We start from the raw sequence: 248,078 nt of genomic DNA, 5'->3' as shown, positions 1-248,078 counted from the left end.
TCTCTCTCTCTCTTTAACTGGGATCAGGCTTTCACTGCACTGCTGCTGCTGCTGCTGCAGAAATCCTCTCTAGATCATAAATGTCCTTCTGCGCGTCTTTGGACGAATCGGGTCCGCGGTTCATGGATCGTTGACTGGCTTGATGCGAGTTCCGATAACCTCGAGGGTGTTTCAAGTCATACTGAACGGTTGAAATTCACTTTCAAACTTGGTCGGCCTCAGACGGGAGAGCAAGATTCACATGTTATTTACAAGCGCGTCGTCGGCAGGATGCTGCGAGTGCGTCTCTTCTGCAAGGTCCGAAACTTTTCTCCCATTACGCGCAGCCGGGGGAGATAGATGCGCTACCTGGGTTAGACCCCCCTCTCTCCATGAAATTACAATCAATCACCTTTCAGAATTCATCCGAGGTTTGTAATTCTATCAGCGGTATCGTCACTCACCAGCAGACACGAGACAACGGTCAAATCGACCGTCATATTTGTTTACCCAGATTTGTGTAGAGCCTGGCGCACGCTTTGTTCGCTCCCCTCACAACGCAAATCTCTTCACAGCAGGGGGAAAAAAAACTACGTCCACTTGACCTTTTCTCTTATTGCATTTGAATGAAATAAATTCCAGACAGACGAACACGCTCTTTTCCGGTATTTTCAGTCCAAACTTATCGCACCAGAACAACTGAGAGACAGGAGCATCCTCCACGAACAGCCGCGAGCATCTTACAGCATCTCAACTTGGTGATCCCTCCTCTGCCACTGGGCTCTTATCCAATGTGACTCGAGTCGCGGTGCGCCTTCACTGCCCCGTGCGTCACGCTGACCGGCGGCAGCCACGATCACAGCTTTAATCCGAACATGCTCCGGTGCAAACCTCCACCTACGGCGGGCAACAGCGCACACCCGCACCCTGATTCGGTGTAGCCTAAGTAACCCCCACCCCCCTCTCTCTCTCCTCTCTCTCTCTCCCCCATCTCGCTCGCTTTCTTTCTCTTTCTTTCCGCGCGGGCGGGGTCTGTAGCCGTGCCGTGCCGTGCTGTACCGCGCTCCCTCTGGGGACTCTGTGCTGGCTGACTCACTGAGCCCCGGCGGTACACAGCTGAGGTTGTATAGAGGAAAGCCCCAACTCAATTAAACACTTTTTTCCCCTAAATTACAAAGAGTTACCTGACCATTTTGATGTGACACGAATTAAGAATTGGTGCACACAAATGAATTAAGGTTATCTACTGGAAACTGTAGCTGAAGCTGTCTCTGTTTTTGACCGATTACTCGTTAAACTTGTTAGAAATCACCACCACAGCCGTCTGCTTCACTGAAGCCGGTTTATCGCAGCTGGGCTTGCAAAGCACCCATAAAGTTCACGATCAGTTTGAAAGCTGCGGCCTGATGGATGGATGGAAGGGGGGCCTCGTAGAGAGAAAGAGAGAGAGAGGGAAGGAGAGAGAAGGCGTCTGATGGATCGCTGGAACAGTGGAGTCATTTTCCATCAGTGTCCATTAGGCCCAAAGGGCAAGCGGAGGCAGCACCAAGTCTAAAACCTGTGAGCCATAAACCTCCAGAGAGCTGTCTGACAGAGCGCTGCCTCTGTGTGTGTGTGTGTGTGTGTGTGTGTGTGTGTGTACGCACATACTCTTCTGCAAAAACATATCCATCTTATGCTTTTACACTCAGAGCAAACAGACTGAAATATATAGTAACTACATTGTTTCCACAAAGTGCGCCATGGTTCTTCCGACGTGTCGATACTTGGAGCAGAATGAGCCCCAGTGAGGATCAATCCAATCTCAACAAGATGAGAATTGATTCCAGAAAATTATTTGCAACGAGTTCATTTACATCCTTTAACAAGAAAGGCATCAGCACGCTAGTAAAAAATGCATTGAAACACAAAGTAAAAGGAGTTTTCTGCAGTGTACAAACTCTTCCAGGCTCCTACAGGAGACAGTTTCCCCAAATCAAACTGACTTGACTTGTCCCGCCGTTCCTGAATCTAATAGACCCGTGTTATCATTTTAAAAACTGAACCTTTCCGCAGCTCCATCTTTCACATCTTATTGTGCCTCTCGGTTGGATCCATTATGCAAAGTGTCCTAGTTTTGCTTTGCCCTGCTCTGCCTGCGAAGTAATGCCTATAATTTGGGCTGCTGAATCCAGGCAGGGAGAGAACCCATGCACCCCCATAACCCAAATACAGCTGCATGTTGTCCGCCTCTGTGGATGAATTATTCAACATCTGTCTGAGGCGTGCATATGTAAACAGGTGGATAGTCTCCTGATGGCTTTTTTTTTTTCTTAAGGGGAGACACATACAGACCAAAGGCATCCTTCACCTCAGCTTCAGGCTTTTCCTCTTCTGCTATGTCACTCTGAAAGCGAGTCTAAATCTCATGTAAGCTGTGCAGACTAAACAGTATGGGAGGATTCAGATATGAAGGACTCTTTAAGTGATCCTAAATCTAAATTAATGTGGGTCAGGGAGTCAGTATGGACACATTCCTCTTTAGGAGGGCATTAAATCCTGGAATTTATAGCTGGTTAAGTCTGTGATTGCTCTGCAGTTTAACTACAGAGACGAATTATAGACATATGAATGTCCTCAAAGATCCAGAACTTAAAACACAAAACAGATGAATGTCTTTCAATGCTGTTGACTAAAGCATCCATCCAGATTCAGCCAACCTTTCAAGTCTCACACATTAGACATCCAGCCATTTTTTCCCCCCTCAGTGACTAACTGGCTGTTGAGGGCATTGAACATGTCACAAATGATACACAGGAGAGTCTCTTGAACCACTTGTTCAGTCTGGCCCCATTCAGCCACCACTGGGATCACATTTGTGTGTGTGTGTGTGTGTGTGTGTGTGTGTGTGTGTGTGTGTGTGTGTTTGTGTGTGTGTGTGTGTGGCCTCTGTGTTTGCTTGATTAGAGGCCACAGGACTAATGTAAATAAGTGTTGCCAGATGCAGTGGGATCACTAAACCTCACATGGTTTCATTTAGTCCTAGGCGCACACACGCTGGATGAAGCCAGGAACATCCCAAGGGTCTGGATTGGCCAAACAAATGGGAGAGGAGGTGGAGTGCGGTTACACAAATGACACACTGAACTAGTTAAAAGTACAAATGTGGAGACAGTCTGAGATGTTGTAACAGAGCTTTAAGTACATTCAGTAATGCTACTTTATTTGGGGTCAAATAACTTTTGGATTGGACTAATTTTGGAAATGTTTACCCTTTCCTGTACATGCTTGCCAGTTTTACTTTAAAAAAAAAAAAAAAAAAAAGGTCTCAACAGATTAAATTTACCATATTTTTTTTTGAACTGGTGACTTCTGGAATTTGGTAACCTTAAAAAAAACCCTACCACAGATCTGTGTTTGAATCATTTTACTTTGAGCTACCCTTCCACCCAATTATGCAATCTCTTTGCATTTCAATATATTCCCGAAGAGAATTCTGTGTAGACTGCTCTCTGCTCTAAATTACTCTCAGTGCAGAGTGAAATACTAAGATGCTGCAAGTAAACAAGGGTCTGAGGTATCAAAGCAGCATCAAAGTTGCTGCCATGGAGTTTCCAGACTGGCAGGGATACACAGTGAACTGCAAGGATGTTTGAAAAGAGGCAGCAGAACACGAGCCATCAAGAGACTGGTTGCAATTTTTGGCAAACGTGACCATATTCTAATGACTTTAGGGCGACATTAAAATAAGAGTACTGCCTTCTGTTAGCATCCTAAAACATGCTGTAGAAATTTTTGTGTTGTGTCTGTTACACCTAGCAAGTATCTTCAGTCTGGTATCTGTCTATAACTGTGACCTTCAAGCATGCTGTCTTATACAAAGTAATATCAGCAGAGAAACAATTGCCTTTGCAGTGGAATTCACACTAACTTGCAGCTCACCATGTTTTAAGACCACACTCCACAAGATACTGGGATTATACAAGAAAATCCAGCTACTCTCAGCCACAAATACAGACACCACTGGACTCAATTCTCCTTTTCTCTCATTTGTCCCTCTCCAAAAGTAAGGAAGATCTGAGGTTAATCCTCTCCACCGCTCTGTAAGGAAGTCGAAGAAAAAAAAAAAAAAAAAAAGGTATAATGCCAGAAAACCCAAGGAGGCACTTGAGATTAAGCCACCAACTATTGACATTGTGTGAGTGACAGGTAAAGTCACCTCTGCTTAACAGCCTTCGATTACCATCAGAGAGCAAGACCTCCCCCTAGTGGTTCAAGAGGTGTATAACCAGTTTGTCATTTTTTTCCCACCTTCATCCCTCACATCCCTGAGGAACTTTCTGATACACATGGATGCCAGATACGCCCGATAGCCATGCTTGTTTTTTTTTTATCTTAATTACTCATCGTCTGAGACAAAGCAATTTAGTTTCCACAGCAACCTGGCTGCTCTCCATAAGACAGACCTGCTAAACTGAAAAGGTCAAGCAGTGCACAGGAGGATTATTCAGAATCATTGAGAATAGCAAGTATCCAGCGTTGCATATTGAATTAACTCTCCACCCTGCCATCATCATCGCAGCCGTTTCATCAAAGGGATTGCAACGAGATTGAGCTGAGCCCAGATGAGCAGTCAGTCAAGTTTCAGATGGGATGAGTACGAAGTTGGAAATACAGTAAGAGATTAAAAAAAAAACCCACCAGTAGTAAAAACAGGATGGGAAATGTGGAAAATGTTACGAGATGTTAACCGATACAGAGCAGCAGGTCCACAGGACAGAGGGGAAGAGACAGAAACCAAATGAGGCCAGATGAAAGAAGGAACAAACTAAAGATTTATTGAAGGCAGCAGAAGATGCAAGAGACAAGAACAGAATGGCAAAGGGGGGAGGGGGGAGCGGGGCACATACAGAGACACTTCTGTGTTCAGATAGGTTTAATGTCTTTGTGTTACAAAAGTTTTTTTGTTTTTTACAGCTCCAGAGAGCTCAATAGGTCTGTATTGTTTTATCAAAATATACATGTTTTGAACGTAAAGTGGATATAATCCAAATGATTTTGTGGTACAAAAACATGAATATATACAACCATCAACCCCCGCTTCATACAATAACCCCACCCCGCCCCCATATAAAAAAGGAGAGAAAAATAAAAGCTTTTAACAATAACTGAAAGGCATATAATCTTCTACACTGTCAACATCACAGCTAGGACTGTGGATCAATTAAGTATCCATTCTAAAGCGATCTCTACCCAAAATTAGGCTCTTTGTAAAGTCAATCAAACAAAAGGGGTACAATATACAGTATATGTTGTTACCCAAAACATATTTTAACTTCATGTGACTTTTGTCCAAGGCATTTGAGGAACAGAAAGAAGGAAATCGAAGCCTTGTGTTTTTGTGGAATAGCAGGAATGTGAAAAAAAACCTTTAAGAAATCACAACACTACAAAACAGCAGGGATAGAAGATACTTTGGTCCTTAACAGCAATAACCGTCTGCAGCTACATGAAGCTTCGTTAAATCATGCATAATAATCTTTTACAAAAATAGAGACAGAGCAAGTCTGTATCTGGTCCAAGACTACAGTGGTGGAAACTGGTGCGTGAGGCACGCAGGAATGTGACGATGTTTAAGACTTCAGCGTGAGGGTGTCAACTTGGACCTATCATCGAGGAAAAGTGCACTAAAGAACCCGACTGTGGCTTAAGTGGACACAGACAGGGAATGGGTGAGGGTTGTCCCACCCTGTAATCATGTTATCCTGAATTTAAGAGAAAAAATATACTGGGTTTTCCGACACAGTCCGAGACTGTCGTTACTATCAATTGACAAATGCCCCCCAGCTGCCCTCTCACAGGTACAAATACCTGAATATAATGGGATAAAGGCATCTTTGCAGACAGGTAAGATAAAACAGCTGAATGAGGTAAACAAAGTCAACTGATGAGGCTGCAAAGTGTGTCAGCCTCAGATTAAAAACTCAAGGAGTCAAGGCACTGTGATAATGATCAAACCCAGCCACTACATATAGGTATCAGTTAAGCTTAGAATTGATACACATGTAAATGCTAACATTAAAAAGAAAAGATAAATGAATATATAGGTGTCCACTTATAGATGAACATAATATGGTTAAATAAGGCCCCAAACACCACTGGCCCTATTGGAGAGAGGACTAAAGGAAAATGAATGGGACCTGTAGGCGAGGAGGGCTGAATACAGCTCTACTTCCTGCCACAATACACCTAATAGAGCTACATCACCTAGCAAGGATATTAGGCATCTAACTGACTTACATTCATAGTTTCTACATATATAATGAGGCTATATGCATACAAATCCTTAGATAAGAAACAGAAGACTGAATGAGCCACTTTCCCCCATTTTAACAATGCTGGTACATACCGAAAGGCATGAGAAAACAAAAAGGCATTTTGAGAACCACATCTTTTCCAAATGAAGCCAGAGCAATGCTTAAGGCAATCTGGTTGGGGCAAAAGTAAGGCACAAGACTGTAGATAAAGATAATGAAGGAAGAATGCATCCTTATTATAACAACTTCAGTTAGTGGTATGGATCCCCCAAAGCAAATATGTGGGTAGTTACAAGAAGATAAAATAAAGATTGATACTGGGAAATAAATTGTTTGTTGGTCTGTGAGCCAAAACAAAATCATTGTCTCTAACCGTTTCTGACTGGCCAAACAGGTTCAAAGTGGCATTTCAAAAAAAAAAAAAAAAAAAAAAAAAAAAAAGGCACACACACATAGATATATCCACACGACTATCATAGTAAAAGGAATGCTGAAGTGTGTCTGGTGTGGATATGATTCATCCACATAAGCATACATCTGTGGTGGAGGGTGTCTTTTTTTTTTCCCTTTTTTCTTTTTATAATTTTTTTTTAAATTTTTTTTTTTTTTTTTTTTTAAGCGATTTGGTCTAAAGTGACAGTTCATCATCTTCCCCTACTTTACCTCCAATATAGTAACATGTTTCAATGCAGAATGTTGGACCCCACTCAAAACTTTGTGATGGAACAAATTATTAGGTTTGGGCACCAAGGACCTGTTCTGAACTGGAACCAGATCCCATTTTTTTTTTTTTTTTTTTTTTTTTTTTTTTTTTTTTAAGACCTGGGATTTGCTCCAACACGCGCTGTGATTCTATTCTTTGACTCCTGAAATAAGTTTGGACTTTATCGTTTATGTCGCCTATGCATTTGGATAATGTTTGACAAGTGATACAGGAAATTGGACTCATTAATCACAATTTCCAGCATTGGAGGAAGTCTAACTTCCTGTGGCATGGTTTTTGATATCCCAAGTTGAAGTCATAATGCCCCAGAATCAGCTACTGCAAGCGAGTGTAGCTCAAATACAAACAAGTGTAGAACAGCGACAATTCAATTTGTGAATGGCAGGAAGGAATATTCATATTTGTCTACATTTATTCCAAATGTTTTTGGAATCAGCAATAGGATCTGGAATCAATAAGGAGACTTGATCAAATCTGATACACAAACCTATAAATGGTGGGGAATTACCAAGTATTGGGGTGAAGGGAACAACACTCTACACAGAAACAGTCTTAAATATGTTATGGTTGCCATTTCCACTCAAGGCAAACTTGAGAAAAGTAGCATTCAGATGGCAATAGATTTGGAGGGAGGAAGGAAAGGCACTCAGATGGTGGACTTGGAGAAGGACACTCGAAGGTGGTGGTTCTCCCCCAGATCGTGGTTGTGGAACTCGATGAGGGACTCAATTGCCTCCTCGACTGACCCCATCTGGATCAGGGCCATCTTGCGGTCTTTCCTGTTAAATATAGAGAGAACAATGTGTTCTGAAAGTGTCAAACTTGTGCCAACTTTTGTGTAGGCTGTTTGCTATTTGCTATGTTGTACTTGAATAACAGAACTTGTTCTATGCTCTTAAAGACATCTTACTCAGACTTTAAACAATGAACAACTCCTCTTGGCTTTGCATTAAATGAAGGTTGTGACATTTTTTAAAGTTTTCAAACACCAATTAGGACATAAATGAAGAAAATCAAGTAACTGGATTGAGACTCACTGAAAGAACTTGAAGGCCTTGACTGTGGCTCCTGAGCTGGCAAACAGCCTCCTGAGGTCATCCTCCATCACAGAGGGCCTTAAAATCAGAGGGCAAAGAAAAAAACAAAACAAAGAATCAACATAAAACATTTATGTGGGTTTATATACCCTTTACTTATTTGTACTAGTGTGGTAAAAAAAAAAAAAAAAGAACAAGAAGTATGATTAAATCTAAAAATGCACCTCTAGACTAGCATGTTTAGAAAAGACTGTCACAACTACTTAATCCAAAGCACTAAATATAGAGAAAAATGAGTCAGGACTACAAAGGAAAAAGCTTAGAGCATAAAGGACGCTGGGGAGAGAGTGGGAATTAAAAGGAGACTCTTGCAGCAGCACTCACGGTATGTTGGAGAGGTGGAGTGTTGCAGAGGGTGGGAAGATGTTGGAGTAATTCTTGGAGCCAGGCTTCTTGAAACGGTGCAGCGGGGAGTTGCTGTAGTCCTTTGTGAGGCCCTGGTCCTCATGGCCTTCTCTGGGAAGCTGCACTGTGGTGTGTTTTGACAATGTCACACGCATGGCCCTGCCGTGAAGCCGCTGGCCATTCAGGTGGCTCATAGCTGAGAAACATGAATACAATAGTCAACACCACACCCAAAACCTGGTTTCCGCATACAATTGTAGTCTGACTTAGGGCTGATTTCTTTAATTTTTTTCCTTTGTCAGCACAGATAAACTGGTCCATTTTAATTGTACATTAAAATAGTTCGAAGTAATTTCAATTATAAGTTTAACAAAAGGCCCAGTGAGGCCGATTTAATTGATTTTAAACAGTTTTCCATCCTTACCCTCTCCTTGATACATCGACATTACATTTATTAAAAGATTATCTAAAAACATTTAGAGTAGTTACAGAAGGTAAATAAAGGAAATAATCAGAAATAGGCTATCAGCTATTTATCAAAGGAGGACCTGCAGTGGTTGCTCATTTGAGACCCACTAAGTGAAGGCTCAAAACAATGTATGGTAAAAATGCAAAAAACAAGATCAAAGAAAACGCTAGATCAAAGAAAGTAAATAGGGTGTAGCAAGTCTGGAGTGTAGCTACCTAGCTGAGCCTGTGTGCCATCAGACATCTGGATCAGAGCATTCTCCTTCTTATTGAACAGGATCTTCACCCTCATCACATCGCCATACACACCTAGTGAAGAAGAGGAAGGTGTCACACTACAAGTGCATGAATGACTAACACAGCCTTAACATGAGCCACACAGCCAATCACAGCAACAAAAACAATTTAAAACCATCAAATCAGACACATTAATATTCATACTATATGGACACTGTTTGATTAAAAAGTAATTGTCAGACTATTCAGTAATTTTCTATTTAATTCTGTGTGGGATTTTCTACAACTAATCCTACATAAGCCCTCTTAGATAATAATTACAAAGATGCTACATGGTTATGCCTGAGAAGGAGAAGATAATGATTTGAGGAAAAAACAAATAAATAAGTAAAAATCAATGAATAGTAAAATGAGTGGTTCTGATTGGTTTGGTCGCTCTACAGAGGAAAAAAGTTGATTACTTGATGAACTTGAGGGCGTGATAGAAAGACATGCAGGAATAAACTAAACATGCATATACCTACATTAGAGTAACTGAAACAAACTGCAGAAGAGTAATATGTTGACATAATCCAAGGGATATGTCAATTCCAATCACTAAAAAAGCAGCAGCATTTCATCTCTGGGTGTACTTGTCGAGTGACTCAAGGCAACCACAGAAAAATTAAATAACAAAAATGAAATTTGATGAATTTTCATGGCTTAAAATTTAGATTGTGCAGGACTAAATAAATTGTTGACTTTTATCCACTTCCAGAGGGTGACGCTTTAGAATTTAGATCAGCGTCTTGCCTCATTCCTGAACAAAATGATCCCTACATTTCTATTTAGCAGAGCAATATTTCCATTCAGGGGCTGTGCTCTTTGAAGATGAAAAACTGCAAATACTTTTTGCCCATGGACAGTAAACCATGGCTGTTAGAAATTAAATGAAATGCTGCAGCTTTGTGTGGTTTTTCTCACCTTACTTTCCTTACACAAACCCACAACAACCAAAACAGGTCATAACAAACCCCAAAACAAACAGACACCCCCACCCTTCAATAGCCCTGTAGCCTGATGACGAGCCATCAGTGGTTAAAAAAAAAACAAAGCCAACAACATGAGACAAGACATGCCCACCTTGCCAGGTAACAGTAGTAATAAAAAAGGAGATGAAAGGATGATAACGTACCGAAAAGAATAAAGAGGCAGTGTGGCGTAACGCTCTTTAGAGACAGCAGGGGGAGCAGCGGGGCAGGGGGCCAAAGGGGGAGAGGGAACAGGGGACAGGGGAAAAGAGACGGAGCGGAGTGGAGGACAGTGGAGTGGAGTCGGGACATGTCCGCAGGCCACAGGCAGCGAGGTCCACAGGAAGGCCACAGTACCATGGAGGAAGGAGAGGCATGAGGGACGAAGAGAATGAAGAGAGGACAAGAGGAAGAGAGGATTCAAACAGCGTGAGAGAGGAGGAAGAGAGGAGATAGTAGAAGATCAGGTGGAGAAAAGGAAGATGGTGGATGGACAGATGATGGCAAAAATCATGGGGACCAATGTTGTGTTTTTGTGTTTTCAATTTGTGGGTGGTGTCCAAATTGGGGACAATGAATAGGGGAGAAGGAGGGATGGGTGGGAGGGAGGAGGAGTGGTCGTAGTAGTAACAGAGGAGTGGCAGAGGGGAGGAGGAGAGAGGGAACAATTGGTCATGGGGCGTGCAGTCAGTTGGCAAGAGTTGAGGTGAGGGTGTTTTAAAACAAAAAAGAGAGAGAGGGGGACAGAGAAAGAAGAGAGAGAAAAAGGAAGTAAAAAACAAGGTCAGTATACACAAAGAAATGTAGTGCTTCAGACAGTAGAACTGGCTAAATTAAAATGCATTGTCACTATGGGAACACTAGAAGAAAAAGAAGAGAAAAAAAGATTAACAATGAAATACAGAAAAAGGCAGAGACAATATGTACTTTTAGATTACAGGCTATGTTTGTTTAAATTATGTTTAATTACATTAGAATAAAAACAGACAAATCTGAATATCAATTATAATAATGCTAAAAACTGGTCTTTAAATTAATATCCTTATTGTAATGAATACATAACTACAGTAAATGTAATGAGTGTGACAGACTACTTATACATGCTACACACTATATGTATAAAAAAAGATCTACATAATGGACAAGATGTGTTTCTTTAACAAATACAAAGAAAAAAGTAATATTGTCTCTCCAACAACTCAAGAATGATTTCAACTAATGGACAAAAATGAAGATATGAAATGGTAAGTTTAAAAAAAAAAAAAAAAAAAAAAGAAGTTAGTGTTTTGAATAAACTTAAAATTCACAGTGAGCAAAGTGGCAGGTCAGAAATGCAGCAGGTTTGGTCAAACACAGAGAGGTCCTGAAAGAGAAGAGGTTTTGACACGATGACCCCCTTTTATTTAAAAACAGTGGTCTGTGTAGTCCAACTAATGTGACCTCATGGTGGTTGTGGGAGATGGGGGGCAGCAAAAACACTGGTTTCTCTTGACCAAATAGATCCAGGTCCGTGAGTCATAGTGTAAACAAAAGACACTAATATTTTCTAATGTTGCTCAGCACTGCACTGACAGAGGCAGGATGTAGAACTGGTTAAGCCATGTGAGTGTACTGACCTCAGGGTTCAGATTGCTGACCAACAAGACATTGTGTCCGCCAGAGGCAGTGAGGCCTGATAGGCCGAGCCGGCTGGCAGCCGCTGCTGCAGCCGCCATGCCACTGTGGCCAACACCCAGGGACGCCAGGGCACTGGGAATACCAGGCATCGACAGACCTATGAGGAAATATTAATTACCATCAATTTATTGCACTTTTGATAATGTAATGTTTGGAGAAGGGATAGATGCTTCATTATGAAAGGAATAGCAGTGTTGAAAAAAAATTTGTGTACTGACCTGCCTGTTGGATAGCAAAGGTTGGGGGGAAGGCATGTGCTCCACCATAGGGAGACGCTGAGATTATGCCAGGCGCAGCTAGGACAAGAGGAAACAAACAAAATAAGAATAAACTTATGTACACTGAATGTGTACTTGAAACCTTAAGAAATTAAATCAGAAAATGCCTTAAAGGACAGACTGATAAATCAAGAGCACACTTGTTGAAGTAAAACCTAGAAGCACCAACTCAAAGGCAGCTGGATTATGTATTCATAGGCTTGTTAACATTTATGGATGTGATCAAAACGAAAATATCCTTAATCATGTCCCAATCTTACCAAATGCAGCGGCAGCCATGGTCTGGTGATCAATGGAGGGCTGTGAATCCGCAGTTGGGAGGTCTGGTCGGGTGTAGTCCCTGCTCTTGTCATTGTTGTACTTGACATTGAGGCTGGTGAGCTTGGAGAAGCTAATTCTCAAGGTACAGCAGGCGTTGTAGATGTTCTGACCATCTAAAGACTGAGACATATGTTGGAGCATTAGGCCTGGGGTAATGTGAGTATGGTGCGTTTTACACTCGTCATTGTATCTACAGTTTCAACAACTGACTCCACAGTGTACACATTGCACTGTAACTGCAATGATTTGCTTTAAATTGGTTGATTTCTCACGGCCAGTCTTAACCCTAGTGAATTTGAAACTCAGAATGAAACATCGTGACAAAGAGCATTAGTTTTACCAGTCTTACCAGTTTAGCGTGCTGAGCTGTCATGCCATCTGCGTACTGGATCAGAGCCTGGAACTGGTTGTTCTTGGTGAAAGTGATGATCTTCAGCACAGTGCCAAACTTAGAGAAAATCTGGGGAGGGGAGGGAGCATAATTAGGGACGTCACTATGAAAACAAGTTAAGGGTTTCATCACAACTGTACTGGAGGATTAACAAGACAAATTTGCATCTCTTTTGAAACAAACCAACATGCATATTTTGTTTATATTGCACCCAAAGATTCGCCAAGTATCTTCCTGAGAATGTTATAAATGTGAGCCAAGGCTCAATTTCTCAGTAACATAATGATGAGGAGAAGAGGCAAATGCAAAAACAATTAAGTATCAAAATATATTTATAGTAGGTGAGTCGGTAGTATAACACGTTGCCAAGTTGTAAGTAAGTTTGCATAAGTCAAAGTCTGTCTCCGTACACCTGGTGCTGTACAGCTGCAGCAGCAGTGCTAATTTTACACACTGATAGAACAGTCACCTATTGTAATTTATAGCAGGTGTGTTAAAAATAACACTATTTTCAATTAAAAAAAAAAAAAAAAAAAAAAAAAAAAATTATATATATATATATATATATATATATATATATATATATATATATATATATATAGAAACCTGAAAACAAAAACTCTTGATGAGGCGAGTATAAAACCAGTCAAGCAGCAAACCCACCAAAAAACTCAAACGCATGTTTAAAGGCTTATTCAAAGATTAAAAGGAAACTGACAAGCAAATAATTAAAAAGAAACTACCAAGCATATAATACACATAGTTGAAATGTCAGTGTTTTAATTTGATTAAACTAAAAAAATAATTAAAAAAATAATTAAATTATCCTTCTATATCGATCCAGCAACAAAAATAGAAAATCTGCCCTTACCTGGTGTAGTACGTCCAGGGTAACAGGGTAGAAGAGGTTTTCCACTATGACTCTGAGCACAGGGCTTTGAGTCCCTGCTCCTCCCATGGTACTTGCATCTGCGGAAATGGCCATGCTGCCCATTCCACCTCCATGCAGTGCATTGACTGCCTGCAAAGCTGCCTGGGCACGCTAAGGGGGAAAGTCAAAGGAACTTCTTGAACATGAACAGAGAAAAGTATACAGTTATAAAAGAATCAGTTAATGTGGGTTACATTTTTTGTGTGAGGTGAGCGCCATATTTTTTTTAAATTTGTTTCCTAGGGTTTGCATAGTTTCACAACAGTAAGAATGAACTAGGGTAATCATTACCATGACTATTTTGTCTACACAGCAAACCAGAAGGCAAAACATCACATCGCACTTATCTTGAAAAAGGTCTTTAAGAAAGATCACAAAATCTATTCCAATAAATTTGAGACTGGTGGCAGGAAGAACATCAAATTTACATTTTCTGCATTTAGCAAACACTTTAGATTAGATTAACTTTATTAATCCCACAACTGGGAAATTCATTTACCACAGCAGAAAAATAAACATCTATAGAATAAACATCTATGGAAATATACAACAAAAATTTACCAAATATACACTAATAAATACAATATACACAATACACACGATATGTACATGAAAAAGTGCAAGTTTGCACATGGTCAGGTAAGAGCAGGAATTGCGGAGTCTGACAGCTGCTGGAATGAAGGACCTGCGGAACCTCTCCTTCTTACATCTTTAATTGTTAATAATGACTGGAGCACTAATTTAAGCTTCAAATCAAAATCATCAATATTAAAAGCAAGTGTGTGTGTGTGTGTGTGTGTGTGTGTGTGCGTGCATATGTTTGTTAGGCCATTACCACTTGGTTAGGGGAGTTGTCCGTCTTGAGCTCCTTATGGGTTGAGTATTGCATGTAAATCGGGTGGTTTCTGATGACGGGGGTGACAGAGGAGTAGTAGCTCACCATCGTCTGTGCACACTCCTCGCTGTTCAGTTCCAAGAACGCCTGCAGGAGGAGCAAAGACACATATCCAATCTGTTTCACCCATCACACACAATAATGTACCACCATTCTTCATTTTGCAAGTTTGTTGTGAACTTTTATAATTAACTGCATTATCACTGTCTATTTTTAGTCAAATTTCATTTGATATCTTCATTGGGTTTGACACAGAACTGCTGGTAAAAGAGGAGATAATGAAGACATTCAAGTGGGATTAAGTGTCTTCCTCCAGGAAATCTTTGCAAGAATAATTGTCTCCCTACCCACTAAACCACATAGATGTAACAAAAGGGTCATTGTTATCGTTTTCAGCTCAGGACAGAATGTTAGAAAACCGATCCCTTGTCTCAGGACTAAAGAGGAATTTCATCCAGGTGTGAGCCATACAGGTTTGGTGAGAAGACCTGCGTTTATCTCTGCTTACCTGGTTTTTCCCTTTCAGCATCAGCAGATTAGTGACCTTCCCAAAGGGCAGTCCCAGACCAATAACCTCAGCCTCATTTATGTCATTGGGCAGCTTGCGTACATGGACCACACGTGACGGAACACCAGGACTGCGGACGTCACCTTTGAATTTTTTGCTGTCGTTGCCATTGGCTGCAAGAGAAAACAGAGGCAGATACAATCAAGGAGGGAACAGAAGGCTCTGGTTCTTCCTGAATAATGGATTGATCGTCATGGCAACACAAAACAACACAGACACGGCAAGCACTTCAATAAAAGGATTCACCCCTCCATGGCAACCCCCCTACCTGAGTTCATGATATAGGGCCCGTTGGATATGCAGGAAGAAAAGAGTTCGTCGGATCCCCTCTGCACAAGGAGAGAAAACAATGGTTCACTTCAGTACATTCACCAATGAGGGCACAGCATGGCAGGTGGAGTGCACAGTTCTCATATTACCAAGCCACTGTGTGATAAAGGAGGAAGTAATCTGATAACCAAAAGAGGATCGAGCAAACACGCTTGAGAAGAACTCCACCTATCCCACCAAGAGGAGGTGACCTAGCTCGTCACAGTAGGAATATCTGACTTCCCATCATATTCACATCTTCCCCTCTCATTTTATACTCTTTTCTAACAGCACTACCTAGTTAAAACCCTTACAACCATGGTCATGATGGGCCATTATTTTTTAGGCCAGGCAATGTGCCAAATTATCATAATTTAATGCCAATATCACTCAAGGAGGAGCTGCTACTATTCAGCTTGAGGCACACAAGTCGGCTGTGGTTAACAGCAGCTGTCAGTACAACCCATCTTCTCATAATTCAGTATTAGGAGGAGGGATAACACACTGAATCCCTCTGGATCTGAAGACAAGATGGAGATACTCCTAGCTCACACTAGTTTACTGTCTGCTGAAACAGCCTTATCCAGTCTCCTCCTCTCTCTCTCTCTCTCGCTCTCTTCAGTAGATATAGAGTGCTGTTTCAGGGCTGTTCTCGTGGCTGTGTGTGTGTTTGTGGTTGTGTGAGATGAAGTATTGCAGTCACAAGAAGTGGCTCAGCAGCCTAAGCTCTACAGCACTCTACAATGGCGGTCCTGTTCAAGCTGAGACTAGCGGCATTGTTACACGGCAGCACACACACATATGGAGCCCCGAGGACTCTCTGGGAGTTGAAGGGCCCTGCAGCGTTTTAACAACAACCAGTCATGCAGGTTTGCTAGCATTCTTCTCCTAGTGAATCTTAGCCTTTAAACATGCAAGGTCGTAGTCGGGTCCCCAGACAGGCAGCAAAGTCTTCTCAAAAAAGGCAGGACTAAGGTAAACAGAGGGAACATTTGGTGCTGCACTGCACTGCAAAAGGGGTGGTTTGGGGCACTGAGACAGTTGTTATGAGAGCACAACACTGTAAGCAGTACTATAAACTACCCTTTGACTTCCAGATGGTTTGGCTGACTCAGTCACTCTCTCTCTGAGGCCCACGCAAACAAGGTCTGCTATCGCAATTCATGAAGTTCAAGCAACAAGAGACATTCCTATGCCTTTTCACTGTGACTGCAGGATCAGGGACCCACTCCTTTGGCCAATGGTCAAATCTTGACTTAAATGAAAAGGCATAGATGAAATGTAACTACCGAGCTAAGATTACCAAGATGCAAAAACAGACTGTAAGCCTGTGTCTAGCAAAACTCAGAATTATAGGATGAATATTTAGTAGCAACATGAAAGAACCAAGTGACAAAGCTGTAATCGCTCACTAGGAATGCTGTATCAAGTCAACAAATTGTTGTCAAGAACTGAGATCCAATAGTAAAAATATGAGTATAAGAAAGGAGATTCACAACACATAACAATGAATGGATTAGAGGTGTGTGTTCTACTTGCTGGGAATGAAATCTAAAAAACAACATTTTTGCTTGACAAATGGGCTAAGGGCAGATGCAAGCCATGAGAAATGAAGGAAGTGGCTCCAGCCTGACTGAATGGTCATGGGCGGGCAGCGTCATATTATCAGTCAGCAGACCAACTCCAAACAGGAAGAGCAGCGAGATCAGGCCTGCTTCCAGGGTTTTACTAAACTTCCTCCTGGGGACTGATGGTTACTGTTCCATGGTTGGACTCTCTTTCTCCCCCTACTTCCTCATTCTAATAATAACCACAGAGCTAAGCAAGTCTACAGTGCAGAACAGGAAAATCAAGTCACATACAAAGCAAAGGATTGTGTTACAATTGACTGAAGAATATACCTACAGTTTTTGGAGGGAGTGTGGTTGAGAATGCAGAGGACCACAAAGGAAAAGTTAGAAAGCCAATGGGAGAAAAAACAGAGCTGATAAATGGTTTGTTTGTTGACTCCAACACAGTGCCAAACCCATTTTTTCAACACAAACCCACTAAATGTGTATCGACTTGGTCACATCCTTTGTTTGCTTAGAACACTGACAATATAATTGTAACCTTCAGGAGATGATGACACATTGCTGGCCAACATACTGAAACTGTGGAGCAACTTCCTTTCACTGACAATGGCAGCACCGTGAATTTAATTTTACAAGGGAACATGGACTGGAGGCAATTTCCCTGCTTCACACACCACATCACACCTGGGTTTCATTGCATCAAAAGAAAGAAAAGCAAAAACCCAAAAAAACATTAGGATCTTACACAGAGCTAAATCTGAGATGATTCATTTGAACTTGTGTCTGCAAGCAACCTTATTTTGGCTTCTGCTGGGGTATTGGTGGGTGGTAATCGCTCAGGAAAAGCACAAAGGAGAGGAGCACAGGTATAGACATGTTTGTTCGGTGTGATCAGCCTTCGTCAGTGGAGGGGGCAGGGAGCTGTGCCTCACCAGGGGGCTGGAGGGGGAGATTGGAATGCGACCGCGGAATGCCAGACACTCTGCCCAGACAGAATAATTACAGATTCCAGCAAGGCAAAGCTCCATAACTCAGCATCATCATTACCACAGCACATCAAATCCAGAAAACAGGAAAAGTTAAAGAAAGAATTACGCCAGGAGTCAAATCCAAACCATCGATCGACACCCATTACATGGTGCTTTGTTAATCATGTTGAAAAACAAACGACCAAACTGAAATGAATAGAGGGGGTGGGGTGTGTCCCCGTTACGGGCGTGTGTATCAGAGTGCTTGTTTAAACAGTGTAAAGACCTTTGGCCTGGAGGATGAGGACGGTTGCGGGAGGATGGTTGCAGCTTTGAGATCAATTACTCCTCCTACACATAGCTGCCCTAGGCCGGTTACTTAGGCAGGTATTTTTATTGGGTACGCAAGTTAACAACCAGCAGTGTGCCAAACAAACAGTGTTCCTTCTACAACAAGTTTGCACACACAAACATTGCAATTACAGTTACATAAGCACGTCTGCACATTGGACGATACTTTGCTGCTGATTTGTTTTACTAGTGCTGCGAGAGTGGTCTTGTGATAGAATGGAGTGGATAAATATCAAGCAGTGGGGCAGGATTCAGCTGCTTTCTTAACATTCCAGTAAGGCCAACAGCCTATTAAAGAACACAAAAAAATAAACAACAGGAAGTTTCATTTCCCCCAGCAGTCACACAACCCAACAGAAACAGGACAGGAAAACATAAAGCCCCACCTCTGATAATCTATTCTAATTGAATGATCAAATAGCCCATGTCCTCAGTCCTAAGAGTTGCTGCAACCTCTGTATGCTGACCATTCAGTTGCATTTCATAAATCTTTAAAAAGGAGAGTCAGCCTGCAACTGCAAACTCATTACACATGAAAAATGGCTTTAGACAGCAGTTCTGTAATTATAGAGGAAGCTCTTGCAAACTGACAGACTATGTGTCTCAAGTCCCCAGTGTCTGCACAGTTCTTTTCCATTTCCACTCTGACTTGTAAAAAGTTTCTCCAACCCCTGTTTCCTAAAACTTTATTTAGCTTCAGTGACACATCTTGAAATCCATGGCCATTAGAAATATGTAAATACGACTAAATCTAATTATCTGATCTCAGAGCTATTTTGATGAAATAGGCAATTCCAACTACAGCACAAATGCATATCCATACATTGTAATGGTAAAAATGACAAAACAGGAGCCGTACTTCAGCTACAAAACTTGCTGGAACTTGAAACTGGCAAACGAGTCCATGAGTATCACAATCAACAGCGCTCTCACAGTACAACTATGGGATGTACTGTGAGACAATGTAAAGAGTTTAACATAACAATAATAATTATATACTCAAATCAGTTAAATGAAGTGAAAAGAAAGAGCGGCAAAGAGAAGTTGACTCAAAAATTGCTTACCTTTGTGCCAACTGATATGTCATGGACACTGCTGTGAAAGAGAAAAGGATCTTAGTTAGCCAGGAAATCGAAGAAAATTAACCATAATCTGTCATGAGATCCTGTTTAAAAATTGAGCACAACGGTGAGGCATATTATACGCTCTGGAAATACACGTCCACACAAAATAGAGAGAAAGTACCCGACAACTAAAAGGAAACCGACTTCCTCATTCGAATATGAGAACATGTAATTCAGAAAGCCCCACAGAATCTTGAATACTTCGAGCTAAAATCTGTCATGCAAAAAAATATACAAAATACTTACTCAATTTCAGGGACGTAGCCGGATCCCAGAGGGTACAAGTCAGCGTCTAGGCGGCTGTTGTGGATTGGAAAAACATAAAAGCAAACTTCAGAGTGGCACAAATAAAATGAATCTCTACTAACGAATTTACGTTAAGCGCGATGCTGGGCGAACTCAAGCCAGTTTACGAAGTACTACAAACTGTGAAATTGAAGTGATCAAAAGAGGAGAAAACATTTGCATGAAACAATACGCTATTGAGTATCCTACCAAGTTTAGATATCCCGGTGCACAAGTCTCTGATTCAATCAACATGAAATGTTCAGGCCAGACATCTTCAACATGGCCCTGGCACTCGGTAGACAAATGAATGCGGAAATGAGACACGTTGCTTTAGCTAGCGTTCCGAGTTCCCGAGAAACCAACTTACCGAGATGCAGTTAGCTAATGTTAACTAAAGTCTGCGTTAGCAAGCAGCACGGTGTTACCAATGTCTCCCTAAAACGAGAAAGTTTGTCCACATCTCAACTCCAATTAAGTTACATTTGCTGAGCGTTATTGTCGTTTACATAAAGCGATAACAACGGTTCACTTAACTAAGGTTTGTTAGCTAGCGACGGCTAGCAGTTGCTAGTTAGCTTACGCTCCTGCTAACTGTTGCATGTTTTGATGAAAAAACAGTTTCAAGTAAACTTTCCCGGTTTAACGGTTCAGCGAAGCAGCCATCGTATTCAATGTATTTTAATGAGCAACCCGTTTATAAGAGAAAGTTACTCAGCAGTCCGTTTGTCTTAACAAAATAAGCCTTAAGTGTGGTTCTTTTTCACTTACCCGTCCATTGCACAAGAAAAAAACTGCAGGTCTGAAGCGAAGGTAGGGCGGCAGACTTGCTTGATTTTCTTACAAAATGGCTGAACACACGGAGGCGAGCGCTGATTAGTCCAGGCACTTCCAAGAGCCAAAAACAGGCGGAGACCAGCCTCTGCTGGAGTCGCCATTGGTCAAGACGACCATCATTTCATGAAAAAAGAAGGCCGCGGCAAATTTCCAGTATTTCATACCAAGTGGTCATGATTGATATAGTTTTATGAGATGCAGATCTTACTTTCGGTCAGCACCTTTTTATATACGGTGTATGGTCAGCGTAATAACACACCGACGTAAAAGAAAGCCACCCTGTCGAGAGTATGGGATTTCATTATACTTTTTAGATATACGGTAGGCCTACATGTCAGCGGCATAGACAAACGTATGTAAGTTGTTTTAGTGTTACATTTAAATCAGCTCCAGTGTCCATAACACTGATTAAAAAGAGCAATGGTGAAGGAGGCAATGGGCGCATTATTGAGTAATAGTTGATACTCCGTGGCAACAATTACTTTAATTACCAATCAATCTGCTTCTAATCGATTAAACGTTTGGTTTATATAATGTCTGAAAATACTTCCTCAGTGTTTCAAGAGGTCAGTTTACTGTTGTTAATATCAAAGAAAAAAAATGAAATTCTCACATTTAATGAAGCTGCAGCCAGAGAATGGTTGACATTTTTGCTTGAAAAAATTACTATCATTCAATTAGACTATCCAAATAGTTCGGCCACCTGTAGATTATCAGTTGACTCATTGATTAGTTGATTTATAGTTGCAGCTCTTGTCCCACACTCATAATTTCACTTTAGTAAAAGTGCATCATCATCAAAACATTTTTGAAGTATTGAAAGTAAAAGTACATTATGCAGAAAAAATGCTAATGTGAGTGTCATAATATATATTATATATTATTGTTAAATTATTTATACTAATGCATTAATATGTAAGCAGCATTTTATGCCAATGTTAATTACTTTAATTGGGAAGTTTATGGGTAACAGTGCATCATATTTTTTAAACTCATCATATAAAATATTAAGTAGGCCTAGTTTAGCCGCTCAATAAAAAAGTAGAGTAAGAAGTAAGCTATATATTTCCATCTGAAATATGGTGGAGTTAGTATTAAGTAGGCCTATTAAATAAGGATTGGGAGAGTCAAGCTATAATTCTTTCACAATAGGTTAACCATCATCCCTTCATCCCATTTTAAAAGTCTTGGATTTATGAATACAGTTTTAGATGGCTGGATGAAAACAAAATTCAGTTAGTGTAGAAAATGCACAGGTCTTTTAAATTTACAGTGCAGTCCCAGAGTATTAATTCATGAAGTCAACAATATAGATCTCAATCGCCTGCCAAAGAAGGTAAGTGTGATCCGATACTACAGGAAGTCTCAATGACCAACACTTTGAGGACCTTTATTCAAATTCACAGGTGATTTGAAATACCCAGACTAATTCACTCAGTGTAAAGTGTTAACAGGATTATTTTAGGTGGAGACAACACCATGACGATGGTAATTACCCTGATACTGTTTGTCATGTAAGGGAAATTATCTTGATGCTGTGAACATGTTCTGTGCATACATTGCACAGAGTGTATATTAAGGTTATAGATAGGTTGCTGGCCATGTGGGTGTAGAATACTGAGTAGGCATTTGATATTGTCAAAACAGCCACTCACAATCAGTCCACAAGTCCCATCCCATTAAGTTAAACTAAGTTTAATATCCACACAAGTGTTGTATGCAAATAGAAAGAATGGGGCTTGGTATTACTGGAAGAGGGTAGTATAGGGCCCTGAAGGACTTGAATGTAACCTAGAACATACAGCTCAGTTACACACCACTTAAGGTACTTTAACACCCAACAGGGGCATGTGCACCCTGTAATTAAGGAGAATCTGTCAAATATGTTCTATTCAAAAGTAGTGAACTGGTGTCAACACTGAAGGAAGCAAGACATGATACCATTTATACATTCTCATTAGAGAAGGTATTGGGAACTATATAAATAAAACATCTTGGAAAGAATTTATTTCCCCAATTAATTTTGTTGCCTATAGCACTTCAAATCCAGCCAAGGAGGTGGCATATGCTGTTTTGGTAATTTATATGAAGAATATGAAGAGAGGCTTTTCGCATCAAGAAACACAATTTTTTAGTTCATTTAGTTGACAGACTTACCAGTTTTTATCATTGTGTTAGGAAATGTCTTGAAAATATAATGTCGAGGACCAGCACAAACCCAGATTAAGTGGCTATTGACAGCAGTGCAAAGTGGCAAATTGACCGAGTTGGTGATATGTGTGAATAAGATGTGTGTAATTTGTTTTGCTGGAAAATATGAGGCACGGATGTCAGCGGGTCCAGGAACACTGTTGCACCACCAAGGACAACATTTTGATTTTGTTGTTTTCCACAATTACTGGAAAGAGAGGATGTTTTTTTGGGGGGTGAATGAGGTTGGATTTTAAATGAAATTTAGTTTTATTGTTTCATTACATTATGTGGCCATCTTCATTTGTGTCTCATCCTGGGGTAGCTGAAGCCTACATTTAACAGAGGGTAGGTAATTACTGGTACTTGTTGCCATAGCAGCAATTAGATTTTGCTTAGCCTTCATAGGGCTGATTGGGATGATTTATGCGTGCCATCCTTCAACAGATTTCTGTTTTGTGACTTCTTATCCCACAAATGGAATTTTCTCGCTTTCATTTCATATTCATTTGAAATTAAAACTTCCATCTCCTTTCCATTTCCTATGACTGTTTTATATTCCACTAGTCTAATCCAGGACATTAACGTTTTTCATTCGTGCTTGTGTGAGTGTGGAAAAGCATTGTCAGGGGTGTGACCTACAAACAGCACACAATATATTCTCTGTCTCGTGATGTGGAACAGTTCCTCTACTTCTATGAAATGGTAAAATCAGTCTCATCACAGAGAATGCACTTACAAACAGAATAAGCCACATTCATACTGGGCTCAAGAGGATTTTCATATTGCTATTTATCAGAGTCAATACTGCTGCAGCATAAAGCAATTTAATTATAGCTGCTGTGTTGAATTGTGCATACCTTACCTCCCTCTGATGAATGCCCTTTTTCAATGCCTCTCCCTCTTTGTTTCCCAAATTCACCCCCTATCTCTGACACACACACACACACACACACACGCACACACACATCCCTTACAGTGTATTTGACAAAAGACTAACAAGATTCATTTACAAAACAGTAGACGTACGCTCTCTGGTGGCATGTTCTGGGAAGTGCACTTTACAAAATACATAAGCCTATTTGAATCTCCACTTTGGAAGCTGAAATCCCTTATATGCTTATTATACTACTGCTTGAACTAGCCTACTGCTTGGACCTCTCTCTTTCATGTTTAAACCATCAAATCACATCTCTTACTTTGCTATTCTACTTTATTCCTTCTCCATAAATGGGTTGTATTCAACTCGTATATCAATTTCTTCCTCTTTTTACTGGCCATTTGTGTTAGTCCTATAAAAATGGATGGTTTATCTGTGTATAATTGTGTGTACATATCGCAGAAGGGCGTCCTATACCCATCTGTGACTCCATCAGCCAAGATGCCAAAACCGCACACATCATTAACCGTGGCTTATGTGTGCTGTTCTATCTACAGTGTGTGTACATTTGGTTGATTACACACACAATTGTGTACATACACATCTGACTTGCTGTAAACAAACAGTTTTATTCAAGATTCAAGAGAACATTTAGATGACCACAGAATAGATGAACAGGCATTGGTCTAACACAAGGTTGCTTTTTCTGCTGCTGTCCCAGAGACCCACTATTAAGCAAAGCTTTAGCTAAACAAATTTACATGTTTTTCTTTGTATACATATGTATGCATATACCTCTAGGTATGCACACAGATATACATGTGTATATACTGTATATACAAAGACTTTCAGTTAGTCTCCTGCATAAAGTTTGTATCCCCCAAACTGTTGAAAAATCATTGCATGTAGATTGGTTTTTGATAAGAGTTTCTTGTATGCGTGCAATAAAAACAACTTCTGTCTGTTACAGTAAAATCAATTAAACAATTTTGAAAAGTTAAAATAGGATGCAGGATACAAAGTTTTTTCAAGACACCAACAGTAGTCTGCATATTACCTACCATCTGAGCTGCACAGAAAAGTTAGAGTAATATTCTACTATACTTGTGTAATGACCCTCCAGAGTAGAAGGCAGTGTTTCCAGTGGGTCATCATGACCAGGAGCAGAGCAAGAAAAAACCCGGTCTAAAAATGGCGGCAGACAGGCAAGTCCAACAAACTGAACCTGACAAAGGCACCAACAATACACATTTTTTTTTCTTAAAAAAAATACACACATCAAATACAGTATACTGCCTTGCAAAGAGGCCATAAGAAAGAAAAAACATGAGAGTCAATATAAGAAACAAAGTTGCACTGTACATATGGAAAGCATAGACTATATCTCATCCGTCCACGCCTGTTGACCTCCCTTTGGAATGTTAGAAGGGATCATTTCTCTGGTGGTAAATGTAGACAGAACTTGAGAAAATGCATCTGGCACTGAAGGTTGCAAAAGACTCTCTTATTCAACAGGTGTATGCAGGAGGCAGTAGATTCCCACAATCCCCCTCACCGGTGATTTGCGTAAGACAGAGAGAAGGAGCTGAACAATAGTTGGTGGATGGAGAGTGTTAGACGAGACTCAGGATTAGCACCAACTTCAGAGGTTTTTGAATTGCGTGGCTCCGAGCACAGAAGGTGGGCCTGCGCGTGCTTGGTGATGAAGATGAAAAAATGTGATAATGAGATAATGGTGACGGTGTGTGGATGAATCAGAGACATGGATGAGCCTGAGGGCAGCAGAAGCATTGGTGGCATAGCATCAGTGACCCAGACCATCCATGCCCTCTACTGTCTGCCAAACAAATGAAGAGACTGGAGCCAAAATGTATTTCAATAGGCTTTCAGGGCTTTGAATTTCTGTGGTGTAAATGCATGATTTGTCTTTCTAGCAACCTACAGTTTAAAATATCTTGCCATTACAGAATATGGCCAATTTCTAACAAAATAATTAGGCGATAAGGCCTGGATAGATGGGAAAAATTCAATTCTTTTTATTGTGTTTTAAGGCTCAAAAGAATTAGGGTCAGCAGAGATGATTTTGTTTTTGTGCGAAATGGCATTCAAATGTCTCTAATATTTCATATTTCTCTGTAAGTCTATTCAAGTACTATTGGGGCCAGGTCTACAGACAAAGCATCAGGGGTTAAACTGGGAGCAGAGCAGGACAGAAACCAGCAGCCGACCAACACACAGTGAAATTACAGAATCATCAGATTTTATTTGGTTCAGAAAGTGACAAAAACCTTTGTTTTTTTTTTTTACGGTGAGCTGAGCAAGCCCGCCTCTCCTTATTGTGGTGGAACGAATCCCAATTTAACCCCTGGATTTACATTCATGTGAACATGATAGCATATAACAGACAGTGACAAGACAGTCAAAAATGTTGCAAGGCTTCATGCAGTGCTACCTCATAAGATTTACATTGATTCTACTGTTGAGAGGAAAATCATTTAAGCATTTCTAATCATTGCACAATGGTTCGTTGTGACTCTATTGACCATAAAGTAAGTGTATCCATCTTATTTAAAAAATACAAAAGCTGTGATCTTCATGTACATGTGTCACATACAGCATCTATGAGAAGCTAATGCAGTTTGCAACATGGTCAGTGTTCGAATTTGCCTCTTGTTTGCGTGCTGTAGATTTTTTTTTTAAACTTAAAAGGAGCTATTTGTAAGTTTTGCTATTGCTACATAATAAACATTTTTAGGTTTTTATTTATTTAGGTTTTTATTTACCAATCTAGAAGAAACATTGCAAGTTCAGCATCAAACTTAATTCTTTCACTCAAGGAAAGCAATCCTCAAGTTTCACTTCTATTTATATCACTTATTTTCTTCTACTGAAATTAGCATAACCCAGTCGGGCTATCTTCTCACTTTACGATACAGAGTCTGTAGCGTCCAGGCTACCCTGAAGAAGTAACGCTTCTCAGAGTTTATTCTAACCTCTTGTATTAAAAACGCAACGATGGCTGAAACTCTTGGCAAGACTGGTAAGTAAACAGCTGTTAATGCTAACGTTGGCTATGTAGCAACAGCAAAACTTGCAAATAGTTCCTTCAAAGGGGCTATTTGTAAGTTTTCTCTGCCACCAAATGTGGTTTCTTGCTGGCATCAAGTAGTGGTAATAGTCGCTTGGCAAGAGCGCTGGCCATCGTTGCGTTTACAAGACAAGAGGTTATAATACGCCCTCTGGGCAGCACTACTTCTTCTTCTGGTTAGCATGTTAACTTCAGGAGAAGAAAAGACAAGAGTTGGCTGACATTGGCATTGCTTTCCACCGCTGGAGACAGCTGTTGGTGGGTAAAGGGATGAAGTTTGATGCTGAACTCGCAATGTTTCTTCTAGACTGGTGAGTCAACTGTTAACGCTGGCTATGTAGCAATAGCAAAACTTACAAATAGCCCCTTTAATGCATATCTCTAACACTGCCAATTATATTTACTTTTACTGATACAAAGACTTGTGTGACCAAAGATATGAGCACATATGAGTCTAAGAAAGCACAGACACTTGTAATGATTGTAACGCAAATCTGGTAGAGCTTACAAGCTTACATGCAGTTAATGGTTAGCGATGATATAGAGAACCAAAAACAATAAATACATTGTATAAAACATAATTTCATATCAATATATTAAAATACTATTTAAAATAATATCTTAGACAATATTGCAATATGAAATTGACTGATAAATAGTTGGTAGGCCTACACAGAGAAATATATATATTTAAGTGTCTGTGTCCTTCATAGTTTGCTGTTTTGACTTAAATGATTTAAAGTTTCCAGATTTCCCCCAGTGGGTAGCAGTACAGTCCAGAGAGCTAATACATTTTCTTTTTTTCCAACAATAATAACAATGAACTTACAGTACACAGTCCCATAATAAAGATATACATACTGAATACAATATAAATGTCAAGACAGAAAAATAGAAAAATATCAATAGAAACCAAAAGTCAAATACACATCAGAGAAAGTATACAGAGTAAAGTGTACTTATGAGTCTTTGTGGTTCTTGTTGTTGTAGCTGGAGCTTGTATTGGCTCTCATTGTTGGTATATTGGCTGTGTACTTCGGCTTTTGTTTTTTTCCAGTCCTGACACACATACACACAAACACACACACTCCCACACAGACACAAAGTTACACACATCTGCAAATACAGACACATGCAATGGCACACATGCCTACACAGGTGCAGGTGTGTACTCATCCATACACACACACACACACACACACCCACACCCGCATTCACATACACAGCTCACATGACCGTGCAGCATTTGCAGGTCTGTTTCTTCTCCTTTTCCTTCTCTCCCTCCTCCCCGCCTCCGTTGGCCTTTTCCTTCTCTGCCATGCTCCCGTTGGGTGGAGCCTGCTCCTCTGTGGCTGCCTCTCCTCCAGCTTTCCCCTCCCCATCTTCGATCACAACAAACTCAGCCTTTACGTTGCCGTCCACCCCTTCCATTCCCAGGGCTTTGTGGGTCTCCTGCTCCTCTTCAACGGTCTTGTAGCCCATGAACACCAAGGTGACGGGGTTGTCTGCGCTAGCTTGGTCAGGACTGGGACCCAGCAGCTTGGCTTCAATCCCTGTCACCTCTCTCTTTGGGGTCTGACCAGAGGTCTGCACTACTCCATTTTCACCTATAGGGAGCACCAGAGTACCATTGTGAGGATAGGAGAGTACAGAAGGAAAGAGGGTGGTCAGGGTAAGTCAGAGAGACAAAGAAAGATAGAAGGAAATATTGTTTTAATGACCTCCGGCAGAGAGAAACAAGTTAAAATGGCTGATAAAGAGGCCATTATTAGCTCAATTTCTCTTTTTGAAACTGGTGTTCAGGCTGCGTTGCCATGGTTTCCTGTGTGATCATACGTTGCCGTGGATACCAAACTTACCTCCATTTTCTTTGGCCACACCCTTATTGGCTGGCTCGCCTGTCTCCAGTTCTTCAATCTCCTGCTCCAGCCTGGCTCAGGAACACACACACATGAAAATGAATTATTGATATTATTATTTTAAATTAGCATGGAATCCCTCTACAACACAGAGATTATACTGTCATATATACACCTTGAGTCTACAAATGAAACAAATAATGACCAAGACACGTTTACTTGAATATTTTATCTAGTCGACCATGTTATGAACCATGCCCTTAAACCATTAGAAAATCCCATTCCAAGTGAAAGACAATATTAAAATGTAAAAACAATACAGATGAGTTGTTCATATGCTATCTACTTGTGCTTGCATTTGGCACTGAGCAATACACACATAAAGAAATGAAAAAATTGCAATTACTGGTAGTCATAGTATCCGGTTGAAATTGAATTTCTTGAGATTTGTCTCAGTCTGGACACTGAAATTGGATTACATCAGTTGTAGTGCAATGCCCATGACATCAGAAGCCCCATCAGCCCTGTTTGCTGCAGTTGCTACAGACATCATTCACCTCTGTCTCTAATGTTGTCTAGTGTGACACAAGAGTTCTACTCCATTATTAATATAGCTTTGGCTTGAAGAATGAGATAATACAGATTTATTCTTCCTACTATTACAGTTTTTCATTAGAACTGGAAAAATGCACCACTGGAGAGCAAATGAACCCATGCCTACATTTTCACCACAACAACCACACATAATTGACAAGTTCATTTGCAAATAAAACAATGTTCTTGATGGTCTGTTTCAAAGATCGGACTTGGAGAAGTTTTAAGAGGCTGACCTGAGGATGACCTGCTCCAGAAGTTTGGTCTTCACCTCGTCCTCTTGGAGACGCTTCTGAGTCTCCTCCTCTGCTGGAGCTCCATCTAACAACCAGCGCTCCCTCAGTGCCTTCGACTGAAAGGGGAAATATGAGTAGATTAAGTCAGTTTTCCATTAAAAAAACATTGGTGATACTGGTAAAAAAGAGGAAAACATTTTTACTGTAAATGCTCTTGAAATCTCTATGTGTTTGGTGTATGAGTGTGTATCTGTGCTGTAATGAAAGGCTCTTATAGAGGACCTTTCATCATGTGTCTTTCATTAGGAGCAGCTGATTAATTCATTAGCAGAACTTCAAACCTCCCAGAATGCTCCATGTTATCACCCTTTTTCATTTGGACATCAGTGCAGTTTCTTTCAGAAGAGATTAGTGAGACTTTCACTGAGCGCGAGCAACAATCCCTTTAGCTAATCTACAACAAAAATCTACCGGTTAAGCGTGTCCACTGCTTCTCTGCTGACTGCTGCCACTCAGTGATTCTGTCACACACTTCAACTGCTGCCAACTTGTTGTTGCCAAGTGGACTATGGCACCCAGCCAGAGCATCAAGGCTTCTGGCACTGAACAGAAAAAAAAGTCAAACTAAGATATAATTCTCTTATTATACTCATCTGAGCATGGGATTGGAAATCTAGATAAATCACTCAAAAACAACAACAAAATAGTTCTAATCTTAAACCACATCAAACATTTCCTGGAGCTTGACAATGAATATGAGAATATCTTTACAGACAAGCCGAGAGCACAAACTGTGGCTAGATTTAATCATTGCAAACTGTTAGCCATATCATAATTACTGTAGATAAAGTTAATTCTAGGGCAAGATAATTAAAAACACACATTAATTGAAATAAATAACACAGAAATAAAATCTTTTGTTCTATTATTCATTTTACTCTTTACTTTTCTCTTGCCTTCCACTGCTTTCTCTCTATTTCAATCCATGTTTATTTCCTCTATTAATTTCCAAACACCCCTGTATCCCTTATCTTGCCTCCCCATCCTCATTCCCTCCTGTAGATAAGCTATAATATCAAAGCAAATACTTGGCATGCTTTGAGGTAAATATAACAGTTTGTCCTACTCGCAGCTGTTAGACCATGCAGTGAAAGACAACCCTGCCTGGCCATATGGGAAAGTGCAAGAAAAAGCTCTTGTTTTCACGAGTTGGACTGAAAATCTGGACCTGTGCTTGATGTGAATTCCTCTCCAGTGATGCAACAAAAATTTCTACAGAAAAACTCCCCCCACTTTTTTTTCTCCTCTCCCCTCTCGACCCCCACTCCTTCCTCTTTCTTGCATGCATCTTTCTCAATCATGAAGTTCATGAACTCCAATTAAGTTGTAAATGTCATGGTGTATCTCCATCAATTCCACTTATGTTTATGTGTTTGTATGTGTTAAAGTCTGTTGAAACTCTTACTTTCCCCACTGAGCAATTCAGCTCCAGACACCCAGCTGCACGGAGCTTTACAGCACACACACTCACACGGTGTAATTCAACACTCTTCATAAACTGGCCCTGCATGGTCTCTTGGGTACTGAATCTAACCCTACTTCCCTCTCTCTCTCTCTCTCTCTTGCTTTCAGTCTTGCTCACTCTCTTGCCACACCTTACTACCCCAATGCCTGACATCACTAATGTACTCACTCATGCGCACACAAACGTGCGCGCACACACACACACACACACACACACACACACACACACACACACACCAGTCTGCACGGACAGTTGTAAAGCTGTAGCGCTGAAGCTACGTCTCTCTCTCCATTGTTCTTTGGAGTAAAAAGCTGCTAACGAAGCAGACAAAGGGCGGAACTGTGACACACACGCACACACACACGCGCGCGCACACACACACACACACACACACACACACCCACCCACCCAAATGTACTGAGCAGCTGTAGGGAGAAGAGGTTCATTTCAAAGTTCATCTAGTATCTCTCCTTGTACAAAGTGTGATGGCAAAACTTCAAAATAAAGTTTATGCAGTCCTTCTTAGTCTTATTATTTTGTCAACCACAGCGTTGAAAATTTGTTTTTAAAAGTTTTGGGTTTGACGTTTTAAGAAATATGATAATTTGCTTTCTAGCCATGAGTTAGAAACCACTTCCATGCCAGTATGGTAAACATCAAGCTAAAGCCAGGAGATGTGTTTCGCAGACTAGCAACAGTTGAAGGTCAGATAATCCACAACGTGTTGATTTTCCACTTCGGGTTTGTGCAGAATAAGCAAACAAGATATTATTTAGAGGTGTTGGAAGTTGGATTTTGTTGTCTCAGGCTAACTGTTTCACTGTTTCTGGTCTTTATGCTAAGCTAAGCTAAGCTAAACTAAGCTAAGCTAAGATAAGCTAACCGGCCACTTGCTCTACCTTCATATTTCTCATACAGCCGTCAGAGTGGTGTCAATCCTCTCATCTAACTCTCTGCAAAAAAAGCAAATATGCGTATAACACTCTTTAAACTGTGTGTTTCCCATATTTAGAGAACATGACATTGACATTCAGAGGTTTTAATTAAAGGGGCTCCTGCTTGCATAATCATATCTGCCATGGCTTGCTAATTAAAAACAGAACTCCTTCTAATGCTTTCTGTGTTCACAACATCGCATTACCTCATCTCTCCATCTTGTCAGCACAGTGAGTGTGAGTCAGTGTGTGAGTCTGTGTGTCTGTGTGTGTGTGTGTATGATCCTGTATTAGTGTGATTTAATGGTGGGCCAGGTACACTGTTATAAAAATGTGGTGTGTAAACTGAGACATTTATTGGGTTTTCCACATGAATGCTGCCTCTGGAAAAGAAATACTTGCTTCAGTTTGCACAAAGAGCCTTCTAATGCTCCTGTACAGCATGATTACACTTCCCCTCTGTGTGTCTGTGTCTATGTGTGTATGTGTGTGTGTGTGTGTGTGTGTGTGTGTGAGACGAAAGCGGGGTGCGGTGGGTGTAAGAGCGGTTTCCTGTTGGTGGGAGTGGGACAAAAATCTGTTTCCTCTGCCAAAGCCCACCGCATTGTCTGAGGCTTCTGTGTTCTTTTATGAAGCGGCGCACGCAAAAATGATCACACACACACATACACACACGCAGATACCCATTTACAAAGGTTTGCTCTGAAAATAGAAAAAGTGGGAGCACGCAAGGCCAGTTGCACAGGTCACAAGCACTTTTGCCACAAATGCGCAGGCGCATACGCACCACAACCTTTGCTCTTATCTGTGACCTGCTGAATGGTGTGCGGCTGAAATAGCTTTGATAATGCTGACACATACGCTGACAAAAGCCTTGGCTCTGATATAATGAGTGTGTGTCCGAATGCATGCAGGTTTGAATGTGTGTGTGTTTTAGGGAGTGTGTGTGTGTGTGTGCGTGTATAAACAGCATGTGGAGGGGCTGCCGGAGTTATCTGCTGTCCATTCTGAACATTCCGTGACAGCAGCAGTTAGGGAGTATCTCACTTTGTTGGTCTGATATTTTTGAAAAGAATCACAGAGTTTAATATTGTTGCATGGGTGTCAAAACGTTGCTCACACATAGGGCATGATTCCCGAAAACACAGGACTGACCCTCAGTTTGTTTCAAGTTAAAGTAAGGGTTAGGGAGAGATTGCTGGTGGTGGTTCAGGTTACACTCGGCTAAGAATTTTATTTATAAATACATTAATCTTATCAGTGCAATGGCTCCAGTACATTTAAAATAAAGTTGAGGTGCTGAGGTGGAAATATGCGAGCTCACTTGCTGCACATGAGGTCTGCCGCTTTCCCCAGATGGTGGAATTTGGGAGTCAAGGTGAGGATGATGGTGAAAAAAAAGATCCAAAACAAAGACAACACAAGCTACATCTAAGATTATGTGATGTTATCCATCCATCCATCCATCCATCCATCCATCCATCCATCCATCCATACATCCCATACATCTCAAATAGCAACCCATCACACCCTTCAAATTGTGTGTATACAAGTACTGCCATGACAATGAATATAGTGCAGGCACTCCATTGCATTCATGTTGCTATAAAGTTCTTGAGGTGTTGTGCTTTAAACTCAAGCTGTGTGATGTAAAAAAAAAATTGCTACATTGTTTTTCATTCATAGCCTGAATCAGGGAACTGGGGAAGGATTTCTCTCCTGGAACTGACTCATAGTGATGTCAGTATCCGCCTACCTAAGGTGGAAATAATAGGTAAACCGGAAACATGTGTAGGTAGACCGCTTCTAAGCACATAAAAGTAAGTAAAAGAAAGGTGTTGGCGTATTGGAGGGCAGGAAGTAAGACTATGCAAAGATCTGTTGAGCACACTGTGGAGATTAAAGCCCAAAACAGGGAGACGTTTTGGTCTCAAAGCTGTAAGATAACCTGTGAGAACACACCATAGATATATTTTTAATCTCTGCGGTCTATTGCCTGCTTAAATTGCAAAGTACAGTAAGGCTAACCCACTAACTAAAACATTTTTTTTTTTTATATTTGTGTCTTCTTTTCAAAACATGTAACATAATTACAGCTAGAGCAAATGGGGCATGTGCAAAATGTGTGTGCATGTAGAAGTGTATGTATGTATGTATGTGTGTACCTTGAGATGCTGGAGTTGCCGTCGGTCATCATCCAGCTGCCTCCTCTTGTTTTCAATCTCTGTCTGCTTCTTCCTTTTCTCCTGTTACCACACAGACACATTATGAAGGAGGCATTCAAGGGTTAAAACTGAAACTCAGGTATCAAAACATTTTGAATATTACCAAGCCATAGCCTTTAAAGGTAGTGCTGATGATTCAATGGCAATCTTTAATGACAGCGGCGTATGTGTAAGTCACTGTAATTGTGAATGCAGGAGAGAGACAACAAGACAGACAGACATAGCAGTTGGTGTATAGTTACAGTATGTACTGTATATTCATAGCACACAACTGCGTGAAGTACCTTCTATACAGACCAGGCCAGTGGAGACATATTTTAATGATTCAACATTTCAGGATATCCAGATAGAGCTTTGATTTGGAATTACTGGGCTGTGAAACTTTGCATAAACCAAATTCAAAGGTGTTTTAGTCACTATGTCTGACACAAGTTATAAATGTTTGGTAAAATAAAAAAACAGTTTCCAATTCGATATATCACAATATATGTATATATTGTTATTCAAAAACAAAATGAAGATAAAACAGACTAAAGGATGAAAGGCCAATGGAGACAGAGCAAGGGGAACAGAGACGCTGAGAGACACAAGGACAGGCATTGAGCTGTAGCTTCTGCATTAGCTGTCGATATCTGCTAATGGGTGAAAGAGATGGGATCTAAAAGGTTGAATCATTAAGACTCGCAGTCATATTCCTTCTAAAGCCAACAGTGTGCCCTGATGTGCACTTTGTATGTGTCTAGAATGTGTGTGTGTGCGTGTGTGTGTGTGTGTGTGTGTGTGTGTGTGTATGGAAGAGAAAGGGAGGGACAGAAATGTATGTATGTAGAAATAACTTACAGCGATGGCCTGGAGTCTCTCCTCTTGTGACACCTCAGCCATCCTGATGGAGAGAGAGAGAGAGAGAGAGAGAGAGAGAGAGAGAGAGAGAGAGTTACAGCCACACATGACCACTGACATCAGACATTACATACGAACAACTTTCCTTAACTGTAGCATTCATTTACCAGCCGTTTACCTTCCAACGACTTCCCAGTGACTGAGGTTAAATATCTGTCTGTTTACACTAAATCAGTATCTCTTTCCTCTCAGGGAGCGTCACTGAAGGCATGCTAATGCGCTAGCAGGGCGCTGCTGGAGATTCCTGCTCTAATAGGTTCCAGACCAGAGCTCCAGGATGGAGGATGGACGGAAGCAGAGCTGAAGCCAGAGGGGAAGGACTGAGACTGTTGGGACAAAGCTATCACTATATCGAGCTCCTAAAAAGGCCATATATCTAAGTTTCATATTCTTCTCTGTAAATGACTGATATCATCTGGTCCCCAAGACCAAGTCAAACATCAGGCAGGGGCTGGCATATCATCTGAGCTGACTTTGCTATAGAAAAGGAATGTTATGTTGTGCAGGAATGTATCTACGTATGTATATAAGGCTCAAGATACAGTGTCTTTCAACAGAACTATGTGTTCTTAGTTGTATACTTGCACTGTAATACATTACATAATACTATATGTGACCTTTTCCAACTAAACATGAGATTTGTCAGCTGACAAAAAAAAAAGGGTTGGTAAGTGTTTGTGGTCTTGTCTCTGATAACTGTGTGCCTGAACACGTGTGCAGTCCCTCTCTTTCATTTTAAAAATAAACCAGATGAAATTCTTGTTTTGTAACTCTGAAACAATTTGGCTGGTAATCTCTGTTGATTAACAGCAAATTAAGCGCCAACTATTTTTTCAACTAAATTTTTGATAACTGAACAATCATTGAATTCTGTTTTCAAGCACAAATGTCAAACACAAATATCATAATTCCAGCTTCTAAAATGCAGAGATTTGCTGCTTTTGTTTGTTGTGATGGGGATTCTCCACTGTCTTCTTTAATTGATTACTTGAGAAAAAATGAATAATGAATACAGCTGCCATCCTAATTACGACATCACAGTATCACGATTGGAAATTCATTACCTGTGAAACCATGTTATGTGCAAGTTTCAAATAAAGGTGAGATTGTCACTTGATTGATTTAATTGAGTGGAAAAGGTGAAATAATAAAAACATAAAAATATTAAGGGTGATGTGTCCCCATCTTCACATAAAATTACACCATTATTATTTTTAATAGCAATAACCTCTGGAGACCTTATAGTCAAAGAAATGTTACCCTAAAATCAAGACACTTACAAATACACAAATTTGGTATCAAACTGTCAAATACTCAAGTCCAGAAAAGAAGAGGACCTCTCTGACTCTGCCTAGAGTCTCAGGTTGCTTGTCGTACAGCCCCTCACACTGTTTTGTGTCTGTAAAAACACTGTTTTTACTCTCTCCCACTCTTTTCCAGTCCAAACTGAAACTGCATCACTACACATATGGGATCCTCATTTCTCTGCACGAGTCCAAAAGTCTTACAAAAGTACTATGACAAAACATCTACATCTATATCGCTCTCCACCCACTGCTCTCCAGTGCCAGTAAAATGTGTTTAACACGTTTGTGTCACTCACTCTGATGAGTGGCCAGGACCCCCACTGTCACCATGTGAATTTGCTTGCATCATTTCCCAACCAAATCCTCACAAAGCTTGTATTGTGAGAAAAAAAAAAAAAAAAAAAAAAACTTGCAGCATATCAACAGACCACATCACTTCTATCACACCCTTGCAGGTCTGATTGCTACAGTTTTTATTTCCCATACGAAAGGCATGCAGTGCAACAACACTGGCCCCTCTCAAAACATAAAGAAACATACATTTTCTTTCATGCTTGTTAGTCCACTGTCCAAATCAATGAAGCTGTAGGACTTCCAGAAAAGCTCAGGGGTGTATTATATTAGGGTTAATCTGTGACACGCATAGTTCATGCGCACATTTCTTTGGCTTTTCTGCATATGTACACGTACATACATTCTCACACCACACTGCTCTAACGTCACCATCACATGGAGAGCCTTTAGAGGAAAAGTGAAACCACAATCATCTGATCAACCCACTGAGTACACCAACACACACACACGCGCGCGCACACACACGTACGCACGCGCGCGCGCACACACACACACACTGTCTAGACACATTCTTTCTAATTTTCGCCTTTCCCAGCACAAACAGGAAGAATGAAAAGACATGCGGAGATGCACTGAGTAAAATCAGGATGAATAAGACCAGTAAAATGAAAAATAAAATGCACCTTGACTAATAACAATCAATAACAAAATAAGGCTCCTGCTCCCATTTCAGAGTACATTAAGTTGTGAAGACATTATTCAGATACTATTTATGTTTTTGTTGCTGACAGCGTTTTATAGCCAATTTTCTGACTAAGTCTCCTTCCCATCCCAGCCCTCAGGTTACAGTGGAAGCAGGGCAGTTAGCTGACTGTGCATCTGGGAACTCATCTGGATCAGTTCATCAGGCCTGGAGGCACCAACTGAACTCTGTTGTTATTAAATGACTGACCATCCTGACCTAGGAAAGGTCTGCCTGAGCATGAGCAGAGACAAGGCAGGACTCACCCACAGCTGACAGGAGACTGGAGGCACGGCTGGAACAAGTTATATGTAATTCTATTAATGTCAGCTATCTCTATTGGATACATCAGTTGTGAAAAAATGCCCTGAATAAACCAGCATACACTTATATATCTGAACTTGCTCACTCTACCGAAAAGTTTGTTGGAAACAGCTTACATGCAAAACTTTCCATTATAATAACTTGAAAGTAATGAATGCACCTAACACAAAAGAAGAGTGTCACCCTCAAAGACCCTCAACTGACTGGAAATTTCAAAACTTAAAGGGGCCAGTATTTTCTAAATGTGGTCTCTTGCCGAGAGCAGGTGGTGGGGATTTTTGCTTGACGAGCTTTGGCCATCGTTATGTTTACAAGACAAGAGGTTATAATACGTCCTCTGAGCAGCGCCACATCTTCAGGGCAGGTTGGAGGCCACAGTGAGTCGCTATCCGAAAGTGACGAGACAGGCTGGGGCTAGCTAGTTAGCATGCCGACTTCAGTAGAGAAAAACATGTGATGGAGGCAAGAGTTAACGTTGGTGTTGCTTTCCACCTCTTGAGACAGCTCTGGGCCAATAAAGGAATGAAGTTTAATGCTGAACTCACAATGTTTCTTCTAGACCAGTAAGTAAACAGCTGTTAATGCTAACGTTAGCTTTGTAGCTATGGAGTCATAGGAGTGCCATTAAAAAGTATAAATCTGTGAAAGAATAACAAAATAAATGTGGAAATATAAACAGAAATGAATGAAAGAATAAATAAGTTAAAAAAAAAGCTTTGATACCAGGGCTGATGCAATACCTGAGTTTTAGGGTGAGTAACAAACAATACTTTTTTAACACCTTACTTTACACCATATCTTTATTCAAACACCCTTTTTCCCATTTAACAAAATAAAGTAAACCCCTCGAATTGATTCATGTTTAATTTAGTCTTATGAGATCTTTGCCTACATGAAACAGTCTAAGATCATCAGTACATATGATCCTGAAAGTCCATCCTTGATTTTGTTTTAGTTGCTGTCGTCCCATTTCCACATGTCACATGGCAACAACTGAACAACCTCTATTGAAAGCTTTGCCAAGAGCTAGTTAGTGGACCTTAAAATCAAAAAAGTTTTACATAAGGAATGGAAGTGCCCACTGCTCATGCCTACTGAAAACAAATAATGGAAAATCTTCACATGTGGCTCTGTGAGTTGTGACCACAACTACCCAGTTCATGCCAGAGTTAACAGTGGAAGTCCATTGGACCAGCTGGGAGTTAAATGCTCAGATTTTCCAAGCCTGGTCCCACCATTCAAAGCTGAATTTCAATGCCAGCTCTGCCTCTCTAACCTCTAGGCTACTGTCGTGATGAATTTTTAAAATGTATTGGGAAGAAATATGTCCACCTTGTTGGAACATTGCGGGCCTTTGTCCTGCTGCCTCTCTCATAAATTATGGACAAATGGGGACAAAGGAAAGACACACACAGACAAGCATTTTTGCAGCATAGTTAGAAGAGTAATTACATCTATGACCGAGAAAGGAAGACATCCAGGGAGGCAGCCAGTCGCTCACAGACAGGCCAGGAGAGACATACTAAGACAGACAAATATAACAGAATAATAAAATCAGTCAGACAGGACTGTGAGAGGCAGTGGTGTTTGCCGGCAGACTTGCACAAAAACAATACATTAAGACTAGGGATGTTTTTAGCAAAATGTCAAGGCAGGTGGATGACAGAAGAAGTCAGGGAAACAGATTTAATGACCAGCCCTATTCCCTGTTGAGTGCACTGCTCTTGTAGCATTTCCAGGAACACATTAACTGCCCGCATAGAGCACCAGCATCCTCTTCTAATAGCATTGTGCTCATGGTCCTCTGGCACCAGCAGTCACTTTACACACTCTCTATCTGCACTGAAATGCCCTACAAGTGATTACCTTAATGCCTATGGAGCTAAATGAATAATAATCCTGCTGAGCATCTTTGTTTAGGGATATCATGTTGGCCTAAAGCCCACCCCGGATTAAAAAAAAAAAACTCTCCTTTCCGAGGTGAGAAGGAATGGTTTTCCTTCCGCTGAATTGGCAGGATTCACCAAACCCAAACTTAGATGCAGCCCTCCCATAATAAACACTGCTGGTTTTGGTTAATCATAGCATCACACTTACGCCTCTCATTGTTCAAAATTATTGTGCTGTGAGAAAAACATCACTTTGGAAACCTTTTTAAGCCACTTTTGTAAAGTAACCAAGTCTGCTACAGCCAGTTGCACTAATATGGTTCAGAAACATAGTATTCATTATTTACGCTACACAGTCCGGCAGAGAAAAGGTCAGCAAGTACATGCTGTACTGATCTGTACATGAGACTCCAGGACAGCCACGGGCCATCCATCAGTGTGTCTATCTGTCGGCAGCAGTGGTAGATTACACCAGGTCTCATCACCACTAATCTAGGATTATCTTAAACAAACACCACAACAACAACCTGGAACTAGTCACTGCAACACTCTGATTCTGATCCTGCCTCCCACGCTCACACGTACTCTACTGCAGGGTTTATTTCTGCTTAGATAGTAAACACTTCGATGCACAATGCCTGATCTGACTCTACACCTACAGCATTGCAACCATATGGGATGTCCCTCCGCTTGACAAAAAAGAATGACTAACAAAATCATGAAAAAAGAAAAGAAAAATATATGAATTTTCACAAGAAGAGCTATTAAGCTAAATGAATTTTTAAGGAATAATTCTTGCAATATTTTATATTTTTCTTACTGTCAACAAATTCAATGGAAAGACCTAAATCAGCAATGTATTTCTCCTACTGACAAGTATTGTCTGTGTAGCCAAAGCCTGATCCTCCATTTTTGTCCAAAAAAAACAATGAGCCATAGTCTTGCACTGGGTGACATGTTCCTTCATTATACTGAGCATGGAAACTGCAATTTATTATTTTTTTTGAGTCTATCCCATATACACCAACTTGCCCTCACTAGCTCACCAAATCTGTCACGGGAAAACAGTCCTCATCAAATACACCATTTACTCCTGTTGAAGTAACAACTGCCAAAAACTACAGTACAAAATTATTTCGTATTGATAAAAAAAAAAGTACGTACTGGTGACCTGTTTTTAAAGATAAGAGATTGATTAGGAAAAAGTGGGCCCGGGCTGGGGAAGTTGTAAAGTAGTGAGAGACGTACAAACAGATTATTGGCTTTGTTGACTATAACAAAAATATGGAATATTTACAGACGCATCCTATAGAACAAATTACATTGCTGTACTTCAAACTGATCTGAATACCGAATGAGAACCCGAATCTGAAACATCTGTGCTCCACACACTGGATATGGAGAACTGTTGGAGGCTTGTTGGCCAATTAGAGATGTTGTTAAACCAGAGAGGCAATCAGCCAGAGTGAGAGGTTTGTTATCAAACCAACAAAGTGGAGGAGACATGCAGCCACAACAGAAAACTGAGAGATATCGAGAGAAGAATCATGCTAGTTGATATTACCCATGCTCCCTAATGGCCTGTGGCAGCTGCGTTTCACAGAAAAGTTACAGCAAAAAAAGTTGAAAACAGCCTCTAATGGTTCTAGTTATACAATGCTGGCAGCATGTACAGTCTAATAACCTAATAACTGCCTTCTGAAAAGGAAATGTGTTCATTCAGGTGTTCATTTTTGAACAGCCAGAACCTTTTAACTGATATTATGCAGCCATAATGAAACACCTCAGCACACTCACAAAAACTAACTCTTGTGTGGAGATTAGATGAAACGGAGAGGCATGGAAAACATTCACTGACTAATTACTAGACTTATTATTGCTTACTCATAAATCTGGAAAGATCCCAGATGTGTAGATTTACGGCTACTCTTGAATTGAATAGCATGTACAGACACACACATGCACGCACGCACGCACGCACCAAAATAACACTCTCCTCTTCAGAAAGAATGATGACTATGAAAATGACTCTTGAGCTTAATGACCCAGGCCCTGCATTACAAAACTGAGAGACTCTGGAAAAGGAAACTAATCCCAAATCCCCTTCACACTCACTGTGTTGGAGTGGCACTTATTTCTCCTTCTCTCTACTCCCCACTTCCACGGCTTCCTTCCCTTAGGCCAAAAGCGCACAGGGACAACAATACTCCTCCCTGCCTTTCTGCCCCGGCCACACACACACACACACACACACACACACACGTACGCTAGTCCCAGGCCAGCGTGCACACCATGACTCCTCCACCACCACAAACACCACACACACAGCTCTGCATCCTTCTATCTGAGGGACAACACAAATTGTGCCAAACATAAACAGTGTGGTGCCAATAAAAACTGGAGGAAGTCCACTGAGATCACATGTTAGTATTCTAGGCGTAAGAGGGTAAAACTCCTTTGCCCCCATGAGGTCACCCATAAATAACAGCTCTGTCCGTAGAGAGGAGGTTGAAACACTGTGTAACATCCATGTCGAGGGCACGAATGTGAAGCCACACACAGACTGAGACACGTGGGGTGTGGTGAGGAGGTTGGAGAGAGTGAGAGTCAGCTCTGACGATGTACTTGCTCCATTGTCTATAGGCCTGAGCAAGCTAATGGGGTGGTATTTTGAAATGTGTCTTATTAATGACATTAATTTAAGTTAATAAACAGAGATAAAAAATTGAAAGCACCCCTGAGATTCAGTCTTGCACAGACAGGATAAAAAGCAGAGGCTGAAACATCTTCCTCTGACATGACTGTAGCTCAAGCTCCAAGAACACTAGATCATAGACTATCTATAATGCTACTGATGGATAGCATCGTTTCATTAGACCTTCCCTGTCTAGTAAATCTTTCAAACTCTCCAAAGCTTTTTAGATTAACCCTAACACTCTAACCCAAAAAGTCTGTAGCCTTCTAACCCAAGATAAGACAACCCCGGTGACATTACTGGGATTAATTTTGATAAAGCTCTTCCAGAGCCAAAGAACGCATTATACAGCTCTTCTGACATGCAGGCTGACTAATAATGTCCATGACTACTGAACTAATTTGGATTTGTAAAATCGTTGCAAAGCTGCTTGAAGGCCGCTACACTTTTTATTTCTTCAGAGTGTTGTGTGAACACTTTGAAAAGAGCCTGTTCTGCTTTTTCACAGGGACAGACCCAATTTTAAATTGAATAAATTGCTGCCTTTGCACGTCTCCCTGTAAAAAACAGCAATATTTTCAGTATTTCCTTCTGCAACCAATGCCTAGTTGTGTGTTATGATTTCCCCCGTACTGTGATGACCCGCTTCTCAAGGCACCTTCAGGAGTAGCCATTTTAAAAGATATGCTCGTAACAAGTTAGTTAGTACGACACTCGAAGACAGGGTCAACAGCCGTCCGTCATAGAGATGGATGAGCCGCGATAATTACTCAGATATGGGGAGGTCACAGGTCACAGCCTCAGATAATATTTCCTCAAGACATTCATAGTATTGCACTCATTTGTACACACAAAATGATGAAGGGAAAAATGATCTAAAGAATTAATAGAAGTTTAAATCTAGCTTACTTTCTGAGCTCCGCATGCCTGGCCAGTCGTTGTATGAAGTGGGCATAATTGCTCTATTCTCGGTTTTGGAAAGTTAAAAAAAAAAGTTTGTTCTGCCTCTTGTAAGTCTCCTCAAAGAGACATCTTCACCCTGTCTCTTCCCCCTGGATTCCTCCTCATCGATTCGCCTCATGCCCACATTTCCTCGCTTGACCACACTCGACCTTCATTACTTCTGCAACAGTAACATTATCTTTACACTGCAAATCTGTCGAGTCGTGGTCTTCGCTTGTTCATTTTTATACATCCAGGGAAAGCATGCAGAGTCTACAGCTCCTGTGACATTTTATCGATCCCTGTGTTTTGACTGCCGCCACTGCATGGAGGTCGGAACACAGGTTCAGCTTGTAGAATGTAGAAAAACCACGTGCATAGCGTCTTTCATGTCACTGATTGCTCCGTGTCGGGATGTTTCATGGTTGGAGTTAGAATAAGAAAATCTAAATGTGGGCAACCACCATCACTGAGTGACATAAAGGCCTTTTAGCTCTTGTTCTGTTCTGATTTACCAGCAGTTCATCTTTACAAGGGAAGGAACAAAGTTACTACAAAGACAACATTGAGAACTGGGAAGATACATTGGTCTTAAGCTTCTTGACATCAGAGGAGAGGAGTTAGAGGCAGATAATGAGCATAGTAAAGATATAACAAAGCTGCTTCCTGAACAAGATGCTAACCACACACAAAAGTAAGTAAGCGACAAACTAAAAACCCTAAAAAAAAAGTTTAAAGAAAAGGTCCATGACCACAATTAAGACAAGAGGTTATAATATGCCCTCTGAGCAGCGCTACATTGGAGATTGGAGGCTACAATGAATCGCTATAAGTGACGAGACAGGCCGGGCAAGCTGGTCAGTGTGCTAACTTCAGTAGTAGTAAAGACATGACAGAGACAAAGCGTTGTAAAGTAAACAGCTGTTAATGCTAATGATGGCTATGTAGCAATAGCAAAACTTACAAATAGCTCCTTTAAGTATTGGCGCTGCAATCAAAAAATATTGGGTAAATACTCATATGTCCTTGCCTGGATAGCTATCATCTGATTGTTGGTACAGCAGAAAAATGTCAAATGTCTGTTTATGTCTCTCACTATCAAGTATTTCCAAAAGATCAGAGAGTTAAACTAGAATGATTAAAGAATAGGGTAGTGGATCTAATGATTGACCTTTACCTCAGTCTGCATCTTTTTGTGAAAGCAATGTAACAACATTAGCATCAATAGGATCTGCTGACAGCAATGCTTTTATGTTTACAGACAGACCATAGCATATCCCATAGTCTTCTATGTCCTTGTGTTCATCTGCTTCTCTGGTCAATCAGCAAACTATATATCCGGATATAAGAAGCCTATGCACTTGCACTTATTGGAGCAGCCTCTCAACATTAACACAGGAACCATTAGGCCAAATAGGTACCTCCCCTTATGGCAAGATCCCAATCCCCACTTAAAGCTCTCAAGAGGCTCAAGAATTGTTTATGCTACGTATGTTTGTCCAGCCTCTTCTGGGACTATAAAAATTCTATATTTCATTTACAATGAGACAAGACCTAATATTCCTTCTCCTTCTTCCCCTTAAACCAGATGTTCATGGGTATGTGTGTGTGTGTTTATGTGTTGTTATGTTAAGGTTATCTACAGTGCAAAAAGATGGATGATCCCTCTCTGCTGCTTATCAATAGTGCTTTTGATATCATCTTTGCAGCAACACTGATGATCATCATATGAGTGTGTGGGTGTGTGCAGATTTCTGTACACACACACACACACACACACACACACAAACACACAAGCACACACACACACACACATACACACACACACAAATGAACAAACACTGTGCTGAGCACATTTCCCCCTGAGATTAAAAAAGACTTAGTGGCTAAAAATGACAGTTTATCTGAAGACAGACTATCTGCTGGGAAGAGAGTGAAAAAAACAAATCCTCTCTTGCCTTATCTGTCATGACAAAGCAGCAAGGAGGAGGGGGGTTGTAATGAGAGATAGTCAAAAAAAAAAGAAAAATAAAGAAAAAGTGACTATCCAGGAGTAAAAGAGGAGGCAGAGATTAATAGACGGAGAAAAAAACATGTAGACAGAAAGAGCAAGGTGGAGTACATCACATTATCTAATAATATCTCACATCACAGAGCCCAGATGTTACTCCTTATCACTCTTTATGCTTGCTTAGCAAGCTTTCACTTCAACTTCCTCTTTCACCCTACAATACCATGTTTCAGCACAAAACAGTGACTGTAAGGGCTTCTGTAATGCATGCCATTCATTTTCCACAAGCAGCTTACTGATCTGATTTTATAACCACATCATAAATGGTTTCTTAATGACAGCAAGGTCGGCCGGGGTAATTAGCTGTATCTATCATTCTGGGGCTACTCGCTCAGGGCAGGATATGAACCCATGAGAGGCCTGCTGTCCTCTGGTAATGATGTTGTACCAACCAGTTATGCCACAGAAATGCTGTCAGTGCAATAGCAGAGATAAAATTAAAACAGCAGACCTATTGCTGTCACTTTCAATGTACACGTTGCCTTTAATCCCCGAAGCATTTTCTGTAAACCTGCTTTAACTGATTTCTTGGCCACTCGGGGGGCGGCAGAAACATTCTGTACACACAACACTGACACTGACATATTTTAAGTTTACATGACGAACAGTTGCCCATTTGTTGCTGTCTCCACTAACTCCTAAAGGTTAACTATCTGGCTGTAAGCAGCTAAATGCTCCACTGTGCTGGGCAGGTAGCACACAGTTGGTTTATCAGAGCTTTTTTTTTTTTTTTTAGCTGAAAACAACTGCCTGCTGTGTCTTTGAAATTATATTGATGAGACTGAACCAGAACGGGTGAACCAAAGCAATGAGCTGGAAGATACCACAATGCACTACAGAACTGAGGGAAACTGCGGCCTCTTTCACATACAAGTAGATATGTGATCAATTGGTAATAGAAAAATACTGATTAGTTAGTCACCTACATAATGTGTAGGCGACACACGTGTGTGACTTCACTGATAGTGTAAGTGAGCATTGGGTTGATGAGATAGATCTGTGCCAAGTCTACTTTTTTGCATGGATATCATCAACAACACTGTGGTGTCACTTAGACGTCCTCTGCCTATTTAAAGAGTGTTTATCAGCACCGTTAGTGAGTGTGCTCTTTTTGGTAACAGTTTTACACTTTCACTTCAAGGAGCTGCTCAGGATGAACATTCACTCCCAGTGCTGCTCATTATGGATTTCTATCTGAGCTGTCAGGGCTTCAGAGCTAACTGAAGTGCACTTTGAATGTAGTTAATAGTAAAGAATGTTATTCACTCACATTTCGCCTCAATTTTCACTGACAGTCCAAGATTAGCAATGACTGACCTTCCGGTTACCAGCCTATTTCCCCTATCTAAATTAGTGAAAGCACATCCATACCAGGGCCCAATTAGGAGTCACACACACACACACACACACACACACACACACACACACACACACACTACTATCCATCTTTTTGTTTCTGGTATACATGCAGAGACAATGCACACAAAAGCTGCACATGTGCAAACACACATGGATGCATACAGTCAAGCACACAAAAACACACACGCACACACACACACACACCGAAATGTTGCTGTCCAGACTCATGATGCTGAACGATGATTGGTCGGACAAGACAAGTGCTGTCAGCTCCGCTGCGAGTTGCTGACACAACACAGAGCAGCCAACCGGATATAGACCCTCAGCTCACACTCGGCCAGGCTGAGGCCTGTGGTGGACTTAACATGTCTCACACATACAATAAAATGACAGAACAGACGACGAACAGTGACAGACATGTGCTACTGATAAGTTCATTCCCTCCATCTTTTGTCCGTCTGTTCCTTATTTTCTCACTAAACAAGTGCAACTCTTCACTGATCTTTAACACGGTCTACTTCAAATTATTACTGCTAGATTTCTGAAGTTTAAGCTGTGACAGCACGGATTATCGCAACGGAGAGCTCAAAAAATGTGACCTGCAGTGAACACTTCACTTCATCTAATCATCACACCGAAACACATCATTCCTTGCACATGTCTCCACCTAGAAAATTACGCCCTCAGGACTTGAAATCAAGTCACTTTGGCTCCTTTTCAACATCAACACCCACATTAACACCTGGGATGACGTGACAAGCAGATGAGATGTCGTGCTTAAAGTAACTGTCACTTTCACTGCACAGATTTTTCCCAGCATTCCAAGGAAACAAACAGGTGTCACTCTGTCTATTGTAATGAACAAAACAAAGAGTCAATATCCTGTCTGGACTTCGAGGACACGCACGTATGTAATGGGTGTGTTGTGTTTATAAACTCTGTGCTGTCATCATGCAATTGCCGGTCTTGTCAACAAAGGTGTTGTCCACAACAGTGACATCGGTTCACAGGGTAGAGACCCCTGGAGAGAGACAATGGACACAAGACGAAACAAAAACACACTCTTTGTCCAGTTGTGTCCATACCTGCTGTGATCAAACATAATTACATCACCAGAGACAGGAATAGAAAACAGCTCCAGAATATAAACACAAGCCTACGTGATATTCTAGGAGGATGGAGGAGCCGGACTCTATCACCGGTGGCAACCTGAGATGAAATGAACTGGAGCTAAACCTCAGGCTGTTAGGGAGATGCACTCAGTCTCATTCTCTGCTACCCTAAACCCAAACTGCCTGGCCCACTGCACAGTGTAAATTCCAGACAGGAGTATGTAATGGCCAAGGTTTATCAGCTCATGCGCGCCATGTTAGAGCAGACTGCTCACATCACAACACACCATAGAATACCCTGTTACTCGCCTCTCCTCCTACAGCCTGTAGCCAGTCAGCATCTCTCACCCATGCAGTGACGGCCATGCCCGGCTGGCGCCACTGGAAAATTCCCCGTCGAGGGCAAATTAAAAAATAAATAAAAAACATCCTGAAACACTGTCCTCGCAAACAGGTCGATATTACAATGATGGATCATCAAAAGCATTCGCGTAAACATGTCATCCTGATACACCTGTCGTCCTGGCTCGCCTGGAAGTACAGTACAGTAAAACGGCCCTCTAGGCATGCAATAGAGGATGTTGACATGACATAACAATGCAGCCATTTTTTTCTACAATTCACCTCCAAATCAGCGCCTGACTTCACCGTACAGCTTGTTATTTTTGAGCGTGCATGTATGTCCCCTTGAATGATGCTGCGCCTCTTGTGATTACTGAGTTGTAACCTCACATTAACGCAGCGATCGACACACAGTGTTTACAGTGAGGAATCTCACTCCTACATAAATATTTTTCCTATTTTTTGTATTTTCCCTTGTCCCCGTCCCTCTGTCCCGCTCTTGTCATCCTTCCTGACGGAATCAAGGAGGGATGCTGCCGGGCTGGAAGCTTAAATATTTGCGCCGCTGCACAACCATCCTCTGAACAAATCACCAAAAGCAGGTCAGCCACTGGAAAACAACCACTGCACACGAGAGAAATCACGACTTACTCAGTTGCAGATCCCGTTCGCTTCCCGCCGCAGACGGTCTTCCAAACAGGGTGTCTGTCTGTCTACTTGTTTATTTCTGAGCGTCAATTCGGAATACTCTGTCACCCCGTTCCTCTCCTCCTCCTCCTCTTCCTCCCTCTCTTCTTCTTCCTCTTCTTCTTCTGACTGGCACCCCGTCTGTTATTGGTGAGGTGATGCCGCGGGCAGCTCGCGCGCACAGCCCGACAATAATAATAATGATGATGACAAGACCACACTGATATCCTCTAGAGCGGAAAAGACGCACGACGGAGGTGCAAATCTCATGGGCGACGGGGCGTCGTCTGAAGCAGGTTGTAGTCTAGTTAGTGTATGGGTGAGAGAGAGGGGGGGGGGGGGGGGGGGGGAGAGAGTGAGAGTCAGAGTGGTATGTGAAGGGGAGTGCAGAGGGGAAAAGGATACGCCTCCCTGCCTTGTGGAGATAATGGGGCCCTGGTTGCTCGCGTTGACTGAGATATGGGTCCTCCTCTCCAAACGGGGGCCCTGCCTCTGGCTCTCCTCCAGTCTTTATCATATGACGTCCGAGGAACCAGGCTGTCTGCTTCAGGGCCGCAGATGAGCAGCGTACGTGCAGCCTAAAATTGGGATCAAATCCAGGTCTCCTACCAGAGGAGAAAGGACCGTTTTCTTGGGTTCTGCTGCCCCACTTCCCCATCTAGTGGCGAAGGGGGGTCAATGTCAAGACTCCTTAGAAGATGGCATTTCACTCGGTTGCGTAAATATCCTCAGGCTCCGAGGCTGAATGACTACACAGCCTCAAGCAGTGATTCTGAGCTTAGCTGGGCTATTCTGCTGTCTGCTTTTCTTTTTTTCTTTTTTTTTTTTTTTTTTTACCAAACCAAAAAACACACTGAAAATTTTATATGTTAAAATAATTTTGCAGTATTTAATTATCACTGATTCTACTCTCTTTTTTTCTCTGACTCATATGGCATCCTCAGATCAACCAAAATATGTTGCACCTGCAGGCAACATCCAGCAGGTGGTGCTCGTGTTACAGACATGTACTTTTTATTCCAGCTTTCTTGTCTGAAAATCTTCTGTATCTGTAAATTCACTGGTGATTGTGAGACCAAGGAATAGGTTTTTTTTTTGTTTTTTTTTAAATATCCAAGAAAATTTTGTTAAATATCTAAAATGACATGAGTCATCAGTGTTAACATTATATTATTACATATTCTGCATTATCTGTTTTAGTATACATCTGTATTCAGGGAGATTTACTGAGAGGTCAACAACTCAAGACACACAAAATTATCAATGTAGTATCTAGTATACATTTTAGTCTCCTGTTCTGTCCAAGCCCCCAAAATTGGTTTTAAATCTTAAAATAAATTCTCTTTACAACATTAAATATTTATGTCTAAACCAGCAGCTTTCAAAGTTGAATACTGAAAAAAACACCCTGACCTTGGTATTATTTATTAAGAGTTTTGACAAAGCCAAAATGCTTGGTCAGGACTGTGCATGTGTGTGTGTGTGTGTGGTTTGATCAGTGTGACATTTTTCCAACTGAGCCTCACCTGCATCAGTGAAACGAGCACAGAAACAAAAACACAGACACAGAAAATCTCTCATGTGAAAAAAACGAAACTGTGCTGACAGAAAAATTGTATGTTCATGTACGACTCCATTTCTCGTGGTAAGAAGCTGTTTGCAAAATCAGGTTTTAATCAGGATTTTCTGGTCTTTAAGGCACAGTTTAAGTCCAGTCAAGTCATTATTTATATAGTGGTAAATCACAACGAGCACTTGATGGCAGTAGCAAGGAACAACTTCCTTTAGAAAGGCCATTTTAGTCTTCATTGTTATATTCTTGGTGTCTACTAGATTTACATGCTTCAATGTTACTAAAAAGACATTATTTTCTCATATTGTTATATCTTTAACTGTTCTCTTGCTATGCACCAAAACACCAAAGCAAATTCCCTGTATGTGAAAACCTTCTTTGCAATAAATGTGATACTGCTTCTATGTTTGAGCTCAGGGCTCTTTAAGGCACACCAGAAGATGACCAATCAGACCACACTGGGCTCTGATTGGTCAGTTTCCCGGCAACTACGCGTTCCGCCCATATCCTGCTTTCTCGCGCAGGTGTAAACGAACGTTGCAATTATTAAATGGCGTCTGTTCAGCCTTGGACAATCGGTTTGATCGTGAACGACGAGATGATAGATTCGGTCGACTTTTGCGAGCTTGGCGGGAGCAGGAAAACACGCATGCCCAGTGCCGGGCCGTCGGAAGGAGATGGCGGAAATGTGGAGAGAATTACTGCAAACAAAGTCGCTCTAGAGACTGAAATGGACTTCACATGAGAGTATCCATAACTTGGAATACTTTTATGAAAAACTCCTTTGTTTGTATTTTGTTTTAAATCTTTGGGCATTTATGGACTAAAGGAATATAAACAATCGAGGAATGAACAGGGACATCATAACCGCTTCACCGCCGCTTTGCTGTCTTGCTGGTTTAAGATGCTGGTAAGTCTGAATTATTTACACTTCGTGCTCATAGTTACTGGAATGTGAACTGATTGGTTAAATTGTGGGTAATTTATCCGTGCTAGCGGGAGGTATAGCGTGTCAATATTCACAACCCATTTCGATCTTTGTGCTGTTGTCCCTGCTTGGCATGAACGCAACCAGATCATCGGCGACCCGCTTAAATATCACAAATCCACAAATAATACATACTTACCGCTTGTGTGACATAAAGTGGGAACTGCCTTCTCCTTCAGAAATGACCACCGCGTAAATCCCGCGTCGAACTGTGACCGGTTTTTGAAGCAGTCCATAAAGCGCCTCAGTAAAACGTTTGAATAGTTGAGGGAACCTGGTAAAAATGAATTCCAGCCACTAAGTTCTTTGTGGTTCTGTCTTTGGCAGAGCAAGCATTAGATTTCTCCAGGCTCGTGACAACAGTGTCTTTTCGACATGGCTATAAAATTTAAAAAAAAAATTTTTTTTCCTGGCCTTCATTTTAATTATGTGTGTCTTGCTGCTGCCCAGCTTGCAATTGGACAGCACTGAGGGACTAAGTACTGATGTCAATATATCTGGGAAGTTAGGCCAGGACCACCAACAAGACGTTTCATGCTAACGAGAGAAGTGTTTCCCCCTGACAGAGGTACTCAAGTAGTCTTTCAATATGTAGTTAGAACCTGCTTCACATTGCAGAGTATTCATGGTAATGTGGCTGGATGGTCATGTACTGTAGGTATTCACGTAACGCTAAAAATGTCCAGGTCAGAGGTCTTTTCACCTGCAAATCAGTGCATACTGGGTTATCAGAGCCCCTGGGAATGGGAGTTAACTATTGGAATACGTTAGGCCTTTCAGGGTAGGGAAAAGTAGACCAGTAAGGAAATCTTTCAAAAACATTGTGTGGTTTTCTAACAGATGGTCAGACTGCAGCCTGTTTGTGGAACCTGAATTAAAACCTGCAAGTGTAATTACAGCTAGTTGTTTTAGGGGGTTTTACCTTTGTGATCAAACTGGCAGTCACGCCCCATGCCAGACACAATCTCAGGCTCAGTCGCTGGCTTCTCAGGATTTAGAGAGGTGGGAAAAGGTGCAGAAGAGAGACACAGACAGGGATCAGGATGGTGTGTATTGTCTGGGGACTTAGAGAAAGGTGCCGAAATAGGAAAGTGTCTGAGCAGATTTTGGGAACCCGTGAAACTGAATAAGAAGGGATTTTAACCCACTCTGAGAAACAAACGCCTCATTTTCTCTGTGTCTTTTGCTCACTTTATGTACAGTACATCCACGTCTTCCCTCTGGCCATTTTAACTGCAAATCTGTCTGCACACACATGCACACTTGCACACAGTAGGCAACATGCAAACACAACTATGCATATGAAGGTAGGAGGGGGGGGTTTTTGTCCTTTTTTTTTTTTTTTGAAGAGAAACAGCCTCCCTTGTGGGGTGTGTGTGTCTGTCATGATATTATGATAAACACTGCTGACAGATGAGGGTCAGGCATGTTTTGGTACTGACATCTCAGAGAAAAAAAAAAAAAAAAAAAATATTTTCTCCTTGACAAACAGACACAGTGAAGGGAGGCAGCCGGCTCAGTCTCAATCTGATAACGACAGTGGCGTTTCACGGACTAAACACCTCCATTTGTACGTGATGAGAAACCAAAAAAAAATGTGTGTGTCTGTTTAAGGCAGGGTTAGCGTGTGTGTGTGTGTGTGTGCCCTTACATGAGCGTGTATGCAAGCATGTGCTTGTGTGTCTGTGTGTGTGCCCTTACGTGAGCGTGTATGCAAGCATGTGCTTGTGTGTACCTGTGCGTGTGCATGCGTGTGTGTGTGTGTGTTTATGTGCATTTGAGTTGTGTGTTTGTGTGTGTGTACAGACTGACTTGGAGCCCTTGCAGCCCTCGGGGCCAGCTCAGCACTTGGCTTCTTATCTCTCTCTCAGAACCTCGTCATGAATAAACATCGGCAGAATAAAAATTACCCAAAATGAAAATAACTGAGTGGAATTTGGAGGAGGCGGGTGCAAATCCACAGCAGGGGAGGAAGGGGTGATGAGAAAGTGAATGGATAAGAGGGAGAAGGAGAGGGAGAGGGAGGGGAGAGACTCAAAGTATTGAGGGAGGGAGCTGAAAGGCAGCTTGAGGCCTGGAGGAGGTGGAGTATAAAGAGTTCCCTCCATCCTGGAATGCCCTCAGTTCACCGGGCCAGAGAAATACCGAGATGTTTCACTTTCTTTTCATTCTCTCACTTCTTCTTCTGACTGTCTCACCTGCCTTCATCCCCGTCTCTCACTGTATGTTTTATAATGTCAATCGCGCCTCTGTGGGCTACTGTGGATTGTTTTGTATTCTCAGTCATATGCTGCTGTGCCTTTGTATGTGGGTGTGTGTGTGTGGGAGCTGGAGAATTTTTTTCTACTTTTGTTGCTCTGGTTTGTAATGAGCTGTTTCACTGAAGTACATCAAAAGATAATGTTTCTCTCTGACCCTTTTTACCTCATCTAATTCTCCTATTTCCCTCATCTTTCACGTTGTCCTTCCTCTCTCCTCTCCCCCTTCCTGCCTCACTTCTTTTTTTTCATTTTTTTTTTACTTCTCTTTGTACTTCTCTCCATGGCGGCAGGATACTGCCACTAAACCAGACATGAATAATGAAAGGCACGCACGTTCAGTCTCGTCCTGAATCCATTTAAAAAAAAAAATACTGTTCTCTTAATCTGGCTGTGCTTTTGAATATGCACACAAATAAATGCACATCACATAAATCCGCAGGGGGATAATGAGGGTCATACAATGGAAATGTGTGAGTGTGAATGGATATGTCGGCCTCATTTATAAGGCGGCATCATTAGTTGCACACCTACTGTCCCGTCACTGCATTCACTCACTCACTCACTCACTCACTCATATTTGGCTCGTGGCAGTGGAGATGTATTCCGATTTTATTCTTCTGTCTTTCTCAATATCTGTCTCTCTCTTTCTCTCTCATACACACCATCACCATGACCCTCCACCCCCACCTCTCCCACCTCTTTGGTGCTCGATCAAGTTGGCATCAGATGTGACAACGTGTTAATTGGTTGCTGTTATGCAGGTCAGTGAGTGTCGTGGTGAAGCCAGTGATCCATTCATAGGCTCAACGGGGAGTCACAGTGGAGTGGCAGCTCTGTTATTTCTATTTAAGGACCTTTCTCTCCCCCTTCCAATCATTTAGTCATCTCTTTGTTTTTTGCTTCCTTTTTTTTTTTGTCCTTACTGCATACTTTCCTCTCGTACTTTGGCCATTCTTCTATTTTGTATCTATCCAGTCTCTTTTCTTTCCCACCATCATTTCTTATGCACATCCCTCCTTGTGTCCATTACATTCTTACTTTGTTCCTGCTTTTTGGTCCATACATCCGTCCTTGCCTTTCTTTCCTTGTTTATGCCTCCCTGTTTTTTCCTATTCCTATTCCTATATCCCTCTTTGTGCCTTACATTTGTTTGTTTGTTCATTCTTTTATTAGTTCCTCTTGCTCCTTCCTTACCTGCTTCTTCTTCGGTGTCTTTTTTGCCTCCACATGTCTTTCCCTTGATTATACCCTTCCTTCATTCTCCCATGCATTCAATTCATCTCTTATTGCATCACACTTGTGATAATTTGTTCTGTGTATTATACCCATCTACCATTTTTTTTGTCCTACCCGCCTCCTTATCTTCTTCCCTTTCTTCATTCTCTCTTTATTCACTGGTTTCGCTCCACTCCTCCCTCCTTGTATTGTTTTGTTTCTTCTTTGGTTCTGTCATCATTTTCTATTACTCACTGAACACTTTGATTCAGGTCTTTGACCTCTGATCATCAACCACTACTCCAAACACGATGCATAAATGCAGGATGACAAACAGGTTAGAAAATACATTTAGACACAGTCGGATACATTCAGTTACATTCAGATTCCGTCTTTGTCTCTGTTCCCCTGTTTGTAGCTGATATGGAATAGGAGGATCACAGGCATGAGTGCAGATGAGTGTAGTGCCGCAGCGGCAGCACTCTAATTTACTCATTAAATTGATGCTCCCAGACCGACTGATTTAGACTGGATTAACGATGGGACTGTCTTTTTTTTAATTTCATACTGGATTGCTTGATTTGGAGAAACACTTATGCAAGCTACTGTAGTATATGTGCATGTGTGTATTTGGAGATTTGGTGTACCACACCATTTCATTGTGACAAGGGAAGTTTGTTGTAATGTGCAATGATGCAGACTTGGTTAAATGTTTGCGTTTTTGTGTGTGTGTTTTTTTGTGTATAATGCATAATAATATCCCTCAGCATCTTAACTGTGGGGATGTGAGGACTGAAACTGGGTCAGATGGTTGTAAGAGAGCATGATCCTCTGCCAAGAGCTTCCATAGAAAACTCTGACACATCTGACAGGTTTTTTTCTGGCAGGAGAGATATTTATGAATTTGAGAAGATGTAGAGGAGGAGAGGCAAGCCATCGCAGAGGGACAGAGGTGTTTATGTCACATGTGAGGTCATAGATGCGTGACGGGACACGAGACACTCAAGGAGCTGGACGTATATGCACGTACACACACTCGTGCTTTATTTATTAAATCCACATCCACGTGAGAGGGCAGTGGAAGAGAATGGAGTATTGTATAGGCTTCCCAGCAAGTGTACGAAAAGGTCACACCCACACATGAAGACATGCATATACATACAAAGGTTCTCCTACACACTTGTACACACACACATAGTCCCAGACCTGATTAGTCTGGTCGGATAACTGTGTCAGTGTGTTACTACCCATTGCTGGGCCTGTAGGGTATTGAAGCCATGCACTGTACAGTCTTACTCATGCATGTAAGGCCACAGCCACATCAGCCCAGTCATGCTCAAATACACAGCACTGTTACCCCTTCTCTTTCGCTACATGTAGACAAATAGCGTGAGGGCAAAAGTAGACATGGGAGTGTGTATGTGTTTCTGTGTGTATCTGCAGAAGGATGTTTATCCTCATACCTAGAGTTGTAGCGAGTGTTTCGCTCTGTATGTTAATGGGGTAGGTAAGTGTTTATATGTTTCTGCGCGTGTCCATGAATGTGGGGTAAAGGGTGTGCGGGGGTGCATTGTTCCCATCTTCGTTCGTCATCTCCTCAATTCTCAAAGGAAAGACAGGGGAGACAGCCAAACAGACATATCAAGTATAATTGGAGAAGCAGAGTGAGCGGGACTGAAAGACTTGCATACATTCTCTGCTTAGCAGAGTTTTCTTGAAGCTGTCACACGAAAGCTTTCCATCTTTGCAAAGTCAACTTTCTGGGAATTTTTAGAAACAGTGTTATTTACAGATTGTCAGCTGTGTATTTTATCTTCCTCGTGCTACGGCTCAGTTTCATGAATTTTCAGCTATGCTAGCAATGTAGCTCTGGTGATGGAAATGTCAGTCAGTTGATTGGTCCACTGGTCCACTTTGGACCAGACTGAAATATCTCAACAACTATTATATGGATTGCTGTGTAAAGGATTAATCATACTTTTTCCACAAGCTCCACGAGACATTTGTAAGTTTGAGTGAAAAGTCTTATTACTAGATGCATTGCCTTGATATTTGGAACACATATTCATGCCCCTGTCACAATGAATTGTAGTAACATTGTTGGTCTTCAGACTTGTCATCCAATGCCAACATCAGATTGAAAATTTAATTTGTTCAATGCTTTTTGTTTATGACCAAACACCTGCTAAGCTAATGGCATTCCCATCAGCCTCTGCTGTACTTTGTGTTTAGTGCTAATTTGCGAATATTAGCATGCTAACACACGCTAAACCAAGATGGTGAACATGATAAACATTATAACCTCCGTAATATCAGCATGTGAACATTGTCATCGTGTGCCTGTTAGCATGCTTGTGTTAGCATTTAGCTCAAAGCACTGCTGCGTCTATAAGTACAGCTCACACAAGTGATAGCATTGCTGTAGATTCTTAGTCTTGTTTTCTAAAACTTGCAATGTGGCCTCTCAGTTCAGGTAAGAAAATAAAAATGGACCATGTCAAGACTATCTAGAGAATCATTCTAGTTGAAAATCAAGCTCTTGTAAAACTGCAGTGGCCTTGTGACGACAACGCTATAAACATATCAGGCTCCTGGCTGGGCTGTAACAATGTAACTGATATGGTGGTTAGACATTTATCACCATCTATATTTTGATCACATAAAAAAAAAAAAAAAAAAAACTGATGAAATGTACATAAAAAAAAAAAAAAGAAAGTATTTCATTTTCCTGGACCTCCAAGTAGAAACAAGCTTTGAAAATACTGCTACTGCATCAGTGAAACCAGACTCCTGGAAATGTCAGTCTTTGCCTCTAGCTGTGGCGGTAGACGCTGACTGGCACATTAAGGCTGGTTATCATTTGGGATCCAAAAGAGCTCACTACAAGGTCTGTGTCTGGTGGGTCGAAAAATGACGGGATTTCTGACATGCTTTAATAAGCCCTTTTGAGACTAAATTTAATTTACTGTAGATCTCAAGCTGAAGATTTTAACAACCGTTACACCATGGGAATATGAACCCATCACTTTGGTTTCCTTTTTATAATTTGTGAAGCCCTTCAAGAGGGTTGTTAAACAGGGGTTCTTCAACCATTTCGGCAATGAACCCTGATAGAGAATGAACTCTTTAACGGCTGAGGTCCATTGTTAATATAGTCAGTCCCTATGTATGTTAACCAGAAAGCAATACTTTGGATGTGACAACCTTTTCATGCTAAGAGAAAATAGGGGATCAATATTTGATTTTTAAGAAAAACGTCCCCCTACATCGATCAGACTGAAAGTAAAGCAATTCCTGTGACCCTTTTCAATCCTAATCCCTCATTCAAGAAACTGAGAAAATCAGGATATAAGCTCCAAAGCCCCAAATCCCCTTCCTCCATGTGTAAAGGTTCTCGAGGAGCCAAGTGAGATGGCAGTAGGTAGAACGATAGTGACAAAGTGAGTAAGATAAAAGTGGAGCTGTGGACAAAAGGCTTTTGTGCTGTTCTGCAGTGGTAAATCTGTCCTGAAAAGGATGTCAGCAGCTTCAACCGGACAGCCGCTCTCACTGTCTCTCTCACACACACACACACACACACACACACACACACACACACACACACACACACACACACACAGATATCGGCATATACACAGGCACACAGTCACAAAAATAGACACATGCATACAGACAGCTCAGTCTGCATTTTCTGTTGCCTCCCGCAGTCACACACACACACACACACACACACACACACACACACACACACACACACACACACACACTTGTTGTATTCTAGTTTCTGGGCCACCAAGGAAAGAGAGAGCAATGGCAGAGGGAGAGAGCAAGTTGCTGGCTTGCTGAGTGTGAGTCATGGACAGGCTGACTGTCCTCAGGCCTCAGTACACCATCTGCACCCCCACTGCCTCTACGGCCTCATCACACAGCTCAGTGCTCCACAGCACTGGACACACTCACACACCCATATGCATACACGCTGAAACAAACAATCTAACATGCATATAAGATAGAAAAATGACACATATCTAAATGGAAAGATGGAAAGCTTCACTGCTTCTGGACTGTGCACTCTTTTTATAGACATGCACAAATCATCCACAGTAATGCACATGAATCACGCAATAATTTATATATGAATAAACAAAAAGACATTTTTGTTTATCAGACAACAGCCATGTGCAGAAAAAAAATTTTGTGTTGAAAAGCACACATTTCCCCAGTTCTTTCCACACGCACATATTGGTCTCAGCCGATGCTTGCTGCCTCCCCTGCTGGTCATTTGGGATTGACCAACATTCCAGCAGAATTCATTATGGAAACCTAACACTAGCCCACAGGAAAGAAGCAAATGTTGCACTGCAAATGTGCATGTGCTGTATCCGTCTGGGCGTGTGCATTCGTGCTTGTGTGAGTGTGTGTGAGTGTACAGTATCAATGAGCATGAAAGTAGTACTCATAACCCAGGAATCAATGGAGAAGATCCTTTTGATTAGAGTGGTAGTAAAGAAGCAGCGCCAGCAATGACCCTATACGTCCACCTGCTACTGCTCAGTAACACGAGATGAAACAAAAGTTAAGAAGTCTTCATTTTTTTATTCAATGAGGTTAATAATATTACACATCACCACAGATAGAAAACATTAGCCCATAAAAAGGACTGCAGAATAATAATGGTATTAATAATATTAGGTAATATCAAGTATTTTTACAGTCAAAATGGGGGAAAGTAGTACGATAATCACCAGCACTGAAAAATGCAGCATGTTTGTCTGTCAAAGGTAACGGTGCAGACTTGAAGCACAGAAATAAAGTTGTTTTTTTTTTAGTTTTTTTTTAGTTTTTTAAAAACACGTTCGTACACACATGCAGCACAAACTGACAAGCAATGTTATCTACCAGCTCCTCGTCTGAGGAGCTCCACTACAAAATACAAGTTGTTGTTCCATTTAACGCAGCCTCGTCCTAGCACAACTTTACAAAACTGGTTTACATATCTTTCAGATGTTTTACATGGGTGGAAACCAGTATTTTTCATTAGAATATGATCAAAGTATGATCTAAAATAAAGCACTTCTTGTTGTTGGAATATTCTCTGATAGAAAAAAACTGGGATGCATGAAGTGATAGATACCGGATGATGACGCTATACAACATAGTATAAATACAGGGGAGGGCAGGAAGAACACGCACTTGCAGTAGAAGTCAGATGAAAGTGTATTTCTTGGGTCTGCAACTGCTTTTTATCTGCAGTACCTTATTAGAATGAACCATTAAATTAATTATATAATTAATTAGTAATCGTTTTGACTGTAAATGTTAGAAAATGGAGAAAACTTATTACAATTCTTCTGAGAAAGCAGCAATTTGTCATATTTGTGAAGCATTTTCATTTGATAAATGACTCATTATGAGCTTTGAGCTGACTATGAGCAGCTATCAGCCACCAAAACTGTTGTCATTTAATTTTCCATCGTTTTGGTGACTTGCATTTTTTAGAGAATGACTGAACTAAATTTAAACTTTTTTTTGGTTTACAGTTCAATGTTGACTTTTGGAACAGCAAACAAAACAGTTTCAATTCAAGATCCGCTTACTTGGTTGAGCTGGAGCTTTTCACTGCATCACATGATCCGTGTCAGACGATATAATTTCTCCATTGTTCATCTACAGCTCCATGGTGACTGAGCAAAAAATATACATCTGCTGATAAAGACCTTGTGATGCAGTTTGAAAGCTACTGCAGTTTATTTAGTAGTTTAGTTTATTTATGTAACAAAGAAGAACTAAAAGACTTGGTATCACTTCCTAATAAGCCATACTTAATAAAGGGTGATAGACTGGTAATCCCTTATGACCCTGTAGAGGATCAGTGGGTCCGGACGATGGATGGATGGATGGATGAAATATTACTAACTTCCTACAAAGCTCTTCCTCATAAATCAAATAGCTACACAATACGTGGATGTTCTTACAACCTGACACAATTTGAACAAGTTCCTCTTAAGAACGTCTAATTATTGATCTATAAAGTATAAATAAACGATTATAAACAAACCAACAACTTCTAAACCCCTTGTCAAGTATACGTTGTTAGAAAGTGTTACCACAATCTTTGAAATGCTAACAGGTATAAACATACTGGTAGCAACAAGCCAGTTAGCCGCATCCAAACACCACCTGCTTGAGCCAATGTGGATGTTGGTCGTGATGTCAGGCTGCGCTACTGGCTGGGCGGCTTCCCGTTAGCGTTCCCATCGCCATTGTGATTCGCCAAAGGGGCCAAATGCGAAGGGCGACAGAGGGAAGAGTGTGCTAGCATGGTTTGATAAACAAACGTTAATCTCCTTAGTGCCGCTTGAGGCTCCGTGGCAGGTTTGCACACACATAGCAAAGACAGACTGGTTGCCTGGCTCGCTGTGCTGTGCGGCGCAGCCAGCCTCTTCACTTGAGGAAAAATTCGCTTTCCGTTCCACCGCCTCTCATGTTTACAACAGTAATCCATTCAGTGACGTCTGTATAGGGGTGCCCAACTGTGCGTGATCCTCCTTATACCCACCCCTCCTCCCTTCCCGCACCCCGTCCAGAAGCAACGCTTCCTAAGCCGGCTCTTTCGGGTGGATACTTATAGATTTGCTTGGCATCAAACAGAAAATTCCCCATTCGGAGTGTGTTTATTCAGAAGGGGTAAAGAGACTCATGCTTTTGTGGGTTGTAGTTAATACTCTTGAACCTGTAGCTGAAGTACACATTATTGCATTTCCTTATTCATACCTTTTGGGTGCTTTTGAAGAATGCGTTGGGAGAACAAATTCTCTGTGTGTAAGGGTTGGCAGGCTCGAACAGCTGCACTAGTTTAAGGAAAGCTAGTATTGCCTGTAGTTGTTTTGTTTTCTCAGTCTTATCCGCCTCCTCTCAAGGGAAACTTGATTTAGCAAATCCCAGACCGTTCATTGTGATATCGCTCTCTCAGCTGCAACTTCTTCCTTTCCTTCTTTGAATGTGTCATAAAGGAACACGGAGGATGCGCGTGTTAAAAACTAGAGGTGAAGTAGGATTTTAATTCTTCACCCCGCTCTCTTTTGACTTTCTCTTTCTTCCCTCTTCCAGTCCGTTTCCTTTCCCAGTCAGGGCCGTTGAGCCGGCGCTGTGGGCAGTACGTGTGAGCAGGTCTTTCTAAAACCAGGTCCCCTGCTGAGTGTGTGAGCTGCCAGACCTCCCCACAGTCCTTCACCCCTGCACTCGCCTCATTTCCAGCATTTTGAATGAAGCCGCTCTCCCGGATTTAGTGTCTCAAAACCTTTTTTTTTTTGTCATTTTTTGAAAGTAATAAATCTCTTTTCACCTGCCACAACCCACTTTTTTCACTGTCTCTTTTAGTTGAGTCTTCTGAAGTACAATCATTTATATGGCAATGATGTCCGTAGTCTTCCCCCTTTTACTATAACATCCTCTCGTTCTGCATGGCCTTGTAATAGTGCTCCTGCTCAGCGTGGCTGCGGGCGGAGACGGAAGGCCGGCGAGGCAGGGTGGAGGAGCGGGACAATGTCTGGCTGTGGCCATCCATCAGTAGATCGGGGTGGGGAGGAGGGGGGAGCATGCTGGAGCAGGACGGGTGAGGGGGTGGCGGCATGGAGGAAGATGGGTGAGGAGGTGGGGGCATTTGACAGATAGATGGGTGAGGAGGCGGGGGCATGTGGGAGGATGATGGGATAGGAGGTGGGGACATCTGAGAGGATGGGTGAGGCGGTGGAAGCATATGAGGGTGAGGGAGAGGAGGAGGCATTTGAGAGGAGCACGGGTGAGGAGGGGGAGGCAGCGGGGAAGATGAGGAGTGAGGAGGTGGCGGCGGGAGAGGAGATGACGACAGCTGAGGTGGGGGAGGCAGAGGGGAGGAGGAGGTGGGGAGAGGCGGGGGAGGCAGCTCCGCTCCTCCCTCAGCGCTGCCACTGGCCGAGGAGGAGCAGAGCGAGTCTGATTTCACTGGGAGTGTCCGGTAATCCCGGTAGTGACTGACATTGTCCTGTCGCTGCAGCGCTACGCGGTGTTTGTCCCCTGCTGTGTCAGCGGTCATCATGTTCCCGCTGATGGTGTTCCTCCACTCCCACGGCTTGCCGTTACTGGCCGACACACGCACCACTGGGTGGTGAGGGGCGTGAGCGTCGATGGTGACGATGCTCCCGCTTCCGGCGATGCTTCCTGGGTTGCTCCCGGTGCAGCTGTCTCGATCAGACGGGATCCTGTAGTAGGGTGACTCTGAGCAGTTGGACCCGCCGCCGGACGAGGAGCCACCCTCTGATGTCTTAGTGGATGAGGTGATGGGCCCATGACCCTGCTGCTTTGACATAGCTATCACCTGCAGGACAGAAAATCTCATCAGTATGCAAACAGAAAAGCAGCTACAATTGAAATCAGCTAATTTTTATCGCAAAGCTGCCAAGTACAGGGACTTTTATCACAGTAAACATTGTAAAGTGTAATGTAACATATTTAATATCCCTCAAGGACATTTCAATAAGGTTTAACTGCAAATTATAATTAGTGTTTGAACCCTTGTCAGAGGGAAACTAATCAGTGAAATTGCCTCCACCCGTGCTGTTCTGTTTTGACTTTACCAACAAAATAAATCAGGTGTGTCGTTCATACAGAGTCTGACAGCTGTTAAATTTCCGACCTGGCCACATGCCAGTTGAAATTAAAGTAAGAAACATTACTGATCAAAATAATGTTAGAATGATTTACAAGCACTCATTTTCTAATCTCCACCTCACCTGAGTGACTCTTTGCTGGCTTGGCGGCTGGTTTGGCTGCGTGTTGGGCACGCGGGGAGTTGACACCGCGATGGGCCCTGTTCCCGGCTCTTTCACCGCTCCCCCCTCTGTGAGTGACAGCCACTTGGCACGGGTTTTAGCGCTCTTCGGGGAGACAGGCGGTGGCCGAGAGGCCTCCTCTGGGATGTGAACCAGTGGGGGTGCCACCACCATCCTGGCTCCAGTTGGTGTGGCGGTGCCCTTGTTGGCTTGCACCGTGGGATACAGAGAGGATGGCATCCCCTGGTCTCCTCCTTCTCCTGCTGCTCCTCCTCCTCCTCCTTCATCTACTCCATCTCTCTCATCAGTTCCCTCCTCCTCGTCCCTTGAGCTCTGGCTGCGGAGCTCCAGCGAGCGCTGCTTCCACTCTGATACCAGCTGTCGAGACCTCTGGGGGTCAAATGGCACGTGGAAGGTCATGTGGCGCTGCGTGGTAACCGGCTCCTCTGAGGGAGAGATGGGGCTGTTGCCGTTTGCAACTCGGGGCAATGTGTTGCTGAAGGTTACCATGGTTTCCTTGCCCATGGGACCCCGGGTTGCCAGGAGCTCCACATCAGCGCTTGCTCGCTTGAGTGAAGCCAGGGAGGCCTTCTCCCTCCTCACCTTACTCCGGGCCCCAGATCCCAGCCCTGCCCCCAGCTCCTCTCTGCTCTCCGACACCCTGGGAGTCTTCCTGTACAGGGAGTCATGACTCCGCTGGCTCAGCACCCTAAGGCTGTCCTTCTGCTGAGCTGGGGCGAGTCTATGTAAGGAGGGAGCATCTTCTTCTGATGATTTGAAGTTTCCCACTGCATACACGGCCTGACAGAGGGACACACGGAGGTGGAGAAATGAATGAAGGAGATAGAAGTACCAGGCATGTTAAATAAACACTGAAGCGTGAAAATGTATTTTCTTTAATCTTTGGGAAGGAAAAAATTGATATTCCTATTAGTGGGGAGCAAGTGCATGAATAAGCATCTCTCTTTCTTCCGCCTGTTTAGTCTGAGGTCAGCATGAATCACTCTCTTCCCCCCTCTCTCAGAATTCATCCTTTAATGACAGGAAGAAATGCTCCAGCTCTTAAAAAGTGAAAGACGAGAGTGGAAGAGTGAGAGGAGGAGGGAAGCGTGGAAAATGGCAACGACAAGTTTTCTTAAAACGAAGTGTGAAATTGTTCCAGAGAATTCTTATCGGATTATTCATTCTCTCCCTCTTCCCTCCTTAATAGAAAAGGCTATATATAGCCTGCCAAAAAAACTGCTGGGAGAGAAAAGTATGGAAGCAGCACGGTGAGGAGAGTTGATGGAAAAAAAAAAGGATAATTTGTAAGCACATGCTGTGATAGTGTTAGATAGAATAATACAATGAGACATTTCAGTCCCAGCAAACACAACGAAAGCACTTTATTTAGTAAAAAAAAAAAAAAAAAATCTATTTATGTGTATTCTGTCATTCCCACCATGCTGCATGCTGCATGCCGACTGCTAACTGCTGCCTCGGGACAAAACAAATCCTTAAATGCATGCAAACATATGCTGGCACTCATTTACCAAACTAAACCCTGAAATAGGACATCCATTTCAGGAGGATTTTACTTGTTCAAATGTCTTTCAGCGAGTTACACCATCATGAAAAGGAATAATTATCATGAGAACTGCAAAATAAATTAAGCCGCAACAAGACTGATTAATCTCGTTATGCTTGTTGTGCACACTCTTGTGCACTTCGTTTTACTGACCAGGTAAACGCCGACGCCGGCTCCTATGAGGTATCCCACGTAGACGTCTATTGGGTGACTGCGGTGCTGAGTGATCTGCGTCAGCCCTGCGAGCCCTGCCGCCATGCAGAAAGCAAACACCAGGAGTGGCTTCAGCAGTTTGGTCGTGCTGCTGATGCTGGCATTAAAATACATCTGCGGAGACAGATGTACACATTAATGAGCAAAAGACAGTTTAGGCATATGGAGACTGGCTTGGAGAGTATGAGGCATTATGACACACTGCAGCATAAGTTTCACCTGATCCGCACAAAGACAATCACAGTTTAGAGGGGTTAATTAAATAAATGGCAAATGTCATCCCATGCATTTTAAATTTTATCATGAAATTAATTGTTTGACATTTTTAGGAATATGCTTAGATGATAATATTGGGACCACTCTCATATCTGGCCAGGAAATTGGCCAGATATGTTCTTAGCTTAGCATAAAGACTGCAAGCAGAGAGAAACAGCTAGCCTCGCTCATAAAGAAAGAAATCCATGTTATATCTCAATATTTTAATGCACTTTGTACAAAAACTGCACTGTGAAAATGACAAGATGTGATTTAAGGGAGTAGGATTATTATTTGTCCATGTGCACTGATTTCTTGAAGCTTCTGCTGAATTCCTGGAAACGTTACAGTGATGAAAATCCTCCAGGTCAATGTGCTCAGTTATTTAGGTACAAGTTATTTAGTGAGTTTTAGAGGTGCTGGTAGGTGGATTTTATTACCAGGCTCACTGTTTCCCCTTGATTCCCATCTTTATGCTTAGCTAAGCTAACTGGCTACTGGCTTTAGCTTCATATTAAACATATGAGAGTGGTATAGGTCCTGTAATCTAACACTCAAAAAAGAGGATTTCTGTTCAAGTAAATTAAATCATCTTGAGAAAAGTAAAATGTCATATCGGAAGATATTTCTTATTGTTCCATGAAATTTCCGGAGGAAAATGATACCACCTCGATGAAAACTGTCTGCCTCATATGAGGTTAACTAGGTCATTAAGATGAATATGCTTTGACAGTAACACAGAACGGAGAGAGAGAGAGCAGGAAGAGTCAGACGGGGAAAGAATATATTTACAGTTGCATTCACATTCTTTGCATGCACTCCATATTTCGATTATATAAAGTAGAGGACAGCTGAGTGACAGAAAAGCAGTTTTTGCAAAAAAATATCCATTCTAACAAGCTTGTCCATCTAGTACTGAGCCTAAAAATCCTTGAAGCAAGAGGGAGAGAAAAAAAAATCTGTCAGAAGGGTGATATTTCCGTTATTCTTTATCAATACCTTTTGAATCAAGTGTCTGCTTTGTGACGTGATCTGCTTTATCTGCTTAGTTTCAGTAAATTTATGAAAAGGAAACAAGTGGGAATAAGCCTCATTGTAATGTTCAACAAAGGGATTTGAGACTGAATACAATAAATAAACGTCTCAGTGTAGCGAGCAGTAAAGAACAGTGAGGAAAAAAAAAAGAAGAAAGATCTGACATCACAGTGTTTGATCACACAACATTTTGTAATCATAGCAACACAAACAGCTGCTTTCCTGATCCTCTCCTGCCTTTTCTCTCTGATCAGAAATCTGCCTAGTGAGCTTTAATGAGCACACACTGGGCTCAGTGAGGCAGCAGTGATATGGCCAGTAGCTAACTATAGCCATTGGTGGTGTGTGTGTGTGTGTGTGTGTGTGTGTGTGTGTGTGTGTGTGTGTGTGTGTGTGTGTGTGTGTGTGTGTGTGTGTGTGTGTGTGTGTGTGTGTGTGTGTGTGTGTGTGTGTGTGTGTGTGGGAGGGTGTTACCTCCTGGAAAAATGACAGTGCTACTTTGCCATACAGTTCACATACTGCTGCTCTCAGCACTGGACTGCGGAATTGCAAAAATCTACCCACAAGGATGTAACAATGAACACTGAAGTCTGACCTCAAAAGACATTTCATGTTATGTTCTTTAATATGAGATTTAGATGGCTCTTTGGCCTGAGGACTGTTTGCAATCCGGAAATCTCTCAGTGAGTAAACATGGTAACGCAATTGTGATTTATGTATGAGGTGACAGTGATTTCATCCCAGCGAAAAATCCTCTGATATGCAGGAACTTAATTGAATGTTGCCAGCAGCAATGTTGGTTAACAATGCGGAGAAAAGCATCTGGATAGTTCATCATGAACACATATTTTAACAGAAAGGTAAAGAATATCATCTATAGAAACAACCAAAGTATAAAGAAAAACTAGAAAAGTTTTGCCCAAATATAAAAACAAACTGGTTACCATTGACGACCACATAGCATGCACAAACACATACGCAACATGCAAATACATCATACACAAGTTACACAAACACAGGAGGCAAGTAAGACCCAGGAAGTGCTTACGGAGATATAGACAGCAGCGAAGCCAGAGAGTGTTGCATGCTGGGATGGAAATGTTTTCCTGAGGGGAGAAAGGGGGAGAGTTAGGTATGAAAGGCAGGGAGAGAAAGAGATTTGTGTTTTTATGAAATAACAGCTGCGTGAATTTGGAATAAAACTGTCATGGTTGCTCTTGTTGTTTGCGATGTCAGGATCGTGTTTGACATTAAAACTCGTGTGCATGCCCGACTGTGTCTGTCAAACTGAGTGTGCGTCCTTGGATGTGAGCATTAAATAAACACAAATGGAATACCATGGGGCATTAATGGGGACATTAGGGGAGAATGGATGAGTGGTTTGAGGTCAAAGCTGCTAATTTAAAGTTAAGAAAATCTAATTTAATATGCCTCTGTGTGTGAGTGTGTTTATCCTGGTGTCTTGCACTACGGTGTTTACCTTAGACACACACAGTCTAAAGCTCTTTTTGAAAAATTTGAATTACAAGTTTATGCTAATTGTTGGGGTTAGATATTTAGCTGTGTTTGTTACAGCAATAGTTAAACATTTTGGGAAATATGCTTATTTGCATCTTTCTGCTGAGGCTTAGATGAGAACATTGTTACCACTCTTCCTGTCCTATTCCTGTCAGTTGAAAATAAGGCTACAGCCAGCAACTGGTTAGCTTAGCACAAAGGCTGGGACCGTGGAAATGGCTAGTCTGGCTCTGTCTGTTCAACAGTACGTTAACAACACATGAACTCAATTTCAAAACCTACAGAGGCCCAAGTGTAAAAACAACATGTTGTGGTTTTATAGGGGGTTATTTGACAGACTATTTCTTGTTGGGGCTGGTTTTCTAGCAACTGCTCCTGACCGAATAGTCCGGCACCTCGTAAACTTGGCTAATTGTCTTTTTTGTTATTTTTATACAGATTGAATTAACTTCAGATGGATGTAGCCTTATATTTGGAATCAGAAACCAGAAGGCAAATAAGTGTGTTATCCAAAAATGTTAAACTATAAATACCTTTAAGGATAGGAGCTAGAGAATCTTTTTCAATTAGGGACCTTACAAGTATAAATGTGCATTTGTAGGATTATCCCTGTATCAACTATATTTAGCTGTAATCTTTTCTTTCTGTACGCACTTATTACACCTGTCTAATACGTCTACCTTTCTAAGGCCCATACACTGGAGTTTTTTATGTCTGACTTATGTCTGTCTTACACGCTGTGGTGCTAAAGACTATGTTAACAAGCAAAACTTTTGCAAGTGAAACATTGCAGCTGGGCACAATGAGAATTTGTAAGGGCATTGTTAGTCTTGTTGTACAAATAAACACTTAACTTTTCTAAGAAGCATTTCATTAATAAGCGAATATTGCATTATTTTAAAAACCCAACAGTAACAACAACAGTTTCACTCCTTAGCTGTTTAAATCTCCTGTAATCCTATTCAAATGCAAATTAGTTTTGATAACTCCTCGCCTTGTAGTTTGCATATATTCCTGTAAGATATTGATGTGTAGCATTATGCTGTATACTGTGCAACCTCTGTAAATCCTTTTATAATCGTAACGCAATGTGTTCTGTAGCAATTTCTGATAAAGCATATAGTATATTTGTATGAGCAGAGCATCGACTGCAGGCACATGGTAGGTTTGTAAATGGTTTTGTGCATCAGCTAGTGAACGAAGCTCCCAAATATTGCTGTATTTTTATCAGATAGCGTCAGAAAAACTAGCAAGAGAGCAGAGAAGCATACAGTTAAGATCCTGCACTAATAAACTGACAATTTATCGTAATGAATTTTGCATCTTCGTATGTTTTCTGTCATTTTTTTATATGAGCATGCAAATTTGGTTGAGGCAGATGGAGACATTCTGTATATCCATCTGTGTGCTCCTTTTCATCTCTGAACATAAGTGTATGTCTTACCTAGCTGACATGATGGCATACTGGTCTTTCCCCATGCAGATGTCCTGTGTGATGTAGGCGTTGTTGTCACATGACACTCCTGGGGCCGTGTAATTGGGCTGGCAGACGGTGAGGAAGAAAGGGGCGTGGTAACCTGTAGCTAACTGGATGACACCTGTCACCAAGGCTGTTGCCAGGAGACCGAACACATGAACACCTGGGGGGAGAGAAAGGTAAGAGACAGAGAAGGTAAGGCAGCCTCAGTAAAATGCAACTAAAAGCCCCCGGTGGCTTCCTCACATTGAGCACATTGATAACCTGAAGTGACACTACACAAGTTTTCGGTTTGTTACATTATGAAGCTTTTCCGCAGACAGTGAAATTTGGCAAGGTGAATTAATTACACTTTTCACTTCAAAGCTCAAAGTTTGCCTCAGGATATTTCCTGAGAAGAATTCCATCATGCCTATTTCATTTTACGTCACCCTTCATTTAATGCATGTAATTAGCTTATTTCCCCACTCTAAAATGTGGAATAAAGTTCAGGGCACAGCCGATGAGTGCAATGATTTGCCCAAACCAAAACTGATTTCCATCTTAAAAACAACTTTTTATTCTTAACTATTAATAGAAGACGGTTCTTTACAATCTTAATGCTGTTGGTAAGCTAAGCCCAAAATATACCTGGTACCACAACCTTACTTTGAAGGTCATATGCATAATTCATTTTAGTTATTTGGAGAGTGATAGAATAAGGAAAAGTAGACATGGAACATACTGCATTGTGTGTAACCATTTCTGAAATACATTTGAGCCTCTTGCGATGCCGTTACCAATTAACTTAAATACACTGCATCGGGAATCACCTCTGTAAGGTGTTTGTTTTGTATAATGTGATATAAATGCAGTTTTAGAGGCCTCTTCATCACTAAGTGAAAGAGCATCAATGGGAAAATGATTCAATATGATAAGCCATGTGGTTAATGAGACCCTCTAAAAGCTGCAACGCAATCTGACCCTATCAAGGTTTTCTTGAACACACCCTAACCCTATTCACCAGCTGTTACACACTGCGGACCTTAACTCCCGCCCCCTCCTCCGGGGGAAGAAAAAAAAAGAAGTGGAAGTTAACTTGTCCATACCGACAAAGCGCACAGTTCTGCGTAGGAAGGAGTTGAAGCTGCAGCCTCCAGCATTGATGCTGCTCTCAGACTTGGGACAGCTCTTCAGCTTGGACTGCATACAGTACATCAGTCCCTCCCCCATCATTATCTATAGACAGAGGGCGAGAAGGAGGTTAAAAGTAAGAAAAAGATGTATGTAAAAGAGTGGAAAGGAGATAATTTCTGAATACGCTGTGTTTGTGATGTTGCATGTTCTGATAAGGCACAAGAGCGAAATATATATATAAAAAAAAAAAAAGAACAAAGAGAAAATGAACCGAGAGGAAAAAGGGTGAAAGTGCAATTTCAGATATGTCTGTGATCGCGATCTAGAGAGAGAGAGAGAGAGAGAGCTGTGGCGAGAGAATGGAGGCAAGGTGCTATCGAATAGTGATCACTTCCAATCAGAGTGATAGATGAGGGTGGGAGAGAAGTGCTCGTTTCCATGTTGCTGATGGATTAGTGTGTGTGTGTGTGTGTGTGTGTGTGTGTGTGTGTGTGTGTGTGTGTGTGTGTGTGTATTGACTGGGGGGACTGTGGTGTGTTTGATGGTGTGTACTGGAATGTCAGGTGTGTATTTATCAATGTGTCCATTGATTCTACATTTCTGAGGGGAGATTGAATTTACTTTGTGAGTGTTGGAGAAGCTGCACGTTTATGTATTTGTGCATGTACGCGAGTGTTACCATGTGATGTATGTGTGTAGCACTATTACCCTCCACCTCCCCCAAAACCCCCAGACACACATTAGACCCCTGATCCTCTGTGATAAGATTGTATCTTAGTGACTCCAATATGAGACGATTTTGCTCCTATAAACCTATTCAACATTTTTACATGAACGATGGATCAGATGCTGCTCCGTGACAAATCCACAGGGAATTATTACCCAACAAGCTTTTTAGCTTTGTGTAGCTTATCGTTTTGCTGGTACAGACTGAAAATTCTGCTCTCATCACTCCATTTTTCAGCAGTGGCATTTGTTTTCAGTAAAAAAGATCTGATAAGCCAAATGTATGCTTCCCGCCCAGTACCAAATTGTTGTTTTACCAATGTTAGCGACTAGCAAGTGAAGAAAGTCAGTCACCAAGTGAGCTAAAGCTCATAGTGTTTTTCTCAGGAGTTTGTGGAGATCAAATCAGAGTGAAAATGACAGCAGATATTACACCGACATTTATTAGGCTAATGTTAATGTTAATTAATGTTAGTATTCCTCTGTGTGAGCTGGATGTGTAAACATGCAGATAATTGCTAACTGTTTAGCTAAAGTGGCTTTTTTTTAAGCAATGATGAAGGGATATGTGTTTTTCTTTTACCCTAAACGGCCAATTATAATAATTAATGATTATGAACGCTGCTAAACATTTGACAGACCAGTCACTAGAACTCTCTTCTTTCTGGTAATGCCTTTTCCAGTTATGACAATTTTTGTACGCACTATTGAGAATTTTTTCTGACTGAATATTTCCACAACTACACACTGGCATTACTCTCTTACGCATACACTGTAGGCATTTATCCGCTATGGCTTTCAGGATGTGGAGTGGTTTGACTTAATTTCTTTATAATAGTTACAGTACACAAATTAAAATTCATGGTACCATTACAGCCATCATCAAAGGTGCTGCCTAATGCCATACTGAGCCATGAATTGAAGTAAAGTATTCTAGAGACCGGGTAACAACGAAAAACAGCCATACGGAAGATATCCTTTAAACTTTCCTTCATATTGCAATCCCCATCAACGTGTGTGTTATTAACTTACGGACGCCGCAGGGCCAGCGAAGGCCAAACTCAGAAGCATCAACAGCGGGATGAGCTCATCGCCCGTCTCTACGTAGGGCATGGAGAGGTCACGGTCATGGCAACGGAAGCCCACCATCGCAGGGGACAGCACATCTGTCAGCTCCAGGAAGTACAGGGACACCAAAGAGGATAGGACGATGGGGAGCTACACACACACACACACACACACACACACACACACACACACACACACACGTGCCCGACACAAGGACAAGGACGAAGCAGAGTGACTAGCATTTAATATTTGCTTGGAAAGAGGTGATTCATCCAACGTTTTATCTCAGCTCTTACCACAATAAATACACACCCCCAAATACACAAACACATACACACACACACACACGCAGGCAGGCAATAAAGAAAGTGATGACACCGTAATATTTGCTTTAGAAAAACAGCAAACTCTGCCTTCAGCAGAGGTCGATGCATCGAGATGCAATCAACACGAAGCACTCACTATGGTTATGAGTCTATAAAACGAGTCATTCACATAGTGATTCAGTAAATACAGTGAGTCATGTTGACCAAGCGTTGTTATATCAAAAAGGTGATCTATCAATACATCCAATCTACACATACCTCTACAAAATAAAAGCATGGCAACAGTGTCATGCTGTCTTTCGGCGGTTTCTTCTTGGCTTTGTTTTTGGGGGACGTCATCTTGGGGTGGGGCCAGTCGAGGCCTGTTGGGATAACAGATTGAGAAGAGATGTCAGAGAGGAGTTTGAGAGCGCTTTCATGGGTTTTCACCATCGATATTTCTAAAAGCATCAAAAAGATGTTCAAACTTCTGCCAGGCCTGGACTTATCTGAAAGAAACGGCTTCAAACAGTTTTCGAAGGCTGGTTGAGGCTGAAAGGTTTTAAAATGAACTACTTTGAATAATGAGACCTTGCCTTAATAAACACATTAAAATATATTATGAGCAGTTTTGCTGTATGGTTGCTTGGTAATGAGGTGCATTATTAGTTTTTGCAAAATCATACACCAAGACACCTTCAATGATTAGGCCCATAATTCTGCACATGAACATTTAATAACCCCACTCAGTGCTTTCCTCACATGCACTCAGAAACACACACACACACACACACACACACAAACACAAACACACACACACGCACACACACTTACACTTAAGTTATTAAGATGCACTGTGTTGAAAAGTGACAGTTACTGAAGGCCATGGTGAAATCTACAAACACAAAAAGATTTCATTCTAGTTCAATAAAGTAAGATTTTTAACTTCCAAATGGATGTTTTACACCAAATTCTTCCTTCCCACACACACTCTCTCTCTCTCACACACACACACACACACACACACACACACACATACACACACTCACTCAGACGTCTCCTGCCATCAGTAACCTGTGGGCGATCAGGAGGCCTCAGAGGGAATAAGAGCCAAGGGCCCAAACGGAAAACTAAACAAAGTTAAATATTCACAGCTCTTCCTACAGCCCCTTTTTCTCCCCATCTCTGCCTGTCATATCTCTGTATCTGTCCCTCTCCCCATTTACCTCCTCTCTCTCAATCTCACTCTCTACCTCTCCCACCTCTCTGTGTCCCATTTTACTTATCGCTATCACCTTCCATGCATTGCTCCCTCTTTCTACCGGTCCGACTTGATTTTTAGCTTTTTGATTTGATTTTAGCCACGCGTCCCTCTTTACGTCTTTTTTTCCTTCCTCAATCCACAAATATCCAACTATGGCTTGTATGATGTTTTTTTTGGTTTTTCTGTATCGACTTTAATATGAATTGCACATAAAACCAAAGATATGTGGTTTTACTCAAAAGCCTCAGGGCGATCAGTCTCAGTCTCAGCGTGCAGTGAAACCTGCTCCACCTTGTGTCACAGTCTTGCTGACCCAACTAAAATGATTTACACTATTTAGAATTGGTTTCAGCGGACACTTTCAGCCCCTGTGATTGTGTGAATGATATTTTCTACTTTGCAACCCCCCCTCCCCTTTTTGGTGCACAAATGGCCACATTAAAGCAGATTGAATATGAGCGCAAAATCAGCTTATCTGAAGCTTCAATCCAAAAATACTATCCCTCAAGAAACTCATATTGGCTGAAAGCTGTCTACCCATCTCCACCTCTTACTGCCTCTGTCATCTGTCAGCGCTCTGTGCTTCTGTCTCTCCGTTTTACTGTTTTTTGCTCAAGTTTTGTTTAGCTTTGCTCTCTCTCTCTCTCTCAGGCCATTTCTTGACATATCTTCCCCCATTCACCATGTCCTCTTCCAGTGTATCTGTCTACAAATCCCTGTCTCTGCTTTTTCTACCTTTCTTTACACCTCTCTACCTCTTGCCCCCTTTTCATCTCCAGCCTCCTCCTTTCTGTCTCCGTCTCTCTTTCTCTCGGAGATAAGAGGGCCTGACCCCGAGGCGGTGTAAGACACAGAGAATCAAAGACTTCTACAGTCTAATTTCCATGACCGCTAGAAATGGAGAGGAGCGAGGAAAGAGGAGAGGAGGGAGGAGAGGAGAGGAGGGAGGAGAGGAAGAGAACGGACAGGAGAAGCATAACTCAAAGACGTAACAAAGAAGTATGATGGAAAAACGAAAAGCAGAACAGTGTAGCTGAAGTGTGCGTATGTATGTGTATGTCTGGTGGTGGTAGGGGTGGTGTGTGTGTGTGTGTGTGTGTGTGTGTGTGTGTGTGTGTATGTCTGGTGGTGGGGGGGATCAGAAACGGAGGATATTGGGATGGATGGATTCCAGTGTGGCTGAAAGCAGCTTAGGAAGATGCTGGGTCCTGGGTCTCAGTGACCTACTCCAATCGGCATTTAAACCTCACCCCAACTCCTATCTCACACACACACACACACACACACACACACACACACACACACACACACACACACACACACACACACATACACACACATATGGAATGAGCCTCTTTAAGGAAGAAAGGGTGTTTCTGTTTATCTACCACACCAGCATTTGTCCTCTGGGGCACATCATATGTGTGTGTGTGTGTGTGTGTGTGTGTGTGAGTGTGACTGCAAAATGTTTGTAGTCTGAGCTGCTGTCTGCTTGTGCGCACAAACACCAAGGAAGTCTTTGCGTGTGTGTATAGTCTAAGCGGTCCGTGTGTACATCTCATCCGTGCGCGGCTCTCTGTGTGTGTGCACGTGTGTATGTGTGTGTGTGAATGATGTGGGTTGTATAGCCTGCGGTGGACAGAAACAATCTGTCAGTTTGTCAGACAGCAAGGAAGATACAAGACTCTCTGACCACCAATGCAGGGGTGGAGTTGAGGGTGTATGAGACATACTTTAGCAGACATAGCACATGAGCATAGTTTAGCACAGCGTATAGTGCTGGAACGATCAAACGATTAATCAGTTAGTCAAAAGGCAGTAAACTAATCACGATTATTTCAATAATTCTTCATTATTTAAGCTGCTTTAATTATGGAAATTTGTTGCTCTTCTTTTTTGTTATTTTATAGGACACCTGATATCTTTGCGTTTCAGACTCTTGATTCATTTTTCATTATTTTATATTTTAAAAACAACTGATTAATCAATTGTGATTACTTGATAATGAAAATAATAATTAGTTGCAGCAGCGGGGTACAATAGTGTTGGAACTTTAGACTTGTTCTGCTTGTTACGTCTTCTGATGATAACATAGGTAAATCTTTCTTTAGCCTGTCTGTTTATTAAATGTCAAATACGGCGTGTGATGGTGCCATTATGTTAAGATGTTCTGAAGAATCTGTTGCGTTCAAGGAAATACATTCTTTACGTTTTCATAAGTATGGATCAGAACTAAAGAACCCACGTAGATCCTAAAATTATGTGTTTTTGTTGAGTCTGTATAGACACAGTTTTTTACCATATTAAGATAGTATAGTGTGCTTGTGCTATATCGCCTATAGAGCACTAAGATGGATCTCCCAGCAGGCCATTGACTAAGCAGTAAAATCAGAATGCAGAATGAATAGGCGCTACTGCTCTTTTTTTTTGACCCCTGGTTCACAAACATGAACTTGAAAATGAATTAATGAGGAGGACTGAAGCTTAACATTAGCTATGGCTCATCCATTTTTTCCCTCCATTCACCAAGTACTCATCCTTTCACCGAGAAAGTTACTGTGCTGGCTATTGAGAAAAAAGCCACACACTGCAGGGCCCTCAGCAGCCAGACACATACAGGGCCATATGTTCGGCTTTATGTGGAGGGAGGGGGGGCTATCGCAAATTAACTCAACTGCCCTCACAGCTACTGCTGAAAATAGTTCAGATAGTTCATTTGCTTTAATTGCTGTTTTCTCAGGACCATCATCTATTGCAGGTTATAGTTTTTATTAGCCACTGGATCAATACGTAACATAATGTATTAATGTATTAGACTATTGATAACCTAGCTGTGACTTCACCACAAGCAGAAATCAGCAGATTGCGTATGAGATCATCAATTATGGAAACGCGAAGACCATGTGCTGATTCTTTTCCTCGCTCGCCTCTCAGTTACAGCGCCAGGAGGAATAGAGGGTTGCATGCTGGAGGAAGAGAGAGAGAGAGAGAGAGCCACGATACCACCGGACAAGCCAGAGCACTCACCTCTGTCCCGGGGGCTCCGTGAATTCACCGAGTCCCGTCGCCCCCTTCCCCCCCGGCGTGGTCGTGCGTGCTGCTCCAGTTTTGCGGTGCACCGTCCCTTTAATCCATCTCCGGCGTCTGACCAAGTCTCCCCGAAATCCAACAAAAAAAAAGCCCCACCACTTTTATTCAGAGAGCGCTCCGCTGCGAGGGGATTACTGAGGGAGACTGGGGGAAAGAGGTTGGATGGGAGTAAGTGGGGAGACCTACAGAGGAGGAGCAGGGATGGCGAGAGAGAGAGACACAGAGAGAGAGAGAGAGAGGGAGGGAGAGAGAGAGGAGGGTTGCTGATGGTGGCAAGTCCAATTTGCTGCACTTGCTGGTAACGCGTTCCTCTCCTTCCTATTTCCTGGCTCTGGTTAAGTGAGAGATTCACGTGCTGTCCACCCGGTTCCTCCCCTTCCTTAGCACCTGCTGGTTTTCTTATTTACTCCAGAATATAGAACACGGATGAATGTGAAATTCCAAAACAAACAGGAGAAAAAAGAAGCTTATTTTTTCTATGCAAAGCATCCGTCTCACGGTTTTCGGGTACGCAGTCAGCTTTACAGCGCGCACATACACACACAAAGGCGTGGGGGGGTGGTTTAGAAGGGGGGGAGGGAGGAGAGAGTGTGGTGTGTGCGCTTCTGGTTGGGGGAGGAGACAGTCTGGTCCACACTTCTCCCTTCCTCTCCCTGCTGAATTCCTGTTTCGGGGCTACCACCGAGAGGCGACCAAGACAAAGGGGTACATTTTTGGAATGTGTGTGTGTGCGTATGTGTGTTTGTGGGTATGTGGAGTAAACGCGGCCTGCGCATGTGTGCGTAAAAGCGAGGGGGCGGTTTCGGAGATAACCTCTCATTTATAAGAGAGAGGCAAATCCAGTGTAATTATAATATTAAGCTCGCCGTCAGACACGCCTCGTGCTTCTGTAAATACCATCAGATGCGTTTGTTTGACACCCCCCCCCCCCCCAACTTCCATATTTCCAGGGATGCTGGCTCAGATGTCTCAGCCTTTGTTTACTCTAGAAAGGGTGTGGCAGTCGTCTTACCACTGTGGTGTTTTTGGATCTCCCTGGAGGATCCGGTGCGGGGCTCGAGGACACTCACGCACGCACCCATCATTTAAAAGCCCCACAGACACCTCTGCGAACCACTGACTCATCGTTGAATGACACTGCGGCAATTAACATCAAAGAGTTCGGTGTAGGTGCACAAGTGCGCGCGCGTGCGTGTCGCTGTGTTTGCACATGTGCACTCCAGCGGTTGAAGATGTTCTCTGATCCATATCTTATGCTCTCACAGTTATCAATTCTTAATGGAGATTAGAAGTGAACTTAAACACCAACGTGTTTTCACGTGTTCCCTCTTTCTCTCCATTTTTTCTGTCAGGTCAGACACTGTTAATGTGAGTGAGTGTTGTGACACATTCAGGGACACTTTCAACCTGTATGTTAACATCTGTGCAGAATAATTTGAGAAGGTGCAAAGCAGGAAGTCGCCTGCTGACCGGATCCCAATTGTTTTTACTCTCATTCAGATATTTGCACACAGGAGTCCCCCCCCCCTCTCAATCTCTGTCACTTTGGCTCGGTGTTGTTGCTCAGTACTAGATGAATGGGGGTGCCCCATTTAGTGTTGATCCTGTCTGCGGTTGCCAGGGAATTTCTCTGGTTCTCATGGGGTACTCCCTCGTCTCGGACTCCCCCTGCCCTGCACATAGCCCCACCCCGACAACATCACTCACACACACACACACACACACACCGAGCACAGCCACCCCGCCAATAATACCCAAGGGTTGGTCACAGCTGGCAGGAGCTAATAAACTCATCACTCACAGTGCCTGGCTCCTATTTACCTACTAGACAAAGCACTATAAAGAGTGGGGGAGAGAGACATGTGAGATGGAGATGGTTGAACACTCGTTTGTGCTTCCCACAGACTACTCACACTAATCTCAACATGGTGAATTTGCTCATTATGAACACAGGTACAGTACCTGAGATGCAGAAATCACCACAATTGTATTTTCTTTAATACAGAGTTAGCTGCAGTCTTTACCATTAATCCCCATTGGATAGCAATTGATTGCCGAAGGGGGCATACATTGGGGGATTCTTAAGTTTGATTAAAATCCTTCTTGACTGCTGTTCACACATGTGACCCAATTACTTTGTCTGAGCTAAAGGCCGATCATCTCCATTCAGATATACGCATGCACACCCACACACAGACACCCACACAAATACAGCACATGTGCATGTTTGCATGGCTAATGAAGGCGTAGGCATTCATGCACAGACACATATTACATACATGCTCACATATAGGCCTCCAGATTGATGCAATGTAAGTTGAGCACATATGTTACACATGCGTGCTATATGACAGCAACCAAGTTTGTCATATGTTGACACGCTCACCCATCCATCTATGAAAGCCCACACAATTTTGCCATTGGATTCTGATTGATTTTTACACAGGCCATTCAGCGCACCCACAGCGCTCTGCAGACACCTGACAAAGAGCCCATTGTTTATTTTATTACAACAAGGAGAATCTGACCATGTGCGAGTGCAGAGGAGGCACGATTGATTGGCTTTATCACCGTGGGATTATCTTCACTTTATACAGTCTGGTCGATGCACCGGCGCTAAATCATCAGCATGCTACTCCCATCTCGCCCTCTTCATCCCCTTCAAACATCCCGCATGCTGTTAGCTTTCATCTGTGCCGAAGAATTATACTTTGTGGTATCAATTTCAATTCTCCCCTTCAATAAGTGTCAGGTTTCGTGTAAGCGCTCAGTTTTCAGTGTTCGATAGTAAATGGTATTTTAATAGTATTAATGTTACTATGATTATGTGGTTAAGAAAACATTCCCCTGTAACATGAAATGCAAGACTCCAAATCAATATAGATTAAAATGTGTAACAATGATTTACTCTGCCATGTTATTGAGGCCATCACGTCATGGTGTGACTGAAGTGTGACTGACTTGTTTATGTACATGAAGGGGACGCGCACACACACACAAACACACACTCATAATGCATGACTTGAATCCAAAGTTGGCTGTCCTCTATATACTCTCAGTAAAATATAATTCTCTGTAGGTATCACCACTCAGCGCTGCATTCATCTGCTTAGGTTCAAGTTCAAGTGCCGCCGTGTGCCCGAAAGCTGTCATTACACGACAAGTTAAACAACACCATTATATCCTCAGGTGGAGTAAAGTGCTCAAACCTCCCTCTTAAGTGGCTTTGGGAACATTGGCATTTCTCAGACAAGTAAGTTAGACTGTGCCACTTGCGATCCCTGCCTCACCTCTTTTTATGCTGCAAGCCTTCACCTCATTTTGACTGCTGTTGTGTTTACTGCATACAAGTTTAAATGTGAAGGTAAATTGATTGAAGGCTTGCAGAGCACTCAAGTTTAATCAGTTTTCTGACAAGATAAACATCATTATCATCCACAAGTCCCACACAGATCAATTGCCTAAGTGCTCCATGGTAACACTTGGCTATAGTGGGTGTTGTGGTGGGTGTAGATTTACTCATCCAAGATGAATATCAACTTTAGAAAAACCGGTGCAGCTTGATTTGCTCCATGATTTTCACTGTGCAGCACTATTTGACAGTTTTGTCCTGTTTTGCCAAAATGTTCACCATATGTCTTTTACCTAAAATTGCCAGAGATAGTCATAGGTCTTTAAAACTGACTCATCTTTAGAGCTGCTACGAGTTTTCATTTTTTTTCACTAGAGGTACAGCTAGACCTCCATGTGCAAAACAGTGTATAATAAAATTCTGCCTTTTTCAAGTTGCACCATGGAGGCCCCTGAGCTTGTAAACAAATTGCTCACCCGCTAGTGATTCAGTAGTTTTTTCTGCTCGGGACTCAAGTGGGGTGACAGTCTTGCAAGACCTGGACTAGAAATGAGCACTGTGGAGCAGGAATGGCAAGAGTGTCGGTTAACGGCTTTGTTTACCACACAGCCCGGAATATCAGTACAGACTTAAATGATGAGTCTCCTGCACATGACATGACGCATGAATCGCACAAATAGTCCCCAAAACCCAAGATAAACCTCGTAGTCAAAAAAACAAAAAGCAGATATTTCAACTCCCTTTGATCAGCATGAGTTCTAACCAGAGCCGGAGCACAGCTTCACATACTGGCTGAGTAGTAATCAGCAACAGGTGTGGGGAGGTGTGTCCAAAGGGAAATAAAAGACTCATCCTAAAAATCTAAGCTACATAATTTTACATAAATTTGGGCACCCCCACAAAACTAGCGCTTAGAATTTATTCTTTCTCCCAAAGGATATGAACAAGGACAAGAATTACAGTTTTTCTGTGATCAATGCACTGATCTGTGAACTACTGCGTATTAATATATTGGGGTTTACTCGTCTCAGGTTATCATATTTCCATGTTTTTCTTAGCTGGTTAATTATTATGAGTATTTTTTTAAATCTTTTTTTTTTGTTGTTGTTAGCAAAAAGTCACGTTTCTTAAAGAACCTGCCGAGTCACGTGGACTTGCTCCCTGACACCTGTTGCTCTCTACCAATCAAAGCTCACCCACTATAAAAGCCAGTGCTGAGGCAGATGCTGTGATTTGCACTCATGATGAAGGGAGAGGTTGAAATGGCAGAAACAACTTTTACAAAGGCAGTCCTGCCGGTGTGATTTTCCACCAGTGTTGGATGTTACTCATAAAAACTGGCTGAAATGCTGTCTTCTATTGATTTCATGACCATATACATATGCAATTAAATTAGTGGATTAATGGATTTTAAATGGGTTCGATGAGGCTGAAATTGATCAGAATGACTCAGCCAGTGTGTTCACTTAAATTATCTTAAAAGGTCAAAGCTTCTTTCTGCCCTTTTTTTTTGTTTTAAAAAAAGACTAAATTCAATATATGAGATGCAAGTGCAAGTACATAAGTATATAAATGTTTATTTCAAAACATGAGAATGATCATTTATGATAAAATTCAAGAATATGCTGATACAATTTTTATAAGGGGTAAATTTAAAAGTATTTCTTTAAATATCCAGTACCACAAGCTCTTTCTCAATATAGACCTAAAATATTTTTTTTTTCCTCACACCATGGCATGTGAACACAATCACGTCACACCACAGCAAAGTTTGAAACGATTAAATGTACATCAGTACCATCATAAAAGCCTCAAGTTTTGTTTCAGCGTCTGTGCCTAAGACCCGTGGGCCAGTGAAATCCCCAACACCTGTTTAAAGTGTTGACACTGCCAAGATTGAGTATTCCAATACCATCAGGTGACATTGCATTGTATAGTGTTTGGGTGATTTCATAAAGGCCTTATTTCCCCACGTCCTCCGAAGCTGCGTGAGAACAGCAGGAAAAATACGCAGCTTCCATCGGTCACTGCTTCGTCATAAGTCAATTGCTTAAATGTATTTATCTGTGATTTTTGCTGGAACAAAACCTCCAACCACAAACACGCCAGTGTCCATAGCCGCGGGAAGCAGGGGTGCAGCTCCCTCTGGTGGTTGAATGAATAACTGACCGTCCCAATCAAGCCTCTGAAGAAACCCACCTTCATCATTCCAAATTATTGACATGAAGCATGAAACGTCACGTTTTGAGCAGACCGCAAAAAGAAAAAAAAAAAGGGTCCATCTACTTAATAATTAATAATTACAGGAAAGACAACATGATGGTTTCACATGACGGAGCTGACTCTGGTCTGCAAGGAGCTAATAAACTGTAATCTTTCTTATTGTGTGAATTCATGCACAATACAGCCACTGAGCGCAAAAGTGTTGCCAGACTCATGATGAGCTATTCCAGTCATGAACGTGAACAAACTCATTCGAAATTGATGGCACTTGTTTGTTGGCCAGAGCTGGCAGTAATCCAAGCAGATATACAATTGTTATGAGCTGTTTGTGAATTGTGTTCATCAGATAATTAAAGGTTCCTTTTAATTGAAATGTCTCTGAGACTGTAATTTACTTCTGTACTTCATATAAACACAATGTTGGACCATTAAATTAATATTAACAGTCTGAAGTAGATATGAAGCACCGTCCTCTTTGAAGTGCCGCCACCCACGGCAACTACAGCACTTTGGAAAATGCAAACGGTTTTTAACCACTGACACAAATACACAAAAATCACCCATGCTGCTGCAGCAAGTGATGGACACATTAAAAATTAATATTACAAGTAATGGGATGGGTTAGCCATTTCCCCAAAAACACCTGTACAGGAAACGGCTACTGCTGTGATTTAGTACTGCACTTCCACAAAGTTGGGGAGACAAATTGTATTTTTTTTTTATTTTATTTTTTTTAAATGGTCAAACCTGAAGCAGCAGCTGCCAAGAAATCTTGACTTTAGTCTCCAGTGAGGGTTAAAGTCCAAAAACGATGGATCCTACATTTCCCAGTAGCATTTTTATTTTATAAGACTCCCTGACCTTCACAGCCTCAGTTTTAAAGCAGACTTTCTGTTATAAAGTTGCGCAGTCTCCAAACCCTTCTGCTGCCATCAGGGGTTATTTTCCTAGACCTAAAGTTTATGTCAGAGCCACAAAGGACACTATAAAACTGTTTTCACACAGGCTGAGTAATACTTGTCGTGATGTGTATTTGGGTATAACCAAACGTTTTCCCGCTAGCATTAATTTTCAAAATAGGTCCTGTCAAGAGCTGCCTCAGCGTCCTTTTTCATGTGGAACCCGGCGAATCACAGAAGAAAATTACCATCTCAAAGCGTCTATTTGGGAATGGCTCAGTTTGCAAGACACCTTTTTTCAATCCTGACACATTTTTTTAGGAAGAGAATAGGGTGGGACTTGGTGATAAAAAATATGGAAAATGCTTTTTTTGGTAACAATAATGGGACAACACATGAGGATCAAAGGATTTTTTTCTATAAATATCATGGGATCATTAAATAGATAGTTTTTCTTTTTCACTGTGTCACTCTTCAATTTTCTTTTATCATTCACATTTTTGGGACATTATTACTTAAAATATAAGTTTTTTTTTTGCATCTTTATATCCTGCTGCTGCCACTCAGTTAACACAGATGTTGCAAGTGCATTTTCCAATAGTTCTGTTTTTCCCCACATTGGTCTAACTTTAATTCTTCTGTGCTCTTGTCGAGGATGTCTATGTGCTTGTCGGCCTCCTCAGCCAGAGGGGCAGGCCATATTTTTATTCAGCTGATAGGCTTCTGACTGTGACTAAAAAACTGATTTTAACATCATCTTTCCAATTAGTCTGATCTGTTCCTGTGAAAATATAGTGGGTTATTACTGAAATCACTTTTGCTTTTCACCTAAAGAAATTAAACATCTTATTTATGATTTCATGGATGATGCAGACATCAGCTCGTAAGTTGCGGTTAAAGGTTTTTAGTTGTAATTTTAAGCGAATATGGAAATAATTCTATCAGTGATTAGGTTACAGTAAGTGATGGTGTCAGTTAACATATTGTCATTTTTCGGCAAGCAACCCCCAAACTTAACCCATTCCAACAAAGCCATCTTCCCGCGGCTACGCAAGCACCAACTGCACTAGTCCCTCTGCAGTCTCATACACCGGAGCCTTCAGAAAGACAATCAAGTCCCACCGCTTACACTTGATTGGTTGGCTTTTGTCCTGTCCAAAGTGTTCAAAGTGCGTGATAGGTTAGCCTTCTGCCTGTCCAGGCTAGATGTGTTCCGTGATTGGACTGTTACGTTTCCAGCGCCTGGTTGGCTGACTCGACTCCGCTCCAAACTGGTGGAAGTGCGTGATTGGACAGTCCTTTCTCCCGTCAAAGTATTAACAGACCGTAACTGATTTGCTCTCCCTCTGTCCAAACTGTTCACTGTGTTTAATTGGCTGCTTCTCCCCTGCTCCAGAGTCCCAGGCCCACCTGATTGGTTAGCCCTCCCTGTCTGTTGATTATTCAGGGTTTGCAGTTGGCTGGTCCTGTCTCTCTCAGGGAGTTTTGACTGCGTGGAGCTACTTCTGTCTGTGTTAATAGTTTGTATCCTCTGTCTGTCCCGCTCCCTCTCCAGACTGGTATCTCTGCGTACAAGTCCGCTCCTCTCTCGCTCCAGGCTGCTTTGAATCTCTGCTCTCCTGGCCAGAGCCTCTCTCAGCTGGGTGCGGAAAATCTCAATCTTCCCCTGCAGCTCCTGGAGCTCCCCTTCCCACAGGCTGGTCTGGGCGCCTCTGCTCCCCAGGGGAGTGAGCACCAGGCCTGTGGGAGCCAGTGCTGAGACGGGTCCCCCGTTGGCATGGAGGCTAATCTGCGGTGGGGAGCTAAAACTCCCCAGGTTTCCCAGCCCCAATCCTCCTAGCCCGAGCCCAGGGCGGCCGACCATGCCGGGCCTGCCGCGTACTGAGGCAGTGTGTGTGCGTAGGCGGTAGCTGTGGAGAGTCTCAAGGTCAAAGTGCACACGTTTCTCCTTAGGCTCATGGGATGGTGAGGAGTTGTCGGTGTCTCCAGCAGTAGTGGAAGCAGGGAGGGATGTGGGAGGAGATGGGGGAGGAGGTTGATGCTGTTTCCTGTGTAGGGTGCAGTTCTCTGAGATACAAGAGGAGGGGCTAGTGAAAGAGAGGAAGATCACAGCAAAAGATATGTATCAAGTGAGATGCAGCAGTACAAGGAAATACATTTCCCTATAAATAATATACAAAACAATATATATACAAGTGAGATAAAGGTAAATGAGAAGAGCTATACCACTTTGTACGGTAAAATGGAAGCTAATAAGCAGCTGGTAAGCTTAACTTAGCAGTCCAAAATCCACCTACCAGTACATCTAAAGCTCACTATTTAATACGTTATAGGTTGTTAAACTATTGCATAAAGACCTTTTAATAAAATGTAGTTAGTGTCTTAAAAGGATATAGAATAAATCAGATTTTTGTACTAGTAACAAGAAAGTGAATTTGATTCTAGAAAAATTCTTGAAACAACCCGACAGTGGAGCCAACACTGACCTGGCTTTACCTAGATGGAGAGCCCTGTGAGTTGCTAAAGAGCTCCAGCTTGACTCGGACCTGGCTTTTCTTCTTCTTGATGTGTAAGTAGCTTGATGGCTACATAATGTTACATGTCTGTTTTCATCAGTGACTGACTACAGTAGGAACGATAACGTTACCTAACCTGCTGTTACCCTTGTTTTGAATGTGTTCGGTAAACGTTGCTATCGCTTGCCCGATAACTGTCAGCATTGCTGTGGAGCATATCACGCCAATGCTTTCGTGGGCTAATGGTTTTGGCTGGATTGTTTTTTGTTGGCACTCTGGAGGGGGGGGGGGGTTTGTGGCCAAACGGCGACCAGGGGTGTGGCCAATGACGCATTTGTTTTGGTCTGAGATGCTGCTGATGTAGTGCGACATGTAGTGGCAGTGACAATCGTTTACAGAACCTTTTAATGAAATGTATTCAGAATTGATTGCTAGGCGCAAAATGGTAAATTCATCAGCAAACTTCTTGCCAGACATAAACAGTATAACTTGTTCATAATTATTAAATTTAAACAACATTGCTGCATTTCAACTTGCTTATTCTGGCTATTACAAATGGAATATGGCAATTAAAGAGTGCAGATGCACAAGTCAGTCATCAATCAACTTCATTACTTTTGGTCGAGGCCGGTCAGCTCCTTCCCTACGTCCTCGTATGTGGTGTGGAGGGCTCGGTGAATTTTCTGCAAGTAGAGAAGCAAAGGTAAAAAGAAAAACATGAGGACTACCGATTCAGTAATGTGACATTTGTTATCACTTCATCAACTCTGAAATAATAAATCAGCAGAGATGATGAATATGAATCCCTGAGAGTCATTATTCTACCCAGTTGCACAGAACATCTGTGACAGCTATTCCTCACAAATCCTGCTGTGGTGCGCCTTTGAATAATTTAATCAAATGATTGTAATTCAATGAGAGACACAATTCTGCTAAAAATTTTGCGGAGGTTAAGGTGTCAGTTGCTTAAGCCCTTTTTGATTTAGGTATCCAAGTGATTAAGTTAGACTGAGGGAAAAAAAACATCTTAAAATCAGGTTATTAGGTGTGAATAAGCTTTTAATTTCTCCTGGTGTGTAGGCTACGTACGTCTGAAGATGTTTGAGGGGAAAAAGAGACTTTCGCTCTAGATAGGGATTAGCTTGAGGGACTAACTCAGATGTCATCCTCTCAGATAGCTGAGCTGGTTTTGTGATGAATGCTAGAGGCTGCCCTGCAGTGCTTGCCCTTTTTAGAGAGATGTAGCAAACAAATGTGAGCAGTCTTGATATTCACGCTGCTCGTTCCATTATTCACTCAAAAATATTGCCACTGGCACCTCATTTGGTAATGGCTACAGTTTCATGAAAAACAAAATATGACCTTTAAATTCTCAGTCTGTGGCTCCTTTTGGTGTTTGTTGTTATAAACACACTAACTCTCTGACAGTCTAATTGCAAAATAAGCTTTTTGATCTTATATATTCATTTTATTTGTATAATTTTGTTACAAAATCATTAAAAGTTTTCTAATGCAGAGGTATTTAATGATCTGCATAAGAATAGAAAGAGCAAATGTATAATGTGTGGTCATGAACCAATTAATAAGGCACTGCCAATGGGAACCCTTTATTAACTTTATTAATAATTAATCAACATTTTAATTTATACAGTGCAATTAAAACATGAGTTGGTTAATTAACAAAGTACCTCATTAGCATTAATTGAAGCATTAGCATTTAGCTGAAAGTTAAGTAAAATGTATCCTTTAAAACATGCCACGATTCAGTTTTGGGGAAAATATTAGTCTTATTCTTGACTGTGATTATGAATCTCCAACAGTAGAGGGCGCAGGTTGCCTGTGAGAAAAGAGTTAACTCCAGGGGGTGAGGACATCTCACCAACAGCAGTGTGCTGATGTGTGTAACTGTGTGCATATGTGTGTGTTTCTGTGGGTATGCACTTACACCTGTGAATAATGTGAAGATTTCTGTAACTCTTCTTTCCTGTAAGTGTGCATGAGACCCTTTGCAAGTGTGTGTGTGTGTGTGTGTGTGTGTGTGTGTGTACGTACGTCAGCAACACAAACAGTATGCGTTTACTCACCTGGCTGGTGTGCAGCCAATACTGCAGTGTGTGTGTGCGCCGGAGGCGAGGGATCACCAGGTGATAGAAGGTGTGTTCCCCTGCCAAAGTCAGCAAGGCTCCACCCACCCCCATGCACAGCAGCACAAACAGGCCTGAAAAATGCTGGATCCCCATCTGTAGAGTCTGAGGAGGCGGTGTCAGAAAGAAAGAGAGAGACAGACAGAGAGAGAGATTGGGGGAGTGACACAGATTAGTAAAGACTTAAGCTGACAGAGAGGAAAATACAGAGATTGATGATTTATATTTACATAATTACCATTTAGGTCACTTTTTGTGCATATGCAATTGATATTCTGATGTTGTGTGTCTAGTTTGACTGTGTAAGCCCACGAGAATAGAAATAAAGAAAAGACAGGGCAACAGCGTAAAAGACATGTTTGGGAAGAAAGGGATGTAAAGAAGCGAGGCAGAGGAGGAGAACGGGCACAAAGAGCCGAGCGGGGAAGCAACACTGAGTGTAACAGAGAGAAACAGCGGTTAGCAGGAAGATGATAAAAAGAGACGCTGGTTAATTGAAGAGCAGTTTCTTCCCATTTGGTTCGCCCACGTCCTCTCTGACACAATGTCTATCTCTTCTGAGGCTTTCATGGGGCCTGGAGGAAGTTGAAGAGGCAGTGTTGAGCTTTTCCAGTGCTCTCTAATCATATTTCCGCCAACCGGCTCATTTATGCACTGCCTCTGATGGCAATTAGCCCCATGCTGACTCGACACATTCATCAGCGACAACACTGACCTCCTTTTGCTCCCAATCCAGAGGGCAAGATCGCACTAACGCCCACATTGTTAAGAGTAGCCCACTCTCCGGGCTTCAAATGAGATGAATGGTAATAACTTCCTGATGCAGGGTGAAGTTAAGGTTTTCTTTTCATTGAAGGAACCTGTGACTGTGTAATTGCGTCTGTTGCTATAATGTGATTCAACTTTGAAGTGCGATTTTTAAAAGGGATGGCCAAAGGGATTTGAATAGAGAACAAACAAGAGATATAGATACAGTGTGGTCTGTCTAGAGATTCCCACTTCTTTAAAAAGAGTGAATGGGGAGAGGAAGGTTGAGAAATGAGAGCACCCAGACAGTACGTGCCTGCAACTCTGGTTGAGGTTGGTAAATAGGTTTCACTTTATGTGATTGTACGTCTTTGTCTGTGTGTGTGTACGTGAATGTCTTTTAGTGTATGTGTGCTTTTGCTGGCAGGCAATCCCGACCGTGTCCCAAAGGGGAACTCATTTGCAGGAGCACAACAGCAGAAGGCTTCGCTTTATACACAATACATGAACACACACACACACTCTCTCTGACCGATGACTTACCTCAGTGACTGCAAAGACTCTCTTCCCACAGGGCACGACCTTGTACCATTTGTCATGTAGCATGTCCATGAAGCCGTCAGACTTGTAGCGACTCACGAACTCTGACACATTGCGGGTCAGAGGAGAGCCCTGCGGCAGGCCTATACCGTAGCCTGAAAGACGAGACGCACACACACAGAGATGTAAATACAAACGCTATAGGTAACAGAGCTGAGAGCAACAGCTGCGCCTGAGGAATAGACTAGTGTCTAACTTGGTGTTTTTGTGAAGGAAACCGCAGTCAGCCATTTGCAGTTAGCCAAAGGGCAGATGCCCGCTGGAAAAAAACAGAGATTAATGGGTTTACAGGCTTCAGTTGGAATCAGGATCAACCACATTTTCTGCCAAGTACGGTGCAGCACAAATACACCATCCTGGGCCTTTTCTGGTGTAGTATTTGCATAGAGAAACAAAGCACTAAAGCACTAAAGCAGATGGAGGCGCCTCTTGTGGTATAGAATCCATAGGCTACTGTAGTGAATCAAATTTGCTATTGAATAGCCTGTTCCTCCATTTATCACATTCCACACTATAAAACAGCAGATATATGTAATGCCGGTATCAGACTAAATGACCTTAATGTCAGCTGTCACATCAGGCCATTTTTAGGTGAATATCAAATAGTAATAGACCCCTGCTGAAGAGTTGGCGTGGAATCAAGTCCGCCTCCACTCCCTTTTCAGCGGATGGGGTGCAAATCTGCTCATATTTTACCTGACTGCGCTCCTTACAGGCAGCTACATTTCTTTTGGTTGCAGTCTCGTGGCTATGCTCAGCCTGTAGTAATTTATTTTTGTGTTGTAAATCACGTATTTAATGAAACACGGTGTGGGAGAAGTTGGTCCAACAGCCCCCCCCCGGACCTTTTTGTTCTGCTGTGAGGAGCAACTCAAGATTTAGATATAGAAATGTCACAGTCATGCTTCTTTTAAATGTTATGAGGCCTTCTACAAAGACCTTTTTTTATTATTACTTTTGTCACACCTGTGCATTTCACTCCCTTCCCTCGTCACCCCCAATTAATGTCACTGGCTTCTTGTTCTTTTCTTTCCTTTGTGCTTGATCATTTTCATTGTTGTTAGACTTAACGTCTTTTCTGTCAGTGGTTCCTGTCAGGTTCCCACGGAGCTTCCCTGAAGAATTTTAAGGGGTACATGACACTTAATACCAGTTCAGCTATCAACCTATATGTGTTATTCCTTTGTCAGTTTTATAACATCTGCATTGAAGAAAAAAAAAATGAGTATACCATCCTTTTCTAGCTGTGCAGTGTTACAATTTGTCACCACACTTCCAGAATTTATAAAAAATAACCCATACAGCATCAAAGATAATTGGACCCTTACCCTGACCTCATCACCAGAGCCGCCAGTTGCAAAACACTTATCATAGTCAGATCATCCTCTCCACGCGCACTTCACATTCATAGCCTCCAGTTCCAGCTATAAGACCCGGTTTTGTGGCGAGGCCAAACAAAGGGCAGTTTTCGCTGCTTTTGCATTGGAGCTCGATGACATGCTGACATTACATTTACTCTATAGTGGATCCTCTTCTCGTGTTGATAGTGCTCTTTTGCATTTCCTGTTCAGGTGTAGCTTTTTGTTGCATGTGTTGCAGCAGCCTCCTGGTTTTGCATTTGCGACTGTTTCATTTTCTCGCCTTGACCGTGAAGAAGAAAATTATCTTGAAATGAATACACTCAAGTTAATAATAATACACTGAACAAAAATATAAACACAACACTTTTGTCTGTACTCCTGTTGAAATGAAAGATCTAAGACTTTTTCTATAAACACAAAAGATACCCAAACACAGATAAACCAGATATACTGTGACGAGATCTTGTGGTCCATTGTCGTGCCATTCATCTGCTGCCATCGCCTCATATTGCAACATGATGTGCACCATTTCTGGGAGCTTAAAACATCCCAGTTCTTGCATGGCCCAACCATAACCCTCCAGATCTACAGCATGATCCACTTCCTGCCAATATCCAGCAACTTTGCACAGCCATTGAAGAGGAGCGGTCTAAAATTCCATGGGCCACAATCAACAACCTGATCAATTCTGTACAAAGGAGATGTGTTGCACTACATGAGGAAAATGGTGGTCACACCAGATACTGACTTGTTTTCTGATCCAAGACCCCCACCCCCTAAAAAAATGCACATCTGTAGCCCAGGTCACACAGTTCAGTGCCTCATAAACATATTTTTTCAAAACAAAACTGCACATTTTAAAGTGGCCTTTTATTGTGACCAGCCCAACGCACACCTGTGTGATGATGATGCTGTGCAATCAGCATCTTGATTTGCCACACCTGTTAGGTGGATGGATGATCTTGGCAAAAGAGAAGTGCCGACTAAGTCTTTGGTCTTTAATCTCAACTCATGAAAAATTGGAGCAAAAAAAGTTCATATTTTTGTTCAGTGTACATTTGTACTAGTTCTTCAGTAGATTTCATTCAGTAGAAATTTATGCAAAAACAAAGAGTTATTGTTTAGTGGTATATTTAAGCACTGATACTTGATCATTTTCTTTTTTGAGTGAACTTTCTACATTAAATATTAGACGAAAATTCACCCTTTTGCTTCACTACATGCAACTGACAGCTGCAGTTATTGGTTGCGTTGTTGAGTGATGGTTCACATGCAGAATGTATGATATGATATGCTCATCAAATGTTCTGCGCAATTAGAGTTCAAACTTGCAGGTGTCACGATGTGGATTTCATAGCTTCAAAAAATACTTAAATTATTCTGGCAGTAATGCAAATGATTCTTATAGTAGATTAAATATTCATCTGTGCTTGATCTGTAGAAAATGTTTCATCACTTGGTATCTCTCTCTTGTTAAAGGTAAAACACCAGCAGAATGTGGAGTAATGAGACCAGACACAGCAATAAAATATACTGTAGTTACAGCAATAAAATTATATAACTATGATATTTTTAAATTAAGAAACTGATTTAAGTACTCTCCTCAAGCACTGTTCATTACTTTAATTTCATCTGTGTCACTACAGATACATAAGATCGTACACAAACTTTTATGTCATGTATTTGTATATAAGGATGCCTCCCTCTCTCTCTTTCTCTGTGTCTGTGTTTAATCTCATCTCTTTAATTTATGTAATTTTTTCTCTCCTTTTTTAATGGACAAAGAGAGAGAATGCCCCGATCAAGTCCCTCTGAGGGTTTTCTGCACCTCTCCACCACATTCTCTGTGGTTTCTGTATATAATAAGTTGTACTTTCTTGCATATGTATGAATAAATAAAAACCCAAATCCAGCTGAAAGCCAGAGGGAAAGGGCTCTGCCCGGCCCATACTTTGAAACTGCATCTGTTTTGCATTACAGCCCACATTTCTTCAGGTAAATCTGTTCCTCCGCTCAGCGTCAGAAGACCCTCTCGGAGATTTATTGCTGTACAAGACCTCCCGGGATTGTTTGTTTCATTTCATCTGCACTGCAATCAAAGACACAGTCATGCCAACAGCATTTTGTGTGTGTGTGTGTGTGTGTGTGTGCATGCGCGTATGGGGTTGTCTTGGACCTGGCAGCTGTGTGTGTGTGTGTGTGTGTGTGTGTGTGTGTGTGTGTGTGTGTGTGTTGGCTGTCAAGGTGTTTGAGCCTGATGGGGGTTGCGGACGGAAACGGAGAATAGCGAAGGTTCGCGTACCTGTCACACTCTGCTTCCTACATGACAAAGACTGTCTGAGCCTCCCTGCCTTCTTCCTCATATTCTTCCCCTGTTCCTTTCCCTCACACTCTCTCTCTCTCATCCTTCCTCTATCCCTGTCCGAGGTCATTTCTCTCCCACCATTGCCGCTAGTCTTTCAGTTATTCCGCTGCTTATCTCTGTCATCCCTTCACTTTCGTTCAATTTCTGCTTTACTCCATTCTTCTCTTTATCGCTCGGCTCCTCTCCCTAGTCCATTGCTTTGTCTCTATACGTCTCTGTCTTCTCTCTTTTTCTTTTTTTCCCCTCCACCAGACAGACAACATTTTTCTGTCATCAGCCTATCTCCATCCACATTTCTTTACAGCCCTCAGTCAAACAGTGAAATACAAGTGGGCAGCCACTTGTCATTTGTTTTGAGTCTTTCCCCCAGACATCCACATATTCCATCACAAGCTGTCACTCAAATCCCCCACACACCTACTCACCCACAGAGGCGCCCCATGCATCTGGTTTTGTTACAAAACACCTTATATAGGTTTGTAAAAAAATGTAATACCTTATTTGAAAAACACAGAACAAAAATATGGTGTAATGTTTGCAGGGTGCAGGCAAGGTTCTCGTGAGCTTTCATGATTTTCAAATTACACTCTTTGTAATTCTTATACCTAAATCATTTTGTCCAGTATTAGGTCACAGATGTTATAACTTTAATGAATTTGCTATTGATAGTAATGATTCAGTCACTGACAGAGACGGGTTACACGCTATGTGTCAGGGCTGGATGACGATATCAAGAGAAATTATCAGATTCACCTTCCAACTATAAACCAAACAGTCATGTTTTTATACATCAGTGCAAGTATTTCCTCTCCCATACTGGCTCATTTCTGACATGTTTGTCCTGTTAAATTAACGTTTAAAGATACTGGGCTGTTAATTGGTTGTTGAACTTGTGCATAATTTCTACTGGTTGTGCAGCTATGGTCAGTTTTGACAGCAGCTAAGTGTTAGAAATGGCAATAGAAGTAAATGTAGGTTGGTAAGCAATTTACACTATAATGTCAATAACTTGTTTCTGAACTTATATTAAAGTGCTATGGATGAATGGAATCCATTATATTATGTCTGCAACTAGTGATTAATCTCATTATTAATCAATATTCTAATCATTTTGTTATAAAGGGTTGATCTATAAAGTGTGAGAAATGAGTAAATAAAAAGTCCACAACAGGTTTATTATCACATAAGACAAAAAAATACAGCAAATACTCATAATAATGAAGCTGTAACTAGGGAGAGTGTGTGACTGTTTAAATTATTAATCACTTATCAAAATAGTAGCTGTCCACCAATCAACTTATTGATTCAGATTAGATCTACATATTTTTATTTTACTATTGTCAGTGAATTCTTTAAGGGTAAGCGTGTGTGTTTCTTTTTTTTATTTTTATTAAATGGAGCTGTCTTGCTTTGGAGTGAAACACGCACGCACGCACGCACGCACACACACACACGCGCACACACAAAGACATATGCAGACAAAGGCGATCGTGCGTCGCCCCCTGCCAGACGTGAGCTGCCCGAGGAACAACAGCCTTACCCCAGCAACACAAAATCTTCTGCCAGCCTCATTCCGATCTTCAGACGCGCTCTGTCCCGCTTGACTGAGCTTGTGTCGTCCACTTATGCACTCGGGGACAGGCGCATGCACACACACGCACACACAGACAGATACACATACAAACAGCCAGCGAGTGGCTGCATGTTCAGTGGCAATATTATTAATGGGGTGTGTCTAGGCTGTCGTAAACATCTCCCAACAGCACTCAGTAGAAACAGGCGCACAGCGACACCCGCGCATCTCTCTGCACTTAAGTAGCCTGAAGGTCCTCTGCAGACACCTTGCCTGCAGCCGCTCCACAGCCCCAATTCCTCCGTCTCTCTGTATCTCCTGACCGCAAACCCCTCTATAAATCCTTCCTGCATCCTCACATGGACCAAATAACACTTGCTCTCTCTCACTCCTCCGTCCGTTCTCTTTCTCTCTCTCTCTCGCTGTCCTTTATCCCCCTCCCTCACTCCATCTGCTTGGGGTGAGGGTTTGTCTTGATTAGGGGACTCTGTTGGCTGCCTCTTTTATCACTCGCTGTGCAGAAAGGCGCAAACTGGCAGTGGGCAAATGAAAGCCCTCTATCTCCTTCTTGAGCTCAACTCCCACCTCGCTCACCCTTTGCACTGGCCCTCCCTTTCTTTACCTTTGTTGTTCTTTTCTTACTTATATATATATTTTTTCTTTATCTCATATCCCACCCCCACCCCCTTCTTGTGTTTTTCCTGTCACATTTCCTGTCTGGGCCATTTCCTGCTCTTTCTTCCTCTACCTTATTTAAGCTTATTGAGTTATTCACTCCCATCCTCTTCATCCTCACACAGACTGTGGAGGTGAATACCTACTAAAGGCTGTGTGGAGTCTTCGCCTGCCTTTTTCCACGTAGACAATGAACCAAGCAGTCATCAAACCGCCCCACTCTACATACAAATGAGGCCTGCTTTTTCAGCCTCACAATCGTGAGTAACGCCACAGCGAAGTCTCTCGTCTCATTTTGTCTTGTACAGTCAAGAAAGCTGCAGATAATCTCCAGCGAACAAGTGCTGTACAGTGAGAAGGGAGTGTGGGAGTGGGGTCTTTCTGAGGCTGTGCTTTGAGTGCTTTTGAGTTTGCATCAAAGTTAGTGTTTGGTCCCATGTGGCACCCTTACTAGTATCTATTTACTGTCTGTATATCTGTGTGTGCCTCTCAGTAATACAAAGAGAAGAGAAAAGGCTGAGCTGAAACAAGTGCACAAGGAACTGCACACACATACATGCACATGAATTCAGGCGCACACACTAATTCCATACCCATTTAAGAGCTGAGCTCAGGTTAGAGGTTAAACGCTTGATACATCCAATAAATGTGTTCTGCCAGTGGAAATTCCACTTCAAAGTCACCTTCAGGAGGCGTATATGTGCAGATGGCATGTGACTAGAATACTGTAAACTGGCTGGAACCTTTTATTTACCTCAATGAAAGGAAGCACGAGGCTTTTATTAGAGCCAAGACATAATTTCTTCTGACAGGTCGTCGGCAGCCTTTATTTCTAAAAGTGCTACACTGCTGTTTTGCGAAAAATCCTCATTTGTATTATGAATTTGTAGCATACACACATCACTTAAGGAAACTGCTGCTTCTACCACACCTTCTACTACTACTATTATTACTTCCATCACTGCTGCAACAAGCTAATCATGGTATGTATTAATCTGGCTATAATAGTTGTGTAATTACTTATTTGTTGCTGGTAATTCATTGTTAAGCTTTCAACAAAATGCTTATTAGTGTTGTAACCACAGCAGAATGAAATAAGAGCTTATTGACTTACTGACTTATTGACTAACAAACAGAAGCAATACTGTTGCGATGCAAGCTGCAATTATGTTTGCCTGAGAGGTTAAGGATTTCATGTCGGCGCTGCGTGCAGGATATTGCGTCTGTAGCCAGAACACACAGGACAGCGTGTTCCACTACATATTCTCTGGCACCTATACGCAGGTTGTAGAAGGTGCAGAAGTAGGACGAGGCGAAAGAAGGAAACAAGACAGTGGAAAATTCAACACTGTTAAATCTAAAAGCATGACAGCCGTGTAAAATGTTTGTTGCCGGCTCCTTGGCTCTATTTTGTGCTTTTTCCTTGCTTGCCATGGCTCGCATGGTGATTTCAGTTATGACAAAATGTCATCCCTTTTTAAAAGGAAAACAATTTCCTTCAAGAATAGCACTAGAACACACACAAAAGTCAGAGCTCTCACTGGTACTACATGGTCGTATGCCCCCCTCATTAATGCAGCAACATTCAAGAACTTGAATATAACAACCCCCCTACATGTGGCATTGGCTGTTCTTTGACCGGTGGTGGATTTGTCTCTGGCGTCATGACTGTTGTAGTTTTTCCAACCTGTGAGTGATAGTCCAAAGTGTTCTGACCGGGCATTGTTGTCAATAATAGATGACTGAGTACTTTTACTCTGCAGTGTTATAAGATCACATCCTGAATCACTGTTATTCTGTCAGTCAAGTAGCTAACTACAGTATTTGATCTCCCCTCTGAGTGTGTGTGTGTGTGTTGTGTTTGTATGTGTGGACATGTATGCTTCAAAGCATATACAATATTAGTGTTTTTGTGTATTTCCCAGTATTTTGTTATGTGTCCATGATGACATTATGAGGACAAATCTTTTTATACAGTCACATTGTGGGGACTCACTTGTCATATGGGGACAAAAAAATACTCAGACATGGTTTTAGGGTTGAGAACAGTTAGTTAGACATGTAGCTGTTGGGGTGTTTTGTTTTCTATTCCACCGAATGTAGTTTCCTGCCAGGAGCAGGTGGCGGTGATTGTCAATTGTTGAGCTTTGTGTTGCGTATACAAGAGAAGAGGTTAAAATACCCCCTCCGTCTTCAGGGCAGATTGCAGGCTACAGTCAGTTGCTATTGGAAAGTGATGAGATGGGCTGGGGCTAGCTGGTTAGCATGCTAATAAAAGACAGAGTTAACATTGGCTTTGCTTTCTAGCACTGGAGACAGCTCTTGGCGAGTAAAGGAAAGAAGTTTGATACCAAACTTACAATGTTTCATCTACACTAATAAGTAAACAGCTGTTAATGCTATCGCTGGCTATGTAGCAAGAGCAGAACTTATGAGTAGCTCCTTTAAAGTCTGAGTGAGCAAGAAAGCTATGTTTTTACAGATCACTTTTCAAATGAGTGTTACAAAGTGCTTTACGGGGGTTGGGGGGTAAAATAACAAATAAGACAATATGTAAAAACAAGGGCACAAAATGCTACAAAGACACAATGTTATAAAATCTAGAAAAAGCCAAACCAAGTGAGTTTTGAGATCCTTTTTAAAAATTAATCCAGGGGATGACTTTAAATCAATACAATCAAAGTGTGTGTGTGTGTGTGTGTGTGTGTGTGTGTGGTGTGTGGTGTGTGGTGTGTGTGTGTGTGTGTGTCTGTGCACCTTCAATGGCGAATGGTTTCCCCACAGTGAGCAGTTTGCAGTCTGCGTCGATAGACACCTCAAAGTCCAGCAGGGCTTTGTCCATGATGAACGCATCCAGGTCAGGAGGATCTGTCCTTCACCACCAACACACACGCACACGCACACAAATACACACATCACAAGAGTAAGAGAGAAGCATTAATTAAAGACAATTAACCTCAAACTTTTGAAGACCTGTAAATCAGATTTACTTTTCCTGAACTTTTTCTGTCACCCCAGACCTGTGTAGGAACCCTGGACTTTGGGCTGTCATCCCACTTTGTTATTTATACAGAGGATGAGATTAACTACATTCTAATACACTGTGTAAACACATACATCATTACCTAAACCAACAGCCTCTGTAGCAGACTGATAAGGCATTACACACACTGCCGAAGACTCTCCTACTCCCGCTATATCGATCCAATTGACCTTAATTGACCCCGTAATTATAGACCGCGCCGCTGCTGCTGACCACGGCTGGTGGAAGATTCAGGATACAAGGCGAAAAACACATTGGATTTAAATAATACACTTAAACGCACAAACGGACCGATAAAGAAGAAAAGATTCACTTTTGTTGACACACCTGCCCAGACATCCGGATCAAAAACAAACTCGGTTACACGCACATTTGCGCACAGACGCATATACCAAATTTAAATGCCAGCCAGATAAACAAGTAAAAATGCATGTATTAGTAAGAAGCACGTGCGCGCGCACAAACACACACACATACATGCGTAGTCGGTCTAATGGGAAAACTAAACCAGACTGATCAAATTACCTGAAACTTCTTGTTATTCAGGACGTTTGCTGCTGAACAAAAGGTTGACTTTACAAAGTCTTTGCTCTGCTGGCAAAGCAGGAAAGTCTGTTTTTCTCTGTCTAGACCTGTCAAACACGAGGCACAGGGGGAAGGGAGGGGACAGAGACTTCTTTTGGGACTAAAGAGGGTCGGAAGTTATCTGATGCCTGGCCTTGGAGTTGTGTGTGTGTGTGTGTGTTTGTTTGTGTATGTGAGTGAGTGCATCCGTGTTGGCATGAAAGTGTCTAGGTACGACTGCAAGTTGTAAGCCTGTGTTTAGGTATGTGCTTGAGTATTTATCATTCCTTCGAGCCAATACCCTTGTGTGCAGCTGCATGTGTAGCCCTCAGCTTTTCTCTCCAGGAGACGGTTTGTGTGTTTTTTTTTTCCTCTAAGATTTGAGTGCAGTATTGGGGTCAGTAGTTCTGCCAACACAGTATTTTACAGCCTCACTCTGGTTCTCTGCACTGCTCTGACTTCCACTTCTGCCTCGCTTCGCTCGCAAACAAACGCCGCCTTCATCTACCCTGTTCTCATCCTCTTTCTCTGAACAAGCGCTTTGTATCTTCCCACTTATGCCACTAAGTCAGCACACACACTATCTCAGCATCTGTGCTGGTGCTCTATGGAGGAGGCGTTGTGTCTGAGAAGCATATGTGGTTATACAGTAGCTGTGAGTTGTGTTTGCTGTGTGTGCTACAGTGTGTCTGTGTATCTTCACTCGGGTAACCCATGCTTCGCGTACTGTCATTTATATAGCATGTCTGAATTCCAGTACACAACTAATTACCTTCATTCAGAAGTACTGTACTTAACTACACATGTGAGGTACTTTTACTTTACTTGAAAGTAACAGATTACGATTGTACATGCAAAACCTCGACCAAATACAGCAGTAAAAATGTGACTTACACATAAATGCATCAGTATAATAATAACCCCAAAATACAAAACGATAATAGTTTAACACAAGTACATTTGCAAATAACACTTGCGTACTTGAATGAAATGACATTTGCATTGCAGGCTCCCTCTCCCCTGGCCGACTTCATGTATTATTAGTATCCATGAGCATTCAACCGAAGTCATCGAAACCCATTATTAAAGCTATCAAACAGAAGTTATTAAAATGTGGTCTGATTAAAAATGAAATTAAAGTAATTCCTTAATTATGAATTTCCTTTTCTAATCTATTCGATATGCTGCGTAACTCCTTCAGTTTCTCAATACCATGAGATGCCACTTTACTGAGGATGTTGTTACGCTGAAGCCCTCTGACACTGCGGCAACCTATCCAGGTTTCTGATCACTGTCCCTAAACCTGAGTTATGCATGAATGATAAAAATTTGAAAAAAAAATGATAAAGGATGTAATGATTATCTAGAAAACACACAATTGAAACTGAAATTCTGACACTAGTAATGCAGTGGGTAAATTGTGCATTAATGCAAACAATGAAGGAGAAGCTAAGACGAGGAGTTAAGGGCATATCTTCACTGATCATACAAGCTGAAACCTAAATCATGTTATTATGAAAGTACTGTGTACAGGGAGCTGAAAAACCAGGTTCTATCTGAAACATCTCATCCAGAATGTGATCAAAACCAGGAAAAGACTAAACACATGACAGGGACACTTGTGTGCATGTAACCATACTCATATGAACTGCATAACCCCACCACACAATATCTATTCCCAGCATTCCTCAACACGATCTTCTCGGTCTCTCTCGTCATCTGGTAGCAGTCTGATAACTGTTCCCAGGGTCCAAACTAAACATGAAGAAGCAGCAGTTAGCTACCAATCCCCACAGGGCCGGGCAAACAGCCAACACATATAACTACCTTTAAAACCAAGTTAAAGACCTTTATTTTCTCCTTTGCCTTTGGCTGAACTTTAACCACTTACTATTATCTCGAGCTACTTTCTTATTTCTCTTAAAATTGTTCCTATCCCTTAAATTTATGTTTTTTTTATTGTCTTGGGCTGTATCTCCTTTTTTTTATGCATTATGTAAAGCACTTTCAATTGCCTTTGTGAATTAAATGTGTGATAAAAATAAACTTCCCTTTGCCTCTTCGCTTTCATCTACTCACTATCCCCATTCGACATCCAATTCAACCACTTGTCCTCGGCCCTAATTGCGTCAATTCAACACTTCATAAAAAAAACAACAAAAAAAAAAAGTTATTTTCCCTCATAAATTGCAAGGCCTTTGTTAATGAAATTTATGTGATTCATATGCTCTCACCTCACTTACGCCGTGTGCTAAAATGCCTCTGGATAAGGAAAAGCTCATGCTAATGCAGGGTGTAAATATATGCAGCTCACATAGTAATTCGTATCTCTCTCAGATGCAGAAGCAAACAACATGTTGAGTATAGCATATGTAAGAAAACATCCACAGACGGGTTAGACACAACATCACTGCAGATGGAACAAAAACTGAGCAAAAATCAATCCTAAAGCAGAACTTACATAAACTACATATTCCTATGATTTAGGAGCGAACATAAACAAAAGTCTCTCTCAGCTAGAAAATCAGAGCATCGGAAAAAAATATTTGCTCTCGTCAGTATACAGAATTGTTATGCACAGTACACATGAAAGTGAAGTGCACAGAATAGAGACTACCACAGATAGCAGATGTAAACATGACTGGATTGTTTATGTCTGGATTAAATTTGAATCAGAGGTCTTTTCACGCAAGCATTTGTGTCTTACTTTAACATGTGTACGCCTTCTGGGGTGGTGGGCTGGTTGAAGCGTCTCATGTAGTCGTGCATCTCTGGGAAACTCTTCTTCATGTAATCTTCAGCGCTGCTCTCCCTCACAGTGCCGAAACGAAAGCCCATGGAGGGGTGATGCAGCTGGGGGCAGCGACACCGGAAGGCATGGGTGAAAGAGAAGGTGCAGACAGTGGTAGAGGTGATTACAGAGAAAGAGGGGGGAGGGGGGGAGGGTAGATATCATGATGGGGCTCGTATCAAATTCACTGTAGCCCTGAACTCCCTACAGGGTTTAGGGATATGGAAAGCGATAATCCTTCACAAATAATTCCACTCTTTACTCATTAGCTTGTCCTTGTGTAAGATTAGTTTGTGTGTACATGTAGCTGTGTCTTTGTGTGTGTGTGTGTGTGTGTGTGTGTGTGTGTGTGTGTAGGGGATGCTGACATGCATGCAGCTGCAAGTTTGTGTCCTTGTGTGCAGTCTAACCTTGTCGTCATGGATTCCGGAGACCTGCTCGAAGGTCTTCTCCCCAACCATGACGGCAGCTAGGTTGGCAGTGTAGCTGGACAGCACCAGTAAGCAGAAGATTGCCCAAAGGTTCATCAGGAAGCGCCCTGTCCAGCATTTAGGAGTCTGCAGAGTGGAGATGAGTATTAGCACAGAAAAATAATTAAACACAACAAAAGGAGAATAAATAGCAGATCTTGATGAAGAGTGAATCTAAAAATATCTCCGAACTCAAAACCGAAAAATGTCATGACGTCAACACAAAAATTAAACTGTATGACAGCAAACAGCACAGAGGAATCTGAGATAACAAAATGTATGAGAAACACGGGCAGGGGTTAAAACAAATAAAAATACAAATGTGTGAAAAAAGCGCTTTCAGGTGTTGACATAAATGCAGTCTCCCTGGAGGCTCTCGACCTCTTCTTTCTCTTCCTCAAAATTCCCAATTTAACTCCAGAGTAAAGGTAATCAAGTTAATCAAAACAGACCAGAGGATGATCTACTGCAAGAGAGGAACACTAACAAAGTGTGACTGTTTGTGAGACACATCAGAAATATCTTTCCATGAAATTGCTTGCCTAGGGGTATGAATCCACCTGAACACTGTGATCATTTATTTATTCCACCAATTAAAATCCACTTAACAGAAGAAAAGAGATGAATTTCTGGTGTTTTTAAAGGCTGGAGATTAATGAGACATTAATTATACAAACGAGGTTGTAACCCATTATTGTGAAAGTGTTTGGGATGTTTTGAACTCTTAGCATAATTAGTTGGTGAACTGAAAGAGGAGAAAGAGAAGGATGGTATGCATATTATAAACACAAATTCTCTACTAATATTTTTTGAGAAGATGTGAAGTGTAGTGCTTTGATGAAGATAATGATCAGGGTGGCTTTAGGCACTGCGGGCCTCTGTGTTTTCTTCAGAAGGTATGCAAAATTTCATATTGTGCTTACAAGGTAAATCCTGATAACACGTCACTGAATGTTCCTGTTCCCCTTAGTTCCTGTTGTTACACGGGTCAAGCTCCGATATGAAGTTAACAGTGATAACGGGGGCTTATGGAGGTGGTAAGTCAGTTGTGAATGTTTCAAGAAATAACAGGTAGCCTGTGTGATATTAGACAGGCAGACAAAAACAGGCTTCTACTTTATATTCTATCAACATGCTAGCTGAAATGACACCTGTTGCTGGCAGAGTTGGCTAGTTAACTACTTTTTTAATGTTTCTAGCAGGTTTTGAAATAAGACCTCTTTTACAAGATTCAAGCACACACTCCATATAGTTGAGTATGCATGTAGAAGACATAGAAATAAAGGAACCGCATTGCCCAGTGTAGAGCTAGTTAAGTATCATACGGAATAATGGTAACGCTTTCTTTTACAGGTCCATAAATTCAAAGAAGTTTCCTAGAAAGAACCATACAGTAGGGTACACTTCCTCAGCTAGCACAGCCTTCACACTTTTACTCAGAGGATAGCAGGTTAGCTAAACATGCTAAATATTTAAAAATATAGCATACGATTCAGACTGAATAAAGATACACTCCCAATAATAAATGAATGAGTAATATAATAGTTGTTTTAGGTTAATTGGAGAATTTTTTTCATGTAAGTTCATTTGGAAATCAGTAAATACTAAACTAACTAAAATAAAAGTCTCAGAGTACCAAGCTACACGGTTCTTTCCAGGAATCTATTTAATAAACTAATTTGAATAAAATAAAGTAAAATAAAGCATTACCAAAAAAATCCATGATTAGATCGTCATTTCATTCTCACACAGTTTGACAGCCTAGCTTATCTATTTGTTTGTATACTCAAATGGTATGTTTCTGCTTTTGGAATTAAAGGGAGCTGCTAGTGTTTTAAACTCTGATAGCTGCGGGACTGGTTTTCACAAAGTGGGAAAATAATAGGCCACACAGCAGATGCGCTTGTTTTTTTGTTTGGTTTTTTTTTTTCATGTAACCTCACAAACTAATTTACTTATGCTTCTTGGCCTTGGAAATAATGTTTAAATACTAAGGTGCAAAGTAAGCTAGTAGCGATTACAACTTAGATTAGCATGTCCTTAGATTTTTGCTGTTGTGTTTTCGGCTCTGGAAAACAGTCCAAGAATTTTTTCTATTTGATTTATTTGTTTCAAAGCCTTGAAAGTGGCCCAAATCTCATTAAAACTGAACTCTACAGTAAAGGTTTAGCAATCAAATACTTGTCAACTGCCTTCCCCATAGCCTAAATAAACTTGACTGTTTGGCTTTGACCCAGTACACAGAGCTTCAGCGAGTTGCTCAAGGACATGTTACCAGGTCATAGGGCTGCTAATGAACACAACCTGTTAATTGACACATTGCCAGTTGCAAGGATCAAACCTGTGACCTTTCAGTTAGGGGAAGGTTTTGTCTAATCACTTGGCCTCCCTTCCACTGAACTCATTTGCGCTGCTTCCTTTAGGGACAAAGTGTGATTATGCGTTGAAAGAAAAATGATGATGGGGTGGTTGCTCTCTAAGTGGCATGGGCAGGATAGGCAGGAATAATTTAAGCAAATGATGTTTCAGATATTTATCTGAATGTACTGCATGGAAATTTGAGGCGCAACCATAAGCTATCATAATGATGGATTCTGGCACAGTATGTTGCTGTTTAAAAAACAAAGATAGGAGGGGACACAGTTGTTTTTCATCTGCTTTGTGGTTGGATATGTGCGGCAGTGTGGCTGTGTGTGTAGCGTGATCAGTCAAATCTGACAAGTTTCTAAAGAATGCTGTTACTGCAAAGGTTACATTTAATATCTTTACATATTTATATCAAACAAATGACATACAGTATTTATCAATAAAAAGAATTGCGTAAGTACGAGGATTTGACTTCAGCCATCACATTTCTCTCTCATACTAACCTTTGAAGCCTGACGCTCCAACTTTTCCCACCCACTTGCCCTGTCCCCTTTACATCATCCACTGTCTGCCCACCTCCATGTCACCCTCATTTTGTTGTTTACTTCGTCACTGCTTACCCACTTACCCTTTCAACTCTATCTCGCCATCTTTCTCTCAACCTGCCTATTACCTTCTTTTTGAAGCCCATTTCCTGATGTGCACTCTCACCTATTTACCCCCCACTGGCCTTCTTCCCCCTGCCTTCTTGTTTTCAACTTTGTGTCTGACTACTTCAGGAAATTAACCTCTACTCGCTCCCTCTTTTCCCACCTTCATCCATCCCCATCATCCTCGCCATAACTCCTTCAATCTCTGTCAGCCCACTTACCCTTTCCCCTCTCCCTCCCTCCATGTGCATTATCCTCCCTGTACCTCTCTACTTCATCACTGCCTACCTTCTTAACCTCTCCCCTATCTATCTTTTCCCATCCCTGGCCATCTCTGTCATCTTTCTACATGCCTCTTTCCCCATTAACTTGCACTCACTGTTTGTGTAGTCTCTCCCCTCCTCCCTTTTCTGCTTTTTCTAATCCCTGCCCCACCCTGCATGATGCCCATTTGTCACAAAACAATAGAGCTACTTTACCTTGGTGGCGACAGTGCGTCCGAACAGTATGGCGTAGCAGAGATTGAGGGCTGAGGAGTAGGAGAACACACGTAGCCTATTCCTGCCATGGGGTGTCATGCCGAAGGGGCTGTTCCACTCGTACAAGGTCAGGAAGAGCGCAGTCAGATGTAGCGTGACGAAGATGCCCACCCACATGGACCAGTGCAGAGGCCACATGAAGGCGCCGATGGGAGCTGCAGTGTCCCGGCTACGAACCTGGTGGGTCATAAAGAAACACCTGTGCAAGAGACTGGCTTGATACAGTTGATTACTATCGGCACAAGTGAAATATTTGTGCCACACTGATTAATATCTGCCTGCAGTTTGTAGCATCTTGTCAGTAAACTTATCTTTAACTCTCATAGGCATAATTAGTTTTTTTAAAAATTGCATACATTGTTTTTATTTTGCGCTATCCATCATTTTGCAAGGACAAGAAATCACTTTTTCAAATGATGGAGTTCTCATTTTCAAATGGAACTGTATTGTCAGATCATATTATGCATTGCAGTTTGTCAGCCACAGTGGGAGATGTTAACAAATCAAAGAATAACTGCAGCATGTTTGAGGACTCTGCTAAGACGGTTTCACAAAATGCCTCTTAGACTCATTATACGCTCTTAGACTGGTTCTCATATTGAACTTTCATAATTAATGTGCCCACTGAAAACTCAGCAAACTAATTATTCCCCAACTAATGATCTCCAGTTGCTCACCAGAAGATGGGGCGAGTGGGGCATAAGGGCAAAATTAAGTAGTTGCAGACTGTATCGTCAAGTCGTACTGGAATAGTGTCAGCCACAGAAAGAAAGAGATTGACGAATCAAAGTAACACTGAAGACCGCAATGCTGCCACTGACTCACAACGCAGTATATTTTCAGGACATGCCCTGTGTCTTCTACAGTCATTAAAATGCAAACTCAAAACTCAAACTAATGATGACTTTGGGCGATAGTACCAGAATGCCCAGGCTGGTGGAGTAGAAGGGCGAGGTGAAATCGATGACTCTGCTCCTGGCAGAATTGATGGAAAATGAGGTGACAGCCATGTCAGCGGTTCCGCTCAGCAGGTCCCCGACCAGCCCCGTCCAGCGTCCTGTCCCGCTCGACGCCCCGTACTTCCCGTCTCCCACGATGTAGAGGTCAAAGGTGAAGCCCATGTCTTCTGCAAGTTTTTCCAACAAGTCAACGCAGTACCCATAGCAGCACTTCCTGAGGTCTTCTGGAAGGTCTAAAGAGGAAAGAAGTGATGATGATGGTGGATTTTTATCTATCCAGATATTCATGTGCATGCTTTGGAAGTGTAGGGGGGTTTTACTTCTGGGAATTTGTCCATGGATCATGGAAAATATTGATGTATCCTCACAGCACATCTCAACTTGTGTGTTTTTAATTACCACAGCATCCAGGATAGAAAAAACATGTAGTCACATTAAAGAGAAAAATGTAACAACCCTTGGGAAAATAAGTTGTGTCAGCAAGATGGAGATGCTATAATATACATTTTTACACTTTCGGCCATTTTCATTTTTCTGGCAAACCTTTTTTTGCAACCTCATTCTTTTAGACTATTTGCCATCTGCTGATTCAAGTCGAAGAAAGTTGGGAATCCTTACATTTCACTGTGATACAGTTTGGTGCGTTTATTCTAGGCTAATAGTTGTGATTCAGAGACATAGTACCTGATATTTCTTTGACATCGTAGTCTTGGTCTCTTATTGATTTACAGCCTTTAATCCTCTTCATTCACGAAACGAAGATGTTGCTATGGAGCTAAGCCCTTGAGATTGCCCCTGGTATGTTTTTGAACTGGACTGACCAGCCATGATCCCTTATTGATTTTACTACTAAAATCTACTTTAGTCTTGAGGAGGAGGAGTACAGATGTGGCCAGTTACATAGCGATGAGATCTAGGCCAAAAGGTCTCAGACGCTATATTTGAAAAGCTTAGAGTTTATATAAAAAATTTATATCAGAAGTATTTCAGGAGTCCTTCAGCATACCAGTACGTCACCACTACACTGTTCTAAGGACAAATGCCAAAGAACTCACCATTGCCCTCCCAATCTGCAGCTGTAGTGTTTGGGTTGTGCAGCTGGTTGAAGAGGCTCTGGATGATGTCGGACCGGTTGGTTCTGGGGTCCAGACAAAGCTGACCAGCTGGACACAATCCGTCTTCATCCACCTCCCGTGTGAAAACAAACGGGTGCTCCACCAGTGTTACCACACGGAGGCGGTGTCCTTCGACGGAAAGACCCGGCCTCCAGCGTCCTCCGATGTTGCTGTCGCCCTGGCCGTCCCCTCCCCTCACCCCAGCCCCAAGACCCTGTCCTTGGCTGCTCCCAAACCCTCCCACCAGCCCCAGGATCCCTCCCTCCAACATCAGTCTGCCTCGGGTCCACTGGCCAACGGTAACCCAGGCTGGCTGGCCCAGAGCACCCCTCTTCAGACTCCACACATGGAACAGCTGGGAGGAGAGGACCCGAGAGAGGCCAGCATCCACCTGGATCAGGCCTGTGGCTCCAGTGAAGGAAGTGTTGGAGAGAAATCTCAAGAGACAGAGATGCAAACAGACAATAAGCGAGAGATGCCAAAACTGAGAAAAAAAAATGCAATATTCATGTTGGGATGTTGTAGTTTAGAAATGTAGCCTGCAATAATGCACAAAGCTAAACCAGGCAGATGGAGGGGGAAAAAAAAAAACGAGAAAAAGCAACAAAAAAGTAACAAACGCTGGTGCAGACAGGCATGGTCTGGTTGTGCAGCTTTGCAAGTCTAGTGTCAGATGGGTAATTGCATCTCCCAGAAAGTCATAATTAAAAGTTAATGCAGTGCAGAAAGGGTCTCCTCCTATCTGCGAGTCCATACAGACAGTCATTGCTATTCACCTCACTTGCCTGGTGACCCGCATTGGTCTTTACGGCAGAATATATTAAGAAGAGCAATCCCCGTCCGCTCATAAATCTGCCCTGGCCTCTTGAACCATGCGGGGATTGTTAGCTCATGTCTTAGCATTTGATCATGTGGACACCGTCAGGTGATGTCTCAATGCAAAGTCATACAAGTACTGTTTGATCATGTCTTGATTAGTGAGGGGATTGTCCGGAGGTCGTAGTAAATCGTAAGGGTTGTTTAAATGTTAACGTATGCAGGGATCACTGCATTCGGCATGTGTTGAGCCGTGCAGGGACTGGTGATTACGTCTCGGGGTCAAGGATAGAAATGGCAGGTTTTCCTTCCTGTTAATGGAAAAGGTTGGTCAAACCTTAGCTCTCTCTCTCATAGGAGAGAAATAGCTTTTTCTCTCTCTCACTCTTTGTTTTACTCTCTTTACTTTTTTTTCTCCCACTCTCATCTCCAAGTTATATGTATGAATTGATGAGCAGAGATAACGGCTGCAGTGGAACTTTCTCCATTAAACCCAGGGTATGCAAAGGAAAATTAAAAGACTAAATTGGCCATGGGGGTCATTAACCTTACCTCCGAACATAGCCTGGACTAAAAGCTCGTCTGTGCGACACAGAATAAACACAACACGTGGATGTATGTAAGGATTTGCGCTTTCTCCTTGTGCTTATGCTCACTGCCCTCATTTTTCACATTGTGATTTACCTCAACAGCACAATATCAATTTATAAACCCATTGCTTGCACCATAATTCCCAAGAACCTGATTAAAAAGGACTCTGATTTGAAAGTCGTTCCCATCCCATTCCACGTTAACTTATGTTTCCTCATCAGCAGCTCCCTCTGTCTCCCTGACCATAAAGCGGAAGTGCTAGCCTCGCCTTGAGCTGAAATCACTCATGGTAATAGTGCGGCTGAATCATCATATCCCATAGACAGCAGATTCATCATGCCAACCCACTCCAGACTCATATACTATATTGTAATGGCTGCGGCTGGCCACCACCAGTAGAGTATATGAAAAAATTAACCATAGGCTTCACTTTACATCTGTTATCTGAGCAGAGGAGTGCAAAGCCCCCCTTTTCCCACACCTTGTGACATTTTTGGATTCATGCCCAGAAGAAAGGAACGTGAGATAGGAGTGCGAGATAACACACAGATGAGAGCAAAGGGTGTGAAAAGTACGGCATATTTTCAAGCAGCACCTTTTTAGTTATGGGTTCTTTGTTGTTGTTGTTGTTGTTTTGTTGCATCAAGCCAGAGGCTGCATTAAAAGAATGACTGTTGTTGTCAAAGCGGGTTGATAAGTCAGCCAGGCGGTGCCAGAGAGGGATGGCTTCCTCTCACTAACACCTGGCCCCAGTTTACTCAGTAAATGTCAGCAGAGTGGCCGGTAAATGATGACTCTATAAGAGAGTCCCAGGCATGTGTCTCACTCTCTTATCACTCCATCTCCTTTAGTTTGGAGGAAAGTTTACTCCCTCTGTCTATGTCTGCCTGTCGGGGGGATGATACGAGGCTCGCTTGTTTCAGTGGTTTTAATCTCTTCAGGGGAGATAGAATCAGCGTGGCAGCTGTGTCGAGTGAGATGGCACTGACTGGCAGATCTCACTCTGATAACAACAACCCTCCTATCTATTTCCCTCCCTTCTTTCTTTTTGTCTCCTCCCTCTCATCCTTTTTCTACACAAGCTTCTCCTTCCTTTTCTTTGACTTTATTCCTACTTTCCTTTTTTTAGCTGTTTTCTACTTCCTCTGTCTTTCATCTGTTTTTTGTCTTTGGGAACTTTCTCCTTTTCTGTCGAATGTATTTTTGGGAATAAGTACCCAGGGATCTATTCTTTTCTTTTTTTTTGGAATCTGGACATTTGGAAGAAATACATCAAAAGTGGCTAGTTTCTCATACTTGGCTTTATCCTCATTGTGCCAGTGCTTTGAATCGGAAACGGTAATATTGTGCCTTTTTTTTTTTTTTTTTGCTCTTGTACTCCCGCATACCTTCTTCTTTCTCGCTTATATCTCCAGACATCCTCTCTCCCTCCCTGCCTTCCCCGCTCCGTCCCTTGGGCATTGAGCTGTTAATTGCCTTTTCCATGTGGAAGTCTCTCACTTCCTTCAGCTTTGTTAGGGCTCTCTGGAGTGGTGGCATGTCTGGCTGTTGCAGGGGAGGGATAAGAATCAGGCAGTACACTGGAGGGCAAAGAAGTATAACTGGACTGGTTTGAATATTGCGATAGAATGACCTCTTTTATCAGCCTCTCACAGGCCAGGAACAAAGGTCACTGACACCATATTGTGGAGGGCTCTATTATAAATAGTCTATTCTGATAGTGTAGACTCGGTCCTAATTGGCCTGCCACAGAAAGATTGTAACTTTTCCCTGGTGTCCTGATGAAGTCTGAGTCAGTTTAAAAGCACAACTTGTTGTTTTCTTCATTGTTCACAAAAAGTCTAAGAGTACAGAGCTCTGTAAGGCTGCACGTACGCACAGTGGTGTTTTGCAAGAGAACAACAGGGTTGTTACAAATTATCCAGAGTGGTACGTTAATACCAAATTGTGTGGCAATCCGGCCAAGAGTTATTGAGACATTTCACTTAAAAAGTCGCAAATGTCAACCTCATGGTGGCACCAAAGGAAAAGACTGGGTATTGGCAAATAGTAGGCTTCATCCTCCAGGGACCATTAATGTCTGTACACAATTTAAAGTCAATCCATCCAATAGTTGTTCAAATATTTCAGTCTGAGCCAAAGTGGTGCACCGGCTGACAGACAGACATCGCCATCCATAAAGGTGTATTGCTAGCGTGGCTAAAAATGAGCAATTTCATCACATTAAACCTAATAAACTTGTTTTTCACTCTAATAACGAATGTCCAATAATGTCTCTTTCTAACACAGCTTCCACTCCACTTGTTTTAGCCTGTGGCCCTCCATGCCAAATGGTTCTGGCATCCCAGTGCTCAGCTAAACTGCAGAACGAGGAAACACAGAGAGTCTAGCCTGTGATTACGTGGGTGTTAATGATCACTCTCAGCTGGCAGACGCCGTGTGTGTTCAATATTTGCTGTGGGCCCACCTCAAACCGCAAATCCCTCTCTCACCAGTGCCACGCGGTCACAGGAGTTGCTGTTTTATCCATTGCAATGTTTGAAAAATATCCATGTCAACTGACAGGAGAGAATTATTTAACTTTGGAGTGAGTTTATGCCACAGTGCAATCCCCCGTATCTGCCACATGTCGCTTAAAGGAGGTTGTAAGGTATGTGAGAGGGTTCTTTTTTTATTTGCTGTGTACAAACGTGAAGATTTAATTTTTTTCTGCTTTGAGTGAAAACATTTGTGGTTCAATATGTAGGCTATTTGAATATGTTTTTTTTTCTTTCTGCGTGTGTATGTGTTATCACAGAGCACACCTTGACACAACCCGTGAAAGCTGTCAGAGGCCTCTTTTTAAAAAGCTGCAGGGAATCAAGCAGCACCAGCAGCTACAGCAAAGAGAGACAGATAAAACCCTCTGGTGTCAGCCTTGGAATCTGTATGCCATAAAGACCTCCTCCACACCCCCCAGTATGACAGCACTATTCAGAAGTTGCCACCCCCATGGTGCAAAGGACGGAAAAGGGCAGCAACTGGAGCGTACAGTGGCACAAGTGGAGCCAGCAACTACTCACAAAAACTCCAGTGTCACTCAGAAAGCTAATAACCTTACAGACATTTAGTGTGACCAGAGGAATTTAATTGCAGTTTGTCAGTGTCATCCACAGATCATTTGATGAATTAAATGTGTACACTTTTCTGACCTTGTTCAAGCATTTTAGGTCCCCAGGAGTCACTTTTTAAAAAAGAAATTGGATGGGCTGGTAGCTGCAGGTGATACAGAGACTGTTTACCACTGCTAATCCTGTGTCGCCTTAAGCAATATATTTCATTTTTGGGGGGACGTTTCTCAATCATCCACTCTGCTGAACTTTTCTTGGGCAAATCTCTTCCAAATCTCTCTGCCACAGGGTACTGCTGTGAAACTGATCCCAATCTTAGAGCCACAAGTGCATCAAAATTGATACTGTTCTAACATCTTGGTTGGTTCACCCAAATCACACAAAACATGTTTAAAAACTACTTTGCCTTTAGAAAAATATTGACGGTGAGGTCTGAGGATCATCCGGGAGCTGGAAAGAAATATTGCTAGCTTCCACTTCCTGTTTTTAACGTCTTTAGTTAGCTAGTTTGCCTTGGAAGATAACTAAGATGAGCTAAGATGAACACTGATTCCTAGTAGATATTGGTTCAAGTGATCACAACATCAAAACTTAGTCTTTCACTGGCAGAGGAAGCTTAAATCAGAAGAATAAATACAATTTAACTTTCTTCTTGATGCTAATTAGCTTTAGCAATAAACTAATGACCAAGGATTTGTATACTGATGTCTTAGGAAATAGAAGTTTTATTTAACTTTTAAACCAAAATAATTTGCATTGTTAGATATTACTAGAGATAAATGAGGACATGGCATTTCTTAAATTTGCTTTAATTTGTGTGTATCGATGTGTGTGTGTGTTTGTGTGTGTGAGTGTGTATACCTGGCCAGATATTGTCCTGAAGAGGGCAGCTCATGGCGGTTTGGTTTGTCGTAACAGTTCACCATGTTCTGGATCAGCGCCAAGTCCGGCCTCACCATGGTCGCCGCAGTGACCGCTCGGCCAATCAACTGCAAAGCATCCCGGATGTAGAAACTGATTGGCTTGCGGCCGACCTCCCCGTAGGCTAGCAGCCCGAGGGGACCTCCTAGAGTGTGTAGCGAATCTGGAGATAAGGGATATCCCATGATCCACTGCAGTGCTGGTAGTGATGGAGCGAGTCGCTGAGCGGCCCGCAGGACAGAGGAGAGACACTCAGGATCAGAGCCCAGGAGGAGAACAGAGGAGAGAGGAGAGGGGGAGCGCAGGAAACGAGTGGAGAGGATCTTCAAAGCCTCTTCTTCCATCTGATCCTCCCTCCTCTCCTCGCTGGCCTCCCCCCTTCTCTCCCCACCCCCTGTGATGCGGGTCAGGTTGATGATATCCCACAAATGCCAGGTAGAACCACTGTGCCTCTGCAGGTGAGCCAGCAACCCGTCGCCCCCTTCCTCCCACCCGGGGCAGATCACAGCTGCTCCTCCCCAGCTCTCTTCCCCCTGGCTTCCTCTGACCCTGTCCCCTTCTCCCCCCTGCAAGACTGCCAGCAGCAGGCTGCCCAGGGTTGATGGAGGCACTCGGGCTGACATCTGCAGGTGGAATCGGTTCTATTAGAGAGGACAGGAAGAGTAAAGTGGAAGAGTTTGAAAGAACAAAAAAAAAAAAAGATGGAGGAAAGAAGGAAATAGTGAGACGGTGGGAAGGATAGAGGAGAGAACAAAAAGAGAGCAAAGGAAGGGAGGAGAGAAAAGAGAAAACAAGATCAAAACAAAGATTAATAGATATAGCCAAACCCCAATACCTCAGGCCTGAATATCATAAAATCACATTAAACGCAGCTTTTATGAGCTCCCGAGTACTGCAAAACAATCCCTGTTGCTGCAGTAATTCACCACAACCCTGATCAGAAACAATCAGTCACATTTGTTCATTATCTCTCACTCTGAATGAGAAACGTCGCGCTGATACAAACAAGGAGTCAATGATTCGCATCTAATCTGCGACATCACAGTTGGCTTGGCAAGACAACAGTAGCATCCACAGTTCATCCAGAAGCCTGCATTTCCAAACCCCACTGAAAACACTGGCTTGTTTCATACTGTTCCAAAATGGATAACACTGTTGTCCTTCAATGCAGCTCACAGATGGACCTTCCCCCTCCTTCCTTTGGGGCTTCTATCCATTCTTCATCCTATCAGTGCTCCAGGCAAGGTTGAAGAAGAGGGGGTGCGGGCTGCTTTTATATAGAGAGCCCAAAGTTTAGCTTAACTTGACTTAAGATTTGCTTTGAATGGCCGACCCTCACTGAACTGAGATGATAGATATACACTACAAACCGTGCTCATAAACACCCTCTAGCATGAATGTACACGTACACTTTTTTCCTCATCTTCCGAACATATGCAAAAATACACACATACAGTACTTAATTACATCTTTACATACACTGTCAATACATGCAGGTGCATTCAGTATGTATAGAAAAACCTGTGAAATACACTTTCACGCACCATGCCGACGTGTGAGAAGATGAGACATCAAACTGCAACCCGCACTCACACACACTCATTCAAATGGAAATATCCCACCCGGGAGTACAAAGTAAACAGAGCGACCCTCTGCTGAAAGCGCTCGAGTCCCTTAAGAGAGTCAAAAATATATATATATATTTTGCTGAAGTGAAGTCTGGAGAGACGTGGATGAATTAATGCAGCATCTGTATTTATCCTCCTGGGAGAGGAAAGGTGTGTGTGTGGGGGGACAGGTGAAGATAGGCCTCTGCGTTTGAACTCAATGGGGGGTCCGGAAAAGGTGGCGTTAGTGGGTAGGAGAGACAGGGGGGGGGATTGGTGTTGAGTTGGCAGCGCGCAGCACAGAATAACAGAGATAGGAAGTGGAGGAGGTGCCTATACCACAGGTGTGAGCATTATTCAGCATATTATCGTCAAGAATGGGGAAAGAAATGTCATGCATATTTCGTCAAAGGGCTCCGAAGTCAAAAATACAACGATAGAAGATCAAAACTGATCCTTGAGGCAGCTGCAGGAATTAGTATGTAAATCTATATCTGCTCTCATTCTAGGTTTCTCTGGGTATGATCCATTGGAGCCATCTTAAATATTGATGTATGACTAAATGTTAATGTATGGCTGTGTTATGTCAGTGAGTAAAGTATCCTTAAAAAATAAGTCTAAACTGTAGATGAATGTGCATCTTGTGCTGTAAATTACACTGACTAGAGCTTGTTAGAAAACCAGAGAGGGATTCTTGCTAAATCTATCATTGTCAGATTAATTGTAATAATGCTCATCTGCGGTTCATCCCACAGCTGTGTCAGCTGTTTTATACCACCATGATTTTCTCTCACATTTCTCTTCCACTAACAATTGTCTCTAACTTGACATAAAAAAAAAAAGAAGATTATTTTACAATTCCATGTGTTTAGCTGGAGCTCTTATCCAGAGCGACTTGCGAGGAGCACCGCAGCAGAATTACTTCAAGAGTGAGGACGTGAGAATAATAACAAGAGTGAACCGGAGCATTACAGAAGTTGTATTTCTAGTTGCTGCTGTTAGGGGAGAAAGCAAATTAGACTGAACGGAGGAGGCAGATGTGGAAGCCGTGATGTGACTCTGAATTGATAAGATGATATGAGCCTTTTCGTGGAGACATGAGTTCCGGCCCATAAGATGGGCGAGCGTTCTGCTGTTTTTGAACGGAGGAGGAAGAGAACTTCTTAAAAAATTCTGTGAGCAATCAAACGCGACAAGCACCAAAGTGGACCCAATGAAACTTAAAAAAAAAGAAAGCACATCACTGGAGTTATTGCCTATTACAACAGCAGTCACTTCTTGCCTGTATTGGAATGTTTCAGCACAATTAATTCCAGTGATATATTAGAGCAGTAACTCCCGAGGGAGCATTTTTCTGTTGTGCTTATAGGTATAAATGGGATGCACACTGCTGCCTAAAAAAGTTTTGTTCAAAGCAGTTTACATGAAAAATAACACAAAACGGCAACAAATGAGAAAGATCCCTAATAAGTTTCTGAGTAAACACAAACCACCAGCCCTGTGTACTGAAAATGTAAATACTCGAAAGACTAGAATATGTCAACCCAGGGTGTGGTTTCAACCGAGAGATGGGCTGGCTGTGTTAGATTATCAGCCTCACATCAGGTGTATTAAGTTCATATTCGTTGAGGCATTGAGAGTTGGACTAAGAGAGAACTGCTTGGCCGTATTCACAAAGACAGCACCACTAAAAAAAAAAATGCAGCCTCATTTATTTAAATGGGGCCAATTTGTTGAAGCAACAAGGGTGCCAATGCAGACGGCTCTGGCAAAAAAACCCAAAAACAAACAAAAAATCAATTCATCCATCAAAAAAGCCAGCATTTACTCCAGGTAAATTACTGTGTAGCAGTGAATGGTGCAATTCTACCGTTTCATCATGAAATGTTGTGATGAAACATGAAATAACTGCAGCCGTGAGCCAAAGTGGTAAAAGCTAGTCTAAGAACATTATAAACTCAAACTTGACCTCCTGGATCTTATTTAAAGACCCCCCCTTTGATGAAATCAAGTGTTTAACCTTGTAATGTTCATATGATGTTTTTTTTTTTTAAATATAACACAAGACACAACTGCAGTGAACCAATGACAATAAAAACAGCTTCAGACAGCCAGGGTTACATACGTCAGAAAACCTAAGCAACCAGTCCTGTCAACTTGTGGGGATGGGCAAAATAAACCCAAAACCTTGTCAGTACAGAAAGCGAGAGTTTGCGTTGGCACAGCCACTAACGCTGTCAGCCAGTTACAAGCTAACAAACAACTTAAATAAATAACTATGCTTACTGTCTGATACGTCTTCTAGTCACTGATTTTGGTGCACAACAAACTCCTCACTCCTCAACAAACTCCTAAGTTTGCGGCTGAGTCTCTCCGGTGTTTCCTCCACTAACCTTCTTGATACACACTTCTCTTTCACCTGTCAACCAACCTTGCTTTCCTATTTTTGTGTTGGGAAACCATGTAAAACAACAATATTAATCACAGCAGATTATTTTTTACACATTTTATAACGTGTCTTGAAAGGAACTTTAATGGTCTCCCCAGTACCTTCTCACCAGCAACGCTTTTTTTATGTCCGTCCCTTAGTAATTACTCTTTCCTCACACACACACGTACACACTTCATGTCCTTTATGAACACTCATAAAGAGCCACTCATTCTCAAAACAGGCTGAAACGATCTTCAATCAAGCAATGAAAACATCCTACATACAGCGTCTTTCAGTACTGCACTGAACCCAGAACAATGAAATCCCTGCCAGTCATCACTCCAGCTTAATCCAGTGTGTTTTAAAAACAAGCTGCCGGCATCAGTGTTTATCCCCAGATTTAACGTATGCGTATGTAATGTATGCATATATGTCTGCATACTTGTGTGCAAACGCTTACGACAGATCTTCAAGTACACTTCATGCTGTCTGCATGAATTTGTGTTTGTTTTCGACATCCTGAGCTTTTGCCTTGGGTCGGGGCCAACTTTGTTGTTGCAGTTATCGGACATTTGAATTTAAAATGTCATTTTTTTATTTATTTATTTTTTTGCAGACCTGAGGGAACTTAAGCCTTTGAGTTTTGATCTCTAGAGGAATGCAGGCAGTATATTTCGTATGATGTCACAGTCTAGACAAGATAAAAGGTGACTGTACTGTCTGGAAGAGGAAAGTTTGCCAGACTATCGGCAGTTTCTTCTGAAACAGAGGCATGTGTTTTTAGCCATGGTGAGTCTAGCTCTGCTGCTCACGTCACTCCAGACCCAGGTTGATCTTTTTCTGAAGTATACATTGCTTTTTCAAGCTTGGTTAGAAATGTAATGGATGTTTTCTCTATACAGCTACAACTTTTTCGACCTGTAAGGACCTCCTCTGTGTGTGTGTGTGTGTGTGTGTGTGTGTGTATATTTGTGTGTATGCGCTTATCTTTTTTCTATTCTCAGGTATAAGCTTCATCTGCAAGCGGGAGGTTAGAAAGACTCAGAACTAAGGATGCAAGATAAGCACAGCTAAAAGGAATGTCAGCATTATTCTCGTATAAAATATAAAATCCATACGCCTTCTCACACATCTGCAAATTACAGCCTCGAACTCAACCTCTGCCTCTACCAAACAAATCCAGAGTGCTGTTTGATACGTGGCCTTAAGATTCTCTGAAAAAAATAGAAACTTGTGCACAAATACATCCACTGAAACACTCAACACACACAACAGACAGGCATGCATGCACCAGGCATCGCCAAACATGCACACACAGTTGCCAGCGCACAGATACAGCGCGAACACATTGGTGTCAGTACTGAAGCATAAACCCGGAGGGATCTTTGGGCAATGTGGAGTAAGCAAACCGACAGGAGTGCGTTGAATCAGAACAGGAGGGAGCAGCTCCCAGTTACTAAGCTCATTCCTTATTTAGGCCTCTGTAAGAAAAGCAGCAACACTGTGCAACTGAGTGCACAAAAAAAGGGGGCACAGAAGAAATGGCAGCACCTGCAGTTTCAGGGCTTATTAGAGGCAAGCTGGAGCAAAAAGCAAAGAGGAGGGGAGCATGTGTGCCTGCGTGTGAGTTGGAGGGTTTGAGTGGCTGAGGGAGGCTAAAGAGACCTAAGATGTGAGCTGAAGCTCTGAAAAAAAATGGGTGTCCTTCCTCCAGCGCTTCAGGCGAGGGATCTCTTTAACTCGCTGCAGCTTGACTTACTGTGAAAGCTCACTGTGGCCCCGGTCGGCCTTAACATTGCAGTCATGAATCATTTGCATGAAGGAAAGTGCTGCCTGAGAGAGCGAGGGGCCTGCTTTGAGTTGTCCTCGCTGTTGCACATCCGGTGGTGCGGACCTCTGTCTGAGCCTGTGAATGACTTCCTCCTCTGTCCAGAAACAAAGCTCATGGTCAGGGCAGCACTCCAAGCAACAACACTTCAGTGAACACATTAATATTTCACCAGCGCTGGCACCAGGTGAGTTGGCTGTATGTAGAGAGGATGGGGGCAGAGACAGGAAAAGAGAGAGAGAGAGAGGTGTGGGTGTGAATATATGTTTGAGATGAAAGATGGAAGTGAAATTGATAGGTGGTTTAATATCCGTATTTGTGAAAGGTGGCCAAAGGTGATGGTTATGCATCTGGATGTGTGTGTAGCAGAAAGAAGCGAGAGAGAGAGAGACAGAGAGATGGGAGCATGCTTGTGTCTTGAGGAAGATTTTCTCAGCAGGGTGCAAGTCTTATATTTCAAACACCTGAGATGAAAACTGAACGTATCGTAGTCTGAATGTCAAACTAAAATGTCACAGCAGATGTGGGCTTAAATGCACATGTGAAATAATCTAAATCCAAGCTATGCAATTCCATTTTAACCTGCAGTGGAGGACTAGTTTCCTGTCAGAGGAAGTCAAAAGGGAACAAACTGGCATCATACGCATGCATTAGCTCATACATAATGAATAAAGAAAATGTTGAATGTGTGTAATTTTTTCTGTCTTTTTCCTCACGGTCCAAATAAACATCCATGATTGAAGAAGGGCAGCCAGAGCTGTTTGCATAGTTAATGAAGCAACACTGAGCAGTGCTATTTAGTTGACCAGACGGAGGCTAACAGAGCATTTTGCCCTTGCTGTTGTGCAATTGTATGCAAATTGCATTGTTTAATTTTCTCCTAATTTCCTTACGTCTCCTGGCACTAAGTGTAATATGGGTGACTTTAATCTTACTCAGCCATGCTGCCGGGTCTGGAGCTAAGCTTGGTGGGGGGAAAGAGGCTGGCACTGTTACACACATATGGACCACAGGCGCACACGCGAATGCACGCTCACACGCACCAAAGTGCAATACACACACACACACAAGCAAGGGCAGCAAATTACATTTACGTGCTTACACGTGCATGAAAGTATGCCATGCACTGGCGCATGCACGCAAAACACAACTGTGAAGCAATCAGCCACTTAACACAGCAAATGACTATGGTTATCTAAGCATAACAGCCTGTTGGCTCAGAGAAACAGTGATAAGCAGTAAGATACACACTATTAGGCGCCACTACAGGACTGGCCACAGATTGAAATGAGGGGCTAAATCTTGTTTCACAGTGAACAGCTGATGGAGATGGTGCCATGTGTCTATGATCGTCACCGCTAAACTGCATATGCAAATACCTTGACTCGCTCTAATTCCGCCCAACATCTCCCATACAGTGATCGAGCAGGAGAAGCATGTGGGAGATCGTGGCCTATTGGGAGGCGCCGTGAAACAGCAGGCGAAAAGTGTAAAGCAAACTTCCAATTAGGTTTGATTAGCGGGAAAGTGGCTGCCTGTTGCTCGGGCTACTGGGCTCATGGCAGTGACAATTTGGCGACTGCTTGACGCATGATATGCACGGAGTCCATTAAACATAAGGACCTTGTTAGTTTCCTTAGTGGTGTGGCAGGTGGGTTCTACAGTTACATCATAAAAACACCATTGTAGTCCTGAGCGATTGTGGGGGAAAAGCCATAAAAGTCTTGACGGGCCATGCCTCCACTTTTCCTCCAGGCTCTGAGTTTATAGGGATCATTCTGAATGAAAGAAAAAGGCTGAGAGAAAATGGGATTCGCTCATTTTGTACATTGGCGTCAAACCAACCGTGGTGATGTTGATGTGCTCGTGTAGCTGTGTAAGTCAGAACTTCGGTATGTGTGCGCGTATACAAAACTGTTTGTGTCTACCCGTGAGTGCGAAAGCGAGTATTTGTATGCGATGTGTGTGATTGTGTCTGTGTTTGTGTGTGCATGTGTGTTTGAGTGATTTATAAACCATTTGATGGAATATTGTTCTCAGCGTGGCTTCAAATTAATTCGAATGATCAAGACACAGAGCACATCAGCAGTTTTCCCCCCGGAGCATTGCAAGCTTCTGTAGAAGTGAGAAAACCAGATGAATGCTGCTCGTGCGCTCACACACATGTGCACAAACATAATGTAACACACAAACCCAGTAAGACTGATCGCATACTCAAAACCAGTCGGATGCTTTGGGCTTTGTACGTAACCATGAAGAGGTTTTTGCTACATGATTTCTAGTCGCAGTTTAATCAAATGGCAATCCAGGGGGAATAACTAAAATGCAAGTGCATATCAAAGCATGCTAATCCTCCCCTGCTAGTCTGTAGTGTTGAGTAAATGAAGAAATCCAGTTCAGCGTTTTCACTTTCATTATCAGTTGACTTCTGATTTAATGAACCTCCACGGGCCCGAGAACGTCCTGATGTCATCAATAAAAATCAGATAGAGGAAACAGCAGGGGGACTGAATGTGCTGTTCTGGACTGGTTAGTCAGGTCTCTAGTCAGCCAATGTTAATGCTGAGTGCACTGCTAACACTGGTGAAGGCTGTCATCTCAGCACGCTGCATCGGCGCCTCTTTTGTCAGGAGCTCCTTTGATCCCCTCAGTTGCAGAGATACAAGCCCACAGCAGAAATATGCTGAATGGATTCATGTATCATTCCCCCCCCCTCCCTTACAAACAGCCCCTGGCCCCCTCACTATTTATGATCATAAAAGCCCCTGTTATTTATTAAAGAGAGCGATTGTTGTCCTTGCTCTATAGACAATGTTGTTTTCTCTGCCGGAGAGAATAATATTTGTCCTTTTTCGTGCGGCCCTGTGTGTGATGCGAGGCGGCGGCGGCAGCCTAGTGAATGCGATGGTGATTGATTCCCGTGTTGAGGAGTGGAGAGAGGTACAGAGGAAGGCTAATCTGAGTTATGATTGCTACTGTAATCGCATTTTCTGCCCTGACTCATCCATCCGCTCTACAGTAGCGCATACATGCCGTATTGTGATTACGGCGCACATCTGTCAATAACGAGCACCGTACGATGGAGCGGTAACGCGCGCCTGCTACTTCTCAAACACCTTCCATCACCGAGATTTCTTAGATCACAACTCTCTCCCTCGCTCTCTCTCTCTCAATCCAGCGGCCCAGTTTTATCTTCCTCCCTCACTGATTTGCTAACCTGCTGGAGGTGGCATCAAGCATTTGCAGTAATCATGCCATCATGTTGGGGATGAAATAAGCTGGTGTTGGGTGTTCCGGGGCTGACGCGGGGAATGTCAGGGGAGAGAAATTGCTCCTTGCCGGGTTGTAATTTGACCAGGAGGCAGCTGGACCAATGAGACAGCAACATTATTTAGTTATGGGGAGAATGAGACCAGCTGATAACAGTTCCCCATAGTACAGATGCAGAGTGGCGTGATGGCATTAACAGTCAGCCCACGGGGCAACAAACAAAGCAAAAACTTCAGGGGGGGACAAATTTATTCACAACACCCCAGCGGTGAAAGCACGCCATGCCAGTAATGACGTGTCTAGAGCTTTGGGCATTGGGAGCACGTCTGAGCACATGTGATATTTTCTTAGTTTGAAGGGTGTGTGCGGTTTTTTTTTGTGTGTGTGTGTGTGTTTGTTTTGGTGAGTGTGCGTGGTGCATAGATGTGTGACTGTGCAAGTTCCTAATGGAAAAGGTCCCTTTGCATCGGGCCGCGTTGAATACGGAAACTCAAGACTTCCCAGGAGTGAAATAATACACCTCGAGAGATGGAAGTCATTTAGGGGCAGTGTGTTTGTACGGGAGTGTGTGTGTGTGTGTGTGTGTGGGTGGTGGTGGTGGGGTTCCAGCCAGGATGGATGGGTTCGCGGTGAGTAAATGACCTGCCTTGATTTAGCCTATCAGCTGAGCTCTCCACCCAGACTCCCTGATATTCCCTTTCATCCATCTCTATAAGGGAGAGATGACGGAGAGATGGAGAGGCAGAGAGGGAGCGAAGCTGAAGAGATGAATATGCACAGGAGAGACTTGAACGATTTCAAGTGCAAGAGCGAGCATAAAGGAGCTAATTAGTGAAGAGGGGGATAAAAATTTGGGAACGAGCGACAGAGACAGAAGACGTGAACAAAAAGACTATTAGACTCCAATCTGAATCTGGGGTAATATGTATGACAAACGGGAACCCTGTTCACGCCAGAAGTGCCTCTCTAATGTGACTGAGTTCCAGTCGATTGACGTGCCATTTGGGCTGAGTTGATGTGGAGCGCAGATGAGCATGTTGTTTGGTCTCAACCCACTTGTGGTGATCAAAAATATAAATATAAAATATGCCAGACCTGCAGCAGCAATGAGGAGAATATGTAGAACTAAAAGCTTTCATTCCAAAGAGAAAATTACACTTAGTCGGAAAATGATTGAAATGAATCAACATGAGACAAAATTTAGATTAGTATTGAGTCATCTAAATACCTTAGCTCAGAAAATTGTTCTGTTTACCAGATAAATATATAGAGAATTCTGCAGGAAATGAAATCCTGTGGTAAAATGTCCTTGCGGTGGGCTGTGTGTACCCCACCCAGTCTAAGAGGTATTGGTTTGAGATTTCTGATTTGTTCTCGGTGTCAACTTTGTTTTGTTTTTTTTGGTTTGGTAAAAGGCCTGGGAAAATGGTTCAGAGAAAGTAATTTTAAAAGACATGAGCTCTGTATTAGAAAACCGGAGGACAAGGACATGGATACAAATGAAGATAGAAAACAGATGTCAACGGTATGACTGCACTGAAACCCCTGATACAGAGATACCACAGAAGAAGAACCTTAAAGACACATTACACTTTATTACATATTTTAAGTCTTTTTTTTTTATAGTTTTGCCCACAGTGACACAGCTACAATAGCTATGATGAAATCTGATGGCGTCAAAAAATTAGTGACTGTTTATTACAAACCATTAGTTTAACCCAGAGTAACTGAACCCCATTAAATTGTGCAGAGAGTGCACTTTAATGGCCCTAATAATCCTCCATTATATTGGAAAGCTGTGTCACTACACAGCAGAAGTAGCTCACAGCTGAACCAAGGAGTTTATGTGTAGTCCACCTTTATTTCCTCTCACAAATACATTTCGCTAACCCGACACAACCCAACATTGAACATCTGTGTGATCAACACAGGTTCTATTAAACCAGAATGTCCCTTTAAGTCTGGGCACTCCTTTACTGCTGCTTCCCATCTAGACACATGGGCAAGCATAAGGCACATCCCACATAAATTTTGTTCATCTGGGCTTGTCATTAGCTCAGTCTGCCAATAAACTTTGAATAAACTGTGCTAATGTTATCCTAATGAATAACTTTCAAGAGAGGATTATTCACAGCTGCAGTGGCCTGAATTCAAGAAAGATGTAGACATTTTTCTACAATAGCTACCACTGTAATATCTCGATTTAACCCTTTATTTGTCCTTTTTAATGCTGAGCATCCATGTTCTTCTAAAGAAATGCACCAATTAACACTTATGCATTAACTCACACTCATTTAGAGGTCTGCACAGCACAAGCACACCTTAACCGAGACCACTGAGCACCTCTGCAGTATTAAGTGCCTTGCTCAAGGACACCACAGTGGACATTAATACGGGTCAGGAAAGATTGTATTTAGTTTCCACATCAACATATTGTGGGTTTCAAACTAGTGACCTTGACTGCCAGCTGTTTGCCCCATAAGCTGCTACATTATGATTACGCATCTCTCACACTGTGTTTTTCATCAGAGCCTAAACTACAAAACATAAACAACAGCACTGCAGCTGTCAAATGCAGATTCCAAACTGCAGTAAGTGTCTCTCAGGAGGAAGATATTTTGTCCTGTTTCCTTCCTTGGATAATGGTAAACACTCATATTTTTGCAGGTTGCTTGATTATTCATCAAAAACAAGAGGGAGGAGTACAGTTCACTCACGGCTTATGTTGATCTCAGGGTCAAACCTCTGTAGAATAAGGTTCACCCTCATACAGAATGCTTTCCAAAACCTTGTGATGTTATACTTTCTGTCACTTAGCCAAATTTGTAACCAAATGGTTACGAATATCAGATAAACAAAGCACCATATTTCAAATTTATGCAACCCCAGTTTTATGTGCATTAATCATCCTTCCTTTCAAAAGCAAAGCTCTGAATCCTTACCTGCTCATTAATATTTTTTTCAGTTACTCACACCAGATTTGCGCTTGATCTAAATGCACAAATGGTGACTGTAACTGATGTGTTCGACGGGATAATAAGTTGTCACTCTACTCACTTAAGGAACCCATTAAATAAACAAGGATTTTTTTTTCAGGGCTTAAGTGGTGTACTTAACATACTCCAGGGGGATGATGCAGATTAAAAGAATTGTGAGTAATATTACAAGAACTTTGCACTTAACATGGCCCCTGAGCCCTTTTCTGCTTTGTAAATGTGCCATTAGTCATTCTGATGACTCACCTTGCATACAGAGGTTTAATTGTTTCAGCTACCTCTGCCTTTAGATGTAACCTTTGAGCAACCTTAAAGAGCCACGTGCATGAGTTTATTTATAGGACAAAGACTTATTATTATTTCACACCAGCATGAAGCACACATGCAAACCTGTAAAGCCTGCAGCTGAAGCTATGCAAGAAGGTTTCTATAATGCTTCTTCAATTTTGACCTGGTGCAGGTCATGACCAGGTCAAAATTGAAAGGGTTGAAACGAGGGCCACTGGTTGGTTTCCCCTCTCATCCAAGAGGCTTCTTCATTTGTGATTTACTCATGGGGCTCTCCAGGTATTTAACCATTGCGGGGTCATTGTCAAAGCTTTTCTGTCACTTTGTTCATTCATTAGTGCTCCTGGCTGTTGTAACAACAGTCATTAGAGTCGTTGGAGTCACCTGAGGCCAAGAGTGAATGGTTGTTAAATCTCCTGGGAAGGAATGAAAGGATGAAAGCATTGTAGGATAAGTGGGGTCATAGACCTCCTCAGCTGAGGCAATGTTTCTCTACTTTAATATAGATGGCATCCTCTTCAAAGTCCACCTGTCCTTCCTATCCAAAATATGTGCGTTGTTCTCAAAAGATTGTTCCTTATCTTTCAGGTGTAGTTAGTCTTAACTTCAGGAGGTGGCCCTCCTGTGTTGAATCATGCGTTTGATCAATGGTTGTTTAGCTTCACCAATATAAGTCACTGTTGGACTGCATACATTAGATCACTTTTCTTGTGTTTGGGTGTCCAGCCTTTCAGATCGACCGGTTTCTGTCTGAGTGTGTTGCTGGGTTTGAAAAACACAGGGATGCTGTGTTTATTGAAGATCCACCTGAGTTTCTCAGATACTCCAGACACATACGAATATGTTGTTGCGTTTATTCTTCTTTTCTTCGCCGGTATTGGTGAAGAAAAGAGTTGTTTTCACAAAGGTCCAACTAGGACATCAACAAGCTTTAAGAGTATCTTTCAGGTGTTTATTTGCTTGGGACAGGGCACTTGTTGGTATATTATCATCTCAGTGTTGCAGAGTTCTGATTACTCAAGGAGTATTGATCAGTATGTTTGGATTTCCTTTATACTCCAATGTGGTGTCGTCTTCAATGTGTACGGCACAGTCAGTCACTGTTCCTGACATCCTCTTGTGTGAACTCTTGATGTTTGATGTGTTCTGTGAAGGCTTGCACTTCCTGGGTTTTAATTTTGACTCGTGTCGTCCACATATCTGAACTAGTAGCTCGGTGCTGTTCCTCTGAAGGAGTTCAGGGCTCTGCTTTCTACCTCCTACATGTAGAGAGTGGCCATGTACTACCAAATGTGCAATCATCCAAATTGCCACAAACTATATAATTTCTGAACAGTTACTGTCCTGTTTGGAGACCCTGGAGGTTCTGGGGGCCGTGGGCATTTGCCAAGTTCGAGCCGTGACCATGGACTAAACCCCATTCTTCATTCAGTCATGATTTGTAATTGCTTTAGCCAATATGCATCTTTTCTTAGATGAGATACATTGTTTTGTAGGGCTGAGACAAATTGGATGCAGAGTAAAAAAAACGTTAAAAAGAAAGCTGTGGCATGATCCATCTGTTAGCCAAAGGGATTTTAAGACCCCCCATTTACGTAGAAATGTAATCACTATACCATCATTGGGCATTTGGCTGCTTTCCTTTGGGCGACAGAAAAATGAAGTCACTAATCTTACTCTCTGTTACTTCAGTTTCAGTATTAATTGCTGCATCAAATAAATGAGCCAAATCTCTGCACTAGTTCCTAATCACTTATCTGTCATTAGTGCTTCAAGCCAGGGGGTATAATTGGGGCAGTTCATACTTGTGGAAAATAACTTAGTGATATCATCAACAAAGGCGCAAGGGTGGCCCACTTAGAGCAAAGCAACTATTGTCAGTTCAGAGGAAAATAAAGGGATTAGATGGCGACTTCTGTGGCGCTGAATGTTGAATGTGCACGTGTATGTTCGCGTGCCCATGCATGCGTGACAAAAACAACACAGATCTTTTATGTTTGTGTGAATGCATGGCACGGTATCAACACTCTGTACGGAAGGGCGTGTGTGTCTGTTCTTTCCCATACAATAATAGGCAACAGACATATCCAGAAACAAAGTCAGCAGCCAGTGATAAGACCCAGACTTGCCTCGGAGCTACAAACCTAGTCTGTGTCTTTTGACGTAACCGGGCGATAACTACAGCTCTGCTCCTCAAAGCTGGAGAGCAGAAAAGAAGGGTGAGAGGGGAAAAAGAGAAGGCAATAATCTTTCTATAAATGCAAGCTCAGAGTTTAACACTCTACAAAGTCACCCCCAATTTAGATTCATAAAAGAGATTGCATGCGTCAGATCTTCCTAAGTACTGGGACTTTTAGGGGCCAAACTTAATTTCCTTAGTTGGCAAACACCTCCGCAAAGTGTGATCTTTCAATTAGAGGGAGCAGCTGCGAGTCTGTATGATTTGTGTGAGTGTGGTGTGCGTGGGTCGGCGAAGTTACTGTGGTCTACAATGACATTTGACCCTATAATGTTCTAACTGGATGGAAAGCAATAGTCACTGATCTGTGAATGTCCTCCTCCCCCTCCCCCCTCCCTCTGCAGCTGCATTTTTCAGTCTCAATTAATATGAAGAGCTGCATTCCAAGTGTTGATTGATGTTGATTGAAACATGTAAAGGGCATCAAAGAGCAAAGAGAGCTGGCTTGTCGGCCCACACGCACACACACACACACACACACACACACACACACACACACACACACACATTGGGCTATGCAAGTTGTCTTCACTGTGTGTATACGTCTGTCAGTTTGTGTGCGTGCCCCTTCCACTCAGTATGCCTGAGGAGGAACACATAATTTACAAAATATCACAGATAATTGTGTCGAGATTAACTATCTCATTTTGATTAATGCTTAATGTTTAATTAACTCAACTTTAGGTCTTTGGCTTGTCAGAGGTTCCCCCTGCATAGCAAATAGGCTCCTTGCTCAGTGTCAGGTACACCGCGGTCCCAAGAGAGCAGGCTGCGGAAGAGGAAGTGGGACAGATAAATTTTATATTAATCTCCTGGGATGATATTTGTGCGCTGCCAGAGGCAATGAATAATTAATATTACCCAAACAAAATGAAGAATAACAAAATAATAAATAGCACATAGCAGAATGTGTGAATATCTGTGTACATAGCTTTGTGTGTGTGTGTGTTGTGTGTGTGTGTGTGTGTGTGTGCTAAATGTGCATACTCTTTAAAAACATATTGTGCGTGTGTGTGTGTGCGCGCTACAAGTGCCAAAACGCTGTGTCGAATATGACGTATATACAATAAAAGTGTGCATACTTGTGAGTGTGCATCCACATACCAAAGCGGGGGAGATTATGCCAACACTGTGTATAGTATGCATGAGCATGTGTGAGCGCATATTATGTTAGCGATTATACGCTCCTCTTTCTATCTAAGACATTTCTTTGAAGCTTAGGTTGGTGTACAAGACAAAGTAACCATGAAATTGACACCCAATCCTGCTGGCCGAACCACTTCCACATCCAAATGAACCACTTAAACAGTCCTGGGCACAGGATGTGAGTCTTTCTAGTAATAATTCATCAATATAAAATCTCTGCTTTTCAATATGTATTATATTTCGTCGTCAGGATATGAAAGCCTACAGTGTCTCGAACTCTTTTTTTTTTTTTTTTCTTCCTCCTCCTGTCGCTCAGCCCCTCCTCCCCCTGCTTTCCTCTCCCAGCTGGCATACCCTGCGCCAGTCTGATAACGTGATTTCACGCAAAAGTGAAATCCTCCTCGTGTCTGATGTGTGCATCTCTCCCTCACTCCTCATCCTCCCCCAACATCCGCCCTATCCTCTTCCTTCAGCCCTCCCCGCCCAATACCCCACCTGACATTTGTAGGGAAGCTGCTCAAAGGGAAAAGGTGCTTTGTGGCACTGGCAGGTCAGAGTGTGTTTGTGTGTGTGTGTGCGTGTGTGTGTGTGTGTGAGAGAGAGAGACAGAGAGAGAAGGTCGGGAAGAAATCAATGTCTTTGGCAGGTGTGTTCCCATACCTAAGAGACACTGAGAGCAAGAGAAAGGCAATGAAGGGAGAGGAGGGAGTGTCATTGGCAGGTACGAATGTGTCTCACAGGTAAATGGGAGCTCTGAAGGGTAGTGTAGCATTTGGGAGTACATTTAATATCAGATTAAGCATCTGACGGATGAGAGAGAGAGACTGGGAGAGAGTGTAAAACTACACCCTTAAGAGAGATGGAGAGAGAATGAATTTTTGAAAGATAGCCAAGAGATAAAATGACATTTACGGATCAGAACATCACACGTCTTCCATTCTTGAACATCAGGCTGCCTGTCCTTTCCTTGGGACCAATCTGTCACCTCAGTTGGGCCCCTGAGCTTGGAAAAAAAAACCCACACATGCAGATAGAAACAGTGTGCTCTGAAGAAATAAGAGTTCTACAGAATACCAGAAAGAGCCATTTCACAAAAGTTTCCTTTCTTTTTCAACTGTAGATTTTTCCAGGGAATATCAACCAACCATGCACCAGCTTTGTCATATTCACCTTCTTTCACATTCAGGGTTTGGCACTTTCACAACAGACCACTTCCCTCCTCCACCTCTTTGCTTAAAATGCACCTTGTGGCTCCCCACATTCCCCCAGCATCGACCAGCCAATACAAACCTGCCTCTCTGACCTCTAGGCTACTACAGCCACTTCTTTACAGAGGCATGAGCGAATCGATCCACATAGGAGTTTTATGGTACTAGAACTGGTATGGGATCCTTTCAGAGAGTGTGAAATGTTTTGAAAGAAAGACTGGAACTCTGGAATAAGCACCTCTGGTTCATTTTTCTATTGGTGCACAAAACATGGAGCTACAGGGAACATAATTCATCATTTTCTGCTTCAAAGGTGGGGTGACCAACTAGTCTGGACATACAAACCCTGAGCATGACATTACATACAAGAATGGAAAACCAGCAGCATAACAAACTGCCTTTGGCAGCCCCTTTACTGGCTGATCTGACATTTTACATGGATCAAGATTGGTTCATGCTAACAGTTACACAGTATAGCATAGCTACAAGTATGACAAAAACAAGTCCTCAGAAGCATAGCTCTCTGGTTTTAAGTATAACAACCCACTGCATCTTCGCTCATTTTTTCTGGGCAATTATTTGACTTTATTTACACAAGTCTTAAAATCACAGGTTTGAATTTATTACAGTTTGTCCATCTAATTCTAATTAAGAGTAGATGATTTACCTCCAGAAGAAAAAGATCCAAGAACAAAACTAAGTTTCTGCAGCCACGCTTGCAACTCTGTTGGCATAGTGACACTTTGAGCTAAACTGTTATCTCAGTCTTAACATGCAAAATTTTAGCAGGTATATAATATTTATCGTGTTCATCATCCCAGTTTTGTGTGTTAGCTTGATAAAATTTACTAATCAGCACTAAATACAAAGCCAGCTGAGACTAATGGGAATCACAGGTCATTAGTTTTGCTGGTATTTGATCATTAACCAAAGTATTGGACATATATGATGACGGCATTAGTTTAAAAGCTAAGCATTGCCAAAGAAATTGCAGTTCATCCAGGGAAATTAAAGTTTGTAGCAAATTTTGTGCAGATACGGCAACCAGTCATGATGTTTCAGTCTAGACTGAAGTGGTGGGCGACAGACAGACCAAATCTGACAGGCCAAATCTTAGAACCAAGCTGCCAGCAAGTCTAAAAGCAACGTAACAGGCATGTGAGTGAGTGACAGATGATAAATTAATCAATGAATAGATTTTTTTCCGCATCAATCATCAGGCAAAAGCAGAGACTTAGTGTGCAATCAAGACTATCATGTGTTTTCAATCCTTAAGTAAGTAAACAAAGAAAAGGGGTGCCTTGCGTTTTTCTATTCATGCCAACACACAACAGCAGACAACATCATTCATCAATCCTGCAAGTGTACGTATGGCGGTCGGGTTTTACAAGCCAGTGAGAAGGTGGCAGCCGACTAAAAATAGCCCTGCAGCAGGGTCTCATAAATGGGAAGGAGAAACAGTAAAGGGTAACGAAAAGAAAAACACACATTGGCGAGTGGTGATTTCATTTCCCTACCTGTCATAGCACGGCTAAATAACTCTGGTCAGGGTATTACAAGCTCTGGGCTCGATGGCTCTGAACAGCAATCCCACACAGGTGTGAAATGAGCAGCAGGAATAGAGGGGGAAGGAAAGCGATAAGAGGGAGAGAAAGGCTGAGAGAGAGGTAAGACAAAAATGAAGAGTGGGGTAGATAGGTAGGCCAAGAAGTACAATTGGTTAGGGGGAAAAAAGGCATAAGTAAAAGCAGAGGAACAGGAGAGATGGAGAAACAGAGAGCGGACAAGTCTTAATAAGAAATAGAACGATGGAAATGGGACAAGGAATTGTAATGGCTGAAGGAACAGGAGGCAGCCCTGCTGTGTGCGCTCTTGGATGAGCACAGAGGAACTCACAAATACACACACACACACAGAGTGCATCCCAGTGAGGTAGACTCTGGCAGATGGAATTACACACTCCTATAACTCTGTAACTGTCCTGGAACACACAAAGGCGACAGTTGACTTTCCTAAAGCGAGAGCTCTCGGGCAAGGTTACCTCTTCAGCAAGTTTTGTCTCTGTCTCTCTCACCCTCACACACACTCTCTGACACGAACAGAGAAACAGATATAGGTAATCCATCAATCCATTCATCCATTTTCTGCTGCTTATCTGGAGTCGGGGTATGGAAGCAGCAGGTTAAGCAAAGCATAAGTCCAGATGTCCTTTTCCCCGCTCTCCAGTTCCTCCTGGGGGACCCAGAGGTATTCCCAGGCCAGATGAGATATGCAATCTCTGCAGGTTCTGGGTCTATCCTGTGGTCTCCTACCAGCTGGACGTGCCCAGGAGGAATCGTGATCTGATGTCTCAGATCTGGTGACACGGCCGCAAAGTCAATCATCGATCTCAGGCCTAGGGTGTTCTGATACCAAGTAAGAAGATGGTGTTTGTTATGGCCAATCCAAGACAAGCACAAAAGTCCATTAACAAAATACTGTTGTCCCCGGGGGAAACACGGGTCGAGGTCCAGCCTTTAGATGCTCGTCAGCGAACTCCCCTCCCAGATCTGACTCCAGGATGGGGTTTTCCTGGTCTGGGCGAAGTGACGCAATTCGAAAAGTACCGTTCGTCAGGATTATATGAACCGCTCTTAGTTTAGTCTCTCCCCTGGGACCAATTTGCCTTGAGAGACCCTACCAGGGGCCGTTGACCCTGCCAACACAGCTCCCAGGATAGCAGGACTCACAAAAACCCTCCACCGTGGTAAGGTGGTGATTGTTGGAGGAAAATATAAATACTCTTTTAGTGATTCCAACCTGTACCATATTGCACAGTGTGTGACAAACTGCAGTGGTCTCCTGCCAAGGGAAAGATACAGAGAGTGTGGGTGTGTGTGGAAGAAAGAGAGAGGTGGAGAGGGAGAATAAAAGGTGTGGGAGGGGATACGAGAGGGGGGGACACACACTGAGACAATGACCAAGAGGGGAAAAAAAGGAGGAAACGTTTGTGTGCAATTGTTGTATCTGTGCCAGAGCAGAACAGTGACAGGACACACTTTATTAATATGGCAGCATTAGTGACAGTCATCTGTGCACACATTGGGAAGCACAGGTGTTATACTTAAAGGTATCCCAGCCTTCCAGCCAGGATAAGAATGCATGATCCGAGTATATTTAGGCTTCAAGGACACTTGATTGAAGTCATAAAAATGAAAGATGACTTGTTGGAACGGAGTCACTGCGGAATCTTTCCCTCAACATCTCATCCCTTCCTCCCCTCCTGCCTCCATCCTTCTCTTTTTCCCCTCTCCCTCTCTCCTCTGCGGACTCTTCATCCTGCCAAAACCGTGCCTTCGTCCCTAACCCTCAGAGGTAGAGGCAGGGATAATTGAAAAAGTTCTCACACTGGGAGTTAAGTAAAGCAGATAAGGAGAGAAGTTGGAGGGAGCAAAAAAATAAAAAAATGTTAGCAGCACAACAAATATATAGGATGAATGTGTGTTTTGTAGATGAGGGTGGTGTGCAGGGAGACAGAGTAGGAAGTGGAGGATGAGAGAAGGTTTCTGTCCTGAGTGAAAGAGAGGAAAAAAAAGAGAGTAAGCAATAAATGGAGAGTTTGTGTGTGGTAACAGGGTAGGGGAGGGAGAGAAGGAGAGAATGAAAGCTTTATCTTATCTACTTTAGCCATCGCTACTGTCCACTGGCTCAAAGTATAATACCCACTTATGCAAATGCATCCACATCTCTGCTCCCCTGATACTGTGGAAGGCCTAAGTACAGTTTAACGAAGTGTGTTTTTGTGTGGGCTTGTGTGTAAATGCACCTCCTGGGCCCTTGTGTAGTTGTGTGGATGTTGTGTGTGGAGGGAAATGCTGTGCCAGAAAAGACACCAGCAACCCCCCCTTCTCTCTCTCTCTCCCCATCCCTCCAGCCATCTATCCACGCCTTGCTCTCCTTCACCCCCCCCCCGCCTCCTTGCTCCCCTTCCTGCCGACATCCCTCTCTCCGTCCCCATCCTCTTCCTTCCATCTTTCTTTCCCCCATCCATTTCTGTCCTCTCAACCTCCCTGCCCTCTTCTCCCCCTCCTCTCCCCTTCCCTCCTTCTGTCACTGCCTTTGTCTTTTCACGGCCACCTCAAATGGCTCCAGATCAATCAGAGGCACGCAACACAGTTTGTTAGCTTGCCACTGTTGTGGGAGAATGAAGCCATGCACCCAGGGGTCTGCTGCCCTCGTAATTAAATAGCTGGAGGACTGAATGCTTTCCTCCCGAGGACCTCCTGCACTCCGCTGACAATCTACCTCCAAGCGATTTGTGCCGCTGCAAAACTAATCACTTAGGTTTGTTCAATCTCAGGCAAGCTATAGAGAGAAAACCACCAATATTATTAGGTTTTGGAAAATATCCACTGTTAATAATGCTTTCAGAGAAGCATCTCATGCTGATTTGAAAGCAGGGTTTAACCCACTGGCTCCCTGAAGAGTGGAGGGAAGGTATGCTGATGAAATCAGCAGTCAATGGGATGGACAGCTCTGGTTCCAGGACCTGTCAATCACAAACTGATTTACGAAAAGCAGGAAAATAAGTTGTGTGTGCGGCGATCAATATCTCATCCTTTAAGTGCCAGCAAGGAATTACAACTGACCAGCGCACCTCATACTGTCTGACCTATATACAGCACTCACACGTACATGCATGCTGTTTGTTAATGCACAATGGGACCAGGTCCAAAAGTATTTGATCAGGGTTACCGTGGTAGTCTGTGTTACCAGTGTGACATGGTGTTCAGGCACTCACCAATGACATAACTTTCTCATCGGCCCAGTCGTCTTTTTCTTTAGTAGACATTAAACCAATTTTAGTTAATTTATTTGTGTGTGAGCAGTAGTGTCTTAGCACATGACGGGAGTAGAGTTGGCTGACTAGACAATGTGGGGTGAGGATTTGGTGTCAAAGCAAAAGGCAAAAGCACCAGTTTGGCCATATAATGGATTTAATTCCAATGCCGAAAGGGAACCTGATAACATTATTGAGGCAATCTGCAATATTTGTCTAATGAAGGTGGCAGCATTTAGAGGTAACAACTCAGCAGCACTGTTGTCACGAGTTTCTTACCCGGTGAACATAGTGTAGCATTTAGCAGCTTAGGAACCACATATTGATCTCTGAAACTAAAAAGGCTGATGTTGAATTAACATTCATCAACAAGAAAAACAAATCCAAGTGAATGCGTATGCTGATTGAATGAAACACGCTTGACATAAACTTTATACGTAGAGAATATGTCTCAGTCAAATGTTATGTTTTCAGCTTTCGTTGCACCCAAGTTGACAAAAAACCAACTGATGCAACTTTAAACTATTTTTTTTATTTTTTACGTTAAAGTACATTGAAAGAAAGAAGTCAAAGATGCCAGGTAGAGCATTCATCATACTCAGAGTTGGATGAATCAAAGTATATTTCACCAACTTGGAATCAGATCCAACACAATTTTGCACAACAAATGGAAGACAGGGCATGCACACCAAAGCACACAAGCACCACCACCAATGCACACACTCCTAAACACACGCGCGCGGACCACGTGGAAAACAATTTATCACATCCAGCATTATGACAATAGATGCATGTGCACATAAACAGCAGCATTGGCAGAGCGTCATCACTGCTGGGAAAGCCTTGGCAGGGAACCTGTAACATAATGCTGCTCTAGTCATGATGGTCTGATTGAGACTGACACAGAATAGACTGACTGTGTGTGTCCTGGTCTTTCAGACATCCTTTAATCAGAGCTGACAAGGCTGTCGATGAATGCTACAACTGTACCATCACGCCCATTTTTAAAATTAGCACTGTTAAACAAAGTCTGGGAGTGACTGCCACTGGAATGTCCAATACAGTTATTGCTTTGCTGAGTCATATGCTTTGCTTTGTTACTTCTGCCAAACAAACAAACAACCCCCCCCCACCCCCAAATAAGAATTCACACCATATCTGATGCCATGACAACCATGTGCAATAGTGGCCGGATGAGAGGAAGTCCCATGTCTCCCAGTTGACGTACATGTAAAATTCAGCTATTTATTTAGTAGGAGCAAAATAAATATGACAAAAAATCGAGAGCATGAAATTGTAATTTTTATGCCAAATCTATCTTTCCTTATATTTTTCATTCCCAGCAGGAGAATAGTGGGTTAAGTATTCGACATTTAAGCTAGGTAGTCCCAGAGCAATAAATTTACAACGCGTTATAAAACGTTGGCAGAACTGAGCTGTTTCATAATGATTTGTATTTTGGCAGCTTCAGTGCTGTGATTGATTTATATTTATTTATAGCTAATGATATTCCATCGTGGCCTGGCATGGACAGAGGTGTGAGTTTTTACGCCCTTGTAAAGGGCATTTATCTACATCCAAGAAGTGCAAGGAGAGGCGTTTGTTAAAGGCTGAAAACCTTGAGTTTTTATATTTTCTTCGCAGCATTGAAAGGAGTGGGGAAAAATATTTTCAGGTGCTGTGTTGACTTCCTTTTCTCTTGATGTAGACAGGTGCTTCTCCCAAAAGCTACATGGGTGAGACTAACAGCGCAGTAATTACTTCCTATGGCTCTAAATGCCGCTTACATCACTGCATGATGTATAGAAACCGTCTTAAATGAAAAGAAAATCCATTGTCAAAGTATAGATTTTAATCCACTCTTCTGTGGCATCTCAACCAAAATTGAGATATATCTTCCCCGTTGCCATTTTATACCTGACAAATCTCTACAGCAGTCCTCACCAGTGAGCTGCCGGAGAAAGATATCTCCACCCAACCATTTTGCCCAGCTGTCCTGCCTGAAAGAGATCTTTCTACCAAGCCATTCCACCTTAATGCCTCAATGCCAGTTCACTGTTGTGTCAAGCCTGTAGAAAAATAAACAGCCTACCTCTAGCAAAAACCCAACCTGACATACCTTAATGTCAGTCCACTCTACTCCTCATAAGCATTGCCACCCTGCTGTTTTGCCTTTAAAAAAATCTATGCTTGTCCATTACACTTTCCTCAATTAAAAATCCGCTCTGTTTTTCTTGCCTGATGTAGCTCAGAGCTTATTGATTCTGTTCAATTCTATACAGTTTCCTGCTGCAACTGCCTCTTTACAACACTGGAAACACAACATTTGTGTCTCTCATCCAATATTGCATCAACAGCCTAACTGAGGTTACAGTAGTTCAGTGAGGACACAGTGTGTACTGGTGAAAAGAACAAGGCATCCAGCCATAAAGTTGTGATTTGTTTGTGTCTCGTGCTATTTGTCATTTAATCCTAATAGACGTCTCTTCTTTCCAAATAGTCCCTGATCTCGGTCGTAGAATAAATCTCAAAGGGTTATAACTAGTCGTAATTTAATGGCGTTCTTCAGTTCTCCCCTAAAATAAAAGGTAGAGCGAATGGGAGGAAAGATGCATGATATATGCATGCAACTGACCTGAATTAGAGTGAAATATTGCTCCGCTCTCTAGCGTGACTTGGCATGAGATAAGTGCGACAGGGAAGCTGCTTTAGAGCTATCTGGAGGACGGTCTGTCCTCTGTTGTTCTGAAGGGCATTGAGGAAGGAAAATTGATCACACCCTCTTTCTCTTCTCTCTATCACACTTTTTTTTTAACCTTTAGTTCTCCATCTCTGCTTTTCGTTTTGTGTCATACTACCCTCAAGCTCTCATTGAATGTCTCCCTGTCTCATTCACCCATCCATTTCCTTCAATGCTCTCCCTTTCAAATCTTCGTCCCTGATACCTAGTGTCTAGTAGTGACTCTCGCTCTATCGGTAGTATCATGTCTGCATGTCTCCTTCCGGCCCATAAATAGTTTTTATGTGTTAGATGTTGTGCATATAAATATCTGATCGTCTTGATGTTTCCCCTGCACCAGTAGTCAGCCTGGGATATCACTCAGGATTTATCAGTCGTTCCGCTCTGCTCTGCTTTATGGAGGCAGCTCGAACACAGAGGTCAATACAGAAAGAAAGTGGGAGAGAGAGAGAGAGAGAGAGAGAGAGCCCAAAGAAGACTTCCCGACAAATGACAACTGCTGGTGTGTATGATGGATGCTCCTGGATACAATCTGACTGAGCGAGCGTATCCATGCACATGTGCGGCAAAGCTGTGACTGTACAGGTACAAGTGTACTTGTGTGTGTGTGCGTGTTTGTGTGTTTGTGCGCGATTGCATCTACAGCAATAGGTCTATGTAGTATATGGCAGTTACAGGAGATTACAGGTGTGTTACAAGAGGAGTGTGTGTCTCTGCACTGTGCAATGTGCAGTGTGCACTTATCTGTGTGGGGAAGAAGTGTTTCAGTAAAGTCAGACAGCAGGTAGTGATGTTTTTGTGGTGTTGGCTCTGTACAGCTTTTGAAATGAAACAATGGGGTTGAAGCGACTGATTCTCAGCTTTAATTTTAAGGTAAAAGATTAGGAATTGTAACCCTTTTTAAACACCCCAAGAAACCTATATTAAAACTAAAATTAAACACATTTTAAATACATGCTCTTATAATAATTACCCCAAAGAAGAAATGTAAGTACGTCTCCTATATTGGTGTTCTCCTGTCTATAAAAATGTTTTGTATCACTGACAATGTCAGTGCTGTGATTTGATTGGTGCAACATCTGTGTGGTTAGGCACTAAAAATAGCCTGTTATTTCCAACAGCCACTTAATCATTATCTCTTGCGTCCCTGTCTGTGACCTTGCTTGTAATATGTTTTGTGATGACCCTGATGAAGGCCGCAAGCCGAAACACGGCGGTCTAACTACAAAGTTGTTCTGTATACAGTAAGTGTTGCCGGAGTTTTGACCTCTTTAGACTTTTTTCGCTCCTCCACGCAGCTTGGAAGCAGGTGAGGTTGTGCAGAAACCTGTACTCTGCTTTTACCCCTCTCCAGTTCCCTACGTTACTCTGATAACTCACAGGACTGCCCGCTGTTGTGACTTTGAACAGGCTAGCTAGCCGTCACCACCGTATCTGGACCCTTTCTAATGCAGGACAAACACAGCACAGAGTCTGTGGAAGCTGCCAGTGACTCAGCAGGTGTTAAAATGCGATGAACAAAAACTAACACCTTCTGGGAATCAGTTGCAAAGTTAGCAAGCTGGGCTAACATGCTTTTGATTTCCGAGTGGGACACAAACGCACAATGGGTCCTCCTAGACTTGAATGTTGTAAAGGGACATTCAAGAGACAATTTCCGATCCAACGAGCTGAATTCGAGCCAAATGGGGGGGGAAATGGCTGCATTTCTACACATGTAAGTGATGTAAACAATGCGTGTTTGTGTGTGTATACGCGAGTGCCACCGGTGGGCTGTTGTGTGCCTCTTTACAGACAGCTTTCCTCTGTGGGCAGGTGGTGTTGAAGCCCATCCAGATGGGCTCTAAATCATACCGGTTTTCTTGCCAACTCCCAACATAAATATCCCAGAAGGAACACAGAAGTTACCTTGGGGTCCGCCATCTTTCAATCCCGTCTATGCTTCGCCGGCCTCTCAAATAACTTCATCTCTGACAGCCGTTCGCTCTGTTACATTCTCTCTGTCCCCCTTTTTCCTTCTTTTATCTTCAACTAGCTTGCTCTCTTTCCTTTGCTGTCTGTTTCTCAGTTGTTTTTTTAATCTTTCTTTTTTTTCCACCTCTGCACCTGTCTGATTCACTCTGTCTGTCTGAGCCCGTTTCCTTCTGTCTCTCTTCCTCTTGCTTACTCTTTATCCTCTGATACTTGAATGTTGTCTTCCCCCCCTTTCTGGACCTTTACCCCACTTTCTCGTCTTCACCCCTCGGGTGTTTGGTTAACCTGTCGCTTTGGCAACTCGCTCAGCCGTGTCCCACAGCCATCTGTCAGCATCTGTTTAATCTCACATCAGCACGCATCATTCTCACCTTCTCTCACCTGTCTTACTTCCTGTCTGCCTCTCCCGTCTGCTTGTCTTTCACCTGTGACCTGTGGGAGCCTCTATAGGGTGTGTTGTTTCCAGGTCTGTCCTTATCACTGAAGCCCACCTGGCCTAGGTTTCTAGAGTTCTGCCTCAGTTGCCACATATTGTGACACAATAACACACATTCGCACGTGTGTATACACACACACACAAACAGCTGCTGCACCAACACCTGCATTAGCTTCATGGAAGAGAAACATGGAGGTAAACTCAGCAGGATGTGGAACGTTTTAATGTATACGACAGAGTGTGTTCTGTTATTTATTTTTGTGTCTTTTGAATAAGTTTGCATGAGAATCTATATGTGCACAGTGTGTGTAAGAAATAGACAGAATGTGTGTGTGTGTGCGTGTGTGCGTGTGTGTGTGTGTGTGTGTGTGTGCATCCACTTATCTGTATGGGTGTGCGCATGTTGGTGTGAGGGTGTTTTTCAATCACAGATAGCTGGAAGTTATCACTCACTAATCCTCTAATGAACCGGCACAGTTTAGATAAAACTGCCTCCATCAAACTCCTCAATGGAAGAGGAAGCACAAGACCCGGGCCTCCTGTCATCCTTCCCTTCATTCCTTCCATACCTCCATCCCCTCCCACCTAACAGCATCCCTTCTTCAATCCCTGCATGCTTGATCTCTCCTTCCCTCCTCCCCAACCGCCGAACTCTTCCACATATTCCTTGATCCCTCCTTCCCTACCAAGCCATTTCTCTTTCTTCCCCCTCGACCACTCCTCCTCTTATTCTTTACGTCCTCATCCCTCCCATTCATTCTTCATTACTTCTTCCATTCTATCTGAATTCTCTCCTTTTTATTTACTGTGCCTGGTTTCTCCATTTTCACCTTTATTCATTCCTCTTTTGCTCCCAGTTGTTCTGTTTCTTTCTTTCTCTTTTCATGTCCTATTTCCACATTCCTCCCGCTATGCCTCAATCTCTCCTTCCCATGTTACCCTCGTTCCCTACCTGATGATTTCCTGTCTTACCTGATCCCTTATTCCCTACTACCTGATTCCTCCTGTTTTCCCTCCATCTCTCCTTCCCCTCTTCTCCATCACCCTATTCCCTTCTTTCACCCTTGATTCCTCCTTTCGGCTATTCCCTACCAACATATTCCTTCTTTCTTCCTTGATCCTTCGTTCCTTGATCCCGACATACCACGCTCAATCCCCCTATTAACTCTCTATAATGACAACCACATCCCCCTGTCTCCCTGATACATGCAGCCCTTGCTTTCCTTCCTTTCTGCCACCATCCATCACTTGCTTCATTCCCCCCCCCAACTCTATAGAGACATGTTGTACTGGTGTGGAGTTACTGGAGACATTTGTTTCACCAGAGGCGAAAAAACACAAGCCAAACAAAAGCCAAACACAAGCCAAACATTAGAACATGGACTCAAATGCCATATTCAGCAGCTCAAACAGGCCCACAGTCCTTTTGGTAATACATACTCTGCTGTTTTTTCTCTGCTCAATTAATCTGGCTCAGTCAAGACCGCGCTGAACTGTCATCACAACACTAATAAAGAAAAAGCTTTGAGCTGTTTGCATTAAGTGGCTTGCTTGTCTCAAACTGTCAGTTTGCCTGCGGCTCTGGCTCGGCGCAAGTTTTGTCCCTCTCCATCCATTCGTTCATCCACTGTGGATGGGGCACAAATCCCCTCATCGTCTCAAAGAAAACACTAAAGGCAGCATGGCCTTGTAAGGCCTCATTAGGCTTAATAACCTTTAGTGAGCACAGAGCAGACACTGTACGCATGTGTGTGTGCGTGTGCGTGCGTGTGTGTGAATCTCATAAAGGCAGGTATACATTAGTGTGGGACGTGTGCATGTGCGGTCTTTGTGTATCTGAGTACACAGATGTGTGTGAGTGAGTGGGCGTGCAGTGTGTGTGTGTGTGTGTGTGTGTGTGTGTGTGTGTGTGTGTGTCCTTTGAGAGCAGGGCTAGCTCAGAGCCACAATGCGTCTTATTCAGCAGGGTCCCGGGATTAAAATGTAATTTCATTCAAAGTTGCAAATTGGGTTTTTTTTTCACTGTGCTAATCTTCATTTTACTAAGCAGAATGAGGTATGTCATTAAAAAAAAGAAGTGACTTCATTAAAGAATGCGGGATGGATAGATTGCACACGGGGAAGTAGTTCCCCCCTCCAGAACCATAAAGGTTATTCTGAATCATAAACAGTGAAAACCTCATGAATAATACACTACAGAAGTATATCTGAGTGTGTATTGCAGCCATTATGTTTTACGGATAATGACAGTGACATCAATGTTTTGCAGTTTGGGCATTCAACTAACGCCGTGATGCAGAGGGAATAAGCTAAATTACAAATTACTTCAGATAAAATGAAAAACATTATGAAAAAAAACAAAACAATAGCATAGTAACAAGTGCAAAGAGCTGGAGCAACAGGATTCAAGCACATATGCCTTTGTACTTGTAATAGAAATATATATACTGTATATATGAAGGAAGACTGGTTAAAAAACAAGGCAGGTAGAAACTAGACTGTGTGAAATTTGAATAAAATGTTCCTCTATATTGTAGGGAATATTAGAGCCTTTAATACAGAAATAATGGAGGTAAGTGAACCACAAAGAGGAAAGAAAAATATGAATGGCAGTCAGTATGAGACTCTGTGAAAGATACTCCTGTATATTGCTCTTCATGGAGGAATTTCAGGGTGTATTTCAATAGTATTAAGTGTAGCTGGGGGTGAGGTGAGCGGCAGGAACATAGCTTCCACTGTGAAGAATGACAAATAATGAATTCACACCATACCACCCCCCTCTCACCTAATCACATTCAGGAATCAGCAAAAACCATTTCCTTCAGCTCTCCCTACTAATGCATTTCCGGAATAGACATCATGATCCACAAAATAATTTCTGTGATATTATCAGCAAATCTAGAATTGTTTGGTGAGGCCGCGCTTTTTAAAAAGGGCTGGCCGCATTAAAAATGGACTGCGATTGCATATGGAGATATTCGTTTTAATTAAATCCGTCGGCAATTGCGCAACCAACTTATTTCATTCTGTGATGACTGTGCTGCTATTACCGACACACCCCGCCATACTTGTAGAATACCAATTTTAAAACTCTTTTTTTTTTTTTTAAGATTAATTAAGGTTACCTTTGGATTCCTTTACTTAAACATCAAATGTCCTCATTTTCATTTCTTACCCTAATTCAATCCAAAGACCGCTGATGAACAAATCACCTGCCCAAATGCCCATAATGGCCCTGATGGGAATTAGAAGCCCATTTCCTTTTTCTTTCCCCTCCTCCCTCTGTCCCTTCTTCCTGTCTCCTCTCCTCCCCCCAGTCTTTGCCTGCCATAGATGGACGGGAGAGATTTACAGTTAGGGGTCACACAGTGGTTCTAATTAGCTTAAGTAGGTTGGAAGGAATAAGCACTTCCTTTCTGAGACGCATCTCCAAGTCCCACAGCTCGGTCTGACTAAGCAGAGAGAGGAGGACGCAGACGGACAACCGACCCCCGCCGTCTGTCTGCCTTTCTGTCCCTCTCTTCGACTGCGTCCTGTCGAGTCTGTCTGTCTACGCCGCTGTTAGAAATTCTTCCAGTTCTGAAATACAGGGATTTTTTTTTTTTTTTTTTACAAGAACTTTTGTGATAATTTATGGGAGAAATTTTCCCCTCAAGTACATAATGATGACAGCCCTTCACTGGGGGTTTGTGGGTGTGCTGAGAGGTAGTCTGGAAAATATCTATCATCACCACCTCCAAGAAATGTCACACATGCTGTATGATGCCCCCCCATTTCCATCAAGACTGTGCCAAGTGCATGTCTTTGTTTTTGTCTTCAGAGGAAATATGGCAAAAAATATTAGATGACAGTAAAGAAAAAATGATAGCGTGCCACCAACTCTAATTCTTGAAAGACTATGTTTGCTTTCTCGTGCACATGTTCGTTGACCTTGACGAAGTCTATTTAGCCCGTGATGGAAACACACTGCACCGGTCGCCCCCTTCTTTTTTTTTTTTTTTTTTTGTGCTATTTTTAAAAAGTTGTGTAAAATGTACTTGACAGGTGGAAGGAAGCATGGCAAGTGTGCTGTATATGCGCGAGTGCCTCCCTCAGTCTCTCTCTGATGTCCAAACATGGGCTCAATTCCCAATACCCTGCAGAAAAATCTCCACCATTTCAAAAACTCAGGGGGAGGTGGGGTGAGGATTTTCCTTCCAAAAACAAACAAACAAACAAACAAACGGACGAACAAAAACAAAAATCCTCCTCTTTTTTGAATCAATCTGGGACGAATGTTTTTGGCAGCGCCGTGTGTTTTGTGCCTGTCTTTCTCCAGTCCTCCTTCTCCTTCCTTTCTCAGGAACACTCCTCCCACCTGATACTAAAATGTAAATAGCATTTTTAATTAGAATCATATCTTCTGTTTGTGTTTTTTACTATCAGCAGAGAAACCGCTGCACTCTCTCCGGTTTGCACAGGGTAACAATTTGCCTCCCTGTTGACCTAACCCACTCGTCACTGCCCTCTCTGTGTGTGTTTAAATACCTGTCCCACCTCCTACCTGCCTCCTTTTATTTCCCTGCTCACATTGCTCCCCTCTCTATGGAGCTGCACCCTGGAGTGTTATATAAAGAGAACACACTCTTTCACTGTGCCCACATACTGAAATTCATTCTCTTTTAGGGTTGCAACTTCTCACTATTTTATTATCCATAAAGCAGTTGAGTGTTTTTCTGTGGTTAAATCAATCTTCGACTATGTAAAATGCCAGATGATTGTGAAAAATGCCCTTTTTACGATTTCCCAGAGTTGAAGGAAATGTCTTCAAATTGCATGATTCCTCTAAGCACACTCCAAAGCAACACCATGGTGCCAAGGAGATTCAATTTACAGTAATAAAAAACGGAGAAAAGTAGCAAATCCTCAGATCCGAGAAGCTGAAATCAAGTGAATTTTTGCACAAATAATTGTTTCAGCACTGCAGTCTTTCCCCGAGCAACAATTACAGACCATTACAGAGTAGAAGGTGGATTAGTCATTTCCTTAACATGCAAGAGTCTTCTTTGTATTTTTATCTTTGTGATGTTTTTGTTTCAAAATGGTTATGATTTTTCTCTATCTTCCTGTTCACACTCTGTAACTGTTGACCATGGATTTTCTGTTGTTTCCACTTCCTGACCCGAGTCAATCATTGGGCTGTTCGCTATTACTATTCAAAGCTCCCCTGTTCTTCTTCTCCTGCTTACAAACCAACAGATGTTGCTGCTGCCAGATACCCAGAACACATCACCTTGTCTGACACTGTGTGTGTGTGTGTGTGTGTGTGTGTGTGTGTGTGTGTGTGTGGGGGGGGGGGGGGTTGAAAATGGATTCAATATAAGGCTGAGCCACTTTTTTGTGGAGCACAAAACCCAGCAGCTAACCAGAACAGGCATTCATTTATGTGAAAAAGCTGCTTGAAAAAATTATTGCTAAAAATACTGAAAAGCGAAGAGAGGGAAAAACACAGAGAAAGAGAGTGATGGTTGTTTCTCTTTTGCCCAGTGACTGCTTGGCACAGTTATGCAGAAATGAAAGGCCTCCCACAGCTCAAAAAAAAAAAAAAAACCCTCTCTCCTCCTTCCAGGCCCACCCCTTCTTCTCTTTCTCCCCTCATCTCTCTCTCTCTCTCTCTTTCTGCTCTCCCCTGCTTATCTCCTTGCATTGCCGACACATTCGTCAAGTGGTGTGACTTCTCAGTCATGCAAGCTTTATTGAAATCGAATAAGCAATCCATTGTTGACAAAGAAACACGACAGGACAAAGATTTCAGACTTAAACTATAGATCTTTTCCACCACTCCTCCCTCTTTCTCCCCTCAGTCTGCCTCTTAGTTTAGCCTCTGTGTGTGTGTGTGTGTGTGTGTGTGTGTGTGTGTGTTGTGTGTGTGTGTGTGTGTCTGTGTGTCTGTGTGTCTGTGTGTCTGTGTGTCTGTGTGTCTGTGTCTGTGTGTCTGTGTCTGTCTTTCTCTTAGCTGAACCTGTGTAAAAGTTGAGTGTCCTCTTTATATATGCACGTGCCTTTCTGTGTGTGTGTGTGTGTGTGTGTGTGTGTGTGTGTGTGACAGAGGGATGCAGTTGGCTGCTCAGTTGGATAGAGGCGGATATGACTGGAGCTGGATTGACTGACTGGCAAGCAGCTCGATTGCTGCTGGGAATACTAACATGACACACACTCACACACACGTTTATTGCCCATCTACAAATTTCTACACATATACACACACACACACACACATACCCCACACACATAAACACACATACGGTGATCACACACAAATATAGCACAAGCTGCGGGCACCACACCTCTCCACAGCATCCATCTATCAGGATCTCAACTGTTTGAATGATTCACTCTGAAAGGTGCCAAAACACAGCCGTCTTGAATCATGCACACACACACACACACACACACACACACACACACACACACACACCACACACACACACACACACACACACACACACAAACACACACGGACTCTATTAACACACTCATACACAAGAAGAGAGCTTAAATTTTTTTTTTAAGAAAGCATTTCACTTTAAACTCTGCTGCTGGAGGGCTGGATGGTTCAGTCCAACACCAAGGCAGAGCTACCAGATATTAAACATGCATGTGAAGGGCCTGCAGGTTCACCAGCAAAGCTCAGCCGAGATCAGTCTCAACATCACAGTTTTGCTGGAAGAAGACATTTAGTGCTGCAATTTAAGAATCTCAGACACTCAATTGATCTTTTAATCTACATTATATTTTTTACAATTTCTGTTCCTGATATTTTTGTTCTAATCATTCTTGACATTGCAATTAGGAATAATTGCTCTGCTGAATCATCCCTGTCAGTTTTTTTTTCTTTTTCTGACACTATTCCTTTGCCTGTAACCAGCTTTAATATGTGGCTGGTGAGAAGAGTTGTGCATCAGCTCAGACACCACCAGCTCAAATTCCTTGCCACAGGGTAATGGGTCATTTTCTGAGCTGCCAACTCTGAGATAAAGGTCCAAATGAAAATATGTTTGTCCACTAGCTTGCTGCTTATTGAAGTGCAAGGTACAGAAAGAGTTAACATAATGAAATATTAATAACCTTTGTGTTTTTTGTTCTTTTTTTGTTCTTTTTAAGATGACTGCTACAGGTGCATAAGAAAACCGCAGAAACACACACTCTATCCATCTATACCTTGGTCACAAGGGGTTCTGTGTCCTCCAGGATGGAGATGAAGGGGAGCTCCAGAAAAGAGGAGAGGAACTCCACCTGGATCAGCTCCTCCCTGGAGCGGGGGAAGGCGAGCACGGCGGACACCCCCCTGACCACCAGGTCCTGGCAGGCGCTACGGGACAACGACTCCGGGTCCCCTCCTGCGGGCGATCGAGCCACCATCTCCAGGCTCAGGTTGTAGGGCAGCAGGGGAGGTGTTTGGGAGGTAGTCGTGTCTACCCCTCCGCTCTGGTGCCGGAGGCTAGCCAGGGCGCGGTTGAGCGCGTTTTGTATCCGTACCGGCTGGCGGGTCGGCAAGAGCGCACCGAGGCGCACGGTGTGTCCTATCCGGGCGAGGATGTGGCAAGGCTGGGGGTGAGGGAAGCAGGACTCCGGGGAGGAGGTGACGGTTAACAGGAGAAGCAGCAGGAGCGGTCTGACAGTGAGGAAGAGGAGATGAGGTCTCCCGGGGGCGAGGCAGTAGGTCCAGAGTCCAGAGAGAGACACCATGCTGCAGCTCTGACACACAACAGAGGAGGACTGGGCTCTGCTCGGCGGGAGATGGCATAGCTCCCTCTTTCTCCCGGCTCCACCGCTTTTCCTCGGACTTGATGGCTCTTTTTCTTTCCCCCCTCTTTTTTTTTTTTCTTTGTTGATGCGCGCTGTCGACGGTGATTTGTCGGCGTCTTGACGTTTCGCCTCTCACCTCTTCAAAGTTTTTATGTCAACAGTGAAAGACGCGCTGGTGGAGGAGAGGAGAGATGAGCGCTCACAGCTTAGAGCGGTCGCCCCGCTTCTGTCAGTCTCTGCTGGAGGACGGCACACCAGCTGTGAAGTGTGTGTGTGTGTGTGTGTGTGTGTGTGTGTGTGTGTGTGTCTTGGTGTGCGTGTGTGTGTGTCTCCGTGTGTGTGTGTGTGTGTGTGTGTGTGTGTGTGTGTGTGTGTGTGAGTGTGGTGTGTCCATGCGCCTGCCCGCCAATAAACTAACCTCTCACGGAGCCTGCCTCTTGTTGAATTTTAATGAAAATTCGTCGGGTAACATTTCCTTCCGCTTCTCCGGGTCCCACAGAGAATTTGCACTTAATGTTTTCATTCAGGACGGAAACTACAAGCAATCGAAGATGTTTGCTTGTAATTATTTTATGATTCTTATTTTAAGACCAATCCAATACAGAGATTAGTCTGCTCCTCACTTGCCTCTGTATTTTCCCTTTTATACTTTCACCCTGGGGCAGAAATTTCTCTGCTGAAAAATACACTCACACATTTAAAACATAAGAAGAATGAAACTGTTCCAAGTTTCATAAAGATTGACTTTAAGAATAAAAGATCAACTTTATGCTTCGTTGCTGTTATAAATGGTGGTCATTAGATGTGTGAGGTAATAAGCCACTTTTAAAGCACCTTTCCTCCACCGTGTCCCTGCCAGGTTGGCCCAACACAAAGCTAATAGCTTGCTGAAATCTCAGTTTTTACCTCAGAGATTTATCCCCACTTCCTGCCCGCCGTCCAAGTGGAACATTATCCGTTGTGTAACCACATCTTTTCAGCACCACGGACAGCGCCAATGCCATAAAAGAGATCTACTGTGCATGCTAATTTGGCTTCATGCAAGGGACAGCACTCAGTCCTCCCTTCATTCATTCTGCTCTCACTTCTCTCCCTCCCTTGATCTAATTTGCCATCGTTAGAGCAGAACATTCATTACATCTCTATGTCCACCAAGTGAAGTCTGGTCAGTGGTGTGTGTGTGTGTGTGTGTGTGTGTGTGTGTGGTTCTTTTAGGGGGGGGTCCCCGCACCTTTTTCTTTTTTTTTCCTTTTCTGATAATTGCCTGTTTGCCAGACACCCCCTGATACTCCAAATATCTATCTCCTTCTGTTATGTCCTCTGCCTCTGCTTTCCTCTGTCGCTCTCTGCAGATTTGGCATGGGAGGTGAAGCTGCAGGGGCCATTTCACTGTGAGACCTGACACGAAAACGGTTTCTCCGGCAAAAACTCGAAGATATAGGTATCACTGCCTCTCTCTCTGTCTCTCCCACACGCACACATTTTCCGGGGTATCAACAAGTCATTTCACAGCCTGCTGGGTGACCTATAGTGTGATGCCGGTGCGGTTTACTGACAAATCTAAGACACTTGGGCAAAAAGTGTTTTCTTACCTTTCTTCCTTGTCCTCATGCTCCACTTGCTCGGTTTAGAAGAAAAGATGAAAACCAACACTGTGGGCTTTGTTCCGCTGCAACAAAAAAAAACCGCATAAAACCCAGCAAGCATTAAACTTGCATGGCTCCTCACACGCTCTCCCTCAGGAACCTGTTGAAGCCGGGCAGGACTGAGTTCAAACTTAGTGTTTCTAAATGTAGTTCTGTCTGCTTATGTTGTGAAGTGAGATGATTATTGGGGCAAGTTTATCACAAGGTGACTCACACAAACATTTGTATCTCAGTGCACCAGAATATTCTGTGACCAAGCTGACACATTTTATGAAGACCCGAAAGATCCTGGCAGATTTTTATAGACACAAATAATATAGATATAATATTATAGGGAATCAGGCACACGTTTATTTTGTTTGGTCTTTTTCACTCAATAGATGCAGTGGCAATAAAAGTAAATGAACCCTGGAATTATCTGGTTTTCTGCATCAATTGGTCATAAAATGAGATCTTATCTTCATCTAAGTCACAAGTATCGACAAACACAATGTGCTTATGCTAATGATACACAAACGCACCCATTAAACATTCACAGTGCTTCTGGAAAAAGTAAGTGAACTCTTTGGATTTGATACCCAGTCGAACCGCCTTTGGCACCAATAACCTCAAACAAGCTGCACAATGTTCTGGAGAAATTTTGGACCATTCTTGCTACAGAGCTGCTTCAGCTCAGACACATTCTTACGTTGTGTGGTGTGAACGGCTCTCTTCGACTCTGGGTAAAGGTCTGGTTTCTGATTGGGCCACTCCAAAAGGTGGATTTTCTTTCTTTGAAGTCATTCTGTAGCAGATTTACTTTGATGTCTAGGGTCATTGTCCTGCTGCATCACCCAACTTCTGAGCTTGAGCACGTGGACGGCCACCCGGACATCATCCTGCAAGATATGTCGATGAACTTTATAATTCATTTTCCCCTTGATGAAGTCGACCTGTCCAGAGGCAGAGGCAGAGCCACAAATCATGATGATCCCTCCACCATACTGCACCTTTGGGATGATGTTTTCATGTGAGTATGCAGTTCCCTTTTCACACCATAGATAGTGCTGCATGTTCAATTCAACCTTAATATCATAAGTCTACAAAAAATTTCCCAGTAGCATTGTGGAGGGTCTTTTTTTTATTTTGGAAAGCAGTGGCTTTCACTGTGGCGTCAATGGCAGGACACCACGCCTTTATTTGTTGCTCTGCGCTTCATTTTTTTTTTTTAGCTCATTGAGCATATTGCATTGTGCCATTGGAATCATCTCTGCTGGGCGCCCACTTCTAGGGAGAGTAGCCACAGAGCTAAATCATCCGCATTTATACACAGTCTGTCTTGCTGTGGACTGATGAATATCTAAACACTTTGTAACCCCTTTGATCATGAGATAGCTTCTTTTTTTTTTTTTTCTGCGCTGCATGTTTCACATCAGCAGATGCCTCTTGTGAACAGCAAACTCCAAAATATTTCAGTTTTTTTTATTCATCAAAGTGTCTCTAACCCTCACCTCCAATCTGCTTTCATTGATTGGACTAAAGGTCTGCCAGCTCCTGACTACAGTCAGCTTTTGTTGATGTTGTTAGGCGAGGGGCTCCTGTACTTTTTCCTACCCAAACTGTCCCTGTTTGAATGATGTATTCAGTATGAACAGGAGCAATGAGCACGTGTGTTATCGGTTAAAAGAGATTGTGTTTGTTCATAATTGTAAATTTGATGAAATTCTGACCATATTCTAAATGTATATATAAATGTATATATAGATATAGATAATTTGAAAGTGTTCACTTCCTTTTTCTCAGCTCTGTGATGTTCTTAAGGAGGGCGTCTAGAATTTACATACCACTCGAAAAAATATTAATAAAATCACTTGAAAAAAAGCACACATAGAAAGGCTTACAGTATAAACAGTCCAAATCAAATCCACCATGAGAGTGAAAAGAATTAACTGTGAAATAAATTATGCACTGTGAAGTATAGACACTACTGTAGAGGTTGTTAAGCGGCAGTATGGCGAAGTTAAACACTGGGTGCGCTGAGAGTAGATATTTTTTCCAGCTGAGCAACAGCACACTCAAATGTAATTTTATTTTTGGACAAGGTGACTGTTTCCACTTGTTGCTCTATTGCGTGTTCAAGAATAGAATGATAATACAATTACATTTCAGCAGCACAATACAATCCAGGAGGAGGAGAGTAATTAAGAGTCTCAAGTGTAATGGCAAACCCCCATTGCCCACCCATCACGGCACAGGGAGAGTGAAAGCTGGGACTTGTCCTTAGTTTGTCCCTAAAGGTTGTATACAGGTGTCCCACATGCACACTTGATCTGTATTACTGTTTCCCATTAACAGCTTCTCTCCCATGGGTGTATTTGTTTTGATTATGTACATTGTAAGGGATTAATATGGAGAATAGGATTAAGCAGGCATCAGAAACCCAATTAAAGTAGCCCTTCATCTTTGCTAGCAGGGGTTGTATCTCGCTTTCACTCTGTGAGATCCCTCCTCCTGTTCCCTCAGCACCTCCTGCCCCCCTGTTTGTCCCGCGCCTCCTTCTACCTGCCCTCCGACTTTGCATCTTAAACGTGCGCACACATCCTCTCCTCAGCCGTTTCCCCTTCTTTCCTTTATCTGCCCAGCTCCACCTATTTCCTCCCGCCTTCACCTTCATCCGCTTTTCCCTCTGATCTTTGCGTCCCACTCCCTCACTCTCCCTTTCATATTTCGTGTCTCGCCGAGGAAGACGGCAAATTTGCTATTTGCCCCCAAACACACAACCCGCGCCATTAAACCACATCAATGATTCATCCCTGAACCGAAACTGCAATTACACTAGTAAAAGACTGCTGGAGAACATAGTGGTTCAGCTGAGGGGTGAGCCAACAACAACTGCCAATTTGAGTAAGGGTGAGTGCTCTTCTGCGAGGAAGAATAGTCTGTGTCTGTGTGCATCTCATTGTGTGTGTGTGTGTGTGTGTGTGTGTGTGTGTGTATAAATGTAATCCTAAGTAATCTGCCGGTACAGACCCAGGTAGCACAGAGGCTGTTGAAATGCCAGGGAGCTGTGAGTTAGTATTCCTGGCACAGCACTAAAGGCACTAATATCACCTCTTAGCACAATGCTCACTAACAAGGAGCAAGACAGAGAGAGGGACAGAGAGGAAGAAAGGAAAGAAAAGGGGGGGAGAAAAAAGAAGAAAGACGAATAATCAAGTGTAGAAAACCTGGAAAGGGGTTGTAGGGCGCATGAGAAGGTTAAACAAGTGTGGAGAGGTGGGAATGTTGAGGGAAGATTCGGTGTTGGCATGGACTGTGTCATGAGTTGAAACAAATTAACGACATGAGTTTGCTCCTCTCATTTCCTCTCCCCCTCCGCTCCCCCCTGATGCACAAAGACACTGGCCCATGGAGAGAGACTTATCTGGAAGCAACAGCAGCACCCTGCATATGTGCGTATGCGTCACTGTGCGTGAGAATGAGTGTGCCTCTGTTTCTCAAGTGGGTTTGTTTGTGTGTGTGTGTGTGTGTCTGTATATGGTAACATGCATGTCTTTGGCAAAGTGCAAGCACTGTGAAGGCTTTTGTGTGTGTGTGTTCCATTTTGTGCCAAGATTTCCTTGTTTTATTTTGAAGCCACAGCTCATGTAGCGTTCAGGTGATAAAAACGTCCCGGACTCAGGGTGGGCGGCCGTCTGCCTCCACTGGGTGGGTACAGAGGAGAGGAACAGGGGAGAGGCAGAGAGAGAGAGACCAGGAACAGCTGGATACACAAAAAATTTTTTAGAACACCTCCACGCTTCCAGCTGTTATTGTAATTTACATAATTCAATATCTTAGTGTTTCTGAAATTAAAGCATAGAAAAGATCATTTAATAATTTAATTTAAAAAGAAAGGAGTCCTGGATTTTAACATACATCATTTTGTGATGCACCAGGATCATCATCATCATCGGTGATTGAATCTTTTTCATTCATTCGTTTGTTATCCGCTTATTCTTTTAAGGTCGCCGTACAGCTGGAGCCGATGCCAGCTGACGCTACACCCTGGACAGCTGGCCAGTCTATCACAGGGCTGACATTTAGAGACAAACATTCACACTTAGATTCTCATCTACTGGCAATTTAGAGTCACCAATTAACCTGCATGTCTTCTGATTGTGAGAGGAAGCCAGTGTACCCAGAAGAAACCCACGCAGGTACAGGGAGAACATGAATCTTGTTGTTGAACTAAATTTAATCAAAATTTTGAATCATCCAGCAGCTGAACACGGTTGTGTCGTTCTTTCTACAATGGAAATCAAATATTGTTCAGTCCCCAAAAAGGCTGCAGAAGATGACACAAATGTATTGGAAGTTGCTTTGCTTTCACCTTCTGTCCAGTTCATCCCAAACTTGATGGGGTGTAAGTCTGGAGACTGTGCTGGTCTTTCATCATGTGTCGCCGCAGTCCGCTTCTTTTCTTCTAATGTTTTGGCTCGTTATCTTGCTGTGGGATGAACCCCTGATCAACCAGTCTGTCTTCCTTTGGTCCTTGCCGTTTTCTCTGCATTCTGAAAGCAATACACAGTACTGCTTCCTGTATTGTCCTAGTAATACACTGCCTTTGTACAGACAGTGTTTGTAAGTCAACAACAAAATCTTTAGGAATTGTTTGCATCAACTTTCAAGGCTTCATTTACTCACACTGCTGCAGGAAATCAGTGACTTAATCATTTTCTTAATCCCTTAAAAAGGCCTGTTGGCAGTTTACCACTTACCTTTGTACCATTTAATGTTATTCACCCGACTTGAACTGCACAAATTTCAATAAAAACTGGAAAAAATATGGTGTTCTAAAACTTTTGACCGATAGAGCATTTGTCTCTGAAGAGGATGGATGGATCCCAAATAATGTGAGATTTACGTCTTCATGATGTCATTAATACAAGAGTTTATCGCTGCTTAATACAATTTCATTTTACTGTCAGTAGGCGCTGACCCCAAATCCACACAGTTCAGAAAGATGCAAGTAAAACGTGATGTATCATTTCTAACTGTTTCAAATATGAAAAAGTTGATGTGTGTCTGATGTGTCAACTTTCTCCCCTTTAGATTGTGAGGTAACTAAAATGTGATATAGATTTTAATCAGTGCAAAGCATCCAATTAATATTAAATGAAGAAGAACATTTTTAAGCCCAATTCGATTAACAAACGTAATAAATTAATGTCTTTTTCGGTTTTAATGGCAGGAAAGGAAAAGCCTCTGAACCACAGTGATGGACCGTGGCATTACCAAACGCTCAACTGACAATCATGACAAAGAAATCCTTGTGTTAGTAGTGTTAAATTATTTCACACAAAAAGCTTTTAAACTTTGAATCTTATTATAAAATATTCAAATCTTAGAGTTGGCCAATGTTGGATTGCAGTGTTTGTATTATGTATTTTTAGGGCGTCAATATTTCATACGTTAGAGAATTGGACGATACGATACACACACACTGTGTGTTCGTGCTCGTCAGCGTGCCTCCTCCTGATTTGCTCTCTTCCTGAGTTTCTGAGGAGAATTGTGGCTGATCAGCAAATCAAGTTGGATTGGTGTCCTCAAAAAGACCTTGGACTATCAGACTCAAAACAAATCTCAACTAAAAAAAAAGAAGAAAAAACTCAGATGGAGCACTGCCCAGCTCCACAAAAAGAGCAGCTAAAGAAATTTCACTGCAGAAAGTTACACTCAATAGCAGAAAAATATTCTTGAACTGTCCAGTGGGATGATATAAGATGTTTAATGGATCATCCTCCATGATCGCCACACATATATCACTCTAATCCCAAGCAAGCGTGATAAACTGTCATCCACAATGGTACCAATTTTTCATGAGAAAAGCATCATCAACAATACATCTCATTAGTGTCTCGCCTCCAGTAAAAAAAAAAAAATCTTCTTGAGCACTCCTGTGACCACAGAAGTGATTCCATTTTCATGACTGAATTCACAAACCCATTAAAACCCAAACTGTCAAGGTAAGTTTTGGGTGGAATACATTGTTGTTGTTGCATGAATATAGGGGAGAAGGCGAGATGACTAATGGCAGGGTAGTGGTAGATTCAGTCAAGGACCATCTGTGGTGGAGAGCGGCACTGATTAGCCCAAATAGTCTCGAAATGCGCTGAAGGCAAAAGCAGCTTCCAGAAATAAACATGCAGGCACGTATCCCATCTCAGCGAGCCAGTGTGTGTTTTAGCATGTAGCCTGTGTGTGTGTTTAAACAAAGTAAAGCACACTTAGACACATCTAAACTGAGCGCTGGTGTTTGCAAGAGAATGGAGACACATAGTTTTCTGTGGGTGAATGCACACGACTGTGTACTTAAGTGTGTGCTTGTGAGTGTGTGTCCGCTCAATCACCTCCCTGTGAGACATTGATGGTTTGTTCAGGTGAGTAGGTGAAGTGTTAATCAGGACCTCTGGCAATGTTTCAGTGTATATATATATATATATATATATGAGTGTGTGTGTGAAACAGGAAATACACAGGCAATACCCATGTGAATATGAATTAGCATGGATGCATGCTTGGACATGGCTGATTAAAATGTGCATATTATACTGTACTGTAAATAACATTTTTCAAGATTCTGTGTGTGTGTGCGTGCGTGCGTGCGTGCATGTGTGTGTTTGAGTCCATAAACACACTTGTTGTCTCTCACACTGTAAATTACACTGATCTTGTTGCGTAAAAAACAGCAGCCTCCTTTCAGTGGATTAGAAAGGCCTAATTTGCCTGCACTTTTGTTTCCTCCAAGGGTCTCAATTGGCATTCAGGGAGGAGGGACTCCTCCTAATTAGGTTGGCTCACACATTCCCAGATTCAACCAATCAATGGCGCGCTAATGGGCTGTCAGTCACACGACAAGGCCTGGGACAGGTCAGGGTCGCTAGAGGAATGCCTTAATTTCTCAGCAGAATGGGACAAAATAGGCCAGATAGGAGTCCAGCCAATGGGGGCAATTATAGAAAATGATGAGGTCCAATAGTAGGACACGATGGATAATGAGCAGCAGGATGGTGGAGCCATTTAATCATTTAAACTATCCCAAGGTGGAGGTTTGGGCTTGCCTGGAGCTCTTTTTGCTCTGCTTCTTCCTCCTTATGCTCTTCTCTTGGTCTTTGATTATCACAATGTCTTCAGACATATTACAGTCTTGTTTTAATCATAAGCAACAATTAAAAGATACTCATGTATCAAATGACATCTGAAGACTTTCTGACTATCTTTTGTCTCAGTTAATGAATGCGAAGCAGCACCTGTTGCTATTGTACTCGAAAGACAGAGAACTGACGGATGCAATTTTGTGGTGGGCCGACACGTAAACAGCGGTTTCTCTTGTCATTTTCACAGGAGAAAGAAAACATATGAGCAGAAAAAAAAAACAGATAGAAATGCAGAGTTACTATAAGCCATGGATGAAAGAATTGTACGAAATGATTGTATAATCTGCAGAGAAAGCTGTGTGTCATTTTGCCGAAAAACTAAGCTGTCAGCTGTCACAGCGGAGACAAGTTTTGTGTCATCACTAATATGACACAGAGATTGTTTGGACACAAAACTGACATCAAGGCTGTTGACATTTAATTGTATTCCCTTTGACTTTGTCACAAACTCAATTTTATTGGCTACTGAAAATTCCCCTGGTGACTCCAGTCTTTGACGATCGCATACCACACTGCATTATGAAAAGACTTGTTCAGTTCAAATTAAATGTTTTATTTAATCATTACATCACTGATGGGGATTGTATGACAGCTAGCAAATTATTCACTCACAAGTAAAAATTAAAAGATAAATACAGCTGTGACAATATGTGATTTGACATGTTTTATTTACAGGATCAAAGGAAACTTCCGTTGAATGAGATTTAAAGCTGCACTAATCAGAGTGTTTACGCTAACAACGGCTCAGAGCAGGATGTGTGATATGAAAGGGGTTGCCCATAGTGACAAACGCGCAGAGATTTATCACTCAACGGTGCAGTTCACCTCAGCTGTGCACAGAGTTTTTAGCCTTTTACAACCCTTCCCCAGTGACAGCCGGGGCCAGGCGGGCGTAATGTTTTCAGGTCGTCCGTCCATCCGTCCCGATCTCGTGAACTCAATACCTCTGGAATGCCTTGAGGGAATTTCTCGGTATTTGGAACAAATGTTAACTTTGACTCAAGGATGAACTGATTACATTTTGGTGGTCAAAGGTCAAAGTCACTGTGACCTCACAAAACACGAATTTGGACCTTGTGAATACAATATCTCGTGGGACTCCTCGAGGGAATCCCCTTAAATTTGGCACAAACATTCACTTGTACTCAAGGATGAACTGATGAGGTTTTGGTGGTCGAAAGTCAAAGGTCACTGTGACCTCATAAAACATGTTTTTGGCTTCTTTAATGTAATGTCAAGACTACCTTGATGGAATTCATTGAGATTTGATAAAAACACTCACTTGGACTCAAAGATGAATTGATAAGATTTTGGTGGTCAAAGGTCAACTTAACTTTGACATCATAATATTCTGCAAAAACACTTCTGGTCATTATTAAACGCTGTAACTCAGGAAGGGGAGATTGTGACCATATTTCCTGCAGCTTGGTTGGTTGCTGGAGGCATGCAGCTGCAAGGTGGTCTCATGATTCTCATCGACCTGCATCTGCAACAGCCAGGTGTTGTCAGCAAAAAAACGAAAAACAAAATCTTATAAATGATATATTGACTCTACGCCACCTGCCCAGCAGCACGTGCAGGACAAAGTTGGCGACAATCTAGTGAACATAAAGGAACTTTTAGCTGAAGATCAGTTTTCTCCCTAAATTCTTAATGTGGCCTGAAACACAGCTCCAAATGAATGCTAATATTTCGCTCTGTCTGGAGGTAAAAATAGACAACTACTTGCTCACATGACTGATCAGTATAACCACTTTATAAGGTTGCTGCTTTCTACTTCTACGTTGATTGGAAAGTGCACACATATCCTTCAGTGGACTTAGTCGACTTAATCACAAATGAGAAATTAGACTTATTAGCATAAAATTAAAGACCACAGGCAAGAAAATGTTGACATTCTAATGATGTCATTGGGTTAGATTGGCAGAAGACTTGAAAAATCACGTCCAACACATTTATCCTCTTAAGTAAAACATAAGAAAAAAAAAAAACATGCACAGTGAAATGCTAGGGAGGAGGAGGAGAAGGAGGAGGAGGTGGAGTGATAAGTTGCAACGCCGCTTTACTGCAGTAACTAATGAGGTTTGCGGTAAATGTGATCTTAATTTAGAGAAGCGTGAGCACTACAGTAACAAGACTACCAGCATGAGACGGTGTCCATACCAATCCTCTCAACCATGGTTTCATTTGTGTGGGGTAATTACAGCAGGCTCTCAGAATTAATTAGACAGTGATATAAGATGTTTAACATTTGTTGCTCGCTTCTTCTTCTGTTGAAACATGCGGGATCCTGCCTGAAAATGTCATCACATATCATTTTTATCAAGCGCTCACCTACGGCGTCATACACCGCAATTTTCAAAGTCATTTTGTGCTTTCTTCATTTTTCCGAGAGTTCACTTGGTCTAAAAAGTTTAGCCTTTGAAATAAACTTCGGCTGACTTGAGTTCTTGCATTATATTTCTCAAGAAGCTTAATTTCTTCATTTCATCATCATGCTCCTCATTTCATCATCAAATTCAAGCCTTTGATCCACAATATTTGCCCATTTCCATACAATCTTTGTCGATTGATTGAGCTAAAAATTAAGCTTTAGGACTGTTTCAGTAGCGAATGTGTATCTTTATGATCTAAACAAAAATAGAGCAAATTGTCTTTGATCAACTTGATATGTGTGAGCTGACTGTGTGTGTGTTTTTCATTTCATGCCTGAGGATATGTGAGCTAATTACATTTTTGTTAATTCACAGGGTGAAAAGATTAGCTGTACCTTGCAACTGATTTTCAACTGCAATTTCCTTAGCTGTGCAAAAATAAATGTACCTGATACTCTCTCTCTCTCTCTCTCTCTCACCAAGATAGAGAATCCCTTGGAACAGCAGTGGTGCAGCCGATGTTCAACTTTCCTAGATCAGTTTCTTCACGCTGTACCCGAGGGGGAAAAATCTGACTGCAGCAGACTGTCATGGAGAGGAAGACGTACACGTTGAGTTCCACAGGTTAATGTCCCCCTGGCTAACAGTGAGCTGTGATAATAGGTAAGAGCCGTGCCCATTACTCCCATTGTCGTAGGGGGAGGCTGTATGCTGAGCTGGCAGTGCTAGGTGCAGGGGATTACATTAATATAGGCCACTATGCCTCTCCCCAAGCGTCCACAGCACTTTGCAATGAGTAGAGCGAGGAAGAGGAAGGGGAGGAGGAGGAGGAGGAGGAGGAGGAGGGGGAGGGGGCTGTGAGCCTGAGTTCACCTCAGAGCAGGAGCACGGGGCAGCTGGGTAATAATGAGAGGTCCTGTCTGAGGCTAATATGAGCTAATGTGTGTCTTCTATGATCTGTTCAAATCTAATCAGCCTCTTCCCCATGTAGGCCATTTGTCACTGCATTAACATGGGACCTGCTAATGAAGTTGACGACAGACAGACTGCTGTCCTGGCCTGGACCGGTCAGAAGTAATTACACCATCACGGCACGCATCCACTCTGCTCCTGCCCCTCCACCTTCTTACCTCCCCTCGACTCCTTCCTCTCCTCTTAACACACTTGACTCAGAGATTTTCACTGTCCGGACTCCTGACTTATTCATGGTCGTATGTTTAAGGGTCGGAATGAAAGAATGGAGCCAGTAAATTGGCCAGTACTAGTATAGCCTTGCATACTGGTAGTAGATTCATATTTTCATACATTCATTCAAAGTTAAAAACCTCAGGTTATTTCAGACATTTAAACACTAACTTTACACCCCATGAAAAATCATGTTTTTGCTGCCCTCCAGTGATTGAACTTGCTGCAGTGATCCACTCCAGGACCCTAAGACTTTACTGTTGGGTGAGGATAATGGTGCAGCAGGACACTCCTCTGAACACAACCAGCAGAGGTGAAACCGGCTTGAAAATTTCAGCCAGAGGTCACTGAAACACTGTTTTTCAGCCTGGTGTTAAATTACTCATCATTAATGATTTTTTATTTTTTTTTTGGTTATTCAAGGGCAACAGAAAAAGCTGCTCACCCAGTGTTGACGTATTATCTACTTATGATGTAGATATTTTAAAGTCATTTTGAAACAGTTTCCTGTTTAGACATCCAACTGCATGGAGCAAAATTAACAGTTATGAATGCAAATCCAATTTCGTACTTCCTTTTAGTTCTGTTCTAGTCTCTTTGCTAACTCCTGAGGGAAATACCTGGCTCTTTAAGCGCTAAAACACAGTGTAGGTGCAGGGTTGCAGAAAACCGTGAAACCAACATAATAGGCTGAAAGAGCCTAAAACGCTTGGAGAGAAGTAGAGAAGAGAGTAATAATTGTTAATATATACATTTTGATAAGTGCAAATAAGGAATGGAGTGCTTTGTGACTTCAGCTATCAGCGAATGCCTTCGGGTTTGTGTTCCAAATTTGTTGCTTGTGTTTTACTGTCAACTTTACTGTATGAAATTTATTACTTCTCTCTCTGATCGGCCATGTTGACAAGAGCAGTTACATCACAGTTTGATTCTCAGACATAATAAAGTGTCATTCATGTACGAGGGAACCATAAATCTGACAGAACTTGATTGCAGGGTCAGTCTTCATCTCACTTAATCACCAGCTCACTCAAACACTTAATCACGCTTTCCTTTCTCCCATCTTCCCTTCATCCCCTCTGAACTTTCTTTGCCTCCTCCTTTCCTCTTTACTCTCCCCCTTCACTTCTTTCCCTCACTCACTCACACTCTCTCAGTCCTCCTTCATTTTATTTTTTTATCTCCTCTTCTTTCTCTTCCTCCTGTCTTTTTTTTTTATTGAAGCACACACTCTTTCCTTCCTTCCCTCCTTCCTTCCTACTCACACCCTTTTACTTGCTTAGTTATACCTGCTTACTCACTAATCCCCCCTCCCTCCACCGTTTTGCTCCCTTCTTCTCTCCATCTGTTCTTCTTTCATTTGCTTCCTTCATCCATCCTTGTCACTTTGTCTCCAGCTTCCTTTTGTACTCCTTTCCCTCAAACGCTCTTGCCAGCTCCCTGCTTCACTCCTCCTCTTATCCCTCTGTGATACTCTCCTACTCACTCCTTCTCATGATACACTCTTTTACTCCCATTTCTGCTTTTTTTTCCCTTTCCCTTTCCTCGTCTGCACTCCAGCACTTCCTCCCTCCGTCCCTTCTCATCTATTATTCTCCCTCTCCTCCCCAATCTTTCTGTACACCCCCTGTCTCTGCTCCTATATATTTCTCAATGTCTCTCTCCTTCTTTCCATTCACTCTGAGCGATGGCTCTATTGATTCTCTCTGTGATGATATTGCCCAAGGACAACCACAGGGCAGAAAACCTCTTTAACTTACCCGAGTGTCTGTGTGTACGGCGTGTGTGCCCATATGTGTGTGTGTGCAACCAGAGGCCAGTTTAACTTTTAGGTGTCATCACTAAACACGTGTCAGAGAGCAGCCTCTAGTCTGTGTGGGTGTGTGTATTTCTATGTAAGTGTGTAGGTTTTAAGCCCCTAGTGTCTGCAGGTATTGGTGTGCTCATGTGAGGCCAGCAGGTCTGTGTGTGTGTGTGTGTGTGTGTGTGTGTGTGTGTGTGTGTGTGTGTGTGTGTGTGTGTGTGTGTGTGTGTGTGTGTGTGTGTGTGTGTGTGTGTTTCTCTTTTTTTTTTCAGAAGAAGTTAAAAGAAGCAAAAGTTAAAGCTAAAAGTCTTGTCCTCTAGATTTTCTAATCTCATGTTGTGGTGGGGCCACAAATCTCCAACTGGCTTCATGGCCAGACATCAGAAGCTATCAGTCTGTGTTTGTGATAATTCCTCCCTTCTCTCCAAGCTCTTGGAAAGCCTTCTGCACTGTTGGCTTGCACAACAGGTGGACGACTGCCGCCACAGATGCAGATGCTTCTCAAGTAGCCAGATTGTGAGCGCAAGCTTCCTGCATAAAAGATAGCACAGCCTAAATCACACGCTGGCACAAATACACACAAGTTCTGAGGCATGACACATATCTAGAGCCTTGCACACGTGTGCACATGCAGACTCGGATCAGAAAAGATACCATGATGGGAATAAACAATGGAAAAAGCAGAGTCTGCAAACTGACTTTTTGCCTCCCTGGTGTACATTTGTTTAAGTTCTTTGACGTCTTGAACTGCGCAGCAGATATTTATTCAATTCACTAAAAATGAACCTGCAGTGGAAATTCCGCCTTGCATGCAGCTGTCCCGCATTAGTACTGCAGGATAGCTACAAGGAAGCAATTTGTTTTGGTTACAGTATTCCCCCGTAAGTACAGCAGTGGTGCGGAAAGCATCTAAAATGTGTCTTTCCCCAATTCATCTGTATTCATCCCCATGGGCTGCATTTAATTCAGTTATGTAATGTTGAGCTGTAAAGTAACTGCCCATAAACCTCCAAACTCATTGAAAACATTCAGCGAATAAGCTGACAGAGCTAGAATGACTTCATATCACTGCTCACTACAAATTCATGAAGAAATACTGCACAGTTTAATACACAGAGATGAGTACTCACATCACATGACCAGATGTGTACGTTCACTATACCCAAATATTGTGGAAGATTTGTCATGAGTGTGCGACTGGCTTCACTTATAATCTGGTAATTTGCTTATGAGCTTTCACCACATGTGAACCACTTGTTTAAGGAACCACTTGTTTGTAATCCTTCATTTTAATACTTTAGCTGCAGTGAGCCCACACAATGTTTTCCATTCATTTTCATTCCTGCGGTGTTAAAATCTCCTGTCTTGACCACAGAGAGCAGCTCAAAGCTTCGCCTAAGGCCACCTTGCTTCTGGTTGAAAGGGGAAGTAAAACAGCAACTATCGATCACAGTTAATTTGGCATTTTATTGTAGCCTCAAGGAAATAACTTTCAGAACAAATATTCAATTGTTTTTCCAGTAACGTGTTCCTGAAGCCTCACATGTTATTTGTATTTAACAGCCTTATTTTATTTCATGATGAATCATCAACATTATAGGATGACCTTTTCTCATGTTCTACACCTCAGGTGGTGTCAACATCCTTCTTGTATAACAAATTGGAACATCTCTAAAGGGGCGTGTGCAACCATTGGAAACAGATGTGTATTAGTACAGGTGATACAGCGAGATGTTACAGTGTGAACATTTGCATGTATGCTGCTTGCTTCAAGCGAAACGTGCATGACCCAAGCCATGTTTAATTTGTAGCACCTCCTGAGATATGGTGTACAATAATTGCTCTGAACCGCAGGTGGTTTGGCTATTTTTCCAGGATAAGATAACATAGCGCAAGGTCTAATGGAGTTCCCGCTGAGAGCCGAGAGAGATGGGGCTGCTGGGAGAGAGGAGAGATAGAGAGAGAGAGAGAGAGAGAGAGAGAGAGTGAGTGAGAGCAAAAGCAAAAATGAAAGAAAAGGACAGAGAATGTGTGTGATGAAGGGGAAACCCTCAATCTTTACCTTACTCACGCTGTGGCTGGCACACACCCACACACCCACACACACAGAGCGAGTAACATGTTCATTCACACACATAAGTCACGCGGACAAAAAAGCTGCACGTATCACACGCATGTATGCATGGCTTTGCACACATATGCACTTTCACTCTACTATGGGCAATAATACAAAGTGAGAGCACGCATAAATTCTTGTCAGTGGTAGCAGCTTGTCCCGTGAAGGTCAGAGCACCGTTTCTCTCAGTGTGCCTGCCGTTTGACAGATCCCTCCTTCCTCCATCTACATCTGTGCACAGCCCGCTTCTTCCTCTTCTTGCTCATTCTTCTTCTTTCATCTTTGTACTTTCACTTTTTACTTTTGGTTTTCATTCATTCTCCTTGCCACTTTCATTCATTCATCTTCCTTCCCTTTATGTTCTCTTCCATCTTCTTCTGTGCTCTATTTAATTTATTTTGGGGGGGGGGTCTTTAAAGTGAATCTCCCTTTACTTTCACTACTTCTCTTGTTCTTTGTTGGCTGTGTGACTCTCTCCCCTGTCTCATTTGGAGTCTCTGTTTGATCTTACCAAACTTCTACTCATCGCCTCTCATTGTTTATAGGGTCTGTGATCCTCTCTCTTTCTCTCTTTCTTTTTTTCATTTTCTCCCTATCTGTCACACTCCTCTCTTTCCATTCAAGGTTTATCGCTGATGATGAAACAGACGTACACAAAGCAGCACATTCAAACAGTCTTCTTCCACTAATTTTATCATCACTTTTTACTGTCGCCTCTCTCTCTCCCCCCGCCCCTCTCTCTTTATGCTATATCCCAGTATTTGCTGTATGTGTCTCTATATGTGTGTGTGTGTGTCTATCAGACGCTGGGCTAATTGAGGTCATTGGTGGTGCACATGCTGAAGCAGGGAGACAGCAAAAAAAAAAAAAAAAAAGCCCACAGCTTTGAACCTTCTCTCTGCTCAGCACACACTGCCAAAAAAAAATCCACCCCCCTTCCTCTCTCATCATACACTAATAACACACACCAAGACACACACACACACACACACACACACACATTCAGAAAGGCACACGTTTAATTTGTGACCAAACAGAAGCTTTTAATCCTCGGATTTCAGTGAGGCGCTGCATATGTGTTTACCGTGCAGTGTGCGTGCGTGCGTGCGTGCGTGCGTGCGCGTGTGTGTATGTGCGTGCGTGAGTGTGTATGTGCGTATGTGCATGCGTGTGTCTGTGGGGCTGTCTTTTTAAATGAATATGAGTGTTTGTAAGGTACTCATATGAGGTATGGCCTAGAAATGAAAAATAAATCAGAGTATGCTATCCTCTTTTCACCTCAGGGTGTTTCTGTCCTTCTGCTGGTGTCAATAACCATGTACACACACACACACACACACACACACACACACACACGGATCCAACAAGACCTTTCCACCCCCACCCTCCGCTCTAGGGGCAGCTGATGGTGACTGATAACTCACTGAGGTGGAAGAATAAACCAAACTGTCAGTGTTCATTTGAAGACCGGTGCCTCCATTCAGTCCAAAGAAGTTCAGAATTATCCTGGGACAATCCTAAATGAAGCTCCCTGTTGGAAAGCACAAAGAGCTTTGTACATGTGGGAGTAAGAAAAAAAAAAAAAAGTCTAGACGTAACTGACGGAAAATAAAAATGAGGAAAATTTCTGGTCTCTGTGCTATAAAGCGACAGGAAATATTTTGAGTCAAATGTTAAAAGAGTGGAATGAGAAGAAAGCACGACATACCTGAATTTAACCTACACACCTGGGTGGGTGCTGGTCCCATGTCGCCCCATTAACTTGTTTACCTCTCAAAAATTTACAGCCTGCCTTTCCAACACTTGGACTTTTCCTTTCAACACTTGTTGAGATGGAAACTCAAGCGGGACAAATGTGGAGGCAGTAGTGTCCAGTCTCCATCATCCCATTTTTATTTCATGTCCTCATCTCATCTGATTTTTACATTTAAGATTAAATTAAATTGTTAAAGTTTATCTTATCTTATCATATGGATTTTTAAATTCATTTGACTAATTAAATTAGTTTTGCCTTATACTGCATATTAGAGATTTGTTATCATACTTGCACTGTGAACCTTGTACAACCTGCTTTAGCAACACTGTGTTTAATAGAGTTGCAAAGTGGTTTGAGTTGCTGTGTCCAGAAGATTTTCCCCTCTATAAATTTCCATTTTAAAGTATTCTTCATAGGAAATCCTCAATATATCTTTCCATAACAAGGCAGGAGTCTCAGTGGTGCAATAGGTTTATGTTATGCCCACCAGTTTGAATCATTTGAACTTTGTTTTTGCGTCAGCATGTATGTCAGATGGCTCGTGTATACATCCCATGCTCTATATGGTTCCCATGTGCCTCAGCCCCCATTACTATGGAGAAGATAACAGTTAGAATTGCAGAAAATTTTAAACATTTTTTTTGTTGTAATTGAACAAAGCACTGCACCACGATGATTGGATTCATTTAAAATGGACCCAGAATCCAAAAGTGAAGTGATTTGAATGTATTATCAGGTCTTTTCAGGTTTCTTTAAAGGGGCCATTTGAAAGTTAAGATACAGCCATTGTTATATTTATAATACCAGAGGCTATAATACGCCCTCTGAGCAGTGCTGCATTTTCAAGGCAGATTGGAGGCTGCAGTGAGCTGTTATTGGAAAGTGACGAGATGATAGGGCCGGAGTTAGCTGGTTAGCGTGCTAACTTCAGTGGAAGAAAAGTGATTGAATGATTGAGTGATAGAGGCAAGAGTTGACATTGGTTTTACTTTCCACAGCTGGGGACGGCTCTCGGTAAGTAAAGGAATGTTTAATGCTGAACTGGCAACGTTTTTCTTGACTGCAAGTAAACAGCTGCTGATGCTAACTCTGGCTATGTAGCAATAGCAAAACTTATAAATTGCCCCTTTAAAGTGTAATCTATATCTTCCACTTGCTCTACTCTTAGCTAGTAGCAGTGCACAATTTTAAACACTGTGAATGTTTATTACCATAAAGCTCCCTGGTAGTCGTAATTAACTTCCCTCCTTACTCTCCTAATGTATTTATGTACAAAGCTTGTATCTTTGACTTTGTAATTTCCCCCAACCCACCCTCACATAAATTTGCCCACTCACACATCACTGAAATCCCATACTTAGGTCTTCTGGGTGAGTTTTATGTGCATCCAAGCCTTTGAAGAGCCCCGCATCCCTGAAATAACTCTAAATTTTCTTCATTCTCTCCTTTATGATACTGCCAATACAAAAAAATATAAATTTTAAAAATGTGAAAAAAGATACATCAGTTCATTAATGATGCTGCATCACCTCAAGGCGCCGCTGGATCATTTCTTATGTATAAGACAATTTAGCTTATTGATTAGCAGTCAGCCTGCTGGGCCAGAAAATGCACAGGGGATCACAGGGTCACAGGGTATGAACCCGCCAAGGGCTGAGAGGAGAAATGATATTGTAAACTGCTGTCGCCACCGGTGCATGGCGCCATCCAGGACAACGATAGCCATTCATCATACAAGCGGAGCATTAATTATAACCATTCATAATTAAGCTCTAAACTGACATTTAATGAATACTGATCTCACATGAGGAAAAATTGTCAACACTTTCCATACGTGGATCAATACCATGACTCATTTAAACTGATATCTAATATGCTCTACAGATACACACATAAGTCAAGGTCAGTATTATGAAAACAGTTGTAAGATTGTTTTGTCAGTGGCCTAATGCTCTTCATATCATTACCACGGCTATGACATGCTACAATGCCTGTCAATAATACCATAATCAATTTCCAGGCATCAAGCCAGGTGGAAGATGTTTATGATGATATTTTTTACTATCACACTCAGAGACAGAATAATAGCCTGCTGGGTGTGTTTGTTTCACATAGTAAACAGAGCCATTTATTGATCGGCTGGTGTGAACTCACTCAGCCAGACAGACAGGAAAAATACTGATCCCTGTGGATAAAAGTAGCATGTAATGAGAAACATGATTCCATCCCAGTAAATCTAATTTGGGAATATAAATTATTTGTCATCTAAAAAGAATTGAGAAGCATAAAGATGAATGTGTGTACGTATAATATAATATAACTGAACAGTAGATTGAGTTGTATGCGCTCACAAGTTGTTTGTGTTTCATTCATGAGTCTTCTTTCCCCTTGGACCCAATTCACAGCTGGAGTAAAAGGGAATCAATAATTCTGCAATTGAAATTCTGACATCAAAGACTTAAATTTCTCTAACTAAACAATTTAAAGTAGATGTGGTTGATATGTGATTTAACTATCTTTTGCAGAAATCCACTTAATTGCTGCAGTTCAGAGATAGTTACAGCCACTTTGAGTCTTGGTTCATGAACCACATGCATAAATTTAAGCATTATGATACTCATTGCTCCATAAAGTTGTGTGTTGCGTTGACGCACACATGTTTTTTTGCTCCGGAAAAAGCTGCACTGCTGCACTGGATGTAATTTATGGCCAGCGTTGCCATACTGCATGCAGCACAGGAAAGATTTAGTTTCAGCTCAGGCAACAGGGAAGTTAGTTCAGACCTCGTAACACCTTCGATAATAATCCTCCCAGAATAATGACACTTGGGATTTAGATGAATTTGCACAGTAAATAATCTGATAATACAAGGAACAAGATTTACAAGCGCGCTGTAAACAACTTTTACAGAAGATCCGATTGTCCTGAAATACCATAAAAGGGAAATTCTAAATCATCTAAAAGCCATATAATTTCCTTATGGCATCTGTTTCTCCTGCTGTCCCCGCTCCCTATTACATTATGAAGACCTCTTCTCTCCCATACAAAACACAATGTTCTGCAATGTCTTCCTAAAATATGTAGTTTGACATTTGGGAAATACTTTTATTTCCTTTCTTGCAGAGCGTTAGATGAAAAGATTGATACCAATCTCGTTTTTGTGTTGACTGAAGCCCATAGCTGTTTAGCTTAGCTTAGCATAAAGACTGGAAACAGGGCGAAACAGCTGGTTTGGCTCTGTCCATGTAACAGAATTTACCTACATGCACCTGTGAAGCTCACTTAGTAACACTTTATATCTTGTTAGTTCAAAGGAGCTATTTTTAAGTTTTGATATTGCTACATAGCCAGCGTAAGCATTAACAGCTGTTTACTGCAGTCTAGAAGAGACGTTGTACGTTCAACATCAAACTTCATTCCTTTACTCACCAACAGCTGTCTCCAGCGGTGGAAAGCAAGGCCAATATTAACTCTTGTCTCTATCACGTCTTTTCTTCTACCCAAGTTGCATGCTAACCAGCTAGTCCTAGCCTGTCTCATCTCTTCCTGATAGCAATCCACTGTAGCCCATACAAAAACAGAGATATAAAGGCGCCAATTCAGCATTTTACAGGGGATTAATTTCTTGGCTGGCCCACTAACAAGCAAAAGAAGTCTGCAAATGGGTTGAGATTATTCCATTTAAAATCAATGCAAATAAACTTGTGTCAAGATTATTCTAGAGCTATCGCCTCGATCTTCCTTGTGCCGTTTTTTTTAAATACTCATTTGTACAATTATCAAAATGGGGAAACTGCATTGTGAGCGGCCTCTTTGTGTTACTAAAGCTACTTAGGACTAAATGACATGCTAATATGGGTGTTTTACAACATATGCGAGAATAGAATAAAGCTTAGCGCATACCAGCAGACTACATTACATGCAGATCTGAGCGGAGCAGAGCTCTGTGTCTTCACCCTTTTGAAGAAACATTTACATTACGTACAGCCCACATCACAGGCAGATACTGTACACAGACTGGTAACCATCTCAGTCTGTTTTCATTTTTCCATTTACATTAACTATTAGAAAGGGATTGAGGCTTAAAAACAATAATTCAGTCAGAAAAACATGCTGTCGCTTACATATTAGTTGACATACAGCATAGACAACAAATGGGATAATGAGACCTTGGAACCGCCGGGACAGACATTTGATTCTCTTTGAGTTTGCGGATCCTCTGTTGCTGTAAACATCACTAATGGCTAGTTGTCCTATATTGTATGTCTGATTGGGTCCAAACAAGTTCTTCCTCACATAATGTTATTGATGTGGAATCAAGGCAGCCAACTTAGACCTTTTCTAACTAACTTCTGTGCTTAACTTCCTCCAGAACTTTCCAAACTATAGACAGAATTGAATCTGGTGTTTCTACACAAGCAAGAAAAAGTGTGAGACTGAAAAAAAGTGCTGGATTTGGCCTTGATTGGCACAGCATGCGCAGCCTGGCCAGCACAACTTGTTCTACATTTTTTTCTTCACAGTTTTCATGTCATCTTCATCACCTTGTTAACTTCCTAATTTTATTCTTGGTAGGCTGACAAACATGGAGGAAGATAAAAGAGAGAAACAGATAGACTGACACAGCAGTGCAGTAGAGAATTAGGATATCATTATTATTATTATTGTTATTATTATTATGTAGAGTTGAATGGGGAAACTCAGTAAATCAAATTAAAAGCTGAGCACAGTTAACCAGGCTCACTGCACAGAATATAGTTACAATAATATGGAGATATGCGCACACCAGTACATTTCAGCCGTAACATTATTTACCTGTATGACCATATCTCGGTGCAGGTGCAGTATATGGGATTGGCCCCTGGATGTGGTCAGGGAGGGATTTCTTATACAGCAACGGAGAGCTGAGATAAAGCAGATCCCCAACCTCTGTTGAATACCTCTGCATATATATGGTCCACATCAGCACTGCTGACGGAATGCACAATGCTTGTGCATACGCTGGCACATAATGAATATCGGCACACATGCACATGCAAACGACCAAACATGCGTATAATATATTGAAATGCAGAGATACACATGTCCATATATGGACATATACACACACACACACACACACAGGCCTATACAGGCTAAGCAGCTGATGACCCTCGGCTAGCTCCACTTATCAGTCTAAGCCGGTCCTGGCTTAAGGATCAGCAAAAGGAACCACTGGAACTGACACTTTGGATAGATTTAGCAAAAAACTGTAATGTAGAATTTCTGCAACCATAAATGATTAACTGTGGTATTTCACAATGCATTGAATAATTGCCTCGTAAACACATAGTGTTAAACATTTGTGACTCGGGTCTGTGGACTGGCTGTGTATGCACGGTCCATGAAATACAAATTTATTGTAAATTGCACCCTTTAGGCTGTGGAGGGTATTTTCCCCTCACAATGACACTGTTTTTTTTATTACAACCAGCTGGAAAGGAAGTAGTCAAGAGCTTCTTTCACCCCTGAGGTTTTAAATCTTACATTCGTGTATTAAATTTGCCAAAGACAGATCAGTCAGTGGATTGAATCAGAGGAGTAAAAAGTGTCCTCGAATTTCTCAGCCACTTAAATCCCACATGAGCATAACTCGCCAAAGCATCGCAGTCATTTCAGCGCTGGTGAACTCGCAAATCCCTTTTCTTCTGCCTCTCGCAGCTTAGGGCTGCAGAGCGGGCAGAGTGGTGGGGCTACGGCTACGAGTCTTTGAGGTATTCAAACACACATATATGACTGGACAGATGAAGGGGCTCCTGTACTGGTCTACATGCAGGTAGGCCCTTTGTGTGGGTGTGTCCATGTAGGCATATGTGTGCACACGTGTGTACTTCTGTGAACCTAAATGCATGCCTGTGTTTGCATATGCACATTTATATGTGTATATTCAGTGCATCCATTGGAGTGTGCCTTTGTGTGAGACTCCAGCACCATTTCCTGGCGCCTGGCTCAGCGCTGATAAGGACGCGATCCTCTCAAGACTTAAACACACTGCAAATGGAAGAGACAATTAGTGCTCTGTTGTTTAACAGTCAATAAAGTTGCAGCAGCACAGTTAAAACACAGAACACTATTGAATTAGTGTGATGATAGGTCACTTGTTGTCACTATGGCCACTTACAAGTGCTTTTCTAACAGGTGTGCCAAGTATCAACTGCTGTTTTTAACTGAATAGTGTATTCCACTGCCATTTAGTCATCTATATACTCTTCTAACTGGCAGCTTGAGGCTTGATTTATCCGCTGCTATCCAACATTAATCTCCCATGTTGGACAGCCCCTCTGCTCTCGTTAATTGTCAGCGCTGGCCACCTCTCCAAACACTTTTATAAGAGAGAGGCATCAAGTATCACCTGCTTTCCGTGGCTGTGAAAAACAACAGGGCCCATTTGTCATCGTAGTTACACTTTATCAGACACCAATCCATCTCCGCTTCCTAAAAATACAGAATTGTTCTTTCAATTTATTCAGCTCCAGTGGAAACCCCTCCCTCCCTTCCTTCTTTTCCTCCACATCCCTCCTTCACCCCCCCAAGCCTCCACCTTTCCTCCATTCGTCTCCCCATGATCCCCCCAGGCCAAGATCAAACTGTGAATTACAAAAGTCCTTGAGAAACCCTGATTCAGACGATTCCTTGTCAGCTCTTCGGCCCTCCCATGTCTCCTCATGAACCCCTGCCCGTCCATCTATTACTCCCGTTTAGACAACTCCCCCCTACTGCCCCTTTGCTTCCTCCTTGCCAGCTCTTCTGATACTAAATCACCTCCAACAGTCATCTCAGCCCGCAGGAGGAAGAGAGAAGAAAAAGAAAAGAAAACAAACAAAAAATTTCAGCTGCACGCCAGGGACAGTAATACTGATTTCAAATTCTTCAGATTTTCACATTGTTGCTTGCAGCTCTGCACCATTTCTTTTATACAAAAATAACTGTCACTTTGTTAGACATTAATAATCACTACCACTTTTACTAATTTAAATTCTCAGGAACGACAGTATTCAATGAGGTGAGTAATAACATGTTTTTAGTTTTTTACAGGTGCAGCATAAAGAAGTCACATCTGTAAAACAAGGGTGAGTCATCAAGATTTCACAGGGCCTCAAAAGTAAAGATCCACAGTATCTGACAAGTCTGCTTATTGATAAAGACGTCTGTGTTGATAGTTTGTAAATTTCCAGCGTCTCGCGTCCAGTGTGTTAATTTCACGATTGTAGTGCAGGACACGGAAATGATTAAATGCAAACTGTTATTCAAGAACACATCCAGCCTCTACATGTAATGGCTTTTGAGCCAACAGTGAAGTGGGTGTACTGGGTCCGTATTAGCCATTACAGAGAAAAAAAAATGAAGAGAGGAAAGAAGATGGTAGCTGAGTAAAGAACAGAGGAAAGAAAGAAAATTACAAATCAGAACCAATATTCATTTCATTTGTGCCTTATTCTCTTCTCTGCAGTTCTTTGATGGACAAGACTCTGCAATTGTATAAAGGTGTAGTGAAATATGTCGTGTGTCATCTTTCCTGGTGGACCGATGTCAACTCCACTCTCATGAGATGCTGTTTGTGTGACAAATGGCCCCAGGGCGTGCCAGCCGGAGCAGATGAGGGGCAGAGGGAGGGATGCGGGCCATTTTAATATTAGGATGATGGAGACGCTGCATGCTCTGGTTTTGCACTGAAGGGCCCAGAGCCAGATTGCTTCTTTAGAGAAATGAATTAAGCTCAATGTTTCCCCACAGGAGACAGGAAGTTTACAGAACTGAGCCGAATGGGAACAAAACACACGCAGGTGCTGCTGTTTCGAACAGAAATGATTGATGAGATGCGAGATCAGGATTTCCTTTGGCAGAATTACTCAGGCCTGTCCTGAAATTACAGTGTCGCCTGCTCCTTGCTACATTGTTTGGTATTCGCCTTGAGTCTGGTCTATTTCACATAAGACCTGCTGGCAACTGTGCCTGCGTGCGTGCTTGCGTGTGTGTGTGTGTGTGTGTGTGTGTGTGTGTGTGAGTGTGTGTGAGTGTGTGTGTGTATTTCTAATCTCTATTTATCCAGGGAAGGTTTGCTCAGCACTTAGGCTCTTTTTGCAGTAGCACTCTGCATCACATTTATATAGATAGTTAAAAACATTCACAGTCTTGGCGTTTTCAAGAACAATTAGAGTTATAAAGTGTCTGCCACTGAACAGTTTCAACCAAGCAAATAGGGAATAAGCACCTTATAAATGCTTCAGGAAATCTTGATAGTAGTTGTAATGGGGAAGTAAGGCATTTATTTTTTCATTTTTGATGCCAGGGTAGTCTCAGCTTCATTGAGAATACCCTGGCATTATGCAATCACTGCAGTGACTTCGGGACAGGCCTGAAGGGAGAGTGTTTTATTGGCTGGAACTGGGTGACAAAGCCAGTGTGATCTTAAAGGCGTGTGGTGGAAAAAGTCATTAGGATTAAAGGCCCAATCTGATGCTAATCATCTGATCTTGGGGAACAAAATGGGGTCTTGTTTGCCTGTTACAGTTGAAGCTACACAAACACGCAAGACAGGAAGGAAGATGGAATATTGTTCACACATGCACACGCTGTTCGCACGCAGGCACACACACACACACACAAACACACACACACACACACACACACACATAAACACACACACATAAACACACACACGCAACCGCACACTAACAGCAAAAGAGGGCAGGTGTACGAGATGCCCCGCTATGGCTGAATGACTGGCTGACTGGCAAGGTCACACAGATTTCGGATGAGTATGCTGGGCATCACTGAACCCAGCACTGACAGCGGAAGAGGAGGATGCACGTGCACCCTTGCAAGCACGCACACACACACAAAAGCCTGTGGGGATGTCTCTCTCTCACTCTCTCTGTGTATTGCACACACCTAGACACACACAGTCACTTCTAGGCACAAACAAGAACACACACACACACACACACACACACACACACACACACACACACACACAGAAATGCACAAGGGCAAAGAAGCCTCCATGATTAAATTGGTTTATTTAAGAGGGGGAGAGCAGGGTTGGCAGTCAGGGAGCAAAGGCAGATAGGGGGTAAATACATTTAAATGCATTTGTATGGTTAAGGAATGGGGAGGGGGAGAACGGGTTGGAGGGGGTAGGGGGGGTAACTTAGAGGGAAACCAATAAATGCAAGTTGTTAAGGATGGAGGCAGGATAAGAGAGGCAGAGGGACATATAGCGAAACACCATGAAAAAACGTTGATAAGAACGTGGGTATTGAAATAAATATTTGAAAGTAATTTACGTACCCGCAGAAATGCATATGAATCATGTATATAGGCTACAGACTGTATGAGTGCATGCTACCACACTCCACACATTGACATGTACACAAAAGCAGACACACACACATGCATGTACACAAACGGCCATGCACAGTAAGTGTCAGAGACAAGCGGGTGGTTAAGACTGGAGCAGTTCCCAACCGCCTCTTTGACAGGCAGCTAAACCGCATTAGCAGAAACAATGGAGCACTCAATCTCTTCTGCGTTCCCTGGAGAGTCCCAGAGGTAGTGGGGTGAGAGGAAGGAGATTTAGCCTAATATATGTGGGGAGGCTGGGGCTTTGGCATGACCCTGTTTTCACACGCCTGTCTGTCAGCTGGTAATTGAGGAATAGCAAGGTATAGGCCGGTACCTGAGTCAGTGGATAAGTAATGATCTTCTTGGGTCATTGACCCCCGTCCATTATAGCTAATCTGGTCTGAAAAATAAATAATGAAATTCACTTATGAAGCGATGCTGGAGCGGATCAGCACTCATACCAATGTGTCAGCACTCATACTAAAAAGTGTCGATTGCTGCCTCCTTAAAAAGCAGCAAAAGCCAGCTGATTCCCACAGACCAGCTACAGCTGTTTTAAGTGTCTGACTGACCAAGGAACCTGTCTGTCAGCCTCCCTGCCTGTCTTTACAGCAGTATTTATAGATTTCTCACTCTTGATGGCTGTTGGATAAACTGTGCACACAACCTAACACTGACATATTATCATCCTACAAATGTGATGTCGTTTAGTGCAGGGCAAGTAGCATAAAGTGGCTTTACCAGAGCTTTTCTGCTGAAAACAGATTCTTGCTGCAGCTGAAGGTGATATTGATGAGAGCAGTGAGAGGGAATCACACAGTTAAGTGAGGGCTGCTAAAACCAAAACAATGAGCTGACAGAGGCTAAAACACTCTGTAGAGCTGAAGGGACCTGAAGTATGAACAATAATTCTCTGCAGCTTAATCGCATTGAGTGATCTAGTTCACTTTACATAATCATTTGTTCCATTATTTAAATAAAAATAGTTATTAGTGCAGCTTTAAAGAGTTCAAACATTTAAGGAAATAGTCCTATACTTACCCTACGCAAAGATAGTCCGTGCTTTGCTTAGCTTAGCTCATCATAAATCATTTGTCTGGCTATGCCCAAGTACACTCTAAAACTGACAAACATAAGAGCTGTAAGAGCAAATGTCTTTATGCTAAGCTAAGATAATCACCTCCTGACTCCTGCTTCATGTCAAACAAACATGAGGATATCAATCTTCTGATATTACTCTAGAAAATAAAGATAATAAATGCATTTCCCAAATGTTGAACTATCCCTTTAAGTTAAATAACGTAATCTTATGGTCCGCACATGGCCCAACTTCAACTCAGTCCAGGACTGCAGAGCCTCTAATCAACATGATATATGAGTTATGACACGTCTCCCTCTCCCTATATCTCTCCATCTCTCTCTCTCTGTCTCGCTGCCCAACACATTCCCATCTCCTATATTAGATAATGCACAGCCCACCATGTAAAGAGCAATAGATTATCCTATTCGTGGTGACAACAGAGGAGAAAAGGGGAGGGGAGGAGGATTATAAAGAGCAGAATGATGAGGAGGCTAATTTAAGCAGTTAGTAAAATGCAGGAGAGAGAAAGAGAGGGAGAGAGAAAGAGAGAGAGAGAAGGGAAAGCGAGAGAGAAGGGAAAGAGGGATGAGAGAGGGAAGGAGGGAGTTAAGGCTTAATGGAAATAAGTTTATGTGGTAAGATGCCAACTGTCGGGGAGTTTTAAAATATGATTATTTATATGGGTGTTTCAGAGCATGTGTTTGGGAAAACAGAATGCCCCTTTCCTAATCCACTCTCCTCACCCCTGCTACCTACGTAAATCTCTTCCCAGCACTAATGAACTATTATGACAAATTCCAAGAGTATATTTACTGTGTTGACAGAGGCTGCGCTCCTCAGTCCCACTGGGCCAGAGTGAGTTATATATCACTTTCTTTTTCACTCTTGTCCCCCTGCCTCTGTCTCCTTCCCAGTTTCTAGTTGTAACTCTCTTTCTCTCCCATTTAGCCATATGGAGAATGACACATGTATCTCTCATCTTCCCCCACAGAGCGGCGGCAAGGCTGTGCCGCACTGCTTCGTTCCGTGTGGTATGTAGTTAGCAGAGACTGTGGTGATGTATTGAGTGTAATGGCCAACAGCGTTTGTTGAGATTAATTGATACTAATGGCTAACACAGTTAGCGGTGAGTGATGGCTGCTACACTGCAGACACACTGGAGGATTAGACACAAATCAAGTTGCGACTCGGCTCCCACTGCAGCAACATGCTCCGTCTGCTCTGTCATCTACAGTACAGTCTGAAATAAAAGAGATGTGTGTGCAACCATAAAACAGCACTTTGGTCACTAGTTAGATATAAGCTTTACCGAACTGTGATGTCCACAATTTGAGATGCTATGAGATGCTAAATCAGATGCTAAATAATGACTGGTGATATTCAAGAAGCGTTAACTGTTGATCATTAACTCAGTTATCTGTAACAAACTGTGAGCAGATGCAGCAGTTTGTAAAAGTGGAAGATCACAAAAAAATACAGGGTATGTAAAAAAAAGATTCCTCTTCTTAAAAACTCTCTCCGATTAAAAATCAAGTGTTTAACGCTGTTATCATGTCCATATGATGTTTTTTTCAATAATACAAGATATATCATGTGCAAAATAATAACACACACCATAAACAAATAAATGCTAACTACGCTAAAAGTTCTGATACGTCTGCTAGTCTCTGATTTTGGTGTACAACAAACTGAATCTTGGTCTGACTGAGACTAAAACATGTGGCTTGGTCTTTTATGTTCCCTCTAACACTAACCGTCTTGATTCGCACTGCTCTTTCACCAGTCACTGAAACTTTGTCAGTACAGAGAACAAGAGCTCGCATCGGCACAGCCACTAACACTGTGGCAGCCACTGCCAGTTACAAGCTAACAAACAACATAAACAAACTCCTCAAAAACCCCTGAGTCTGACTGACACTCAAACATGTGGCTGAGTCTCTCCATTGTTTACTTTAACGCTAACCATCTTGAAACGCGCTGCTCTTTCACCCGTCAACCTAGCGTAGGGAGCAGTGACAGGTGGTCAATGAGGAAGTAAGGGTAGATGTGCTTCCAATTTTTTCCCATGGTTTATCTGGAGAAACCATGTTAAACAAAATATTAATCATAGTAGAGTATTTTTACTTAGTGTGCAAAAGTTCACATAGAAAAATCTGCTAGGAAACGCATCATGTATGCCAAACAGGTGGGAGGCAGCTGAGATAGCAACATTATGACAGGAAGTGATGTGAACGGTAGATATGCATATTGTAAGAGTGAAGAAGATTTAAGTGTAATCCATCTTAATCGTGTCTATGCTAAATCCAGACAAGAGATGCATGTTAACAGGAGGCATGGAGCCAGGGATATAAAATAATTTCCACCACTATCACTAAGAAGCAACTTAAATTTGGTGGAAGCTCTGAATTAAAGTACATTTGCAAGAAAGGATTTTGTGACAGTGCCTCACATTCACATCCAGAAATGTCAGCAAAAACTATGCCAAAAACTCCCCTAACAGGCCTCTGCTTTGCTCGACAGAACTTCAGCATAATTTATTGAGTATTTCTTTTGTGAACTCTGTGCTGTTAAGCTACCACCAGACCCACAAAAGCCCAACAGAGAGACGGCTCCTGTGGAGAGAAAGAATCAGAAGTTGAATTGATTTTCCTGTTTCAAATTATGAGAAACACTAATCCAGAGGGTATGTTAGGAAACAGCAATTACAGGTACAGGTGAAGAGGTTTATTTCCCAAATGAGTGTCCATGAAGCTAACTTTGCAGCCCTGATGGTGTTATGTGTATTTCAGAGTTAAGTGATGAACAGATCAGAAACCTCATCAGTTCCTGTCACGTCACTATTGCAGTGTAGCATAGACCGATCCTCCCTCTCCTCGGCTTCTGCCTTGTGTTAATCACAGAATGCGACTTGACAACTGTTTGAAAAAGTACCCATCATTCCCCTAGGCCAGGATGACTCATCCAGTATGGCTGCCACTCCATCACAGTGGGCTGGCCCCGAACAGGTTCCCTTCTTCCTCCAATCACTCTATCATTTTTCCTCTTCACCTCCCTGCTCATGACTCATTCTCCTCGCCTGCACCCCCACCTTTGAACTGGACCCGCTAGTCTTGCTTTGCCGAGACAAAGCTTGTGTCATTGCTCTTCATCTCTTTCAACTGCCTGACTGACAGCTCTGACAGCTCCACTGCATTTAAAACTTTATTTTAGCTCTGTGTTCAGATGCCCCTTTAACCCACCCACCCCCATACACACAGACACATGGACTACATGCGCTACTGCCCCCTCATTCCCTCCCCAGGAGGGCTAAAATCCCATCATCCCTCTATGTCAGTGGTCGCTTTTGCTTTCCTCACTCCATTAGCATAATATTCCCATTCCCTTGCCACCTCACTCCTCCTGTATCAGACAAACTGCTCCAGGAATCATAGTGGGATATGCCTTACCTACTCCAACTGTACTTCTTCTTTGACTTATTTCTATCTATCTATCTATCTATCTATCTATCTATCTATCTATCTATCTATCTATGCAGACAACTCTATTAGATTTGAACGAGAGAGGTAGTGAGCAAAGAGAGAGAGAGATATATGAATGAGATACAGAGTAATGGTGGGAGAGATGAAGTGTAACACTGTCTGTTTACATGGGTGGCTGGTTCAAACCACTTACCCCAATGATCTATAATGTGTTTCTATCTCACCACTTCGACCCTAGACGTGACACACACACACACACACACACACACGCACACACACACATACACACATGCACACATGTACACACGGACACAGTGTCTATGGGGACAAAGCCGCGACACAGCTCATGAAACTGAGTTTTCAATTTGTTTTTTTTCTACTTTGATGACACTCAGCTCACCAACACCACACATGCAGCATAATTGGCATCTGCAAAGACAAACAATACAGGTATCATCTGTGTTAGAGTTTTTGCAGGGTTTAGCGTATGTGCTGGAGGGCTGACCGGAGCAGTGTCAGAGACTTGTAGATTGTTTGTTACAGCTTTGTAATTGCCTAAACTCCAGTAAGTGCCTGCAGCTCTACATCTAAGCAGCAGCCTTTAGTAGAACTCATTTTCTCTCTAAAAAGCTGTGAATAAAGAATAAAGCATAAATGTTGATTAAGAACAAAGCAAAAAAAAAAAAAAAGCTACACCAAATGACATGAATTTAATACCTCCTGCTGTGGATCCACAGTAAAAGCCATAGTTGATTATCTTCAGTGGAAGCCTTTCACTTTGAAGCAGCTGCAGGAAACACTGAGCATGTATTAACCAGATACAGTGCCATTACCACACAACTGCAGGCTGCAGCTTTTAGTTTCCAGCGGCTTTCTGACCTGCTGGTACACTGTAGTCTTTTTATTTATAAATAGTTTGTTCTACTCAGTGCAGCTGCTTGAAAAAAAAAAGAAACATTAGATTTTGATAAGTAGGGTGAGATAATACTGTTGGGATGCACCGCTCAAGTGAAAAATTGCAGACACTCCAAGCAAATTATTACACCCTGAAAATTTCCAATAGTTATGTTGAAATTATCTTATTCACGACTAGAATTGTTTTTGTCACCATGAGATAACAGACCATACTTTTACCTTTTTAGATATCTGATCTGAATCTCATGTGACCTTACCTTGAACTTAACCTGAAACCTTCGCCTTGGACATGATCACAACACACAAGAGCAAATTGCAAAACATGAGAAGAAGTGGGCCAAACGTGCTATTACTGACAGTGACCTTGTGTGACTCCCTGAAGCGTCTCTGTCTGTCCCTGTCTTCCTCTTAGACTGATTGCTATGCAGCAGCCATGTCACTGGGCTGATGTGAGTGATGGAGGACTTACTTAACTCCATCTAGCAAAGGACAGGAAGAAGGAAACACTATGTCCTACAGCACCTGAATGTCAACTGTAGTCCACTCTTGTGCTATATCACCCTCTGTTGGTCATTTGCAGTACAGAGCAGTGGTTCCAAAATGTGCATGGGGGACCTCCAGCAAGATACATGGAACATTTGTTTACTGTCTGCCTCAGTGCAAATATGCAAAAACATAATTTTTCTTTGGCAAGTGTAACTACTGCAAAAGAGTTTTAAGCGGTTTAATAACTGATGACACACTGGACATATATGCCAAATGGAAAGACAGTAAAGTAAACAAAAACAGCATTGTTGTATTCATTAAAGGTCATTTATAGTTGTGCGAAAGTGCAGTGTCGCTGATTTATTGCATGGACAGTGACCATGTGCAAAATATAGCAGGCTCAGTAATTATGTGTGGGTGTGTTAGTACATGTCTTTCTGTGGTTGTGAGGACAAATTTCTGGTGTGAAACCGTCAATGTGAGGACATTTTAGCTGGTCCTCATAACTTCAAAGTGCTTTTTCAAGGTTAAGACTCAAACTATACCTCCACTTCCATCAACTACATTGAAATGTTTTTAACACATTAACTCATCAATAATGTGTTACTTATCGTTACTGATTATATTTTTCTTCTATGGCTTAAGTAATACTTGGCTGATTTCAAGGATCCAAATGAGGTATTTTGTTGCACACTATGAAATTTATTGCACTGACTTCCTACAGTGACCAGTAGATGGCAGCAGATTTCTTGTTACATTTTCTCAGCTCCCAGTTCAGCCGGATACCCAGACCTGATGCAAGAAAGGTGTAGTTCGCTCCAACTTTTTTGGACAGACAATACATGTGGGGGAATTTTTTGTTTTTAAAACTTTTTTGTCCTTATCAGCTGAGTATCTGATTGGCTGGAAGTTCTAGAGCAGTTTTTTTCCCTTACTGACCTCCGCTCTATAAAACCCATGATGATGTGACAGCTTCACTCTTTTGAAGTGCGCAACAGATCCCAATTGATGGAATTACTGAGTGGAAAGGGAAAAGTAAACTTTAACACTGGATTATCTTGTATGGTGGAATACCAGTTCTAATATTAGACTTCAGGCTGTGTAATTCCAAATCTTGGTAAATTTTGCCGTCAGACATTCTCAACTCTGATTTACAGCTTTCTAACGGTTTCTGACCTCTGAACAAGTGGTCTTTACGCATATTTTGCGCCATGGCGAACTCCTGTCTCCAACTGAGCGGCTTTCTCATCAGCTGCCTCGGATGGCTGGGCATCATGATCGCGACATCCACCAACGACTGGGTGCATATGTGCAAATACGGTTTGAATACCTGCAAGAAGATGGATGAGCTGGAAACCAAGGGACCTTGGGCTTTCTGTGTCATCTCCACAGGATTATACCACTGCGTCTCCCTCACGCAGATCCTGGAACTGCCAGGTAAAAACTGTTCTGTGTACATCCATGCAACAGCATTGTGGTTTTATACAGGATAAGTATAGTTTTGAATTTACTCCGTTTTCTCACTTGATGTTATGCAAATAATTGCATTGTGTTATTTAGACCAATTCCTCTCTTTGTAGATCTTAGTATAAAATCTAGAATTTGACTATCTCTGATTCATGCATTGAAGTTTTTCTGTTTCTTTGCTTTTTCAGTACTTTATGTTTCATACAGTATGTGTGTTTCTATAGCCTACATCCAGACGACTCGTGCCCTGATGATCACAGGTTCAATCCTGGGTCTCCCAGCAGTGGGGATCCTCCTCATGTCCATGCCCTGCATCAGCCTCGGCAATGAACCCCAGAGCTCCAAGAACAAACGCACCATCCTGGGAGGAGTGCTCATATTCATAATCGGTAAGACGCTCAACTTCATTTCTTTCACATTTAAACAATTTAATGGACAAAGCCTGAATGTCATGGCCAGACAAAATGTAAATCATAGCAGGTCAAATTGTTTTGCACTGGCATGCACACATCAAGATCCTGTCCAACCTTCCTGACACTGACCTCTAATAACCCCACCTCAAATGCTTACAAAGCTGTTGAGAGAAGAGGATGTTGAATATGACTGTCTTCCCTCCTTGGGTGCACACATATAAATGCATGCATGCACACACGCACACACACACACACACACACACACACACACACACACACACACACTCACACACACACACACACACACAGATATAATGTATGTTCCTGTTCCATTGAACCCTTCCCCCTCAGATCCCATCACATTCCTCTCCTCCACCTACTCACCTCCACACCCTGCCTTTGTCCTGAACCACATGGAAACTCACTCCCTCTATAGCCCAGTTTACATTGCTTAAAAATATTTGACTGGTGCTGCAGCATTTTCCAACGCCTGTGTCCCTCCAATGAAACTTTCACCTGCATCCATGTTTGACTTTTCCACTCTCACAGTCAGTCACAGCAAAGCTATTTCTGACATGTTGAGTATTGTAATTTTGCGTACATACAAAATAGCTAAAGCCCTTAATCACTTGAAAGATTTCCTATTTCATCCTGAGAAACTCTTTTATTTATTGCATCTATTTATGGAGGGTTTATTTGTGTGTGTGTGTGTGTGTGTGTGTGTGTGTGTGTGTGTGTGTGTGTGTGTGTGTGTGTGTGTGTGTGTGTATGTGTGTGTGTTTGTGTTGTTTATTTACAAAATTGCATTGCAGAATTAAAATCCGCTTGTCATACTGCCATCCTCTGCCTCCATACTGGCAGCAAAAAGCATCCCAGCAACAAGTAGCTTGAGTCCAACTTTATTTTTGTTTACAGTGTCCTCTGAAGCATCAGATGGGAAGGTTTCAGTCCACACATTAACTGTGGGATTCAGTTTTTACCTATTCTAGTGCAGCATATTCAAAATTCATTGGTGGTAAAATGACTTCATACTGTTGTTCTGTGTTAGCCTCTGATGCTATACAGGCAAAAATCCAACATATACTACAATTCATGTGTCCCTGTTAATATTTGTACAGGTGTTGGAGGAGGCTAATCCCTTCTGAAGTTCAAGGCAAAGCTTATATAACACCATTTAGTCTTACTGCTCAATAATATTATTCTACCCATTCTTTCTTTCAGTCTGTCATTCCCTCGTGTCCTGCCTGAAGATTATGAAAATATAATCAAACCATAAAAGGCTTTATTTTTGAAATGCTTCCTCAATATTCTTTCTCTAACCTTTAAAGACATTGTCAAAATCTGGTCTCATTAATATAAGATATATGTATCATATCATAATATAAAAAATGCAAAATCTTTTTTATCTTTTCATTTATCTTATTTTATCACGCCTTTATTGGATCTGTGTTTGCACAACTACTATATGTGTCAGGTCATACAGTAAGTGTCTGTATCCCACATTGAGTCTGTCTGTGAAGACAGTAGATAGTGTGAAGCCATAGTTATTTATCTAGCCTTGCCTTGGCCATGCTCATTCAGAATTTGTGCTTTCTGCATCCCAAGTTTAATTACAAGCATGCACATATTGTATATACTTTTGTTTGCACTATTTTGCATCCCACATGTCACTGTATAATTTGCCAGTGCGTGCAAGCCGCATGTGGTGAAGCAAGATGTATTATGTGTATTTATTCAATTCAGCAGTACCATTTTGCATTCCCAATATAATTATACTTTGCTTTCGCTTACGTACACTTGTACTTGTTTATCGGCTGCCTTCATTTACTTCATTTTGCATCCCTACTTTTATTATGTAATTTGACATTCTAAGCTAGCAAGATGTAAAATTATTATATTCAGCACCACCATTTTGCATTCCAATTTAATTACTTTCATCATGCAGATTTTAATGTAACTAGTATGTGTTTATAGGTTGCTTGCATTTACACCATTTTGCATCCCCAGTAGGGGAACAAATGCACATGTGATCTCCTTACGTTCAGCAGCACAATTTTGCAGTCTCAATTGAATTACACTTTTTTAAGTAACTTGTTTGTCTATGTTGCTTTTAGTTGCATCCCCAGTTTAACAAGTCTTTCCGTTTCTTTCTCCCCAGCATTGTGTGGTATGGTATCTACAGTCTGGTTTCCCATTGGGGCCCACCATGAGCATGGCCTCATGTCGTTTGGCTTCTCTCTCTACTCTGGCTGGGTGGGCACTATTTTCTGCCTGCTGGGTGGGGCCATTCTCACCTGTTGCTCATCAGAGCCCTCCTCCTACCAGGACAACAACCGCTTCTACTACTCCAGACAGGGGGGAGGCAACCCGCCACCGGCCTCCTCCAACAATCACGCCAAGAGCGCCCACGTCTGAGCTGGGAGAGATTCTGAATCCCAACGTGGATGTGTCGGGGACTGTAGCTAGCTTGTATATACAGACATATACGCAACAGCACACAAACACACATTTTCACATTCAGCACAATAACAACCACATTCAAACATATACTGGAAGAGAAGGAGACACATTCACACACTCAATTATGTTGGTTTATGTGAAGGAAAATTCGTCAATGAGCAAAACCCCCCAAAAAACATACATAAAAGAGACATTCACACATACAAACACACAAGGACTGTTTTTGTTGGAACTCTTTTTCCGCCAATGGATTGTTTTGGTATCGCAGAGCTCATCTTGAAGCCTCCTCATGTTGGGCGTGGTGTGGACTCATCATGCTGTTACATAATCGTACAAGCTCCTGAGTAACTGCCCACACAGCAGCCTGAAGTTCCAATCACCTGAGGCCCTGTGGACTGAAATATTGATTTTCTATATTACTTCTATTTTTCTATTGTGCACCAAGAGATGAAATCTTACGAGTGTCTTTGTTGATAAATATATTTTTTAAATCATATTATGTCGTGATCTGTTGTTTTGATAAGAGCAGGGTATAACAATACTATTGTATATACATTGTTTATATACATTGATTTTTCATTGACTCTCCGGTGCAGTTGCGTCTTGAGTGGTGGACTTGATTTAAAAAAAAAAAAAAAAAAAACGTGTGCTGTTTTTTTCCAAGCCTCTGCAGGAAGACAGTAGAATCATGGGAACAAATTTCACAGGAGAGCTTTAGCCAGCAGTTTTACAGCCTGAATTAGAGCCTCAGTGTGTGCACTGACTTGGCAAAAATAACTTATTAGTGAATACAGAAATTTCATCTTTATTACTCTGCCATCTAGTAGTGATATTTAATAATCTAAAGTTACCTTACACATTTTCTTTGACTAACTTCCTTCTGTTTTATGTTCGGATAACAACCGAGTGACAATAACAGCAGCTTATCCTGTTAACTGTTGAATCATAAATTTCCAAACATGTAAGTCAAACTTCCTCATATAGAGTAGCACTTAAAAAGATCTGTAGCTAAAAATATATTTCACAAGTATGCAAAAAAACAAAAGAACAGTATTACATAGATTTGCTTCTCTTGAAGGAATGTGATGACTTGAATGTTCCATATCTGAAATGTGCTCTGAACACAGATGGAACCTGATATTCCCAAGCTGAAGATACCTGATATTTCCAACTCAGATCCATAAAGAAAGCAGTATTAGCTGGTTATTTATTGTTTCACTGATGTACTTTTGTTTTGTTTTTTTCTATAATAAAAAATAAAATCATCAAACTGCCTTTGTCTTGAGTCTGTCACACTGTCATGATAAGATGTTCTCATCTCACACATGGCTATGAATGCAGAAGACAAGGTGGATGATGAACTGTGTGTGTGTGTGTGTGTGTGTGTGTGTGTGTGTGTCTGTGATATACGATAATCACTGCTCTGGAACAAGCTGTCTGTTATGCTCATTGATGCGGATTGGCAACATAGACTATTAACAGTTGTCTGTGTAGCATTTGGCGTTAACATTGATGTGAAACTAAGCTGAGAACAGTGAGACGACATGAATTGTTACTAATGTATCATATCTGTAATGTGACTCAGTGACCTTGAGTTAGGTCAGCACAGAAGAGCCTGTCCCTAAGACACTGTACAGGCCCTCCCCTGCCAACCACACACTGACACACACAGATAATTGTGTCCAGTGTGTAGTGCACTGTCCATATCAAGGCCACTGAGTCATATCACAGATATAACATGATACTCTGGAAACAACTTTGTCCCCAGCTTATCTTCAAACACAAAAACAGACACACACAGTCGCCGGATCTCCACTCAGTTACTGTATTTCTCTGGATCGTTCTGTCACATCATGTGTTGCTCAATTTCCTGGCACGCCTGTGTGTGCAGGTGTGTGTCTGTGTGTGGTCATGTCGATGTGTGTGTATTCCCTGAAATGTGATGGTGTTCCAGGCATAGAGCCCATCCAGTCCACAGGAGAGCTGTGGGAGGGTTGTGGGCAACCAAGCTGTCCTGTATGTCTGAAAGGGACTGGTAGTGTTATGATATAATAAGCAAAAAAAAAGCTGACTAAGAAAAAGTTTGAAAAGAGAATCTATTTTTCTTATAAACGCCTCTTAGATGTTCTCATATTCCAGCCTCATTACTCTGTGATATTCTGTCCTTTCCAGCAATTATTTTCAGATTAAGTATTTGATTTTCTTTTCTCGTGTATCCACAGTCCATCAACCTGGCTTGTCTGTTTCTACCTCTGCCCAGAAATCCATTCAGCAATACTCCACTCGAGAACTTGAACATTAACCTTTTCCCTCCCACTGTGTGTGTTTCTGTGGAGCTGGAAAGTGCAAAAATTATAGCAATAATGTTAGAGCAGCAAGTTTCCCAGTGAAAGGGAGCGGAAGCTAAGTCCTCCTATCAAAACACAGTTGTGTTCTGGTTTATTGAAGCTACACTCTGATGTTATTTGTGTCTCTTATATGCTTGATTTCTCACAGTTTGATTTTCGATTGTTGAATGGAAAAGACTCAAAAACCTGCTAATTGATATTTTTATATTTTAGTTTTATATAAAAAGTCCCATGTTTTACACTTTTCCTGTGTTTTATTTGAGGTGTTGATCCTTAAGAAGATTTATTTATGGTTTTTAGAACCAAAAGTGCAGTTTTACACCTCCTCTATCAGGTGCTCTAGTAACAACAGGTCATTCAGCCAATCAGAAGAGAGACTCTGACCCTTCTCCACTGATTGACTGACTGTTTTCTGAGTGATTGAATAAAAATATGGCAGATTTCAGGTAAACACTCAAGGAAACCAAATCCTGCAAGGCTGGATGGTGGGTCTGGATATGCCCGGCTTGGGGCATGGCTGAGGGCAGTAACTGTTGTGTAGTACTATAGTTATGACATCACAACGGCTGAGTTTCTGAATACAGACTGTGTGCATTTCTCTGTGGACTGAGCGCTTACTCTCACAGTATTAATATAGAACCTAGACCTGCTTTTTTAATCAAAACCTGTATACAATATGGGACCTTTGAATTTCCAATTAACACCACTGTAACTGTGCAATGTCTGAGTGATGTGAGCATGTTTGCCTGGGTAAAGCAATAGTTTAACATTTTGGAACATGCATTTATCCTCCCTCTTGCCAAGAGTATGATGAGAGATGGTTAGCTTACCTTAATGCAAAAAAAACACAAACAAAGCTACGGTAAAATTACCATAAATAATCTTCTCATCGTACTCTTGGTAAACACCCTCAACAACAAAAGAACAAAGAAATGCAAGGCACATCACCATCAGCTTTTGTTGTTTAAGAGTTTCAGGAGGGATCTTCCATTTTTAGCTCATTGGCCCAAGAAGGACCTGAAAGCACTTTGCTTTTTTTTAATAAAAAAACAAAACATGGAAAAACATCTGGGTCATATGAAGTTCAAAACCAGATTCTTTTCCCACACTTACAACCATGCATAATACCAGTGCGTAATTGTTTGTGTATGTATGCACATATGCATCTCATGTGTGAATAAATGAGCGAGCCGTTTTGTTTTTCAGTATTTGCAATAAATAACTTTCATTGTTGCATGGAAGCAATATCAACAACTCAGCAAAAAACAGTGCACCCAGGAGCAAAAATAACCACACACATGGAAGAAACCATTAAAAAAAAAAATCAACATAAAAAACAACTACATTATACAGCTTTGTGCCAAAATATACAGAAAAGAAAAGGAATATCTAGTTGTTGCGAGAGAAGCCAATCTCAACAAGTCCGACACACACTGACTGGACACTTTGGCCACAGCGAACACAGAGCACAGGAAGAACATGACACGCCTTCTCCGAGACAAAATAAACAAATAGTAGCTGACTTTAAAAGCAATAGTGGCAATAATTGATTATGCTTGTAGTTTACCCCTTTATAGAATTGTATTAAAATAGTTTCATGTCTCCTGTAGTACTCTTACTCCCTAAACCTTCTACTGTCCTATTGACGTCTGGAGCAAACCATTTCAAAACCCTTCAAAGGAAAGGTTCAAGGTTTATAAATGAGATTCATCTTTCTCGAGAGACTACAGTTGGTAAAAATATATTTTTAGCAGTTTCTCCCAGGCCTCCTTGTGATTAAACAAAAACACAGAACGTGAAGGCTGACTAACTCCACCCAGCGCTTTTGTGCACACCTACCCCAGGAGGGTCTGTGGATCGGAAACAGCTGTAGAAAAATACTTTTCTTTTTCTTTTTTCCCTCCTTTCAGTGTTGTACTTTTTCCACTATGTCACATCAGTGCTCTGATGTAGTCACTGGAGTCTAGACTAATACTTTCAATCTTTCAATGAAATACTTAGCAACTAGGATTTAAAAAAGAATGACCATTGCACTGTGAGGAAAAAAAAATCAGTCTTCTAGTGATGAACTGATATAATTAGCTTATTAGCAAGAAAAATCTTTAGCTCTGTTGTATATTAAGTGTTTCTTTAGAGGAAACTACAGTCTCCTGTACGTGAAGAGTAAACAAACATTGTGGACTTTGGCTTGCAGAGGTTGTGGTGGATAAAAAGGGATTTACAGGAAGTAGGTATACTGTAAGTGGTTGAGGGAAGATGTGGGAGAAGTCGCTCCCACACTTGCGTGTTTGCTACATGTTCTACTCCGTTCCTAACGGAGCCTTGGTTCCCATACCTGGCTGAGATCACTTAATGAGCTTAAAAGTATAAGAGAGAATAAGTGAAGATTTTTTTTGAATAATCTTCTTATAGCTCATAGAGTTAATTTCCCATCTAACATAATATTGAGCTGTAAAGTATAAGAATGGTTTGGTCTTGAATCTGAATAGAGATGATAGCAGTATCAGTATCAACTCACTGCTAAGTTTTTTTTGTTTTTTTTGGCTGATTCAGTTGTAATACAGCTGTTAAATCTCAGCTCAGAGACCCACAATCCCAGGTATAAGAACTAAGCCTGCGTTTGGTTTGTGTTCTATTATGTCTCGTTGTGATCAGTCACCACATGCAAGTACAACATTTACAGTTTGGACCTCGTGCATGACAGCATGCTACACATTCACCAGACAGTCACATTGAGGCGCAGGCGTAGACTGCAAACACACAAACACACACGCACACACATACATACAGTACATGCACCCATTTGCACACACATACACACACACATACACACACACACACACACACACACACGGCAGATAATATAGAAAGTTGACTGTACAGTTCAGTGTCAGAGGCATGGCACCGCCTGAATTCGCCTTCTAGTTTTGGCTGGGCTATGAATGCAAAGCGGCTTTTGGCTGAGTCGGGAGGTGATGTGGGTGGGGAAGGTATTTTGGCTGAACAGTCCGACAGTGGGATTTATTTTTTGGATGTGTGTGTGAGATATAATGTGCAAACATTTTATTTCATTTTTTTTTTTTAAAACCCTGTCGCAAGACGGAAAGTCGATATTGGAGGATTCTGCAAAACCTCAAATCAACATTTCGAATGTTTGATCCCTACAATTTTTCAAATATCAATTTCCACGATATCCATGCATTAAAACAACAGTATGGTTAAGGTTGAGAAAACATCACGGCAAATAAACTACATCGTTAAGGTTTGGCAGCTATAAAAGCTTATTAAGGTCACTGAAAGATCATGGTTACAGTAACTTTGACTGTTGTGACTGACTCTAGGCTGTAATGAGGATTTTAACAACTTTTGACATTGTGAATTCAAATCCCTGCAATATTGCAATTTCTGTGAATTTTTATTTCCTTATGACCAAAACTTTCTCCACACTTTCAAGGGAACAGTTTGTGGTAGGGAGATGTCAAATTAGGTCATTTTTGTTGGCCCAAAGGTGGTGTAGTTTAGATATATTGATTTTAAAAATACTGTAATCAGCTTGTGCAACATTAACTGGAAGAATGTAAAATCCCTCTAGGCCACAATACCACCCAAATATCCAGTATGTTCCAGAAAGGTCACAATACTCCCTGCACAAGCTGCAGAATCATCCAATATGAGCGTAATCCCTCGGGATACTGGGTTGTTTTTTTTTTGGAATGGGTACCACAAATATTTCACCGGACAACACCAACTTTCACCTATTCCTACGTGAAGGAACCTTTTGTTGAGTATGGATGATTGAATGTGAGAGAGGAGCAGAGGTGTGTGGGGGGGTTTAGCGTGGCATCCTTTGATTTAGTGCATTAGACAAGTAAGGCTTCCCTGGAAGGGACAGATGCAGCAACAGGGGGCACAAGGAAAAAGTACAGGGACGACAATCAGGGCAGACAGCAGCAGCTATTGTAGACGTGCCCCCACCCTCAATTTAATCTTCACAGGATGCTATTTGGTGTGTGCCACAATCCCTTACAGTGCCATGTAGGTATACATTCTAACTATGGAATCAAACCCTCGAACCTTGGCAGCATTAGCTTACATGTCCTACACAATGAACAATACAGGACCATGATTTGATTTGATTGACTTTCACGATACCTCGGGGGCTGCAGCGACAGTGTAGGTAACATGTAAAAATAGGACTTCAACACTAACTACATGCATGCATAAAAACTGAAGAGGTAGGGGCAACAAGGAGGTTCACTCAGATCAGTTTGGGCCTGGGTTAGAGCAGAACCAGAGGGCGAGGTGGAAAAGCTCTGATGACAAAGTAATAGCAGATGCCCTGAGGTGCAACAGGAGCTAATGGATCGACAGGCCACAAGGAGATTGTTGCTTCGAACCAATCATGGCTATATCACTTGTGACTTACAGTGGTAACTCACTGCTGACATGGCCCGATGGATATCAAGAGGAGGGTGAGGTGGCAGATAGATGAAGGAAGAGTTGGGCTGGAAGAGCAAAGGAGTGGTGGAAGTAGTGGATAAAAAAAAAAGAAAAGTTGACAAGAAAGTGGGAAAGAAGCAAAAAATCAGAAGGGGGGGAGAAAGGGAGAGAGATGGAATTAAATTTCAGTTCACTCAATGTGAAAGTAAAATTCCAATATATTTATAATACATTCCTATTCAGTTAAGGACTGTATGAAAATGATTAGTGCGGGGAGGGCGGTTGAAGTGTATGTTTCAAATTCCCTCTACTGCATAATGAATATTTTCTTTGGCCCTTCCTTTTGACTCACAAAAGAACTGAAATTTCCTCATCCCCATAATATATCAAAATAATATAAAAGTTTCTTTTTTTTTAACAATTAATATACAATGAAAAAAATTAGATAAAATTTAAATGTAGGGTGAAATAAAATGAAAATATCCTCAACAGACTGTCCCCCAACAAGTTACTCTACCCTCCCTTCAGCGAAAAGACAAAATCATTTTCTGACCCCAAATCCTTCTCTAATAATTTTTATACAGTCCTTAATTTTTGTTTTCTTCTGCAGGGGAAAAGACACAAACTATGAAGAAAATTCGTTTTCCGAACTGTATGAACTGAAAATTAATTCCTTCCCATCTCTGGTAAACAGAGACGAGCACACAGAAAATATGACATTCATCAAACCATGCAGGTTGTCAATTAGGATTCAACCTGTTTTCTCTCTGTCACAGCCTCTTCTCCCTCTTTTTCTTTTTTTTTTTTTGTAGGTACACTGATGAGCTGACAGGCATGTGCTCTATTGCACCATGAGCTGCTTTGTTGCGGGTGGATTGACGCTGAGCTTCATGCTTGGGGCGGAGAGTGGAAAGAACAAAACGAAACAAATACCTACACATACACGGTAAAACAATCTGAAGAACACACTTTATATCGACACACACAGACATGGAAAATCAATGTAAAAGGTGGAGTTTGATTGCACATACACCCTCACGCGTACACAGGCAAAAATAAAGTAGAAAACAGACATAATCAGAAACTCACATACACCTACAGTAGATGAAGGCACTATTGCAAGCAAAGTCCAAGTACTATTTGTGACAGAAAACATCAACACCCTTTTTCCCAATCCACTCCGCATGTCCCTTGGGCTAGATGTTAGGGGTCAGGGGAAATATTTAAAGATACCCCGAATGTGGTTTTTCAGTGGTTTTAAGAAAGCTTTTTGTATGTTTGAGAGCATGTGTGGCCATTTTCCTGTCAGCTGGAAATGAAACAAGCAGAAACAGTCGGACCTAGACGTAGGAAATCACTCGGGCTTGGCATGCTGTCATCTAAATTTCCTGCCTGTGTATGTTGAAACAGGAAGAGAGGTGCTGATTCATCTGTCGCTCGCTCATCACCTTCGTCTCTCCTGTATCCCGTGATTAGACATTAACATTTGACTGATTGCTCAATACACAATGTCGCATTGGTTTTACGGTGCAGTGAACCACATTGTATTCTATCGCTTGTCATGTACGTACTTCTCTGTCTGGCGTTTCTTCGTGTGGGATGTGGACTCTGGAAAGTGAATAACAAGTGACTGTGATAAGACACTCATGACCTTGACGTCCACATTTGCTGTGTGAGCAGGGGAGTCAAGCATGGTGAAAGAAAAGCCATTCCACTGCCAAGAAACAATCTAGCCCAAGGGTTAGACACACAAACAAATACACACACACACACACACACACATGCAAGCATGCACACTCATAAACACACACACACAAACAATCACTCGTGCACTCACACTACTGTTCCCCTCCCTTCCCCCAGGCAGCAGACAAGGCAGTACATTCAGGGTAACACAGAGTCAGTCCCTTCAGAAATCCATCGGGTCCTCCTCGGCGAGGCCGTGATTGGCAACGGTCCTGCCTCCACCTTTAGATGAGATCCCCTCGCTTTCAGGTTTTGCCTGAGCGGGTGGAGTGAGCCCCGATCCCCCCTCAGGCGCACCCCAGGGGTCAGTGGTGGGTGGGTAGAAATCATCATCGAAGCCACAGAAGCCTTCGTCCACACCCTGATCGTAGCGCTGGTAGGTGGAGGCGTGCACCTCGTTCTCCCTGGCCGTGATCTCCAGGGTGCTATTCCACATGCCATAGCCGAAGTAGATGAGCACGCCTGAAAGGACACAGATTTGTTGCGATTGATTGATCAATATAGAGACACATACATAAGCACAAAAACAGATGCAGTGTGTTAGAGCTTGTGGCATGATTTTAAGAGCTCAAATGGAAATTTAAAAGCAGAAAGAAGGAGTAAACTGGACTGATTTAAAAACAATTCATCCCACTCTGAGTGAGTCACAGAAACACAGCAATCCTACTCCCACAGCAAAGTAATACACAGATGTATACGAACAAAAACAGGTCTGCTGGACTAAGGTCTGCATTAATTCTGCCTTTACATAACCAGCAAAAAAATGGAGCACCGAGACTTCAATGATAAACTGAACTACATGTACGGCACATTTACACACACAAGTATGCAGGCACTCAGACAAATACAGATGTGCAGATAGATATGAAGAAGACAGGAAAATAAAAGTGAAATGAGACTTCCTAGTTCAAACAAACAAAGCGAGTAAGTGAGACACACGCTAGGTTTCACTGGCTCACTGAGCCAATAAGAAATGAGTCACTTTCAAGAGAAATGAAATTCATCACTCCATTGTTTTGAGATCAACTGAGGTGAGTCATTGTTCTAGCTCGAAACACTGTCAGTTCCCATCTGTCCAGGGCGGTAGAGAAGAAATCTGGCAGTAACAGACAAAACTTAAATACAAGACAAACTACCATTCAGCGAGTTAGTCCCTTACCAACGAAGCACCAGATTGAAAATCGTATCCAGGTGATGGCGGACAGTTTAAGCATGAGGTAAATGTTGACCAGCATGGCTGAAGCAGGGACAAAGGGCACGCAGGGCGCCATGTAGGGCAGTCGCTTGGGGTTCTCAGGTTGCTGGAGGATGATGATGACGAGGAGGGCAATGAATATGATGAAGAAGATCAATAGCAGCAAAGCCCACCAGCGACCCTCCCCGATACTGCTCGCTCCTGGAAGAGGAGAGGGGAATCAAGAAAAGAAGAAAGATTTCATTTATAGTTCCATTTTACTGTGAACTCCTGAGTGAATTCTTTTAATGTTGTTCTCACCAAAAATGATGAAGGAGCAAAAAGCGAAGATGGAGATGAAGAGCAGCAGCACACACACAGTGACAGTTTTGCCCGTGGCTGGAGTCGGCCTGTCCATCTTCCCCGGGAGGCCCAGTCGGATCCTCAAGGTGTAGTAGCGTGGTCCAATCAGCTTCTTCAAACGGCGGGACAGCCCGCTCTCTGACTCCTCTGCCTCGATGCCAGTGGTCATATCCACCGTGCCGTAGTTTGGGTGGCTGGCAGTGTAGGCGGTTTTGTCTGGTTTGCCTATCAGCATCTCGTTGTCACCCAGTGATGGCAGGTTTTTGGCTCCACAGGTGTTGGTGGGTGGACCTCCGTACTCATCGGCCTCGCTGGTTGGCGAGCAGGCGTCCTTCTCACACTCGGCCAGAACGCCTTCCTTCCTCTTGTTGTTCTGCTCTTCAGAGAGGAAGTTCACAAAGCCGTGGATATCGCCCTCAGGTTGGTAACGTAGCAGTAGTACACAGAGGCTCACCTGTAACCAGGAGGGGGACATTTGGTTAAATCAGCTTATAGCAGCTGATTGGCTGTTAGCTGTCTGTTATCATCCAATCACATTCATGCAAGTGCATAGAGCAGCCTTTACAATCTGACAGACTCTTACTTAGCTGATATTCTCATGACGACAGTGCTAGATGCTGCAGCTCCCTCCATCACCATGACCTCCTGTTTGTATCTTAAACCCTTCGGAATTATTGACTTTGCTAAGACCTACTGTTTATGTATATGTTTACGGCTATCACTGTATAATTCATGTGCTGGAGAGAGATTAGTTTTCCTAGCTAAATCCCTCTTGCTATGTGCTCTCCTTCAAAGAGCAGAGCCTTTTCAACCTATGAACTGAACAATATAACCATCCACATTAAATAGCACACTGTGAGTGTCCCAGACTGAAGAAGAACTCATTGGTTGTACATTGTGTACGCTGGCTGTCCTGTATGTGAACAGGTTAGAAAGTACTGAGAATTTAATCTCTGTAATACAGAGAGCTAAATATAGTGAGTAGGCAGCAGCACCCTGCAAGTTCCCATATGGTCTATACGTATGTGCGGGCCATCATTATCCACCGCTCACCAGGGTGTAGGCCAGCAGGGTTCCTATGGACATCATCTCTATGAGGTCTCTGAGGCTCACCAGGAGAGACAGCAGGGCTGCTAAAAAGCCTGACACCACACAGGCAACAGCAGGGGTCTCTGTGTAGGAAGAGACATTTGCCAGGAACCTAAACACACACACACACACACACACACACACACACACACACACACACACACACACAGACACACACACACACACACACCCACACACAAAGATGAGTGGGTTGAGAAACAGCCATGCGCCATCCAGATTGATATGAGAAATAAACAACAATAGATAAAACTGTGTTCACTGACTTAAACAGCAGGCCATCCCCTGCCATGGCGTAGATGACCCTGGGCATGGGGAACAGGGACCCCAGCAAGGAGACGGTGAGTCCGGCTATGGAGCCAACGGCAACAATATACTTTGCAAACATGCAGCCGTGCACAGCGAACATCTCCATGAGCGGGGCGTCTGCGTCGATCTCATTGTATGGTACCATCAGAGTCAGGATCACAGAAACCTGGATGGAAGAGGATTGAATACAAACACAGGAATCCAATATTACAGTACTTACTCACTTGTGAAAAAAAAATCAGTCCTGACATTCATCATGAAATACTGCTAAAATAGAGAGCAGTTAGTCTCCAGCAAAGTTACCAAATGGATATTGCTGTGAGATTGTGTTTTAATTGCATTGCAAAGATTGAATGGCATCTTTAAAGTGCTCACAAAAAAAACAAAAACAAATCCATAACAACTGGGCAAACACCATCTGCTGATGAAGATCATGTGATATGACTGAAAGTTTCAGAACAGCTACTAAATAGCCCTTTAGATGAGACTTTCCTCAGAATACTGTAACTGCATAAACATTTAAATTCTCACACATTCTCACAACCTAGCTTTGCACACACATCACGTCACATGCAAAATGTTAGTGTGCGCGTGTGTGCGCATTTTTGATCCTCGCGTCTGACGTGTGAAATCATGCAAGGCCATCTGTCACAGATACCGTGTTGCAAAAGAAGGATTTGCGTGAACAGATTACAGAAAGAGAGCGGAATAATAAAAAGACCAACCCTCACAGAGAGGAAGATGGAGAGATCAGTCTCGCTCTTCTAGCATGGTGCCCTTTAACCCTTCGTCCAATCGCAGCACAGGCTGGCTGACAGTGTGTGTGAAAGTCAAAGGGGACTATACATACTCCAGAGGGAATCCTACAACAAATCCTGGTTAGATGTCTTTGTTTGAGAGAGCAAAGCTGATGCTACAGTGCCCACTTTAGCTCACTGTCAGCTAGAGGTCAGCTCGCACACATGCATGTGACTCCTCAGTGTGGTTGAGGGACTTTCAGAAACATCATTCGGCATGATTCTCATCCTTGTGCCCTTCTTACTTGAATTCATACTGACACCCACTTAAAAGCATGGATGCAATGATTAAAATGATTTTAGATCTCGACCTGCAGCAGCTACAGGATCCTGATGGGAGCGGAAAAGTTAGAGAGCGAGATTGATCAAAAAAAGATGGAGATTGAGGGAAGCTGAGAAAATAAATTTTTTGAGCACAAGAGAGGGCTGATGTGGAGGAATGGATGCAACTGAGAGACACAGAGAGGAAGAGAAAGACGAGGTTTTCAAAGAGAGTTCTGAAGTTGATGCAATCATTGCCCCAAGGCGATGCCGAAAAACTCTCCTTCCTGATAGGCCGCCGTTACATGGTACCCATGGCAACAACCATCCAGCGAAAAGGTGTCAAAGTAAAAAATCTGGTAGGGCTGCGCGAGCTGAATACGTAAAGATCAGAGATGAGATACACACCCGCACAGTTGGAACGCATGGGGAGGAAGCATATTGATGTTTGATCTTTCCATCTCTGCGTCAGATGCTGCTCAAACTTTAGGAAAACACTTTCAGTCTGTGTTTCACAAGTAAGTCGACAAAAGAATGATAAATAATAAATATGTTGTCGCATTGTGACAGAAATTCTGTCACAAAAAAAAAAGAAATTCTCTTTTATTCTCAACAGAGCGATTCCTCTCATTACGCAAGATTCGTTTCAAAAATGTTCATGTGGGTGTATGAATTAGAAGCGGTGATTATAACCTACTGTCTCCCCACAATCGATCTGATCATATTCATTTAATTTTCTAACATTAGAGTCAGTGAGCCAAGTAATTTCTTCACACTGTGCTGCAGCAGTGATGCTTTGAGTAACAAGATAAAGGTGCTTTGCAGTCTTAAATGTCCTTCAAACTTTTTTTTATATCTCAAATGCTCATAAAGGAAAGCAAATGAAGCATTTACTGTTGGCATTTGTGCATACAGTATGTCCATGGTCTCCAAGGTAACTCACAGAGACATAGGCAGTGAGGCAGGTGATGAGTGAGGCAGTGATGGCATAGGGGATGGAGGTGTTTGGGCTCTTGGCTTCCTCTCCTGTTGTGGCGATGATGTCGAACCCGATGAAGGCATAGAAGCAGGTGGCGGCTCCCTGCATCACCTGTGACAGAGAAGAAGCAAGAGGAATGATGGCTGACATGTTTTTTTATTTGTGTGCTCGCGACTTAGCATGTGTGTGTGTGTGTGTGTGTGTGCTTGCATGTGTGTTTACATACCCCCGACCAGCCAAAGGGCAGGAATCTCCCCTCGTCCCAGTTCTCTCCGTTGACGAAGAACAGCCCGGCGATCATCATGAACACCCACACTATGAGGTTGATGACGTTGAGCACGTTGTTGAAGCCCACAGAATTCTTCACTCCCAGAGCCACTATCACCGTCACCAGCAGTGCTATCAGCAGCGCCAGCAGGTCTGGGTATGACTGCTCCCCTTTACCTAAAGAGGGAACACACACACATACAAATACATAGAAAGACATAGAGTCATGCCAACCATTCACTATGGTGGAGGGTGATGTGAAACTGCCAAACACCAACTTGGATTCAATAGCTGATCCATGGGCTAGGACTGAAATTAACATTTACTTTTATTATTATAACATATCGATAATTTTTTGTTGTGTTAACTAGACAAGAGGTTATAATACTCTCTCTCAGGAGTGTTACTCTCTCAGGTAGATTGGAGGCATGCTAACTTCAGTAGAAGAAAAGATGTGATAGAGACACTGCTGGAGACAGCTCTTGGCAAGTAAAGGAATAAAGTTTGATGCTGACCTCACAACAGTTCTTTTAGACTGGTAAGTACAGTAAACTGCTGTTAATGCTAATGGTGACTATGTAGCCATAGTAAAACAACAAATAGCTACAAATAGCACCTTTTTTTCAACAAATCTTTTAGTGTATTAAATACAAAAACTGCAAATGCAACAGTTGGAAACACATTTATATTTATAAATCAACAACAAGTTATTTTTGTCAGTTAAGCTGCCAATCACATGAAAGCATTACGCCAAATTTCTAAATAAGATGCACCCCATCACTCAGCACAGTAAAACGTTTTATCAATAATTTCTATTAAACGCGATTCAACAGGGCATTTGTTACACAGGAACCCACTCTCTGTATGTTTGGGAAACTAATTAGATTTATCAGCTAAATTCCACGTTTCCTCAGGGGTGTGGAGAAGCAGCCGTTTTGCTTCAGCAGGAAAAGGAAACAGTAACTTTCCATTATGGTGTGGAACAGCTGGCATCGCTGCTTGTCATGTGACCATTACCACTCCTTTTCACAGTGTCCAACAGGAAGAGACTGTCAGGGAAGTATCATGCAGATAGGAACACAGTTGGCAAACACGTCAGATATAGTATTACACCAGATTAGCAGGCTTTCCCTCATGATACTGTTTATGAGAATTGAAAACTGTGCTGCATGAATCATCTAGATTAGAACATCCAAGATGATTTCCAAGATAATCACTGAAACATAATTTGAATGCTTCCTGGAAAAAAAAATCTAACGTGGTTTGGATGGTTTCCCAGATGGTGTTTGTTTCACTTTTTTCATAAGAATTTAAAGGATGTGGTGCCACTCAAATAGAGCAGTCCCATTTGCCACTGTCGGAGTGATACAGATGACATTGTGCTTCTGTAAGTCATGACTCTAAGGGACAATTACTGCAACTAGAATTACTGCCTGGCGGTTGTATGTCTCTGCCGACTAGTCAAGTTTCAGGAAATATGGTCTCAATCTCCCGTTTCTGTTCCTGAGTTACAGCACTGTATATTGGCCAGAAGTGTTTTTGCGGAACGTCACAGTGATGCTGACCCTTTGGATATTAAATTTCTTCACTTCATCATTTTATCCTATTAGATATTTGTATTAAATTGTGTCATAATTAGTGCATGAATTCAGTTATGACCAAAAACATGTTTTGTGACGTCACCGTGACTTTGACCTTTGACATTTGGCCATCCAGGTGAAGGTTTGTGCCATATTCCAAGGGATTCCTTCAAGGTATTACTGAGATATGGCGTTCACAACAGTATAATGGAGTAATAAAAATTGATTAAAATTACTATTCTAGTGAAATCAAACAAAATAAAAAATGTGCTAATGAGAATATATTCTCTTTAGTTAAAAGAAACACTTTATTTTAGCCATACACTATTGTTCATATGTTGATATTAGCTATTTCTAAAGAATGAGAGGAAAACAACAGTCAATTTCCCTTAGAGTCTTCTCACATGCTGACTTTCCATTACACATGCATGAGTTCCTTACGACACCCCTACTGTATCACTGACAGGCACACATCCTTGTTCCACTCACCCAAGCCATTGAGCGTCCCAATGTGTGTAATCATGAAGTTGCTGATGCTGTGATTGGCCAGCGAGTCTGCCATGCTGCTGAGAGCCGACGCCCCCGCCGCCGTGCCAATCAGATACTCCAGAATTAAGTTCCAGCCGATGAAAAATGCCACGCACTCGCCCACGGTCACATAGCTGTATGTGTAGGCTGAACCTGTGGTCTTAGGCACACGTACGCCAAACTCTGCATAACACACTCCTGTGGGACAGAGGGGGGAGAGTGATATAGACACACTTACATGCAGACACACATATCAGTGATTTGGCTGCATTATCCTGAGTTGAAGGTATTGATAGGAACATTAAGGTAGTATTAAGATATCCCTTGAGTGCCTCTTATATTATAGCTTTGCCCGTACAATGTCTTTGCCCTTGTAATAATTGCATGGTTATTAGAAGGCTCTTCATATTAATCATATCAATGTAATTGTGATAAGACTGACAGTAACCTCTATACCGTGGTAAATTATGTTATAGTCAGTCTAGTGTGTGTGTGAAAGAATGAGAGACAGTGAGAGAGTATTTAAGACCAGAAGAGAGTCAGGAAATCCATGTGTGTATCTGCATTCTCACCTGACAGTATGGAGGCCACAGCGGCGATAATGAAGGACACAATGACCCCCGGACCAGCCATCTCCTTGGCAACAAGCCCGGAGACCACATACATCCCCGTCCCGACACAGCTGCCCACACCCAGCGACACCAGGTCCACCGTAGATAACACCCGGGCCAGTCTGGTCCCGTGGGAGCCGGTTCCTGTCATGGCTGAATCCAACATGGACTCCACAGGTTTGGTCCTCAGGACACGGGACGCAAAAGTGTTCCATGTTGAGCCCCACTGTATCCTGCGGGGGTCCAGCTTTCCTACCAGGCCACTCATACTGAGGGCTAAAGGTCAAGGGTCAGAGTCAAAGGGAAGTATTTCAACAGGAGTGGGAAGATGCTGATTCTTTTCCTTTTGTGCTTTGACAGTTCTTTTCAGCAAACAACTGTGTAGAGCAGGAAGAGGAATTATGTCTAATCCAAATGATGGAAGAAGATCTTGCCGCCGGTGCCTCTGTTTTCTGCTACCTCTCTCTCTTATCCTGGTTTAATTGAATGCAATCTCAGTATTTCCCCACATGGTGAGAGAGAGAGAGTTATCTGAAAAACAAAAGTGGGATGATTTATTTTTGCAGCACAGCACATTGCCTTCTATTATTTTGTCTTAGACAATGCTTATTCTTGAGTGCACACGCCAAGACACAAGAGCCCAACCGTGAAGATGTATTACACATTCTTCCACAAATGAAGCGTACCTAGATGAGGAAGCAGCTAATTAGCGGACCTCTCCCTGTAGCCCTGTTGCTATAGTAGCCAAACTCATGAGTGATGGCAATGGATGCTACTATAAATCCTTTTCTCTTGTTTGTAGGAGGGAGAAAAGCTAATATGTGTAATCATATGTACAGTACATTTATAATTCCACTTAACCTCTTCCATACTGTGTAAAGTTCCTTTGAGCAAATAAAGACCCGGACATGGAGCTGTCATGGTTTTACTCTGATATAGATAATACATGTTCATGATGAGTCTAGAGTTTTATGCTCTTTTATGCTCGTTTCTTTGCTGATGAAGATTGCACATACAAAATCCTGTTAATTACAGGCTGAAAATTACACAAAGAGTACCTGGAAATTTGTGCACTGCTAAAATAAAATGACAAAGACTGAGAAAGAAGCCAGAAAATTTAAATAATAATTAGTTTGTAATTTGTCTGCTACTAAAATGCTAAAATACGAAATTTTCCTTTGAAAATTATCGAATAAACTAATAATTACCTAGTAATTTTGTCAGAATGTAATTGAATTAGAATGGGCTGGAAGTTCTGACATCCAAGTTTCCTCGGAAATATATTTGTTATTTGTTTAGTTAGTTCATTTATGTAATTATTATGTAATTACAGGCTTGTAATTTACAGGGTTATCCAAAGTGCATCATACTATATAATTCATTATCATAAATTAGCCCTCAGTATATAAATATTGGCTCAGTAGTACTTACACATTAATGTATGATTAATAATGATAAAATAATATATCATATAATAATACAGGATTCAAAGGAGCCACTTTTCTATATGTTGAGTGCTTTATTTTTGATGTTGGGAAGATTCTGAATGCCCGACTTTTATCTAGTATTTTTTCATTGTTTTATTGCTGCTTTTATTTGAATAAAGCATCTGAATAATTTTTCCACAACTGTGTATAATTATATAGCAGCAGTACAGTAGCAGCAATAGTTGAAGCAATACAAAAAAAAAACATGAAAATGTTTCTTCATGTTTAGAAAATGCGACCAAGTGAAAATGCTTTGTCTGTCACAATGTTGTCAGAAATGTGTGTGGTGCAGTGGAGAACAAAAGAAACATTTGAAAGTAAGCAGTGGGTGAATCAGTTACAATCTGGATATTTTTTTATGAGGAATAATTATAACAATTATGTATAAATATGAACAGGCTTTCTATGTCATATGAGTAATAGAGTGATAAGAGATGCTGCTGAAAAGGGAGATGTTAAAGTCATCAATTGTAGCCCAGTCCATCTCTCCCTCTTTCTCTTCCTCTCTTAACATCAGTGAACTAACACTCACCATTCATCCACTTTAAACAACAAGCGCAAGTTACTGGACAAACACACACACACACACACACACACACACACACACACACACACACACACACACACACACACTGCACATTCACAATTGCCTCTCAGCTATAATATGAGACACTCCAATGATGACTGCAATTACCCAGCTATTTAACCAGAGTAGGCCGGTTCTGCTGTTGTCGCTGCACTTAGTGAGAGTATGAGCGTGTGCAGTGGCAGAAAAAGCTCAAAAGGTGATTTAATTTGCGCGTGATGGTAAGTGTTGGGTGGGGCGGGGGCTCTTAACCCGTGACAAGGCCAACTCACATGTATTATGATTATACAGTAACAAAATCAGATTTCACAGTTTGCTTGCCAAGAAATGCATGATATGTGATATGAAACTGATCCAAGCAAACAGTGGCACAGGCACACAGAGCAGAGGATGTGTTGTCAATGTATTCAATGAAGCAAACTTGTCAGCACTTTTTAGATGGTATTATCGCAGTACAAGAAACTGCTTGACACAACTCATACAAAATGCAAGCTTTGCAAGATGCAGGTCAAGTCCTACAAATGTTAGGGCTCACATCATTACACAATCACCCAGAGACTAAAGCTAGCAGTGTCCACTGTACGTGAACATGTCTTACACTACACGTGGTTTCCATTTTTTTTCATATTGCAATTCAGAGCGACTGGTTTTGCAAATTTACTCATAATAAAAAAATGTATGATGATACCAGGGTCTCATGTTTGACAATTAGTCTAAAAGGAAATTCAATTCTACACCAGTTGTTTAGTTAGATACTCCACTGCTGAACAATTACACACACAATTTAAAACTGAAGCACACACACCCAGTCAGCGGCACTGGTCAACACTCTCTTATATGACTAGGGCATTAGTGTGTTTGATTGTGTGTGTTTGTGTGTGTGTGTGTGTGTGTGTGTCTGTGTGTGTGAGGACAGGAAAAGATGAACAGATTAGGAGGAAATGATGAGGAGGATGAGCAGTGGGCTTTGATCATCCTGTTGGGCTTTGTCTATAAGTGTGTGTGTGCATGTGTGTGTGTTTTTTGTGTTAGAGAATATGTGCAGTATGATCAGATCTTAACAGCTTTAATTGAAGACACTGATACCTGTGCATGGATCCAATCACATTCTGCAAAATAAAAAAATCTTCAAACATTGGGATGTGTATTACCCACACACACACACACACACACACAGCCTTTTATTATTGCATATCACAAATCAAAAACATCTGTTACATTGTTACATTTTAATATTCTCTGGCTAGTTTCATCGACAGCTATCGCCACCTGCCCTGTGTTGAGTGTGCACTATTTGAACAGTCAACAAAACAGAGCTTCACAAAGAACTGTGGCAGCAGGTGTCCCATCTGCTGCTCTGTGCTGTGCTAGAAAACTGACTTCAGTTTATTAACAGCACTTCCTGGGATAAAGGTTAGTCAGAGAACATTTAACCTTTGTAGAAACTGAGCTTATGTGACAAAGATGCGATTGAAAAAAAATCAAATATCAACAACATTAGAGTTATCATATGTCCTGTAACAACTATGTTCACGGTTTTTACAATTATACTAAAATCAAGAAAAGTACTTTTAGATCTTGCTGTCACTCACATTTACAGAAAATAATATAATTTAGCCCCAAAAGCTGTTTGCTTCCAGTGTTTATGCTAAGCTAAGCTAATAAACTCCTGGTTCCAGCTGCATCTTATCATACACATAAGAGTGGTATCCATCTTCTCTTTTAACTGTCACCTAAAAGCTGTATTTCCCAAAATGTCAAACTGTTTCCGTACTTTCTATGGTTGCAGCAGACTAAAACTTAACTTCCTCAACGCCACAACATCCCAGATTACTACACTCTCTGAGAGAAAGAAAAATTCATTAATTTACACACAGTGTAAATGGTGGCAGCTAGTTCTTCTGCAATAGCAACATTTCCACTGGGCACCGTCCCGTCTCTGAGAACAAGACAGAGACACCTGCTCTTCTCAGCCTTTATACGGAGCACAAGCTGAAGTGCCAGTGGCAATGTGAGCTACTGAATTATCTAATAGAGCGTGGGCACAGGCAATAAATTTTATATTTATTTCAACTTCTAGCCATGGAAGTGCTCATATAGCCCTCGCCATTTCATCACAAGCCATAGGAAGAATAAGTGTATATGTGAACAAAACATGAAAGGAAAATAACACAGCTATAAATAGGACAAAAATTTGAACAACTGCCGTCGTCTCCCAGTGTGTGAGCAATACACTGCCAATGTGTTTACAGCTGTCCTATTTCACAGAGACAAGCAGTGTAATAGAATTTTAAACCAGACATTTCTTCAATACTATAGCACTCAAACAAACTCCTATTATCTGCTCAGCCAGAGTGCTGTAGTTTTAAAGATCAATAATTTAATCCCTCTCATCATAATTGTCACCAGCACCTCTATCATCTTAGCATTAGTGTGTTTCCTCTCCAGATAAGTGAACTGTCATAACATCCATCCTTGCGTCCAAGGGCATAGGTTTGCATATGGACAGTAGGGAAATCTCCAAACCAACCGATTTAGGCATGCTAGCATTTGATTGACTGAAAGTGAAGGGGCAATCTGAAAGCTTACATCATGCGAGAATATCAAAGTGGTACATAACGTCCCAAAGCCTTATGCCTTACTATACTAAGACTTTTTCAAAAAGTTTTTATGTCTTACTATACTATAACGTTATTTTACGTTTTTATGCCTTACCTTACTATGACGTTTTTTTATGTTTTTTTTGCCCTATTATACTATGAGTTATTATGCCTTACTATGCTGTGATGTTTTTTCATATTTTTATGCTTCATTTTAATATGATGTTTTTATGCCTTACTATATTATGGCATATTATGCCTTACTATGCTGACGTTTTTTCATATTTTTATGCTTCATTTTAATATGACGTATTATGCCTTACTATGCTGTGATGTATTTTCATATTTTTATGCTTCATTTTAATATGACATTTTTATGCCTTAGTATACTATGACGTATTAGGCCTTACTATACTATGACGTTTTATGACTTTTTTAAGCCTTATTATATTAAAACGTTTTTTGATGTTTTTATGCCTTACTATACTATGACGTATTATGCCTTACTATACTATGACGTTTTTTGATGATTTAATGCCTTACTATACTATGACATTTTTTAAATTTTTATGCCTTACTATATGATGACATATTATGCCTTACTATACTATGATGTTTTTTGACATTTTTACACCTTAGTATACTATGACGTATTATGCCTTACTATACTATGACGTTTTTTGATGTTTTTATGCCTTATTGTATTATGACGTTTTTTTTTATGTTTTTATGCCTTACTATACTATGACGTTTTTTGATGTTTTTATGCCTTAAAATACTATGACATTTTTTGATGTTTTTATGCCTTACTATACTATGACATATTATGCCTTACTATACTATGACGTTTTTTAGATTTTTATGCCTTACTATACTATGACATATTATGCCTTAATATACTATGACGTTTTTTGAGGTTTTTATGCCTTACTATACTATGACATTTTTTTAGATTTTTATGCGTTACTATACTATGAAATATGATGCCTTACTATACTATGACGTTTTTTGATGTTTTTATGCCTTACTATACTATGACGTTTTTATGCCTTACCTTACTATGACGTTTTTGACGTTTTTATGCCTTACTATACTATGTCTTTTTTTGATGTTTTTATGCCTTAAAATACTATGACGTATTATGCCTTACTATACTATGACGTTTTTTTATGTTTTTATGCCTTATTGTATTATGACGTTTTTTTTATGTTTTTATGCCTTACTATACTATGACGTTTTTTGATGTTTTTATGCCTTAATATACGATGACATTTTTTTAATTTTTATGCCTTACTATACTATGTCTTTTTTTGATGTTTTTATGCCTTAAAATACTATGACGTATTATGCCTTACTATACTATGATGTTTTTTGACATTTTTACACCTTAGTATACTATGACGTATTATGCCTTACTATACTATGACGTTTTTTGATGTTTTTATGCCTTATTGTATTATGACGTTTTTTTTTATGTTTTTATGCCTTACTATACTATGACGTTTTTTGATGTTTTTATGCCTTAAAATACTATGACATTTTTTGATGTTTTTATGCCTTACTATACTATGACATATTATGCCTTACTATACTATGACGTTTTTTAGATTTTTATGCCTTACTATACTATGACATATTATGCCTTAATATACTATGACGTTTTTTGAGGTTTTTATGCCTTACTATACTATGACATTTTTTTAGATTTTTATGCGTTACTATACTATGAAATATGATGCCTTACTATACTATGACGTTTTTTGATGTTTTTATGCCTTACTATACTATGACGTATTATGCCTTACTATATTATGACGTATTATGCCTTACTATACTATGTCTTTTTTTGATGTTTTTATGCCTTAAAATACTATGACGTATTATGCCTTACTATACTATGATGTTTTTTGACATTTTTACACCTTAGTATACTATGACGTATTATGCCTTACTATACTATGACGTTTTTTGATGTTTTTATGCCTTATTGTATTATGACGTTTTTTGATGTTTTTATGCCTTACTATACTAGGACGTTTTTTGATGTTTTTATGCCTTATTGTATTATGACGTTTTTTTGATGACATATTATGCCTTATTATACTATGACGTTTTATGACTTTTTTAAGCCTTATTATATTACAACGTTTTTTTTATGTTTTTGATGTTTTTATGCCTATACTATGACGTTTTTTGATGTTTTTATGCCTTAATATACTATGACATTTTTTGATGTTTTTATGCCTTACTATACTATGATGTATTATGCTTTACTATACTATGACGTTTTTTGACATTTTTACACCTTAGTATACTATGATGTATTATGCCTTACTATACTATAACGTTTTTTGATGTTTTTATGCCTTACTATACTATGATGTTTTTTGATGATATAATGCCTTAATATACTATGACGTTTTTGACGTTTTTATGCCTTACTGTACTATGACATTTTTTAGATTTTTATGCCTTACTATACTATGACATATTATGCCTTACTACACTATGATGTTTTTTGACATTTTTACACCTTAGTATACTATGACGCTTTTTGATGTTTTTATGCCTTATTGTATTATGACGTTTTTTTGAGGTTTTTATGCCTTACTATACTATGACGTTTTTTGATGTTTTTATGCCTTAATATACTATGACATTTTTTGATGTTTTTATGCCTTACTATACTATGACATATTATGCCTTACTATACTATGACATATAATGCCCTACTATACTATGACATTTTTTAATGTTTTTATGCCTTACTATATTATGACTTTTTTTGCACTTTTGCACCTTTTTCTGCCTAACCATACCACAAAAAAACTCTTACTCTGTAAAATATGATATTTTAATTAGTTGAACGATGATTTCAGGGCCCTTGTATTGTGGATCAGTGGTTAGAGATGCTGACTTTCAGACAGAAGGGTGTTGGTTCAAATTCCGGTCACCATTTGACATTTTTATGCCTTACTATAAAATCACATTTTTTATGTTTTTATGCCTGACTATACTATGACGTATTATGTCTTACTATACAATCACATTTTTTTATGTTTTTATGCCTGACTATATTATGACATATTATGCCTTACTTTACTATGACGTTTTTTGACGTTTTTATGCCCTATTATACTTGATGGTATTATGCCTTACTATATTGCTATACTACGTTTTTTTATTTTTTTATGCCTAATTTTAACATGATGGTCTTTTATATTTTTATGCCTTAGAATACGATGACCTTTTTTTGCACTTACCACACTGTGTCTTTTTCTGCCTATCAATACCACAGAAAACTCTTGCCTTGGTCAATATTATATTTTAATGGTTTAAAGAAAACATCTTCTATCATGGCCTAGTGGTTAGCGCTGCTGGCTTTTAACCAAAAGGTTGTTGGTTCAAACCCCAGTCACCACAGGTGCAGCATTGAATGTTTTTCGTATTATGCCTTACTATACTATAACGTTTTTTGATGTTTTTATTCCTTACTTACTATGACGTTTTTTGACGTTTTCATGCCTTACTATACTATGACGTTTTTTGACGTTTTTATGCCTTAGTATACTATGACATTTTTTTAGATTTTTATACCTTACTATACTATGACGTTTTTATGCCTTACTAAAGTATGACGTTTTATGACTTTTTTATGTCTTACAAAATATGCCATTTTTGTTGTTTTCTTGCTTTGGTATACTATGACGTATTTTTGACATTTTCATGCCTTAGTATACTATCACGATTTTATACCTTACTATACTATGACGCTTTTTGATGTTTTTATGCCTTAGTATACTATCATGATTTTATGCACTTAACATTCTGTGCCTTTTTCTGCCTAACCATACCACAAAAAACTTTTACTTTGTTGAACGATGTCCTAAGCAATCTTGTATCGTGGCTCAGTGGTTAGAGATGCTGACTTTCAAACAGAAGGCTGTTAGGTCAAATCCCAGTCACCATAGGTTCACCATGAAATGAAATGACTCTTTTTAATATTATGACGTATTCATGCCTTACTATACTATGACATATCAAGCCTTACTATGCTAATGTTTTTTCATTTTTATGCCTCATTTTAAAATGACCTTTATTGACGTTTTTATGCCTTACTATACTATGACTTTTTATGCCTTACTATAGTATGACATTTTATGATGTTTTTATGCCTTACTATACTATGATGTATTATGCTTTACTATACTATGACGTTTTTTGACATTTTTACACTTTAGTATACTATGATGTATTATGCCTTACTATACTATGATGTTTTTTGATGTTTTTATGCCTTACTATACTGTGATGTTTTTTGATGATATAATGCCTTAATATACTATGACGTTTTTTGACGTTTTTATGCCTTACTATACTATGACGTATTATGCCTTACTATACTATGACGTTTTTTGACGTTTTTATGCCTTACTATACATGACATTTTTTAGATTTTTATGCCTTACTATACTATGACATATTATGCCTTACTATACTATGATGTTTTTTGACATTTTTACACCTTAGTATACTATGACGTATTATGCCTTACTATACTATGCTGTTTTTTGACGTTTTTATGCCTTACTATACTATGACATTTTTTAGATTTTTATGCCTTAGTATACTATGACGTTTTTTAGATTTTTATGCCTTACTATACTATGACATATTATGCCTTACTATACTATGATGTTTTTGACATTTTTACAGCTTAGAATACTATGACGTATTATGCCTTACTATACTATGACATTTTTGGATGCTTCTATGCCTTATTGTATTATGATGTTTTTTTGACGTTTTTATGCCTATACTATGACGTATTATGCCTTACTATACTATGACGTTTTTTTATGTTTTTATGCCTTAATATACTATGACATTTTTTAGATTTTTATGCCTTAGTATACTATGACATATTATGCCTTACTATATTATGACGTTTTATGACTTTTTTAAACCTTATTATATTACATCGTTTTCTGATGTTTTTATGCCTTAGTATACTATGACGTATTATGCCTTACTATACTATGACATTTTTTGATGTTTTTATGCCTTACTATACTATGACGTATTATGCCTTACTATACTATGACGTTTTTTGACATTTTTACACCTTAGTATACTATGACATATTATGCCTTACTATACTATGACGTTTTTTGATGTTTTTATGCCTCATTATATTACAACGTTTTCTGATGTTTTTATGCCTTATTATACTATGACGTATTATGCCTTACTATACTATGATGTTTTTTGATGTTTTTATGCATTAATATACTATGACATTTTTTGATGTTTTTATGCCTTACTATACTATGACGTATTATGCCTTACTATACTATGACGTTTTTTGACATTTTTACACCTTACTATACTTTGACATATTATGCCTTACTATACTATGACGTTTTATGACTTTTTTAAGCCTTATTATATTACAACGTTTTTTGGTGTTTTTACACCTTACTATACTATGACATATTATGCCTTACTATACTATGATGTTTTTTGACATTTTTACACCTTAGTATACTATGACGTGTTATGCCTTACTATACAATGACGTTTTTTGATGCTTTTGTGCTTTATTGTATTATGATGTTTTTTTGACGTTATGCCTTACTATACTATGACATTTTTTGACGTTTTTATGCCTTACTATACTATGACATTTTTTTGATTTTTATGCCTTAGTATACTATGACATATTATGCCTTACTATATTATGACGTTTTGTGACTTTTTTAAGCCTTATTATATTACAACGTTTTTTGATGTTTTTATGCCTTAGTATACTATGACGTATTATGCCTTACTATACTATGACGTATTATGCCTTACTATACTATGACATTTTTTGATGTTTTTATGCCTTACTATACTATGACGTATTATGCCTTACTATACTATGACGTTTTTTGATGTTTTTATGCCTCAATATACTTTGACATTTTTTGATGTTTTTATGCCTTACTATACTATGACGTATTATGCCTTACTATACTATGACGTTTTTTGACATTTTTACACCTTAGTATACTATGACGTATTATGCCTTACTATACTATGACGTTTTTTGATGCTTTTATGCCTTATTGTATTATGATGTTTTTTTGACGTTATGCCTTACTATACTATGATGTTTTTTGATGTTTTTATGCCTTAATATACTATGACATTTTTTGATGTTTTTATGCCTTACTATATTATGACATATTATGCCTTACTATACTATGACGTTTTTTGACATTTTTACACCTTAGTATACTATGACGTATTATGCCTTACTATACTATGCTGTTTTTTGACGTTTTTATGCCTTACTATATTATGCTGTTTTTTGACGTTTTTATGCCTTACTATACTATGACATTTTTTAGATTTTTATGCCTTAGTATACTATGACGTTTTTTAGATTTTTATGCCTTACTATACTATGACGTATTATGCCTTACTATACTATGACGTTTTTGGATGCTTTTATGCCTTATTGTATTATGATGTTTTTTTGACGTTGTGCCTTAGTATACTATGACGTATTATGCCTTACTATACTTTGACGTTTTTTGATGTTTTTATGCATTAATATACTAAGACATTTTTTGATGTTTTTATGCCTTACTATACCATGACGTATTATGCCTTACTATACTATGACGTTTTTTGACATTTTTACACCTTAGTATACTATGACATATTATGCCTTACTATACTATGACGTTTTTTGATGTTTTTATGCCTTAATATACTTTGACATTTTTTGATGTTTTTATGCCTTACTATACGATGACGTATTATGCCTTACTATACTATGACGTTTTATGACTTTTTTAAGCCTTATTATATTACAACGTTTTTTGATGTTTTTATGCCTTACTATACCATGACGTATTATGCCTTACTATACTATGACGTTTTTTGACATTTTTTGACATTTTTACACCTTAGTATACTATGACGTATTATGCCTTACTATACTATGACGTTTTTTTAGGTTTTTATGCCTTAGTATACTATGACGTATTATGCCTTACTATACTATGACGTTTTTACGTTTTTATGCCTTATATACTATGACATATTATGCCTTACAATACTATGATGTTTTTTGACATTTTTACAGCTTAGTATACTATGACGTATTATGCCTTACTATACTATGACGTTTTTGGATGCTTTTATGCCTTATTGTATTATGATGTTTTTTTGACGTTTTTTGACGTTATGCCTTACTATACTATGACGTTTTTTGATGTTTTTATGCCTTAATATACTATGACATTTTTTGATGTTTTTATGCCTTACTATACTATGACATATTATGCCTTACTATACTATGACGTTTTTTGACGTTTTTATGCCTTACTATACTATGACATTTTTTAGATTTTTATGCCTTAGTATACTATGACATATTATGTCTTACTATATTATGACGTTTTGTAACTTTTTTAAGCCTTATTATATTACAACGTTTTTTGATGTTTTTATGCCTTAGTATACTATGACGTATTATGCCTTACTATACTATGACGTTTTTTGATGTTTTTATGCCTTAATATACTATGAAATTTTTTGATGTTTTTATGCCTTACTATACTATGACGTATTATGCCTTACTATACTATGACGTTTTTTGACATTTTTACACCTTAGTATACTATGACGTATTATGCCTTACTATACTATGACGTTTTATGACTTTTTTAAGCCTTATTATATTACAACGTTTTTTGATGTTTTTATGCCTTACTATACTGTGACATATTATGCCTTACTATACTATGACGTTTTTTAATGTTTTTATGTCTTACTATACTATGACATTTTTTAGATTTTTATGCCTTACTATACTATGACATATTATGCCTTACTATATTATGATGTTTTTTGACATTTTTACACCTTAGTATACTATGACGTATTATGCCTTACTATACTATGACGTTTTTTGACATTTTTTGATGTTTTTATGCCTTAATATACTATGACATTTTTTGATGTTTTTATGCCTTACTATACTATGACGTATTATGCCTTACTATACTATGACGTTTTTTGACATTTTTATGCCTTAGTATACTATGACGTATTATGCCTTACTATACTATGACGTTTTTACGTTTTTATGCCTTACTATACTATGACATTTTTTAGATTTTTATGCCTTAGTATACTATGACGTATTATGCCTTACTATACTATGACGTTTTTACGTTTTTATGCCTTACTATACTATGACATTTTTTAGATTTTTATGCCTTAGTATACTATGACATATTATGTCTTACTATATTATGACGTTTTTTGACTTTTTTATGCCTTACTATATTATGATGTTTTTTGATGTTTTTATGCCTTAGTATACTATGACGTATTATGCCTTACTATACTATGACGTTTTTTGATGTTTTTATGCCTTAATATACTATGAAATTTTTTGATGTTTTTATGCCTTACTATACTATGACGTATTATGCTTACTATACTATGACGTTTTTTGACATTTTTACACCTTAGTATACTATGACGTATTATGCCTTACTATACTATGACGTTTTATGACTTTTTTAAGCCTTATTATATTACAACGTTTTTTGATGTTTTTATGCCTTACTATACTGTGACATATTATGCCTTACTATACTATGACGTTTTTTAATGTTTTTATGTCTTACTATACTATGACATTTTTTAGATTTTTATGCCTTACTATACTATGACATATTATCCCTTACTATATTATGATGTTTTCTGACATTTTTACACCTTAGTATACTATGACGTATTATGCCTTACTATACTATGACGTTTTTTGATGTTTTTATGCCTTAATATACTATGACATTTTTTGATGTTTTTATGCCTACTATACTATGACGTATTATGCCTTACTATACTATGACGTTTTTTGACGTTTTTATGCCTTACTATACTATGACATTTTTTAGATTTTTATGCCTTAGTATACTATGACATATTATATCTTACTATATTATGACGTTTTATAACTTTTTTAAGCCTTATTATATTACAACGTTTTTTGACGTTTTTATGCCTTAGTATACTATGACGTATTATGCCTTACTATACTATGACATTTTTTGATGTTTTTATGCCTTAATATACTATGAAATTTTTTGATGTTTTTATGCCTTACTATACTATGACGTATTATGCCTTACTATACTATGACGTTTTTTGACATTTTTACAGCTTAGTATACTATGACGTATTATGCCTTACTATACTATGACGTTTTTGGATGCTTTTATGCCTTATTGTATTATGATGTTTTTTTGACGTTATGCCTTACTATACTATGACGTTTTTTGATGTTTTTATGCCTTAATATACTATGACATTTTTTGATGTTTTTATGCCTTACTATACTATGACATATTGTGCCTTACTATACTATGACGTTTTTTGACGTTTTTATGCCTTACTATACTATGACATTTTTTAGATTTTTATGCCTTAGTATACTATGACATATTATGTCTTACTATATTATGACGTTTTATAACTTTTTTAAGCCTTATTATATTACAACGTTTTTTGATGTTTTTATGCCTTAGTATACTATGACGTATTATGCCTTACTATACTATGACGTTTTTTTATGTTTTTATGCCTTAATATACTATGAAATTTTTTGATGTTTTTATGCCTTACTATACTATGACGTATTATGCCTTACTATACTATGACGTTTTTTGACATTTTTACACCTTAGTATACTATGACGTATTATGCCTTACTATACTATGACGTTTTATGACTTTTTTAAGCCTTATTATATTACAACGTTTTTTGATGTTTTTATGCCTTACTATACTGTGACATATTATGCCTTACTATACTATGACGTTTTTTAATGTTTTTATGTCTTACTATACTATGACATTTTTTAGATTTTTATGCCTTACTATACTATGACATATTATCCCTTACTATATTATGATGTTTTCTGACATTTTTACACCTTAGTATACTATGACGTATTATGCCTTACTATACTATGACGTTTTTTGATGTTTTTATGCCTTATATACTATGACATTTTTTGATGTTTTTATGCCTTACTATACTATGACATATTATGCCTTACTATACTATGACGTTTTTTGATTTTTATGCCTTACTATACTATGACATTTTTTAGATTTTTATGCCTTAGTATACTATGACATATTATGCCTTACTATATTATGACATATTATATCTTACTATATTATGACGTTTTATAACTTTTTTAAGCCTTATTATATTACAACGTTTTTTGATGTTTTTATGCCTTAGTATACTATGACGTATTATGCCTTACTATACTATGACGTTTTTTGATGTTTTTATCCCTTAATATACTATGAAATTTTTTGATGTTTTTATGCCTTACTATACTATGACGTATTATGCCTTACTATACTATGACGTTTTTTGACATTTTTACACCTTAGTATACTATGACGTATTATGCCTTACTATACTATGACGTTTTATGACTTTTTTAAGCCTTATTATATTACAACGTTTTTTGATGTTTTTATGCCTTACTATACTGTGACATATTATGCCTTACTATACTATGACGTTTTTTAATGTTTTTATGTCTTACTATACTATGACATTTTTTAGATTTTTATGCCTTACTATACTATGACATATTATCCCTTACTATATTATGATGTTTTCTGACATTTTTACACCTTAGTATACTATGACGTATTATGCCTTACTATACTATGACGTTTTTTGATGTTTTTATGCCTTAATATACTATGACATTTTTTGATGTTTTTATGCCTTACTATACTATGACGTATTATGCCTTACTATACTATGACGTTTTTTGACGTTTTTATGCCTTACTATACTATGACATTTTTTAGATTTTTATGCCTTAGTATACTATGACATATTATGTCTTACTATATTATGACGTTTTATAACTTTTTTAAGCCTTATTATATTACAACGTTTTTTGACGTTTTTATGCCTTAGTATACTATGACGTATTATGCCTTACTATATTATGACATTTTTTGATGTTTTTATGCCTTAATATACTATGAAATTTTTTGATGTTTTTATGCCTTACTATACTATGACGTATTATGCCTTACTATACTATGACGTTTTTTGACATTTTTACACCTTAGTATACTATGACGTATTATGCCTTACTATACTATGACGTTTTCTGACTTTTTTAAGCCTTATTATATTACAACGTTTTTTGATGTTTTTATGCCTTACTATACTGTGACATATTATGCCTTACTATACTATGACGTTTTTGGATGCTTTTATGCCTTATTGTATTATGATGTTTTTTTGACATTATGCCTTACTATACTATGACGTTTTTTGATGTTTTTATGCCTTAATATACTATGACATTTTTTGATGTTTTTATGCCTTACTATACTATGACATTTTTTAGATTTTTATGCCTTACTATACTATGACATATTATGCCTTACTATACTATGATGTTTTCTGACATTTTTACACCTTAGTATACTATGACGTATTATGCCTTACTATACTATGACGTTTTTTGATGCTTTTATGCCTTATTGTATTATGATGTTTTTTTGACGTTATGCCTTACTATACTATGACGTTTTTTGATGTTTTTATGCCTTAATATACTATGACATTTTTTGATGTTTTTATGCCTTACTATACTATGACATATTATGCCTTACTATACTATGACGTTTTTTGACGTTTTTATGCCTTACTATACTATGACATTTTTTAGATTTTTATGCCTTAGTATACTATGACATATTATGTCTTACTATATTATGACGTTTTATAACTTTTTTAAGCCTTATTATATTACAACGTTTTTTGATGTTTTTATGCCTTAGTATACTATGACGTATTATGCCTTACTATACTATGACGTTTTTTGATGTTTTTATCCCTTAATATACTATGAAATTTTTTGATGTTTTTATGCCTTACTATACCATGACGTATTATGCCTTACTATACTATGACGTTTTTTGACATTTTTACACCTTAGTATACTATGACGTATTATGCCTTACTATACTATGACGTTTTATGACTTTTTTAAGCCTTATTATATTACAACGTTTTTTGATGTTTTTATGCCTTACTATACTGTGACATATTATGCCTTACTATACTATGACGTTTTTTAATGTTTTTTATGCCTTACTATATTGCTATACTACGTTTTTTTATTTTTTTATGCCTAATTTTAACATGATGGTCCTTTATATTTTTATGCCTTACTATACTATGACATATTATGCCTTACTATATTATGATGTTTTTTTGACATTTTTACACCTTAGTATACTATGACGTATTATGCCTTACTATACTATGACGTTTTTTGATGTTTTTATGCCTTAATATACTATGACATTTTTTGATGTTTTTATGCCTACTATACTATGACGTATTATGCCTTACTATACTATGACGTTTTTTGACATTTTTATGCCTTAGTATACTATGACGTATTATGCCTTACTATACTATGACGTTTTTACGTTTTTATGCCTTACTATACTATGACATTTTTTAGATTTTTATGCCTTAGTATACTATGACGTATTATGCCTTACTATACTATGACGTTTTTACGTTTTTATGCCTTACTATACTATGACATATTATGCCTTACTATACTATGATGTTTTTTGACATTTTTACAGCTTAGTATACTATGACGTATTATGCCTTACTATACTATGACGTTTTTGGATGCTTTTATGCCTTATTGTATTATGATGTTTTTTTGACGTTATGCCTTACTATACTATGACGTTTTTTGATGTTTTTATGCCTTAATATACTATGACATTTTTTGATGTTTTTATGCCTTACTATAGTATGACATATTGTGCCTTACTATACTATGACGTTTTTTGACGTTTTTATGCCTTACTATACTATGACATTTTTTAGATTTTTATGCCTTAGTATACTATGACATATTATGTCTTACTATATTATGACGTTTTATAACTTTTTTAAGCCTTATTATATTACAACGTTTTTTGATGTTTTTATGCCTTAGTATACTATGACGTATTATGCCTTACTATACTATGACGTTTTTTGATGTTTTTATGCCTTAATATACTATGAAATTTTTTGATGTTTTTATGCCTTACTATACTATGACGTATTATGCCTTACTATACTATGACGTTTTTTGACATTTTTACACCTTAGTATACTATGACGTATTATGCCTTACTATACTATGACGTTTTATGACTTTTTTAAGCCTTATTATATTACAACGTTTTTTGATGTTTTTATGCCTTACTATACTGTGACATATTATGCCTTACTATACTATGACGTTTTTTGATGATTTAATGCCTTAATATATTATGATGTTTTTTGACGTTTTTATGCCTTACTATACTATGACATTTTTTAGATTTTTATGCCTTACCATACTATGACATATTATGCCTTACTATATTATGATGTTTTATGACTTTTTTAAGCCTTATTATATTACAACGTTTTTTGATGTTTTTATGCCTTAGTATACTATGACGTATTAAGCCTTACTATACTATGACGTTTTTTGATGTTTTTATGCCTTACTATCGTATGACGTTTTTTGATGTTTTTATGCCTTACTATACTATGACGTATTATGCCTTACTATACTATGACGTTTTTTGACATTTTTACACCTTAGTATACTATGACGTATTATGCCTAACTATACTTTGAAGTTTTATGACTTTTTTAAGCCTTATTATATTGCAACGTTTTTTTATGTTTTTATGCCTTACTATACTATGACGTATTATACCTTACTATACTATGACGTTTTTTGATGATTTAATGCCTTAATATACTATGACGTTTTTTTATGTTTTTATGCCTTACTATACTATGACATTTTTTAGATTTTTATGCCTTAAAATACTATGACGTATTATGCCTTACTATACTATGACGTTTTTCGACATTTTTACACCTTAGTATACTATGACATATTATGCCTTATTATACTATGACGTTTTTTGATGTTTTTATGCCTTAATATACTATGACATTTTTTGATGTTTTTATGCCTGACTATATTATGACATATTATGCCTTACTTTACTATGACGTTTTTTGATGTTTTTATGCCCTATTATACTTGATGGTATTATGCCTTACTATATTGCTATACTACGTTTTTTTATTTTTTTATGCCTAATTTTAACATGATGGTCCTTTATATTTTTATGCCTTAGTATACGATGACCTTTTTTTGCACTTACCACACTGTGCCTTTTTCTGCCTATCAATACCACAGAAAACTCTTGCCTTAGTCCATATCATATTTTAATGGTTTAAAGAAAACATCTTCTATCATGGCCTAGTGGTAGGCACTGCTGACTTTTAACCAGAAGGTTGTTGGTTCAAACCCTAGTCACCACAGGTGCACAATTGAATGTTTTTAATATTATGACGTATTATGCCTTACTATACTATGACGTATCTTGATGTTTTTATTCCTTACTTACTATGACCTTTTTTTGACATTTTTATGCCTTAGTATACTATTATGATTCTAAGTCTTACTATACTATGACGCTTTTTGATGTTTTTATGCCTTAGTATATTATGACGATTTTATGACTTTTTTATGTCTTACTAAATATGCCATTTTTTTTATTTTCATGCTTTGGTGTACTATGACATATTTTTGACATTTTTATGCCTTAGTATACTATCGCGATTTTATACCTTACTATACTATGACGCTTTTTGATGTTTTTATGCCTTAGTATATTATGACGATTTTATACCTCATTATAATTTGACATTTTTTAAGCCTTACTATACGTTTTTATGCCTAATTTTAATATGATGGTCTTTGATATTTTTATGCTTTACTATACTATGACATTTTTTTGCACTTAACATTCTGTGACTTTTTCTACCTAACCATACCACAAAAAACTTTTACTTTGATTTGTTGAACGATAACTTAAGCAACCTTGTATCGTGGCTCAGTGGTTAGAGACCCTGACTTTCAAACAGAAGGCTGTAAGTTCAAATCCCAGTTACCACAGGTTCACCATAAAATGCAATGACTCTTTTTCATATTATGACGTATTATGCCTTACTATACTATGACGTATCTTGATGTTTTTATTCCTTACTTACTATGACCTTTTTTTGACATTTTTATGCCTTAGTATACTATTATGATTCTAAGTCTTACTATACTATGACGCTTTTTGATGTTTTTATGCCTTAGTATATTATGACGATTTTATGACTTTTTTATGTCTTACTAAATATGCCATTTTTTTTGTTTTCCTGCTTTGGTGTACTATGACATATTTTTGACATTTTTATGCCTTAGTATACTATCGCGATTTTATACCTTACTATACTATGACGCTTTTTGATGTTTTTATGCCTTAGTATATTATGACGATTTTATACCTCATTATAATTTGACATTTTTTAAGCCTTACTATACGTTTTTATGCCTAATTTTAATATGATGGTCTTTGATATTTTTATGCTTTACTATACTATGACATTTTTTTGCACTTAACATTCTGTGACTTTTTCTACCTAACCATACCACAAAAAACTTTTACTTTGATTTGTTGAACGATAACTTAAGCAACCTTGTATCGTGGCTCAGTGGTTAGAGACCCTGACTTTCAAACAGAAGGCTGTAAGTTCAAATCCCAGTTACCACAGGTTCACCATAAAATGCAATGACTCTTTTTCATATTATGAAGTTTTCATGCCTTACTATACTATGACATATCAAGCCTTACTATGCTGACGTTTTTTCATTTTTATGCTTCATTTTAATATGACCTTTATTGACGTTTTGATGCCTTACTATACTATGACTTTTTTTATGCCTTACTATACTATGACATTTTAAGATGTTTTTATGCCTTACTATACTATGACGTATTATGTCTTACTATACTATGACGTTTTTTGACATTTTTACACCTTAGTATACTATGACATATTATGCCTTACTATACTATAACGTTTTTTGATGTTTTTATGCCTTAATATACTATGACATTTTTTGATGATTTTATGCCTTACTATACTATGACGTATTATGTCTTACTATATTATGACGTTTTTTGATATTTTAACACCTTAGTATACTATGACGTATTATGCCTTACTATACTGTGACGTTTTTTGAGGTTTTTATGCCTTAATATACTATGACGTTTTTTGATGTTTTTATGCCTTACTATACTATGACATTTTTTAGATTTTTATGCCTTACTATACTATGACATATTATGCCTTACTATAATATGATGTTTTTTGACATTTTTACACCTTAGTATACTATGACGTATTATGCCTTACTATACTATGACATTTTTTGATGTTTTTATGCCTTAATATACTATGAAATTTTTTGATGTTTTTATGCCTTACTATACTATGACGTATTATGCCTTACTATACTATGACGTTTTTTGACATTTTTATGCCTTACTATACTATGACATATTATGCCTTACTATACTATGATGTTTTTTGACATTTTTACAGCTTAGTATACTATGACGTATTATGCCTTACTATACTATGACGTTTTTGGATGCTTTTATGCCTTATTGTATTATGATGTTTTTTGGACATTATGCCTTACTATACTATGACGTTTTTTGATGTTTTTATGCCTTAATATACTATGACATTTTTTGATGTTTTTATGCCTTACTATACTATGACGTATTATGCCTTACTATACTATGACATTTTTTAGATTTTTATGCCTTAGTATACTATGACATATTATGTCTTACTATATTATGACGTTTTATAACTTTTTTAAGCCTTATTATATTACAACGTTTTTTGATGTTTTTATGCCTTAGTATACTATGACGTATTATGCCTTACTATATTATGACTTTTTTTGACATTTTTACACCTTAGTATGCTATGACGTATTATGCCTTACTATACTATGACGTTTTATGACTTTTTTAAGCCTTATTATATTACAACGTTTTTTGATGTTTTTATGCCTTACTATACTGTGACATATTATGCCTTACTATACTATGACGTTTTTTGATGTTTTTATGCCTTAATATACTTTGAAATTTTTTTATGATTTTATGCCTTACTATACTGTGACGTATTATGCCTTACTATACTATGACGTTTTTTGAAATTTTTACACATTAGTATACTATGACGTATTATGCCTTACTATACTATGACGTTTTTTGAGGTTTTTATGCCTTAATATACTATGACGTTTTTTGATGTTTTTATACCTTACTATACTATGACATATTATGCCTTACTATACTATGATGTTTTTTGACATTTTTACACCTTAGTATACTATGACGTATTATTCCTTACTATACTATGACTTATTATGCCTTACTATATTATGACTTTTTTTGGCATTTTAACACCTTAGTATACTATGACGTATTATGCCTTACTATACTATGACATTTTTTGAGGTTTTTATGCCTTAATATACTATTACGTTTTTTAATGTTTTTATGCCTTACTATACTATGACATTTTTTAGATTTTTAAGCCTTACTATACTATGACATATTATGCCTTACTATATTATGATGTTTTTTGACATTTTTACACCTTAGTATACTATGATGTATTATGCCTTACAATACTATGACGTTTTTTGATGTTTTTATGCCTTAATATACTATGATATTTTTTGATGTTTTTATGCCTTACTATACTATGACGTATTATGCCTTACTATACTATGACGTTTTTTGACATTTTTACACCTTAGTATACTATGACGTATTATGCCTTACTATACTATGACATTTTTTAGATTTTTATGCCTTAGTATACTATGACGTATTATGCCTTACTATACTATGACGTTTTTACGTTTTTATGCCTTACTACACTATGACATATTATGCCTTACAATACTATGATGTTTTTTGACATTTTTACAGCTTAGTATACTATGACGTATTATGCCTTACTATACTATGACGTTTTTGGATGCTTTTATGCCTTATTGTATTATGATGTTTTTTTGACGTTATGCCTTACTATACTATGACGTATTATGCCTTACTATACTATGACGTATTATGTCTTACTATATTATGACTTTTTTAAGCCTTATTATATTACAACGTTTTTGATGTTTTTATGCCTTACTATACTGTGACATATTATGCCTTACTATACTATGACGTTTTTTGATGTTTTTATGCCTTATTGTATTATGATGTTTTTTGACATTATGCCTTACTATACTATGACGTTTTTTGATGTTTTTATGCCTTAATATACTATGACATTTTTTGATGTTTTTATGCCTTACTATACTATGACATTTTTTATGTTTTTAATGCCTTACTATACTATGACATATTATGCCTTACTATACTATGATGTTTTTTGACATTTTTACACCTTAGTATACTATGACGTATTATGCCTTACTATATTATGACGTTTTTTGACATTTTAACACCTTAGTATACTATGACGTATTATGCCTTACTATACTATGACGTTTTTTGTTGTTTTTATGCCTTAATATACTATGACGTTTTTTGATGTTTTTATGCCTTACTATACTATGACGTATTATGCCTTACTATACTATGACGTTTTTTGACGTTTTTATGCCTTAGTATACTATGACGTATTATGCCTTACTATACTATGACGTTTTTTGACATTTTTACACCTTAGTATACTATGACGTATTATGCCTTACTATATTATGACGTTTTTTGACATTTTTACACCTTAGTATACTATGACGTATTATGCCTTACTATACTATGACGTTTTTTGATGCTTTTATGCCTTATTGTATAATGATGTTTTTTTGACGTTATGCCGTTTTTATGCCTTAATATACTATGACATTTTTTGATGTTTTTATGCCTTAGTATACTATGACGTATTATGCCTTACTATACTATGATGTTTTTTGACATTTTTACACTTAGTATACTATGACGTATTATGCCTTACTATACTATGACGTTTTATGACTTTTTTAAGCCTTATTATATTACAACGTTTTTTCATGTTTTTTATGCCTTAATATACTTTGACATTTTTTTATGTTTTTATGCCTTACTATACTATGACGTATTATACCTTACTATACTATGACGTTTTTTGACATTTTTACACCTTAGTATACTATGACGTATTATGCCTTACTATACTATGACGTTTTTTGATGTTTTTATGCCTTAATATACTATGACTTTTTTTGATATTTTTATGCCTTACTATACTATGGCGTATTATGCCTTACTATACTATGACGTTTCTTGATGATTTAATGCCTTAATATATTATGACGTTTTTTTATGTTTTTATGCCTTACTATACTATGACGTTTTTTTATGTTTTTATGCCTTAATATACTATGACGTTTTTTGATGTTTTTATGCCTTACTATACTATGACGTATTATGCCTTACTATACTATGACGTTTTTTGACATTTTTACACCTTAGTATACTATGACGTATTATGCCTTACTATACTATGACGTTTTTTATGTTTTTATGCCTTAGTATATTATGACGTTTTTTTATGTTTTTATGCCTTACTATACTGTGACATATTATGCCTTACTATACTATGACGTTTTTGGATGCTTTTATGCCTTATTGTATTATGATGTTTTTTTGACATTATGCCTTACTATACTATGACGTTTTTTTATGTTTTTATGCCTTAATATACTATGACATTTTTTGATGTTTTTATGCCTTACTATACTATGACATTTTTTAGATTTTTATGCCTTACTATACTATGACATATTATGCCTTACTATACTATGATGTTTTTTGACATTTTTACACCTTAGTATACTATGACGTATTATGCCTTACTATATTATGACGTTTTTTGACATTTTAACACCTTAGTATACTATGACGTATTATGCCTTACTATACTATGACGTTTTTTGTTGTTTTTATGCCTTAATATACTATGACGTTTTTTGATGTTTTTATGCCTTACTATACTATGACGTATTATGCCTTACTATACTATGACGTTTTTTGACGTTTTTATGCCTTAGTATACTATGACGTATTATGCCTTACTATACTATGACGTTTTTTGACATTTTTACACTTAGTATACTATGACGTATTATGCCTTACTATACTATGACGTTTTTTGACATTTTTACACCTTAGTATACTATGACGTATTATGCCTTACTATACTATGACGTTTTTTGATGCTTTTATGCCTTATTGTATAATGATGTTTTTTTGACGTTATGCCGTTTTTATGCCTTAATATACTATGACATTTTTTGATGTTTTTATGCCTTAGTATACTATGACGTATTATGCCTTACTATACTATGATGTTTTTTGACATTTTTACACCTTAGTATACTATGACGTATTATGCCTTACTATACTATGACGTTTTATGACTTTTTTAAGCCTTATTATATTACAACGTTTTTTCATGTTTTTATGCCTTAATATACTTTGACATTTTTTTATGTTTTTATGCCTTACTATACTATGACGTATTATACCTTACTATACTATGACGTTTTTTGACATTTTTACACCTTAGTATACTATGACGTATTATGCCTTACTATACTATGACGTTTTTTGATGTTTTTATGCCTTAATATACTATGACTTTTTTTGATATTTTTATGCCTTACTATACTATGGCGTATTATGCCTTACTATACTATGACGTTTCTTGATGATTTAATGCCTTAATATATTATGACGTTTTTTTATGTTTTTATGCCTTACTATACTATGACGTTTTTTTTATGTTTTTATGCCTTAATATACTATGACGTTTTTTGATGTTTTTATGCCTTACTATACTATGACGTATTATGCCTTACTATACTATGACGTTTTTTGACATTTTTACACATTAGTATACTATGACGTATTATGCCTTACTATACTATGACGTTTTATGACTTTTTTAAGCCTTATTATATTACAACGTTTTTTGATGTTTTTATGCCTTACTATACTGTGACATATTATGCCTTACTATACTATGACGTTTTTTGATGCTTTTATGCCTTATTGTATAATGATGTTTTTTTGACGTTATGCCGTTTTCATGCCTTAATATACTATGACATTTTTTGATGTTTTTATGCCTTAGTATACTATGACGTATTATGCCTTACTATACTATGATGTTTTTTGACATTTTTACACCTTAGTATACTATGACGTATTATGCCTTACTATACTATGACGTTTTTTGATGCTTTTATGCCTTATTGTATAATGATGTTTTTTTGACGTTATGCCGTTTTTATGCCTTAATATACTATGACATTTTTTGATGTTTTTATGCCTTACTATACTATGACATTTTTTAGATTTTTATGCCTTACTATACTATGACATATTATGCCTTACTATACTATGATGTTTTTTGACATTTTTACACCTTAGTATACTATGACGTATTATGCCTTACTATATTATGACGTTTTTGACATTTTAACACCTTAGTATACTATGACGTATTATGCCTTACTATACTATGACGTTTTTTGTTGTTTTTATGCCTTAATATACTATGACGTTTTTTGATGTTTTTATGCCTTACTATACTATGACGTATTATGCCTTACTATACTATGACGTTTTTTGACGTTTTTATGCCTTAGTATACTATGACGTATTATGCCTTACTATACTATGACGTTTTTTGACATTTTTACACCTTAGTATACTATGACGTATTATGCCTTACTATACTATGACGTTTTTTGACATTTTTACACCTTAGTATACTATGACGTATTATGCCTTACTATACTATGACGTTTTTTGATGCTTTTATGCCTTATTGTATAATGATGTTTTTTGACGTTATGCCGTTTTTATGCCTTAATATACTATGACATTTTTTGATGTTTTTATGCCTTAGTATACTATGACGTATTATGCCTTACTATACTATGATGTTTTTTGACATTTTTACACCTTAGTATACTATGACGTATTATGCCTTACTATACTATGACGTTTTATGACTTTTTTATGCCTTAGTATACTATGACGTATTATGCCTTACTATACTATGACGTTTTTTGACATTTTTACACCTTAGTATACTATGACGTATTATGCCTTACTATACTATGACGTTTTTTGACATTTTTACACCTTAGTATACTATGACGTATTATGCCTTACTATACTATGACGTTTTTTGATGCTTTTATGCCTTATTGTATAATGATGTTTTTTTGACGTTATGCCGTTTTTATGCCTTAATATACTATGAGATTTTTTGATGTTTTTATGCCTTAGTATACTATGACGTATTATGCCTTACTATACTATGACGTTTTATGACTTTTTTAAGCCTTATTATATTACAACGTTTTTTCATGTTTTTATGCCTTAATATACTTTGACATTTTTTTATGTTTTTATGCCTTACTATACTATGACGTATTATACCTTACTATACTATGACGTTTTTTGACATTTTTACACCTTAGTATACTATGACGTATTATGCCTTACTATACTATGACGTTTTTTGATGTTTTTATGCCTTAATATACTATGACTTTTTTTGATATTTTTATGCCTTACTATACTATGGCGTATTATGCCTTACTATACTATGACGTTTCTTGATGATTTAATGCCTTAATATATTATGACGTTTTTTTATGTTTTCATGCGTTACTATACTATGACGTTTTTTTTATGTTTTTATGCCTTAATATACTATGACGTTTTTTGATGTTTTTATGCCTTACTATACTATGACGTATTATGCCTTACTATACTATGACGTTTTTTGATGATTTAATCCCTTAATATACTATGACGTTTTTTGACATTTTACACCTTAGTATACTATGATGTATTATGCCTTAGTATACTATGATGTTTTTTGATGTTTTTATGCCTTAGTATACTACCACAATTTTATACCTTACTATACTATGACGCTTTTTGATGTTTTTATGCCTTATTATACTATGACGATTTTATACCTCATTATAATATGACATTTCTTAAGCCTTACTATATTATGACGTTTTTTGACGTTTTTATGCCTTAGTATACTATGACATTTTTTCGATGTTTTTATGCCTTACTATACTATGACATTTTATGATGCTTTTATGCCTTACTAAACATGGTTTTTTGACTATGATGTTTTTGACTTCTTTATGCTTTACTATATTATGATATTTTTTGACGTTTTTATGCCTTACCATACTATGACGTAGGGTTGCACGGTATACCGGTACCAGTATAGTACCGCGATACTAGAGTTTTGAAAACGGTACTATACCAGCATTTAAAAACAAACGGTACTTTTATTTCATTTTATTGAATGCAAATGAATTGGTAAATTGGAGCCTGTCTCTTTAAGCACAGCGAGGCCAGCGAGTGTGACGTATGACTCGCATGTTTAGACTGAGGAGGAGAGAGAAACGACAAGTCGCGTCTTAGACAGACGGAGCGGGTTGAAGAAAATACCGTAGATAGAGATGGCAGCTGCAGAAAATCCCGTACTTGTGGTCAAAATGGGGGCCCGAAGTACGGTGTGGAAATATTTCGGGTTCAAACCGAACGATAAAGGCGAGCCACTGAACCCAGAAACACCGCAGTGCAAGCGGTGCTACAAAGTGTGTCTCGCAAAAGCAGGCAACACTTCAAACCTGTCGAAACATTCAAAGGACAACCATGCGGACTTGTTCCGAGACTTCAGTCAAGAACGACAGGTGATAATGTTGTTCACCAGTTCACTGCACTGTAATGTCAATGAAAGAAGTACAAAGCCCCTCCCAGCCCAGTAGTAAACCTACAGTAGCCTGCAAACAGAGAGCTAAAACATGTCCATGGTTAATAAATACATTAAAAAATATATTTTTAAAAATTAAATGACATTCTTTAAATATTTAAATAACCCATTAAGGCAATACATAATATAATGAAATATTTTTTACAAAAAGTATTGAAAAGTATCGAAATACATATTGGTATCGGTATCGAAACAGAAATTTGGTATCGTGACAACCCTACTATGACGTACTTTGCCTTTCTATGCTGTGATTTTTTATGATGCTTTCATGCCTTACTATATTATGACGTTTTCATGCCTTACTATACTATGATGTTTTTTGACCTTTTTATGCCTTACTATACTATGACTTATTATGCCCTACTATACTATGATTTTTTTTTTACATTTTTGTGCCTTATTATATTATGACGTTTTGATGTTTTAATGCCCTACTAAACAATGACGTATTATGCCTTACTATGCTGTGACGTTTTATCATGTTTTTATGCCTCATTATAATATGACGTTTTTTGAGGTTTTCATGCCTTACTATACCATGATGTAATATGCCTAATATGCTGTTACTTTTTGTGATGTTTTTATGCCTTCTATCTGTGTATAGAACTAATGCAATTAGTAAAATCAGTCATAGCTGGAAAATCATTTAAATTAATTAATATAATTTTGGTACTAATTGAAGATGAAAACAGGAATGGTCAGGTTTAAAATTATAAGTAGATTCTCTTGTTAATCTATTTGTGGGATGAAGGATTTGTGTAGTCCAGTAATTTGATTATCTTTGTTATTTGTGTGTATGTAAGAGAGACAGACTCTTTCTATTCTTGTTACTTTATTTTGGTATTTATGATTTTATATAATTGGTATTTATCATTTATTTAGTTTTAAAAGTTATGATAATTTGTTACAAGAATAGTTTCAGTAAAACTTTAGCTGATTAACAGGAATATTACCATAACTAACAAACTAAATACACACACACGCACATACACACACACACACACACACACACTTTAACTAGACATATAGTATGTGTCAATATATGGTATTGTTCCAATTTGTAATAGGTTTCATATGTCATTTTTAAATATATAGCCTATACTGTAAATAAATATATGATTTTACTTCATACGTACATATATTTAATTTGCATATGGGCATTCCTGAATGTAAATTCAGATCTTATATGTTAATAAAACTTTTGGTTGATGGCATTTAAAATCCCATCCCTTTTTTGGAGGGGTGGCGGGGTTGTTGAGTCCCTCCTAATGTTGAGACCAAACCTACACCCTTGCTTGTGTCTAATCAGCTATGACTAAGCCTCTCTATGTGTCTGCCCCTGCCCATGTCTGAATTACTGCTTGAATAACGTGATTGAGCTCTCATTGCCTTTCCAGTAAGAGCTACAGTGGCTTAATAAAGCTGAGAGCCCTTCTGAGTCACTCAAAACCAACCTGGCAACTGGACTGCATCTCGTGGCCCTGGTCCCTACAAAAAAAAGATCTGGCAAGTCGCACTGGCCCCGATCTCATAGCCCACAGACAGAACAGGAAGGAGCCAGCTCATCATCGTTTGGGAGAAAACCTGAGTCAGGGAAATTTGTTGAACTTTGTGAAGTTATTTTCCACTAAATCTAGCTGATGTTTTGTCGTGCTGCTGCTGAAGAAAATGTTAACGGAAGGTCAGCAGAAGAAGTCCGTCTGTCTGTCCCCTCACTACTTTGACTGAAATATCCAAACAACCAGTGAATGGATTGGCACAAAACTTGGAGAGATATATTCATGGTCACCAGATGATGTATCCTGCTGATTGTTATTTTATCTTATATTATGATATATTATCTTGCACCAACATGACCATTTGAGAGAAATGTCTCAACAGCTCCTGGGAGCAATGGATGAAAGGAGAACAAAGGAAAATGTTACATAACCAGCCAAGATAGATAGATAGATAGATAGATAAATAGATAGATAGAGTGTGTGTGTACAGCTGTACTTCAGCATTTCTCAGTATTGAGATTCATGAGGCCAGCCTCTATGGACTGGTGCTTAGAGCATCATGCGGTTTAAAGTTTAATCTCTTGAAAACAATAATGCATTACTATCAATCACAGTGACTACCAGCTTGTCAATGCTCAACTAATCACTGCTTCTTCCATTTCTTTAGGCCTTATTGTTAAATTTGGTCTTATAAGAAACTAATTAGATTTTCAATATTCAGTTAGTTTTTTTAAGTAAAAAACATCAACCAACACCTCAACTTTATGTGCAGACATATTCAAATGCCATTTCCTCAAAAGAAACATCACAGAAAACCATCCATTAAAATGCTACACTCAGTTGAGAAGTCCCACAGATATCAGCAGTAATTGGTGGGTTATAAAGTGGAGATGTTATTGTCCTAAATTCATTTTTCTTCTGCTTGGCCGACTTTGGTGACTGTCTGGCTGATTCGATGGTTTGCCTGACTGGCCACAGTATCCCTGTCTGACAGGCCTAATGAATCTGATTTCTCATTTGACACAAAAGAGAAATTGCCGCCTGCCAGGTTGATTTCGTTCCATCAGTCTCACCTCGACTATCCCCGTCCGTCGAAACCGTTCAGAAACTGATTTTTAAATTAGAACTGCGATGTTCCCATCAGTTTCACTGAGCAGACTGCCCGACTGGCTCAATAATTTTCTGATAGATTCTCTGTTTGATTTACTGATGTTAAACTATCTGTCCACATGGTATAATCGGCCAGCAGAGTGACTTGGGTGTGCACTGAGGACACAGCATCCACAGTAATTGGGTAAAACCTCGTCCATCTTCCTCTGGACTGGTTTAGTAAACCAATTTGATGATGAAGCAGAAAAATAGGCCTATTTTACAGACATACAAAGTCAGTATTTAACTAAATGTCATTGCACATGGAGATTTTAAAAGCTGTAATTAAAAAAAAAAGTGTTAATGAATGTGACCATAGACAGTAGTAAATAAAACAAACTAGAATGCTGATGTGTTGAGGGCCCTTTGAGATTTAATCCCTCTGTGACACTGGAGGTCCAAATCCAGCCGTGTCTTTCCGATTCACATGCACTAATTTAATTTTCTTCTTATCTGTGGTTGCTAATCCGCTGTTTATTTCAGACACAAGAAATTTCACTTCACCTCGTCAAATGATGACACTCATAGGTGACAAGAGGCAGCCATCCGGCAAAGAGTAAACAAATATGCTGTAAAACAATTACTAAGGTATCATTAAACCAGGAAGGACATTATGACTTTGTTTAACTTTAATTTATGGTTGGTCTCACTACAGTGTGTAAGAGCCAGGTAAGGAAGTATTTCTATTTGGTAAATGGTTGTGCTTCAATAAAATGTCATATACTGTATGTTCTGATATCATAGAAGTTATTACAATAGTTTACATATGAAAGTGGATAATGCTAAGGTTATGTTTATATTATGTAGTAGCATTCAGGTACACATACTGCATTATTATCATTTACAACAGGTGATCGTGTTGTATTGTGTGTTAATAGGCATAAACCATAAGGTTATTCATGGTCCAGCCTGAGATGTTACTTTTGGATCATCTGCCATACTGATGTGGGCTACATTGTTTCCCTTTCCTCCTGGATTTGTTAATACGCCGGTCTATTCATGAGGAAGTTGCATTTAGTGAGATGGAACACAAGTCAAAATAAAGGCAGCATTAGCAGACTGTGCAGAAATACTCTTGGAACTTAAAATATGGCCACAACACAGTGCAAAATGATCAGTCTGCCAGTAGATGAAACTAGTCAAAATGTATTAAGAAAAACACAGGACATTGGGTCAAAAGTTGAAGTAAACAAAGGCTTGCTTTGCATAAAGCTTTAAACAAATCGAGGCAAAGTCTCAATGTGCAAAACAATATGAATAAATAAATGACTGCTACATACGATCCAGCATCCCTATTCATTTAGTGTAATGTCTCACTGGCAAACACTTTGGAACTGGTAATAGAAAAACAAACAGAGGTCCCTCTGCTTTACTTAATTGGCTGTCTGACCTGTTTACTCATTTACTCAGACTGGCTCTTTTTTTCAGGGTTTTTTTTTTTAAAGCTCAAACATATTGATCTCTAAGAAACAGAAATAAAAAATACTGTTCAAGGAGTATCATCCCATCGTTCAAAAGTTTCCAAAGTGGAAAGTGTTGACTCTGACTCCAGACAGGTTAGTCATACAGACAAATTCTACATAACCTGACCTGTCAGCCGGCCCCGGTTCACTCACAGTTTGGTCTGCCGCATCACCATCTATCTCGGCTTGATGCAGCACAGTAGGAGCCTGAAGCTTAAAGCACAACGGATCTCGCTCCAGACTGCCAGATAAATAAAACCAACGGTGTCACTCCCTCTGGCTCCTTTGGTTAACCAGCCATATCGATGACATCTCTGTGTTCGTGGCCTTAAGCTCTTAAAAACAACAGGCTCATTTCACACACTCCCGGACTAACCTGAGTAGACTTTTGCCTGAGTATAACCTCAAGTGGAGACTTTAAGCCTGGAACAAGGCTTAAAACCTGGCCCTAAAACTGGCTCATTGATTCTGGTCTCAGAATTCAGACTGCTGACTAATTCTTGGACAAGGTGCTCCAATACCATAAAACAGTGGTGCCACTTGGAGCTAATGGAGAAAGGAAATATTGCCAAAACACATTTTCCCCCACAGTCTTCTATCTATTGATCCAATTTGCTAATCGGCAGTGCTGCCCTTCTGCAGTGTCTGATGGAGCATTTTATATAGTATCACTGCATTTAAACATAATGCCCTGATTTTGCCATTGCCCATTTATGAAAGAGAGACTCAAGGAAAATGCGTTCGTCATCGTCCATCAGAGCCACGTACAGCATCCATCTCTGTGCCATCACACTCTCTGTACTGTCAGCTCTTCTCTGACAGTGCCCGCCAGTTGTTTGTCAGCTTATACTGCTTGCCAGCAAATGAGTGCAGCGCCTGTTGTGTACAAACAATTGACTGACAGACGATGGTCCTTTTTATGTCATCGATTCCACCATCACCTGTTACCCTTTCTAGATTCTCAAGTGTATTTCCTCCCCTTCACTCTCTGACTGCTCTTGTTTCTGTTTTTCTTTTTGCCTATGTCTCTCCTCGGAGACCAGCCTTGGAGCGCTTTACCATGGCAACCAAATGGATAAATTCTGTGAACTAGTGGTTTGTCCACCAACAAGTTTTTCAGTCCAACAGCAACTTTGACTTTTAAGATCTGCACAATGCACACCACCATGATTCACCAGAGCAAGAGTCTGCTTTTTTTTCCTCTACTATACAGTGGGAAAGCTACTTTTCATTTGGTATTGAATCCATGTGTGATGAATGCAGTTTTTCAGTGCAGACATACAGAATTTTGTAGTGTGATATTCAATAATGTTGGGCCCTACATAGGTAAATGAAGCTATATAAACACATACACTTTATGCCTATCTGTGCTGACAGCAGAATATTTATCATCTATATATTAATAACTGGTAATATAGAGACATCAATTATTAATGGCATCAAATGGGAATCCATTATGTAAAAGAGTAGCCAACTACTGTCAATTACATGTATGTGCAGTCACAATTTAAAACACACAGTTCTTGAAGAGGGTTTATTGGTTGTAAACACAAAAAAGTGGAGCATAAACCAATTCCAAACAAAAGCCTTTTGTCTCATTGAAAGCGCAGTAACACGTTAATGAGCTTTTAACTGATCAAATTCCATAAAAACAAACATTTTATGAAACACATTTTGATTTTCTTAGTTTCTTTTTTTATTAGAGGTTTGTTGATTCCAGTGAGACTGATTTCAGATGTTTATTGCAGCTTGTACAGAAAAGGTGTGTACTGCTGCCTTGACATCGTTCTGGAGAGTGCATGTCTGCTCGGTTTGTGCAATTATTATATTCAATGGAAATATCTTCTTTTTTTTCTGTGACTGTGCACTGCTAAATCCTTCTGGAGGATGTCAAGACACGAATGCTGGGTTTATTTACCTCTAGCACTTATATTTCTCCTCAGTAAGGGTCGCTCTGAGTGAGGGGAAGGAGGACCATTATGGAGGACAAAAATTTGGAGACATTCAATTTTTTTCTTTTCAGTCAGCCTACAGATTAGAAGTACATCGTGACTGTGACTGTGTTTGATAATGCCTCTGCTGCTATTTCAATATTTTCTTTTAAACAATGAAAATTTATGACATTGAAAACTAAGGCAGACCTAAAGTAGAAAGTAGTAAATACATCAATAGGCACTGACCTTTCTTACACACAGTAGGTAGTAGTAGCAGGCAAAAGAATAAACAAATTACAGGTATTATCCTGCCATCTATCATAATTATCTGCTCTTTAGAAAGATTATTTTTGTGGCTTACATAAAACAGCTTAAAATGCGACAGCTTTTAGCTCTGCCAGAAACTGACTATCAATATGATAAAGTGAAGATTAGTGCATCTTGTTTAGAAAGTGCTCAGAATGACAAAAGATGAAGGTGAAAAAAGAGAGAAAATTAATCCAGAACTACTGATATACTGTACCTATAGGGAAGAAACCACCGTCACAAATTTACAACAGAGATCTGATTACATTGTAATGATAATGATCAAGGCCGCCGACCTCCCACACACCGGCCCTACGGTCTCTTTCTGTCTCTCTCTCCGTCAGTCTCTTCTCTCACTCTCTCTCTCCTTTCTCTCTCTTTACTGCCTGTTGAGCAAATAGCCAGAGGTGTGTGTGTGTGTGTGTGTGGCTCACAGAGACAAAGGAGAGGATGCAATGTGTGCATGTGTGTCTGTGTGTCTGAGGGTCTGATTATATTAGCCTTTATGCGCAGGCAGGTTCACTGACGTCAGTGAGCAGCATCTGATGGAGGAAGGGTGGTTGGGGCCAGTCAGCCATTCATAAATATAAAGGCTTAGTTTATATGGTTACGTGTGTGCATGTGTGTTTGTGCTGCATGAGTCACACCTTATATTTTACAGTATAAGTTTACTAATGACATCACTAGATGTAAAGCATTCAAAAGAAATATCTCACGTGTGATTCCTAAACTCAGGCGCGTTAAGATCTCTCAGTGAAACATCAGTTACATCTCATCTGAAATGTGTCTATCTTGTATCTATTACACACATACACACACACACACACACACACACACACACACACACACACACACACAGGGACTCATGCACCATCCATTATCCCTAATAAAGATGAATAAGGAGCCAGCAGCATTTCATAAACCCTGCAGTTACACAGTTAAAGCGAGACTATGTGACTTTTGAAACAAGAAACAGCACATCCATTCATTTACAATTGACAAATTGAATTCATGAACATTAAAGCTCACCACCCGTGCTCCATTCAATACACTCTCAGAGTTTGGTCTGGTATGACCAGTTAGCTTATGGTGGCTAATGTTTGCTCATTTTAGAAAACTTTATAGCTGTAGGACTATAAGAGAAATTGCTGACTCAGTTTTCATGCGTCACAACCCTTCTCTGCTTGTGCTCTCTGCTTGTGCTAAAAATTTTAGCATGTGATTATCCTGTAAATACATGTAGGCAAAGTACCACTGTTAAGCAAAGGTTACATAGGCTGGGTTAAACAGTGGGATGTAAGGATCCACTGTGTGAAATACAACATCACATTATAAAACAGGTACTTCCATTAAAACGGGACATGTTAGCCGCTACATCATCTGATTGGGTTATAAGGGATACACTGCAATGAGCAGGTTTTGTTAATTCACACTTGTATTAATCTTCCTACATTAAACGAGCATTTTTAGTCAGTACATGCGTTTGGAACTGTTGATTGTATCAAGCTAATCAACCAATCTGACTAAAAAAAGACGTGCTTTAATGTTATCGTTAAATGGCTGTCATGCTATTTGCGCCCACTGACACTGTTGATGTGCCCTTGAGCAAGGAGCAAGTCACTGCATCTACTCCAGTGGTGTGGCCCTACATGTGACTCTGAGCCCTCTGATGTGAGACATGCATGTCTTGGGGGCTGTGTGTGTGTGTGTGTGTGTGTGTGTGTGTGTGAGGGATATGCAGGGTGACAGGCTGCAGTTGCTAAATTGGTCAGTTATGTAATCTTCTGTTTCTACTTCTTATTGTTGTTTTCACTCTCCACATCATCATCATCATCATGTTTCTCTTCTCCCTGTTTAGTATACACTGTTTTGGCTGGAACTGCTTTTGACTTAACGAGAAATTCTGGGAGTTCCTGATTGTTCATTACATATCTAGCTAACGTGGAGTTGCTGTTTGGTACTACAAATCAAGCTTTTGTAATTGCTATCCCAGTGTATTTTTCAAACTAAAGCAGTATTCATGTCCATATGCCCATAAATTATATGTCTATATCATGATATGTTCCCAATGGGTCATACAGAAAACCTTCCCAAAGTTTTTTCTCTTGTTACTTCCTGAATTTTAGAGTATTGCCTAAAATATGTTGAGCTGAAGACCTGAATTACCGACAGTGCTTTGAGAAGTACCACTTGTTTTAATTGTCTGCTATCAATAATTGAATGCTGACAATTTAATTACTTTCTGTGTGGTGAATATACAATTTTCCAACAATAATAACGTAGCATTCTAACATGCCAACACAATCTCCATCTAAAAGAGACTGAAATAAACCTTTCTTTACTTCAGTGCAGCTGCCTCCTACAGTGAGTAATAAAGGCACCTGTTGAGCGCTGACAGGGCCATCAACCTTCAGCGAATTACCAAGCGATCTGCTGATGACTGTTTTCAGCACCACGGACAGCACGTCATCACAACTGAGCATGAGGGACGTTTAGAAAAAAAAAATTAAGGAGGAAAAAAAAGAGAGACAAGACCTTATGGCTGATAGAAAGAGAGAGAAAGAGAAAGAGGGATGGAGGGAGAGATCTGGCCATGTCATTAGGGATTAGCCCAGTTCCACAGCTTGAGGCTTTCAGTGTCTGAGTGCTCTTGTCCTCACATAGACACACACACATCCAGCATCCAGCAGCATAGATAGATAGATAGATAGATAGATAGATAGATAGATGGATAGATAGATAGATAGATAGATAGATAGATAGATAGATAGATAGATAGATAGATAGATAGATAGATTTTGCTTGATGGAGCTGAACGGGTGCCATAACAGCTGTCAGAGCTGTTATAAATCAGAATCTTTCTCCACATCATATACACATCAGATCATTTATTACACTATAACCCTTAAGAGTAGTAAAAGGACTGGACTGGCAACAGCAAATAATAATAATAATAATGATAATAATAAAAAAAATAAAACTATACACCTCTCAGTACCAGTCCTAGCCTGGTCAGATGCGTACATGAACTGATGAAGCCTCTTGGATGAGAGGTGAAACGTCTTCCCAGACAAATAACCTAGTCCAGTTGTTTTCGATTTAAAAAACTCCTTTAGGATACTATGACCTGGACAAATGAGAATATACACAGGCTCCTATACACCTCTACACTATGGCAGCACAGAAAAGCCCTCTTTTTTTCCTCTCCTTTCCTGAGCATACAGACAATAAGTCTCATCATGGCACCTTTGTTTCTCCCCCTTCTCTCTCTGACACAGCCCATATCGAGAATGCAATAACCACATGCTCTCACCTGCAAGAACACACTTCATTAAACGTCCCACCCTCTTTCTGTCGGGTCCCGGTCGCCCCTCTGTCTCTTCCTGTACTCTTCTCGACCCTCCGAACCCAGCCTGCTGCTGCAGCTCTAGTCCGGTGGGAGAAGCGACACCCGCCCTAAACTCTCTCCTCCCTGCTCTGTCTCACGCAAAGACGCACACCGTTAAGGTGAGGTGTACAAATACAGGAAGGGACCATTTCCCGACATTTCCATCCACTCCGCGGAGTCGCCAAATAGGCTAACACCTCGGTTTCCGCCGCGTTATGCGCCACCGCTCATGAAAAAAAAAAAGAACTGCACAAAGGAAGACAACAAAAAAAGGGGAGGAGGAGGAGGAGTGAGGGGGGGGGGGATTATTGAAGGACAGGAGTGGATGGGTGATCTAGTTGAAGATAACGAGAGAGGGTGAGAGGAAGAGAAAAGTGGTGGAAAAACACTCACTTCGGCACGGCCGGATTAAAGGATGCCCATGTCGGATGCTGCAGTCGGTCACCAGCATCAGCAGCAGCAGCAGCAGCATCTCCTCCAGGCTGCGCGGTGCATCAGCGGGAGACAGCGCGGGAGGGAGCGAGGGGAGGGAGGGAGGGGAGGGTGAGGCTGATGATGTAAAAAGCTTTAAATCATTCAGGAGCCCGCTGCACGACATGTGACCGCCGACACGGTGTATTATTCATCCGGTTTGTTTCCTGATCGCCCTCGACCGGCCAGGAGACACCGAGCTGACGGGACGTCATTGTTCCAGCCCACCCCCGTGATTTCCACTGATCCAGACATTACGCTAGGATTATTACAACAATGGGACCATGATACCCCTATCATTTATTTTCTTTATATAGAGGTGCATCATACTTATTTTCTTCTTTATATACTTTTCAAAATATAATTTTGAGTTCAACTTTATACAGTTTTGTTATTTCTTGCTGGTAGTCCACAAAATATATATATTTTACTAAATATAAACATTATAAACGTGTCAATTTAAATAAAAGTCAATAACATATTTAGATTCATAAATGTCAAGGCTATACTTTACAGAAGGACAATTCAGTCAAAGAACACGTCAAATGATTCTAAATTTGTAAAGAATTCCGCATATAAAACTCAGGCTAATCTGAGGGTAACCATCCTCACCCTCAATTTATTTTATTTTTTTCTTAATTGAACACAAAAGAAGTCTATGTGCTATGGTCTTCAAAACACAAAACTCAATTTTGTGTTGGTTTGTCCACCACATAATCAGTTAAGGTGAGTGATGGGTCACAGTTTGCTCTTTCACAGTTTCATTTGAAGCATTATTCTCCCAATTTACCCAGTAATTGCTTTACAGTCATGGATGAGATCAATAAGTTGTGAAACTGCCTCACGTACAGACCTGCAGCAACAAATCATCCTCACTAATGTTAGGTGGGCGGTATAGGTCATGTAGGACATGTCCCGTGTCAAACTTAATGATGTCACATTGAGACACTTATTGGACATTTTCTAGGCATGTGACATTTTCCACAGATGCAATAACCATGGAGCTCTGCATTGGTGTTTAATGTCATGTAAGGGAAAGCAGTGGCAGCGAGAATCATGTAAAGGCCTACATTATTAAGCCTGTGCTGGTCTCTGATTGAATATTGAACAGATGGCCAAGTTATTTGCCATATTTAGCCTATTTATGTCAGCTGCATTGTGTATGTATGTATGTGTGTGTGTGTGTGTGTGTGTGTGTGTGTGTGTGTGTGTGTGTGTAAGGGAGAGAAGCCAACAGGCAGGGAGCATTTGCAAAATTAAACAACATTACCACTGATGATCCAACTCACCCAAAGGAACTATCATTCAGCCTCACACAATTTCATCTGTGCAGTTTCACATCTGTGCGGTTTCAGAGTTTTAGAGTCACATGGGCCCAAATGCTGCTTCAGTTGTTTCCACTATGCTAGCATCAGGTTATAACCAGACATATTTCAGCTACAAGCACACACTCTGGGCGGTAATTCAAAGGCATTTCACCGAATCCAGTCTCTCGCTTTCATGTGTTCATTGCTGTGGCAATGTTGCTTCTGGCAGCCATCTTTGTTGTTCCTGAGAAGAAAGAGAATAGAAAATTAGATACTGACCATCCATTGCAAAATACAGTACATTATAAAGTTTTTTATAAAACTTGAACACAGAAACAACAAGCTATGACCTTTCCCTGAACAACAAATGGCTCAGGCTAAGCTTAGGATTTTTCTTCATGACAAAGTGATGTGGGGCTGCTGAGAGAAACATATGAGTTAGGAAGGTGGAGGTGGAAGGGAAGAGAAAATGTACAAGGAATGGATTTAACAGTGTGTTTATCTGCTTTAACATGAGCTACATTTGTTAACATTTCTGGCTAACTACTGTGCTCTTTCCACAGCTAAGGAGCTCATTATTGATTAGTATCTGGGGGTTAAGGTTATGTTTTTTTGTGCTGTGCACTGTGCAGTATTTTCCCTCTGCATGGAAGCGACTCTTACATTTTTTTTGTGACCATACCTGCTAGCTAGCAGCACTACCTAGCTCTGCACTGCAATACAAGAACAATACTGTGCCTTTATTTGCATGTTTTCTACATGCTTTAGCCCCAGTCGAGCACAATATCATACATATAGCATATAAGACCATTTTTACAAAATTATTGTTTTAAAAAATGAAAACTGAATTTGATCCCAATCAACTCATGGAGCTGACATGAGCTTAATTAGCTTAGCTAGCTAGAACTAAAGAAATCTGCTTTTCAACTAGCAAAATCAAAGCAAATTAGACTGATTTTATTTAATTAAGGACCCGTTGTTTAAAAAATTTTAAAGAATTTCAACAGGTAAATCTGAGACTGTTATCATTATAACCTGTATGTATAATGTAGCAGAATAGGTTTAGCAACAGTAACTAAAGGGGGCAGGGCTTAGCAAATGGTCAGTTGACAAAGAATCAGTTTATTATTATATATAAAACAACTCGCAGACTAACCAACAAGTATGTAGTTTGTTCAGTCTAAATACAAAAATGCTTGTTTTACAGTGCTTCCACCCTGCAGTACACTGAGGTGTTGGACACCATCATCGCAGCAGCTCTGTTGTTGTTTTTTCCAGCTCACATTCGCTGCTTTTTCTGCTGCTAAATGTCAGCTACCCTGTAGTCCAGCTGCTGTGTGAGTGGAAGTTTTTTGTGACTGATTGTGTGTGTGCATGTGTGCGAGTGAGAGATGACTCACTATCACTGTGCCCTAAGCAGAGAGACAGCTGTGAGACCTGAGTGCCACTACCCATAATTCAACACTGTCTGATGAGGTCACTAGGCTACAGGGCAGGAGTGACCCGTCAGATCTGATGGACACGCACACAGGCACACATACATATACACACCCTGCTTCCTCATATGCCTCATATGTCAGAATTGGGTATGGTCATGTTAACATGTTGATGGATGTGCACATGTGCATCTAAAATAAATGTGTGCTGCTACACTTTTCCCCTTTTTCATGTGTGAATAAAATAAATGTATCAAATCCCATATTTACACTCTGCAACTTACCTGCCAGCTCATATCTCATCATAATAAATGCTCCATATTCACACACTATCAAAACTCTATATCCAGCTGAATAGTCTCTCCTCCATCCATGTCAGCCTCCTCGAGTCTGCTTTAGCAGGCATGTATTATTCAACACAATCTCCAGAAGTAGCCTTCCTCCCTCTCTGCTCCTCTTTCTGCCACAGCAGTGGTAGAGGAGGAAGCAGGGAGGAGGGCTAAGAACAGGGGGGCTTTTGAACGGGATCAAGACAGAAAAAGAGAGCTATGGCCAAATGAAAAAACAGCGAAGGCTATAGGACGGTGATGAGTTAAAGATAAGACAGAGGGGGAGCAAAAGAAAAAGAAAGATAAAATGGGATAGGGAGGGATTTAAAGGGGGCAAAATAGACAAACAGTGAGCGAGTTGGGAAAGAGCAATATTAGTGTTTTCTATTTTGAACAGGTTGGTTGTGAAGTTGCTTCAGTGACATTGCAGTCCTGTCTTTCTTGGAGCCCTTTTTTTTAAGTCTGCAGGACCTGATTTAGAAAATCATACCTAAAGGTAAACTAATCTTTTTCCCTACATCATAAAAGACTACCAATAGACATTTAAAAAGTCCTTAGGAAAGTCTTGCTTCATTTATTTGAATTGAAAAATAAACCTAGGGGAAACATAATAAAGTTCATTTTGATGAGCTGATGCTTTATTGGAAAGTGGACAGAGCTGTTTCCCTGTTTCCAGTCTTTACACTAAGCTAGCTAGAGCTTTATGCAAAGCAAACCACAAGTCCATTCTTAATGTGCAGACTCGAGTGTGTCCATATTCTTGTCTAACTCTCCCAACTAACAACAACTAAGTGAATTTCCCAAAGATATTAAACAATTTTCCTTTACAAAAACTATCAGCTTTTACATTGAAATATAAACATCATGCAAGCTTTAAAATTATATTGCTGAATATCAAATGCTCTGCCACTGAATCTCAAATGTCTTAAACACTGTTTCTCACTCTGCTGTGCTTCCTGGCCACCCCTTCTCAATCAATCTAAACAAGCTAAAACAAACCAAGTGAAACCTTTGTGAATACAATTTGACACCGACTTGGTCTGCAAAAGGCGAAATCCACAGACCGCACATCTCTAATTGGCAGCGCTGTGAGTAAATGCCATGTTTTCTGGAGTCTCTTTGACGCATGGCGGGTCCCGTCCCATGATCCTCTGCAGCTCTTTTGAGGTCGGCCATTCCCACAGGTGTTCGCACCATGGATGGGGTCATTAGCGACGGCCTCCACCGGTGCTGTGCTGCAGCAGCTGCACATCCACCCACACACACACACACACACACACACACACACACACACACACACACACAACAGGCCCAATAAACAGCTTCTGCTTCTGCAGCACAGCAGGAACAGACAAACAGTTCTGTACAGCTGGACCTAAATCAGCCTAACAGTGTGTGCAAGTATTTGTGTGTGTGTGTGCAAGTATTTGTGTGTGTGTGTGTGTGTGTGTGTGTGTGTGAACATTTGGATGCGCAACTTTTTTTTTCCTTTAGATTTACAACCGTGAATGTGTATCGATTGTTGTGTGTGTGTGTGTCCGTGTAATTCTGTGTGTATGAGTGTGTTTATATGGGAAGTATTTGTTTCAGAGGTGATTAACGACATACTGCGCTTCCACCTAAGGAGCAAGAGAGCTGGCTTCAACAGTGCATTTTAGTCTGACAAATGTCTCCCCATATGGCCATAACTCAGCCAAGAGGAAATTGCAGAGCCAGTTCACTCCTTAAAATGCTAGAAAGTCAGAAGAGGGAGTGGAGGGTGGAGGGTGGAGGGTGGAGGGTGGAGGGATGAAGAGATATTTCAAATTGGGATGCATAAGCAAAAACACAAGCAATCTTGTAGTATTACTAATTTCCTCTTCCATGTAAACAGACCATGCACTTGCACACACTGTGTACCTGACAATATCTACTGCAGTATCTGCACTGGATGAACAGAATGTCCAAATTGCAGCTTCCCTGTTTCACATTCCTCTCACTTCCCTTTTACCGTCTCCTCATCATTCTCTATTTCTCTCACTCGCCCTCTCGCCCTCTCTCCCTCTCTCTCTCTGTTCCCTCTCTCTCACACACACACACACACACACACACACACACACACACACACACACACACACACACACACACACTTTATACACTTCCCAGATGAAGATATCTCAGATCTATTCTCATACACTGGGTTCAACTTCAAATGCAGCTCAGACAGCTGCTGGTTGAAAACCTTGTATCTCCTTGTATCGCCGACCTCAATTTCTGACAGATGCTGATGAGTCCCGAAAATATAGTTTGCACTGGGTTCTATTGGGCAGGAGAGTCATTAAAGTGATTCAACTAATGTGTGTGTGTGTGTGTGTGCGTGTGTGTGTGTGTGTGTGTGTGTGTGTGTGTGTGTGTGTGTGTGTGTGAGGTTCATGCTAATTGCCTTCAACATTCTGAAATGTAGATGATCTGTGATACCACAGACATCTACAGAGCACACAGAGGGGGTAACCATGGTAACGGTGTGTGTGTGTGTGTGTGTGTGTGTGTGTGTGTGTGTGTGTGTTGGCACTAAATACACATGCAGGTGTATTAATCAGCCTCCCATGGACTTGTTTGTCCATCAGCACTTTGTAAATTACATCATAATGAAATATAATTATCCACGTCATTACTGATTATCACCTTTACATGCTTTAAATATAGTGCACGTGTGTGTTTAAGAGATTAGCACACATATAATCACACACACACACACACGTAAAGAGATGAAGTCACAGCACAGTATGTTGTTATATTAAATACATGCTGTCTTATTAGCTGCAGATTTAATTTGTTTTCCTGTTGTAGTGTTATCAGTGTCTGTGTTCGTGCAACAGAAACATCTTACCAAGACATTTAGAGCGTAATCAAAATTAAACATATATTTAAAAAGTCATTTCAGGGATAATGATTCTACAACAAATTAAACAAAAGTCAAATTAAGGGGGTAAGTGCACCTACAGTATGACTATGATACATGGATTTTCTAACAGAGTAGAAAGTAAAGAAGTAAAGTCAAGAAGATACATTTCAAAGATGAGATACTCCAAGGCAACGATTTTAAACAGAAGTCAGGAGACAGACTTATCCTGTCTACGCTTAAAATCACATTTTTCTTGACAGTGAAAATATTGTCTTGGGCTTAGATGATTGAACTTCCTCCTGGTGCAAATCAACTTGTGTAGAAGATTTCCATGAACCTCTTCAGCAATCATAGTCCTGTCAGTGGGTCCACCGTACAAAAAAAAGCAAGTATTTTGTGTGGGATATGTCCCATATTTGTATCACTATTAGTTCATATGGCATGTGCAAAGTGTTAGGGAACGCAGAAAAAGATATAAGATATAGTATGTGATAGAGTGTCACACAGTAAATGTTTAAATGGGTTATTTGTAAGTTTTCTTAGCGGCCAAACATGATTTCTGGGGTGGGGGCGGGTGGTGGCAATTGTCGCT

At 40.6% G+C, this 248,078-nt stretch overlaps 7 protein-coding genes across 10 annotated transcripts in view; 1 reads left to right on the top strand and 6 right to left on the bottom strand.

The window, feature by feature from the left end:
* Positions 1-1,539, bottom strand: part of LOC130180407 (ephrin-A2-like) — an 80,927-nt gene extending 79,388 nt beyond the window's left edge. The window contains exon 1 of the mRNA XM_056393910.1: positions 1-1,539. This exon is cut by the window's left edge and continues 157 nt beyond it. The gene's annotated coding sequence lies outside the window, so the exon portion shown is untranslated.
* A 3,231-nt stretch (positions 1,540-4,770) lies between these two features.
* On the bottom strand, positions 4,771-20,692 carry LOC130179929 (polypyrimidine tract-binding protein 1-like). 3 transcript variants are annotated; one of them, XM_056393090.1, is made up of 16 exons: positions 20,600-20,692; positions 19,790-19,843; positions 19,484-19,514; positions 15,486-15,546; positions 15,158-15,330; positions 14,590-14,736; positions 13,695-13,865; positions 12,782-12,892; positions 12,372-12,552; positions 12,052-12,129; positions 11,773-11,930; positions 10,321-10,354; positions 9,126-9,218; positions 8,421-8,637; positions 8,037-8,114; positions 4,771-7,778 (listed from the first exon to the last, which is right to left on the bottom strand). In XM_056393090.1, exons 1-16 carry the CDS (start codon positions 20,605-20,607, stop codon positions 7,646-7,648), a joined length of 1,728 nt encoding a protein of 575 aa, XP_056249065.1. In that variant the 5' UTR covers positions 20,608-20,692; the 3' UTR covers positions 4,771-7,645. The 3 variants fall into 3 exon arrangements, with proteins under 3 accessions (XP_056249065.1, XP_056249066.1, XP_056249067.1); XM_056393091.1 differs by having other exon boundaries at positions 19,484-19,511; positions 20,600-20,622; XM_056393092.1 differs by lacking the exon at positions 20,600-20,692 and adding an exon at positions 20,039-20,117.
* A 3,652-nt stretch (positions 20,693-24,344) lies between these two features.
* Positions 24,345-49,560, bottom strand: palm1b (paralemmin 1b). The gene is made up of 6 exons (XM_056393460.1): positions 48,826-49,560; positions 35,038-35,080; positions 34,138-34,218; positions 29,513-29,628; positions 28,683-28,753; positions 24,345-28,430 (listed from the first exon to the last, which is right to left on the bottom strand). The coding sequence occupies exons 2-6, from the start codon at positions 35,077-35,079 to the stop codon at positions 28,051-28,053; spliced, it is 690 nt and encodes a 229-aa protein (XP_056249435.1). The 5' UTR covers position 35,080; positions 48,826-49,560; the 3' UTR covers positions 24,345-28,050.
* A 9,914-nt stretch (positions 49,561-59,474) lies between these two features.
* Positions 59,475-77,868, bottom strand: LOC130180630 (phospholipid phosphatase-related protein type 3-like). Its single transcript, XM_056394271.1, has 9 exons — positions 77,280-77,868; positions 73,268-73,371; positions 72,648-72,833; positions 70,862-70,991; positions 69,741-69,936; positions 67,827-67,884; positions 65,429-65,602; positions 63,670-64,509; positions 59,475-63,254 (listed from the first exon to the last, which is right to left on the bottom strand). Exons 2-9 carry the CDS (start codon positions 73,346-73,348, stop codon positions 62,340-62,342), a joined length of 2,580 nt encoding a protein of 859 aa, XP_056250246.1. The 5' UTR covers positions 73,349-73,371; positions 77,280-77,868; the 3' UTR covers positions 59,475-62,339.
* A 4,387-nt stretch (positions 77,869-82,255) lies between these two features.
* On the bottom strand, positions 82,256-148,960 carry LOC130180541 (glutamate receptor ionotropic, NMDA 3B-like). Its single transcript, XM_056394113.1, has 12 exons — positions 147,916-148,960; positions 113,674-114,374; positions 108,236-108,732; positions 107,142-107,413; positions 106,162-106,398; positions 102,606-102,752; positions 102,112-102,257; positions 98,555-98,670; positions 89,767-89,918; positions 88,417-88,581; positions 86,948-87,015; positions 82,256-85,903 (listed from the first exon to the last, which is right to left on the bottom strand). The coding sequence occupies exons 1-12, from the start codon at positions 148,441-148,443 to the stop codon at positions 84,928-84,930; spliced, it is 4,005 nt and encodes a 1,334-aa protein (XP_056250088.1). The 5' UTR covers positions 148,444-148,960; the 3' UTR covers positions 82,256-84,927.
* Positions 148,961-182,768: 33,808 nt separating this feature from the next.
* Positions 182,769-187,522, top strand: cldn11a (claudin 11a). The gene is made up of 3 exons (XM_056394454.1): positions 182,769-183,345; positions 183,600-183,764; positions 185,947-187,522. Exons 1-3 carry the CDS (start codon positions 183,120-183,122, stop codon positions 186,201-186,203), a joined length of 648 nt encoding a protein of 215 aa, XP_056250429.1. The 5' UTR covers positions 182,769-183,119; the 3' UTR covers positions 186,204-187,522.
* Positions 187,523-189,791: 2,269 nt separating this feature from the next.
* Positions 189,792-241,579, bottom strand: slc7a14a (solute carrier family 7 member 14a). 2 transcript variants are annotated; one of them, XM_056393393.1, is made up of 10 exons: positions 241,453-241,579; positions 202,720-203,289; positions 202,109-202,345; positions 199,999-200,216; positions 199,737-199,883; positions 197,693-197,901; positions 197,373-197,520; positions 196,278-196,773; positions 195,942-196,178; positions 189,792-195,244 (listed from the first exon to the last, which is right to left on the bottom strand). In XM_056393393.1, the coding sequence occupies exons 2-10, from the start codon at positions 203,024-203,026 to the stop codon at positions 194,946-194,948; spliced, it is 2,298 nt and encodes a 765-aa protein (XP_056249368.1). In that variant the 5' UTR covers positions 203,027-203,289; positions 241,453-241,579; the 3' UTR covers positions 189,792-194,945. The 2 variants fall into 2 exon arrangements, with proteins under 2 accessions (XP_056249368.1, XP_056249367.1); XM_056393392.1 differs by lacking the exon at positions 241,453-241,579 and adding an exon at positions 240,985-241,291.
* Positions 241,580-248,078: the final 6,499 nt, after the last annotated feature.

This window comes from Seriola aureovittata, chromosome 13, assembly GCF_021018895.1.
Source record: "Seriola aureovittata isolate HTS-2021-v1 ecotype China chromosome 13, ASM2101889v1, whole genome shotgun sequence".
Taxonomy (NCBI): Eukaryota; Metazoa; Chordata; class Actinopteri; order Carangiformes; family Carangidae; genus Seriola; species Seriola aureovittata.
The sequence above is the reverse complement of the archived record's forward strand: the minus strand, read 5'-3'. Positions and strand labels throughout refer to the sequence as shown.

Excerpts from the sequence above, each read along its gene's own strand:
- LOC130180541 (XM_056394113.1), bottom strand. The coding sequence starts at position 148,443 with ATGGTGTCTCTCTCTGGACTCTGGACCTACTGCCTCGCCCCCGGGAGA. Across the intron at positions 98,671-102,111 it reads GAAGGCGTACACATGTTAAA|GACAGATCCTCCTGACCTGG; the intron begins GTAAGACACAAA and ends TTGGTGGTGAAG. Across the intron at positions 89,919-98,554 it reads GAAACCATTCGCCATTGAAG|GCTACGGTATAGGCCTGCCG; the intron begins GTGCACAGACAC and ends CTCGTCTTTCAG.
- palm1b (XM_056393460.1), bottom strand. The coding sequence starts at position 35,079 with ATGGCTGAGGTGTCACAAGAGGAGAGACTCCAGGCCATCGCT. Across the intron at positions 28,754-29,512 it reads CTGGAGCAGGTCATCCTCAG|GCTGGAGCAGGAGATTGAAG; the intron begins GTCAGCCTCTTA and ends TTCCTGAGCCAG. Across the intron at positions 28,431-28,682 it reads TGTGGCCAAAGAAAATGGAG|GTGAAAATGGAGTAGTGCAG; the intron begins GTAAGTTTGGTA and ends TGCTCCCTATAG.
- LOC130180630 (XM_056394271.1), bottom strand. The coding sequence starts at position 73,348 with ATGACGTCCCCCAAAAACAAAGCCAAGAAGAAACCGCCGAAAGACAGC. Across the intron at positions 69,937-70,861 it reads CAGAACTGTGCGCTTTGTCG|GTGTTCATGTGTTCGGTCTC; the intron begins GTATGGACAAGT and ends CTCTCCCCCCAG. Across the intron at positions 64,510-65,428 it reads CCGGCGTCGGCGTTTACCTG|GCCGTGTATGCAGTGGGAAA; the intron begins GTCAGTAAAACG and ends TCCCTCTGTCAG.
- slc7a14a (XM_056393393.1), bottom strand. The coding sequence starts at position 203,026 with ATGAGTGGCCTGGTAGGAAAGCTGGACCCCCGCAGGATACAGTGGGGC. Across the intron at positions 197,902-199,736 it reads GCCTCACTGCCTATGTCTCT|GTTTCTGTGATCCTGACTCT; the intron begins GTGAGTTACCTT and ends TCTTCCATCCAG. Across the intron at positions 196,774-197,372 it reads CCCTGCTGGCCTACACCCTG|GTGAGCCTCTGTGTACTACT; the intron begins GTGAGCGGTGGA and ends TCCTGGTTACAG.
- LOC130179929 (XM_056393090.1), bottom strand. Across the intron at positions 11,931-12,051 it reads CTTTGCTATCCAACAGGCAG|GTCTGTCGATGCCTGGTATT; the intron begins GTCAGTACACAA and ends ATTTCCTCATAG. Across the intron at positions 8,115-8,420 it reads CTCCACCTCTCCAACATACC|GCCCTCTGTGATGGAGGATG; the intron begins GTGAGTGCTGCT and ends TCTGATTTTAAG.
- cldn11a (XM_056394454.1), top strand. The coding sequence starts at position 183,120 with ATGGCGAACTCCTGTCTCCAACTGAGCGGCTTTCTCATCAGCTGCCTC. Across the intron at positions 183,346-183,599 it reads GCAGATCCTGGAACTGCCAG|CCTACATCCAGACGACTCGT; the intron begins GTAAAAACTGTT and ends GTGTTTCTATAG. Across the intron at positions 183,765-185,946 it reads AGTGCTCATATTCATAATCG|CATTGTGTGGTATGGTATCT; the intron begins GTAAGACGCTCA and ends CTTTCTCCCCAG.